Source organism: Chelmon rostratus, chromosome 5 (genome assembly GCF_017976325.1).
Source record: "Chelmon rostratus isolate fCheRos1 chromosome 5, fCheRos1.pri, whole genome shotgun sequence".
Classification (NCBI taxonomy): Eukaryota; Metazoa; Chordata; class Actinopteri; order Chaetodontiformes; family Chaetodontidae; genus Chelmon; species Chelmon rostratus.
In genome coordinates this window covers 19,883,765-20,172,122 of record NC_055662.1, presented here as the reverse complement: position 1 = coordinate 20,172,122, position 288,358 = coordinate 19,883,765, and the positions used below count along the sequence as shown (strand labels likewise).

Here is a 288,358-nt window from a genome sequence, read left to right as displayed (position 1 = left end):
ACAGTTAAAGCTAAGAGAATCAGACAGCATGTTTAATCAGCTGCATACTTTAAGTTTTGATTTATTTTCCATTTTCGCTCGTCACTCCTCATTCTTGTCCTGTTCCTTTGCTCTTCACCTCATTATTTGTTGTCCTCCCACTACCCTTTTGAATTCACTGTTCAGTTTTTTATAATCTTATCCCCTGAAGCCCTTGCCTTCTTGTTTCGTCTCCTTGCCTACAATAATCTGTCTTACAAGGAGCCTGCTTACATGGAATGATGTGGTCTCCCAAGAAAAAGTTGTCACAGCGAAGGCCTGTCCCAATTTAGGGGTTGTCTTGTTGGAATGTGACCGTTTTTGCCACAATTTAGAGGACATAACTAGTGTGGTAATGTCCCAAAATCCATGCACCAGTCGTTTGTTTAATTATTTAGTTGACTCTAATAAAGTTAGGAAACATAAAGAGGTCAAAACTCCGGCACTTACAGTAAAACTAATAACCTTCTTAAGCTCACAAGCCCAAATGCCTTGGTCTCTCAATAGAGTTTGTCTTTATATTACAAGTATTGCTGGAGTTTTGACACCTTTAGACTGTCTTCCTTCTCCAAGTTGTGCCAGGTTGATGCTGTTGAAACCACTGTTACCCCCCACCCCCAATTTGGTTTGTCTCTTATCTCTCTAATTGGAATTTCATTGTACACGTAGCAGCTATTCCTCACTGTCATCTGATGATATGTGATTTATGGAGTACCCCAAAGATCCATCCTAGGTCTCATGTTGTGTTGTCCATACTGCATATTTTTTAAAATCCCATAACATTCCGATGGCCCACAAAATGTATTATTCTTCCATTCTTTTGACACAAATGCTACGACCACATTTGTACTCATATTAAACACTGACAGAAAGCTCAGATTCCCATGAATCGATTGATGTAAACCATTTAAAGATACATTCACAACAGGAGGTGCAATAAACACCAACAGCAGACAAACAACTGTTTGATAGTAATCCACAGAAAGCTCTTTTCTGCCTTCAAATTAACAGATGAGTTGCTCGTCTTGTGATTGACTGGAGGTCCCGCTCTCCCACAACGTGTGAAGACTGAGCCAATCACAGCCGATTTTGAAGATGACTCTAAATAGACAAATTCTTAAATTATATATATATATACAGGCATGTGAGAAAATTAGGACACCCCATTAAATAATCAGCTCTTTATTTAGAAATGGTACACATACCAATATCCAGTCATGTTTTTATGTATTTTTCAAAAAGAAAGTGATTTGATTGCAATTTAACAACAAAAATGAACATTGTTTGACAAATCCAAAAAAAGAAAAAAAATAAAGTATGTATTTCAACGGAGGAAAAAGTTAGGACACCCTACCCCCTAGTAGCTAGTGTTGCCCCCTTTGGCTGATATGACTTCAACGAGACGCTTTTTGTAGCCTTTTACCAGTCTCTGACATCGATCAGGAGAAAGTTTGGCCCACTCCTCAATGCAGAATTCTTTCAGCTGTGAGATGTTTGAGGGGTGTCTTGCATGTACAGCCCGTTTCAAGTCACCCCACAGCATTTCGATGGGATTAAGATCAGGGCTTTGACTTGGCCATTCCAGGACTCTCCACTTCTTCCTTTTTAGCCAGTCCTTGGTGGATTTGCTGGTATGCTTTGGGTCATTGTCTTGTTGCAGTATCCAGTTACGCTTCAGCTTTAATTTTTTGACAGATGGTTTTACATTTTCTTCAAGCACCCTCTGATACACAGTAGAATTCATGGTGGATTCTATGATGGTGAGTTGGCCAGGTCCTGCTGCAGCAAAGCATCCCCAAACCATGACACTGCCCCCTCCATGCTTTACAGTTGGTATGAGGTTCTTTTCTTGGAAGGCTGTATTTGGTTACGCCAAACATGTCTTCTGTTCTGGTGTCCAAATAATTCAATTTTAGACTCATCTGTCCAAAGAACCTTATTCCAGAAGTCGTGGTCTTTGTCTATGTTCTCTCTGGCAAACTTCAGTCTGGCCTTGATGTTTTTTTTAGAGAGCAAAGGTTTCTTCCTTGCACACCTCCCATGCAAGTCACACTTGTGCAGTCTCTTTCTGATGGTAGAGTCGTGCACTTTCACATCGACAGTTGCCAGAACCTGCTGTAATTCCCTTGATGACACTTTAGGATTTTTCAGGACCTCTTTGAGCATCTTGCGTTCTGCTCTGGGGGTAAACTTGCTCGGACGGCCAGATCTTGGCATGGTGGCAGTTGTTTTCAATGTCCTCCACTTGTAAATAATTGTGCGAATGGTGGAATGGCTGATGTTAAATTCTTTTGAAATCTTTTTAAATCCTTTACCAGACTCGTAAGCGGCCACAATCTTCTTTCTGAGGGCATCAGGAAGCTCTTTAGACCTCACCATGGCGCTCACCTTAACATACCAACTGTCAGGGCCACACCAAACTAAATTTGAGGTTTAAATAGGGCAAGGCTCCATTCAAATGCTGGGTAACGATGTACTAATCATGTGCACCTGATGTGATGCACCTGTTTGGGATTTGCAACATTTTAAGAGGGATAATATAGGGGGGTGTCCTAATTTATTCCTCACCAGAAATTGCATTATTTTTTAATTAAATTTTACAGAAAGTTTTAAACAGGCTTTTCTTATTTTTTTATTGTTTAGTTATATTACTTGGATCCCTCAGTTTAATTAAAATTGACATTAAATACCCATATGTCCAAATATATTTTAAAATACACAGGATTTCATAAGGTGTCCTAATTTTTTCACATGCCTGTATATATATCTTCAGGAACATTCAAAGAGAGAATTAGAAAAGTAATTTTTAAAAAGTCAATGGAATACAATTAGGCCATCACTAATTCCATATCAATAAAAAAGAGATTGGTGTGTCAATGAACATAATAAATTGATCAGACGAAGTCAAAGTATTGTTGAAATAAATTATTTTCAGAAGAAAAGACTTATCGCTTAAGAATGATTGGTGTTTGGAGGTTATGAGAATAAGCAGAGGACTGAAAGTTAGCATTACGGAGCAGTGCAGATAATTCAACCTGTGCTCAATATACATCTAGGCCATTCACAGCAGCTCTTAGAACAGAAAAAAGATAACTAAGGATAAGGATAAGCAAACAGAAAGAAGCCTGTCCCAATTTGTACCAACAGCAGTACGATGGCGAGAGACAGCACTGGTGAAATGTGCATCTCTCTCAACAGATAAACAACCTTGAATCAAGAATTTAAGTCCTATTTTCCCATATTTATGTCTCCCAATTTCTGCTTTTTATCCATCATCCTTAATTTTACTTTTTACTGCACATGTGTACAAGAAGGCATTTTGGTTTAGATCAGCAGTTTCAGCATTGTCACTGTCACTCCACCCTGAGTGGCAGACCAACAACAGTCAGTATCTGCCATTATACATTCAAGGGAAAAAACAAACGAACAGAAGAAAAACACTTGAAAAGAGAGCTGTTGTGCCATTGACAAAGCAAATTAAGAAAGAATTCAGAGATATGTTTTTACAGTCTACTTAAGACTGAAAAAAAGAAACAACGTTTACCCATGTTCAAGAGATCTGAGTAATGTTAACTAGAACACACTTTTCTGAATGAAACATTCAATAAAATTGAAACCTCTCCCCAGACAAACCTGAATATATGCTTTGAAGTCATATTTGATTTTCATCAGGACGACAGATCCAGCATTAAAAAAGGCCCAGGCATCTATATGCCCTCTGGCTTTGTTCTGTTACTTTCTTTCTCAATGTTAAGCTGCATGTGTAACAACAACAGCACACACAGAAAAGTACCATGCATGCATGCTATTACATTTCTCAGTGAGTGAACATTTCTCAGATTAACTGAATACCAGTTGACTTGTTAGTATGTATGTATTCATGCATATGTAAAAACACATAAAAATGACCCTAAATATTTCTTTTCACTGTCGTTTTCTCCCTGTCTTCACCACTTCAGTGTGTCTTTGTGTCTTTCACTTTCGTCTTTTCTCTCCACTCTTGCTGTCAGCCTCTCTCTCTTTCACACACACATTGAGTTTGTGTGTCTCCAGGGTGGTCTCTAGCTTGGCATAGTGCTAAAGTATATTTGCATCTTCTGTCATTGAGTGAGGACAGAGTGCATAATCCCACTGAAGGCCAACGGCTGACAGGCAGTTTGGCATCCTCAGCTGAAATAAATGCCTTCTATTGATTTTTATTTGCTAGCAACAGTAGCCATACTGCAGGTATACCTTATCCTAGTTAATGGAATGGAAACTAGTAGCCTATAGTATTTTGGTATGGCTAGTAATAAAGTAAAGTAATAAAGACAGTAATAAAATAAAATACAGTTAAGTTATGGTTGGACAACTAGGAAACTTGATTAAGTTTAGGGAAAGGTTGTGGTTAATTATAATAAAAGGGGCATACTCTAGCAAGTCTGTGACATGGACTCTGGTCTCCTGCATGAAACCAGGACATGCTTCATGCCCATCCACCACCCCAAGCACCACATTTCCACCTACCAAAATAAAGGTCACACCATTTCCTGTGTTGGCACTGAAATGATTGGACAAGGTTTGGGAATAAAGAGCGGGACAGACGCAGCCTGATATCAGCAGTTTAAACTCATATTCTGTCAAACTCTAACTGCAGAGTTACAGTCTTTTGTAAGATATACATGCTACATCATTGTTGAATAGTTTTCATTAACTCTAATGGACGCTCTTATTAAAGAAAAAAGTGAATGGGTGTAATTTAACATGTCATTTCTCAAGAGCAGGAAAATAGCTCATCTCAGTATAAATTGGGAATAATAAAGCATGCAAGGTGTTAAAAAGGCTGTTTTCAGGGTAATTCACAGGGTAGAATTTGTACAGAGCAGATCAGAAAGATGCCAGGTTTATGCAGGAATAAGAACTCAGACAATGTATGTAGTTATTATAAAATCACAGGTTATAGCCTCATGTGAATAGAACTGCACATGAACATTGTACTTTCATTTTCAGGCAAGAAATATGCATTGCTTTGGCTCAATTGCTTCAACTCAATAAATTACTAAACATGAGGTCCTGGATTACTGACCGTTCTGAAAGAATAACGACTGCAGCCAGAATTCACTTCAGGAGTTCTCAGAGTTCAGGGCCATAGCTAACAAAGATTATTGGATTGGGCTGATTTCTACTTAACATCTTTGCTATACAGCCTATAGAGTGCTTTGTTATGCAAGTTTGGTATCGATGAATGAGTAAAAAAAATATGCTGGAAAAATAAGATGTGGCACAAACATTTACATTAAGTGCTATTGTTCAAAATTTCTGGTTATCAGTTTAATGGATAAAGCTGCTTTTTAATAACTATTTGTGGTTACTTGGTACAAATGCATGTTAAAAAATGAAAAAGCAACCCCCCACCTTGCGGGTTGAGTGATTAAGATTTTCAGATTAAGAGTGTGGGAAAAATGGAGCACGTTAAGTCTTTACTGTGTCAGTACAAAATAGCAAATAAGTTGTTAAAAAAAATAGTCAGGGTTTCTCCCCAGAGGCTTAAATATTAATGGAGGTCCAGTCGCAAAAGAACAGGGAGTCTGTGACGAGAAGAGGCCCATGGTATGCTAAGATTCCCTGGACGCTGAAATAGTGGACTTAAGCAAAATTGTGAAACAGGTGTTAGATTAGATCAGTCAGTTAGCCGGGGGCTTTTAAAAACAAATGTAGCCTGAAGAGTTCTTCCTGTTTCTCTCTTTACATTGATCTTTTTCATTACTCTGCCTTTGTGTTTTGTCTTCCTCCACGGCAGCTAATTTGTCATGCCTGGAAAAGCTATTTGCCACACACAAACATGAAAGAATGTTTTTCATATGTGACGCACTTCCCTGCATATGAATTAGAGGTTGAATGATTTCACAGTTAGGATGTTTAATTGGGCCCGTTTAGATTTTTTTCCGGTATGCACTCTTAGTAAGCATGGTTTTTGCCACTAGTTGCTTTAAATGCCATTAATTCTCTCAACTTGATGAATCAGTTGATCGAAGATGAACACTTATCATTTGGATACAAATGCCTTTATTTTGAGAAGATGACATTTCTTCTGATGCTCACTGGGCCTGGTTTCTAATTGGACAATTTAGCTTTTGTAAATATATCTGCTTTCATATGCAGATATCTGGTAATAGAGATTTACCAAAATACTGTCTAGAGCTGAAACGTGCTGATAAATAGACAGTAAACAATTAGGGCCACGCAGAGGAGGAGGTCATTCTTTGGATTTGGGCTGGCTACATTAGAAGCCATGAAACATTAAATTGCCACCAGACGATGGCCGATGGCTTCCAAGATTGAAGGGAGAGTAAAAGCAGCGCTACACTCAAAGCTCATAATCTTTTCAGTATCAAATCCTTCCCCTCTTCTGGCTTGAAACGTGCCTTTAAAATGTTTGTGTCTTGCTCCACCATGAAGAGTGGCTCCACTCGGCTTGGGTTCACTGATTTACAATAGGTTTCTAACTGACCCAGTTTCACAGAGAGGAAAAAAAAGATGTCTCAAACTAGTCCTGTGGCACAAACCACTTCTCTGCTGGCCTTCTGGATGCTAAAGATCATCCAAACATTCCTGTCTTCACCTGGACAAAGTTAACACAACTTTCTTTTCTGCTAAACCTCTTACATAAGTAACCTCTAATGTAAACGGAGCTAATGTCGCTCTAATATATAGAATCATTCAGTTTCATTACAGGAAACCACAAAGCACCTTTTTCAACATGAGCATGAGTGTGTCTTCCTGTGTGAATCTGTGAGTCTGTGTGCATCCGACGTAACAGTTAGGCCTTACTCATCGGCTAGGGCCTCATTTTTCCATCACCATGGTGATCCAGTTGATGGAGGAGGTATTTTTCTAATCTGAAGAGCACAGCCTGTGGTCGCCATGAGATCTGTTGTACTTCTCATTTTCCTTTCTCGCTGTTCATGTCTTTCTTCAAGTTCCCTCTCACTTTTACTTCATCCCCACCTCTGCTATTTAAGGGAGGTGAGAGGGACCAGAGATTAGTTTCTTGGAGCACGCTGCGATGAGTCTTGCAAGTTGATCACACTGCGAAAAGGTTCTGGTCTGCATGGTGGAGAGAATGTGGCACAGCAGACATGAAGCAGTAATGGTATTCCTTGATTCAGTTTGTTTGGGGTAAAGAAAAAGCCTATTGTGCTCACCAAGAATTGGTCATATGTTCAATTGCCAAAAATGACCCACATAGGAGTTGTTTGATCAGAAAACGCTCGTGACGAGTGACTTTTTAAGTTAATGGTAAACACTTTTATCACGCACTTTTAAGGAGGTGGTGAGATGTAGGAAAGGAATGCTCATTAAAGAAAAAAGTTAACACCTGCTAAAAATGTTGCATTTGCGTGGTCAGAGGTTCAGAGAGAGCACAGTGAAGCTTTTCTACCTGGCGCTAAATAAAACGTGCTAAATGTGCACATTGGAGTGTCTCTGCCATTCTGTTTGGTGTTTCTGTGATTCATGAGCAGCGATGAACGGCCATGCTCATCGTCAGCCAGCCAAGCAACACAGCGTCTATATGTCATATGACTCATTTCATGATTTAGTGTAAAGATTATGAGGGATCAGTGCCCCTCAGTGAAACAGGAAGGGGCTTCTTGCACTATAAGCAACTCATGCCACCCATCTTGTAGGATTAGCTCTCACCCTTCATTTGTTTCTTTTCATCTGTTGAAGTCAAGCAAAGGTTAGGCACTTACACATTCCATTTCCTGGCCATACACTGTGTGGGAAGTACCCGTCTGTCTGTTTTTCTGCTTTTTTTTCTCCTGCTTTTTATGTCTTTCACAGTTTCTGTTTCTCCATCTCTCTCTTCCTAACAGGCTTGTCAGTCACTTCCTTCTAGAGGAGCATGATGGACTTGGAGCTTGACTCATAATCCATAGTAGACAGCAGCTCGCACTGTACTACAAAAGAAACGTCAGTCCAAATAAGCAAATTATGATAAAATGAACAAGAAATAATTAAAAGCAAAAATAAACACAGCAGGAGCCTCACTGCTAAAAACCAAAACACAAAGTTGGAAGCTGCTATAGTCTCAAATTAGTCTCCAATTTATTAATGAGGGTCTATTAAACTGTTACACAGCTATATCCAAATGATAAGTGTTTGATAACTGTTGCGTTTGAGTGATTAGCAATGTTTCTGGACATTATTTAAGTGGAGACACTTGGCCTGTATTTTCAATGGCCGTAAACTGTGAAACAACAATTATGAAATTAAGAAATTATTAAATTTTAAGATTGTGGCTAAAAAGAAACAAAAGAAAATATTGAAAGTGCTGAAATGACAAAGCTATTGGGCAGTTAAGGCTGAAGAAAAGTGAGAAGAGTGAAATTACTGTAATACTGATGCCAAAATGTGCATATGTAGCTGTTATTTTGTATCAGGTAGACTGTGTTGTGAGTGAGTTTTGGTTTAGAAATAGAAAGTATGCAGTGAGGGGTGTCCAGGGGGCTGTTGTCCTGCAGAAAAGGCATCTAGTTTCATTCTTTGTCCCACAAATATGGTGGGCTGTGTGCTCACAGGTAGGAAAAATCAGAATATTTGAACATTTGCTTTACAAACAAGTCATACCAAGATTCCAGGAGCATTTTCCTTTGTTGTGAGTCGTCATTCTGCTGTTTGCTCATCTGCTGCTGATCATATATAGTGAGTGACACATGCCTGTCAAAAGTTAAAAGAGTCGTAAGTATGGCTGACTGTCAAAAATATTCATCTAATTATTGTAGTTAGACAACACAGGAATTTTTGCATTTGTCAAGTCAGTGAATATTAGGTAGAGCTGGTCTGTTCTTCTAATTGTAGTTTTAATATCATGCATTATAAATTCCTCACCTCTGGAATGTGTGTCAGCTGGCCTCTCTCTGTTTTTTGGGGGGACTTCCTGAAAAATTGCTGTCTGGTTTTGGGGATGATGATGATGACGAATACAACAGCAAATCAATTTGTGAACCTCGAAACTCTTTTTTAAAGCAAAAAATATAAGAGTGGGAGAAATAGAAATATTTCTCAGTTAGATGGTATGTGGAATGTCTGCTACTTAAGCCTTTGGCTAGACATATGTTGGAAATGGCAATTATATTCTTCCTCCACTTTAGATCGGTTAGTTAAGCATCTGGGGGCACCTTACGGAGCAGTTTGTGGGTGCGAAGGGAGGAAATTGCACTTCTAATTGGTAGTTAAAGGAAACAGGTCGCCTGGCTGTTTCAATGCAACCAGCATAGGATGCGTTTTATTTAACAACTGGATAGATAGCTCTCACACAGTGTAACTTTGATTTATCAATACCGGGGTATGCACACACACACGCTACACACACACAGGCAGACCTTCGTGCAGACAGAGCTGGTAATAGGCACTACAGTTGTGTGTTTTGTGGCAGGCAGCTTCTTCCTAAGTTAATCAACTCCTGAATGTAAATTCAGATGTATGTCTACATCCTATTTGTACAAAATCATATACTGCAATAAGAGAATGTGCATATATATGGTCATGTGTTCAATGTAAATGTTCATATCGTACTGACCATGTCCTTTTGACGTCCGCTGAAATATGGATTTCACTCACACACAGTGAAACAGTTGCAGTACATGCATCCATGTCATCAGATATCAGGCCAGACGTCCTCTTCCCAGCAACTTGCCCCTGTGAGACTGCCAGGTCTTCCAGTTGTGAGAGGTACTCACTCCAGCATGTCATCGGCCTGCCAGGGTCTCCTCCCAGCTGAATTTGTCCAGCACACCTACAAAAACAGTCCCAGTGGGCCTTGTCCTGCTCGTGTCTTACAACCGTGGCAGAGCTCTCTTCTTTCATCCAGAGTGATTATGCAGAGAAACGTAATCGCAGTATCGCCCGTAATCTCATTCTTTTGGTCTGTACCCAGTCTGCATCTTGCATGGCAATGCATGCAGTTGGAGTCAGGGTAAACTGAGAGCTTTCTCAGTCAGAAGGATAGCAAGTTCTGTGAATCAGGATCTGCTGGCCAGGGCCACACTCGGTCCAGGGCACAGTGAGGTGTCATTTAGTGTCTTTGATATTGTACAGGCTGTTTCTTAAGGCATGGGCCACCTGTTGGTGTTAAAGATGCGGTACAAATGTGACTGATGTGCTATTCAGCACATAATCAAACTCCTAAGTTGTTTTAGTGGTCTGTGGAGAGCAAGTGTTAAACTCCTCTTCAACGTCTGCCTCCTCTGGGGTGATGGTTAAGCAAAGATGCTCTATAAGAAAAGATGACGCATTACAAGCTGCGCCAGTGTATGAAATGGAATACACTTCCTATGTCAGTGGGTGCAGCCGCCTCTCCTCCCAGTCCCCACGGGGCCTTTTTAACACTAAGACATTACTAATGTATTATTGCTTGTCCATGTTAAAACAGTACAACACCTGACGCAGTCCAAATGTAATGTTTGCACCTTGTTTTGCTGCTTGTTCTTGTCTACTATTTCAATCTCTTCTCTCCAGATTTCCAGATCTCACAAGAGTGTGCTGCCGAGACAGAGACAGGTCTCTGAGTTAACTTTCTCCTGATCTGTTGGTCTGAAAATGGCGTTTAGTGTAAGAATATTTGTAAAGTGGGTTCAATATTTTACTTTTGAGACTATGAGGTAATCTGCGCTCACATTGACTTCTCCCATTGGAGTGAATAGACTCAGGACCTGCTGCTGGTCTGCTAAAGGGTTGGAGCCGTAGCAAACCCATGTGACACAGATACAGGAAACAACTCTTAGGTGCGCCGTCTCGTTTCTGAACCGTCTGTGGCGTGAGCTAACCATTATCTTCGGTGGCGTGCTATTGCTATCTCTTTGTTATGCTCGATGTTTTCTCTCTTTTTTCAGAATAACTGGTGAAAACAACTGCTGGAAAATGGAGAAAGAATCCTCTGAAGTTAACTTTTTGAGCCTGAAAATAATGAGCTCTCATGCTGGGGAGTTTCTGACAGCTCCTTTCTTCTCAGAAAGGTCCTGAGCCATATTTAAGATCATGATTCACAGTCACAGTTCAAGTCTCTGTCTTTCAAATGACATGACACAAGATGTCTTCTTACTTTGGATCCACCTTTTACATGTTTGTGTACAAACTCTTATTTTTGCTTATAGTCAATGTAAGTTTTTGTTCAGTCGTGGCTGTTTTTGTTTGTAAAATTCTTCATAAAAGTGTCAGTTTTTTATGTTTTAATCACAGCGGGATACAACTCAACTTTAACGATCTGTCCTACATTGTAACTTTTTTTTTTTTTTTTACATCTGTTGACCTGTTGCGGTGTCAATGTGGAATTAAAGCACATGGTTTTCATGGCAGTGCTTCATTGGTCCACTGGCCCTATTCGCTGTAGATCCCAATCCCAACTGTAAACCACAGTACTGTATATGTGTGGGGTTTTAATGTTATTTGATTATAAATCTTGTCTTACTCTACGGCAATGATCTATCCCATTAACCTCTACACACTGTAGTAATATCAAATATCCCATCGTGATCATTAAAGTTTCATAAGGCAGTTTGCTTGTAGAAATACCAGCACATCTTTTTTGCTAATCAATATCATTCTTTTATGAATAAAAGCATACAAATATATTAGAGCTGCCGTTTTAAAGGGGTTCATTTTCTGTGGAGTCATTTCCAGACGGTTTGCAACAACTTGTCGGCCTAATTGCCTGATTTTTCATTAACATGACTGAAGTCACAGCTCCGGATGCCATGGAAACAGCTTTTTATGAGCAGAACAACTGGGCATTGTGTGTGTGTGTGTGTGTGTGTGTGTGTGTGTGTGTGTGTGTGTGTGTGTGTGTGTGTGTGTGTGTGTGTGTGTGTGTGTGTGTGTGTGTGTGTGTGTGAATATTTATACATAGCTGTCCGTGTGTTCTTTGGTTTTTGGTTCATACTTTGACACCTGTGTGTATGCGTGTACATACACCAGCGTTTTTCTGCCAGTATAATTATTCTCTGAATGCCATTTTTGTGAATGCGCAGTGCAGGCCAGCCAGCAGTAACAACAGTGGCATTTTCAATCAGGTTAGTTCTTTTTCACTGCTGCTCTGTCCTCTGTTAAACACAGCAGTAAAGGAGGCTAAAGTGATATAAAGTGCCATGCTTAGCACCATGGAGTGAATCTCTGAGAAGAGCTTTTTAAAAAAAAGAGTGTTTGAGAAGATGTACAGCTCTAGTATATACGTATATAGACGCAAGGGCAGTAAGCATGAGCGGTCCCGTACTCTCACATCTCCCTCTCCGTTTCACTCACACACACAACTTATATGCATTTTACAGGGTGCTGTACATCCAGCAGCTTCCCCTTACAATAATAGACTCAAGCAATAACTGCAGGTGGTGTACATGGTTGTCACGGTGATGAATGATCTCCAGGGCAACACAGGAAGTCCATCTGGGAAGAAATCTGAAAGAGGAAGTAGATAACAGAGATGGAGGAGATGCAGTTGCTACCTGATTTATTCATCCTCATCCATCATTTAAAACTCACAACGATTGGTTTCCACAACGAGCAAATGGCCGGTAAACTATTTGGGGCTTTTATGGCCGCAGAAGTAACACAAAGTATAAGCTCATAGAACACGAAAATCAGCCAAACGTTCTGGATCTTGAAATGAGAAAACCAAAAATAGTAGTTCCAATTGGATCTGAGACCAGCAGCAGCAAATAAAACTGGTTAACCATAACTTTTTTGTCTCTTTCCCTCTTTTGCAATTGCTTTTTCTTCTTCTCCTTCTTTCTTGGGCCTGTATCTCCCTCCCTGCAATCTCCACCACACCCACAACACTTATTTTTCTCTCACTCTTTCAGAAACTGGGATCCAGCAGTTAAGCATTTAAGTCCTGTTAATGACTGCAGTCATTTGTCGTTGCATGGGTTATCAGAGCGGATTCAGCATGACAGTGAATAGTGTCAGGGTGATTTTCATGTAGCCTACTAACATTTATTTGTACCCACTCACTAATCTGTATGTGTGTAACTGAGACACTGCGCATGGGGCATGCATGGGTTTTTTTTTTTCCTCGTCTCACTCGCTGATTAGTAAACAGCTCAGACTTCTGCTAACATGAACATCAAAGGGAATTTTCAATGTCATGCTAAAAATCGCTCATGCTGTGTGTGTGTGTGTGTCTGTGGGTGAGGGTTTTTGTGTGCATGTCTGCACATGTAGAATATATTGTGTGACATATGAGGCAAATAAAATCACAGAAAATGGGGATCACGCAGTGCGGAATCTGCGACTTAAGCAGAATGCTTTTTTTTTTCTTTACAAAATACACGACAGCATTGGTTAGAAGGAACGTGTTTGCATAAAACAAGGCAAATTAGTTGTCAGTGATGTTTTGAAGACTGACAGCGAGAGCCAAAGGTTATATTTTAATATGTTTGGTCTTAATTCATGAGAAGTTCATGTGCATGGATTTGTCATCACTTGTGCTTATGTATAATTTACACGTTTTTGTAGGATTCAGCAAGGCTACTTGTTAATCAGTATTTGTTGGTTTAAGGTACATAACATGCGTAGCATTTTAATTATTGTTTTTCAAATTGCTTTGGTTTATAAAGGAAAACTTGCATAATAATACAAACTTGCATAAATCAGCAGAGAAATGTCACAAATGCAGATTCTTCCATTCCTTCAGGCTGCTCTGACTTCTCATGGTGGCCCGACATCTCACTTTTTGGGACTTTTCATGTTGGGTTTTCCTTTCATTTGTCACCAAACTGTACATAGACATACACGTTTCAGCATACGTAGCAAATTCAAAACCAGGCAGAATCCAAAACATGCCAGATGTTGGACAAAATGTTGGTTTCTGTCAAGTGTCCCTCCCCCCTCGTCTGACAGAGAACGCTGTACTTTTTGCTTTGCTGTTTTCATGAGGGCATTTTCTGTTTTTTTTTTCCCCTCCTTCTCAGTAGCACCTGCAAGACAGCACGTCTTGGCATTTTCAGCATGATGGCGATGGGGAAAAAGTTTGCCTACTTAATCATTTCCAAATTCATGAAAGCCTGCCAGCGAGGATTTACTACACCAGAAATCAGATGTCAGTACATCCCTGAGCTGCTGCAGAACAATATTTTCATTAAGCTGCAGTGTGAGGAAGTAATGGTTCTCGCTGCTGTGATATCTTTTATGTGTGGATTTTATTCATTTATAGATATCAAGGTCATCCAGTGCTGTACCTTTACCCAACCTTTTACATTGTTTACTCTAGTCAGGTATTTTGTACAATTTCAGTCTGTCAGCCTACTGTAGGTAATGCTCTTATTGGCCAAATTATCACTTATTTGCTAATTAACAACATTGGCATAATTTAACACTCTAAAATATGAATCAAGACTAATAGTATGGCTATCATACACCATATCTCCCACTAATTATGCTAATGCTGTGTATTTGTGATTCCCTTCAGGCAGAAATGTAATGCTGCCTGCATTCTGTGGGTATTTCTACTTAATCCACTTATGACAACATGGGTACAGTTAAAGTTTGGCAGTGATGAGAGAATAACACTCTCTCTTTATGTCCATCCATTATCCTGAACCTCTTCTAAGAGATCGAAGTAGCTTTTCCTCAAACATGTTTTTAGCACCACAGTTGCATGTGTACATAATTTACAGGAGACAGGCCGAGTTGAGAAATGACAAGCCTGCTCGTAAGGCCGAGTAAGACTTGCCTGTCCGACTGTCAGAAATCTGCCTCTGTATGTGTTCACCTGTCTAAATGCGTAGCTGTCTGTCTCTTAAACTGCACATGTATACCAACCTGCCCGTCTCCATTTGTGACCTTTCATCTATACAACCACGCTGCATTTTCATCTCTTCATCAGTCTGTCTGACCGTTTAACACCATCAGTCCATTTTCTTCCATCCATCCAACGCCACAAAGCTTGAACTTCCCTCTTCCTGACACAGATGATGCTTTTGACCCAGTTCTTTTCACCCATCTCCTTTTTTTCCTAATGCCAACAGCATCTTTTCCTTTAACATCTGATCTGATGCTAAGCTCCGACACAGGGCATTCAAGTCAAACCCTGATCTGAATGATGGGAGGGGAGGTTTCCAATCTGAAAATGTCTTTTCACATATGTGTGTGTGTGCACATATGAGGTAAAGACATGAAAAAGAAAACAGCAAAGTCAAGCAGCAAAGATAAAAAAAAGGCTACAAAGTGCTATAATGCAGTTTTGAACAAAGCCTGTTTGGTAAACTTGCAGTAAAATGAACTGTCAAGATTACATACTGAAAAGTGACAGTAGGTCATATTGAACTCCAGGAGTCCAGCAGAGAACACACAGCCTTCTATCACTGTTAGGCTGCAACCTGAGCTTATCTGGACATCTCCCTCCCTGTTGCGTGTACTGTAGCGGCTGCAGCAACATGCAGAGAGAGGTCTACTTCCCACAACGCCCGATGGACGCCCACACAGGTTCAAAACCAGAGAAAATAGTATTTTAAGACAGGATGATAGTCACATCAACTGTTGATTGAGTTGATTGATTTAGTGATGAGAATCATGACCCATCTCCGGGAAAAACACGTATACAAACTTACAAGCTGACGCTGTGACGATGGGTGAAGGCTTGCTGGAAAGGAAAGTGGGTCGTTTATGTCACTTTGTGATGACAGGCTGTGTGTCACCACTGGGCACTCCGCCTCATTCCTCTGGAGAGACTGACAGTGACACAGGGACAGGGACTGTCACCAGCCTTACTCCTCTTCTGGCCCTGTATGTGTGAGTGACTCTGTGTGTGTGTGTGTGTGTGTGTGTGAGTACACACTGCTGAACATGCTAGTGTTTCCATTCCTTCATTTATGTGTCATGCCTTGCTGGTCCTCCTGTTAGTTTGTGTGCAAGTGTGTGCTCATGTCTTTTAGCAGTGACACAGTGTAACAGCGCAGGGCTAAGCTGGTCACACACTGACAGCTGTGAACTCTCCCTGAGGACACACACAAACACGCACACACACACAGACACACACACACACACACACATTCCAGCTTTCGTTTACTCACAACCCACTTTCCCTCCATGTAGCTACGCATGTAGCCTGGAGACACCTTTCTTTTTGATGGCAATGATGCTGAAGTACATGCTTTTCAATGCATTTTGAATGTTTTACACAGTGCCAAAAAAAGAAGTATTCACCCCACTTGAACTTTAAATCGCTGAAATAATTAAGCTTTCGTGACACAGATCGTTGGAAAAAGAGGGAAAAAAAGAAACAAGCATTAACATGGGGTTAAGGTTGTTGCTTCACCTCGTTACTATGTTTTTGGAAAACAAGCAATAAGCAGCAGAGAGATCAGCTGTGTGTCAGGGTGAGATTTTAGTCTGAATGCATCTACCCGGAAGATCCCAAGGTTGTTTGCTCATAGTTGTTTCCTTTGAAAAGACAAGTTTACTGAGAAATACAGACCAGGCAGAAGAGTACAAGATAGGGAGACACCAAAATCCCAGTGGGAACATGCCTGATATGTTTAGAATTACACAACATGAAAGTATCAGCTGAATCAGTAAACATATTAAAACTAGATTTTGAGATGGGGCTCTTTACAGGATAGGGCCTCAACGTTTGGTAAAAATTCAGAAGCATCTTAAGATTCTTATCATTTCAGTTTATGTTATGCACAATTTTGCAATTAATGAACTGAACCCAAATGCAACACAGCAATGCTGGTGGCACAGGGGCCTCTGGGGTCCTGGGGCGGTCGCTCACTTTGCCTGATTGGTAGCACAGTGTAATGTAATCCAACAGCCTTGTGGTGAATCACATCTTTGTGAAACTCTGTTGATTTCTCTCTGTAGTTGCTGTTCAGGCCACATTTAGTAACTGAGATATATTGAATTACATTATATTGAATGTTTTCCTTTTATATGTTCTTTTATCCTCTGCACCTCTCCATGGAAAATGATTGGCCTTGTTATACAATGCAGAGTGCATGATATACAGGATAGGTTCCTCACCGTCTGCAGATGTAACAAAAAGGATGCACAGTAACAGCTATAGGATGATGACCAGAGTTTGTTCTGTTTGTTTCTCATCTAAGTTAAAATTTCATTGAGAGCATTTAACATTCCCTCTTCTGGTCTGATTCCTCTTTATAACTACTGCTTAAATGCTGAATATTCTGTTTCTTTGATCACATTAGCCGCATACAAAAGAGCTTATGACTTCAGAATGCTTGAGGAAAACAATAACAATAATTAGCTTTGCTGAATACTTAACTGTATAACAGCAGGGTGCTAAGCAATTTATTGATGGTAGATAGAGAGGAAATACAGATTGTTTTTACTGATCAAACATCATTTGAGGCGACAGTTTCTCAGTGTTTGCTCCTGAGCGCGACCAGCAGAAACAGGCCATTGGATTTCTGCCTAAATTGAACATGTCCCGTAAGAGGAAGGAGCTCTGATAATTATTGATGGGAGGAGCACCTGTTGCAGAAAATGTGTCGAGCCTAAGTGTGAATTTATGCACTTCTTCCCATCACGTATATTGTTGCCTTAGTGGATGTCTGTCTGCATCTTCAGAGGATTTTTTTTTTTCCTTTGGAAGCAGCAGCTGACTTTCAATTTAACATAGCCGTCATACAGCAATTTAATAATCAACATGTTAACTATGTTGATGCCTGATGAAATTGGGGGATTTTAACCTCCCTTGGCAACTGTTTACTGTCCACCCTTATGCTATTATGTTTTATTAGAAACTTCCCAGCGACCAAGGCACAAACAAGCACAAATTGCTCTGCTGTTTGTGGCAGTATGTGATCCCCTCATGATTGAAGATAGATATACTGCTAGAACAGATGGAATCAAATCCCTTTAAACCTGTTCTGTGTCACAAAGTATTAAAGTGAAGATTTTCTCCTATATGCAGCTCATGATGCTGTGCTGACTGCCGTAAAAAATCTGCCATAAGCTCATGAACCTAAATGGGAATTTAATAAAATAAAGCTCTCCGTTTATCTCTCTGCTTCAGCCTCTCTGAAGAGTGTGGCCTTTTCTGAAACGGCCACCTGTTGAGCTGTTTGTCCTTTTAAAGTTCGCTGTCTGATAACTGGATGCACTCTTCTCCTGAGACGAGGGTTGTGTGTGTGTGTGTGTGTGTGTGTGTGTGTGTGTGTGTGTGTGTGACAAGTAAAATATAAAGCGTGAATGTTTGCATTTTTTTGACTAACTTGTCCAACGCTGATGAATGAGCATGAGGTCTCATTCACTTCATTTCGTCACTATCATTGTCATCATCTGTCACACTGTGTCAGAAAAGCTGTTCTTCAAGACTAACAGAGACAATTCATTGTTCATCGCTGCTGTCATTCATCAACAGCGCAATGATTAATACACATGGCAGGTGTGACGTCCCTCCCTCTCTACCTGTATTCTGTATGGTTGGTCTGGCTTCCTGGTTCAGGAGCCAGTGGGCAGAGCTGGGAAACTGTCTACACCTGAGTAAATTGGGTCTGAGTTGTTTAAGTAAGTGGTTTCATCTCAAACTTATCTCTCCTCTTCCTCCAAGGCTTCAACCGGCCACCCATCACACACTGCACTCATCCATACTCATGCTTTTATTACTGGCATCCCTAATTAACATAAGTATTATTCTTTTTTTTTTTTTTTTTTTTAACATTTACTGACCTGAAGCTAGTGTCTGACACAAGTCATCTTTGACCCACGTAGCTCTGTATAGTTTTCACTTTACTTTATACTAAAGAATTCTCTTTTTATTTTCTTGAACACAAAAATGTTCACTTGTACCTAAGGATGAACTGATGAGAGTATGCTGGTCAAAGGTCAAAGGTCACTGTGACCTCACAAAACATCTGTTTGACCACAACTCAAGAGTTCACGCGCTAATTGTTACAAAATTTCACACAAATGTCTCACAGGACAAAATGATGAAGTGAAGACATTTTCTGTCCAAAAGGTCAAAGGTCAACTTCACTGTGACAGCATAATGCTCAGCAGAAACACTTTTCTGGCCGTTATTCAGCACCATAACTCAGGAACAGAAGGGCAGACTGTGAGCTAATCTTGGGCGTCCATTTAAAACTGTGCTGATTGTACAGATCTTCTGTGCTGCAGGGTTGAAGATGTGTGTGAACCATCCGCGTTTCACAGTTTGTAGCTTCTTTGCAGCAACATCCATATTTAAAGCGTTGTAGTCCAGCACAGGCTCATTGGTTTCGCTGATACTGAGCTTGTGGTTGCACCATGTGATGAAGCTCTCTGTTGGTCCTCTGTAAAAACGGTCTCTAAGTGAAGGCAGCATGTTTCTCACTGAAAATTATTCACTGGAATCATATGTGTTGATATAGTGATAGCTTCCATTTCATCAACAAAGACACTGTGTGTTGCAGTTTTCTTTTTCACATACGCTGTTGCACCTCATCTCAGCACCTCACCTTCTCTTCACCCCCTTGAGGTTTCTCTATCTGTCTGCCCCCCACTGTATGACACCCTCCCTGAACGAAGCCCCCTCGTTCGTCACCCTGAGGTGCCGAAATGCAGAGTAATGTCTTCTTATTTCCAGGCTCCTTACTTTCCTCAGAACACTGATGTGGCAGCAACACCTGCATGTGTGCGTCAGTCTTTGTCTCTGTTTATGTGTTCGCATCTGTGCGTGAAAGTGTGTGTGTGTGTGTGTTTGTGTGTGTGAAGAGCAAGCTTGCTTACGCTGTATAAATTTACTGAAGTGAACACTCTTGAGAATGAAACATAGAGTCCTTCTTCCCTCCTTCACAAAAACTTTCGGAACAAAGGTGGACACACAAACACACACACAACACACACAAACACACACTCACAAGCTCTTAACTGGTTGCTCTTTAAGAAGCGAGAAAAGAAACTTAAACCCCCTCTCTCATGCCATCTGTTAGTGTGCAGGCAAAACCCACTCTCCCCCACCCTCTGCAATCTGCTGCATCACACACACACACACAGGCGTGCGCACACACACACACTCTGACACACAAACTCACAACTGAGACACAATACATGCTCACCCATGCTCCCACTCTCATACACAAACACATTCAGATGCAATACCAAACGTTTTGTTAAGACTTGAGATACAATATCACCCCTCCTTCAGCAACACACACACACACACACACTTACAGACACACACTTACAGGCGCATACACACACTATCGTCCTACGCCTCCACAGGCCCACTCCTTGCATCTCCATGATGTAGCTCACTCTGTGTGTGCGTCTCTCTCCTTCCTGGAGCCTGAGGACAGATGGGAGAGAGAGGAGCATGATGGCGAAGCTTGTGATTGATCTTATTAATCCTAAAGAGCAGACATGTTGGCGTATGATGTTTATCAAATCTTCCTTCCAAACACAACAATCCTTAGAATAGCTCCGCAGGGAAGGAGGGTGAGCTGAAAGAATGAATGCTAAGTGATAGAGAAAGAGGAGCTGTTGGGAGATGGGGCTGAGAAAAGGGAAGAAAATGAGATCTTCTGTAGATCCACAGACCCGCCAACAGACAGATCAGAAAGACATAATCCATGGGAATCAGAACAGAAAGAAACTGCATTTTATTTTTCATCAGGCGTCCTTGTCAGAGTAAATTGTTTGACTTCCAACTTTATTCAGCTTTATGCTTTATACAAACAGTGTCAGCTCTGATTTGTGTGTGCGGTACACATTCCCCCACACCTCCGCCTGAGAGCTCATCTCAGAGGGTGCAGTAGCAGTCTAAATAGGTTTATTCTGATCTAGCAGAGGTGTGAATATAGTAACTGTCAGTAAATCTAAACATTGTTAATATCTTTGCACTACATAATAATACATAAACACGACCTGTCTTCAAAGTCCAATATAATCCCTGTAGCACAGACAGTTGAAACAATGATTCGTCAGCTATCCTTAAGCAGAGGGTTTTATTTGCCTAAACTTCACTGTACCACATTTATGATAAAAATACTTGCATGCAGGTCTTTTTAGAAGAGAATTAAACTTCTCGTATCCACATACAGTAGCATCAATTGCTCATGTCCACAGGAGAATGTGCACAGTCACAGACCAAATTGCCTCTGATCTACCAAGCACCAAGAAATACCTCGTCATTCAGTTCCAAATTCCCATTCCCAAACGATTAAATCTCATCAGCCAATGAGCATTTTTGACGGCACATGTGGTGTTTCTTACGGACCGGCAGGCAAAAGGAGAGAAACGTCCTGAAGTTGACGCGGTGGATCGTCATTAGACCTGGCCAGGCTGCTCTTTGCCACAGAGAAAGGAGGTCTCACTCTCCCACTATTTCCCAGTACCACAAACATCATGTTTGGATTAGGCAGGCTAGATGCTAATGTTTGCTATAATGATCCTTTTGACAGTTATTTTTATTTTTATATTGTCCAATACTATACAAATATTCCAACAGTTTCTTCATATGAATCCAGTTCTCCAGGTTGAGTAAAGTGCACAGAGAAAACAACTGTTTCTCCAGCTGCTCCCTGGTCTTTAAACAGCTTCCTGCTTTGATGTGAGTTATTGTACCGTAATGTGTCGTATATTTTTGTTTTTGTTCAACTGGATTTTATAAAATTGGTATCAATGAAAGGTATCCTTCGGGTATTGAGGTGAAGGCACCAGAACTGAATGATCGAGGCTTTCATTAAGGGTCCAAACGCAGAGGTAGAACTTGAACCACTTGAGATCCGTTACCAATACAGTGCTCACGCTGCCTTTAAGGGGTCGCACAATCAGTGGTCCAGGAGAACAAGAATTTAGGGATTCCCAGCCTCAATTTGGAAAAATGGGGGAACCATCGTTTCCAGTGTTCTTTGCTGAATAAACTGTATAACCTCACCTCTAAAAGTATTTCATTAGCACCAATTTACAGTTGATGGTATATGACATTTATTACCAATGAAGCTGTAAAATGCTTTTGAATCACCAATGAAGGAAAAGTGCTTTGCTCATTCTTCCACTTGCAGGAAATCTTTAAATAAGTACCACAGAGCTTGAAGTCGATCCAGGGCTGAGCTCTTCAGTGTGCTGCAACCCCTGTTTGGATTTTAGATTCTTTTGCATTCCTGTGTTTAGCCAGAACCTGACTGAAGTTTACTGTGGTGCAGAGGATGTCTGATTTTTCCATTGATAAAATGTTCCACATTAAAAAAAATGAAGAGAGAGAGAGAGAGAGAGACAATAAGTGAGTCTGTTTGTTCCTGTAAGCACTGTTATTTTTTCTTATCTCATCTTCATCACATAAAAGAGCACACTGAGGAAACAGTCATTAACTTCATCCTCGTAACAAAGTGAGTCTGCCTCAGTCCTCAGAGCCACACAGATGCTGTCTAAGCCTGCTGTCTGATTAAAACTAAGAATATTCTTTCCATATGGTTTTTAGCAGAGAGATTGACAGTGAAGGGAAGATGCTTGAAGGTCTTCCTCTGGGACCAGTTGACAGCTATATTCATTCTGGGTTATTCTCCACAGGCATTTTCATTGAGAGCTTTCTAGGGAGATACAGTGTTGACAGATATGCATCAGTGGCTTCAGTCATATGCAGATGACACATGCAAAGGGAGAGTGGCTGGCAAGGCCAGAGGGCATCAGCCGACCCTGCCAAAATAAATCTCACATTGAAATTTTAAAATTAAGCTCAAGACAATGAAATATAGGCTGTGCAGCACAAATCCATAAACAAATCACATGGCTGGAGAGCCTGCAAAGCAAAATAGTGATAAAATAGAGCAGCAACAGTACGCCTCAGCCCTCAGTGAACCGCAGTTCACAAATTTAGATTTCTCTTTACAGACTGTTGTTGCTGTTCTCCGTTTTTTATCATACCATAGATTAAAAACAAACAAAACAGCCTTGGTGACGCCTCTCTTCATCTCATGCAGGTGTATTCAGATTCTGGATTTGGGTTCGCTGCCGGCTGCCGTCTTGGTGTTTGCATGTGGAAAACAAAAAAGGACATATTTTCAGAGAGAAGTGGGGTGTTATTGCTCCCTGTTGTATTTGGTTACACATATTTATTCACACATCTTGAATCAGCACTGCACTTAGAGAAATTTGGATAGATAAATTGTCCTTTACGATTTGGCATTTTCCTTATCAACTTGCCATTTTTAGCTACTTTCAGTTAAACCGCTTGCTTGTGACAGTCGGTGCCAATGAGCTTGAATATGTGTAGGAGGTGGCGGAGGCATCTGCTTTGCATGCAGCGTGCGACAAATTGTCGCCAGTAATTCAGTGTTTGTGGCAAATGGGAATATGAATTTCTAACAATCGTAGTTACAACAACCAGAATTTCCAAACATGCGTCATCGGTGGTGGGCAGATCCAGGTCAGGATCCTCTCTCGCGCTTGTGGGAAGAATCAAATGAGCACCTTGTTGTCATGGTGGAGAAACAAAAGAATATTTGGTGTAGTTAAAAGTGATGCGACAGACTAGTTAGCTAGTGCTGAAATAGATAAATTAGTTATTATATAAGCCCTAATAAATAAAAATATCATACTAACATTGTGTCCTGTGCCTTTAGACAGAAATGTAGACAGATCGCAGGAAAAAAAAGAGACGGCCGGACAGACAGACATGAACAGATATGGGAAAGAGCAGACAGATAAAGGAGAAGCATGGAAAGACATTGACAGACAGGTGAAGAGACAGCTGATATACAGATATATAAGCAGGCAGGCAGGGAGACAGGCAGACAAATAAGTGAAGGGAAAGCAGTGCTGCAGCATAATAACCACACACAGACAGACACTGCAGAGCAGAAGGAGCATCCACAGAGCGTGGAGAAGAACACTTTCACAGCCAAAATCCCACATAGTTAACGTCTATCTCTAAAAATCATGGAGTCTCATCAACAAGCGCGATATGCAGCTCAGGAGATCCCATCAGGGATAAAAAGATCATGTTCCAAGTCTATTTTGCAACTTTCTCCTTATTTACCAACCTGAATTGTGTTTTGTTTGGGTCTGAGATACTGTATTATTTGTTCACTCTGCCTCCGTCTTTGTTTTCCCTTCCTTCTCTGTCTAACCTCTTACCTCTCTTTCCCCTCTCTGTCTCCCTCTCTTCGCTTTGATGTTGGAGCGCTCAGGGCCCTCACTGCCGAATTACTATTCCCTCCATGATTATTGTCTGATGGGGGTTCGAGGGGGTTGGTGTGCAATCGGTAAACTGTTTTAACTGGAAATGGAAAGTTGACGTTGGATGTCTCCGTGGCAGCGTTACCACTTCGGCTGAAAGTGGAATCTTTTAGCTCGAGCATGTAACGCAAATCAAGTGCATACTGTACGTACTGCATCAGCATAGGGTCATTTAAAAGAAGATGCCCTTGTGGGTATTGTCAAATAGAAAAGATATATATTCTGAGCTACATGTGGTTGTTTCTGTGATTTAATATGCTGCTTTGCAAGTTTGATTTAAGTAATAACAATAACACAAGCAAAGACAAACCAGTGGGCTTTACTTTCTAATAAGTAGGAACAGAGAGAATCTGCAGGGTGAACTATTTTTGTAAAAAAAATTCTTGATTCTGACAGTGATGAATATGCTTTCACTACTCTGTCCCTCAGAAGCCCTGAACCCACGGGCAGGTTTGATTGGCCAAGTTGTAGGATTCAAATTTCTGATGGTCCTTGAATGGATCATGTGCGACGAATGTTTCCATCAGGAAAAATAACCAAATCTAACCTAAAAAAAAGGGGATATTTCATCAAAATCACTTTATTCTACATGTCTCATTTGAAATTTCACCAAAAACAAACCGTTTGCACGAACTAGATCCTGTTTAAAACATTCAATTCTGTGTTGCTCAGCACAGCTGGAGGCCATGATTGACAAAGTGGAATGAACTGCGCACTCCACCACTAAACCTTTACAAGACAATTACCAGCGAGCGTATGTAGCATGCCGTACACGCTCAGGTTAACTGGGTGAATCGAGATGTGCATCAGCACGACCTGGTCCGAGGATCGTTTGATTAGCTGGGAACTTTGGAGGTCTGAGAGCAGCTGGACATCAGCTGGACATGAGTGCGCTGTCATGGACAACATGGCCTGTCAGAACATTGCTATTCATATTTGCATGTCTTCTTCAGGTCTGTCTCAATCCTTTATGTCTACTTTTTTTCCACTTTACAGTACGTCCAGTTCGTCCTTCTTCCTCTCTTCTTCATCTTATTTCTATAACACTCATTTATTTTCATGAAGAAAAGTTTTGAATTACAGAGTTGAAATGATTCTCCATCAGTATGTGAGCACTTCTATTGATTGGTGTGTCTTGCAGCCCTGGGGTGGCACGCGTCCTTGTACAGTCAATGATTAACACTTCAGTCAGTCAGGGCTGTCAATATATGATTGTGACTCAGTCTCAGTCTGTGACTTTTGACATTTGGTCTCGTTGTCAAAAATGTTATTTCTTCCTGCATAACTTCCCCACTCATCTTCTCTTACCTGTTTCTTCCCTCTGTCTTCCCACTCGTTAATCCATTACCAGCCACAGTCTCACAAAGCACAAAATATGTTCGCATTTTCTCGACCTAATTTGATTTGGAAATTTGAAGATGTATTTTTTGTGAATTGAGCATCACTGAATCATAAGAACTCATTCTGATTTGATGGAATCAGACAAACTCATCCCTGCTTCTCCTTTTTTTCACCCTTCTTACCTTTGCTCCCGCTGTATTCACATCCTCCTCCACCACTTCGTGCCTCTTTTGTCTAAATTTCCTCCTCTTCATCTTCATTTGTCTCCTCTTCCTCCGCCCCCTCTTGCTGATCTAAAAGCACAGATGGACGGCCGAACACAGCTGAACAGTGTGAGAGTCGGCCTGTCTCCGCCGTATCTGTGTCATGTCTCTCAGGCCTGGCTGACCTTCACACAGTTCAGAAGATGCCAGAAGGAAAGAGGACCTCACACTTCCACACACAAACACGAGCACCCTCACTTTCTATAATACACTAAATACTGTATGCATTCACAAATCATGCGTGGCCAGAGACTGCTCTTTCTCACACACACACACACACACACAGTGCCTGTAAATTATGACAAATGAGATGCTGACAGATTGAGCGGAAATCATAGTACGTGTCCCTGCTTATTAAACATGGGTGTGTGTGTGTGCGTGTGTGTGTGTGTGTAAACTGCACTTTTTAAACTCATCACTTCATTTTGAACACCGGGCGCATGGCAGACTTACCTCTGTCTGCAGGTGAACCTGGTACACAGTGCATGCAAATTTTACAGAAGCCGAGTATTTACAGAAGCCAAGCAAAGGCATTTGGCTTTTTTCTTTCCCACACTGCAAACTAAAAAGCTTTGATACTCTACTTAAATAATAAATGGAATGCTTACCCAACTAACTAGTCAAGCAAACAAACAAATAGCAGCCTGATACAAATTCAAGAGCATTAACTGCCATGACCAAGTTTCTCAGGAGCGCTCAACTTTAAGCTGCACTAATAATATAATATTTTATACTTATACTGAATCACATGACTGTGGATGGTGTGAAAGGTGTTACCTGTACCCACAGAGAATCATCTCCACTTCCCCTCAGCTCTACGGAGCATTTTAGCATCTGTCAGTTCTTTGTTTTCATTTTTAATGAGCTTCAGCTTCAGTGTTTTGGTGCGGTTTCACTGATCTCATCAGCCTTTGTTTCCAACCGTATCAGGCAGTTATTATGGCGAAAAAGCGCTTCGACCACCTCAGGACTGAAACAGGGCTGGAAGGAGAGTGAACATCGGACTGGACGTCCGCTAGGTGGCGAGGAACATGATTTCAAATGAATGCTAATGTGGCTGTTACATGTGTAAAGTTGTGTTGTCAGCTTGAAAAAAAGGACAGACATGAATGTAGCTTTAAAATCATCCTTCATCATTTTCACATGCATTGTCATGCGTGTCATACGGTGGTGCTGTTATGCACTGAACATTTCTTTTTTCCATTTATCCCGTGTATCTCCTCTCCATTGTTTTCCTTGCTTTGTGTTATTATTGTCTGTTGCACTCTGTGATGTGCTGTTTTAGAAGGTGCTGATAACTTGGAGTTGGCTTTGTTTTCTCTTGTGAAAGAGCCTGCAAAGCCTTCACCTCCTCACTAAGACTGTTTCTGACTGAATAGAGGGTTTTGTGATCGCGGAGCTTTTCAGAATTGTATCAACATCTGATTGCTACTTTAACAGCCTGGTTCACGCTGATTTTGTTGCAGCTTCATTTGCAGGGTAATACAAGTTTCATGAATCATTAATGATTGAACGAGAACACACAGCTTCCGATTTTGTGGCTCCTAATTAGGCTTATTTGTTGGCCTCAATGTGAAAGTATGTTAAAATATTGACAACAGTAACAAAAGACCTACTTTTGCATGTATAGCATACAGTATGTCCAAGATGAAGCAGCTCAGTTGCATGGAAATTACATTGTCACTGTTGCCTGGATACAGAGACTGTTGGATTCCTTTAAGATATTGAGATTCAAGGCTCTTTTAAGTCCTTCCTGTGAAATTCAGCTTGGGAAAACTTGCCAAGTGACTGCTATATTCTGTGTTGTACTTATAGCATGTGGAAATAGATCAACATACCCTCCCTGCAGCGACTGAAACAGCAAAATGCACAGCCCTTTTACATTAATCTCTTACAGTGCAGCAAAAAGTACAAAACAAGAAGAAATGCAGAGGTGTAAGAAAAGAAAACAGAAATGTTCAAGACTGAAAGACATTAAACAGAGACAAGTTGCAAACAGATCTTAGGTTGTGCTGTGGAAGCAGAGCCTGTGGTTCCACCCTGTGAGAATTTTCAGTCTGATAGTTCAGTTCTCATTTCATCCAGATCCCTTTGCAATGACGAAGCGTGCGCCAGGGCAGCGGGTTCGTCCGTATGTGACTGTGTGTGCTTGAATGTCATGTGATCTCGTCCCTTCTGCAGCCCGAAGGACGACAGTTAGGAACGCCCTGTTTGTCGCGCAGGAATCAGCTAACGGTTCCTCGAGGTTTGGAAGCGGTCGGGACAGTTATGACATTTGTAGAAGCAGCTTTACTGCTCACAGAAGATATACTAGGGCCACCGCTGACAGAGAATAACAATCAGGACAGAGGGTGAAGGTCTAAATCATACACAGAAACATGACCTTGGTACTGGATTATGTAAGTGTGTGTGTGTTTCTGTGTGCATGTTTGGGTCTGAAGATATTCTGTGTACACATAAGGTTGGAGCACTGCTTGCCTCTGGGAACTTTTATACTTTACACAAATGAACGCGTTTTGCCCTGTCTCTCAATTGTGAATCATGATTCGTAGGACCGGCCTTGACTTCTGCTGAAAATACTTGGCACACGCTTTCACACGCGTGAAGGCTAATGGATTGAGGGTGGTTTGGCTCAGCAGGTGCAGCTTTGTTTGTTCCGTTATTCACTTTTAAATTTGGTATTTACCTCTAAGGTAAAAGCAGGTAAAAGTGCTGATAATTGCTGTCAGCCTGTGGGATACTGGAGGAGGAACTAAGAGAGAGCTATTAATTATTCAGCTGTATAGTGAAAGAAAAGAACAGGCAGACTGGCTATTAAAATGTTCATGTTCAGAAACTGAACATGAAGGCAGGATTTATTGTGGAGCTGTTGGATGCAGACTGCATTAGTTTAAGTTTTAGTGTATATGAGTGTACTAGTAAAGACTGACTGTGAGGGGACTGCCAAACACAGATGCGCCCAAGGGCAGGCTAAGTTTACCCGAGCAACAGTTCACTTGCCTCTTTTTGTTGTCGTGTCTGCATTTGTACGAGTAGCCCCTGATTGCTGAAGTTACACCAACTTAAATCACCATGTCATCCAAACTTTGATTGGCACGCCTCAGCCGGACGCACTGTATGTGTTTGATGTGGGATGGTGACGTAACACTGAATCATTCACCGAACCCTTTAACAACAGCCCCATGCCGCTAGCCATAACCGTTTTGGCTGTGTCCTCAAGAATGTTTGTTTGCTATGATGAGAGGAACAACATGACTTTAACACTGCCATCCTAAAAAAAAAGTGATCCAGAGCCGTAAAACAAAGGAAAAAGAAGTGATGCAAAGCAGTGCCCTGTGCCCCCTGTCCTGTGACACTGTCGCACCCAAACATTGCCATTGTGTGTGGAGGGCTCCCAGCGAGTCTTTTGAAGTTGTGGAAATGATTAACGACGATGGGATGCCATAGCTGGCTGGCTCACATACAGGCAGCATTGTCTTCAGTGTAGAGCAACAGCCCCTCAATGTTTTTGCATGTCCCTGCTGCCAAATTTACAAAGTTCAAGTTTCTACTGTTGAAGCTTTAAGTAATTATTCACACTCTAATCACTGCACTGTGTGCTGGGGAATATAAATTGGAATCAATCCCAGAAACAACGACCACAAGTTTGAAAAAAAAAAAAAAAAAAACAATCATAGGACCTACTGTATATTAAAACATCCCTGACAGCAAGTTGATTCCCTGTGATCAAAGTAGCGACGTGTTTCGCTGGGTGCCGCCGTCCATCAGAGCGCTGACCTCAACATCCCCGTCTTCTTTTTCATTTCAGCTCGGAGAGAAAGTGGAGGTTGCAAATGTGAAAAGTGGTGTTTCGCTGAAAATTTAATAAGCAGCTCCAGACACCTTTGATTCACACACATGCAGGCGCTCCTGAACATGCGCACACGCATCAACTTTCTGTGTTTAAAAGAGAAAATCTGAAAGTCTCTTGTCTTGTTTTTCATCAAAAGTTTCTACATTCAAGTCTTTCTGAGGAGGTGATCCGCTTTTACCGAACAGCACGAAATGCCGAAACTCTAATCATCCACTGATCCCAGCTGGATGACACCGCGGCTTGATGCATCACTAACTTGCTACACTGGCTCCGAGGCTATCATCATGGGGCACTATCTTCAGGCTGGTGCCAGGATGACTGCTGTTATGGATCACGATTTTACTATCTTGCTACTGCGGCTCTGTGGTTACAGCCATGGATCAATATCTTGCTTCACTTCCAGCAGTGACTGTGCATCAAAGACGTTACAGATTAACTTTGGTCTTGGCTGAAATTATTGTTTGTGTGCCATATACTGAATTTCCATACAAATGTTCCACTGCTCCAGAGTCTTTTTGTTGTTGCAGTTTTGGCCTCTTTACAAAGTGCACATGCAACAGAAGACCTTTAACTGTCACCTTCGTCTCCATGTGAGTGTACTGTTGATGCAAAAACACATGATGTGATCTGATGCCATTAGATGATAATTAAACTGTTGTAATCCCAAGATGCATAAATGAAGATGCATTCAGTTTTTCTTGCATCATGATGGACACCATTACACTATATTTATGTTGGTAAAGGCATATTGATGAGTTCCAGGATATGCAAAACCCGTCAGTCGCTCCTGGGGAGTGCACTGAAATTTGCAGGTTGTGTGTAGGTCCGTCAAGACAGACCAAACTCCTCCCTCTACAGGCTTCATAAATACTGGAACTGTGTCCTACTTTGCTGTCTGCAGAGTGAGAAGTAAAGTGACAAGTTCTGTGACGAGTTCTTTGTTAACTTGTGCTAACACAGCTACAGTTGCAGTGTTGCAACAACTGCTGTACAGTTTGACAATGGCTCTATGATTTATGAGTTTTTTCTTTCATGCAGGTAAGGGAAAGCAGCTAAAATTGAGGCTTTTTAGGCCTTATTCTAATTTTTCTATCGAATAATCAGCATTTTCCCGACATATAAACGAACTCACTTGTGCAGGTGCCCATAAGGTCGCTGGTACATGTCCGTCTGAGAGAGACACATCCCAAAAAATGGCCAAGTCTAACATCATACTGACTACAAAGCGGGTGGAGACTCACCAATCATGCATGAAGTGTCAAGTGTTTGGCATGACTCAATGTGCTTTTCTGAACATCAAATCTAATCTGCACAATTTAACTATTAGATAGAAAAATGTTGCATTAAACCCATGTTAACCATTCTGAGTCACTCACAACAGACACATACAGCAGACTCGACTGTTACATTACAGAGAGCCGATAGGCATCGTTCAAAAAGAAAAGTGAAGAGGCTGCTTTCAGAAAGAGTCTGAATACATCGCAAATCCTACGGGAGGCATTGGATACTCCAGCAACAAGGCAGCATAAAAACTAAAGGCAGATTCACCAGACTTTGAATTCACCCGGGGGACAGCAAGAAGGCCAGTGCCAGATGACCTGAGAGATCTGTTTGACCGATAGCCTCCAAGCACTCCCAACATACATTATAGAGTGAATCAATTTCAGTGCTTTATACATAATCAAAATAATTACGTCAGTTCTGTTGTGTACTGACAGCCAATGAAACAATTTGAGGGCAGCAGTGAGAGGCTCATTTTTCTTCGTCCACGTTGAAACTTTGGCTGCATCACTGAGAACGAACTGTCACTGCCTAACTTTCCTCTGAGGAAGACTAAGAAGGTCATTACGGTGGTCTATTCTGAAAGTTACAGGAGAGCACACGCTCTGTAACTCACCACTCGAGGCCTCACTGTCCTGTGAAAGTGTAAAACAGGGACCTGCTGCCCACGCAAGAGTATAATTGGAGGAAGTGACAACCTGTAATATCCAACTTACTTTTCAGCAGCAGGGAGACTGTTATGGACTGCAACCCCTCTATCCAATGCTCTCAGTTATCAGTAGGAGGCTTGGAAGGTTGAAGGAGAACAAAGCTGCACGTGTACTTGTACTTGCACGTGTACTGCAGAACATGGTTCAGGAGAGACTGACTAAACAACACTAAAAACTGCAGGCTAATTTGATGGAACTGCTGGAGCTGATCTGTCACCACCTACTGTGTCAAGTAGCAGCTGACCACTTATCAGCAGTTGGAGGAAGGACCCAATACTGCGATAAGACCGTCTAAGAATAATACTGGGCCATTATAATTCATATGTAATGTGGTGTTTTTCTTATGCTGGATTCAGACCCCGTGATATCAGCCCACTAACACCCCGACTGAAGATGGTGAAGCAGAGAGGAATGGCGTTCCTGGTGCTGTGATGTCGGACTGTGAAACAGAGCTCTTTTTTTTGGCTTTTCTGAAGTCATGACACCCATTGTCATACACACCATTTCAGACGCCATTGCTTGTTCACAGTCTTGTTGCCAGATGTCTGTCTGTAGCACCTACTTCCCAATGACATCAAGCATGCAGACAGACAGCAAACTGTGATTGCTTTATAGAATTTCTGACTCTATAATCACCAAATCTGACACGCAATCTTAACAGACAAATATAGTGTAGTCTGAATCTGGAATTATAGTTTGTCAAAGACAGTGAGTGCTGAGATGGGGTAGGCCATTAATAGCCTGTATTTGGAGGTGTTGGTGAGTCCTGATTGGGTGAACAGTACCAGCAGGCAAATGTCAGGTTGTAAGAGGGCTACATCCGGTTTCCCAATATGGCCAAGAAATCGTTGTTCTCTGGTGGAAATTTAAGTGTGGAAATCAGATTAGTTCTTTACATAACGTTTAAGAAATCAACTTACTGGAGAAATTGTCGTTTAAAGTTTATTTCTCAGTGTACTTGCATCAGAATACCAGGCTAATAAAGCTACTTGGTTGAGGTCGGAGACAGATCATAGTCACGGTTCAACAAATCCTTGGACCTACATGGCTAAATTGTCGATTGCTAATGACTCCTAAATGAAACAGAGAGTACCAGCGACAGGCTGGTACAATTAAGGTGGACCTTGATATTCATCCCTCTGGACCTTTGTCCTCATGCCATTAATGTTAATGAAGGGTTGTAGGTTTAGGCAGCAACACTACTTCATTAGGTTGAGGAAAGGATCATGGGTTGAAAGAGGAATGTCACTGTTGTGTAACTTAAAATCAGTCAGCATTGGCTTTCGGTGTCGCGCAGAACACCAACATCAATCCACCCACATCACCTTCCTCCATATGCATGTTGTCACGTGGTTAACAAGAAATGGTCTCAGTTTCCTAAAGTGTAGGCAACAAAACGACTTGGTTGGGGTTCGGCATCAAAAGTTAGGTTCAGGAAAAGATGGTTTGGGTTAAAAATGTTACTGTTACGTACGTTACATAACAAAAGTATGTTACCTGAATTAGACTGAGTCAACACTGTCTCTTGGTTTCACATGGAACATGAACAGCCGACTCCAGGGTGAAAGTCCTGTGTTTGTTTGAGCCACATTTCTCCATGTATAGCCTTTTTTGCTCTTTATACCACATCACCTGACTTCCTTCTCTACTCCCGTCATTATTACTAAGACCACTAGAGGCTACAGCTTAACTATAAATGTAAGTATGGATCGCAACGACCTCCCTGCACAGTCAACGGGCACTGCCATTTTTCTGATGAGGATGGGTAATGTGATAAAAATGTTAATGTTGACTTCCAGTTTAATAGGGAACATGAACCTGGAATACTGGTGGTGAAGGCAAACTGTTATTTGTACATCCGCCTCTTGACCTCCACACCCCTGAAGGCATCTTATGAGCAATGGACTCCTACAACTCTCACTGTTTCCTGTCAAAGTTAGAGCAGTTTAGTATAATTCACCCAACAGATTTGTGTTTCTGTCCTTAAGTTTCTCACTTAAAGTGGGCGAATGTCAGTTTGGAAAAGGCGATGTCAGATATTTCCCTACATCTATGAGAGTTAAACAGCATTCGAATCACAATGTGATGATGGTTGTGAAGTTGTTTGGGTACTATATGTCACCAGGCTACTGTCAATCAACTCTGATCAAAGCACACTCACTCAGCTCTAATGAGAAAAGATTAGCTGAGATTTTGAGAGTTCAACTTTTAATAAATAACTTCGGATGTTTACTTCAAACTTAGGCTCTCATTGTTGCTTTTTTAATCAAACCCATTTAATAGATTTGAAACCAGGTTTTTAAGGGCTTAAAGGCTGCTAGATATTTTATCTCTTGTGCGGATTAGCAAGCAGAAGCATTAAATCATAAGCTGGTACAACCTTCCACTATTCATTTACAGTTCTCCATTTCCACAATTAGTATTTTTTTGTTGTTGGCATAGTTGAATAATAACCATTTTATTAATAACACAGTGTGGAGTAAAATTCACCAGGAACCAAAACCATTACTGCTCGGCACCATGCAAGGCTAATCCTTCTGCACAATGCACTACTTCACTTCACTCTTTTCTTATTGTGTGCGATGTTTAAGCCCAGAGTTTACCGTGAGGATTGAAAAGTGGAAGGACACAGAACCACCCACAGCAAATCGATAATAAACACACGCAAACAATCAACCTATGGATAATGGACCAATGTTGGCTACTTTACCCTTTTAATTATGTTTATGCCGTCACAACGATGTGTTGTCTGGAATCTGCCAAATCTACAACTATAAGAATCAGCTGTTCATGCTTAAAACAGGGGGCGTCTTCCATTAGTTTTCATTGTTTTTTGCAATGAACAAACATGAACACGTGCCCGACGTTTTCAGTATGTGTGTGTGGTTGTGTGTCCCATACATGCAGTTGTTGCTTATGTGTGGAGGTATAACATTGTGTTTGTATGCGTGCCCCTCTATCTGTGAGTAATGGGGTGGCACATTCGTGGCATCTGCAACAGAGCTGAAACAAAAACCTCAGCTGGCCTCTTTTGTTTCAGAGGCACATATGGTCATGTTTAATTCTTTTGCCTTGTAGCAGACAGTGAAAGAGCTCTTTATGTTGCGCGAAAGAGTTTGCACGACTATTCTATGTATGTGTGAATTAGCCTTGTTAAGCCAGTTTCATGGTCCTTCCATCAACACATTCCCCTTGGGGTGTCTCCAGTAGTGTGGGTGGGTTTGCTCGAGTGCGTGTTTGGCTTTTTCGAGTGTGTGTGGGTGTGTGTTTGGGGGCCCTCTGTGTATGTGCAAGATAGTGTAATCATTTGTGTGTAATTTGGGGCTTTTCTTGGGTCTGGTTAATATCCTCAGTGTTGATCAAAAGCAGATAAAAGTAGAGAGACAGACGTATGCTGAGACTTTAGCTGACTGAACACACACACACACACACACACACACTCATACGCAGTCATGCACGCACACACACATTGATTAGGGCAGTATAAACAGAAAAGTTATCAGTCTCAGGGGTGGTACTGGTTCCACAGGAAGGAGAGACTGATATAGGGAGTTATATGGTTTACACACACACACACACACACACACACACACACTGACTGCATTCCGCTAAAGAAATATTAGACTGTCTCACTGCATTTCATGTGGAATACAGCCTCCTAATTTCTTTTATAAAGGAATTCTTCTTCCAGACGTCATGGTGTGTGAACCGGAATATGAGGCAAAAATAAAATAATAAGAAGAAAGAACTGGTTCCTCAGATATGGAAAAAGGAAAACCGCAGCTTGTCAGAAGAGATGCTACACTACCTCATGTGGCTTCAGAGCAACGAAAAGAGCAAGAAATATCAAAGCCGAGACTAGGCTATAGCGCTATTTTTTAATCTTATGCCATGTAGAGAATTACTCAAAATAAAGGCATATGTAATGGGATCAGCGTTTTGAACAAAATACTTTAAAGCCACTAACCTTCGTCTCCTCTCCTCTCCTTTGCTTTTCCAGTCTTAGGGAAATGTGTTTCCTCCAGAGGAGGTCAACCGGGAAATTTTTTATTTTTCTGTTGTTTATTTTACCCTTCCTGGTTTGCATATCTTTAGCCTCCAGCCAAGTACTGTTAATTAGGTAAACAGGTAATTCCCAGCACGAGCCAGTCGCTCCGTGTGCCTGTATGCATCTGTGTGCGAGTATCGGGCACACGCGTGCGGGTGAATGCGAAGGCCAAACTCGGCACAGCGCGCCACAATAAACAATACTGTAAGCGCCCGTGGAGAGTAGAGTTGAGACGCACACAGTGACAGGGAAATCAAGGGGAAAGTTATGCATGAAGTCATGCATTATCGAACAGCAGCGTTTCAAAGAGGGAGAAACACTGTTCAGCAGGACCCAAAAAGACTTCTTTGAGCGTACTGTACTATGCTTTCAGCTGAAAAACAGAATGAAAAAGTCGAGGATGAGAGAAAAGGAGCAGTATATATTATGAAAAAAGGGAGAGGCAGGCAGAGAAAGTGAGAGAAATGTGATATTCCCTCCTGGTGTGTCGGGCTCGCTGGTGTGTGACATGTCCGTCTCAGTGGGGACTTCCTGCCTCTCCCTCCTATCTGCCTTTTTTTCTGCCCATCACACTATCCACTCCTTCTCTGTCCTCTGCTATTGCTCTGTCTCCTTCCTTACAGTTGTTCAACCTTGTCATATCTTTATCTTTTCTTTTGCCTCACACGCATAAATACTTCCCCCCACCTCCGTCCTATTCACACACACACACACACACTCGCAGACACTGTCCACTTATTCTGTGCATATTGTAAATCTGTTTTAATGTATTCGTCCGTTCCTGCTATTTTTCCGACACTGCGGTCCAGATTGGCTTCAAGGGGAGGTGTGTTTATCACAACAGGTGCTGGTCTGTCGCTAGTTATGGTGACACAGTTGCAATATTCGCCCCCACCTTTCAGGCAGAATTTAAGTGAAGCTTTCAGAAGTCGCAGCAGAGATGCATTTGTGTAAGCAGAATTTAACACGTGCTGCTGTAAAACTGTTATTATTATTTAGTTGAAAAATACATTAAATCTCAGTTTATGCAAACAGAGAGATTTATTTCAGTGGGAAGTCCTGAGTTCATCCTGCTTCTCAGATTTGATAGATCGAGAAACACTTGACTGCCTCTCTTTAAACTGCCATAATGAAGGCACTGCCACATTAGTTAGCTTGACAAACAGCGTTTTCAAAGAAACCTCAAGTGCCACCACATGCTGTCACTATTTAAAGGCTGCCATGATGAGCTCCCACCTCTTAAACTCACCTTACCCTTTAACCTTAATTTCACAGTGAGTTGTAGCCCTCTACAGGCTCGGCAGCAGTTCTAGACATTTCATAGGTTTCCTTAGATTTATAAAAAGGTGCCCATCACCTGTCTCGTAGTAAAGCGGATAAGCTCCAGGAAATATAGAATCTAACAGACTCAAACATGGCAGACAATTGTGGAAACACTAATCAGTTGCTGTAAAAAGTGTATATATGTCAAATAAAAAGGGAGAGAGAGATGTGGGAAAAAAACCCACTGAAAATTACAAGAGGCAACCCAGGTGAAGGATTATACCTAAATTATACTTTTTGATGACTGTACTCAGTATTTTTCGAGCTTCCTTCAAGCATCTTTAAGTGTACTCAAAGTAATCCTTGAGGACCCCTTGAGTAATACCTGAGTATACTTGAAGTTTAAATAGTATGCACAACTATCACAAATTTTTACAGCCTTTAAGTGTGCTGAAGTCCACCAGTGAAAATCACGAGTCATGAGCATTCAAAACACACTTGCAGTACAATTGTATTTCATCACCAATGTGTCGGAAACATGCTTAAATTTACTTAAAATGAAGTGCAATTAAAGCACACTTTAATTAAGAATGCTAATTGTGTATTACAAAGCACTTGAAAATAAGTCTACTTTTCATAAGTGCACTTTATTACTATTAAAAGTATTTTTAATTTAGTACACTTTTTAGAAATTCCACCTAAGGTATTGCAGGATTAGTATATTCATTTTTAATACATTTAAGTAGAACTTAATAGCATCTATTTAGAAGTACACTTTTTAAAAGAATATGTCAAATATACTTCAAAGTAAGCACAAAAAGTAAACTACAAAAAGTACTTCTAATGACTTTTCTGTACTGAAGTATACGACCGTTGACCATGGAGCTGAAGGCTTTATGCTGTTTTAGAGGCCTTTTAGTTCACATGTGACCACACCTAACAGACTGTTACACACCATCTCCAAACACCACCCTAATTTTGCCGTAGCAGAACATGATTGAAGGTTTATCTGTGACATTGTAAAGGTGTGCAGGAAGATGATGTAGCTTCAGAAGACAAATCATTGGAGGACAAACATGAAACAAACAAGACACACTGTGGCGATCACCAGAAAACAACCTGCCGCTTATTATCAGACACCGTTGACCCAAATGCTCGGTGTTGCAACACTATCATTGTGCGCCGTCAATCACCGCTAACTGGCTGGCCTGACAGTTTGATCATAAATCGGGGAGGCGAGCCTTCAGAAGAGTCACTCATTATCTGCCCATACAAACAGCTCCCCTCTCCGTGGTGAAGGGAGGCTGATTGAGGAAATGAGAAATGAGTCTCTCAAGGTTAAATACACATTGCGAGACGAGCCTTCATACTCCCATTAAAGAGTGGGAGGTAGAGAAGTTAGTGACCACAAAGTAGAGGATGAGAAAGAAGTGTTTGGCGCCCGTGTCATGTGTGTAGAGGTTTCGTGTGGTTGTCTTGGTGCATCATGCCCTGCGTTGCTAATTTCCTTCATGTGCGGGAGAAAAGCAGGTTCTCTCCTTGTGTTGTCTTGATTTTTCCAAACTGTCAGTTCATTGAAATTACAGATAAGCAGTATTCCTCCACTGAGTGCTTAATACAGCAGTGGACTTCCTGTGAGTTGAGTCTCTCAAGCAGCACCTTTGTTCAGGCTGTGAGCAAATCCTGCATCCTTCAGAGGGCTGATTGGTGAAAACTCAACCACAGCCTTCACCTTAGTGGATAAGGAGGGAAACATTTATCGTCAACACGTCTCACAGAAACTAAAACCAACCATGTGTTAGTCCCTCTCTCGATGCATTTCTTCCCACCCCTGTCCCTGTCTCACAGCTCCAAATCCATTTGTTCCAATAAAAACATGATTATTTTAAAACGGGACAACACATCCATGTTTTCATTTTTAAAGAGGGAAGTCGGAATAATTTGCTAAAACAGTTCGGTTCTGTAGTTTTTAGCAAACAGAAGTAAATATTGCTTTTGCTGGGGGCACTGTTGGGTTTTCAGCTGCATGTTTGCTGCTCTGGTGAATATTAACAGCAGCAGGGTGGTGTACTACACCCCCCATGTTGAAGGAACACACCCAGCGCAGCAGTGTGGCTCATTTATGGGTTTTCAACACTTTTTGGACAACAACGGAGATATAAGGAGGAAAACGGTTTACAGACGATACTTCTTCATGATCCGTTCATTGTTTGATTTGGACTTGATGAACTTATTTTGTTGTCTGTAGGAAAAGAAAAATAAGAAATGTTCTTTTAACTATATATACTGTAGTTTAAAGCGTGATTCATGAAACCTCTTAGCCTGAGAGGAAGCACTTAGAGGCTAAACTTAGGCAACACACGCTTTCCTGAGCTCATTTAGTGTGATATTCTGCTGCCGCTGCCTATTCCAGTCTGCCTCGCATGATCCTTTAATGTTCGGGAAATGTATTTCTCTCCCTGTTTGCGCTTGAAGCGATTATGTCAGATATTTAAGACAGAAACCATAGAAATAAGTGGATAGAATGGGCGTTACCTTTCATGGAAGCGCTCCTCTTGTCTACTAAAGGAAGTATTCAAACGTTGATTTCTGCAACACGTTTGTCAGATGCGTGATTGTTCAGGACGTCGTGCCCGTCCCTGCGTCTCCCTGCGTGCAGCGGAACATGCATGGTGTTACTGAACCAGCTAAGATTAGATAATGCTAGGTTACATGCACGCGGTATCAATATGGCTTCCTGTTCATCTTCACCCTATAGTGAGTGAAAGAAATGGCGTAGAGGCACCATCTGCATCAAGTGGAGGTAACTTGAATATGCTAATAACTGATATTATAGTGATTATAGCTTTGGATGGTAACCATAGCAACAGGCATGATTATGTCTTCCTGAAAAATAGGTGGCTGAGATGTGTTTTACTCCACAGTGTCTGTTGGAAAAGAAATAGCAGGCCTGTTTAAATGATTGAGGGACCTTTGCCTTTTAAACACACACTCCGTAACTCACTTTAACTGCATTCAGGAAATAACAAAGTCATATAGTCTGCTTCAAAAGAACAATATGCACATTCCCAAAATAATCAGATCCCGCCTTCTTAAACAACTGTTCCATCCTGCAGGACTCAAGAAAGTCACAAAATATTATTACCATCATACTGAATTGAGCCCAATCTTTGATATATCTATATTTACCCTCTGACAGCCTATAGGATGATAAAATAATGGAAAAAAAAAGCAATGAGAAGGAAGGGAGGGGAAGAAAGGAGACACGTTTGATAGTTTTTATGTATAATAGTAATCTAATTTGCCTGCCACTCTGACTGATTGCAATCAGCAAGGGTCCTTCGCCTCTGTATTGGGTCTGAGGCAAATGCTGCGGAAATCTAATTGAACAGCTTTGTGTTGTGTCTCCGTGAGGCGGTCCACTTTGCTGTTTATTGCCGAGCTGACTGACTGTGCGTGTGTCATCTCTCCCTTCCTCTGCGTCCTCCTCGTCCTTTATTCTGCGGATCTGTTTCGCCCTGCTGCCAGACAGGTTTCTTTGTAAAACTACAAAGTCCCCAGTAAACGCCGGCCAAACCTTTTTCAGACCACTCTAATCAACCAAAAAAGCCTGGCGGACATTTGTAAAATGGAAACAAAAAGTTAACTTGTTCGGGCGAGAGAAGTTCTGGGCTGCAATTATAAAGTGGAGTGAGTCGATAGTTGTTACTCAGGAAGATAAACAAAGACGAACATTTAAAAGATCACTTTGTTTTATCACTCTTTGAGCTCTCTTAGCCAGCTCGGTTAAAGAAAAGTAGTGGATTTTCAGTAGACGGCCAAACTCCTCGCTAACAAACACTGCATGCCCTGTTTTCCATAAATTGGCAACAGCCGCCTGTTCAGAAACACATAATTGGGATCCATGCACATTTCTATCAAAACATCATGTCTTTAAAGCGATGATTACATCAAGAGTTGTTTGGAATTTGTGATAAATGAATGGCATCTGTACTGCGGTGGCAAATAACTGTCACAGTTACAACAAAGTCATTCAATATACTCATCACAACTAAAATGTCAACGACATCCTGAGGGTTTTTTCTCTCTCGAGGGAAATTAACACGGACGCCTATAAATCCCGACATTGTAATTAGACAAAGATACTACTGACTCCCATAAATCCAGGGGTTATACGTCTATTTCCTGCCAGGAGAGGGGCACACTTCCTGTCAGAGTGACAGAGGAGGTCAGAAGTCATGGAGGAAGGTCAGCAGTCTGTTTCGCATCAACACCCATCAGCTTTGTCTGCGTCTCTGTGTTCACTCTGCACTCCGGTTCTGTTGCATTCTTTGCTTCTGTTTTACATCAGTTGCTCGAGTCGTCTGTGTGATTTTCGGCACCCCCCCCTCTCGTGCTGCTCACTCTTTCCCTTTTCGCTCTCCATCTCTTGTAGCTGCTCTCCCGCTGACATGCTCTCCCCTCAGTCCCCCTAGGCTAACACACACCAGAACAGACCTGACTATATCACCCATTCAGCCTCCCAAATCAAATTACCATGGACAAAACAGAGTAATAAAAAGTAATGGGTTGTTATACGAGGTACACACTCAAAAGCAGAACAAGTCCTTCAGCACTCTGATCCACAATATTCTCTTTGTTACTCACTTACTTCTTCCTATGATTAACTGACTTTACAGTTCTGGGCCACAGTATACAGATGTGGTTGGGGAAGTTAAAAAATATATGTACTGCAATTATTTTTTTATTCGTAGCAACAACTTTACTGTTACTGTACCACACTGAAGAAATATCCAGCCAATAATATCTAATATTATGTGTAATGGAGGTAAACATGGATACAGATGGATAGCACATACTAGAACGCAACAGTAAAATCCATACAGTTGTCTAGTGTTGTGATGGAAGTCCAGACATTGGGCTGCCAGGGGCATTACTTTTCTATGCAAATGATTGTAGGGTGGCCACATTACTTTACATGAATAATGCAAAACATCTCAAGATATAACACAAAAACAAATGCACATCAGGACTTGGACTGACCATCGACTTGTCAGTCTGGACTTGGGAGTTAAGACACAGAGTTGGAATTTCAGGCACAGCTTCACCCGTTCCGAGGTGCATGGAGAAGAGGTCGAACTCCAGCAGCACCTGTAGCATAAAGAGCAGTTTTATGCTACAATGAGGCTTATGAGGCTTGAGCCCTCATGGATTTTGTTCAACTTCTGGAAAGTAGCAGGACAAATATGTGCAAATTATGTTTGTTGTCGTCACCTACCGACTGTGAGAACACTTCTGTCATTCTCTTCAACTCTTCCTACAGCGTTTCTTTGTAAAACCGTGTACGAATGTGTGTGCGTGTGTGTGTCTACACATGCAAGTGTTTGTATGTAAGCAAGCATTGTTTGTTAGTTTAGCAACTGACATTTGATAACATTACACCAATAATTACAGATGGCATGGGAAATGTGAAAAAAGTTGGCATATTAATGTGTTTCTAGTTTTTTAAAATGGCTAACGTGTGTGTGTGTGTGTGTGTGTGTGTGTGTGTGTGTGTGTGTGTGTGTGTGTCAATGAGCAATGGGTTTTCTAAGCAGGAACAGACCTGCCATTGTTCTCAACTAACCTCTATCTGCTGTGTTCAGGTGTTTAGTCATCTTATCTGCAGGTGGTTCTTCGATCTCTGACCTTTAACATGGGCTTCATGCAAAACTTCATGGTTGTCAATCTCACACTGAGTCTTAATGTTAATGTTCTCTTTTTATTTAGACGGCAGCAGGGGGAACAAGTTGGGGCTGGGATGGATATTGTCTTTTAATATTTAAGTACTTCAATAATTCATGCAGTATCAATGTTTGATTTGTTTTTTTTTTTGAGTAATCAAATGATAGGACATGGAATATTTGTCATATTTCATTTTAGGGGCAGCAAAGTCAAACATTAATGACATGCACAACCCAAACAAATCCAAAAGCAAGACAAAGCCTTCCATTTTGTTATTGTTGAGTGACACCAGAAATTCAAATTAATACTCACTACTGACACTGACACATCTGAGCTCAGAATGCTTGTACAGTGTGAGATGGAAGATATATTTTTAATCAGAAGAAATACAGTAAATTATGCAAACCATGCTTTAATAAAAGTGTAATCTGACAGTGCTCTTCAGAGAACTGTTTTTTCTGAATGTTCTTAAATTGTTGATATTGCTCTTGTGTGTTTTTTTTTTATTATTATCCTCCCACTGTTGAGTCATCCTTGTTTTTGTTGTTTTTTGTTGTTTTTTTCATCTTGTTCTGGCAGCCCACGGTGTGCTGAGACATGCAACCATTCTGTTGTGCCACCCAAAAACATTACTTGGCACCGCAGGGTGATTATTATGCGGCCATCCTCACTTCAGTGGCAAGTTTGTTACAATATAAAAAACAGTAGGATGTGAATGACTAAGACATAAAAGTGCAGTTAATTTTTTCTTCTATACTTTACATGGTTTTTTAGAGGGGTTGGCTCCCTCGTTTAAACGCTATCTCTGTCCGTACGTTGTGACTGTGGGTACTAAAGGGTAGTCCTGCCCAGTTACACATTCAGTATGTGCAGGGACTTAAGACGTACTATCTGCAAAGTGGCTGTGCAGGGCATGAAAGCAGCACAGCTTTTACAGACATTTGCCAAGAAGACCGTGTGGTTTGTCATGATATACCTACAGAAAGGATGCCTCTTTCCAAATTGGGGAGAGCAAGTCCTTGTATATTTCTTCAAAAGACTTAGGACTTCCTTTGTCCGTCTTCCTGCACCTTGACAAGGTGTACAGATGGTCCTGCCCCTGGATGACTCTGGATGTACCCTCAGAAGAGCAGCACTCATCTCTGTTTCTCCTATATTTAGCTTTTAGGACTGTGCCTTAATTGGACCAAGAGGAGCCTGGAATTCTCCCAGAGTGCAGTTCCTGGGCGTAATGGCGAATTGCGGTGAGGAGGCAGCTGTCACGCTGAGAGTGGTTCTCACAGTTAAGGTACGAGAGCCTGGGAAGCTTCGTTCAACTGACTTTCCATACAAAGTCAGTGGTGCAACATGAGGTCGTGCAGGTTCACTGTAAATGGTGCTAACTCAGGCAATTATGTGATGGCGATAGCTGGAAATGTGTCCGTTTGAGTGAAATGTTTCTGCTTATCCTGAGCTGTTGGACTCTTCTTTATGAATGTACAGAGACAACAGGAAAAGGAAGGGGGTCTGGAGGACAATAGCAGAAACAACTGCAGTTCCTGGTCATTTTCTTGGCCTGAGTCAGAACAGCACACACATACAGAGGCACACACTCCACAAACACTGCACACGTTGTTTGTTTGGTGCATGAAACACAACCTCAAAAGCACTGCAGCGGTCCAATTTGTGTACATGTAGCACACATTGGCTTGCGTTCGGTCTGAATGCACCTCCAGGTGCACCAGAGATTTTTCAGATTCTTATCAAACAGCAACAAAGCAAAACTCCTAATTGTGGCAGATGTGTAATATCAGCACACCGTCAGAAAAGTGAGCCATAGCCCGCTGAGTGTAGACCAGGTGTGTGAGTGTGTCCTTCCAGCTCTGAAAGCTGGGAGAGCTGGGGACATCTGACTGAAACTGTGAGTCTTTAGGCTGTTGAGACGCTGTGCATGCACACACTCACACACACACACACACACACACACACACACAGTCAGACAGGCTGAGTCACTGGTCTGTTCCTGTGGAGTGCTGATAACAGCGTTTGCTCTGGGGCCTCTGGAGCAGGGAGCATGTGTGTGTGTGTGTGTATTTTTGTGTTGTCCTTCATGTGTGCAGAAGCAGTAGAGATTGAGCAAAGGATAGAGGGAAAGAGTCAAAACAAAAGACAAGAAATAGATATACTTTAAGAGGCTGTTTGTCTGCCTGTGTGGGGGAGAATTGTACACATTCATTAGTCTGGGTGTCTATATGTGTGTGTGTGTCTGTGCCTGTTTGTGTGTATGTGTCTGTGCTCTCCTACATAAAACAGAAGCAGCAAAAATCTTTAAAGTGGATCCTGTCATGCAGGATCAGATATTGTGTGGTGAGACGGAGACAGTGAAAGAGATGGAGGTAGAGACAGAGGTGGAACAAGAAGAAAGAACAGGGTGATGCAGTGAGATGGAGACGGATGGAGGGAGAAAGCTGGTGAGCTGAGGCTAAAGAAGAAATAATCAAGACGTAACAAATGACGAAGAGGGAGAAATGTGACACAGAGGCTGAAAAGGGATAAAAAGCGTCTTTAAAAAGTGTTTGTGTTACCCACCAGTCGACAGTCGCTCCCCAAATGAAGTCACTTTACTCACAAACTACCTAAGACTAAATAACAGCAAGAAACCCCGTAAGCCCTATAATATAGAACAGCAAGCCCCACAGGGCTCAAAAGCTTAGAAAGCTGTGACACTGACACTTCTTCTACCCCTCAATCCTCTACATACATATCTCTGTCCAAAATCTCTCCAACTTGCACCACATTATTTATCCATGCCCGCTCATGGTTGCAGCAGGCAGGAACCCATCCCAGCATGCACTGCATTAGCATCAGGGTACACTTATAGGCTGTCACTGACAATCATACCTTTGCTTATGTATTATATAGGGTGTGAACCTTGTACAGTGCTACTTATGACCCCAATTGGGACTGTTATAGTCCACCACCAGGTTCAACAAATGCAGCCCCTGGCCAGTGTATACTACATGAGCATACTACATCTCAGCCTGTCCTCACCAGAAAAAGGGCCATATAGGTCATCCGTGCGAGTAGGATATTACGATTCATATTTATGTTTATCTTTAGGCTGCGACCCCTACTGGCCAGAGTAATTATGACGGGAGCAAAGGAGGAAGTCATAGTATAAAGGGGAACCTATTTTGACTTATATAACGTACTTAAGTTATGTAATGTACGTGACAGCAACTTTTTTAATCCAAACCATGATGTTTTCCTAAATCTAGCCAAGCAGGTTTGGTGCCAAAATGTATGAAAACAGTGCTGAACAGAGCTTGCCCACGTTCTTGGTCAGCACAACATAATTGTGGTTCACATTAAACATCTGTTAAAGGGAGGAAGAGACGCCCTGATTATTCTGCGGGGTCTCGGCGGGTTGTAGCATGGCTCTAACCTGCCCTGCTCCCCACAAAGTCACAACGAGTTGATCTAATTAAGGCTTGATTCTGGACAATGGGTACGCAGCACCGGGGTTTCGATCAAGTCACGGTTTTATGATATCTGTGGAAAAGATAGCCTTGAACACTGGTTAAACGCCCGTGCTGTTGGAATGGTTACATTGATATGCAGTTTGTGTGCTCACAGAGGTGGTTAGAGGCAACAAAAAGTTGTCTTTTCAGCTTTACTGCTACACAGCCCCAGACTGTGTCTGAGCAGGTTTATGTCATCATTTTCCAAAAGATCAGTTTTTAGGTGTGGAAACTGCTGGCTTTGTACATCCAGACACCCACAACTAAGAAACAGATACCTACTTGTAACAAAACATTTGGGCCTATTCATTCAGGGCTTGAACCTCCACTAACTGAACAATGGTACAGCCGTCATGTGAGGACCCCCTGTATTATCTGACACATTGATGAGTAATCCAGCTCTGTTCATCTGGCTCTGCTCACTCCAGTTAATGTAAGTAAAAACCATTCACTCAAGGTGTTTACATGGTGTTATAGTTGTAATAATCATCATGTTGCCTAAAGTATGTGTAAATGGATTGTGTGTCCACATAACTGGACAGAGGAAAAAGAGACAAAGTGGTAAAAAGAAAGAAAAGCTGGAGCAACTGAGACACTGACAGACAGCTGAGAGGAGCACAGGAAAGGAGACGAGTGGAGTCCCTTGGGTAAAGTCTCATCTCCCTCTTCAGACAACTCCAAACTACCCAGGTACAAACCCACGGCCTCTCCTCTGTCGCTCCCTCTTCTCCAGTGGAGGTGAGCGCAACAAGAATTGTGGGAGAAGTACCTCTCATCGCACCAAGCACTCACCTCTATGGTTGCTACATGCTTCCTGCGTGGGCGCTGCTGACGTAGGTTGAGTTTCTCATGATGGCCATATTCCTGAAAACTACTTTGGAGCGTTGTATGAAAATAAAGTTTCCAAGTCCCTCCGAAAAACAAGGAGTAACCCCACAAGAACAGACCAGTAGTTCTAGTCTCTCTGCACTGTTATTGTATAACTTTGAGAGAAAGCCCAAGTGACTGAATGAACAACTTGTATTTCCAGTGTAGTGTATGGAATGTGGCAGTGCGTGTTAGAGTCAAACCAGATCAGAAGGCAGCGCAGGTGCAGTGAAAACATGTATTTACTCTGTCAAAAGGTTGGCTTGCAATCCGTGATGAAAAGGCAGTTTGACCAGGCAGAAACATCTGAAAAGCTCCTGCCACGTTCAGACCAACAATAGCACTGCATCCAAAAGCAACAGCTGGCTGGTCCAGCAAAAAAGCTGATCCTGGCTCAGTTTTTGCTGCAGTGCAGGTTAACATCAACCAGCCACCACCAATGCATTGTGTTCACCAATTATATATATGCAAGTCCCCTCAAAGAAAGACTACCATGCCGAGTGTAGACTACTGTGTTGTGCTAATGTACTGTTTTAGACAGAGGTGGAGCCAGAGATCGAATTATTGCTGAATAAATTCAGTGTCTTGGCACCTCGTGAGCCTTTAAGCTACACTTGGCAGTGTATATTTTGTCTGCTCGTCTGAACCTGTAGCAACACGGAAAGAATACGGTGCTTTTTAGTGGCATTTAAGCAGACAGTGATCAGAGCAGACCTGTCAACCCTCCCGTTTCTAAATATATTCCTGTAAAGCTCCCTGATTTTTAACTTTTCTAAAGGTTTTTTTTGTAATTGTTGGCTGTAATGTTGATAGGAGGCACAACCATCTCTTTGATGTGTTGCATTGCCCTCCAGTACAGCAGATGGCAGTATGAAGAACATTACCTGTAATATCTACTGATGAGGAGGCATTCACCAAAAACCACACCCACTAATAAAAGAAGAAGCAGAAGAAGAAGAAGAGGGATAAACATGAGAGGGAAGGAGGAAGGATTTTGTGTCGTCCTATTCTGTGCGAGATTCTTGTTTTTAAATGTCTATATATATATGTACAAATGTACAGTAAAATATGCAACCATAACAACTATTATCACCTTTGCCTTTACGGGATTTGTTTTTGTTTAGTTGAGCTTGAAGTGTGTGCATACACAGAGCGTCACCGTTCTATCACATTTACTCAAGGCAGTCGAGCCCACCTCTAGCCTCCAAAACAAAAAGTTGCTCCAAAATATCTTGGGTATTGTTGAGCACTGCTGCCTGAGGAGCAGTTGCATAGAATACAAAAAAACAAAACAACTTATTGTCCTGGAAACTTTTTGTGGTTCATTTCAATCTGTTCCCATTTCACTTCATTTTCCCAGGAAAGAGATGCCGTCACATTGCCCAAAAAACTTGTCAGTTGCATCACAGCTTTAGCGCTCCAAGGCAGCACAGCCCGAGGGGTTATTGCTAATGTGTCGCATTAATTACAAAGCAAGTTCTTGGTGTCCATGCAAATTCTGCTGTGTACTATGTGATGTTTCCCATTTGCAGCCTTTGTTAGTAAGTATGTCAACTTGTAGTGTTGCCCAAAAAGTTTTTATCGTATTTATGATGAAATATTTATCATATTTATGATGAAAACACACAGTTGTGTTAAGATGTAGTAGAAAACTGGTGTTGGTTTTCAGCAAGATGATTTATGGCCTGTGTTTTGTTGTTGGTTCTGCAGAATAATCTGCAAAAGTACCAAATCTTTATTTGAGTTCAGTTCTTGGTGCCGCAGTTGTGTGAATGGATGTGCGGGGAAGCAAGGGGTTGAGCCCAAATGCAGGACTCCAGACAGGCAGGCTGATGAAACAAAGCTGATGCAGTCCACAAAAACAGCCAGGCAACAAAAATGAGGAGGCAGGCGTGGATGGAGATCCAAGAAGTATGGTGAACTGCAAAAACTAAACTAAGAACAAACCAGAATAGCACACAGGCAGGAATAAAGCAGAACACCTGACAACTGAGAGAGGGAAAACACATGGACTAAATACACAAGAGGCTAATTAACTAATGAAACACAGCTGATACAGAAAACAGGTGGGAAACCATACAAAGACAGGAAGTTAACAAAACATGGCAAATAAGGAGAGTATCCTTCAAAATAAAAAAGGAAATAGAACGCAAAACTGCAGCACACTCTTTTCAGTCTCACTTTCACTGCTGTCTTTACACTGTTGAACACAGACTTAATCTACGTAAGCGTTATGTGACAAAAGTTTAAACATTTTCCAAAGTATATTGTAACAGACAGCATCTTATAAAGGTATGCTCCAGGGAGTTTAATACAATAAACCTTGATGACTTGTACTTGTGGTCCTTCGTTAGCTTGTTGTGTAAGTCATCTCAAAATAACAGCCATTACTGTTGACTTTGGCAGCGAGCCTTACTTCTCTACCACCTCACTGACATAAGACTTCATTAACTTCACCTTCATCAGTCTCCTTTTCAGGCTTTCCCTTTTCTCCAGTCCACTGGATTTCACCTTCCTCCACCTCACTTCTCCTTCACTTCTTTTTTTTTCCCTTTCTTTTTCCTCGTCTCACTCTGCAGACACATTTAAAAGGTATTTGGTTTATGATAAATATATTAATCAGAGTAGAATAGACGCTACAGCTGTGGCTTAAAGCACTGCATGATTTATGAACTGCTAACTTCACAGCCACCTTCATGGCTCAAGATCTCATTATGTGCTCTCTTTTCAGCCTTTTTCAACACTTTTTAACTGAAAGATTCTATAGAAAGTGTGCAGATGGCTAATTACCTTGATTTACTAGTTTTTGTAGGCAAAAGGTTGTTGCAGCACGTGCTAATTTATCAGATACTTTCATATCGTCAGAACACTACAAACACAAGGATAAAATAAGACACATTCAAGCCGGGACATGTGATAACAACGCTACAACGGATTTACTGTAGATTACACACATTAAAGCTGCATTTTGTACAAATTTGTTCATGCTTACTGGATAAGCAAGACCTGTTTTTCATATGGTTGTGAATAATGCATAACTAATGTATTCTTATTGTAAAATGATACATGGTAGACATCAAAGGATCAGAGTCTCCCAAAAGACAGTTTTTCACATGTAAAATGCAATTTTTCATGTACGATATAATGAATAGGCATAACAGATAGACCATGCTAATTTCTCTTTAGAGATAAGAGCCTCTATGTGATAGTGGAAATTAACAGTATAAAGCTCCTCCTCCACATGATACAGTGCAACAAGCTTACTGTATAAAAAGCTTGTGTCATAGATATTTCAGCATGGTTTCCATCCAGTGTTAATAAATGGGAATTAAATTATCCTTTTTCGTAAATACTTTAAATAATTTAGTGCTCTCGTGTTGGTTTCAGAGGGTGAGTCTGAGAGCAGCGTCCCTGAAGCTGGAAGAGATTCAGGGCACTTCAGCCCAGCGGATGCAAGTTCTCTGCATGACTGAAGGTCAGGCTCTCTACATTCACTGCGCAACACGGCTGTCCTGAAGATGCATCATGCAGCTCTGCTTCCATATACACATGTCAGTAAACATGTTATGCTTTTTAGTATGTGATTGATTTGTTTTGGTATACTCCAAGGGAAGTAACCTAGTTTCCTAAGAAACAACTTACAAGGTGAATTCACGCTCCTCCCTAATTTAGCGTGAATCAGCAGTGCAGCTACCAGCCTTCATGATTCCTGAATTCCAAAGCAGCCCTGCTTTTCCGCCTTGTTAAAAGGGTTCTCCGATGCGCAGCGTTTTCTCTGATAATCAACACTCTCCTCTACCTTCAGGCAGAGTGAGAGTGAGAGAGGGAGAAGCAGGCAAACATCCAAATGTGTTCCTCCGTCAAAGGTAATGAAAGAAGCCCCGTATTCTTTGATCACATGGCAAGGGCATCAAGCCTGTGTTAGGTTTCTGAAATATCTCAGATGCTCAAAGCCTTATCTGTTTGCACACACAGCAACTCACACACGCACACATTCTTTCGGGGATGTCATGGGCACGCAAATGCGCATGAAAATAAATCTAGCGCATAAACACACAGGCACTGAAAAGCAGAGACACTTTCAGTGCTGTCAAAAGTCGAAACAACATCTCCGACAGCAGAGATAAGTAGGCGAGGCAGGGCTGATTTCTATCACTTTTCCAAATGATGTTGACACCAATAAAAAGCTGCCTTTCTTGCCTTTTCCTTTTATCCCCGACACCACCTTCATCCTTTTCTCTCACTTATCTTTCAGGTGAAGAGTCTTCCGGTGGAATATTTCATCTTCCTATTTTGGCGCCCCATTTTCCTCTAATTTAGAAGCAGAAACTCTCCTGCGAAACTCTGACGCTCACAGACATTTTGTGCAAATAACAAAAACACATTTTGAGAGATAACGTATGTTTTTGTTTTCATTTTGAGTTGCCTTCTGTTTTTTTTCTGAGTGGTTGTAGTCAAAAGGCTGCATAAACTATCAGCAAGACTTGTCCTGTCTTCCTCTCAGTTGATTCTTTTTCAATCGATCTGTTTTCCTTTCTTTAAATCCCCTTTCTACTAGCGGGGTATCTTTCAAACACATTGAGCAGCAGCAGCATGTTTGGGGTTGGAGATGTGCGTGAGGTGGTGGATGGACCCAAGTATTGCACGCTGGAGAAAAAATGTGAGCCGAGAGGTGGAAGCCAGTGGAGACACGAGCCTGTTTTCAGGGTCACTTATAAGACAAGAATAAGCTGTTCCCTGAATGTTGAATCAAACATGATGCTTGGTTGGATGAGATCCACGGTGCTAAAGTGCAAGACAGCAACAGAGAGTTAAGTGTTCTCCAGCATGAAGTGTGCTGGTGGGCCTGAAAGCTGCAACGTGCACTTGTTGCGGGTATGATTTCACTTAATATTACAATATTACTGTGACCTTAAACAAATGTTTTTACATTCTGGCGTGTTTGCTTTTTTGAGCACAGTTATCGATCGATGTCTCTCTCGTGATCGGAGCTCAAGCAAGCAGCTGGTTAGCCTATCGTAACATAAAGACTGGAAACAGGGAAACAGCTGGCCTGGATGCATTGGATGGAACAAAATCCACCTCTAAAGCTCACTTATTAACATGTCTCATTTATTTAATCTGAACCGCAAAAGGAAGTATAAAAAAAATCCACATTTGTGGTTCTGTATGGGGTTGTGTGCCTGACCACTTGGATATGAATGCCTGGTATCGATCTTCTCATCTAACTCTTTCTCTACAATGTCAAACTGTTCCTTTGTGAATAAGCTCTAACTTGAGGAGAAGGTTGTGAAAGAACCTTCTACACCCCAAATTGACTTGTTGGAACAACATGCTTTGATTGAATTGATTTAAAAGGTGGGTTATTCACTTTGAGGTAACGTCTCAAATGTGTAAACCTCATCATCACGCTGAAGTCAAAGACTCCTGCTTTCGTCTCCTCTCAGACAGGACAAAAGCAGGACAAAGATGTTGAAAAATGAACCCATTAACTCAACAGCACATTATCCACAATAAAGCGTCTGGAAGAGGGGGAGAGAGAGTGAAGGTGGAGGGATAGTGGGAAGTGTTTACGGTGAAGAAGCCGAAAGGCAATACTGTAAATCCTGGAAAAAAAAAAAAAAAAACCTGTGTCGTGAAGGAGGGTGGTGGAGCTGGAGAGAGGGATGGATGAGAAGGGGCAGAGGAGAGAGAGAGAGATGGATGCAGGAGAGGTGGTGGAGTGGATAGAAGGAAGGGTCGATGTGGACGTGTAATGGCTGATGCTCAAATTTTAGTGGAAGGCTACAGATCAGTGGACGGGCTGTAAGAGGTTTGGGATTTGATCCCCTGTCGAGTCATTTCAGAGCCTTAAAAACTGGGACTCTCTGGTCGGCACACAGTGTTAAAGGAGGTGTTAAAGGAGAACTAAGCCTCTGTGAGACACTGGCGTCCTGTCCAGAGGGCTGCTTCACGCCACAGAAACGGGAAATCAGATTCCGGCTCGTGCCGCAACGTGACTTAAACGAAGCTTGCATATTTTAGAAAAACGTTGCGCAAAGGACTCATGATGAATGGGCTCCTTGAAATGGCCATGAAATCAGGATGACGGAGGAAGGAGGGAGTTGAGTAGGAGTCGGCGAGGGGAAAACAGGGATGGAGATGTGTGGGCGGAAGTGAGGACAGATAGGAGGAGAGCGGCGTGGTGAGGGAGCGAGGGAGGGAAGGCGTTGGGGGAGGGAAGATGGAGAAAAGACAGGAGAGAGAACAGCGTTTGGAGGGGGAGAGGAGGACAGAGAGACGACAGGGAGAGAGTGGAGGAGGTGGAGAGAGAAACTGTGTGCGTGAGAGAAAGAGAATGCAGAGCTGCAGCCTTGCTCCAGGCACCACATTTCTGTCAGCAATGGCATCTTTATCTGCTAAATGCACTTTTGATGCCTCGCCACGTATGTTGCTGTAAATTACTTTTAAGACCCATATTAGACGATGAGGAGAAACGGGCCGAGATGGGGGCCAGAGTGCCGTGGTTTCGCCCTGGGTCATTTTTAATGGGGAAGAGGAAGAGGGAGATTTCTGGCACCGGTTTGTCTCGGGTGTGTTCTGCCTCTTCCCCCCTCCCGCCCTCTTGTATTTGTTGTCTTCTTCAACATTATTTCACTCATGTTCCCACCCTTCATTTTGCCTTCCATCCATGCATTTTATGTATCCCTCCTCCCCTTGCCCTACATGCTTGTAGACACTCGGTTTATCTCAGTATTGGGTGTTGTGGCTGGTGAAAGGAGCTCTTAGCCATATTAGGAACAAGAGTGCAGATGATAGTCTTGTGTGGGTGGTTTGATTTTGACAGTATTTTCTTTGTTTTGAACAGAAACAGCTGCTTAGATTATCAAGCACACAGTGATTCACACGTGCCTGCACCCATGTGTTTCCTTCCTCATATACACCAACCACAGCCACATAATCCTGTCATGTCTAGTAAATTGTAGTTTAAAGTGAATTACAGGAAGTACATTGACGTTTTCATCCATGAAAAATGAAAGGAAAAAGCAACATAAAGCGTCTTAGTAAGGTGTTGGGCCACCGCATGCAGGCAGAACAGTTTCAGTGCACCTTGGCACTGATTCTACAAGTCTCTGGATCTCGACCGGAGGGATTAGCACCATTCCTTCAGAGGATAATCCCTCATTCAGTGTGCCGTCTCAAACATGGTCCAGAATCTCCCGTAGGTGTTCAGTCGGGTTTGGATCTGGTGACTGCGAAGGCAATAAAATGCAGCATTGTCATCCTGGAGGAGACCTGTCCCACCAGGACTGAAATGTTTCCTGATGGGATGGAGGTGATCGCTTTGGATGACTTGCACGCCCTTCCCACTAAGGGGTCAAGTGGGCCCAGACCATGCCAGCAGAATGCCCCCCACAGCATAACAGAGCCACGGGATCCCCTCTCTGTAAGGGTCAAGCATTCAGGCCTGTGCTGTTGGTGTACGCCACACATGCTCGCCCACTTGGAGAGAATATGGTGAAGGATGACTCATCTGACATATCACTTCTTTCCACATCCCTGTAGACCAGTGCTTGTGGTTTTTGCACCACTGAACTCTCAAATGTGCATTCGTCTTCGTAATGAGGCGTTTATGCACTGCGACCCTACTGTAATATCCCTCTCTGTGTCATTTGTCGACAGACTGTTCCTGCTGACGCAGCCTGATCATGTCCTGCATTGCCATCCTCAGCTGCCCTTCTACTTGTCCTTACATACGAAGCCAACGCACAAGCATCACGGTCATCGAATGTGAGTAAAATTTCCATCTGTGCCCCAACAATGAACCCTCTTTCAAAGTCAATTATATCTTTTCTTCCTGCCGTCTTGATACAGAATCAGAATCATCTGGGCCTGCTCTGCATTTTTCTACATGCCACAGAGCATGATTGGATGTTAATTGCTTAATTGTACCATTCAGTGCACCTGTGTGGAAGCATCTGCATTCATTATGTTTTTCCGCTCATTTATTCAAGTTTTTTCTTTAATTTGTCACCTGTCTGTCTCTCCCAGTATCATTTCTACTTCAGTTCCTCATTCAGGATGTACACCGCTGTTCTATCTCAGAACACAAGGCACCGCAGTAGCTTCAGACCGGTGTTTCCGTGCCTGAAAAGCATTTTTTCCCCACTTTCTTTTGTTTGGGTTTATAATCAATGCTATTTTAGTTGTGACTGGAATTGATTTTAAGCAGGTTTGATAGATTGTGTTGAACCAATTAATGTGACTCATTCACTCTACAATATTGTTTTTTTTTCCATTTCAATATTTCATCTCAGATTTAAAAAAACTAAATCAATTCTAAATCAAAACAAAAATGAGCAGCCGTGTAATCACTACAGAAACACCTGGCGCGCTGTGACAGCTCAGTCATCTGAATCGCATTTCCTTGATTGTGAGACAGAGAAAACATGTGTTTTAGAAGATGTGCGAGCGAACTATTGGAACATTTTTAGCCCCTCTAGCGAGCGCGGGGATGTTAGTATGGCAGTATTGGTGAGAACCATCGTAATTGCATCTAGCAGCTTGTCTCCTTCTGCAGACTTAACACTGCCATCTGCGGACACAGCAGCCACACCATGCTCCAGAGCTTCTTCAAAATGCAGCAGTAAAAGAAGGAATCAACACTAGAGATAAGTGGGACTGCATTTAATGCTCCACCGCTTTTTATTGTGGATGTTAGGCCAATCCGGAACATTTTCTGTATTTATAGAAGCAAAGTCATTATACTATTCTTGTGCTGTGGCAACACGATTTAACAGCAAGCCGAAGCTCATCTAACAAATGACGGGAAGTCACGACTCATTGTGGTGTTCACTTTAATAAGATTTCAAACAGTGCAATGTGAAACTGCAACGAGACATAATAATGATCCCAGTGTGCAAATGAGTGATACTGCACATAGATAGCTACAACATACCACTGTCAAGTAAATTATAGCAAGATTTCTTATTATTTCATATCTTTCAGTAGATCCTTTTTTTACAACACTGCAAAGCTCCATGCTAAAAAATGTCATAATGCAACTTCCACTTTATCTTTCTCAGTAGACAAGTAATGAAGACTGATATACAGATAAAACTTATTAGGTAATATATCAAAACTTCAAAATACCAGAATCACACATAGAAAAAGAAGATAGCAGCAGATGCAGCTGAGGAGCTGATGCAAATAAAAACTTAATGAGTGAGCAAAATACTTTCAACCTGAGATCAGTCATGTATCAGGGCTAAATTCAATCCCTAATCTTTTCTGCACAGGAGAGGAAGAACTCCTCTTATGCAACCGTTGCACAATCCTTTCATCACGTTGACTCGCATTTTGCAGACCTGCCCATCACAAGTATTGAATGCCTGTGCGATGAGTGCCATAGGCCACTCATTTTCCTGCTGCTCGTATGGCTCCGCACAGAACGAGATCTCCTTGGCTGTCACAATGAGTTTTCTTCCACTTCAGACTACTCAAGTGTCGCGAGTGTAGTCACATCTTCAGCAGCACGAGAGCTGGTCCGCGAGATTCTGCGACGCTTTTCCTCTCTGTTTCCCGTGAGAGGGACACACCGACAGCGATGGGGACAAGAGGGGTCACAGTGATTATAGCCAAGGTTCAGGCCAGTATGCAGAAAACGTTCATGAGAAACGCCTTGTGATGTGGCCTAGGTCTACGTGGAGTCCAGTGAGGAAAAGATCAATGCAGCTCAGCTCTTTATGAGAACCTTCGATCTTGTTGTGAGAGAGACAAACAGAAAGGTGGACGTTTGTAAGCCAATGGGATTTCACTCATCACTGTCTAGCTGTGCATCAGAAAACTGCCCACCCTGAGTCTCCTGTTTGCATCAGGAGTGACTGCCATCATGCTCGTTGCTTCCTGTGTCTGACTTGTGTTTCCTGCATGTAATCACCTATAATGGCTAAAATGAAGGGAGTAAGGAGCATGGCGGGAAAATAAAAATCATAGCTCTTGTCTCCAAGCACAGAAGCAGTCCACCTCTCCAAAGCACTTTATTTACATGAATCAAATTAAAATAGAAGGACGGTCTTCTTTGTTTGAAGATACACAGGCTGCTCTTCACAAGGGAATCCCCCACGCGGCGCATGGCTCCCTGCGCCTGGACTCCTCTTGCCGGTGGCATGTTTTAACACCGGTCAGGTCAGCGACGAAAAGGTCGCGCTGCAGACCACTCACTGTCAGGTGGGCCACCACAGGCAGGGCTCCCTCCCGTGCCGCCGCCAACTGAGGCTGCAGCTGGAGAGTGAGAGAGACAAACACAAGCATGGCACTTAATGTCAGTCACCGCAGTACAGCTTGATTTGCACTTGTCTTTTCGCCTCTCGGGCTTGTGCACGGCGGTGTCGGCCAGCCTGTTTCCCTCCTGCGTCAGCTCCTGTTTTCTGCTCCCTTTTCAAAGTAGCCTTCATCCTTTGAGTCTGGATGAAACAGACTAAAAGGGACATTCAGCTTTATATCCGTCAGTGAAAGGGTTTTGAGTGAGGGGCTATGCATGTGGAGGCACTGTAGGAAAAGAAACGACAAAGCACCCACCACAACCCAAGTGAGAGGAACAACACGGGTTGTTTGTTGGACTCCAAAGCGAGTGATCCCACCAGTGACAACTGATTTACAGACTATCTTTGAACCACAAATACAGCACCAAAGACTCATTATTCAGCTGTACAAGCTCCTTATGAAGAAGCGTGACTGCCATTCTGGAGTTAATTAAAAGCGAACATTCTTCAAGCTAATGACTGCAGAGAAAGATCTACACTGTCAATAGAAAAATATTCCATCAGAGTAATCCCTTTCATGAAATAGCTAAGTGCAGAACAGAACAGAGCAGAACTGCAGCCGGAAGGATTTAGACACTTGTTGAGAGAAACTTGTTGAGCAGTGACACTGAAAACAGTTTGCTGTTATTGTTCAGAGTAGATGTTGACTGTGGCTCCTGAAACCATTAACCCTGTTTGACCTGCTGTTCTTTTTGTTGTGCAGTAACTGTGAATAAGTTGAGAGTTCAGACTCCTTAGAGACTATCAGAAAGAATTCTTTATGGCAGTGCAGACAATTCAAAAGTATTCATTCCCATGGAGCTGAAGTGCATACAGGTATACTTTATAACATGGAGTTGTCCTGTACTGTATGTTAGCTTTCTACCTGCTTGTTTTATCATTTTTGAGCTGAAAATATGTGAGTATATTTCATGTTGAAAACTGTATTTTAGGCTGAAGAATGTGCTGTGATGTTGAATCGTTTTTGAAGAGAAGAAGAAACCACAAGTCATCCTTTTATTTGCACCTTTGTTTCTCTCCTCCAGTGACAGGAGAACAGAATTACTGGAGAGTGTGCAGACTGTATTGCACAGATTTGTGTAAATGAAATGTTTTGGTCAAATTCAAATTCTGTCTTTTCTATTGTCCTTTGTAAAGCACTGTGCCTGACATCGCGTGTGTGTTTTCATCCGGGATTTATAGCGCATGCCTCAACATCAGAAAAGTGGGATAATGAGTTCGGATTAACCATCAGGTCAGAATGAACTTTGCTGCGATTTCAGACGCGAAACCATTTGGGATTAGCACGCTTCCTCCTAAATGCTTCACACACTGCAGCCTGTGGGAGTTCTGAAAGCGATGTAAGAGATGAGAAACAACGGCAGTCCAGCCTTTCCCTTCCGTCAACTATTCCTGGGAGGCACCTTTGATTATGTTATAATTCTTTCTTTCTCTTTGTCACCCTCTGCCGCATCTTGAGTTCTAAATCCCACGGCTAATCTGTGAAACATGCTCAGCTGTCCAGGGGAAAAGAGCTCATATAGGCATCGAATACAGGAGCAGAATCTTGTCATTTATTCTTCTGTCTCTGAAAAAATATTCAGCAAATTTTATTGTCTTCTTTCTTTCTATGCAGAATATTAAAGTTTTCCTTCTACCTCTCTGGTAGGCTTCATCAAAACATCCACCTTTGCACTTCCACCAGTACAGCAGTACAGGGCGGCTCATTCCTCTGGTATTTTTCAGCTCCTTTGATTACATTTCTGTCTCTTTGCACCCAGCACAGCACAGCATAAACTGTTAAAATACCTTTTGAAATTGTGAGGTTAAACTCTCCTTCAGAAGGAACTTTCTTAATAAAGGTTTGAATGGCTCCTCCAAGGCTGAAGCTTTATCAACAGCCTTCTCTCTATCCAACAAAATGCCACGGCGTTGTTCTAAGTTGAACAAATAGATGGAAGCCATTTTTTCAGTTCTTAACACAGTAAACCTGCTGTGAATTCCAATAGTTTTAATGGAATTTGTAAAAAAAAAAATAATAAAAAAAAAAAAAGTTTGACACTGAAACGTTCTCTCTTAAAACACCATATATCCATTTAAGACATTTTAGATCTCGATATCTCAAACTAAAGAGGTGTCAGTCTGTACCTGTGTTATTACAGTCCTGTAGATTAGGTGAAAGTACCTGACTGTCCTTTAAAAGGTCACATTTTCGCTCGCTTTTCTGTTCACATGTGTCAAAATAGTTTTGGATGTGAATTTAAAGGCACAACATCACAAACAAAATAGTAAAATCTGGCACATTTGTCCATCCTCAAAAAAGTTTACAGTAAGATGCACATATTCACCATTAGCCAGTTGCTTACTGCACTGGCGTGAATATTAGTGTCAGACTGGCTCTTTATTAGTCATTATAAAGCAGTTATTAATGCTGTACTCTGGGAGTTAGGGTTAGGTTATTAAGATCATAATTCATGTGCAACAACCTCCTCACTTACTATCAGTAAGCAGTAATTAGAAGGTTATTGAAGGGAAACTCTTACTATAGTTAATGGCCTGGCCTGATGTTCATGCAGAATAAGGCATTTATAAATGCTTTATAATGACTAATAAAGAGCCAATATGCTGCTAATAAGCAACTAGTTAACAGTGAATATATTTATCTTAATATAAAGTGTTAACAGATGTTTTTTTCCTACATTATTGGTGGTTTTTGCATGAAGTGCTGGGCTGCTTCTTCACTTTTGTGTCAAACACTCATCTCAACACCAGCCCTGTCGACGAGGCGGCTTAAAAGACACAAAAAAGATGCTACTTGCTGTTCGTAGGTGGTATTCAGCTTGAATTCACAATGAAATCCAGTGCGTGTATATTTGTATATTGGAAAAAGCAGAGGAAGTTGTCAGTCGCTATAAGTCACTACTTCAGTCTAAATCCACCCCCCGCTCGCAAGCACGTTCGAGCGCTCACCTCCTGTTGTCGGAACAACTTCAGCCATCAAATCAGGACTCTGTAACAGTTTGCTAACATGACAACAGCAAATCTGCCACCATGCAACACATTTGCAGAGCTCAGTTGAATGTTGGCTGGACCGCGTTATTTGGATCCTGTTACTCTATTTGCCTTGAAATTTGTCAGACATGTTAAGTTTTTGACAAACATTTCCAAACGTTTAAGTCACAGATGAAAAGACTTTTTTTTTTTTTGGTCAAATGAATCCACAGCAGAGTGTCTGTGAAAGCCTCCACAGCCTTGAGGTTTACAGCCTCTGCCAGATTGATGATGTTCAAACAGCAGCTGAAAGAGCTGCGAGGGATTTTATAAAGAGCTCAGGGGGTGACAGCTGAGTCGAGCTGACATGAACCTTGACCTTACACCTCTTTAGAATGTCAGCAAGCACGCACACGTGCACACGCGAACACACGCAGGCAATCACACACAGTGACTCTTAAACACACACGTACGCATGTGCGCACACACACGAGTTGAAGCTCTCTGTCTCACTTTGTCTCTCTCTCTCTCACACACACACACACACACACAGACCTGCACTCTTTGAAGGCCGTGGCAGTAGCCACTAATGTGTTGCAGGGTCCCAGTAAGTAGCTGCAAACTGTTTTCTTTCATCTTCAGGGGAATAGATGAGGAGATAGGAGGACGTGGATGGAAATCATCCGGCAACCAGGCTGCCATCACATGAGCAACTCTTATCTCCAAAAAGCCAGGTTTTCAGGAACTCCCTTGTTTCCAGATGAACGGCAGCAGATTATTTCTGTCTCTATTTCTTGTTTGTGTGTATTTTTGCCTTGGTTTTAATGTGCTTTCATGAAGGTGAAGTGTTATTAAATACAGAATATTCAGGGCAGAATCTTACTTTGAAATCAACGGGAATAGTATTGGAAATGAGTCTTGAGGCAAGGAGACAGGATAAGTCTAACTTGCAGGATATTTCATTATTTCTCAGTTTATTAGAGTGCTGAATAAACAAGCGACCAGGCACAACAAGCCAAACATGCGTTGTGAAAATACTTCAATGGGCCTGCATGCAACAGTATGTAAATTCAAAGGAAAGCAAACTGAGGCAGTGGAAATGAGTGTTCAGCTCACTGACGAAGAGCAAACTCTCGCTGCTTTAGAGTTCGCCATAACTGGTCAGATGTCAGAAACCTGCAGATAAAATCCATGTTTGCCCAGTGAGGGAATTACTCAAATTACTCAAGCAAAAGTCATAACAGCCCATATGTAAATGCTTTTCACTAAGCTAAGTGGCACCTCTTATTAAAGTCATCGTATGTGGCAGCTTGCTTATCGCTACTTAGTCCAAACCAGGCGGCCCAGCAGACTGTCAGCATCTCTAATGCGTTCTGTGGAGACATCAGTAAGTGTTCTCAATCGATCCTAAAAGAACATTATCTGACGTTCTTCGTTCAGACTAATCTCTATTAAAATATTCTCCTCACACGTGGACGGACGAAGCATTCCTCCACATGCACAAACACCCTCGCTCACTTTTCCTCTCCCCGCCTCCTCCTCTCTGCCTCCTGCCCCTTATCTTCAGCTCAGTTTGCTTTTTTCATTTATATTCTAAAAGCAGAAATGTCTCTCTGTCCCTTGCAGTCACAAAGAGGATGCTGCAGCAGCAAGCTCCTAATTATTTAATTACATTAATATTGGTCACTGCTTGAATCACAGTTGTAATCAAGTGTGATTTGAGGTTCGGGGAGTGTGCTTGAATTAATAATGAGCTAATCAAAAAGCGCTTGGGTTGATTGCCTGGACATTAACACCTAGAACGAGGAAGGGAATTAACTGTTGTCTGTTTCTGGCCAGTGGAGCACATCTGCATCTGTCACAGCCTTCAGCAGTTTATTGTTTTCACTTGAAATCCTACAATTAACTCATATTTGAAAGCTGAAGTAGTAATGGCCCTGCAACACTCTTGAAGCCTGTTTGGAATCGACATGCGCGCGCACACATAAATTCAGAGTCATTTGTAAAGCTACAGGAGTATTTCTCTGGGGAAATATGGCAGAAGACATCTAACACAGGTGATGTGTGACAGCTTCAAAATGCCATTTTGTCTCCACAAGCCACCTGTCGAAGCACATGATCAGAAAACACACTTACGTCCTATTACAGGTAATGGTCAGGATACGACAACCCCTCCCAAACAGGCTAAGATCAATATGGGCTGAGTGTGCAGCAGTAACACAGGTAGAAATTACTTTGTAGCTCCCTGGTACTGCATCTGAACTACACACTAAGCCTGTTTTTAGTGTAGGGTACTTTAGACATCGCCCTTTTCGACAGAAACAAACAGTACATACAGTCACAACACGCTCGTTAAGAGGTGAAACACGCGGCCTCCATCTGGGAAAGAGGCCTCCAGTAAGAGTCCAGCCTCACAGTGAACAGTGAAACCACTTTTTAAGTCTGTGAGATGCAACGAGGCGTGCGTAAAATGTTCTGCGCTCACAGCAAAGCCAGCAAAGTTGTTTTGTTCCCTTTGATTAGTTCAAATTCTGCGTTTAAATGGCGACGCCTTTTAGAAAGCCATTTACTGTATGTGGACCGTTAACGCAGCCGTTAAAATTCACCTTTAATTGAACAAGCGGTGTTAAATTCTCAGGTTAGAGCGCTGCTACGCTGTCAACACTTTCAACACGAGAATTGTTTGCTGACAAAATGCTGTAAGGAAGAAAACACTGGATTTGGACGGAGCCTTTTAATGAACACTTTGCACAAAGAAGTGAAATAGAAAGCGTTTCCTTGAAAAACATTTTGGATGATAACATAAATGGTATTTGCTGAAACACTGTTTTGATGTTTGGGTTTTGAAACCCATGTGTGGTTTTTAATAAAAAATGACATCAGAGCAGCATAAGCAGGTTTTTATGTGCGCTTCTCGACCGACTGTGTCTGAGCTTTGTGGTTCGGTAATAAAACTCCTCATAGTGGAGATGCCGCAGTGAAGTGGGACCACCCACTGATCCATGCTACGGTGGCGTATTCTGGTAGGCAGCAGAAACAGATGGTGGGTATTCAGCCTCCTCTTGCATGACAGAGCTGGATCTGTCAAATGGCTGTGGTGGGACGGAGAATGTTGTTTGGCCATAGCTATGCACTGTCTTCTTATGAGGCTTCAAAGACTTCCACTACAAACAGGATGCTTCTTTTGGATGTGAGTTATTTTCTTTTTTTTTCTCTGGAGGCTTTTGGTTGAAATAAAAGTTAACAAGACTAACTTTTGGTGCTACAGGTCCAAGAACCGTTGAAATAAAACCCACCAGTGTCGCAGCACAGTGCAGGGCCTTCAGTGTTTCTGTGGGATGCCCTCAGTCCTCCTGAGTCTCCTCTTCTGAAGGTGGTTCGCTCCTGGTCTACACCATCTCAAACTGCTAATTGTGCTTGAAATTTTTAAACAGTAACATTTTTTTCCCAGCATTTTTGGAACCTGTATTGATGATAACAAAACACAGGCTGTAAATAATAGCTCTGAACAAGAACAACCTTCTGCTCAGCATGTGTGGCACCAGGCATGACATGAGGGAAGCATATTCACAGACATGCCAGCTTGCAGCCCCAGACCTGCTGGGAAATTGTTGCTTTCTGCTCCGCTTGTCTTTTGAGTCTCTCAGTGACTTTGTTGTTGACTTATTATCTGCCACTGTAAAGGGGTGAATTATTCAAAACATGTTCACGCATTTTTACACATATCTGCCTCTTTTTGAGAGCTAAATTAGCACGGAAAAATCAGTAGCCACACAAACTTTTAATTACTGTCTGGTAGAGAGCAGCCTCCAGTGTCGTTGAGACCTGGAGTACATTCAGAAGGACAGCTTCTGACAGAGGTGTGCGGAGGAACAAAACATTTGTCCTGATGGTGCTTGTGGACACCTTAAATTCAGCCTGTGTTTGAGGATACGGCAGATCAAGTGCTGGTGGGGTGTTTTCTGGGCTGAGGGAGATTTGTCTGTGCTTAAAGATTCCCTTGACGACAGCAAACACTTAGACACCATCTGATGAGGTGTATCCTGGACACAGCGTTTTCTGGCCGAGGCACACATTTACCAACATTCTCTTGCACTTAAAATGTGATGGAAAGCACCTTTTGGTGCAGTGGCTGGCAGATCGTCCGCAGAGGAAATCTGACGTGGTCTCGTCCCTGCTCATGTTTGCTTTCCCTCTCAAAGGAGGATGGCTGTTGCTGTGCCTATTTGTTATTAAAATAAAAGATCTTAACTGGCTGCCATGATGTTTACCTGCTTCTGCCTAATGTATGCTTCATTAGTGCATGGTTAGGTGCAGTTCCGCTTAACCATGACAGCCAATACAGCACGCTTTAAACATGCCCTGTAGGGTTTTCTTGTAAACCAGGTTGGTTTATATTCAGTGTTCTCAACAAAATGCATCCTTGGGGCCTGATGAATGTGTGCATTTTCTTCTCATAGAACATCTGCAAAGTGCATTGTTTACATCCATGTTTGCGAGCTTGCAGTCTTGTTCTTTCTACCTTTTAGTGGTGCATTGCTACATTTCCTTGCACATTAATCTACCGAATGTCAGTCAGCTGGTTACAGTGAAACCAGCGCCAGGAACGCGTATTGCCTTCCCCGTGTGATTGAATGCGTGCATGTGCATCCTAGGGTTCCTTGAAATGGAAATTTTCATGTATAAACTATTTTTACCTATCTGAATTTATACTGAGGCATCTTCATCAACACGTAGACATCGTACAAGAATCACAATGCACAAGGCCAAGTGTGCACATACACATCTGCAAGGACACCAACGTATGCATGTGCACACAAGTCAGCTATTGTATCTAAAGCCTGCCACACTGTCTCGAGTAGCCATTCAAAGAATGCCACTTACTTTTTGAGCATAAGTAAAGATACTTGACATTTCCACAGAGACTCTCTTGATCTGTTCAGTCGCAATTGTCCCCATCAGTCATGTGACGCTCTTTGACTGGCAAGAGTGGGATTCGTTTCAGCTGCTTTGCTGCTTGCCTGCTAGTGTCTGTCTGTCTTTTGTCTAGATGGCTTCTTGAGTTCTGTCCCTATGTCCTTGCTTTGTTCATTTCCTTTTTTAAGGATTGTTAATAAAACCATTTCCTATATAAAACTCCTTTACGCAAAGTCTGCCATCAGAGTGGTTTGACCCTCTGACCTCTTATTGAGCTGGAGGAGTTTTAATGGCCTTCATGTTTAATCATCGCTGAAGAACTAAGATGCATTGGACGGTGTCACGGCGTGATGAAGATGAAAAGAGTCCAACCTACAATCGACCAATGAACATTGCATTGATTTTCTTCATGCTTTGTCCCGTATTGCTCATATCTTTAGACCATTACACAGATTGTAGTTATGTAAACAAATTAAACTTCAAACATTTTTTTTATGATAAATGTGTAATACACTCTTTACAGCCTATGAGGTCACATGCTGGCTGGGCTTTTCAATTGCATTATTGTTGCTGCAGCATTTTGTGTTTCCTGCTAAATCCTCCCACGTGAGTCTGTGTGTGTGTGTGTGTGTGTGTGTGTCCCAGGAAAACAATTCAATTTGATGACTCTGATACATTCTCTCCTTGTCTGCCTGTCTGTCCGTCTGTCCATCTGTCTGTCTGGATACATTTCTTGATTCACTTTTGTTCCCACGGCGATGTTGCGCCCAGTGTACGGGACACGGCGCAGGTCGCGCAGAGCCATCTCGGGAATGAGATTGTCAGTGCTCATCACCAGACGAGCTGCCAAACGACTGAAATCAAAAGTGATCTGAGACGATTGATATTATGGACAGTGTGCCTGGCAACGGAGCGACAGGACATGCACGTACATATAGATGTGCGCACACGCGTCCAGACAGAAACACACGATTGCTACGTCTCAATTTCTCCATCTCAAAATAACACAGGAATAAATCCTCCGACAAACACTGGCTCACATGGAGGTGTACCACCTGTGCCCCTCCTCTCCCTCGCCGCTCCTCTCTAATCCACTTGAATGTAGCTGGATATTAGATTAGAAAGTTATAGATGTGATTATTCGTCCCTGGGTGCAGCCATCTATTCGCTGATTAAAACGTGAACTGGGGGCCATTATGTAACTGCTTAAAGAGATTAAACCTAGTCACCCCCGTGGGGGCCCGCTTTCTGTTGTAGCATACAATAGAGATAGCACAGGAAATGGCACACATGACACCATGTTGTACCTCTACAGGTAGCAAGATAAAAGAGACAAAACTCTAATGTAAAGAGACAGGAGGCTGGTAATGTGAGCTTGTCGCAAGTTTAACTTTCCGAGGAATGGAGTGTCTCTCTCAATATCTTCAATTAGCGAGTGGAAGACAGCAAGTGATTGGCTCCTCTTTCTCGTGGAAAGATTGTCACAAGCATCCCCTCACCACGCACATGGAAGTGCAATGCAACCTCTGCTTTGATTTTCTGGGCGTGTAGAACAGGAACAGGAACATTAGCAAACAAAAGCGGCTTGTTGGACAAAACGGATTAGCAATCTGAAGCAAGACTTGTGCTTGAACGCCAGAAAGTGTAACGATGATGATTGTGTTTTTAGTCTTTTGCTTGAGCCTGCAGCAACTTCTCTGTTGCTCTCATGGCAGAAGACACACTGTGCTCCAGCCATGCAAAATTTGACTCGTTGAACGATGAAAGTCAACAGTCTGTGTTTTCGCTGAAACTGAAGCATTCATGAGCAGCGTGCTGGTCGCCGGCTGCTCATTGTCAACCTGCCGCCAGTTGATGCTCGCAGCAGAGCATTGAACTTTTCAAAAAGCTTAATTAAATGAAAAAAAGATTAAAATGAGGCTCATTTATTTTTTTGTGTGAGCGTAAATTTCTGCACAGTAGACCACGATTTCATCTTTTAAACTAGCTTGTCATTGATACAGCCCACACTCACCCGAGTGTCAGATTTATAAAGTCCGGAAAGTTGTCAACTTCACTGTGAAGTTTCATTCCTGTGCTTCATGCACGAGACCAGCCAGGAAGCTAAACGCAGGCCAGACATACTGTACGTTTATGAAGCTGGAGTCAGTAATACAGCTCTGTGAGATTGGTGGCAAATATGCGTGTAGCTCCAGGCAGAAATTCCACTTTTACTGTATCGTGTGTTTCCCATTTTTATTAAATGATGCATTTCTTCTGATTACAAGGCAAGGAATAATGGAGTTAGCAAGTCATTCCTGCTGGGTTTAATTAGTTACTCCACACTGCACTTTCACATCCAGACTGTGGTGGTCTGACAGAAGAGGTGCATTAATGTAATCCCCCCCCCTCCCAAAGCCTGTGTCATAACCAGTTCCAGGCTGGTGTTTTAAAACGGAATAACTTCTACACTGACCCAGACAACTGCTTTCATTGGCAGACGGGGCGACTGCCGACCGTGATTAACCCGAACATCTCTGCTTCTATTGTCGTTGTGAATGTGTTCAGGTGAACTCTGCCACCGCAGCAATGGCGGCGGCGGTTCGGAGCGCAACACCTAAATCAACAGTCGGCTCTAATCTGTACCCATTCCGAACACTCCCCAGCCTGCCGACATGGACAGGGGCAACGGTCAGACGGGGGGAACGGCGCACACTTCAGTTTCTCGTTAAAGGCGTTCATCCAGTTGCGCACACGAAAAGGGAGAAGAAAAGTTCTAATCCTGCTCGGTCTCCCATATCTGTGCATCTGGCCAACCGCTGTGGGAAGTCAGCGTGCTTCTTGGATTGTCGGTACGAAATGCGTTGAGTGGAGCCCCCTCAATTCTGATGTCGGGAAGGCGCACTGTTCAACAACCCAACAAGCATGCTGACCCCTTAAACTGTTCCAGGCTTTGCCTTGACTTACTGTATACAGCCCCATCTAATACTTTTTATCATTCTGCAACCATTTTGAAGCAAATTTTTATGAGATGATCAATACCCTCTCATGTCTGTATGTAAATATGGAGCCACAGTCAGCAGATGGCTATCTTATCTCATAAAGACTGGAAACAGGGGAACAGCTGGCCTGGCTCTGTCCAAAGGTAATAAAGTCTGCTACCATCACCTCTTAAGTTCATTAAACATGTTGTACCTGTTGATTAATCTGTACAGGGATGTAAATATGACAAGTTGTGGTTTCTACAGGGCCTTCTTATGGTCTCCTCTGGTTGCTTGGCAACCTGACGGTGGTAAACAAGACTCCAGGAAGTCACTGTGCCCGGCCAGACATAAGAATGGTATCAATCGTATCTTCTAACTTGGAAGGAAAATGGTTTAGCATAGTTCCCAAACTATGGAACTATTCCTTTATTCTTTTTTATCAAAGCAAATTTCTATACTGAAAATAACTGTGTGGCATCAATGAAAAGGTTGCACACTGTTGTGCATAAACGTAATAAACTGCAAACGGTAGACCTTTGATATACCTTTTTTTCATATTATGGCTGCATACCATAAAATACCTGTGATATCCTTTAATGTCTTCTTCCCCACCTCTCATTATCGCTGTGTCTTTGATGCTGTGGGAGCAGGCTCGGGCAACCAATGGGAAGATATGTTCATACTTTCTCCATAGTTACTGTATATCTATCCCTGTAATGATGATAAACATGAATAAAGTGATATTGGATTGTCTTTGATGATTCTCACATTCAAAGAAAAAGTGAGACGAGAACTGCGTTACGCAGGGAGTTTAGTTAAAAGTAGCACTGGTGGGTACTGGAACAGGCAGGGTAATGTACACACACACACAAACATCCTGGAGACTTACCCTAACCACAACCACTATTTGCCTAACCCTACCCCTTACCCTTAAACTTAAACTAAGTCTTGACCCTAAAATTTAATGATTTATGTTATGAGGACTTGTGTTTTGTCCCCAAAAGGATGGTGAGTCTCCACAATGTGACTGTGTTAGCACATTGCAATCTTTATTCGTTCATCTTTAAGTGGAGGAGTTATTCAGCCTTCTCAGTGGTAGAAATAAGAATCCAAACTGTGAAAAGTGAGGAGGAGGAACCAGATTCACATTCAACATTTAAAATAACTGCTACAGTGGCCTGTCTGCTTTGTGTGAATGTGGGGTTGTCTGCAGAATGTGCACTGGGCCTGAGCTACAAAAAGCCTTGGCATGTTAAAATCACATTTGAACTGAGCACCAGGAAAAACAGACACATTTGTTCATTTTCTTTTACTTCCAGGTTGGTAAATCCACATTCTAAACTTAATCTAATTTGCATACCCATTGTTAAGTAACGAGCAGCCATGCTAGCAGCTCTGTGAGGCTGCACATAGGCACTGTCGTGCTTTGAGCTAGATGCTAATGTCACGATGCTAACACGCTTACAGTGTTAACATGCAGATGACAATTCATCCTGAGGAGGACATGAATGTCTGCACCAATATGGTAACAGTAAAAATAATATCTTACTTAAACAAAATTTTAAAATGATTTGCCTCATCTGTCACATAATGCACTACTTAAATATTACATTTAAGTCACTGGCAGTTTCTTTAAAGTATATATGTGTTATACCACCACATGCAACTGTGAAAATCCCATTGCCATTGACTGCTGCTAGTGTACGTGCTGATCCATATCCAAGTGTGCCATATGTTTCTTGTGTAACTTATTGCTTTCCCATTCCCAATAAAGTGGCAGAATAAAAAGGCTTTTACAGGTCCCTGCGGGTAGCAGCTACTTCCAGTGGTAGTCACTGAACTGTGGGGCTGCTGTGGTGACAAATGGCACCAAGCACATATTTTACTATTGCCATTTACAATGCATGATCCAGGCTGCGCTGCTCAAATGACTGCGCGGCAACACCGTCGAGAGTTATGTCGGCTGGAAGAGTGTGTGTGCCGCAAGCACACATACGAGTATGTGTCGGGCTAGTCTTGTGTTTATTCGTCAGCCACTTTCATGCTTTTCTTGAGTGGTCGGGTATTTCAAGGTGACACTGCGGTCATACGTGCAAAGTTTGACATCTGTACAAACAGAAATTCAGATCTATAGCCACGTGACTGTGCTGAGATAAATGTGGAAATGCAGGATTGTGGCTTTTAAGCAAAACCAGCGGACAGTGTGTGATCAAGAAGATTTTTGATTTTCCTAAAAACACTGTTTTGTAGCCACTGTTACTTAATTGTGGTGACAGTGAAGGATGTCTCTTTAGAAAATGAACTTTCATTTTCATTGTTCATTTGCTTTTGTCAGACATTCACTCTAGATCAATCTGAGCAACTGGCTGTGTTCATGTCTGTTATATTATTACCTTTTCCCCTGTAATCCAGTGAGGGTGAGTGACCTCCATGTGATTAACATTATATATAGGTCGCTGCATACAATCACCGAGATAAACTGAATCAATTAGAGTTAATCCTTCATAACCCACTTATGTAAGCTTACATCATTTCGGTTTGACAGAAGCGTAATTCGGCTGCAGCACAGTGGAGGAGCTCGTCCAGATTTACCTTCCACAGTACATCCAGCGGACGCGGCCGTCAGGGGGCAGGCATCAGTCGGTGTGCTCTCGGAGAAACGTGGCTGCCCGGTTTGTTCCGCACCGGCAGCAATTACAGGCGCGCGCACGGTCGCACGTGCGCGAACAATAGAGACATACGATGAATAAAAAAACAAACAAACAAACACATGGCAGATGTAGTCCAAGTCATAGAAATGCTCCAAAACTAACAAGAAAGTAGAAATAAAACATGTTTCTGGAGCTAAAAGTCAGTACAAGAAAATCTGATGAGGTTTTAAGCCTTTAATACAATATGAGGAATAATATACTTCATCCTTAATATGTTAAACAAATAAAAATATCCCTGTGGATACTGAAGATTTTTATTTTTATTCTGTTTTATTATGTGACTGAAGGAGGAAACATTGGGAAGAGGAAAGAGGGGAGAAACAGTGTAGTGTGGTAGCCAGAGGGCGGTGGCATCTCTCTCTCTCTGCGTAAACGGAGCGAGTGGAGCAGCAGAGAGCGCACGGAGAGAGGAGCGGAGCTCAGTGGCGAGGCAGCAGAGCCGCGGACACGAGTGAAGGGACCCCGTGGATATCTCCACCACCTCCGTCTTCTCACAGCCTAACCTGCGCCTTCTGACTCGGACTTAGACATCGGGAGCTAGAGGCGATACCCCACCTTTTGGTTTTTGAACTCCTGTTTGATTAATCAGCAGACCCTGTGGTGGGAGGGTGGGGGTTCTGGTTTCCCCCGCCGCGGACCGAGGAGTTGTGTGTGTTTATGCGTTTTACGCGTTGCTTGTAATGGGCAAAAGTGGACAGACAAGTGGAATAGGACGCGGGGTCGGCGGCTTGGCGAGGATGTGCGCCACGCCGGGGATCCTGGTCCTCCTGGTGCTCGTACACCGAGGAGTCGCTCAGGGTAAGTGTGGGGAGCGCGTCTTCTTCCACATCTTTTTAATGCACCTTAATTGTTTCAAAGCGGGATTCAGAGCCGGGATGCGGCGGCGTGTGTGTGAGCAGGCGGGGAGGCACAAGTAGCTCCTGCTTCACTTTTTATTTTTATTTTTGTTTGCCACATTTCCATTAAAATTTAGCTGCTGGTTTGCGGGCAGTGTGTTCAGGTGTAAACCACATTTATCTGCGCACCGCCTGCTCTGAGTGCGCTGCACAAACTGAGAGGCAAAAACTCGCAGCTCGCGTTGCTCTGCGAGAAACGACTAATAGGCTAATTAATTCAGGAAGAACGAAAAAAAATATAGGCTTAATTAAAATAAAAAACAGACTGATGTGAGAGAGAACGTGGTCTCGACCCGCATTTCAGAGCCAGATAAATACGACTTTGACTGCCAAACTCCCGAGGAACACACGGGGGGACTTCGGGTCCTTGTCGGAGCTGAATATTGCGGTGGGTTTTTGACCAGGACCATTTCAGTCCAAACTGCGCGAAACAAGTCTGAGGTTGCAGTTACAGGACTTGGGAGTCCACGATTAGGCGACTGATGCGTTATTGCGGAGCGCTTCGCAGTACAGAGGCGAAGCTTCATTGCTTCGATCGGAATATTGATCAGAAGTCACAAACATTCATAGCCTGCAGAGGCGTGAAGGCAATTATACAAATCCCACAGCAAAACGTGGAGAACGTGCTGCAAAGCTCCTGGTTACGCCTGAAGATGAAATGCCACAATATGACCAAGAGAGAGAGTCCAAAGAGAGCTCTCCATATATGACCACGCATGGATGCAGAAAATCCCAGGCTGTTAAGATGATAAGTGTTGTGTTGAGGAATATTAAAGTGATATTTCTGGACAGTGACATGCAGCCACACAGCAGCTGGCGTCTGTTGCAGGCCACCGGCTGAATGAGTAGCTCCACTTCTTGCATTTTCTCTTCATTCAGGAGCTCTGTGAGCTCGGCACTGTGATGCTGTGCTCCTCTGAGACGCTGAAGTGAAGGACGGGCAGCGTCTTCCTCTCTCTTTCGCACTCCGGCTGACCCTCTCGGGGAGAACTTGTGCCTCGTTCATGTTCTTCCAAAAGTGTCTAACCCCTCTGTTGTTTTACCAAGCTGCTTAATTCACCACATTTTTCCTGTGCGGCTTCAGGAACTTTGGAAAATTGACCTTATCGTGGGCACTTATGGTGGATTTAATCCCCTTTCATGGTCTATAAGTATGATATTCTAATATCCCATCAGGACGCAGTGTTTCTGTAATCTTCACCCTCCATTATACATCTTATATTCCACTTGAAAGCCTCTTAAAGGATACAGTAACTGGCCGAGTCCACGGCAGAATGTAGTGGGTAAATTGGTATTGACGTTGCTGATTGGCCTCGGGTTTTTGTGCTGAATTTGGGCAGTAATTGGACATGATGTTGCTGCCACCTTTCTCTCATTGCCCTGGGGAACGACATTTTAGCAACACCCACCGATATTCATCATGACCGCTCTCTATTGGTTTACTGTTAAATCAATACATTGCAATTTGGGGACACGATTTGAGTAGGCTTTCACCCACCTCTGATAAATTGCGCCTTGCCACCAACATGCAGCTCAATTTGACTTTGGTGGAGAAATCTGATAATTGGAAACTAAAACTGTTGGTGCTTTTCGGGCAGATAAAACTCCCCAATCTTTGCACTCTCCTGCGTTATATTTCTGATTCTCCTCTCCTCGTTTGGCCTTATCTGTTTGGTTCCTGTCTGTTATTTCTCTGCTCCAGACAACTTGACTCACGTCTCTGAAGTTGGTTCTTCGTGCGTGTGCGGCGTCATCCCATTAGTTGTCCTATCGAACGGGGCAGAACACACAAACACGCTGGCCTAGCTGTGTGTGCATAGCCGATCCTCTCTGTGCATCAGTGCTGGATTCAATTCCCAGTCCATTCAGGTCGAGATCTTCCTCCAAATGACAAACTCCGTGCTTTCCACATGCATTTTGTCTTTGAATGTGAAACACAAATAGTTTCTTTAACCAAATTATTCTGCTGTTTAGTTCTGCTCATGCATAATTGAGCATCAGTTGCCAGTGGTTGCCTGCAGTTTAACTCCACTGTGGAATATGTGGTTTGGTAAGTTTTAATAGCAGAGTTTGTTTTTGAGGTCATGACTAATGATGTTCAGGATGATGGTGTTTATGGAAATGATGCTGGCACTGCTGAGGATTCAAATCTAATAATGACGAATGATGAGAACCCTCAAATAGTCAGATTTTTTCAGATGTTTTTCATTTTTAAAAAAAAAATCCAATTTGAATACACTCATCCCACACAAAATGAATTCAATCCAAGTCGTTCTACTTTACATCCAGGTCTCTCCTAAGCTTTTAATTCTGAACCTTTTTCTTAGCACTTAGTCATTTAATCTGGCGTGTGGACATGTTTTCTCCGAGCTTTGCGGAGCTATAGAAACTGTGTTACGCTGAGGAAAGGTCTCCTGTGCGCAGACACACACTCGTGCACGCGCACACACATGTGCACACACAATGAGAGGAGAGTGTTAGTTGAGATCCTCTCATGCCAGTTTGAGTGCATGTGTCAGCCGTCCAGCTAAGCCCCACCCTCGAGCCTCTCGGCCTATTCAAAAGCCATTAGCCAAGCCTCCTTACATTTGATCTGGAATGAATGGGTGTCAAGATCACTCTACAAGGTCTGAAAAGTCCCCTTGTTTATTATGATGACTAAGCAGCAGTATGGCCAGGTTCTATAATTCAGCTGCTGTATGGTGTTAGTCTTAAACGTTTGGTGTGTGTCTGCTGTATTCGGCCTCTGCAGCCCCAGTTATTTTAGATTCCACAGCTCGGCTGCGGGGTTCTGGTTGCAGATGTTGATTTTTCTGTGGTATGTTGTGTTTCAGCTCTGAAACACTTTTTTTAATGGGCGCATTTATTCTAGGAGACTTCTCACTTTGTGTAAATATATATCCTTGAGCTGGGTAGTTGATTTTAAAGCAACACAGTTTGAAATGAATACGTGGCGGCTTGTCTTTGTTTTCAAGTTTGTGTGTCTGTGCAGGTGAGTGTAAAGATGCGTGTTTGTGCTGCAGAGGTGTAAAGATGTACTGGAAGTGCTCACATGAGGGTGTGTGTGTGTTTGTGTGTTCATGAACTTGGCAGCTTAGGGATGTTCTCAGAGAACTCCTGTGGTGTGTGTGTGTTTCTGTGCACACAAGTGTGTTTTTGCACCAGAATGTCTATATGTGGGAGATTGTGTGATTTTATACATGTGTGTGTCAGCTTGGCATCACACCGGTGCTCCAGCAGAGCTCACATGGTGTTCTGTTGCATGTGTGTGTATGCATGAGCGCGCTTGGCATTATGATATTGCCAGAGCTCCCATGCTGTCTCCCATTATGCTCTGATCCTGTCCCATGGTGCACTGCAGCCATCCAGGGTTCAGTGCTTGTAGGGGGACAGCTGGGAGTTATTGGAACTAAATAGGCCAATTTGATTGGCTGTGCTACTCCAGCCAGCTCAATGCGATTGGCTGAGCAGGTTTTATGTGGTAAATTTGATGCTTTTTCTGTATTAGAGCGAGAGAGGGGGAGAGTGAGAGAGGAAAAAAGGATGAATGGATGAGGAAGGGAGAGATCTCTCTGGGTGGTTTGTACCAGCTTTGATCACTCCACTAGGACTTGACAAGCTGACTGACTGCCACACACGCATGCACGCACACACACACACACACACACACACTCACACTCAGAACCCCCCCCCCCCCCCCCCCCCCCCCCCCCCCCCCCCCCACACACACACACACACACACACACACACAGCAAGATATTTCTGTGGTCAAACAATGCCGCATTCTGTCTGCATTCTCTGCATGTGTGTATGTGAGTGTACTAATGTGTGCGTGTGTGTGTGCGTGTGTGTGTGCTCGGAGAGGCGTTCACAGGAGTGTGTGAAAGGAAGTCTTTGACCGTGTCTGGGGTTGTTTTGTATAGAGGACCCTCCTGCTGCTAGCAGCAGCCTAGTGATGGCAGATTTCCCTCACCCTCTCTGCCTTCTTCGTCTTTTTTTTTAAATCCCTGCTTACTCATCCGTACATTTCATAGACTCTTACTTTAAGTGTTAGCAGTGATGAGACACTTTTCCACCCACCTTTTCTCCCTCTCTGTCCTTTCAGTCTGCATCCTCTGTTAGCTGCTGAATGGATTACTGACCTTTTTTTTTCCAGCTTGCCTGTGGCCTTACATGTTCATCCATTCACTCAGCAGACTTGATGTTGGACTGTGAACATGCTGAACCTTCTGTGTTTTATATATGGTTTACTGTTGCAGCTCGGCCCGTCTCAGGAGTCGGGAGCCTGAAGCTGGGTTGTTTGTGTGGCGACAGAACTTTGCAGACGTGTTTTTCTTTGTGGAAAGCAGAGATGAAACCCGGTTTTGAAGGCGCAAGTGTTTTTTTTCAAACAGCCGTGTCGACAAACTGCGTCACACCCTTTGCACCATTTACTATCTCTCACTCTCCGCGGGGAAAAACCCGGGATTGAACATAAGAATGCGTCCCTCGGTGGATGTGTGCATCTGGCTGTGTGTGTTTGTGTCTGTGGGCATGCGTGTTTGCTGGAGAGACTCGAGCTCGAGCTGGAGAGGAGAGGAAAAACGAGAGAGGAGAAGCTAAATGTTCTGAAACCGATTCCCAGCGTCTCCTGCTGTTGGGCCTAATTCCTTCTAGAGTTTCATGTAAAGATCTGGAATTATGAATTTTTCATGGCCTGCGAAACCTAAGGCCTCATTTGGGGCTCTCATTTCCAGGCTTTTTGTTTTAGTTAGCTGTGTGTGTGTGCCTGCATGTGTGTCTGTGTGTGGGGCAAGTGCTCTGAGACAACGCTGTTTGTTCCCAATCAATGGCCTACTATATAGTTCCCACTGGTCTCATGCAGTCCTCCGCTGCAAAAAGTGCTACGCCTATTTTACTGTTTTTAATCACAGATTAATCACAGCACTTGCTTCATTATCTTTAAAGTTATATTATTGTACTGCACTGCTGAAGATGAAGCACGCTCAGACACACAGTGCAATATTGTAGCAAACGGACTCATGGGATCATAATGGTGAAACAACACTCTATCGTGGAACAGCTAAAAGTTCTTTGCCGTTAGAGTTCACAGAAAAATGCCATAAAAAGCTAAAATCTAGCACGACTTCCCTTGTCATTTTTTGCAGCCTGCTGCAGAGAGAAACTGGGCGTCTTTGATTCCCATAATAAACAGTTGGGCTCAGTGAGTCGATGCCACCGAGTGCCAGGCCACAGATTTCTGTATCGTTGTCCATCGTCTCAATTCCTCTTTCCTGTCATTTGTCCCCATTTCTCACTGACTCCATCTCTCATTCTCTCTGTCCCGCTTTCTCTCATTCCCATCTGCTACCTCTGACATTCTGTTTGCCTCCCTCACTTTTAGCTCCCTTTTTATTATTCTCTTCCCCTGCTACTGTCTCTCACCGCTCTGTCCCATTCTCTAGTTAGATTTACACTGTTTAATTAGAGTGTGGCCCAAACAGTGGACATATTGTTGTGCTTCTGGACGGGGCCCGCAAGCAGCGGGGCATTATGTGTTTGTGTGTGTTTGGTCACAGAAACATGGTGGAAACTCATCAGTCAGCCGGAGGAAGGGAGGGAGGGAGGGAGGGAGGGAGGGAGTTTGTCTACAGATAGATGGAAGGAAAAAGGGAAGGAAAGAAGGAAGGAGACAGGTAGAGAAATGGAGCTCCACACCATGCCAGCTGCTCTCCATTGAAATCTCGCCCTGTATCTCTTTGTTTTAAGGTCTTGCCTCTATCCACAGCCGGCAGCTTAGGCTTTTCATGGTCTATATATTCTTTTTATTTGATACCATAAAACCTCCAGTAAATAGCCGGGGCTGGTTTACTTGCTTCAAGAACAATGTGCAGCACACTGCGCTTATTGGAGACAAGCGATTACCGGAGACACTTTTTCTGTGTGTGTGTGCAAAGAATCCAACTTCTGCCTCTTCGGCTTAACCCCCCTGTCCCTTCCCATGTTCGCCTCTGACACTTTGTTTGGATTCGTGCCAACGTACCAATCTGCTGCGTCTCCAGATTTTTTGCTCATGGCGCTTGTATTCAAGACAGGCTGCAGATTCTGGGCATATATGTACCTTTTTTTTTTTTTTTTTTTTTTTTTTTACAGTAATGTCGCAGATTTCTGCAGCCCCCCTCCCGCCCGTGTCACACACTTCAACACACACAAATGCCAAAGACAACACGTTTCTGCATACGTGTGCTCTGTTGGAGAGAACAATTCCTTGAGTGCAGACACACGACCGGCAGATGGGTGCTGGGTGCTTTGGCTGAGTGGTGTGTTTGTGTGTTGGAGCAATAGAGTCTTATTTGTGTCACCATGAATATGTAATTAAGCCGCCATTGAGAAAAGACGGCGTGCCACAACAGGGGGTCCATGAGGCTGGGACTCGGGTCCTTTTTTGTTTCCACTGAAAGCTTGTTGTGGGCATTGAAGGAGAATAAATAAGAGGGATAAGGTTAAGAGCAGAAACATAAGGGGAGCTGAGAAATGGAGACAGAGTGACAGAGAATGAAGTCAGAGAGAGAAGAAGAAAAAGGACAAAAGGGGAAGGTGTTTTTTTTCTTCCTTTTTTTTGCGCAGAGAATTTGACATTCACGCTCCTTTTTGATAGGAAACAAAGCTGCACTGTAAAAGCCCATTCAGCTCCTGGTTGAGTGTGGAGAGGGGATTGGGGAGAGGAGGAAGAGGAGGAAGAAGAGGACGGAGTGAGCAAGCAAGCAGACTGAGCGGCTGAAGGATTAGTCTTTCTCCTCGTATCTTTCGCCACTACATTCTCTATTCCTCTGTAACTCCTCTCCCTCTCTCCTTTCCACATCCTCCTCTTTTTAGCCATCCTCTCTCTCCCAACCCCTTTCCTCCCTCCCTCCGTCCCCCCTCTCTCACCCCCAACAGTAACTCTTTTCTTTCCCCTGCTCTCTTTCTCTCACTCTTTCTTGCTCCCTCACTCCAAACCCCTGTTTCCCTCCCTCTCTCACCCCCAACAGTAACTCTTTTCTTTCCCCTCTCTCTCTGTCTCTCTCTCTGCCAAAACTGTCTGGTAATCTAGTGGTCCATCTGAAGGAATATGCAAAAACCTGAAACCATAATTACTATAATCACCACTGTAACTTTTTACCTCCTAGGCTTACGTCTGCACTTTGCACATGTGTGCAGACACACACACACACACACACACACACACACACACACGAGTCATGCCTTTTTTGAAAGAGTACATTGTAATTCTGTAGGATGCCGTGAAAAATGGGATTTAGCATGTGTTGTTAAAAGGTTTCTAGTTGCCTGTTCTCCTGCTGTAGACATGATGTAATTTGCTGTACTGTGCCCCATGTTGGCTTCGGAAAAACAAGGAAGCAACACACACGCACACACACACAGGCATACAAGAATGCACAAAAATGACAGAAACGTGCAATTCAGTTAGTTATTGTCAGCTAAATTGTGTATGATTGGTACAAATGCGCGCTCACACACACACAAACACACTCTGTGTAGACACACATATGGTGCAGCTAGTCTGTCGACTTAGTTTGGCTTCACATCGGCTGTAATAAGGAACCTGGTATATTTTACTTTGCGGATGACAACATTACGTGTAAGCAGTTTGCCTTGATTCATTTGAACACAGCGCTCTAAGTGGCTAATGAATATGGGCACTACTTTGCTGAGAGGGCATGTTTGTGTGTCCATTGTGTGTGCGTGTGGATGAAATATCGCATTGTTATTTTCCAGAATTTTCCGTGCACACGCTGCTCTTTTTCTTTTTTTTTTTCCTCCCCCAGAGGAGCACAGGTAGGAAGGCGCTGTAGGTGGAGAGAGGAGAGAAAGGAGAGAGAATAATGACTCTCCGCTGTAAAAACCTTGCTTCCTGAAATCTTTTGTTCTCCGGGAAAAATGAAGGAAAGTGATCTTATAGGGGTGAAAGAGGCAGGGAATCAGAAGGAGGCAGGCAGAGCAACGTTGAGCGAGTGGGAGGGAGAAAGATATAGTCACTTGGATACAGGGATATCAAGCATGGGAGCGAGATAGGGGAAAAACTGCGGGGTTAGTCATTAATTAAACTTCTCACAGAGAAAGAGGAGATTTGATGAAACAACAGTGAAACTGGGATGACTGAATAATTTCAGTCTGCTTGAATTTACAGTCATACAGGGGCTTTTTTGGGTTATGATAGGAGTTGTGGTCAGGTTAAAGGTATCTGGAGGTCTGAGGCTACGGGATACAGACTTAATCTAAAATTGTAAATGACTATTGGTCAGGTTAATGAGGGCATATGATGATCATGTCAGCACTGAAAATCACAAGGGCTGTTTTTCAAATCCAAGAAAACACGCATGTGGCACACAACGCCGGTATTCATCCTGTGTGTCAGTAATTGAGAAAGACATACAGAAACCCCATTATTACACTCCTACACAAAAGGACAATCTAGCTGCCTCTCACACTGCCCAAGGCCAAGCGCTAGAACAGAACTGTTAACGCTGTAAAGTCTAGGTTTTCTGTGCTCCGCGAGTAGAGCCGCCCATGGACTGAACACACAGTTACGTGGCTTGACGTTAAAACAGAAAAGCTGGCTTGCCCTGGTCGAGGAGTCAGTCGGCGAAGTCTGAAGAAAGTTTTTTTCTCTGCTACACAGAGTGAAAGGTTTTTTTTTTTGTTTTTTTTTTTCTTGATGAAAAATGTATCAGCTTATTGTCTGTGGGTTTTGGTTTGAAAGTTTCTGTATTAAAAGATGAAGTGAAATTATTCATCACTTGTTGCCTGTGCTGGACACCGTTTTCCCGCAGGTTCTTCTTCAACGTATGATGGTCTGCATTTCAGTTTTATTGCAGATTCTTGAATGTCTTTGTTTGGTGTGCAGTGGTTGTTATGCATGTTTACCTATAGGGAAATCATCACTTTAATATTGAGTGAATTGAGGAAGGTGCAGTATGAATAAAAACATGACAAGTCACTCTGGTGTCGGTGTCATATTGAAAGGAAATGCACACAGACTTTGGCGCCTTCGCCTCTGAAACGAACTGCTTTATGTGCACAGCTGGTCATCTGGATCGGCAAATTATTGAAAACACACAATAGAACAAATACATTACAGATGCAAATGTTATTATCCATATTTATTTTCAGATTAGACAGTCTGATTTAAATCGGTTTGAATTAAGATCAGATCAAAATGAATATTTCATTTTTGTTTGTGGCAAAGTTTCATTTGTTGGTGTTAAGGCACTCGAAGCCTTTATCCAGTGGCTTCAAAAATCCAGAGGCTCCACTGTTTGCTACCAGCTTTAATAAGCCCTGAGTCAGCTGCTGGTGGAGATAATCAGATATTACTTTTTGAAAAAGACCGTTTCCAGAGAGGCTGAAATTAAATGGGGTGATGACGAGGTGAATGGATTAAGGCTTTAAAGTTGTTTAGGCTGATTGAAAGATTGAAGGTCTTCTCTCTGGCAGTGGCTCCGCAGCCTCAGAGAGAAAGTCACATTTTATTGCGGGTGCTCGACACTGTGACTCAGCAGCGCGGCTATAAAAGTACAGGCCCACCGCCTCGCTTTGTGCTGTTGTTTATAGCACGTTTCAGCTATGCTTTGTTTTCATTGATTCTCTCCCACGCGGACTTTGTGTGTGTTTCAGCACATGTGACTTGTGTGTGTGTGTGCGAACTTGTTAGCTGTGCTGCCTCCAGACCTCTGGCTCTCCCGGCTGTATTGTCTTACAACATTTTACTGATGTTTATTAAAAAAAAACAAAAAAACGTTGGATTGACCCCAACAACCTCTCTCTTTCACTCTCTTTCACTCTCTTTCTTACTCGCTCTGCTCGGGGTGTCTTGTATTTCCATCCCCGAGGAGTTCTGTCGGGCTTCAGATCACGTAGGTACGGTAGTGGTAGCAGTCATGAATTTCACTGTTGTTCTGCACTTAAAGCAAAGTTCATAGGTCGTTATGAGATTTATGCTGGAGGTCAGTTCAATTCAGTACAGCAGTCGTATTTTAATGGAATTCCCGCTCAAAGGACAGAACCGCTGTTGCGTTTATGTGAGATATGAAGTGAAATCCAATGTGCCGTCATGTGGAGGAAGGATCAGATACATGACAGGATGAAGGGATGACGTAACGACGCCAGCGTGCTCCTCGCTAATGAAACATATTCAGCTGTTTTCCTTTGACAGGCTTGTTTAAACTGCAATACTCCATTCAAAGTCCATCTAATAAAACGCAGCATTTAAAGCTCGTTTAATGTCTCATTGATTCAGTCAGGGATTTAAACTCCCCCACTCCAAGCTCATTTTGATCATTACAAAAAAAAGATCAACGCCAGTTTGAATGGAGCGCGTGTGACACGTTGTTCGTGAAATGTTGAGGTATCGCATCATTATCTGTGTTTTGGGAGGACGGGGATCGGCGCTCCCTGCTGCGGCCTGACAGCTGATGAAATCGAGATGCAATTTTACATGAAAGTCGCAGGCGCGCTCACACGCTTGATCTGAGAAAAGTTCTAATGGCGCAGCATTAAAAAAGTTCGTGAAACAAAGGAAGAGCTGGATCGTACTTCAAATATGTAAGAAACCAAGAATTTCCTCTTTCACACGATATTTGTATGTTTATGGCTCTTCATCCTTTCGTGGCGAACACAGGGGAAGTAACAAATATGAGAAAACACTGGGACTTTATCCAGATCGTAGCCAGACTATCCCAAATAACTTACAGTCTTACTTTGATGTTGTAAACAGGTAAGTCAGTAATGAGGAACATTATTTTATCATGTCAGGAGCAGCGCTGCATTTTCCCAGCATCGTCTGGCTCTGTTGAATGCATCTTCTTTTATTTTGTGCATCAGACAGGTGTTTATATCACTTCACTTTTTCTTACACGTGTTAAACTAAATTTGTAAATTGTACAAATAAGTTAGTCAGTTTTTCTTATTAGTTTTTAAGCACATAAGTGGTGGTTTTGGTGACGTAGACGCCGACTGCAGATCATTAACCTCCAATGAAAATACTCGATGCTGTATGCGAGCACCTTTTTACGTCGATGCAGAATTCACTTCATTTCAGTGCTTTGTTGATTTTAGAAAGAAAACCTTTTCTACTGCTGAAGCTCTTTCAGTGCTTTGCTTGTCAACCTGAAAAATGGGCTGTTTTGTATTTGGATGTTTTGGCTCGAGGAATTGTTTCTTGTTTACGGGTGCAACCACTTACCGTGGCTCTGGAGTCTTCGTGCAATTTCTGAGGCCCACACACACTCTGTTTCACTCTCGGCTCGCAACAAAGGCGCAGATTATCTGTCCTTTCACAAAGAAAGCGTCTCTTCCCGAGCGTCCCGGCGGTGAGAAAAGTTCATTTTTACGCGACCAGTACGTTGAGAGATCACGATGACGCACAGGTGTTTCACATCTGAGGTCGTAACCCGACACATTTCAGAGGGTTTGGGACTCAACCGTCCACCTCAGACTCATTCTCCTGTTTTTTTTTGTTGCTTTTCTTTTCTTTTTTTCTGTTGCCATCGTCGTCATCATCTCCCCGAGGCACAGCTGGCGTTGTGGTGCTGTAACGGTCTTCAGCACACAAACTGGCTCACTGTCCAATGACATGTGGCTCGATCGGCCCGCCAATATTGGAGAAAGCACACACGCACACACACACACACACACACACACACACACACACACACACTAAGGGACAAGTGTCTCTGCCCTGTTGAACACTTGCATGCAAGGGGGTTTCCAGACAGGGCGGCCAACACACACGCGCACACACACACACAGACACACACACAGCACTGGATAGTTAGTTTGGCAGTTAAAGTAGAAGTGCAGAAAGACTCTGGGCCTCCATATGCAGTAGCTGTTGCGTTCTTGGCGGGTTTGGTAGATCCTGTCACTCTCTTGGACCGTGTCTGATGTTTTGGCTGTTGGAGTTTCAGAAGGGCGGGAAAAGCCACCTGTACAGTTGTAGCGATTCATTATCCTCGAAGTTTGATGCACACCTCTCAGCCTAAATATATTTGTGCTAAATTCATACAAACTCATATACAGTATGTGTGTGTGTTTGTGTGTGTCTATATATATATATATATATATAATATATATAAATTTAATTCTGATATTGATCTAGACATTATTTGCATTTTGGTTGTCATAATATGGTGATATAGCTTAAATGCTATTGTTTCCTGGCCTTAAAGTAAGTTAAACTATCTGATCTCAAAGGTGAAATTTAGGAGCAGAATCGAAGCTACAGGCGTGCGGTGGAGGGGTGGGTGGACACAGAGGTGGGGACTGCTGACGTCTGCATGTGCTACACAATGGCAAAGATGTAGAGTTTGTTAACTAGTTTTTCTCATCAGAAATACTTGAAAAATCAGGAATTTTGATTAGCTTTTAGGGGTTTAATCAACGTCTTGAGCTAATGTTCTAATACATTTGATCGTAACTGGGATGCTAACATGCACCAGGTGAAGTATCTCCATCCTTGTGGTGTTTGGGAGCTACATCACACCTGGACATCCTCCTCAAATAAATGAGTTTCAACTGCACCAGCTACACACAATTGCCACATTTTTTTTTTAATACTCTAAGCTATACATTTTGCACTTGTGCCAGTGACACCATGTGTATGGGGTTACTTCTTCTGTGAGCAGATGAATGAGCGCGACACTTATGTCACAGTGTCACAGCAGGGTTACTTCACCACATCAAAAGAACATGAAATAAGCGTCTGTGAGCCCCCCGTCTGTTTTCTCCTCACTCTGCTCATATCTGTTTCTCTTTTACGCTGTCTTGGGTCCGTCTCTTCTTCGCTCCCTCTCATCTTTCTGCGCTTTGGTCCGAGCCTTCCCTCCTTTCTTCCTTCCTTCCCTCTTTCCTAGGGGAAGGGGGGATTTAAACTTTGAACAAAAGACACAAGGAGGAAAACTTTGCAGCAACATTTGAAGTGTTTTTCCCCCTCCTCTGTTCTGAGAAATGTCATCCACACCCAAGGAACGGTTTCAAAAGAAGCAGAAAGTAGCTGACTAAAGCCAGACAATGCCCACGGCTCCCTCCAGCTCCTCCAAATCCTTGTATTGTTGCTGTGGTTATTTGTGTTGCTTCTTCCTCTGGGCCCCTCCAGGGTTTTGGTTTATCTCCGCTCAGTGCTGAGGTCTTGTCAGAAAATGAGGGCAGGGCTGCCATTTTGGCCCTAGGTCAACATGCAATTCACAAAGTTTATTTTTAGTTTGAAAGTGAAGAAATGCACAGCTAATGACTAACTCGTCACTTAGTTCTGGGTTCAGATTTAGTTGATTTTGTCGGTGGCAGCATCCAGAAAAAGGTAGCTGCTCAACAGGCAGCAAGTCGCTCACCTTGATCCTCGTTGTGAAACTACATCTTTCCTAATTTCCTATTCTGAAGGCGATCATGAACAGAAATGTCATTATTGATCTTTTCTGTAAATGAGCAGCAGCAGCCTCTGATTGAGAGCACAGCGCTGTTGAGTTTAAGAGAGCAAATGTTGTGTCACTCTTCACTTAATCTCCGGCTGACAGGCGCCTGTATGTTGCAGGATTGAAGGGAAAATAGCCGTCCTCGCCTTCCCAGAATACTCTCCTCCACGCCGTGCTGTCGCAGAGTTCAGTTTAAGTCCTTTAAGCTTTTAGTTCCATCACTTCTGGTCTTCAGGGCTGAGGAGGGGAGGTGTGCCCGGTGAATTATTTACAGAGCGCAGAGTTAAGATAACAAAATGCTTCAGAGGTTCAGACAGACTGGTGCCATCAGGGTTACACAGACGTTGTAGTGACCTGTGTGTTAGTGATCTTAGGTGAGGAAAAAGTCAAATCCTGGTATTGTGAAATATATCTTAAAGAGTCTGTTCATTTAAATCACCAAAAGAGTATTTTCTCAAGTGGTGTAAGTAGCAGTGCTGATTGTCATAGTTTTATTCAGGGTTTTAAGATATGTGTCTGTAAGAGTCCTGCTTTCAATACAACACAGTCGAAGTGAGCAGAATTTTGACTGTGGCACTCCTGCCAAAGAAATAGTCCCTACAAAAACTGTTCACAATAGGGTCTGTGGATTATCCATCGCCTCAGAAAAGAGATGCGACTCTTGAATTTTTTCAGTGCTGTAAGCAACACAAATGGAATTCTGCTCACCTCTGTTGTATCGTTGAGCCTGCAGAGACTTCAGGGACGGATCCCAGAAAACAGGAGCACAAATAAAACTAACACTATATCTGCTACCTCTGCTTTCTCTAGAGGTGTGAGGAAAAATATGTTTTTTTTAATTTATTTCTGACTTTGGTTGAAGTGACCCTTTCATTGAACTGCCCTCCTTTAAGGAAACATTTAGTTTTATTTTTTTAACTTTTATTCAATAATATTATTTATGCTGTTTTTGATGGCGATCATATGCATTCAAAAGTTCTATACAAATTAGAGTAGGTTTGTCAGTTACTGTATTAGCCGTATTAGTATTAGTATCTCCTTTATACAGTCATGTGTTCACAAAGTGGTGAACCTCGCTCCATCCTGGCTTGTGAACAACTGAGCCTTTGCAGGCTGCTCCATTCATACCCAATCATGATACTATCACCTGTTACCAATCAACCTGTTTAACTGTGGAATGTTCCAAACAGGTGTTTTTGGAGCGTTCCACTACTTTCCCAGTCTTTAGCTGCTCCTGTCCCAGCTTGTTTGAGCATGTTGCTGCATCAAATTCAGAATAAGCAGATATTTACAAAAATCAATGCAGCTGATGAGGTCAAACATTAAATATACTGTCTTTCAATTGAGTATAACTCAAACAGGATTTGTGTTTAACACAGGATCCCAGTGTTTTTTTGAATCTGGGTTGTAAATGTAGTTGACGTTAATGGTTGCTCCTGCCTCAGGAAAAGTCAAAGATTTTCAATAGTTTCGGGTCAATGGGATAGGAGGTCTAATGAAAAGCAAGTAACCACTTAAAAAAAAGACTTTAAGTTCAAAAGGTGTCCCAACTTTAAAGTGCTATTTCAGGTTAGGCCTCCCCTACTTTGTCTCCAGTCAATACTTTGAACAGGCCCTTTAATCTGTGGAAACAAAACAGATTGTATTCTGGTTTTGTGGACCAAGAGTAGCAACCAATTTTCCTGTAGAAAATCAATCAAGGCAGATTTACTGTTTCCCTCATGCCAGATACATAGAATTGGTTAATGCACACACAGAGACACAAACACACACACAGACATCTCAGAGGTCTGCTTAAGTGGACATTTAATCATCAAGGACCTTTTCCTGCTGGCTGCTCCATTGAGTGGGCCAGATGCACACACACACACACTCACTATTCCTTGGTTCTTAAACACACACACACACACACTGTCGTGTGGCAGCGCATTGATTCTCCGTGTTGGTCCTGTGCTATTGGTTAAACAAGACAGTAATAATGGAGCAACATTGTTTAGTCTGCTTATTGAACTGTGACTGGCCAACATTGATTGTTGTCTTCTGCTGTGTGTGTGTGTGTGTGTGTGTGTGTGTGTGTGTGTGTGTGTGTGTGTGTGTGTGTGTGTGTGTGTGTGTGTGTGTGTGTGTGTGGAGCTAGCCTTGAGAAAGCATTGCGGGCAGGAAAGATTTCTTGCTTAGCTTCTAGCTTTTTTCACTAATTTTTCTGTCTTTTTTTTTTGTCTTTTCTCGGTAATTCAGAGGGTGAAGCTCCGTCAGTGCTGCAGAAAATATGAAGAGTGGAAAGTGTAGGAGATGTTGAGGGTGGAGGAAGGAATTGTTGAGGGGAAAGTAGTCACAGAGGTGTTTGACGACACTGACTAGAGGCAGAACTTGGCAAGAGAAAGAAAGGATGAGAGAGAGAACGAGGGTGAGAGGGTTGCTGATAGAAAAAGAGAGGAGCAGGTAAAAAGCAAGGCAAAGTCGGGAGAAAAGAGGAAGAGCTACATGTTCAACTTCAGGAGCACCATCAGTCATGTTTCATACCTGCACTACTTATATAGATCTAGAAGACGCTGCTGCATCACTCGTACGTCTGATTCTTAAAATAGAGCTGTTTTATATCCTGGAGCTCGCGTTGGAGTCAGAGGAACGCTCAACACATCAGGGTGAAATTTGTTCCTGATCTATGCGTTTCAGAACTAATTAGTCTGGAGCGATTTCTCGAAAATCAAACTCTGCATTTATTGAATAAATGTCTCTTTTTATTCTTTATTTCGCAGATCAAGCCAGAGGCAAATCTTTTAAAGTTAGAAGTGAAAGTTGCCATCAGAATTTTAGGTGTTCACGTGCAGATGATTTTGTTGTGAAGTGACACGGCCTGTTGCCGAGCAGCCGCGTCGATATGCAGTGAGGGTTGAATAAGTCTTCATAAACGTACCTGAAAGAACACTGAAGTCTTCTGATGTTATTAACTTTTGAAGTGCTATCCTGTAGGCTTCAAAAGAATTCATTGAGCTCTGAGCATTTCCATTCATCACAAGCTGTTTTGATATCACACAAGGTTATGCTGTCTAAAATTTCCATGCCTAAAGCCCTACAAGCAGCCATGAATAATTCATGAGAGTTTAATATTGAAATTGGTCATTTGTTTCCATGCCAAAGCACTGTGAAAGGAGAATTACAGAATGCTTTGGCACCCAATAATGAATCATCAAGATGTTTTGAAATGACACTGAGAGCATCTAGTATTAGTTTTATTCTAATGAACAGAGACTCAGAAGCAGCTCAGACGTTTCGGCGCTCCCCACATCTCCGGCTCGGCGGTTCAATTGGTCTCTCTGAGACCCGCAGAGGGAGATGCTTGGTCTGCATTTTCTGCTCTATCATTAAAGCTCTTCCCGGTTTTCTGGAAATGCACATGCATGGTTGTACGCGCACGTATGCACTCCGGACAGGCGTATGCTATAATGTGTGCTGCAAGCTCGCGCACACTTTGGTGCACAAGCAGACTTACACTTTCACAGCATAACAACTTAAAAAAAAAAAAAACTTTAAATGGAAAAAAAGTGTTTTGTTGCTTTTTCCAAACTATGAGCAAACAAATAGATCCGTCTGTTTGTATTCAATGTTTGCTTTTATTTGAAGCATTGAAAATGAATGTGATGCTCCTCTGAAAGAAAACATAATGTCATAATAGTGACATGCTTTGGTACGATTTCCGTTTTTAAATCATAAAATTGGCTCACAGTGAAAAATGTGCCGCTGATATAAATAACTAACAGCAGCCGAAGCCGACTTTTGTAGCGTTTTGTGGCTTGAAGCTGTGTTCCTCTTGCGCTGCTTGGGATGCTGCTCCAGTCTCTTTCTTTCTCACTTGTTCTTTCTCTGTCTTGTTCTCACTTTCTTTCTTTGGTTCCACCGTTTCAGCATTTTCTCTCCTCCAGCCACAAAGGCCAGAAGCGCTGTCCCAAGGGGGAGCTGGGTGTGTTTGTGTGTGTGTGTGTGTGTGTGTGTGTGTGTGTGTGTGTGTGCGTGTGTGTGTGTTTGTGTGTGTGAGAGAGAGAGAGTCCAAGAGATTGTGAATATGCAAAAGTGTCTGAGAGAGAAAGATAGTGAGACACAGAGATTGTATGAGAAAGGGATTGTGTGTGTGTGTGTGTGTGTGTGTGTGTGTGTGTGTGTGTGTGTGTGTGTGTGTGTGCGCGCGCGCGCGCGCGCACCGCCGTTCCTCAGGCTCTCTAATTGGGACATGGGTTCTGTCTGTGCTGTGCACCAACCATTTTGATGTAAGTCCCACATGAGCATCGCTGTAAATCTTGATAATGGTATTAAGCTTGTCGAGCCGGTCTGGGACTTTTGCCTGCAGTGCGTGCATGCATGCAGAGTCACATGCACACTCACACACACACACAAGCAGAGAGCGGTGTGGGCACTGCTTATTAATGTAGGAAAAACCCACATGCGCACACTGTAGTCCAAACTCTGCCCATTACCATAGCCCAAACAGACCTCTGTGGCGCTTAAGACGGCTTACTACCTGCTATAAATGCATTTCAGAGAGCTTTGGGAAGATGTGTGCGTGTGCACACTCAGACGCCGCACTTACAGAAATGCAAAATTGAGCTGAGTTCAAAGATAAGGGCTTTATGCAAAATCAAAGTGCTGAATTTGTAATACATCAGCACATTGCAGACATATTTGGGGTGGGAGAAGGTACTTCAGCAGCAGCTAATTAAAATGCACAGGGAAATGATGTGACGGTCAGATATAAAGTGACACAGCGCTCTATGCTATAGAGCTGGTTCGACACGTCCTTTTGTTAAAAGTGTCACAGCCGAACGTATCGTCCTGTCAGCATATGCAGTGGGCGGCGGAGGGGAATTACAGCACGTCTTGATTGGTTTGAGCGTCTGTATCTGTGCGGTGAGAGCCCTGAAATGGTTGCATTACCTCAGCAGGTTTCAGACATATTGAGGATAGTAGCAGACATAATTTTATTTGAAGCCTCTGCCTTCCAACTCGGCTTGGTGGTTTTATACTTTTTGGGAGACAGTTGGTCCATAATAACATAATAGTGGTAACTATTGTCGGTGCTCTGTGGCAAAAAAAAAAAGAAGAGAGAATTGTGTCCAGCGCTGTTTCACAAAGCCCCCGAGCAAGTGAAGTTGCCTTGAAATAAGGTGAAACGAGTTTATCTGCGCTGAAAAGGAGGGAAATTATACCATCCACCTGGCTGCTTCTGTCACTTGTTTTGTGGACAGGTTTTTGCCTTCCATGAATACACAAACAACTGGCTCGTCAAGTCGTTACCGCTTGTAGTCAAACTGTCTGAAATAAGCTCATTTCAAGACGATTTAAGTCAAATTGTGTTCAAGCACTCGGAGGCGGTTTGGCTGGTGCATCTCTTTGATGTTAATGCAAATGTTTTCATCAGGCTTACTTTAGGACAGTGAAATTACCTCACAGCGCGCTCCTTCATTTATTCATATGGTTTGTTTTGTGTTGCTGATTCGAAACATGCACATCATGACAGGTGATTTTTTTTTTTTTTTTCTGTCTCCAGGGAAATTATCGACCAACATGGCAACATAACTCGGTTTAATACTGCGAGACATGCATCATAAGTCTGTATAAACCATATAAACGAATAAACATTTTGCGGCGCATTTCAAATGGGATGTGGACCGTTTTGCTGAAACTATAGCAGCAGTCTGTCCTCTTGACTCCCCGCAAATGCAAATGTTGTACAAGCCAAGTGCTGTAAAAGCTAATGAGAGTAATGGGGTCTAGTGTACTCAGTGATGGGCTCCACATAAAGGGAATATGGGGGGGTTAGGCGTACTGTAATATATGGGAATAGATGCCTGCAGCTGTTCGCGCTGGCTCGGCCTCACTTTATGTCTCCATCTCTCAGAGCAGATGGAAAATATTATGATACTGATGATGAGGGAGAGGGAAAAGAGTGAAACACGCAGACTGCAAGAGAACGAATAGGAGAAATACTGACAACAGAGAAAGAATAACAGCGAGAAGGTTAAGCTGCCCTCTTGCTCAGTTAGATGTTTTCAAGAGACTTTTCAAGAAGTCAATATTTCTCATAACTGTCAAACAAATTCTCAGTCGAATGTTTTGCTTTCATCTAATTATTGACATTAACGCTGGGCTCAGCAAAGGGCTGCACTGCAGAGTTAAATATTAAGGACATCTCCCCCTGAGATGTTCGTTTCAACAGCTGTAAAGCATAGCAGTAATGATGCCTTATTAGTGCCAACAAAACTCGTAATAGAATATGCTCATTTTCACCGCACAGACGCACAATATATTTATGGAGTATCTTCAAATTGGAACTTGCGAGAGCAAGAAAAAAAAAAGGCGTTTTAGCAGACGTGCATTTACACATGCAGATAAATACACACAAGCACGCAGCCTTCTTGCAATTCTCTATAATCCCTCTCCTTAACAAATTGTCTGAGAGTTTAGAGTTTGTTAGGGGAAACAAGGGGGAATTTAAGCAGCGTGACACCAGCAGGGGAATCTAATAAGGGAGACACCAGTGGGGCTTGTTTAATGATTTTCTCCTTTCGCCTTTTTCAATTAGGGTACCTTGCTGTGATCTCTGCTGAGTCTGTCTCTTATTTTTTGCAGCCCTCTCCCCCTGCCTCACTCAGTTTCCCTGTCTGTCTACCTGTCTGCCTGCTGCTCTCTGACTCTCTCTGTTGGGCTGTTTGGCCTTCTGGTTGTTGAGGCTTCTCCCCCAAGCCCTGCAGCAAACGCACATTAACAAAATTGAATTTGAATGTTAGCATATAGTATGCAGGGGATATTAAATTACATTAGCACACTGTTTAGTTTGCACACTCCCTCAGCGAGGCTAGCGTGAAGTTTAGGGGCAGAGCGATGAACTGCAGGTTATGGAGAAGCAGCTTTGTGGGCATTCAGACTAAAAATAATGTGTTTAAAATGCGAAGAGGTGCACTGGTGTGGGCGTGTTGCTACAGGTATTGTGGATTAAATGCAACTCGAGAAGTCTGGTTTGGGTAATTACACCCCTGATTTTGAAGGATCATAACAGGACTTGTCAAAGTTCAGACCTTAGTCCAGATGCAGACAAGTCAATCTGGATCCAGCCCTGTCAGAGATCGTTATGTTCAGAAAATGCGCTGCGTCTAAGGCTGCTCGCCACTGGAATTAGTCCAGTCCAACCTGACAGTGATCCTGGATTATCCTGTCAACCTCTGGCAACGAACCAAAAAGGCTGTTATTCATTGTTCACCCTTTCTCCAGAAGCAGATTATTTTCCAACTCCATCCTCTCTACTCTGTGGATCCACAACCAAACTGCTCAGCTCCCAGGCCGGCCGTTCCCTGGAGCTGACAGCAGCACGCTGGCTGGACTACGGGAGGTAACTCCACAGTTGTCGGAGAATCACTGAGCTTATCTGATAGACGCAAGAGGGGTCACTTGGGTTTATTTTCATTGGCCAGCTGTTGAATTGAGCCTCAACCTGATTCTTTTTGTTTCTGTCCCAGGATGCTTAAGAGGAGTCTTTAGTTGAGATAAGGACTCATTCATTGGTAGTTCAGCTGTGGGGTTTGTATTGAGCTGACTGCCTCCTTGGTGGAGGTCTTAGAGCATTTTCTTATGCCTTATTTCTTATTTCTCATATATTGTTAGGGATTTTCGTTTTTTAGGAGTCTGTCAACACTGATATAGGCTCATAAAAATATCATTAATTTCGTAAGAACGTGAAAGTATTAAACAATATTTTTTTTAATGCCTGGCCCCTCAAAGTGTCTGCTCAGAAATATTTTGGCCCTTGGACGGATGCAGTTGATGACCCCTGCCATACCTCATGTTGTAAATAGACTATGATACACAATGAAGTGTAACGTTTTCTATGTTGAAATGCATTTTGAATATACAGTGTAGCCTGAGATCATCCACAGCAATCCTGTCCCCAGGTGAATGTGGTTTTATGACATTGTTGTCATGGCGACGTTAACTGCTGGAGAGAGTTTCTGCCGAGTTCACGCATAAATGTTACACCAGTGAATTTGCCGTCAGCTCGTAAATCACAGATACAGAAAGCGTCTCGTTTTCTCTTGTACACATTCTGTTCGGCTGCTTAAAATGTCGTAAGAATATGTCAGAAATAAATCTGGACTCACCGTCTGAGCCTCGTCCTGCTCGTCGTGTTACGTGCTGGCCCGATCACAAGAGATGTGATGTTAATTCAATTAATAAATGTTATTTGAGGTGATGATGAGGGTGAGATATCTAGCAGCCAACTAGACCACTCTTTTGAGACTGAAATGCATTCAGTTTAACTTCACAACAGCCACTTTAGTGAAGGATTTGACTGAGGATTAGAATATGTGATGTCTCAAGTCAGCCGGTAGCCAAGCAGCTGGTGACTGTGAAGCATGAGTATGCAGCTAATACCAACGCTGCATCCATGTTTTAGACTCTAAGAGGGGATGGAGGCTTGGATGGTAGATGCATTTTGCTTGTATGTGTGTGTTTTTTTTTATATTACATAGATTTGGGCTGAAAAAAATATTGTGATAATTTTGACAGATATTGTAATTATGATGATTAAAAAAAAAAATAAAAAGATGTAATTTTTGCTGAAGTTTGTACCAAACAAGCATGTTCTCTTACATTTGGAGATGATTTGTGGGCTTTGGCATCTCTGCAGCACCAAAATACCTAATTTCTAATGTTCTGATGTGATGCATTTATACTTGATCAATTGCAATCAGAGCTACAGATATTGATACCCAGCACTTACACAGTGCTCCAGAAAAAAAATCAGTAATTAAACCACTTAAAAGTAATTGACTAATTATGGTGATGACGTGAATGAAAGGAAAGGAGAGGATTTTTTGGTTGAGAGCTTATAAACTGAGCTTCCCTGACCTTCTGACAGTCAGTAGGTCACATTACTTCTGACCCATTAGCTAACTGGTACTCCTGCTCTGATCTATCCTAGCAACATCCCCCCCCCGCCCCCCCCCCCCCCCCCCCCCCCCCCCCCCCCCCCGCTCGCTCTCTCTCCCTCTCCATATGTACCTCATGTCCCGAAGATGTGTCATACCTCCATGTCTGCACTGTCTGAGACGTTTATGTCTTCATTCCTTTGCCACGGGTGACAGGGCATTCCCGTTTCCCCTGGTGACGGGACATTCCATTGCCCACAGTGACAGGGCCGGGAATCATCGGGCTTCAAGCAGTAGCGCGGAGCTGCTGTGGCATGTGCAGGGAAGAGACATGGGCACGCCACGGGTTACTCCCCGTGTATGTTTGTGTGCGATAACGCCTGCACAGTAGCGGGTGAGCGCGTGCGAATGTGTGTTTTTTTGACTGTGTTAATTTGCAACTGCCAGAGGTCCTTGCTGGTATGTAATTATTCCATATAGGAAAAAAAAAGCTAAGACGAAGTTTGGAAAGCATAAAGGTTGAAATCAGAAGGCAAGAAATGATTGCATGTCATCCAGAGTGTGTGTTTGTGGATGTGTGTGTTCCTGGACAAACGGGGATGGGGAAGGGTAGCTCTAGGAAACAAAGGGAGTAAAAGGGCAGCGAAGGGTGAAGGAGGATGCACTTCACAGAGGAGATGAGCGCTGCATGACTGTGTGCTGCCCTAAATCTCAAAACATTTCCCTAATTTATGCACCAGACCTGCTGTTTTTGTCTTAAGATGAAAAGTCAGTAACTGAACTGGATGGCAGCTGACTATTCCGTCTCTACCAAACTGTTATTAGCTTCCAGTGGACGGATGATGAGGAGAGGCAGGCAGAAACAGACACAGTGAATGAGCGTCAGCCACTGCTCAGCTCGTTCAGCGAGGTAACCCCAGTAGCACAAAGAGGCCAGAGCAGAGAGCGTTAACATAAAAAACAGTGTGTAGAGCCATATCTGCACATCCAGCTCTGGTATTAATGGTTTATTTCAACCAAACCAGAGCGGATGACTGCTGGGAGGAGTTGTTGGTGAGTTTTATTTCTGTCGAGTTTGAATTAAGTTTTACGATGAGTTGACAAGATTAGTTTGGTGAAAGGGAGAAACTGTATGGCTGCATTCTGTTTAATAAGGAAAGTACGTGTAAGAACATTTCCTTTCTTGACATTTAGTTTGTTTGTTTTGTGTATTTATAGGACTAATAAATAAGTCTAATCAGTCGCCATATTTAACCCCTTGTAGAGTGTGAGTGAGCTGCAGAGTTTGCAGACTGTTGTAGTGCCAGGGCGGCTATAAATCAGAAATGTAATCCTTGGACCCCTGCACACACACACACACACACACACACACACACACACACACACACACACACACACACACATCATTTCCATCTACCCTTAACTGAACCACTCCATCCTGAATGTCAACACACACAGAGGTCACTTCCTCTAACTGTCCTCCTTTGTTTTTCACAAGTTTTTCAAGTAATTTTTTCTTACACATCACGATCGCTTCCGAGCAGCCGAATGACGGAGCTTTATAAGTAAGAATTCCTTTCTATATTCTGCCAATATTTGATAAAGCGTACTCTACCTTGGTATCGCCGCTGTTACTGCCTACCTGTCTGCCTGAGGCTAGCACAGCCTGCTCCGCTGCTGTTCCCTTACCACATCCTCCGTTGCCTACATGAGACGTGGCCTCAGAATTTCTGCTACTCTCGGTCATTTTGAATGTGATATTTTAAAAATCTGATCTCCTAAATATAAAGTTATGAGACCGCAGTGCTCGACATTTGCCACAGGCCTATCGTGTGTCTTCTGTGGTTGTACGTATTTACATCTGTGTCCATATTTTTCAAAACCATCGGCCACATTTGGGTTTTTTTTTTTCCCTGCTGGTAACATGTCCAGTATGCATCATTATTCACAATACTGTGTGTGTGCAAAGTTTGCCTCGACTGAATCCAGGTCATGGAAAATTCACAGAGATGATTCTCAGGGATGGCAAAAATATTTTTCAGCCATTCTTTTTCATTTATTGGCAAGACACAAACTGTTTTTGCCTCGTTTAACTGTAAGCGGATCAAGATGACTGATTATTTAGCTGAATTCCTTGAAATTAGCATGAAGGTAGTCATTGTTTGGTTTCTAGAAGCGAAGGAAAGGAAATGGAAACGACAGGCAGACCAAGGCAGCCGGCGGGGCAGACAGGCAGAGCTCATCAGTGAGACAGAAAGTCTGATAGAAATCCATGCAAAGAGGAACTGCTCACTGCATTCTACATTTTCACTTGAAGAGGACGGCATCATAAAACTAGAAACCATTATCAGCCATTAGGCTGGTGTCAGTCAGCAGCAGAATAACAACCCAGCAGTTAGCAGGCAAATGGTCCACACAAGCCAGGCTGCATGATGGGAGAAATTCAACTTTCAGCCGGCTGGACTGTGATGCCCCGACATCGTCTGGTATCAGCTTTCCGCTGTCACGCACTGAAACACACACACATTCACACATTTTCCTGCCCCGGCCTCATTCCCAGGGCGTCAGATACCGAAGCACGAGGTACCCTGTATGAGACGCACCAGGCTTTCAAGTAACTCCACTGTAAACCCATCCACGGCCACATTCGAAGCTTGGAACAAGGTGACGTAGTATAAAGAGCAAGAAAGTCTGCAGATGTAGGAATGTGGGGTGGATGGATGAGTCCAACAGACACACAGCTTTCACCCAGAAGGCCGGGGTTTGTGTCCTGTGAAAAACCAACCAGGTTGTTTTGTTCTCGTTCTAACCAGGTGTTAGAACGGCGTTCTGGCAGGAAAGCGGAGCGCGTCATCGGGATGAGAGCGTGTTAAACGGCCGGAGCAGTTTCAGCTAAATCTTATCTTAATCTTTCTGTAATCAATATGTAATCTTAAACCAGTGTCCTGACCCATTCAGACATAAGGAGGGTTTCCCTCATCTTGCTGTCCTAGTAGAGGGACCCCTCTCGAAGTAAACACTAATGGGATGTTTCTGCCAGAAGACACACACATACGTACACGCAGAGGCTCAGTTTGAGATCCACGAAGGATTCCTTTCGTTTTGCGTTTCACCAAAAATGCCTAATTTGTTTCCTGGGCGTATGTCATATATTCAGCAGCAGGGAAAGAGGTATCGGCTTACAGGAGACACGGTCACAGATGCTTAAACATGCACACACACACACACACAGCCCTACTGTCAATCCCCTAACTGGTTAGAATTACTGGGTTTGGAAACAGATTGCCGATGTGTTCCTATGTTCCCAGTATTTAGTTTTAAGTATAGTCCCTGCTTGTAATTTATTTTCCACATAGAACAAAAGCTCCTATTCATTTGCGTGCCTGAAACGGATTCTTTGGGAAAATGACACCTCATCTGAGAGGGGAATAATTTTGGCAGTATTAATCAATCTGACGTCTCTCCCTCCAGCTTACTTTGTCCCGCTCTTGTACCTCGTCTGCTCCCCGAAAAATAAAACAGTCAATCTGCCGAGTCGGCCTTCCCTTCATCTTCTTCTCTCCTTTTTCACCGTCTCGCTCCGTTTCCGCCTTCCCCTCTCCGCTTCCCTCCTGGTAAAGGAAACGGTTTAGGGAACAGTTAGTCAATCGGACCACTCCGTCCCGCAGAGGGAGTGCAGAATAACGAGCACTACCGGTGGATAATGGCCATGATTTAGCTCACCAGTCAAAAGGTTACACTGCTCTTGCTCCAGAATGAATGGACGTAATAAGATACCCCTTGGATAAGTAAGTCTCACATGAACTGCAGTACTGTCGAACCCCAAACGCCTACTTCTAGCAGTTGTTTTCAGTTTTAACGGGAAAACGAAGTCCTTTCCTGCAAGGGATACGTTTTAGTGGAAGAAATACAGTTATTGAGAGATAGCAAAAAGAGAGGGTGATGGATGCAGAAATTAAAGGGGGATCACAAGTGCTATTCCCATTATCTTGACGCCCGTAGAAGGAGATATGGAACCATTGGCTTGATGTAATGTCTTCCCCGGGAAGCATAGAGGATGACGGGAAGAAAACGGGCTGATTTCTATCTCGCAGCTGCTGTTAAAAATTCTGCGCATGACGCCAGTTCTTAAGTCGGTCAGCTAGTCAGCGAGTGAGGCAGTCCGTAAATCTTAACAGTTGGATGTTGTGAGAAATGTCTGATACGAGACATCCCTCGTCCACGCACAGACACAAATATACACACGCCATGTGAATAAAGTAATAAGCAGCAGCAGTAATTAAGGATTTATTCCATATAACCCTCAAGCTTAGCTACATTTTACAAGTATTTGCAAGTGTTTGCTGACCATGTTGATTTGATTAGGTGTTTGTGTGTGTTCCTGCCTGTGCACTTTTTGGGTGGAAGTTAACATGGTGTGTGTGTGTGTGTGTGTGTTTGCTCAGCTGTTGACATGCGGTAGTGATTATATGTATATTTCCAGCGCTGCAGTGCCCGAGTAGGCTATTCGAAACACATGATTTCTTTGTTCCTCTGCTGGCTACTGTGGAAGCTGAGAGGGTGGTACAGTATACACCCACACACACAAACACTGAGGCAGGGTGGTAACTTGCTACTGAGTCAACACTAATTAATGCCATATTGTATGTTTTCAAGCCAACTTTTTCCATTCTGTTTTTTTCTTCTCTTCGTGCCGTGTAGAGGCTTCTCACCAGATTGGAATTTGTCATTGACTCTCAGATAAAATGACAGCAGGCAGAAAGGTCAGTCAACGGTTTGATCTAAAATAAACAGAATTTAGCAGAAAGCAGCAGACAAGAGATCGATAGGTTTAACTGATTGCTAGATTGTGATCTATAGTTGACTCTTTGTTCGGTTTCTTCTTCAAAAACACACACACAAAAAAACAGTTTGTGTAAGAATTGTGGAACAAAGCTGAAGCATTCAGCACTTTAAAGGCCTGGTTACTCCAGAAAGTGGCACAAACATCCGCATGTTTTTGCTTCTTGGTGACGTTGTTGCTACGCCAGTTGGAGAAATAGCTTGCAAGCTAATTGCGAACACGCTAGCCAGTTCTCCAGTATTTTCTTGATTTTCTCTGTATCTTTTCTAGATTTTACATAATTTAATTCAATCAAAACTTTCTTGAAGGGAGTGGGGGGAAAGCTAACAAGCTTTCTTAATGCATGCTAGTTGTCAGTTAGCTCAGTCGCTAACGAGGTTCGACAGAAGTTGCTGTCTCATGGCTGTCGGCAAAAGACCGTTGTGGAGCAGTTTCGGCTCGAGCAGCTAGCCTGATAGCTTCCGCCTTTTTTCCCATCCTGTATCTTCATTCGCTCAAAGGTCATCGCTGTCAAGACTTGCTATCCGTCAACGGCAGGGATTTCTGGGTCAACGTTCGCGGAAGTTTAACACATAAATCATTGTGATTCCACAGAAATCGATTGATTTTACCTCAGATTTTTTGCTGTTCTGGCAAATGCTGTTGTGCCCGGGCCTGAAAAGAGGAAGTTGACTGCCTGTCTCGCTCTCATACTCGCCCTCTTTAGCACTAATTGTTTCTTCGTTTCTTTTATCTCACATTTGATTATCCCTGTACCTTTTGTAAATCTGTCTTTCCTCCATCTTAATTAGTGTCTGTGTGTTTGAGTGTATAGGTAGATAACCATCTGCCCCGCTTGTCAGTCATTGTCAATACTATTACAGCTTGTCCTAGTTTGTCTGTTGTGGTTGTGTGTGTGCGTGTGTGTGCGTGTGTGTGTGATAGAGACAGACAGAGCGAGAGACAGAAGTAGGGAGTGTTTAGCATTCAAATGGGCAGACGGCACTGAACCAATTAGTCTGCCTCCCTGTCTTTCCTTCCTTCTCTCTTTGGCATTTCTCGTCGTCTCTTGGCCCTTCTCCCTTCACTGTCTCCCCCCGTCTCACCCTTTCTCTCGCCCCCACACCGTGACACAAAGGGACCTCCTTCTTCTACCTCCCTTCATTATTTTGACAAAAAAAGAGATATCCAAAAAAAGAAAGTTAAAAAACACCTACTCTCCTGAAATGATTCACAGCACAGGGGAGACGAAGGCTACTTCTGACGAACAGTAGCTCCTCGGTCCTTAGTTGACCAGATGATACGGTAGCACTTGTTGAAAGTAGTTCCTCTGTGTTTCATAGATCCTGAGTGATGAACTTCATGCATTGATTTTTTTTGGGTTGTGTTTTTTTTTTTTTCTTCCTGAGTGGATGTGGACGTGCTTGAAATGAACTCTTCACTTCAAGGCTCACCTTTACTTTCCGGCGATCTCTCTTAATTCTGTCGTTTCTTCCTCTATTCTCACACTCGGCCTCCAGCAGTAGCTCTTGAAATAATGGAGAAGAATATACCTTTCACTGCAGAGCTTCTTCTGCAGGGACAATGAGGCCTTGCGTGTAGGCGTTGGTGCGTGTGTGTGTGTGGACAGTTTAATGTTCTCTAGTGTGTGAGTGTTTATGCATCCACCTGTACAGTGTGTGACCTTATTGTGTTGTTTTCTACCAAACACAAGTTCTGACAAGCTCTCTAAATAATAGGTCTGCGTTCAAAGTCAGCAGCTCGAAATTTGGCTTGCAGAGTGAACATCACAAACACACACACACACACACACACACACACACACAGTATTTCCTGTGTACATCCACCTCATCGACTACTACTACATCTCTGACATCCAGCTGGCTCCAGTCGGATGATTGACACGCGAGACAGCCAATTATAAAAGGCAGAGAAATCAACTTAACATGTAGCAGCGGGATGCTCGTGTTGGTTTATGAATAAAACATTAGAAAACTGGCTTATGGTTTGATTTGGGTACTGTTTCACGTTTGTTTGTTGCTGCATGTTGTTGGCTGACTGACAATATTGTGAGAAAGTGTCAGGTAATGGTGTGTGTGTGCATGTGCGTGTGTGTGTGTTAACAGAAAATCCCAGACACTGACACATTGCAAAAATCAATGCCAAAATGTCACAATAAATCTACTTACAAAGTTCCTCTGAGGATTCCTCCCAGAGTTTTTCAGAAATTCATGACGGAACACGACTCTGTGGCTGCTTTTTTCTTTTAATTACCGAACTCTTGGCAGTTTAATTGCAGTCAAATGATTATTGTGAATTGCATACTGTGTGTCATTTGGGAAAATTGTGGCTTCTGTATGTTTTCATAAGGGAGATTTGTTCTAGTAAAGTGTATCGATTTGCCAAAATTTGATTCCCTGGAACACGTAATGTATTTACCCTCTTGCTTTAACATTGCTGGATTAGTTGCTACTTTGGCTTTTAATGGAGCTCTGAAGATAGGTCGTATCTGGGGAAGTCCAAGCCAGCTCACTGTTAGCTGAGAGCTGAAGCAAGGGAAAGAATGTGATGCAGGAATGTGAGGCGGCCTGGGAGCGCTGAGCCACAAACCACAGGGTGACCAAGGGGGTGGCAAACCTCCTCCTCCCCCTCCTCTTCCTCCTCCTCTCTCTCTCCGGTTCTCTATCTCTCTCTCCCACGACCCTCTCGACTTCACGGGCTACTGAAAGATGGAACCCAGGACGCACACCAGCGCTCAGATGGCAGCACTTAGTCGGGATGGTTGCCCGATGAAAGTGTAACTCCACCCTACAGGCAGATCCAGAGTGGACTACCCACACAGAATGGACTTTAAACAATTTTATGAAAAGGTTTCGCCCTGTGGGTGCTTTTAAAAAGGACAAACACTGCTGTCTGAGACCCACATAATCCATGGGCAACCTTTACAGGGGACAAAGCTTCGGACGGGCTGGCGGGAATGCACACTCTCACGTATGTGCGAGGGCACCAGCTTGCTTAATTTGGGGCACCAGAAGCTTAAGGCTGTGTTTTTTAAGTGGGAAATTCACCAACTTAACTGCATGAACCCTTAAAAAGAAATTTGAGGAAGTCAAAATTTTTCAATGGAACATTGCTAATACAACTTTTTCTCCATAGGTGCAATGAGAACCCTTCAGTCATTTAGCCCTGAAATGTACACGCGCCAGTGCAGCATTTGTGTGTGTGTGTCTGTGTGTGTGTGTGTGTGTCTGTGTGTGCAAAAATGTGTGTGTCTTCTTGCCACAGCACACCCCAGGCTGCGGCTGCAAAAGAAAAATCATTATATAAAACTTTTTTCCATTAATTTCACGTTCCCTTATCGCATGTAACAAGTTACCTGGAGGAATGTGGATGGATGGAGAGATGGAGGGAGGCCAACAGTGGTCATTTAAGCTCAGTAATACTTTCCTAAATGCAGTTGAGAGCAATAAAGCAAACAGTTTGGGGAAAAAAACTAAATACAACAAGAACCTTTAGAGACAGATGGAAAACAATAGTGTTTTGTTGATACCTTATATGCTAACACTGTACTACAAGCAGTCCTGGAAAAAATCCAACAAGTAATTGCTTAATGTCCTCGGTGGAGTTTCCTTTTTTGTGTGCATGTTTTGTTTTGATTGGTTTGAAGTTTTGCACTTTGTGACTCGGCTTTGCAGCATCATTTGTGTTTCAGAGTCTTGTCAATAAGGTGAAAGATGCACGGCAGAGCGACGCCGGCTTCCGTCTGCTGGCAGTAATGTGACGGATTGTCATTAGGCTCCTTATAATCCGATCATGCCACCACACTGAGGGAAAAACCACATCTCACGTCTCCCACCGTCTCCTTCCCTCTCCTGGTACCTCCTCCTTTATATTATTTATTATTTCCCACTCTGCCCGTCTCCCTGCCTGATCCCCATTCGCTCCCTCTCTCCTCTCGTTTCCCTGCCTGACTCTGCCTTTTAGCGTTGTTTCCAGGGGATTCTGTCTTTTTGACTTTGCTGTAGTCTAAACTGTGACTTTCTAATGCACCCAGAGAGATAAAGACAATGAGTGGGTGGCTTATCTGTATTTTATGAGTCTGTGTCATTGTCACTTCCCTCCTGAATTCTTGTGCATCACTTTTGACACAGGCAATGCGGCAAATATGATTGCCTTTCTTGACATTTCAGACTGCCTTACTTCTTACTGTCTGCGTCACACCCATGCATTTGTTCAATTTTATGTAACAGCCAGGTATTCAGCTTAAACTATGCTAAAAATTCTGCATATTTCCACACTATAGAAGCTGGAAAAAGGGAATATTTGGCATATATTAATGCCTTTCAAAACCTTTAATATTGTCGTAGACAAACTTTCACTTGATTGACTAAATGCTTAATCAATTCGTAATTTCAGCCCTCAGATCTGTTTAAAATCTCAGTATTTAGGTACGGAAGCCCTGCAAACATGCATGCAGACTTTGGGCTGTCATTTGTCATCACAGTGTATCTTCATAAGAAGTTGACAGCTGTATATTGTTCAGATAATATTCTCTGGAGCACTTTGTTTTCTGTCACTTTCAGTAAGTCAAATCAGAAAATCTACTGTGTGTTCGTGTGTATGTGCACATGTGCATGTATGGGTTCACACTTGTGTGCATACTGTACATATGCCTTCATAGGTGGGAGCTGATTGTGTGTGTGTTTGCTCTGGTAGCTGGTGGTTGGGGCGGGGGGGGCTTGACTGCAACACTACAAATGTCTGATTTTATTCATGCCGTAGTGTGTGAGCGCCCCGAGCACTCGTTTTATGCTCTGACCTCGTAAACGTCTCTCCAGTGGACACTTAAAAAGTGGAAAGAGAGAAGGGAGGGGGAAGAGGTCAAGAAAAAAAGGAGAGAGAGGAGGAAGAGGTTGAAAGAGAGAGAGAAAAGGAAGAAGAGTGCGGGGATGAGGGGAGAAGGTGAGATGGTTGGACCAGAATAAAAGAAAAGAATGATGGAACTTTAAAAGGAGCGACGCGTTTGAGAGAAGCAGCATCTTGATGAATGGTTGCTTTGGTTCCCGCTGCAGAATTTATTACCCAACACACAAACGCAGGCGCGCATACGTGTGTATTCACAAAATATAGAACATATCTACTCTACATGCTCCTGAAATGACTTTTCAGTCTGTGGGGTGCGTATATAGGGGTCTGCTGTAGCAGTGTGCTCCCTGGGCACTTCACAGCTGAGGTATGGAGCACACTCCACTTTTGTGTGTGCGTGTGTGTGTGTGTGTGTGTGTGTGTTTGTCTGGGGAAATTATACATTTTCTTCCACATAAATTAAACAAGGCGTCGACAGAAACGAATGGTTGCCTTCCCTTTTTGATTTCCCCTTTGGAGCTCACCTTTCAACACGTTCTCTCTCTTGCTATCACTAACAGACTCACTCCCTCTCTCTCACTCACACACACACACACACACCATAGACCTTGTGCATGGACACCACTTTTTTTGTGTGTCTTCTGATATGTGTGCCTCCTCCTGGTTCTCACAGTCCAGCCACTCAGGGGAGAGATAATAATCAGTCTACCAATCGGCACTAACAATTCCCAACCAATCAGGGTTTGTCAGGTTACTAAATATTGTTGATTTAATTTTTTTTTTCCCTCCCCTCTGGCTACAGGGTGTCGTATGGAACAACAGAGAATCGGAAAACCCTTGACATTTTCTCACATATATTGGTTACTGACGCTCTCTTCTTCACTTCCTCTCCTCCTCTCGTTTTCCTCTCTTAGTCACACACACACACACACACACACACACACACATACACACACACACACACACATATACATGCAAGCACTTAAAAATGGGGACAAGCGCGCACATGGGGATTTGGAAAGTGGTTTTGGACATTTGCTCTCCTTTTAAGCACTTAAAAGGGATTTCAACAGGAGAAAATAGAGGAGAAAAGAAACGGAGAGGGATGAAGGAAGGAGGGAGGCAGGAAGAGAAGGGAGGGAAGTGTATTCAAATAGGATAATAGAAGAGTTGTTCCTTCCTCAGAGCTGTTTTACTACCACCTTGCTGCTGTGTGCTCTCTATAGGATTTGTATGAATGCTATATACTGTATATAGCTTCCTCTTTGCTTCCTGTTCAGTAAAGCGTGCTCTTTCTTAAACTGCCTTAATTTAGATGATTTATTCAAATAAATGCTTCTGTGCTTCTCTTATACTTCCCAGTCTTTGAGTCTAGTTGGACTTAATGATATGCTTTTTTTTTTTTTTTAGCATTTGTGATAACATGCTTGCAGTGATGGACGCCGCTGGCTGAGCGTAGAGGCGTGTGCCAGTAAATGAGCTGGTCTTAAGGCTCTTTTCCCCTCGGTTTCCTCCTCTGCTTTCTTCACTGTGAGCCACTCCAAATATTATTGCTCTATGCTGAAAAGGAAATCAGGAAAAAAAAAGAATATTATGGAGTAAGTGAGTGGAGAGAAGAGTTGAGTGTGTGGGTCTGCATATTCTTAAACACACACACAGAATAGGCCTTTTCAAGACCTGCACACACTTTATCAGTTAAGCAGGAAAAAGAGACTTCTGCCTTCTGTTTGTTTTCTTTTGTTCATTAGAGAAGGAGACCGAGCAGGGGAAAAAATGCACGACAAAAATGGCTCTGTGGGCTTCTTTCCACATGTCCCCCTCCTTGACAATCAAATTCTGTCACGTCGATTTATTTCTGACTCAATCAGCGTCGGGTGAAAAGTCAACTTGTCATTTCCAGTAAGAGCGCCTGCACACATGCTCTCGCTCACACGTACGTACACAGACAATACAAGTCTCCTTTTGTAGCATCTCTCTTGAACACATCCAGCTCTACCACCCTTTGTGCCACCAGCGTTACAGTTTACAAGCAGAGACAGAGGCCGAGATGGAGGGAGATTGTGGGAATGATGCAGAGAGCCAGAGGGCTGCTGGTGTTCACCTCTGTACTGACTGATCCGAGCAGACTGACTCAGAGGAGAGTGACGCCGAAAGAATTCTGTTGTTTTCTTTAAAAGCATTATAGACACTTATCATATGTTTATGTTTTAGTGATGCTGGCATGCGTAACCGCATCCTGAACACAATATGGGAAAGCCTCCGAGTATCTGAGCAACAGATGTCTAAACGGATGGTGGACTGTATGGTGATGCTAAACAAAATGTGCTGCAGCAGACCGACTGTATTTTTCATTACTTATAGGAAAGTGAGGAAAGACAAAACAATGTCACTCTAATTGAATATGAAAAGTAATTATCCTCTCTCCTGTTTATGTGGTTTGGAGTGTGTTTCCATTGAGGACGCCAGTTTCACTCCTCTTGTTGTCGCATCTCATCACAGTTTTTGTAAGGACAAGTCATTTTTTCCGTGAGCTGTCCAGCGATGTCCAGCAGACTAACTCATGCTGATTTCCAGTTGTGTTTCTAACAGATCCCGGGGGGATTCTGGGTAGTTCTAGTATCTCAGATTCCATGTTTCTTTGCTTCGGCCATTAGTCTTGGAAGCAGAGCTGACAGGTCACAGCATAAAGGCTGCTGACAGCAGTAGCAGAGCTGAGAGGGAAAATCACTCCGGTGTGAATTTTACACAGATCAGATGCCTCTGCGTCGTATATTTTTACTCAACTTCATATTTATCGAAATTGATCACCATCATCATAAAGTCAATAATACTACAGCACAGAAACGTGACGAACGGCCTGATCAGAGGGTTATTAGACAGACACATGTAATAGATGTTAACACATGTAAACACAGCTTTGATTTAATGCAGAAGCTGTTGCATAGCGAATGTGTACTGCTAACTCAAACATCCCCTGTCATTCTGCTGCATATACGCTGAGTCGCATGGAAGCGAAACATTCCCAAGAACCTAAGCTGTCAGCATGTGAGCAAGAGCCGCACATTTTTATCTTTTCTGCTCGTGCATTTTTGACATTTTCTAAAGTACTTTCATTGGTACGGTCATGCAATATTTATCTGCTCGAGGGAGACATTTGTCGCTTACAATAAAGGAAAGAATGCAAGTTTAGAGCTATGTGATGTCTGCGGGACACAAAATGATATGTTGAGTGCAATGTGTGTGTATTTTTCCACAGCATTCCCATAAGTATCCAAATCGCTTCAGCGTAGACATAATTCATTGCTGGCCTATCTCCCACTCTATCACTTTTATTGACAATGACTGCATACCTTAAATATGACATGCATTTATCGCACAAATCCCATTGTGGGTTGAAATGATAACCAGTGCAATACACCAAACTATGGTGGGAATGCACCGAAAGCTATAAAAGTGGAGTGGGAATTTAATATGTATTGCACTGAAGAGGGAAGCACGCGTGCACACACAGACACTGACACACACACACACAAACAAAATCATTTCCATAGACACACATCAGAATTGACAGGGTAATGGTTTCTTGTATTTAGTGACCAAGAAATGCATTTTGCCTCAGTGAACCTTCTACTAGTGTCTACAAGTGATGCCAAAATATCACACACACACACACACACACACACAGACACAAACACACAAACATACATCCATGAAACCCTGTGGCATGGCAGCCCCCTGAGAGCACATTCATTCCTACTGTTACTGCCCTTCCATAAAATTTGCTTCATGTGAACTTGAGGGAGTGCCCTTAATACACACACACACACACACACAGACACACACACACGCAGAGCCAGATGTAAAATGTCGTCATAGTGGAGGACATACCAAATGAGTTTTGTTTTTCTAAAGCAAGAGAGGAAGTCATTTAGTCATGTTTGCAGCCCGTCTTCGGCATAAACAATAGATTGCAATTCAGAAAAAAAAAAAAAAACAGTCCAAATCTGGGGAGCAATTAACAAACTAACATTTTTATGGCCATTCCAAAGTTTTATAAGGTTGTTCAGCTTATTTCGAGATTTTTCCAGTGTTGAATTAAAACCTCACAGGGTGTGTTATTTTTATGCCTAAATTAAAAGTGTGTATGTCTCTTTATGACCTGAGCAATTTCAAGTTTTATACACCTACCTGGAATGCGGGGGGATAAAGGTGAATGTGCAGTTAAACAAGTGGGAAGAATGGGTTTATTGTCCCTTCATTTTCCAGCACATGATGATAGGCAGAATGCAGAAAAAGGAATTTCGGCCTGAGAGTCGCTCAGCTTTGTCTCAGTAGTTCATTAATGTCACCTCCAAACTCGCCCCAGCATAATCAATGAAACCTGTAATCACCGCCTTAAGATAAGAAGAGGAAAAGTAGGAACAGAGTGGCAGAAAGCAATTTCTTTCATTTGTAATGCAAAAATTAACTCCTGCATTGCTGTGCAGATCTGGGGGGGTGGGTGTGTTTGCTACATATGCGGTGGAGTGCAGAGCTTTAAGGTGAGGACGTGGTTCATGGTTCATACGCCAACATCACAATCGCAGTTCAGAGGCACTTTGCCAGTTGTTAGACAGACTCTCCACAATATGCACCTGCCAGAACAGGAAGAATGAAGTGTTCCTTCAGCATCCTGAAAGTAAAGGTTGAATATTGCTTTACTGAAGGCATAATACAGTAATTTGCAATATAATAAGTTGTGGGCTGTTGCCATGAGACACTGTTGGGCTTTGTGTGTGCGTTAGTGTGCAGCATGCTGGGTGAGGTGAAGGTTAGGATCAGTGAACATTACATGTCGGTGGTGAGGGATGATTTTTAGTCAGGAAAACTTGTGTAACCGCATAAATTGAACATGTCCCTGTGTCTGTGCATGCGTGTGTGTGTGTGTGTGTGTGTCTGTCTGTGCATGCGTGTGTCTGTGCCCACGCTCAAATGTTTCTCACAAAACTGCTGACCGTGTGCATGTGAAGACGGCCGACTCCACAGACTGCTGCAGAGAGCGGGAGCCTTTGATAACACACACACACACACGGCGAGAAGAAGACTCACTCAGCCTTGCACAGAAAAGCTGTGTGTGTGTGTGTGTGTGTGTGTGTGTGTGTGTGTGGAAATACAGTGAGCCATCAATCAAAAGGCCAACTATCTGCCTCATATATTGTGTTTATGATGCATAAGACTGTCTGACTATGTTGGAGCTGTATCCACGGTCATAAAAACACCAAATAAATAATACAGTTTGTTATTTTTTGCAGTGGAGCGTTGCATTGTCTATCTGCTTTCAGGAAAAAGGTCGTCTCTGTAGAAGTGTTAGAAACACACCCACGAATAGGACACTGATCAGAAGCGTTAATACTTCTGACTGCCGGTTGTAAAATGTGGCAGACAGTTTAGCGACTTCCTGAGTGGTCACGGCCGCCCGACCTCATCAGCACTGGCCTCTGAGGGAGTTTACTGTTCGGTCTGGCGCCGCGGACACTCAAGATGGTGTTGTTGAGTCAGCTCACTTGTTGCATCTCAAACACGGTCTGTTTTCTAAAACTCGATGAGACTCCTTGAGGCGAGAAGCGCTTGTATTACTCGTCTTCCAAAAGTATGTTTTTGTTTGGTTAAAAAAACCCAAAAACCCGCAACCTTTTCTCTTAGCTCGGAGATGTTCTCACACCACACCACCGCAGGCCTCCAGCTCTCTGCGGACGCTGGCAGACCAGCGATGCAGCCTGTCTAACAGTGGAGACGTGACTTGCAAATTCAATTCATGCACTTTGCTTTCTCTTGTGTGTATATGAGACTTCTAATGTCTATTTTTGTTCTTAATAACCTTTTTATGGTAAAACTGTGCAAGAATTCCATCGCACAAATTTAGCGTGGAGTGTTAGTTAAGAGACCCCCCCAAGACAGAAAAAACCCCAAAGATGATGAATGGGAGATTTTGTTATTGACTTTTACCTTGCTTCCAAACTCTTGTGCCTTTTCTCTCAAAACCTCTTGTCAAATTACAAATGTCATCTAGCTGTGTGCAATGATGCGTTCAACCATTTTGGTGCCGGACTTCAAAATCTTCCCGCTGTAATTGCCTAAAACTTTTCTTTCCCCCCCCCTCCTCCGTCTCTCTGGCATTCACTTGATGTATCTTGTATCTGATTGTGTCGCCACATTGTTTCTTTGCCTTGGCAGGGTGGGTGTTTGCTTTTCGTGGGTGTGAAGGGTCTTGACTTTAATTTAATTGGATTGTGCTGTTTTGTCGAGATCGTTCCAGGCTCTGGAAGAAAATTATCCGCCAATGAGCAGAAATGCAGATTGTCAACCTATGAACGTAACACACACACACACAGACACACACACACACCGCTGAAAGAGACATGCACACACAAACACATGGGAACTAAATAATCAGCTGTCATCCACGCCGCTTGTGCTGAGCTGCGTCTTCTCAGCAGCGCTCTGCTTCGCTGCTTTACTGACTCGACATCACTTTAAACAGTTTGGACGTTTCAATATTTTCACCCTCAGTAAGTGTTTGGTGATCTCTCTCCTTGTCTGAAGCTGTAGCTTTCAGTCACTTTCATGTCTCTCTTGCTCTTTTGTCTTCTTCCTAGTTCTGTCTGTCCAGCAAACCCACCTTCTCTCTGCCACATTCACCTTCCTGTGTTCATTTGCATTTGTGCCGAGAGTCCTTGACCAGAAGTCGTGCTGTATTCTCACCTTAAAGTTCCTGATTGATTAAACGGCTACAACCTCATCTCTGTTCTGCTCAAAATTATATGTTTCCAATACATTTTTTCCAATAAAAAAAGATCCCTTTTTGTCATAAAGTGGCTTAAATGTAACTCTACACCTTTCCCCTCCTTTATGCACCTATCTATAAATATGCAAAACGTCCCCGCCTCTATCTCCTCCCACCCATCCACCCTCTCGCCTGCAGCTCGAGCGTACCTTGGCACTTGTTTTACTGCTTTGCTAGCTACACTGCTTAACATAATGCCAAATAAAGGAGTAATTCAGCCACATGTTCGAACTTGAATCGATTCTGCGTTGTTAGAAGCTTTAGGGTGACTGATAACATGAGCCTTCAGCTCGGCTATGTTTTATAATGGTCGCCCTGCAAGTTGACGGGGTTGGTTCTTTAGGATGGGATGTATGAAACTCTGCCTGTCATTGATCTACTGCAGCTGCAAGTTGGAAATGCTCAGACATGGATTTGACTGCTTATTTTGCTCCTGATGTGTCTTTTAGCGCATAAATAACACCATATGGACGCGATGAATAGGTTAAAAAGTTGATTTTCAATGGGGCAGAGTCTTTTCCGTTTCTTTTGTGTCAAGTTTTGATTGATAAGTAGTTCAGGCGTTGGCATTCTTGGAATAACTCCAGTGGAAAAGATATTGATTTCATGTTGTTGTGCTTCCATACTGTGTCTCGCACACCCTCCGAAATATAAACCCTTGCTTGTTTCTTGCCCTTTGTATGCTTCCTCCTTCGGTGTCTTTTTATTTTTTCAGTTGTTTAGAAATACAATCTTAATTCGTGCCGTGATCGCAAAGCGAATGAGGTCTCAAGCTGATGCGTAAAAAGTTTGTTGTGTTACTTTGGCGAGTAGCCAGCGTGTGCGCAGCTAGTTTATTCTCTGCCTCATGTGCACTGCAGTCTATTAGTAGCATCAGCCATTTGGCCATGAATTTGGCTTGTATGCAGTATGCCAAAATTATAAATTACCATGTTGCTGTGTTTACAGTAGGCTTAAGCACACAGATGAGTTCACAGGGCTTCATATTTACTCTTTTTATACATCTCGACACACACACACGTACACACACTCGCCCCTGCAGACTGAAGACCGCCGAAGCAGCTGGCCAAAGTGATAGGGCAATTCATCAGGCAGACACTCGTACCCACAGAAACGCGCAGTTTGTAGACAAAGGGATTAAGACAGAAACAGGTCAACATTTCAGCACAGAGACAAATTACACTGGAACACCGTGGGATGAAATAAAAGTATTTTAAAAGTGAACAATGATGAGGCGGCACAGTGGAGCTCCCACCTCAACTTTCCCATCCAGCGCTTCTTTCTGCACCAAGATAAAAGTCGGACGCGCCCGGGCTTTGATGCTGTATCTTCATGTTTGTGTCTTCTGTTATTTCCTTGTGATTTTAATCTGCATTTGTAGCCCTTTCTTCTCCATTACACAGCTGATTGCAGATGTCTTTGTTAAAGGTGCTTATACTGTAACTACACTTGAGTCCCCTGACTGTGTAGCTGTGTGCAGATTCACTCCGGATACAAGACAGGAGGGCTAATTCTGGTCTAATGAGGATTTTGACCGGTCTTGACCCCAATTAAGGTGCCTTGTTCGATTTCTAGAAGACCCCAGTGAGGATGCTGCTGCTGAGTTTTTCTAGGTAGAATCCACTGATCTTGAACAGTTCTCTGACTCAAACTTTGATTGGATTAAATTTTAACAGACTCCTATCCTTGCAATGTGAATGCCCCTTAACTGGCTGGTTTGTATTCTGCAGAGCGTGCCGTGCGTCACGACTCGTCGGCTGCTGTGTCGTAAGCTGGGGGCCGTGCTGTGTTTGTGCCACTTCCCTTTTCTTTAAACAATTCACACTGGAAGCAGAGAGATAATTGTTCCTTCGTCATTTGGACACAACATCCATTTCAAACCATCCCAGAACTTTTTTTCTTTTCCCTGAGAACTCCGCAGAACTCGACCGCAGTCAGAAATGAGTTGAATTCAGCTGTGGCCTCTCAGATGAACTGAGTCTACCACACTGCTGAATCATTTGAAATGCTTGGAAACACTATGGAAATTCTCTTGTAGCTCAGAAATTAGGCTGTCCAGGCCCGGTTCAGCGGGGAATGAGTCGGGTCCTCGATGGAGCGCCGAGCAGACCTCCACATTGTGAAAAATCTGCACATCCTCCTCTCCCGGCCGTTCTAAATTAAATTTTTGTGTGGAATTTTCATTTTAATGCACACTCATCTCAATGTGACCGAATGTTCAGCTTCAGTTCTGACTGCATTCTCCACCTCTAAAGGATTGAACCTCAGCCTGACCGTATTTGGTAATCACTGTGAGTTCTTATATTCTTCTCTTTTCATGCGTTGGGTTGGTGTTGGCACAGATACAGAAAGCTTTATCAAACATTTGGATGGACGAGAGGCTTGTTGTGGAGGTTCTAATGTTTTCCGTTGCATGGTAGTTAATGGTGGTCCTACTAATGGTGGCTTCTAACAGACCTTTGATAGATGCTTGCTTAGGATGCTGAAACAATTAAATAACAAATAGACAGATTGGACCGATCAATGGACTGAAATTTTATCTGCAACTATTGATAATGGATTAATGGTTTTAGCCATTTTCAAGCAAGAAGTTCTCAAGTTACAGCTTGTCAGTTGTTTTATTTTGTCTTATATTGAAAATAATGTGAATTTCCTGAGTTTTAGACTGTTGGTTGAACAAAACAATTGGAAGATGTCACCTTAGACTTTAGGAAATGGTGATAGGCGTTTTTCTTTTATGGGTAAGTTTAAACTAATTTGAACTAATCGATAAATTGTTCGAATTAAATTGTCTGTGCAAAAACGCTGTGTGGTTTTATTTGACGCTCTTGTTAGCCTGCTCGCTACTCTAGCGCCTGCTTTCCAGTCTGTTTTTTGCCTCAGCACACGAGTAGATTTTGGAGGGCGAAATACAAATTGAAGAGCTGATCATAGATTGAATATTTATTGAATGATGGTGGTGGTTACTGATAAAATAGTTGTAAAAGTATGCAAAGTAATGCCTGGCCTGGCTGCCCACATTGATTGCTGTTCAAGAGTTTACCCAAGCATGCCAATAACTTGGCCTCTTCCTCCACTCCTCAGTTTATTCTCTAGTTCCGGTGTTTGGTGCTACACGACTGAGGCACTTGTGCAACAATAGGAGGGAAGGAGAAACAGAAACTAAATGAGACATACTGAATGTGAGCACACTCATGGGAATACAGATGCAGACCGAGCAATACAGGAGACAGTGTACAGCAGAACAAACGAACCAGGGAGTGAATAATAGAACAAGAGGACAAGCAAAGCCAAGAGAGGAGGGCTGTGTCGAGTTTGTTTAAAACAAAACAGAATCCTACCATGCCACCTGAAGATGCAACAGATCTGTTCTTATCCCAGTTTTACAGCAGATCAAATGCTCTTTTTTCGAGTTTGAAGCCAACAATAGAGTAATTCTCCCTTCATGTCTTACTGAGATTTACATCACCCGTAAGATCTTCACCAGCGCACGCTGTCTGCGCTTTCACTCACATTCATTTATTAGTGGTCGCTGCTATTTTATGTGCTGTTCCTGTTCTAGTTGTTTCAGGGTGGATATTTGCATTTGTTTCAAAGGTAGGTGATGGATTGCTCATTTTCTTCTGGAGTGAAAAACCTTTACGACATTATTATGAAATCATTTCCACACGTGATTCTCCTAAATTTTAGCTTCTTGAAAACATCATTTCTCATCACATCATCTTGATCAATGATGGTGATACTCACTGTTAAAATAAAACTTTATTAATCATTATTAATTGTTACAGACAGCAAAGAATAAAAGAGACAGATCAGAAAGACAATTTAAAAAAAGGATAAAGGTAGATATAGAAATAGATATAAAAATCAGCTATATATATGTGTGTATATGTGTGTATGTGTATATATATATATATAAACAAGAGTATAAGAAGACTTGTCTCAGCAGGATAAACTGGGAAATACAATTTGAAAGCTTTACTAAAAAATGTCTTAAATATTGACTTATAAATGAACCCCCTTAGTTTTATTAGGGTATTGATTGTTGATAAAAAATTGATTTATGGACTGCTGGATAATTGCTACATTACCCTCCAACTCAGTCTTTCACCCTTTTTTCTCCTCCTTTCCTCTCTTCCCCTCCTTCACATTCCCTCTCTCCTGACAGCGAAGGAGTAATTCCTAGTAAATTACTCTCTCTGTCTCTCCTTTTGTCTAGCGGTTTGAGGCTTCCACGAATTCTCCCAGAGACAAACATCAAAGATCTTCCAAACCACTTTACAATTAGACCAGAGAATAGAAGCTTAAAATGGAAGATCCATGATTGCACTTTGAAGACTGACGGCTCATTGGAAACTGTAGGCAGAGACGCTGTTGGGAGAGTCTGGTAGATGTGGCATTATATATATATATATATATATATATAGTATGCCTGATTACCTGAATATTTACTTGGTAACTGGGATGGCCTGACTGGTCTGTTGTTCACCCTCTGTGGAGGTACGAGCTTTATGTCTGGGTGTTCTAGTTTCAGGCTTTCACAAAGATTCGGGTATTTGAGGTTGTTGAAATTCCCTGCAGAGCGAAGGGTCAGCTGGCAGGAAAACAGGTCAGAGTCCGAAACAGACACAGAAGTTCAGTCGTACTAGAGGAAAAAGAGCAGAAGAGTCAGACAAGTGCAGTGAAGAAAGTTAGAATAATTGTAGAATGATGTATAAATCACCAAATACTTCAGAAACAGGCGTTAAATTTAAATGGGATCAATTGCTGAGATATTTCCATCCGGACTAACATTCCCATCTGTAAAGCCACGCTGCTAGCGCGGATAAAACTATATTTCTAGGTATATATAATATATATAATGTATCTACCTATGAGCATAAAAATAAAATACTTCATTGCACAGAGCGCACAGGTTTTGAAAGACAGCGGTGAGAGTCATTAGCAGAGGACAACGCTTGTTCTGTCCTCATGTCCTCACAGAGACAGGGAGACGGTTCCCTGGCAAACGCTAAAATATGAAAAGGACGTGAAGAAGAGAGATGGGTATGGCTTTGCAGCAAAACAAAACCTGCCAGATTGACAGGGAAAAAAGGCAGGCAGACAGATAATCACACTTAATCATACACTCAGACAAGAGTTTTGTACATTCTGGTGTGTCGTCCTTCCATCCACGCCTGTCTGCTGCAAATCAATACTTCACGGCAGATGGAAATGTTGGACATGTTGGTGCCAGCTATGAACTGTGAAATGAGGAGATGGCTGGAACAGAGGAAGATGAATTCACATGAAAAGAGGAATAGAAAGGGAGAAAGGGGACAGACAGACAGACAGAGCTGAAGGCGGGCAGATGCGATGCAGTGCAGCACCGCAGCCCCTCAAACGGGGGCCTCAGAAATGACTGAAGAACGGCACCAAGTCAACAAAAACAGGCCAGGAGAAGCCTCACAAAAAGTGCATTAGTCTGTAAACGGTGTTCATGAGGTTGTGTTTGACTTTTGTTGGTAGGAGACGGAGAGCAAGTGTGCTTTTCCTCCAGGGGAAGACGTTTCCCGCAGGACGTCCTCTGATTAGTTAGCAGGCAGTGGTGTCTGTGCGCGAGATACAAATAAAGCTCATTTGAACATGAGAGGCAGAGGGTGAGAGAGTTCGGTGTCCATTTACCTGCAGTTACCTTTTGTGCTGCGCTCCTCTTGTAGCTCCGCATCTGACGTCTTTCACACTTCTTTCCTCAGCGCTTAACAACATATTTACATATATGTGCTAACAAGCCAACAGCTTGACATTTCCTCTCCGGCTTCTTCACCTTCTGACAGCCGCGCAGCTGCTCGTCGAGCGTTTGTCTGGCGTGGACGTACCTGTGAGATGCGAAGCATTAGGTGTATTGCGGTATTAATTACAGCTGCTCTTATCCATTCATCACAGCCCGAGCTGTGGCTAACCCAGCGGATAAACTGCAGAGATAAGCAGTGCCGTGGACATGCTGGTGCCTGCTTAAACTTAATGATAGCTGCCTTGTTGATCGCTCTGAAGCCAATTACGATGCCGGGTAATTGGGGTTGATTGCTTTGAGGCCAATTATGTCTGCTTGCACACCCGGTGCCTTTATTTTTCTGTGGTGGCGCATGAGGTGCTATTATTTTGTGTGGTCAGATACAGTGTGGTCTTAAATGATAACATCAGGCCCCCTTTATATGGAGACATTTTACTCCCAATTTAGGTATTTTTTAACGTGACCTTTTTTTTTTTTCTTTTTTCTTTTTTTAACTTGAACTACTAGTTTTCTTGGGCTCTTAGTGTGCTTACTTGTGTTGCAGTAACCCGTTGAAAGCCCAATTACCGCACTGTGGTTTCAGCAATCGCAGCAGTCGTATGAATGTGCTCATTATCTTGTGTGGTCATACAGTAGGTGTCGTTACCATCCATTCTGGCTGAGCTGGAGGAAGGACAGCGGGTTGCAGACTTGGGACTGGGTGGCTGAACACAGTTGCTCTATTCACAGCTTGCATTAAAATGAGTTGTAGCTGAACAGAGTATTTTTGAACTTCAAACTGGCTGAGTCTCTCTTAGATTTGGGCCTACTGCCTTAGAAATGGGCCAGAACTAAGCTTGAAGTCAGTGTGTGTTTATTTTACAAAAACACCATTTTTTTTTAAATAAACAAACAATCTCTTTGCCAGAGCCCAAGCTCTTTTTTGAAAACCTGATGAAAGAACACACTTTTTCACTTCCCTTAATGCAGCCTTCACTATTTGCACTTTCATTGGTGCTATGTAGGGGTGAATGGTTGGTTGTGTGGCTGCACAACAGCTGCCGTTAGCTGGACTGAAGGACTTTGTCAATTTATTCTGGGGAATACAATGGAGCTTCTACAATTGCGAGGTTGAGTTAGTGTCATTTTAAAGTCCCAAGAATTCAGAATCAGTTATATTTCCCATCTTATCAGCCCTGTTGTGATCACAATGTGTGCACAAATCCACCTCGACATCTGTCTTACTCATTGCTGATTCCCACGCTCGGTTTGTTTGGCTCATTAGCAGTTTTCCTCATGCAACGACAAAAAAAAAAAAAAAATGCACTAACTGTTTTTAATTACTTTGCGATATAAAATGCCACATTTGATAATGAGACGTCTCCGAGTAACACCCACAACATTTTCTAAAACATTTTTAGCCCACGTGCTCACGCAGCCTGATAATGAAGCATGTGGTCTTACAGTAATTATAAGCAACTTATGTGGTCATACAGAAAGTGCTATAATTGCATGCGGTTGCCCTGGAAGGCCGTGCAAGGGCTTTATTTCAGGTGTCATTATCTTCAGTGGTCACACAATAAACCTCTATTCTGCCAAAGAAGCCTGTGGGCTCTTACTGTGTCAGTCGTTAAGGAAACTACCTCAGTTGGGGTTTGATCCAAGAAACAGTAAAGCGAAGACGGTAGACTTCTTGTTTATTTTGATGTATGAATGATTTAGTAGTTGACGTTAAAAATCCAGGAAGATTTGATGTTTCATCGGCCGAGAAAATGAAAGGCTCAGAGGAAGAGTTCAATGAATAGTTGGAGAAAAAAGCAACACCTGGTTAAGTTGGTTGTTCATGAGGAAAACGCTCTGAAGTGAGGCAACATTCCTGGAAGCACTTTGAGGCAGCTTGAAAGCCTTTTGAGCATAGTTTATGCCTTGATGTGCTCACAAAAACAAGATGATATATTGGCAACGCATGCAGTTAGCGAGTGTTGTCAGGCCACTCAGAGAGGAAGAAACCAAAACCGGTTTGATTTGCAGGAAGTTTGCATTCAGTCAGAAACTTTTCCACTTAGAGATTCTTCCTCTTTTTGTAGATGATATAGTGCTATAAACCTAAAAGCTTCCACTAAGTAAACACACGAGTTTATAGGTGCCTGTTCAGTGGTTGGAAAGAGAAGATGACTGAGATTGGCGGGGATGAAGCAAACATCAGAGCTAGAGATTTGTGCAGAGGTGGAAATGGAAAGATGCTGGAGGGAGTGAGGAGCAAGAGAGATGAGAAAGAAAGACACAAATAGCGCTGCTAAAGGACTCTTAAGGATGTTCCCCGCAGGATCAAGGCTGATGTAATATTTAGAGGTACAAGGGGCAGCGGTGTCACCTCCGCTGGCTTTTAGACCTCTTCGAATAGCAGTCAAACACTGCCAACCCCTCGTGGTGCAAAATGGCTGCACGCCAGCGAAGTGACGTCAAGCAAAAGCATAGGTTCTAGGCTGTTTATGCCAATATGTGGCCTCTTAGCCCCCCAGTAGCACCTCCACCTGTTCAGCCACTTCTGTCTGCATGGCTCACTCTACATCAATAGCCAGTTCAACACAACAAAAGCTGGTTTTGATTGAGTTCTGTATACCTCTCCGTAGTACTCATAGTTTCAATCAAAAGCTCCTCATGGCAGATTATGTAAATGCGTGCTAAGTTTAGTCCATTATGTGCATGTATGGACCTGTATCCATTTAGCACAGCTGTATATTTTTCCAGTCAGACGTGCTGATGCTCGGGCTTAGTGCCAGTGCCAGCAGCTCCGGCTGTTCATGACACAGAAAGCCCATTTGAAATATAGCACTCGTGACATTATGGATTAAACATTTTTCTTTATAGCCTTAGCTTTTTGCCATTTTTAACTTTGAGCGGCTGTGTCTGCAGAGGCGCTAACAGCATGCTCAGCTCAGAGTTGTGTCAGGTGTCAGGTCTGTTTCATTGTTAATGAGAGAAAGAAGCCGGCACTTCACCTCGTGTCTGATGAGAAAAACGTCTTTTTTCCGTTTCTGCCGTGAACGTTGCAGGATGAATCACGAACACGTCTTTATTTATCTTAGTGCCTATTCTGGATTTCATGTTTCAAACTCGTACATTTGCATCGGGCTAGCTCGACTAACGTCCTCTAAATTGCTTCGAACCACTAACGTTACTGCTGCTAAAAACTCGAGAATCCAGATGAAGCGGTGCTTACTGTGTGACTCCACTCGGGTGAAGTTCAGTTTGCGCTCCTGTGCAATGAGACTGTTTGAATTATTGATACGGCGGTTGAAATAGAGTAGGACAAATACTCGCACAAGCAGACACACACACACACACACACACACATATTCCAAGACAGATTACATGAACTTTCAAGCCCCTGGCCCGTGGGACCTTTCAGCGCCTTCCTCTAATGTCTAGAAAGTTCAGTGTGTGTGTGTGTGTGTGTGTGTGTGTCTGTCTGTCCTGAGCGTGACAACAGGCCCTTTCATAAAGGTCTTGGCCCTTCATCTACCTTGGAGCTTAGACTGCATGCTGGCTGCCCCTGCAAAGACCTACATCTCTGTGTCTCCTTCCCTTTTTCAGTTTTCTCTCCTGCTTCAGTCTCTCTTTTCTATTTCTCTCACCCAAACTCTGCTCCCTTTGCTGCCAGTGCAGTTCATTTCAAGGGACTTAATGGGCAGGGTCTGACTTAAATCTTTCTTTTCATGACCTCTTCCGTTGTTGTTTTTTGTCTTCTTACCTAGTTACTGTTCATCCTTATGTTTCACATATCCGACCCACACGCCTTACTTTTTTCCTCTTTTCTGCATCCTTTGCTCCGCTCTTGCGTTTCGTCACACTGTGATCTCCCTAACCTCCTCTCCCCTTCTGTCTTCTCCCTGCCTTCCTCTCAGTCATGCATACACACACTCAGAGCCGCGCACACACACACTCGCTCCTGTGAAATCTTCCGGTGATATTTATATCTCATGTTAAATGGATGATCTGAGAGAAGGCATCCTGTCTTGTCTCCAGTGTTGGCTGTAGGGAGGCAGGGAGATCACATCTCTGTCTGATTCGAGAACTTAGAATTCTGAATGCAGTTAGAAGTCGTCAGGAGGAACACTGTTGTTTCCAGCATAGAGAGGACTTTGTCCCTTGAGGCGCTCGAACAGTTAAGTCTCGCTGGCTGAGGTCCAGGACAAACTCCTATCTGTATTTTCTTCTTCTCAGGCGCACTGTTGTCTCTTTTCAACAAAGCAAGGGGTGAATGTGACGCTAACAACAACCTGCCCTTCCGTTGACATGGAAAATCGCACGAGATCTGTCAGCCCACACTGCAATTACCGACGTGATGTGCTGAAGTCGACAGCCATTTTTAGAATTTCCTTTTGACTTTTCCCACAAACAAGGTGAAAATCCGGAAAAGTAGGTTAGAGAAGGCAAAAGTGATGTGAAAGTGGTGCACAGACGTCGTTATTCAGAGTGACCCACATCACTGAGAAAAAAAAAACAAAAAAACAACTGCCAAGTTTTATATCATGTCATGGCAAAATAGATTTAGATGAAAAATAATTTCTGTTTGAGTCAAAACCTGACTCAGGTCACAGTTGCAGCTTTTCGAAAATGGGTCACAGAAATAAGTCACTTTGGACAATGACGGTCCAGTTGCAATATTAGCAGGGTGGAGTCCATGTAACCGACATACAGGGATTACATTCATATGGATAAGAGGAGGTAAGCATCATCACAGTAGAAGATGCTCTGCTGCTTGTCATTACTGCTGCTTAGCAAAGAAACAGCAATATTGATGGAACGGCCCTCTAAGATCTCAACACTGACGATACTGCAACTAGTGTGTGCATGTGGATGCAGCCACAGAGAGTTTCATGACCTGGTTGACTAATTCCACATAACACGGCATGAGTAGCCAACACCTGTGCCTGTATGGGCCATTATACAAATCTGCACATCTCAACAGAAGAGCACATGCAGAACAGCAGTTTAAAGCTTAGAAGGATCCCAATCATGATCCACTTTGAGTCTTATATAAGCTAACTTAATGAAGTGTTACTTAACTTAATATATTTAGTTTCCCCAGAACATGGCAGTAAAAACAAGGTTTGCCTGTTTTCCCAATCAGACAAAAATTAGGATATTAAAGACCAACAAGGTCTGATTGTGACTCCCAACCGCCTCCTATGCACCACACATGCGCCCAGCTGTGTGTTGCATACAGTGTCTGTGCTGTGCTCTGCTGGGAAAATACACAATATAAATGTAGCTTTAGAAAACCATGTAAGGTGAGTGCATTTCTGTTATTCCGACGCATGCAATGGACTTTGCAGAAAGTGTACTAACCTTGAATCATAAAGTCCCTCAAGTAGTCAAAGATGAGCACGGATCATGTAATTGATTGGATTAATGTCATCACTTTGACCTCTGATTGGCTCGTGGCGCACACAGTAATTCATGTTAGGACGCCTATAGATGCGGTGGAGTGGGTACGCCACGCCATAATGGCCCCACTTCATGCACTCCTGGAAAAGTTCAATAAACGTCACGGTGAGTCACCGCAACAACAAGACCAAGGGGTAAGCTGATGTGACAATTGGTGGATGGAAATGCACTTTGCCAGTTAGATGCTCGAGTCGTGTACGTGATTTAATGTCTCCTGTTAATCTCGCTCCCTCTCTCCATCACTCAACCTCCCTTCAAGCTGCCATCTCTCTCTCTCTCTCTCTCTGTCTGTCTCTCTCTCTCTGTCTCTCTCTCTCTGTCTCTCTCTCTCTCCATGTCTGTCTTGTTGTTAACTTCTCTCTCTTTATGCCATTTCGCTCTGCTGCTCTGTCTCCTTGTCTGTCTCTTAGTCACCTTGAGATTCTGAGTGTCCATTAAGGCTATAGAGATTTTTCCAAGCACGGTGCTTTCAGGGCTTTCCTGGGTTTACATTATTTTCACCCACGGTTGGCTGCTCGCATCCCAACATAAAAAAGAAAAAAACATCAGCAAACATGTGCACAAGGGTCATAACATTGAGTATTATTATTATAGAGTCATTTTAATGGTTTGTCTGCGTCCACTTCCTGTGACTGAATGTTCTTTTGGCCATTTTTTTTTTTTTTTAATTTGAAATGTTTTTTCCCCATCATCATCCATCTCCAGCTAATATTCTGGTCTACATATAGATCCTCCAGGAATGATTCTTGACCACTGACCCTTATGGGGCAGGTGTCATTATTCATCAGTAGCACCTGGAGTATGAACAAGGTTTTTCTTGCTAGGAAATCTCGTTTTTTGAGAGCCGTGCATTGTGCAGGACAGCGTGGATATGCCTACTCATCCACACAAAATAGCTCAGGAACAATAGCAAGTTTAAAATATAGAATCCTGCGTGCGTGCGTGCGTGCGTGCGTGCGTGCGTGCGTGCGTGCGTGCGTGCGTGCGTGCGTGCGTGTGTGTGTGTGTGTGTGTGTGCGTGTGTGTGTGTGTGGTCCCGTCAGCTTTTCAAAGCAGCGGCAGTAGATTGGTTTGTCACGTTGCTGACTGGGTGCTTCAGTTTTTATCCAGGGCAAAGCCTTTTTTCTCTGCCACACACACACAAACACACAGTGGGTTTGTCTGTCTGTGCTGGCTCAAACTGCTGTCCTGGTTTCAGAATAGCCATTTGTCAAAGTCACTCTCTTTATGTGTTGGAAAGTTATGTGGAGCTTTCTTCTTCTCTCTGTATGTCTTTCTTTTCATACCCTTGTGTTTCCCGCCTCCTTTGTGTAGTACATACAGTCTCTGAGTTTCTTGACTATAATATGTGTTGCTGAGCAGGAGCTCTGACATTGTTGGGGAGTTTTTATCTTTGTATTTAATAGAGGAAGATTATCAGCATACTGTGAAAAGGTTGGGCTTTTACTCATATTTTCACTTATTGATCAACATGATTAACATAAAAAGACGTTGTAATGAATATGCAATGCATCTGAAACATACCTACTTGAGGGTGGATTTGTTCCTGTTTAATGTGGTCGAACCTCCTTTGGTTGCCCAATTGACCTCATCATAAAATGCTGCTATGATACTCAACAAAGTTTGTTATTAACTGGCCATGCATCATTAAAGGTGCATAAGACCTGACTCATTTCCCCTTAATCAAGAACATTTAAATGTCACACAGTCAAGCCGAGCATGCGTGCGCGTAGACACACATTTTATTACTTTTTTTTTTTTTTTTTGGCACGTATGGAAATGTACTCACCTGCATGTGTGTGGGTTGGTATGTTTGTCTGCATATGTGCCATGCCTATATGAATTATAAATGTTTATCTGTCTGAGGGTGTAAGACCCATAGAAACAAGTATTTTATTAGTATAATCTTAATGTAAGTTAATGTGAATCCATTAAACTGTTAACTTTATGAACCATCTCCCAAGCGGCAAAGGATCTAGTGGGTCTGTGTGTGTGTGTGTGTTTGTGTGTGTGAGACTGATGCTCTTATTTAGACAAAAAGTCTAGACACAAGCAAAGAAAAAAAAAAAGGACATTGCAATACTTTTATAGCTAATCACGTTACTGTGTGGGACAATATTAATTCCGTTTTAATCATTGTTAGTGTTCCAACAGTAAGCACAGTGCAGAGCTTTTCATGACGACTCATCAGGCAAATGAGGTTTAAATGAATTGAATGAAGCGATATAGTGAATAAACCAAACGCAGACAGAGACACAGAGATTACCATACTGTTGCACTCACAGCTCTTCAGCTATTACTTTGGAGTCAGCAGTCAGCATTGGAGATGGTGTGTGCGCGTGGATGTGTATGTGTGCGTGTGTGTACAGTAGAGCTATCAGCCAGCTGCTCCCCAATTATACAAATGGAGCTCTGAACAGGTGGAGGATGGAGGAGGATTTTACTCCACCATCTATGTCTGTCACAAACATAAGGACAAACTGTATGTCCGGTTGATATACTGTTTGTACACAGATAAAAAAAAACAAAAACACCCCACCTGGTAAAAGCAGGATTATGTGCATATGTGTGCATTCACTTGTACTTTTAAAGGTGATATTTGCAGCCTAGATACATATCATTTGATAATATTTGCAGCCCATAAGCAGATGCCAGACAAACCTGCAGTGCTGGATGTAGGTTTATTTTTGCTTTTGGATTTGTTTTATTTTTCCTGGTTTTGGAGTACACCTTACTGTGCGTGCTCCCTTGTGTGCGTCTTCGTAAGGATGTGTGTATGTGTGTGTGTGTGCATTTTGGCAGAGCTCTATGGATGCGCACAAACAGCCCTCTGTGTAAATAGCTCATTAGCGGTGGGGGGGGCATACCCCTGTGTGTGTATGTGTGGGTGTGTGCGTTGATTGATGGGGTCGCAGCAGGGTGCCAGGCCTACTTACGACCCCTCCCCTCCCGCTCTTCCCTCCCATCGCTCTGTTCCATCCTCGTTTAATCTGGCAGCGGAGGCGAAGGAGAGCGGGAGCGAGAGTCACCAAGGGACACTGCTCATCTTCAAACATCACACTCATGCCTCTCTTTCCCCTCTCTCGTCACCTTGTCTCTTTACTTTGCCCTCACTTGTCTCTCCTCCCCGCTCGCTCCGTTCCTCCTCCCTGCAGTTTTGTCTCCGTTTCAACTTCTCCCGCCTCCCTCGTCTCCCTCACGCCGAGAGACCGAGCGTACAGCCTCAGTGATGCAAGACACCTTGTCATTTTTGTTTGGAACTCATCAGCCCTCGATTGTTTTTTTTTTGTCTGTTTTGTTTTTTTGTCTTCTGCATTTGAACTTATTTGAAATCTAATATCCTACTGGGAACGTCAATAAGACAGACCCAGCCTCATATATGGGTCTCTACTTGACACACTTACAATTTTTTTCCCCTTCTGTCTGCATATCCGCTCTGATGTGTGATACCCCCCAACCCCTTCCACTCCCTTATTCTCTTTCGGTTTGGGTTTCAGATCCTCTTTCACCTGAACTTGTCAACTCTCGCTTTCCTAAAGGCTACCAGGGAATATGTGTATTTGTGTATCTGAGCGTTGGGAGAATGAGTGTGTGTCGAGACAAAGAGGGAAAGACTGTGCAGCAACAGAAAGACAAACAGAGAAATGTTCCAATAACTGATAACTAAACATCGTTTGCATACCTTCCACGGTGACAGTGATTTTTAAAGGAAAGCAGAATTTGTAATGAAAAGGCAACATCTCCTGTTTTGTTTGACTGTTTCGATGGCGCTATTTCATACTCGTGTGCTGTAGCGTCTCTTTTTCCCCACTTTCCTCTGCCGCACGCAAGCGGCCAGCAGTTTTCACAGAGTGGCTATTCATACTTATCCATATCTATGCATGTTTTTGAATCAGCTGTGCGGAGGAGAAGTAATTTTACTCTTGAGCTGTTTTCTTTGCAGGGAAGATTGGAAAAATAATTTCTCACTTCATGTATAGGCTTGAATCCATGCCTACAACAAAGTAAAATCCATATTTATATGAGCATATAGAAGCAACGAAAATATATAAAGGAGTGTAGAGCGATGAAAGCTTTCGAGGTCTTAGTTATGTCACAGCAGAAGGCTTCAACATGTTTGCGTTTGTCTAAAGCAAATAAAAAAAACACACATTTAAAATTCAGTGTGTCTCAGTGCATCACTTTGCTGCTCCATTAACTAATTGAGAGTTCATGATCATTTCTGAAGGCTTAACAAAAGACAGTCAATCAGCAGATTAGTGTGTATGTTATTTAAGTGTGTGTGTGTGTGTGAGAGAGTTTGTGTGTGTGGTTGGAGGGGAGTTTCCTTGTATAAGTGTGTGTTTTTGGACTTTTTCATTGCATGTTTGTGTGCGTGTGTTTCAAATGAAAATGAATAGGGGGCGGTGGAGGCTATTGTGTGGAGTGAATGACTACTTCAAGACCACCACCAGAGCCGAGACACACACACACACACACACACAAACACTCACTCTCTGAAAAGCCACTAAAACACTTGACCTTTCACCTCACGTCCTCTGGAGCCAAGTCATTTTATTGGCTTTCCATCTTTTTGCCCCGACCAGTCCAAACAAACAGGCTCTTTGTTTATGAACCCTGGCTTTGTTACTGTGTCAATCTCGTACTGGCCGGCATGGCTGCAAGTGTGTGTGTGTGTGTCGCGCTGGCATGCATGTGACTTTGTGTGTGTTTACGTTGGTTTCCTGACAAAGAGAAAGTGGTTTTTGATTGTCCTCCTGCCCTAATGTTAAACAAAGGCTTAACTAAAGCCAGCAGTAGCGAGACAGAGCGGGGCTGACTTACAGAGAGACGCTATGACAGTCAGGAGGAAGACAGGTGGAGTGTCAAGCCAAGAGACAGGCAGACAGGCAGACAGACAGGCAGGCAACAGTCAAACATCCAGACAGTCAGGAAGGCAGGGAAGCAGAGGAGTAAACAGAGAAAGAATGTGTGTTTGGAGAGGAGATTTACAATCAGATAGCCTTAGTTAAACAAAACCAAAAAAGTAAAATAAGTAGACAGAAACATGTATCTGAGAGAGACAGAGAGAGGCACAAATGGGAGTCGTGGGAGGAATGGACAGGAACAATGATGACATATGGACTGGGGAAAATTGGCAATAATCAGACTTTATATTGTCGCTATGGGAACAGTGGCAAAGGATGGTAGAAAAAGTACAATAGACTTGAATAATTATGTTGTGTGTGTGTGTGCCTACCTACGTATATGTAAAAATAGATTTTATATGAACAAATTTCATTTAGACTATGGTGCATATATCTCCTCTATTGCCAGGTGTACCGGTGCTCATGTGAAGGCATTTATGTGTGTGTGGGGAAGGTATGCAATATAATGGTGAATGCATGATTTGGCGTGTTTGCGTGCGTGCGTGCGTGCGTGCGCGTGTGTGTGTGTGTGTGTGTGAAGGCGTATGTGAGTTTGCATGTGAGCCACAAAGAGGAGAACTCCCTCCCACCTCCGACTGGGCTAACTTCTCCTCAGGTGATTATCCTGTGAAACTAATAAAAGTGGAAAAGGTAATTTGACGAATGAGAGAAAATGAGAAAGAGGGTCTCTCTTATCTGGAGGATGAAAGGAAGAGGGGGAGCCGAAGTCTATATTTAGCGTATTATTGTTAAGAGAACAATATGCAGGCAGATTGTAGATCAAGGTTGCCTGTTCACACTGGGACTTCATTCTAAATCGGGGAGGAATTTTTAATTAAACAAGCGCGCGTGGAAAGACAGCATGTCAGGGAAATAATTTCATAGATATTTGCTGGAAAAAAATCAGCATCAAAACAACTGTTCAGATGCTGTGCCAGCTCAAACGTGCTTCATATGGTATTGTTTTTCATTAGGTAGAAGTATATATCGATGCCTTTCTGTGCTTTTTAATGCACAAAATCTGTGATATGTAATGTTAGTTAGGTCTCGCTACATCAAGGTTGGATCCTCATGCACTAAACTTATTGTATAAAAACAAGCAGTGCAATGATGAGTAAGCCTCAGCAGCTTATGTCTGCCTCTTTTCTCCAACAAAATGTGTCATTTCTTCACTGTAGAACAGCTCTGTTTTCCTTTTATTGGTCCCCTACACACTTCTTCTTTGTCTCTTTCTGTATCTCCTCTTCATTTCCTCTGTTCTTCCACTGTTTTTCTTTTCTTAACATTTGTTTTTCAGTGGAGGATTTATTATAGTTGTGACAGCCTTACAATTGTCTGGAATGGAAAGCAGCATTTGAAAGGCTTCGTGAAAGGAGAATGGGGCACGAGGACAAAAAAAATGGCGTGTTTTGTTTTTTCTTATTCAAAGGAAAGCAATCCTCTTGTCAGCCTTAACATGCGTGTGGGCGCGTGTTTGTGCTCGCGTGTCAGCGTCTGAAACATCTCCACGGCCGTTTCGTCGCGTTGGAGAGTGATGCGTCGGACACATCGTGAGAGTTAACGTCTGAAGATTTGCGGTTTAAGTGTCTGACACACTTGTTGCATCAACACAGCATCATTGCTGTATGTTGATCAAGAGAGGGAGAACAACAACTGTTAGGAAAGCTCGGCTATACTGTACAGACGGCTTTAAAATAACATAGTACTGACTAAAGAGATGGCACCTACAACATGTCGCTCATCTTATACTCTGCAGATATATTTTCCTGTTCTCTGTTGCCTGAGAAAATACTATTAAGGGTATTTGTTGAGGTTTGAGAGCAGTAATAATCTTATAAAACTGGTGCACAGCTCACCGAAACACAACAAATAGAACATATAAAATGGACAAGCAGTTCATAAACCAAACACATAGACCAGGTCATGTTACACATGGAAAACAGCTGATGTTCTGTGGCTTAAATCCCTGCACAGTTAAGAGTATTGAAAGCACTTGGGGTGAAGGACTTCTTTAGGGTTGCAACGGTGAGATGATTAATTGATTAGTCCATCGAAAGAAAATTAATCAGCGGCTATTTTGATAGTCGATTAGTTCAGTCATTTTTCAATTTCAATTGTCAAATATTTGCTGCTTTTCTTTGTCTTCGGGTTTTGGACTGTTGGTTGGACAAAAGAGCCAAGTTGAAGATGTCACTTTAGGGCTCAATTGTACTGACTAAACAATTAATTGATTAATTGTGAAATTAATAGATTAATCGATAATGAAGATAATTGGTAGCTGCAGGATCAGACCTTAGTTATAGATATTTAGTCTCCAGATGGACTCTTTGGCGCCCCCCTGAGCTCAAAGGCTCAAACTGGCGCTATCTGCCTGGACACTCCTCGCCTCCTTTCTCGTCCTTGTTCAGATCTTTTGGGGGGTTCGCCAGCTGTTTTGCCTGCGACTGACACAATCCCGCCGGTTTATTCTGTGATCGGCACAAGATAAAGTCACTGTGAGCGTCTTCTGAAACAGCAGCACAGTACTGTGCAGAGTTTGTTTGCTCTTGTGGCTCGTTTAAGAAAACTTTGGCACGTCTCTCCGCGCTCTAATTATAATTTGTGGTTCTTCTTCAGCTGCGGTTTGGTTAGTTGGTTAACAAAAAGCATGTTGGTTGTGAAATTGCGTGGAAACCTCCCTGTGTTCTGTGTCCAGTTGCTAATTGGTTCCTTCAACCATCGTTCCACCCAGCTGATCCATTCATTTATTCAGCCATCCCTCAGCGCGGTCAGTGAGTCAGCAAAGCGTGCTCCAGATTGTCTGCTGTGTAGTGAATACCTTACAGACAATCAATAAGTCTTTAATTCATCACTCAAAGATAATTTCATGCTCTCAGAAGCCCATTGGTTATATTAATACATCTATTAAGGCACTGGGCTATGAACTTAATATTACTCAGCCTCAGAGGGAGTGGAAGAGGTAGGGAGAGGGCAGAGTGAGGAGTGCCATGACCAGGGCTATCTCTGCGTGTTAAATGAGAGTTTAAACTGTTAATCATCTTGGTTAGCTTCCCTCTCAGACAAGGTCCAGCACTCTTAATGGCTAATAAGACTCCAAAGCGCTCTCCGCTCTGCCAGAGGAAACAGGCAGTTCAGCTGCAGACCTCGGCGCAGGCTGCTCTTCCTTTTGAACCTCCGCTGCACAGAAAAAACAGCAGCAACCTTGTTCACCTTCCACTCTCAGATGCGACTGAATACTTTACATTTTCTGTCAGAGTCCATTCAAAGCTGCCTGTTCAGCTGTGCGGAGGAAGGTATGCGATGCCACTTGCTCCAACGACTGGACGAACATGCTTTAAGAAAACACCCACTGTGTCGCGTCCACAAAAGAATACTTTAAAGAGTTAGCAGCGCCTCTCATCTGTCATGCGAGGACTCCGTGTCTGATCACGATTAAGTGGCACAGCTGAAAATGGTGATGTGGAGGCAAGCCGAAGGGAAAGAAAAAGAAAAGAAGAAATGACGCACAAAAGGAGGAAGCACAAAGCGCAATCGTAGCGACGGAAGGAACAGACGTGAACAACGACGATGATCGATGAGTCATCTTCCATCGTGGATAATGACAGCGATCACTTTTTTTTTTTTTTGCTTTTTGACTTGAACACTGGCAGACAGCTGTTTTGGTAATAACCTGTATGAGTGTGTGATTGATGAGTGATATGCGCGTGCTCCCACATTATCGCCGAGCTTCTGTAAGGCTTGTCTGGAAAATTGAGGCGATATTCACATTACTGTCGCCTCTGTCACTGTGTTTCTATAGTGGCCTATAGGAGCTGCGGCGTATGATTAAAGGTCACGATTAAAGAAAGAAGTCAGCAGTCCAGGCTGCTATTTGTGTCTGTGCTTTATTCAGAAAGGAGGGCTTTGTTAAGGAATGGAAGGAGAGAAAGGAGTGCATTTGTCTTGGTGGTGAAACGTAGGGCCAAGCTCACAATACTGTAGGGTTAGGCTGTGTGTGTGTGTCGAGAGGCTGTGTGGTCTCCTGACTGATGTAGTGTGAGGGTCAGCCGAGTAACAGCGATAATGTAAGAAACAGGCCGCCGCGCTCGGGTGTGTGCGTCCTGACCTGTGAGAGGCAGAACAGAGTTACAGTAGCGGGGGGTCTTCCTCGCTATTACAGCGCCACACACCTGGCTTCCATTACGCACGCGGTTGCACGCGATGACACAGTCACACTGTCTGTCTCCCCCTCAGCCCATCAGGCTGTGCAGTGTGCAGCTGGAGCCATCAGACTCCGTAATGGAAGCACTTTCCCGTCCGCTTTAAGGCATTGTTGACCACTAACAAATGCACACACACACGCACGCACGCAAACACACACACACACGGACAAATACTCTTAACAGAAGCAGCCAGACAAACAGCATACACACACACACACACACACGCCACTAGAGCCTCAAGTCCAGGCCTTTACTTACAAAATTATAGACCACTTTAACCCTTTATTGAGTGACAGTGGGCAATTTGGCTCTTCTAATGTCACTAAAGCACATCTCTCTCTCTCTATGTCTGTCTCTCTATATCTCTCTCTCTCACTCACACACACACACACACACCGCAGGAAGTGCTTTCAAACATCCAGGAAGCAAGCTACAGTGTTTTCTTTTTAGCTTTTTAGTTCAGGGTCAGAAGAAAGCTTCTAGAAGAAATGATTTGACAGCGTCATTGTATTCAGCCACAGGTGAATGCTACAATATGTGTCCTATATTTTTTGCAATTTTTGCAATTCATCACCATCAAAAGGCTGTTTTTATTAAAGCTCAGGGCTGATATGTCTGCAGTAATCAGCTCACTGCAGATTTGTATATCTTTATTGGTGTATATATCAGCAACGAGACATCCTAGAACACACAGATACATATACAATACATTATATATATGTATAATTTAATGTGATAACAACAACAACAACAACAATTATAATTATAATATTTTGTGTATTCATTAATTTATAAATAAATACATGAATAAATAAAATATATAAGGTCTTTCAAGAGGCATGGTCTAAAGAAAGATCATGTGGCCGTGTTGCATTATGGGAAGTGTAGGATCCAGCTTTTCTGAAGCTTGACCGATTGCTTCAGTCCAGACTGTTCTTTGCTTTACTTGTCACTCCCAAGTCCCCTGGCTTTATAGGTCTAAATTGTCTGAGAAATGCTTAGTTAGCATGCGTCAGAGTTTGATGAGAGAGAGATGAGAGATTCACGGACATGTAGTTAGTTCTGTAAGTGTAGGTGTACATTAGCCGGCCATTACCAACAGCAGCTGTTGACACAGGCCTCTGACCTACTGCCTGCTACACAGAAAACACATGCTTTCACACAGTGGCAGCAACACCCGAGATTCCTCACAGATCAGTTACCTCTATATGTGTGTGTGTGTGTCTACAGTGTGTGTGTGCTTGTCTTGCATGAAAAACAAAGGCAAGTGTGTGCCTGTGTGTGTGCCTGTGTTACAGGAATGCATTCATTTTGACTTCGCAGAGCAGAGCCTGCAGGTTGCTCTCAAAGAATATATAACATGGTATTTCTCTCTCTCTCGCCCTCTCTCTCTCTCTCTCTCTCTCTCTCTGACACACACACACACACACACACACTGTTGCTCATACACATAGAGGAACACACATGGGGCATGCCAGGGCACTTTGTGATTGGGCTTAATGATCTTAGGAACAACAAAAAGCCTTTCAGCTTTCTTGTTTGGCTGCGTTCTCTGAATCGCTCATTAACTCCCACAGGAAGTCGTTAAAGGCAAAAAATCCACCCTGATAGGTCAACAGCAGCTGAAAAGGTTCCCAAAACCAGGAAGTAATCAGGTGCTGATTATCAACGTGATGCCAAGTGTAATTAGGCCTTTTTTTGTTGCTGTGTCTGTGATTGTACCTTTTATGTGCCTTACTTTTTGTGAACGCTCCACATGATTAAGAATAGCTTTTTTTTTCTTTCCTTACTGATGCGAAACTTAAAAAGTGTTTTGAACTTTTCATGTCGGGCTTTTGAAACTGGAGCTTTGAACAATGAAAACCAAAACAGTATTGCACTGAAGGATGAGATGCTTGCTGGGAGTTCTTTTCAGTGCTTTGCATCACAGTTGCAAAGACCTCCTTTGGAAGTTAGAAAATGCTCTGGATTTAGGTGTTTACTGCGGCACACACACACACACACACACACACACACACACACTGAGAGAGAGAGCCTCTGAATGAGTGAATGGACTTCTGACGCAGTGCGTGTGGGTGAAAAGTCAAGGTGTGTTTTGATGAGCAGAGGTTTTAAAGCTTTTTTGATTTTCTTTTCTTACCCACTGATTGTCCTTCTGACAAAGGAGAAAGTGACCTTTCTTCCCTCCTTTTTTTCTGCTGGTTGACAGACTTCCTTATAGAGGCTGTACTTTTTAAACTTTAAATGTTTTTACACTTTTTAGGGATGAGTCCGAAGAATTAGTCATTTAAAAAGAAAAAGGAGAACAAATGAATACCGCATTGAACTCTCCATCCACCTTACTCAGCAAAATAGTTAAATATATACATATACAAGTACTTCCATTGTTCTTGCTTTCGTCTCCTCTCCACCCTCTTCTCTCTTGTTGCGTTCAAAACCAGCCACCTATGAAGAACAGGAGAGATCTGAGTGTGAGATGTGTTCAGACAGACTGACAGCAGTTGTTTTTGGGACATCAGACATGTTGGTAGCTGTCTGTGAATGCAGCGCCATCCAGTTGCAATCAGTTCCTCCGCTAAGCTGGGAGTTGATCAAGCGTTTACGCCGCTGTGTCACACCTAGACGTGGACACTTATGCACGCATGCAGATGCAAAAGCAGTTGCCGGCTGAACACACAGTTTTGCGCAGATCTGCTCGCGCGGTACTCAGAGTGCATTAAATGCGTTACTTTTCACTGCCTTGATCAGCTCAAACAAGCACGGGGTTGTTAAAGGTTCTGGACTGCAGAGGCCCCTGAGAGATGGTAATGATAAGGCATTCACAAAACACACACACACTTCTTGGAGTAATGATAAGGCATCTCATGTACACACACACACACACACACACACACACAAACAGGGTAGTGATAAGGTGTCACTTGCGAAAGAGATGCGAGCAGGGCCAGAATCATTACGCACTGGTATCCTGGGGGAAATGTAAATAACGCTATGCTACACACACACCACCACAGTTTTAGAAGTGTAGATTACGATTTGAATGACTACCAGAGAGACACAGAGAGTGACGCACAGTGAGGAAGAGAGTGTGAGAAAGTGGGGAAATAAGCCTAAGCAAAAGAGCGACTGAAAGGGAGCGCGAAGAGAGGCATGCAGAGGGAGAGAGGGCGCAATGACATTAAGTGTGAAATATTTTGAGGAGATGAAAAAGCAAGTAAATATTCTGGAGAGGGACGAGACGCAGCAAGTGAATTTCTCAGTCCACTGTGAATGTCTGGTTTGGATATACGACCCATTTGTCTCACTCCAGACACTGAAAAATTCTCCTCGTGTACGTCTCCCTCCTCTCTCCTCATTTCTCCCGCTGTCGCTCTGCATTGTAACGGTGGAAATAATTTCTCAGCATTTATTTTGCGCTTTTGCTCTGTCCTTCAACACAGGGCTGCACCCCCGTCTCACAAGCAGACACGAATCGTGCGCACACACACACGCACACGCACACACGTCTCAGTTTTGACACAAGCCAGACAGAGCAATTATGGTCAATGTATTCTAGTGCCCCTGTGTCTCATCACCCCTGATTGGTTCAAACATGACATTGCCTCATTGGGTCTGTCCCCATCACGCTGAACATAAAGCAGTGAGCACATTTAGCCCTTTCTCTCCCAGCTGATGCCTTTGAATGTAGCCATGATAGATTTCCATTTTTTACCCATTTATTGGCAAGCTTTATACTGCAGTGTTTGGTAAATGCTGCCGAAGACATAGTGGTATAAAATATACCTGCATTGAATTAGCTTGTCGTTGTTGAATCTAGGCTCCACGTTGAATTATTTAAGTCATATGGTAATGGGAAATGTCCTGAAAATAGAAGTGGAGTCTGGTATAACAGCTGTAATTGTTTTGAGAGCTTGGAGTGCAGTATTTAATCTAACAAAATGCTGTCTTGTCTCTCTCTCTTTTTCCTCTTCCCCTCACTGGTTCCTGTTTTCCTCCGTGGCTGCCCCTCTCCTGCTGAAATCCTCCTCAGGTAAGAACATTTCCTATAATAACAGCTGATGTGTCAGGTCTGATTCCGAAAAAAGCAATATAGAAATCTCACTTTGCACTGTCCCACTTTGAGCCCCATGCTGCACAGGTGCAGCTTTGCAAATCCACAGCCAAGATGAATTTGATTTGGAAATCTAGCAGTGCTTTTGCAGCACGGACCCAGGCTGAGAAACCTCTGTAGTATTTTGGGATGGAGGGATTTCTAAGCTGCAAATGTTTACAGTAGAACTGTAGGTTGCTTATGCACTGTATGCATGAGCAACTGCATAAAAATGTGCTTAGAGTCTACTCATTTGCATAACTAAATACATTTGGGAAAAAGCTTTACTTGCATTTTTTTCTAGTTCTAGAATATAACACCTTTATACTGCACAGAAGTCACAGGGAGGAGATTGGGGTTGTTGGTTGGGCATCCAAAGCACACGTTTGTAATTTTTAGGCTTTTGAGCTTCTAAAGGTCTGAAGTCTGACTTCATAAAGACCATAAAGTAACAAAATATGGTGGCAGTGAATGTTATGTGACATAACACAAGATAATGCGAATTATGTGTCTGAAAACAAATTTAGGTGACAGGGCTGGCAGCTGGGAATTCTTATTGTTTCGCTGGTAGGATCTAACATTAATTCACACATATATGTAGAGAATCAATCAGATGCACCTAAATCAAACTTTGAAAAACAAATGGCCGTATGCATGTTTGCTTTACGTTATCTCCATCTTATTGTTACCCCATAGTGTTCCTGTTGAAGCAGAACATGTAGTGCATGCCATGTATCCCACTATGTTATATAACCGGACTTTATGTCCCTCATATCTTAAGCCTCGCCAAAGCCAAATTCCCATTATCTTTGGGCTTTATGGTGGCACAGTATTGAATCGTGTTAGATGTCAGCGACTGAGAGATACAGTTTTCTGATTCTCAGAGAAATGGCTTTGGACAGGAACAGTGGTTCTCGATCTCCAATTCCCCTCGGGGTGCGTTAAGTTTTTGTTCCAGCTTATCCCTCCATCTAGTCGACTCAATTGTGCTGTTCAGTGAACAGTGAAATGGACTTAGCAGCTCCTCAGCACTGTCAGGTGTGTTTGTTCTCTGAAATAAATGAACAGATGGCTCACAAACCAAAAACGGGTCATGAAGGCTAGAGGTGTGTGTCTCTGTGAGCGTTTGCTCGCACGCATGAAAATCTGCGAACTGTGTGTGTGTGTGTGTGTGTGTGTGTGTGTGTGTGTGTGGCCGGCCGCTTCTTTGCAATGCTGTTGTTTATGTGTGCCCACGCATGTTGCATTTGTGTGTGTGTGTTTGCACTCAGGTGAGTCCAGTAGGTATTTTGGCATTCTGGTACTTGGCTAAGCTTCTGTGAGGTTTGGCAGAGGAAGCAAATATGATGATATAAAAAAAAGGAGGGGGGGAGAAAAAAAAGCTCTGGGAATATAGTTGTAGCTGAAAAAGAAGACATATTGTGAGATAGTCGAAAGAAAAAGCAGAGGAGAGAAATGAAATGACATGAAAGGTCTCCAGGTGTGTTAAGGTAGGAGGATAGGAAATATGCTGGGAGAGAAATAAGAAGAAAATGGAGTGAGGGGAGATGAGGATAGAGAAAACAGAGGGTGTTGATATGATTTTAGAAAACAACAGGAACAGGTGGATCCATAAGAAAGACAGAAAGGAGCGAGGTTTAGTATGACGAAGCTGTGCACTCTGAAAGAAAGAAAAAAACGTAGGTGGACGTAAGGATAAGGTGAAGGTTGATGGAGTAGATTTGACATCATTACAGAAAGAGCTAAAGACGTATAGGGATAAAAGACAAAAGAAGAGGGAGAGAAATAAAAGGAACAAAAGGGCAACTGGGGATAAAACCGAAAATTGAGGGGGAGATGAAGAAGTTGCAGACAGATCATAAGGAAGGGCAGCATTAGGATGAGGTGCACAGTGGGGGCGAGGCATGATTATAGGAAAAGAAAGAGATGAGGAGGAAGGTGAGGGTTGCAGGAGGAGAATCCAGTATTTTTTTTCTGCAGAATCAAAGAGACGAACTCCCACTCTGACGGGAAAATGGGGAGTAAGAGGAAGGAGGCAGAACCACAGAGAAGACAGACAAAGAAAATGTGAGTGAGGACAGACAGACGGTGGAGGGAGCCCTGACATGAAGAGCGAGTGACCCAAACAGAAGTTTAATTAGCATATGTAAATTACAGCTGCCTCGTCCGTGCCAGCTCTCCGGCTTTTCCGTCCTCCCTTTCTCTTCTCTGTCTCTCACCTTTTTTCTTTCATTACTCCAACCCGTCACCCACTCATCCTCTTCTCCCTGGCCTCCTAATCTCTGCTTGTCTCCCCTCCATCCTATTCGCTCTGTCACCTTTTTCTCCCACACCTCCCTTTATTTACCTTCTCTTTTCTGCCTGTCACCTTTTGATTTAGTCCCTGAAACTTCCTTTTTTTTTTTTTTTGCCTCGTCTCACCTCCCTCCCGGCCTCCCCATCTCTTCCTTTAGACTTCTCCCTCCACTCTCGCTCTCCTTTTGCAGTTGCCTGGCAGATATTGTTGGCAGTCCGCTAAGCAATTGTTGACGGTATTATGCGACACTTCACTGGGATATTTATGTGGCCTGTAATCTAAGCCTCTGAATGAACCAGCCAAACTGCGAGCTAGCCAGCCTAACAGCAAGATAGCGGTCCAAACGGGCCAGTCAGCTTCTCACCTCTGCGGCCTTTCGTCTGAACTGCAGGGAACGTCTGGCCTGAGCTTTTCAAATGCAACAAACACATCTGCACTCAAGTACACACACGCAACACATGTGACCCTGTGTGGATACCATGACCCCTTCCATTAACACTGAACCATCCCTCTTTCATTCACCTTTTTTTTCTCCTGTCTTTCCAGTGTTGACACCTTGTGCCACACACACAGGTATAAATATACACAGAGTATATATACACGCACATGTGCAGTCCTCACATCCTGTTTCCTCTCTTCCTAACTACTTGGCTCACTGCCTGGACACACCTCTCATCTCCAATTTGAATTGTTTTTCTTCAGAGCAACCTTTCGGTCAAAGCCCTGCTTTTTAATGTGTCAGTTATAACCGAGGCTGTATTCTTTCACACACACTGTGTGCAGACACTGGAGGTGTTGATATGCGTCAACTATTTGGTCAATAAAACGAGCGCATATTTTAAAATTCTTTTGTCATTCGTGCAATAACGCTTTGTTTCTAAAGCTAAATGTCTGTATTTATATCGTGCTTTTATTCAGTTTTTGCCACTCATTCACACACACACTCGCACTACCTGAGCCACAGCCGCCGCCACGCACTTATGATCAGGGATGGGCACAGACAGACCGTTTCCATTCCCAGGTCGTCAAATACCGCCGTTTTCTCATGCCCCGTCACCTCCCGCGGCATCCCAGACAGACGATGAAGCTACTCATCAGCTAGCTGAAGCAAAGCAAAGGAAAAGAGTGCTAAAGCTACGCGTAAGCAGTGATAGAGAATGCAGGTAACTCTGGCAACGTAAAGGACATTTAACTGTTTTTTTTACTCTATGTGTGACCTGAAATGGCTGTTGAACCCTGTGTGCTATCTAATGTGCAAACCAAGTGTTTCATATCAGAGGAGGCAACCACCTTCTGCCTCAGATCATTCAACCTTGGGTGAAGTTTCCTCCCCACCACTTGGTGTTGTGACATGCTGAAAGTAGCATTCATACCAGGCAGGATAGAATAACAGTCTTGAGCCCTGTCAGACCTCTAATATCAATTTCAATATATTATGATGCGATCGACCAAAGCACCTCCGGAGGTGGTCAGGAAGGCGTTGTGATCAACAACTTTGTGGGAAAAAAAACATGGAGAACTAGATAACATTGGCTGCAGTCTGCTGCAAATAAAATCAAAAGTCTGACGGCATGTACGTAGATTTGAAGAAGAAGCTGGACGGTGTGATCAGGTCCCAGTCGGATCACAGTGAGGACACTGGAGACACACGATCTGGATTTGAGACTCATCTTATGTGAAGGAAGGTGCAAAGGCAGTGGAACATGGTTTCGCAACAGCTATTTGATGTTTTTTTCCTGCTGTGACTGCGGCCTCGTCATTTGTGTGCGGATCGAGGCTCCGGCAGCTCCCCCGAGGAGCCATTAATAAGGACAAGCTTCTAGGCTGCAAACAGTGGCCAAGTCACTGTTACACTGCCATGATCATTTCTCAAGAATGACAGTTGGAATATTGCAAAGACAAGAAAAACTCTAACCGCATCTCTAAGAGTTACAGCTAAATGTGTGTATAGATACTGTATAATTTAGCCTGAGTTAAGATTATTTTCATCTTTCTAAGGATCCTGAATTCGTGCGTGTTGGCTTTGGGCATGTAGCCCGCATCCCTGCACTGTCTCCTGCAACTGTATCTCGCCTAATGTTTGTCCTTTTTTGTTCAGTAAACACTTGCTCATTGCCGGCTGTTTGCTAAACAGCATCTCATTTTCCATCTCATCCCAGACATCAAACGTCTGTGGAAACCCTTGGGGTCTTAGCATACTAAAAACCTTAACAAGGTGTACAGGCGAGGGAGGGGTCTCAATAAACACTCCCTTTGATGTCTGTGTGCTTAAGTTCACTAAGGCAACATCATAATATCCCGCATTTCTACAAGGTTTGCTGTGTTAAAATGATTACAGATTACTATTTTAAATGGAGTCATGTATTTGTCCTCTTTCCGCAACCTCATGTCAGAGCTTTGCTTTTGATTCTCTCTCCTGCTTTGTTCTCTGAACGTCTCATTACTGTCTACATTCAAAGACGAACGACGGATATGAGAACTCTTTGAATTACAGTAAACAGTATATTTCTTTACTGAACTGAGCAGACTGCTGATCTGTGATCTGGTTTCACATCATCTTGTGGTTTTTGCTCTTGTAGACTGAAGTCACATTTTTTGTGGTACAAAGTTGCTTTAATGCAACTCTGATACCCCCCCAAAAAGGCTCTTTTTGACATATACTCAATTAAAAACAGCACAAAGACAATATATTTAATGTTTGGCCTAATCAACTCCATTGATTTTTATAAATAGCTGCTTATTCTGAATTTGATGCGGCAACAAGTTGGGACAGGAGGAATTAAAGACTGGGAAATTTGTGGAACGCTCCAAAAACACCTGTTTGGAACATTCCACAGGTAAACAGGCTCATGGGTAACAGGTGATAGTATATATTTATTTACGTCTTTCACAGCATCCCAACCTCTTTGCAATCCCAATCCCCTTTGTATAATATGATAACACTAATAATAAAAGCTCATAACATTTCAACACATAGGATGTTGGGTTGTAAGAAAGACAGCCAGTTTAATAGAATATAACTGATGAAGTGCAAAGATAATTTAATTAAATAAGTAGCGGGGTTAGTGCTCACTTTAACGCACTCGTCTTCTGATTCTTGGTTAAATGTTCACTTTTCAACTTTTCATATTTTTTTTCTCCGTATCCTTGGCAATATGTTTTATTCAGATTGTGTCTCCGCCGCAATTTAGTTCCTCTTTTTTTCTCTATCGCTATTCAGCTCGTCTGCTTTATCAGTTCAATAGACTTCAGCTCAAATTGATGGCTGCTTTATTGGCACGACACGAGTACAGCACACTTTGCCAAGGCAGAAGCTGACAACTGACTTGTGTTGATTACAAAACAATAATCACCCAAACAAAACCATTTGGGGTATTTACGTTGCTCTTTTTTTTTCCTTAATGTGTCGAGCATTTTTGCAGCCTGAATTCTGAATATTCACTTGACGTGGATAGACTTTTCTTTCCTGCAGGACTGATTTGACTTTTAAACTGTGGGAATGCTTTTTTCTCTGAGTCGCTCAGTGCTGTGCTGAAGCATTCGGGCTGATGCACTGGCTTTGTCACAACTGATTTCTCTTTGGTACAGTCGATGCCTCAGAATTTGTCCTCTGGATGCCTTTTATTCGCGGCCGTGCTCGCGTATAAACACGTCCACTGTAAAACTGTACATCTGTAGGCAAAGCTTGTCCTTAACGTGGCTGACGGAAAACAAAAAGTGATATGTTTCATTGTTTAAGTTGCATAAACACATTACATTTATAATAAACTTAAAATGAGCAGGGGTGTTTTCCCATGAGGCATTTTTCTCATCTCTTCCACATTCGCCCTGCTTTCCGCTTTTGTCTCATCCTCTTCCTTTACCTCTTTTGTCATTTTGCCTCCAATAATTTCATACTCCCAGCCTGTCCAGTTCTCTCCTCCTCACTCAGCGCCCTTTCCCTCCGTTGCTCTGTGATCGGCCTCGCTGTCCATTTCTCCCTCATCTGCGCCTCCCTCTCTCCTCCCCTCTGTTCTGCTCTGGTGTCCAGGGACCGGAGGGCGGATTTAGTTAGAGAAACGGTGTGAGGATGACAGAGAGCGCGAAAGGGAAGATGGCGAGAGGAAGAGAGGAGCAGACAGCCATAACCCAGTGTCTTGTGGAGCTCCTGACGATGATCCAGTACAGTATCTGATCCAGTGTCATGCGTTACCCTGCACCATGAGGGACCAGAATAAAAAGCTGACTTGAAATCGGTCCCAAATTGGAAATGTCCTCTGCCTCCCGCAGGACACTGGCTGCGGGACTTTCTGTGCCATTATTCAGGATTTTACAATAAGCGCGGAGCCCGAATATCAAAATATCTGGTGTCATCTTTTTCAAGATAATCATTTTTCACATTCCAGGATATGAATATAACATGAACAGAGCAGCCACAGACCCAGCATTTTTCTGCCATTTGTTAGAAAATTATTCCCAATGAATAGAAATTTTGATGCTCTGATTACCACAAATGAAATGGCTTTCACTCCCAATGTGTTGGTGTGGTGTTAGAGGCGGATATCTCAAATCCTTTGCAAATAAAAGCAGAACTATGTGTGCCGGAGGCCAACCAGTGCCGGACTTTAATACCTGTAACAATACTGATATACGAGAGTTTTCAAATTTTGATCAAAACATATTGGCCAATGTTTGTTTTTAGCGTGAACATTTTTAATAAGGGTCCCTTAAATTTGCTTTTTGAATTACTGTGACCAAGATATGTAGTGCAAGGGAGGTGTTACAGTCGAAACATAAACTTGTCAGTGCTCTCTGGTGGAAATGGAAACTGTACTGTCCTAGTTTAGGTGTTGCAACATCAAATAGACAGCAAGCCAAACTTCTCTCACAACCACACGAGTCAGGATGTTGCTTTTTTTGCTCTGAATCTTTAATTAAGACCCAATGTGCATGAAGTCATAAAGCATATGACCAAGCAGGCCTTGTGCCCATGACATGTTGTGTTTTATTTCCATATATTGGGATTATCTCCAAAAGAAATTTAGCAATACTGAAGGAAAACTAAAACAGTTAATTTAAACACAAGATACTTGTGCTCAAAAAGAGGATTCATTCTCAGTGAAGAACCTTGGAGCTCTAATCTGCCTCTATACACGCCAAAGGGCAGTGATTCCTAACACTGGGAGTCATCAGGTGGAAACCTCCCTTCAACGGTGTTTTGCCTACTTAGTCCCACGACACCTCCAGGAGGCTAGGCGGTGAACTCTGGCGTCCCTGGGTCATCCCCCCCTAGTGCCAGTTCGCACTGCTCCTACACAATCCAAACAGCACTGCCACGTTCAACTGACCCAGGCCTGTTTAGGAGATGCTCCAGGTAGTGGCCAGATTTTAAGTGAATTGAGATTTTAAACTTGATTAAATAAATTAGTGCAATCACAGAGCGGACGTCATTGGAATAAGATACATGAGTGAATATCCGTAAATCAGCCCAGATTAATTCATTATTACATAAGGTGTACCACCACCAGTGAACAGGATGCTGGATGAGAATCATGTGTGTGTGTGTTTGCATTTTGCTGTCAGGTGTGTGGTTTTGCTGGGATGTGACAGTGTATTACGGTACAGGAGGTTGAGGCACAGCTGTTGACTTCATGCTCGGAACCGTGTTTTGAAAGACCTCCTTCGTCAGCTGGTCAGGGAAGCGCTGATACACACGATGTATACACACATACTCATGCATGCACACACACTCATTGTAATACATAATATGGCCATTATCATATTTCTAATTTGCACCCGAATGGTGAAAGACACAAAAGGGATGGAGGGGCACAGCATTCCACAGCAGGGTCATAAATCATGTATCCTCAGTGGCCCCAACACACACACACACACACACACACCTCTGTCAGATGCGCGCTGCAATAATTAGGTCTTTCAGGTTATGATAATGTTTGTGCTGTTTTCTGGTTCATCTGCTCACTGGAGCACAGAATGCCATTAATCACACCAGTCTAAATCACATGCTGATTCAGCCACAGTCTCTCACTGTGTGTGTTTCTGTGTGTGAGTTTGCATGTAAGTGTGCACGCCTCATTTGATGTTGTGTGTTTTTGTCTTTGGTCTGGCATAGGCGAGAAATGGGGGAGAGAGCGAGGGGGAACGATGGAGTGGGAGAGGCCAGAAACCACATGGGGTCAAGAAAACGACAGATGTAATGAAGGTGTTTTCCCAGATAATGTACATTACGTGTTCATACAGAGCAGGTTTTTGTTGTTTTTTGTTTTTTTAACCAGGAAAATGTAGAAGTCCGACATGTTTTAATCTCTCCAGTCATAATGTCCATCAAAATTCCAACTCTTCTTTGGAAAAGGACATGTTTCTGTTTTAACAGTGCTTTTTATAGCAGGGTGTAGCAGGGGTGGCATAGGCTTCCACTCAACTCGACGACATTCTGTCAAGTCCCATGTACCGTCCCCCGTTGTAGTGTCCTTGAGCAAGACGCTCTCCCTAACAGGCGCCCCAGGAGTACTGAGATGCTGCTGGTCTTGGACTCCGACCTCCCTGCGCAGGCAGGTGAAAAGAGCACTTCCCCTCGAGTATCAAAGTGAAATGCAGCTGACCAGCTCTGCTTAACCACAAACCCACGCGCACATACACTTAAAATTTCAGTCGGTAGTCCAGTCAGTGTGGAGTTTTAGTATCACATTATCGAACCCGTTGGTCACACCAAGCATGCGAACGTACATGGTTGGAGTGTAGGATGAAGAGCGCTGTATAAAGCATAATCCATTCTGCAAAGCTCCGGGGATCCAGAGACACACAGAATGAAATCCCCTCTATTGTTCCTGTGCTATAATTCTTACCGCCGTAACTCCCATGTCCTGTCTGTGCTGGAATGCCATTGGACATGCCCCGTGGAGGTCATCAGCTATGGTAAACCTATTAGATAATCCTGCTGCTCAGGAGTGTGCAGACACACTCTGCATAGAAAACGTCCATCCTCTTTGCGATGAATGTTAGTGTTTTTGATTGTTGTTGTTTTTTCCCCTCACAGTTTCACACATCTCCTCGCACATCATCTTCCTCTCCAGGAAATATTCATACCTCTGATAACGGGAGCATTTTTTCATAGGGGAGTTTAGGCATTTACTTTGGAGCCTCCAGTGTGAACTCATTCAGCACCTTTTGTCACTCTTAATTTGTTGTTAGCTTGTTTCTACATGGATATTTTGTTCCAGTAAATGCATTTGATTGAAAATATGTTGTGTTTTCCAGCCCATCAGGCTCATTTCCAGTAGCCAAGGACACGGTGTTATAATTAATCCGACATCATGCCATTGCTCTCTTAGGTTTCAGTGTCTTTAGTGTAGCCGTTTGTATAGAGGGTGTCGAGAGAAATGCGGTTGTACAGCATACCCGCATGTCCGAGCGAGCGCAGAGATCAATGGCTGCAGAAAAAAGCGCCATGGCGAAAAGGGAAAAGAGCATCTCCGAGGACTCGAGATCACATACTGTCTCACACCTTTTTCCTGACCCACATTTTCTTTTGTTCGCTTTCATTTTCGTTTCACCCTCCTTCTCTTTCTTCTATTCAAGCTTGTTTTGCTCTAAGACACATGCAACATAGACTGTATGTGCACAGTAGATACCGATGTATGATGTTGCTTCCGAAATATGCTGGATCTTTTGATTTCCTCTGTATCCATGTTGGGTGTGTGAGAGAGAACAAGGCAGGGGAGGGCGGGGATTGAAATACCTTCTTGTTAAAATGACCCCAGACTGTGGCTGAGAAAATACGTCAACACGTCTCTGCACTCTGACAGGCACACTGTGGCCTTGTGAGACACCTGATATAACAAGAATGAGTCTTTGTTCTCTCACTGGAAAAGTAATCTAACTCCAAGTACGGCACTGATGTGGTGATACAGTTTGTAGAATCTTTCTGAGTGGATCTATTTTGCTTTGCGTTTCAATTACACAGAAAGGTGTGTGTGTGTATACACAATAGATCATATTGTTTATGATGACTTTAATGGCTTGTAGCTTTGTCAAATACTCTAGATGATCGGTTTTATGAGACTGTTACAGGTGGTCAGTCATTTTTACTCACAGTCTCAGGGACGTAGATCAGGGTGAACCCACATTTCTATTTACTTTGTACAGTTTGAAGTCACTATCGCATGTTGCTGAGCCGAATTCATGTCCACATTCATGTACTCCCCGTTTTCTGCCTTCCCTCTTGCATCAGTTTTTTGTGCCGCATGTTAAATGTTCACCTCATTTACTCTATATTTTTGTAAATATCTGCTCATTCTGAATTTGATGCAGCAACACGTTTCAAGCAAGTTGGGACAGGAGCAACTAAAGACTGGGAAAGTTGTGGAACGCTCCAAAAACACCTGTTTGGATCATTCCACAGGTAAACAGGTTGATTGGTAACAGGTGATAGTATCATGATTGGGTATGAAAGGAGCGTCCTGGAAAGGCTCAGTGGCTCACAAGCGAGGATGGAGGGAGTTCACCACTTTGTGAACACATGACTGTATAGAGGATGTTACTACGTGAGCTCAGGAACACTTTGTAAAACTGAATCAGTTTTGTGTAACACAATAAGACCAATGGTAAAAGTTCATTGCATTTCAAAACATAGGATGTTTGATTGATTTAGCATTGGTCAGGACTTGCACCATCTACAAGCATATAATTTCCACATGCCAGCCCTCTGAAAACAATGGTATTGGCTCACTCAGCTGTAGTCCATTACCTTTGAGCTCACAGGCCTGAACCACTTAAAACCCATTCATCAGCTCTGTGACAGGGCAACCCGCTGCAAACAGATTCAGTCATGCAGTGAATTTTCTCTGTTAGCCCCCCACAACATTTCAACTTCTGACCTCGGCGTCCACCTGCACAGAGGCTCTTTCATCATACAGCACATCTTCTTTATGGCTCACTCACACACACGCACACACACGAGCAGACTTAACATAACTCACGCACACACACACACAAGTGCACGCAAACATACGCCGAAACACACACACTCTTAAAAGCCTCATCACCTTTGCCCTTGTGACCCCAGTTAACTAACTAACCTCTTGTTATTTCCCCTGTTCACTGCACCTCTTTGTGTGGGGCCCTCGCTGAAAAGAGCCAGTCATGCAGCACTGGTAGCCCCGGGGCAACGTCAACTTCCAGCCTATCAACATGTCCATACATCTTTCTCCTACGCTGGGTCACATATAAACAGAGTGACTCAGTCACTTGTTCACTTGAGGATTTGAACTTCTAACCTCGCTCGCTCTGCCGTGGTCGTTTCCTGGCATCTCCATGCTTTCCAGTGGCCTTCATGTGTATGCTGTTAATGTTAATGGGACGCCCTACAGGATGCACAGGAGCAACAAGCAGTGCACTTAGCATTTCTATATCTGAAGCTGATCCTGTTGTTACCATGCGGTTGTATAATGTATAATGAAAGCAGCTTATTACGAGGTTGTAAAGGTAGTGGCACAACAACTCAACTCCTATTCTTGGTTTACTGACAGATCATCATGTATAAAATACTACAGCCGCTGTTTCCACGTTTGAACTCTTAACCTTCTTGTTTATGTATGACCATGTGCTACTAATGCAGAGCGTCCCTCAGCGCTATGACCGGGCTGTTAAGAATCTGGTCCCCAAACTAGTCAAGTAAAAGTTAATGATGCGTTCAGTTAACTCCTTTCCATATGAACTGAATCTGAACTTTGCTGCATAATGCTGTGATCTATTTTCTGACCAGCTAATATGAGGTTTGTAAATGCATAATTAACCGCATGGTGACTCTGCGTTAGATGGAATTAAATTGTGTTTCAGAATAGCCTGTAATGGAAATGAATCTTAAAATTGAATCACCTAAGATTGAACTCACAACCTCTAGCCATGTTTCCACCACAGTGGTTTTCCTAATGTTCAGTGATGCACTAATATTCTTACCGTAGCCCTTTCAGCACCTGAAGTCATGGCCGTTTTGATTTAACTGCAGTTACTTCCGCGCTGTCTCGTATGATAAAAACCTTTTGTTTTGAGGTGGGATGCTTTGTAGCGTATCGCTGTTTATTACAGATGTCAAATCGAATGGGGAGCAGCATTGCAGAGAGATAAATTAGGCCTCATATAACTGCTTCCTAACTATCTTAACGTTGAAAAGAACTTCTCCTGAACGACCTCAATGTTCCCCCCTTTATCGCTTTAATAGCACTTTGACATTCTTTTTATTAATATTTCAGTCTCACAGCTAGATTTTTTGGTTCCTCCATAATAATTGAGTTAAACCTTTTGCCACAGAAATATTATCTTTTGATCTGTCCAGAAATCACATGAAAGCGCGGGCCTCGGAACAGCCCTGCTTGAGTGGAATTCGCTGTCTTATTGAGGAGCGTGAAAACCGGGAGCCACAGGGCTTCAACTCCTCCTTTTTAAGGATGGTCCCCCCGCTCATGGCACCACTTTGACGCTCCAAGTGCTCCGGCAAGGAAAAAAAAGGGAGGCGCTTCAGAATAAAGTTGAGATATCACTTCAAGGTGGAAAGACTTTACTGGCAGAAGTTACTCATTATTCTCTTTGCCCCTTTAACAACATTTTGCAGGCTTGCTGCCTGTTGCCATTTGAGCTTGTGAAGTCTCTCCCAGCTTTGAACCGTGTACCCATGCCTTCAAGCGCCACCATTGTCTGCGCACTCACCAGCATCAGTGGGTTGCATCTGGGCCACATGTCAAAATGGTTAGCGATCAACCGCCAGTCAACAAGCAAGTGTCACAACAGAGCAACTTCGGCGCTCCGTTAGCCTGCGTGTTTACCCGCACCCGCAGGAGTCCGTGCTTTTCTCTTAGGGAGCCTATGAACGTGTTTGATTTAAGTGTGTGCGAACAACTAGGACACTTCCACCTACTGTACACATTCCCCGCTGCTGAGCGAGGAGCTGCATGTTTATGGCTACGGGTGCTGTTTATAGCACCGACAACACGAAGAGAGGCATGTCGAGGTTAACGCTGAACCGAGCTTAAATGCATCTGTATTATGTTATCGATGAATCTTTAATGTCCATGCAAAAGTGTTCGAATAGCAAACACACAGTCAACACAGCCGATGTGTTGAATCATGTATGACGTTTCCGTGTATGCAGCGCCAGTAGAATGCTGTATACAATATTGATTATCGCACTCATGTAGTTTCTAATGTAAAAGGTTAAAAAAAACACATGTTAAACTGCGCTTGGTGACATGCAATACTGCACAGGCTTGATCGGGTGTATTCAGGCCAAAGCCAGGACTGTGCACAGACTGGCTAACAGCTTTAAACTAATATATTCAACCTCACAACTCTCCCAAAACTCTCCCTCTCTTGCTGTGAGTGGGTTAGTGCTTTTCACTCTCCAAGTCTTCATCACCTGGCTAAATCCTAAAATGAGGGTTTCCCGAGAAGACGTTCAGAGTTAACTAACTGGCATGTCCTGACCTGTTGACTTCTTCTACAGTATTTGTGTGAGATGAAGTGGGACATGTATCATTGTAATTTAATTACTGTAAATTACATTGAATGGTGACATTTAATGCGTCAGAGTAATGTCTATGTTTAATTGTGAACCTGGCCTGAATATGTCAATACCCTCAGGTCCCGTTGAGTTCGGGCTGAGAGATGAAGTGTGGAACCCCTGTGACAGGTTTCATTTAGGCCCGGTTTGATTTTTTTGTCACTTGAATTTATCAGTGATTCAGTCTCTTATGGGCTGGCAGTGTTTTTCTCCCCAGAGGCAGATGAAACCCATTCAAAGCTCATTGTGTAATTTTCAAAAAGCTTCAGGATTGTACCAAAATAAGGCTGTTTCTCTCCTGCTGTCCCCCTCTCGCCCTCTCTCTCATTCTCTCACACACTCTTGAGATTGTTGCGCTCCTGCTCAGTAACCGCTGCTCCAGTTCCCACAAGCTCAAGCACAGCTCATTTCGGAGCGTAGTACTTGTGAGGGTAGCAGACCCAAGATAAAAGTTAATTAGGACTCTGGCAGCAGAGGATCAGACAGAAAGAGAGACAAATCAACGGAGCTGGTGTCAAAGGAATAACTTGACATTCTGGACTCCAGTCTTTTCTTCCTCATGTGGCTCACACCATGGCAGACCAAAATTCCCCGTGTTGGCAGTCGAGATTCCAAAATGGCACGCTAGCAGTGCTAGCATTTATCATTAAAACCAATAGGTAAAACTAGCTTTGAGCTAGCTCATTAATTTGCAACCAAAGCCACTGGTTTCAAGGAAGAATGGAACACTAATGATGTGTTTTTATGTTAGCTCAACAGCAAATTAAGATTCTTCTTCTTTCCATGATGAAGAAAATTCCCCAGAGATGACAAATAACACACCAACGAATCCCAAGTGTTGCTGAATCTTGTTAAGATTAGGAGGAAATTGATTATGACAAAATATGGGACCCACAGGACAACAAAGTGGTGAAAAGAGATTGCAAACAGAGAAGCTGTGGTGAAGAGTGGGGGAACAAATAGGAAAAGATGAAATGGGAGCATTATAGAGAGATGTAAGCTGTAGTTTTGAGTAGAGGGAGCATTATTGAGATAAAGGAGAGATGGGAGAAACAATTGTGTTCAGTGTGTAAGTATGCATGAGAGAGAGAGCAAGAAGAAAGCAGGAGAGAGAGAAGTATGGTCAGTAATGTATCTGTAATAAGGTCAGAGGCAGAAGTCCATTATGAAACCCCCTGGAGGCTCTATTTATAGTGACCTAAGGAGGAAGGGATGGAGTGAGGGAAGGATACAGAGAGCAAGTAAGATGGTTGAAAAAGAGAGGAGCTTGAGATAAAGAGGTAAAGGAGGGAGGAGAAGGATGAGAGAAGGAGGCTGGAGGGAGGCAGTGAGTGAAAGGATGCCAGAGAGCAAAGCGAAGTGTTGGGAAAGAGCGAAGATGGCAAGGCGAGAAATGGGGATAGAGGATGAGAGACGTGTGGAAAGATGCCAGAGAGAGACGGGGGGGCAAAGGATGGAGGGAGGACTGAGAAAGAGGAGAGGAAGACAGCAGGGGAGAAGGAAGAGTTTGGCGAAGGAGAGAAACAGAGTCGTGCGGTCGGAAGGAATGAGGGTGTTGGGGAGGGACGGCGGAGAGGAGGGATAAGAAGGCGAGACAGTGAGCCTCCAGATGGAGACAGGCATGAGCAGTGAAATGTCTGATCCAATTTTATCTTCAGCTCTGAATAAAATAGCCAAAATATGGGTAAATCTTCAAATGAAATAAGCCTGTAAGCTGTTCTTTATCATTAGAGTCGAGGCCATCTTTATTATTTTATTGTGTGTGTGTGTGTGTGTGTGTGTGTTTTCGTGCATGCGTGTGTGTGTTGTGCCAGTTTCTCCTCACCAAATAGATAATCTACAAAACTGGGCTCAGCGTGTTGTTTTAATTCCTTTCTGACGGAAACAGGAGGAGCAACGGGAGGCAGTGGGGATGAGGAGATAGGTGACGGGGGAAAGGAAGGACACGGAAACACAGATGTATTACTGGAACAGAAGAAGAAAAAATTGATGAAAAAGGCCATCAGGAAGAGGAGACCTAGTCTCGCACAATGCGGTTGGGTGGTTTGGGTTTCCATGTGAAATGTGCCCCTGGGGAAGTGACCGAAGAGCGAAGGATGGCTAAATCTATGTCATTCCACCAAAGCGAAGGAAGGCTGCGAGGAACGGGGGGAAAAAAGAAGAGAAAGGTGCACGGAAAACATGAATATAAACAGGTTTTCTAAAAGAATCAGGAAAGACATCACAGGCCAAGATGAAAAGCTGTGGAGAGCCATTTTGGGTGGATAGAAAAGAAGTAATCATAAAGACAGACCTGCACAGAGAGATACTGACAGGTGGAAAATATGCAGACACACAGGCTGAACACAGAGAGAGCCAGGTGGATAGTGAGATGCGGATCACAGAGCACAGACGTACACACCAGCCAGCCAGCCATACTATCAGTTGTCAGCCACCCAGTAAAACATCATCCTATCTCCCTGAAAATAGAAGTCCTTCCCCGGCCAGTGTTTTGATATTCTAATGCACTGCCCTGCGCTGGCTGCTTGTATTAATAGTGATCCTGAGCTGTGATAGTAGAACATGAATGAAAGCAAAGCCTTGCTTCTCCCTCAGGCCTGGGATAAGGGAGGCAGAATCCATCTGGAAGATAACATTACACAGCAACTCGCACAAAATTTGTACCCCCACAAGCTTACATAAGACTATGCATATGAATGAGATATTCCATCTGCATGTGGATATGTGTGCTGTGCATGCATTTGTGTGTGTAATACAAAGGGGGACTTGTGCATTACAGATCTGATAACTGTGCTTCATGATTGTTGCAACGAAAGTCATTATTTTCCTCTGACTCTCCACAGGGTTGCCTGTTCTCTCCTTATTTTCACTTATGGCGTTCATTACTGCGATTAAGCAGCTTCACGTTTGCTAAAAGAAACGCACGCTCACTATGTTGTGAATTTGCTTGTGGAAAATTCTAGCATGGCAAATTTCTTGCCTCCTTCAGTTGGGTGTAGTCTGGTTTATACCTAGCGTGACTGAAGAGAGGAAGAGGAGAGGATTTGAGAAATGGGAGCGAGGAGACTTGCCCTAAATGGCCTGCCATTACTGGTTCTCACACCACTGACCTAGTTCAGAGGAGGTGGAATTAAAACCCACAGCAGAGCCCAGGCCTGAAACAGATTGGTTCTCATCTGGCCTCACCATGATCGCAGTGGCTGATAGTGTGACATTTAGAGTTCCACCCATGTACCAGCTTCTATAAAAGACCCACGAAAAACTGTAACCAAAGCCTCATTGCTTGGTGCTCAACCTCAAAAGAGAGGAATCAGATATTAACCCCCCCGTGGACCATCCTACGCCGTCCACTGAGGTGCATCAGTACACAGAAGCTGATTCGCACCACAGAAACTGGAGATGAGCGTTGGCTTAAGAGCCATTTCAGGGCAAACGAGGCGTTCTTGTTCCCCAGTTCTTCACACGGAGCAGTGTGCTGTGTACCTTCCCCCCACTCGTTGCCTTCCCCTTCCTTTGAGCATAGGAAGCTGCTTTCCAAAAATCCTGCAGAGTGAAGGAGAAATAGCTGGAAAAATCGCACGCAGAAAGATGCTTGAAGCAGGAAACACGCTTAAGGGGAGAGAGCAGGACAAAGAAAAAATGGGAGAGCGACAGAGGAGAGACAATGATAGAGGAAGAGAGCGAAGCTGTACAGTAAGGCAGCAGTTGTCAGTCAGGACGACCGTAGCCACACATACAGTCCTGTGAAGTAGCTGTGCATGTTCGTGTGTGCATGTGACGTTTGGCAGAGGCAGCCATGAAAAATAGCAACCGAGTGATCTCACACTGCCTACCTGCAAACACCCACTCATCAGCTGCTCCTGTGCCGTGTCTGTCCTTGCTTAAAATGTGACCGTGCCCAATTGTATATAGTACGTGTGATGTATGTCCGACTGTGTGTGTCTCACTCTGACTCAGCCAAGCAGCGTATGAGATGGTGTTTACGCCTCAAGTCACGTGCGGTAAAGAAATGTTTCCTTTGTGATAAATCTTTTTATTCTTTACTCGTTTTATCCGCTGATAACTCTCGTTTCTTCTGGAGCTTTGTGACCTCATAATGCGAAACTTACCAGGGAGATTCAGATCCTTCTGATAAGCCAAAATCGGCTTTTAAGCAAAATCTTTTTTTTTCAGTTTATTGGAGCGTTGCGGAAACTGTTGCCCTTACTGATGTTCTGCCTGTTGTCTGCATTTTCTGGCGAGTGATTAGTGCGCTTATTTGGAGTTTGTAGCAAAGAGGGCACACACAAGTTGTTTAGGAGAAGTCAGTGGATCATGAAAGTCAGTAGGCTTCATCCCCTGGGGACCCTGAATGTCTGTAAAAAATCCAGTGTGATCCAGCCAGTAGTTGTTGAGATATTTAAGTCTGGACGAAAATAGTGACTTTTTCACCTTTTATTTGATGGCACAGCTGGAGAGAGACAGGAAAGGGGGAAGAGAGTGAGGATGACATGCAGCAAAGGGCTCCGGGTTGGAATGGAGCCTGGGCTGCTGTGGTAAGGACACAACCTTGGTGCATGAGGCGCACACTCTACCGGGTGAGCCATCAGGGAGCCCCAAAGTGGTGGGCTGATCGGCTGACCAAAAACCCTAGAGACACGCTGCAAGCACAGCTAAAACAAAATAAATCTCACAAAAGAAGTAATTTTAAAAGAAATAAGATAGGAATTTCAACTTTCAAACTGAAGTGTGCTGTTAGACGTATCAGCCATGACATGGACTTTCTGACCAAATAAGAGGTCATTAGAACTGGACCTACTCGTGCATACATGCATGCAGGCACGTCTGCAAACACACACAAGCACGTGCACAAAGTGGCAACTGATCAGAGCCTGAAGCTATTATAGACTGATACTCACCTCTGTATAGCCTCCAGAATGCTGCTATAGAATATCAAATTCTCACCTACTGTATATTCAGACATATTCACATGTACAAGATGCACTAATATGCATCTAGGGCAATAAGATGCACAACACATATCTACATGCACATACAAATACATAAACATATACCATTGCGTAGGCTTACACCACGCCTGTTTAAAAATGCATGCCCATCTACAGTGCACACAACACACACACACACACACACACACACACTAATATGCACTTTGGCTGTGCTCTGACCTGATAACTGGAGGCAATGCCGCTTTCAGAATTATAATTTGGGAATAAATAAAATATGCATGTCACAGACACTAGTGTGTGTGTGTGTCTTTTATATTCTTATACCGTAAGTGGTTGAAGCTGAACGTGTGTGTGGCTCTAATGTAATTAACTGGGCTTTACCCCACAATGTCAATACATTTTAACAAACGGTGATGCCACTCTAACACATACGGAATATGGAAAAGTTTCATTTGAACATTGCTAGATACAATAATAACATAAATCAGGCATGATTTCTCCATAAAAAACATTTGCTATGTCCCTTTTTCTTGAGCTTTCTGTTTCTTCAGATTTGTTTTTTCTCTATTTGTAACATTCAAACCTGGCTCCCACTAAGGAGCCTATGTAGTATGAGGAATTCTTCTTCTCAATTACAGTATATGGTATCTTTCTTAACCACTAGACCACCAGGATACCCGAGATTTATTCCTCTTTTCTTTCTGCAAATAGTGCCCCTCTTTGCTGCTGCTTCTTAACTGAGGCCAGCTGCGTCCTGACAGAGCCGCCCCTCTGCAGGCAGGCTCGTAAATCTACTTCCAGGCTTAAGTTGGGGCCTTATATGTCAGACTCAATGAAAGTCCGAGGACGCCAACCAGCTGTCACTGTCTGCTCCCATATTGAGATACTCTAGCTTTCAAGTACTTTCCGCTATTATGAATTGCCTTGTACTGTACAGCCCTGAAAGCCTGGTGGATATATAATTGGCTATGACAAGCAGTGTGCTCTGCATGCTATATTATATCTTCGCAGGGTTATTTCTGTTATGTTTTGTCTTTGTGGAACTCCTATCTCATGTAAAAAACTGCAGACTTTCTTATGGTTTGGATTCAGTCCTAAAACCCAACACATCAACAGCCATATATTAGAAACAAGTTTGAGAAACAGTGCAAAATAATGCCGTTCAATACAGTATCACCACAAACGAGTCGAATCAATACCCGGGAAGTGATCATGATGATGTTCATAAAGGTATGATTTACTATAGCGCTGTTAGACCTCGATTCCAGAAAAGCTGGGACACAAATAAAACAGAATGTGATAACTGTCTAATCCTTTTTGACATGTACTCAACTGAAAGCAGTGCAAAGCCAACATATGTAATATTTCACCTCATCAACGTCATTGATTTTTGTAAATATATGCTTATTGCGAATTTGTTGCCAGTGAGACGTTTCAAGCAGGGATGGACCGAGGTTCACCGCTTTGTGAAGCACATGGACTCAGGAACACTGTCTGTAAATACAGTTCATCTGCAAATGATTGCATTCTGTTTGTTTGGTGTTTTACTCAGCGTCTGACCTCTTTAGGATCAGGGTTTTAGTCTATGCTGTACTGTCTTTGCCTATTTTAGTTTGTCTGGAGTTTGTACTCAAATATATGTAAATTCAATCATCCCATTGGACAAAGGTAATGGACTGATTAAGTTCTCTCACTTTGCATGTCTCTTCGTGTCTTGAATAATGTGGCTTTTATCAAAGTGCCGATTGCGAATAAGACCCTGATTAAGTTTCGAATAGATGCAGATGATGTGCGGTCGCCTGGTGTCTCATTTCAAAAGGGACACTCCAGGACGCGGTGAATAATTCCCCGACATGCCATGTCAAGTAGTTCAACTTACTTAACCCGTCCTTGATCTCCTCTCTATAAACAGATTTGACTCTGAGAAATGCACACACCCCCACACACCTGCATACTGGCAGCGTGCATTTTAGCATGTCTTTTGTGAACCAGCATGACTTTTGCTTCATCGCCCTCATCTGAACTACTTATCGTTTGAAAACAACTCTGGATAAAGAAGAGAGAAAAAACACAAGCTGAAATGCATGAAAGAAAGAGAAAAAGGAAGATGGGAAAATTGAAAGTGCGATTTGTGATTACTGATTAACTATTTTTTTCCGAAATTGGTGTCTATTGGTAAACACACACACGCGGCGAAACTCGTTCATATTTCAATATTTTGTTATGACATGCTGGTGCTAATCCCCTCTGAGCCGGCGGTCGGCCAGTTTAGCTGTAGTTTGGCACAGCTATGGTTCGTTATTGCATATTCGTAGCCGATCGCCGCAGAGTCAGCCGTGTTGTGGCTGGCTGCTAGCAGCACCTGGCGTTTGGTAATGACATCATCCACGTCAGAGTTAGTTGTCTAGAGACGCCGGATGTTGATAACATGCCACCTCCAAATGCCACCAAAGTTGTCTGGGTGAGTAAATGGGCATATTTAATGCTACAAATAAGGTCCAGGTTGTAAAAAACGAAAGTTATCCTTTAACTTCCTCCTCAGTGACCATGGACTACAGGTATATTTTCAGGCGTCCCAACGGAGTGTTGGAAAAATGTTTCAAAAGAGAGAATCACACACTATATTTGTTATCTTCTTTAAAGGACCAGTGTGCAGGATTTAGTTGCATCTAGTGGTGAGGTTTCAGATTGCAGCCAGCTGAACACCCCTTATACTTCCCTCCCCTATGGTGGCTGCGAAAAACACAAAAGGCGCCCTGTCGAGCCAGTGTTTGTCCATTCAGGGCTACTGTAGAAACATGGCGATACAATATGGCAGCAGGTAACACTGATGAAAACATATCCGCGAATATTATGTTATATTTCTGCCAATACACCCCCTAAATCCTACTCACTGGACCTTTAAGTTAGAATAATGGCAGCAAATTATGACAGAGATGGAGAAGAAGTGAGAGGGACAACGCAGAACGCAGGCAGGTCATAGTAATGATGGAGGGAGAGAAACACTGCAGTGCTGCTGTAGGTGAACAGCTGATAAGATTATTCCATCTTCTGTCACTGTGTGTTATATGTGCCATGCGTGCTTGTCTCTCTACTTCTGTGTGTGTGTGTGTGTGTGTGTGTGTGTGTGTGTGTGTGTGTGTGTGCGTGTGTGTGTGTGTGTGTGTGTGTGTGAAAGGATGAAGAGCTACTCTTGTGGGTTTGCCTGCATGCTTGTGTGCCTTTTACTTGCATGTTTTTCTGTGCCTGCACATTTGTGTGTGTGTGTGCGTGTGTGTGTGGGAAATGGGCGGCTTCATATATCTAATTCCAGCGCAATGATACACTAACTCCCTGCTGTCCCATCATGCCTTTCTCACTCTTTTCTTTTTCCAACTCTCCCTCAATGGCCCTAAACTCCCTAAACGTTTTCAAGATTCAAATACGTCTGTTGAATGTGTTCATAAAGAGTAACAGGGTTTGTATGTGTGTGTGCATGTGTATGTGTGTGTTTGGGGATGATTGTGGGTAGGAGCTCTGGGTAATATGAGCGCCACGAATGGGTATTTGTATTTTCCCGTGTTTGTGAAACAGTGAGGTTGAGAAATATGTGAGCCCGTGTGTTTTTCTTTTTGTTTTCGTGTACACAAATGTTTTTGCACCTTTGTGTTTGTGTGGGTGTGTGCGTTATTTTTATGGGTCTATATGTGTGACTTGTGTGATTTGGCAGCACAAGTGTCTGAGATAGATAGGGATCGCTCCAGCTTTGTTTTCTTAGGTTTGTGTGTGTGTGTGTGTGTGTGTGTGTGTGTGTGTGTGTGTCTGTTTGCATATATGTTTTTGCAGCTGCTGTTGATTCTAACTAGCTGATAAGATGTTAAATAGCATGATCTCATGATTTCCACGGCTGCTGCACTGATACACATCATAGACCACTTAGCGTGAACACAAGACCCTAACACACATGCACACACACTCACACACACACACACACACAAACCACATTCTCACTCATGAGGCATTTTGACCCTATATGGCTGCGTTTGGCTTGCCTTTGACATGGCCGCATATCTCTGAATTCCTCAGACTCTTGCAAACACTGTATCAAAAGACGTTGGGTCAAAAGATAATAGAGTGTAAGGTCTCAGCATTGCTGTTAAGTGGCTTTTATTTTTTTCTTTAAAGTTTGTTAAGAACAATGTTTGTCACAGTTTAAAGTATCTCAGTCTTTCACGCTCAGTCAGGGTGCAGGAAACACAAACCTGGCAAGTCTGCATCGACCTTACTGGTAACACTATTAGGAGCCAGAATAGAAAATACTGCAACACCGACACTGTAGGAACATGTTTCAACCGTCCATAACCAAATCCATGCCTCTGCGTGGCCTCTTCTTCTTTTTTTTTCATATAGTATGTGTTGCTTAAAACCATGTCCACTGTTTTTAATTTCCAGTGTTGTGCTCGTTTTTGAAAAATTGTTATTTACAGTTACTAGTTACCTCATTTAAAAGTAACTGATTACTTTCACCAAACATGTTTTTGTAACTTGTTGTCTACATCTTCTGGTCTATGTTGAATTGTTGCCATTGGTAATAGTGCTGTGTGATAACATCTCATATCCTGATCATTTTCTTACTAGTTTCCATAAAATGACCACATGGAAAGGCCTATTTGAATTATATACTCAACAAATAATTGTTTCTTAGTCATATTTCATTATTTTTAAGATTTTTTGTTAAGACTTTTCCACTGCAATTGCAAACAAAATGACCCAGCGACTGAGTCGGGGGTTTGTTTTGAACACTCGGCTGAAACCTTGACAATCTGATCGGAGTTCTCCTCCTGCTCAGAATGACCCCGTTCCGTGTCATGTTCACTCCCCTCCATGTCATTATATTTCATTATAATAGACTGCGTTTGTCTGCTATCAAGATGAAAGTTAGCGAGGAGTCTATTGAAATTGCAGTAATTGTAATTGTGTTATTTCATTTGATAAAGTAATTAGCTACCTTTCTATTTACAGCCTGATGTAGTGGATTTACAGTCACGTGTTACTGTACATTTATTGGTTGGACGCTGTTATTAATAGAATCCCATTTCATTATATTTTTCCTCCCTCTATCTACCTCTCTCCTCTCTTTCCCTCTACCGTGTATCCATCAATCTCTCTATCCATATGATATATCAGTTCACATTGTCTATGACACTTGAACATGATTGGCCACTTCTGATGACATCATTCTTAGCAGATTTACGGACATTTATTGGTCGGGTTTGTAGGTTTTCTGAAGTGGGGCAGGCCTACGGGAGCGAGCGAGGGGAATAAATGTGTTTTTTTGCCCCCGGTACGTATTTACTGCATACCGTAAATCGAACCTGGACATTGTTCTGCTACAGCCATCCATTATTGATGACAGCATTCAGGCAAGACGTTTATGAGCTGGGCTGTTAGGCTCAGTAATTCACTCTGTCAGGAGATCAGAAGAGAGCAGTGGGGGCAGAGAGGAGGAGAAGGAAGGGACAAGGTTTAGAAAGAAGGAGGAAGAGGAAAACAGATGGGAAGGAAAAAGTGTGAAGCGGGGAGAGGAGAGAACCAGAGAAGCGGGGATGGAGCAGAAAAGAGAAAATAGTCGCCATTTCTCAGACAAAGCTTTTATTCATGAGAAATTTTCTCTCCGGCCCTCCCCTTTTCTCCATTCCTCCCACCCTTTTCTCTGGCTATCATGTTTCTTGTGCCAATCAATATTTTATAGCTGTCACTCCAGAGCAATGAACCCCCCCCCCCCCCCCGCCGCCATCTACCGCACCCAGTCCCCAGCCCTGTGAATGACACATGACAGATGAGGGTGAGAATGGGTGTTGGGGCAAAGTGAAGAGCGGGAGGGGCGTGAAGCAGAGCGGCGGAGAAACATGAAGTCGCAAGAAACGGCAAAGAGCGAGAGAGAGGAGGCGGTGCAGCGAGCGAGAGAGAGGCTGACAGTGGATAAACAACCGAGAGTGGGAGAAAATTTCCCACAGATAATGAAATTATGCAGTGAAAATGTCTACCAATTTTCATACTCTCAGAGAACTAATTACAGAACTAAGAGAGAAAATGTCAGCTTCATGACATCAAAGTGGCGACGCTGCCTACTCATTTTCCCCCTATTTGTGTCTTGTTGTTTTACCTAAGCTGCTTTTAGTTTCTAGCCCACAGCACACTGCTATGCTCCGAGATAAGGACCACAACCACACACTCACACACACACACACACACACACACACAGAGTTAGGGTAGAGGAATGTAATATTGTGTGTATGTGCGTGCACAAGCGTAGAAATGCACAGTTACGTGTTGCCTTTTTTTTTGTATATTGTGTGGTTGCTTTTGTAGGAGGGTTTGTAGCCATGACACGTTAGGGATGGGGAAAAAAAGAGTTTGAACCTTGAAGCTGTGGCAAGCATGTCCTGTGCGTTACAATTTTCCCATGAGTCACAGCTCTCCAGGTGAGGCAATCACACACAGGAGCGCGCGCACGCACACACACACACACACACACACACACACACACACAGATAAGGTCTAGACAGCCTTAATGAAACTGGATGATGATGGAGTGGAGGGAAATTACAAGTTAGAGGAAAATGCGTCTGTGTGTGTGTGTTTGTGCGTGCACTTTTAATATATGTGCTTTGTATTTGTGTGTGTGTGTGTGTCTATCGAAGGGAAAGAAAGAAAGGCCTCTTCCTCTCCCTCCCACCTGCTCTTGTAATCCTCTGTGTTTTGGTGACCTTGGCAACCTGGTGACAAAACATTCTTGGGGTCCCTTTGATTGAGGCCACGGGCGGGCGTGAAGTTTGGTTGTACTGAAAAGGCAGCGGAGGAGAGAGAGCAGGATGGAGGAGGAGGAGGAGGGTTGGCCGAATGAGCGCTCTGTTCAGTTCTTTCCTTTTATCTGTCTGTGCGTCCCTACTTTTGGTACTCTGTTCATCCTCTATCGTCCGCTGTATCATTATTTGCAGAAAATGTTGTTTAAAACAAAGTTCTCAGTTTGGATGTGAGTAAAGTGAAGGAAGGAGTTTTAGTTACATATCTTTGAGCATAATTTCAAGCAAAACTTATTCCAATGGAATCAAATGATTACATTTTGTTTACATGGCATCCCAACTACTTGGGAATGGGGCTTGTAGTTCATTAGATGTGTTGCACCATCTTATTTAACCCTCCTCTACTGACATATGAATTGCTCCACAAAAGAGGAATTTAATGCTACAAATACTTTACAAAAACATGCTATACATGAATAAGAGCCACAAGTGCTATTGTGGCTGACCAGCGCCAGCTCAGCCTGTTAGCCCGTTAGCCCTGCAAGTCGTCCTTAAGTCACCAAGCTTCTGCGACCGAATATTACCACAGACATGCAGCTGAATTTCACTCTGCCACTTCCTAGTTGTGACCAGGTCTTCATATTTATTCTTGTCATATGTGTGAGCGTATAGACTTACAATATGCTCAGTGGGATAATCTTGTGCATACATTATGTAGTATTATGTTGTATTTGTTTACTTGCATGTTTCTGTCTGTATTTAAACCTTGTTTTCTCAGTAAGTGGTCTGTGATGTGTATCTTTGGGGATTTTATGCATGCAGACTCAAACTCACACATGAGACAAATGTGTGTTTTTCAAAGTAGCTGTGCAGTAAAGTGTTCGTGGGTATGTACATGAGATTTTCCGTTTGTTGGTGCCTTTTTGAGCTTAGGGAAGTGTGCCTCCTCCCTGAGCGTCTGCGACTGTCTAAGCTGTCTATGTGTAGGTTTGCAGAGACACAAAAATCTGATTATTATTAATAAATGACTCTGATAGCTGGAAGGTTTCTACAAATGGACACGACAATCAGGTGCTGATTAAAGGTGCGTTTTATGGCTCAATGGAACAAAATTGTACTCTGCCCAGGTCAGCGGCTTGAGACGTGGCAATTATTAGTGATCAAATGAGAAGGACATTGTCTCGTTCACAGTCAGTTCAGGGGACAATAATGCTCACTGATGTGAATCACAGAGCGGTAATGAACGATTGAAAGAGTGCAGCATTTCCTCCCTTAACTAACTTCTGTTCCTGTTAGGCCTCGAAGTGAATCAATGATAATTTTAACCTTTCTCTTCCTCTCCTCCCGCAGTGAGAGATGACGATGATTTCCTGAGTCTGAGCGAACTCCCGGAAACCTTCCCGTCCGACCCTCCGGAGCCCTTACCTCACTTCCTGTTTGAACCTGAGGAAGGCTACATTGTCAAGAACAAACCCGTCAATCTGTACTGCAAAGCGACGCCTGCCACGCAGATTTACTTCAAGTGCAACAGCGAGTGGGTGCATCAGAAGGACCACACTGTGGAAGAGAGGGTGGACGAAAACTCAGGTGAGTGAAGTCTAGCAGACGTGCAGTCACAGACACACAATCCAACCAGAGATTTACTTGAAGTGCAGGAGAAAGTTGAGGGATCAGATCGCACAGGGAAAAACTGGTTGGAAAAAGACATTAAAGGAAACCTGCCATGCAGCGAGGATGTTCAGTACAGGGACTGTCAAACTTTTTCAGTTTATAGGACAATTTTGACAGAAAACACTGGTAGTAACAGAAGCCTGTGACGTGTTAAGTGCTGTTGCATGTCACTTCAGACACAGGAGGACTTTTTTTTTTTAAGAAACACTTCAACTTTAAGTAAAAGAACTGTTTTGTGGGTGAGGGTGTTTGTTCCCTGTTTCTTTGTTAACATCCTGCACTGATGCATGCAGCAAAAATGTATGCAAACACTAACAATCAAATAGATAAAGTGGGAAAAAATCGATGGGCAACAATGATGGCTAGCAGCTGCATATTAAAAAATGTTGGAGGAAAGTTAGTTGCTTATCTTTTCCAGTACTATCAGGATTATCTGGCACCTAGTATGTTTTAAAAGAGATACATACTACTACTTCTTTACATAAAAACTGTCTGTATATAAAGCCAAAGCATCTTGATCGCCCTCTGGTGGCTGGCTGCAGTATGGTTCATAAATCCCGCCCCCTCCTTGTTAGCGGATAGGACATGGGCCAAGCTAAAAAAATCAAATACAGGCCAAATCAATTTTTCCCAAAAATGGTTTCTGTCATTTTAGGTAGTCACAGTGATGAATGTTTAAGTGTTAATTTTTCTCATATGTTTGGTTTTAATTAGTTATTTGATGCTAAAAAAAAGAGGGTGTAACATCGTGATTGATGTATGGGCTGGACAATACCACACAGTCCCCTGATCACTACTGTGCAGACTGTGGCTCCAATGATGTCACCAGTGCAAGGTGGCAGCAGGTATTTGGGCTTCTGTAGCACAGTGGGAGGAAGTGAGGACTCATCGTCCATCATCATTTACAGTCATTGGTTAAAACGGATCACTACATACATACAATTAATATACATTTTATTTCAGATGTTACTTCCAAATACTGTATGACAATTTAAAAAGTGTTTTAACATATCTAAGGTGCACAACTGTAAATTACAATTAAGTCTGTATACTTCCCCTCTTTGCTTGTATATTTCCTACGTTCCTGACGCTGATGAGATTTCTTTCTGCACAACATAAAATTGTCACAATCCAGGAAACGTGGCCGGCGTTCTTCCCAGGTTGTCTCAACGGGGCACTGTGAGCAGACAGGTTAAACCTATTATTCAGATGTTTGGTTATTTGTGCAGAAGGCTGGGTCACATGTCAGGTGTGTGCGCACAGCTGTCCCGCCACCAGTGCTCTACTGCGCTGTTCACAGGACGGTTTAATAGGATCCACAGCGATGCACTGGACTGCAGCCAAGCTTCCACACTTGTCACTTGACGGCAAATACTCCGCTGGTAATGACGAATCATGCTGTCGTGCTTTGGCAGGAGGACAAAGACGTAGACAACCTGTTTTTTTAGGCTTGAGGTTGACATGAGCTGCGCTTATGAGTCTCCACCTGCTTGTTAATGAGCCCGAGTCCCCAGAGCGAGTGATTAAACACAGGCTGAAAACAGTTTGAAAAGTCCTGATATACAGCGCCTGCTGAATGAAATGCACAGAGGGGTCAGCAGTAGCACAAATCAACATGTTGGTGTTTGAATCGCGATATTATTTTTCTGGAGGCAGGTGAGCAAAGTACACAGCACATATTTGGCGTGCTCGCTCCCTCGCTTTGATATTTCGCAGTGTGCGCATTGGATCGCAGCTGCGAGGAAGCACAACTCTTGAGTCTGTCTCAGCTCAAGTTGACACATCGTCTTGCCCACCAAAGATTTCCCCTCGTAACACAAAGCAGACCCCCGAGCCAAACATTGTGCGTATACGTTCGTGCGTGCGCGTTTCTTTGGCGTCCTGGTTCCTGAGTGGGTCTCCAAACCCGAGACGGAGACAGAAGCAACTGAGCAGTGCAGTTTGATGTTTCCCCCGATTCAGCTGTCACACATGAATAGTCAAGGAAGGGGAGAATAAATACAACAAAACCTGCGAGAAGTAAACATGAGAGCAGCGAAACAGCAGGTACAAATATAGAAATACACACAGATGCACACAGTGGCAGCGAGTAGTAGAAGAGAGAGAAAAAATAATGTTATAATCTCTGTTGGAGGTGGTTTCTATCAGACTACAATAGACTCCACTTCTAACCCTTCTTCATTTCCTTCAGCTCTGTATAAGTTGTTTTGATTTTTTAAAGCGTGTTTCTTTTGAACAGTTTTATCCTCTTTTCATCTCTCTCCCTGGTTTCTCCCAGCCCTACATCTTTCTGAATATTTAATCATTGCTCTTTCTTGTTTTTTCTTTTTTTACTTTGGCATTTTCTCTCTTTTCCTCTGTGTTTGTTTTTATTTATCTTCCTCTGCCTCTCTCTCTCACCCGCGACATCAAACTTGCTTCTTTTTTTTTTCCCCCTATGAGACATCTCCTTTCCTCGTCCTTTATGTCTTAAAAACTTTCGGTGCCCCGAGGAGGTTTGCACCTTTCATCTGGTAGGGCGGGAAGGTGACATCATCTCTTTTGTTCTCTCTACCATAATTTGCGCACGTCTTTATTTTATAGCTTTTACGGGTTTTGCAGTGAAGTGAAGTGTTTCTGTGTCATGGTAGACTGTTTAATGTTGTTGAACAGAACTCGTTTTACCAGGCCATGATCTGAGGTTACCCAGGCCGAGGTCACAGACACATGTGTATCTAAAATAAGCATCCGTTGTCTTCTCTCAGTTCCCTCTTTTCACTTTTTTCCTCCCGTCTCTCGCTGTTTGTTACTGACATCATGCACAGCTGCTAGTCATTTATTAGTCTCCCATCAGCCGTTCATTTGCTGGCTGCTGGACTCCACACAGCGCGTTATTGAGAGGAAATTCTGTTCAATTAACGACCCATGGATTTATTCTCTCATGCTGTTTGTGATGACCACCATGAGGTCTCTCAAGGACCAGGATCAACCAGTCAGCCACATAACTGACGAGAAAATCTGTGTGTAACAACATCGGGTCCGGTTTGTTGTTGCCATTTGTTTCGATGGAATGTCTCATTTTGTACAAAACTTTTTAATTTTAATTAGATTTTCGAGTTATCTTTTTGAGTTAAAATAACCCCCAGGCCTGGTTAAAACCATAGATTTGGTTTTAAATGTTTGGACTGCTTAAGATATGCTGTAATTTAATGCTTAATTTATATTGTACAAAGCCATCATAATGTCACTTTAGTAAAAAATTGATTGGCTGCTTGCTACTTTGTACTGCTCCAGGACACTTAATCTCTTAAGAACACCATAATCCATACAGATACACACATGGAAATATAATGAATAAATAAACGGCAGGCATTATGCAATATGAAGAGCAGTTGAGGTTTGGAGATGCCTGGAACTGGAGCATTTTCGAACCAGAATGGCTCTTCTCTCTCTCTCTCTCTCTGTCTTTTTTCTCTCTTTCTTGTGTCCTGTCTCCTGTAGCTGTTTTGATACATTTCATTTTTCTCTGAGCTAAACCGATCACGTCACACGGTGCAAAGAAACAACAGTAAACGTGATCTCCTCATATAACAAGGCTTCCATCGATGCACTGAGGTCACTACGAACAATAGACAGTAAGAGTATAAAGAGACTGTGAATACTTTATGTACATTATGCAGCATAGTTCTCATGAATCACGCAGAAAGCGACTGCAGGACTGTGCCTGGTGAATGCACAGTGTGTGTGCACTGTTTATCTGTTTATCTGTATGAAAACCTAAACTCCACAAGCTGTTTTCTCCCCTTTGTTTCCCACTGTTTCACAGACACAGCTAGAAGCTATGGCCCCCATACTGCTTTTATTATCTCTGTGTTCTCATTCGCACTCTACCCCTTTGTCCCATCCTCTCCCTCTCTTTTTTCCTTCCTCTCCCTCTCCCTTCCCCTCTGCTCCACGCTGGTTTTTTGCTCTACTCTAATTTCCACTGTCTGAAATTGGAGAGAGCCGAGGCAGATAAAACCTGAGCTTGAGAAAGAAGAAGTAGGGGATGATGGAGGGATGCTGATGGAGGGTGCCTTGGAGAGGGCTGGAAAGGCCAACAGATATCAGGGAGTCACACTGAGGAGAAAGATGATATGAATCCTGCTGTGCTGTTTTCTTTCTCTTTCTCTCACACTCTCTCTCTTCCGCCTCTGTTTCTCATCCGTTTTCGCAGGAACAGGAAAGTCAGCTTAAGCTGAAACATGTCGTTCGTTTGATCTCGGGGATCGAGATAAAAGCAAACAAAAGTAAAGAATGTACATACAAAAAGTTAGAACATAACAAAAAAGCTTGGAAGTTGCACCAGAACACATTTGTATGGTTTTTCATACAGGGTTAGGGTTAGCTAACCTGTGCTTATCCTGCCATGACAACTCTGTATGATGCACAGCTGTCACTTTAAAATAAAATCCGGTCGTCAGACGCCAAATCTCTGCCTCGTCCAATCAGATTCTGACGCATGCATGATTGCGACCTTTTTTTTTCCAATCTTTCAAATGTTTTTTTGAATTTTTAATAAAAAGTGACACCCCTGACAAGGTATTTAGAATGCCTTGTTTTCTGTTTAACACATGGAAATTGTAGCTCCCTGTGAACTTCACGACGGCTCGATAAATTACTTGGAATGTAGCCACATGGAGCCTCATCAGGAGCGTGGGTAAGCCAGGTGAAGGTCACAGGCGAGGATGGGGGCTGAGGGAGTCGGGTGGGGGCAGCAGGATGGCCTAGAGGTCACTGAGGTCAGCCTCCAACTGGAGGGAAGAGGCTCGATTCCCTAAGAAGCTCCACCGCCTGTCATGGTATCCTTGACAAACACAGTTAACACGACCTGCCCCTGGTTTTCCAGGCCAGGCAGCCCCTCCCTGCCCCTCAGCCAAAGCAGGAAAGGAAGGTTTTAATAAGTACTTCAGACCAAAAAAAAGGAAAAAAGCTTGCCTTCCTCCAGACATACAGTAGCACTATGAGCAGTTGCATTCAGTAAAACAGGCTTGCCATACCTCCATCTGAATTAATGTTACTTAAGGTGAGAAGCAGTATAATTTGTGTGGATTGCGTTCCTTATTGTGAAGGGCATTTCCAGTGTTTGCTTAAGCAACGTGCGTACGACCTCAGTATATCTCCATTAGCCTTGAAGTGTGCTAATGACATACTGTGTACTAGGTTACTTACTTTGTCTCCATTAGCCAAAGTGTGAATTGTTATTAGTCTGCTTGCACTGACCTGTGACTTCACATCTACACGTGCACACACACACACACACACACACATTATTGGCACACTCAGTATTGGCTTGGGTGATTTGTGACCTCTTTCCCTCCTTTGCTGCCATCTCGCTCGTATTGATTTCTTCTCGTCTTTTCCTTCGTCTCTCCTCCTCTCTCTTCCTCCTAATGTTTCTCTTCTCCTCTGTATGGCATCACTCCCGTTCTCCTCTACCATCTTTCCCTCAGCCCTCTCACCTTTTTCCTCCTTCTGTGTCTGTCTCCCTCTTTCTGTCTCTCTCTCCCTCTCTTTTATACTCAGATTCTTGGATTTCAATTATTAACAACCATCAAGATTTATGAAGGAGGTCACTTAGCTTCTGTGCCAGTGACTACTGGTGTTTGAATTGATTTTGTATGTATATACGACTGTGTTTATTGGCTGATGGTGTGTGTTTGTGCTTCATCTGTGCGTTTGTATCTGAAAATACTGTGTGCTTTTTTTTCATGTTTGTGTGTGGGTGTCTTTGTTTGAAGTGGACTTTCTCTTGTGTCCTGAAGCGTCCTGGTTCACTGCCTCTGCAGAGCGATGGAGGACACGAGGGTGCATGCTCAATGTCGTTCACATTTATACGTGCGCACGCACACACACACACACACACACACACAGGAGAGGTATTCAAACATGGACCAGCAGGGAATGCGATGATCAATCAGTGTCAGAGTGGGAGCCATTAAGAGAGTGGACAACGTTCACACATGCATGCATGTGTGCACACGCAGTCTACTGTATGGTATCAGGTGGTCACAGGCCGGTGACTCTGTTCCGTTGATGTCCTGGATGAGTTCCCTCCATGGTCCACGATCCACCCCTGCTCTCTCCCTTTCTCTCACTGCCTCTCACCCTGTTGTCATTTCACTTTTCCCAATTCCATTCCCCCCCTTCTATCTCCATCTGTACTTTCTCTTCTTCTAATATTAATGTAATTATTCATAGAGGGCTTTCAGGTCATGCAACATGCCACGTCTTCAGATCTGCAGTACTGGCTGCAGAATGCATTTCTATGTATGACTGACTGAGCTGTGAACTGAATCAGTTTGGTTTTGCATATTTATGACCTCCGTTACTATTAACATTGATCAAAGTTATGCTTGCATACTGTAATATGATTTACATAATGGCTTACACACTGTGTATCTTGTCTTAATAGTAGATTGTAGCTACAGGTATTCCCTCGTTTGGTGTTTTGATGATGATGGTTGTGGAGAATAATTTAAATCGTCAGTCCGAAATCTCCCATAGGTGTTTGACTGTGATTAGATCAGGGTCTGGTTTCATGAAGATAGACTAAAACGGTAGCGCATATCTACTTCAGGTGAGTGATTAAATTCATTGCACAAAGCTGTCTAGCTCTTAAGGACTGATTTGCCGTGAATTCTGGGTAAATAAGACTTTTTTTTTTTTAACATGGTTGAACAACTGCGCCAAACTGCTCCAGCAGAAAATATTTGACAGCTGTTACAAGTACATTTTACTGTGAATGTTCAACGGTAAAAATCCATGAGCTTGAAGTGTTAGCACACTTCAGACCTGTAGCAGAGCTGAGATGCGGTAGCAGCGCTCACTTCTTCTTCTCGCTCATCAGCCTGATTCTTCTTTGGGCAAACAAAAATGACGATGTCCTCACTGCTGTTTAAAAACTCCCTACTCATTACTTACGATATTATCAGCCAATCAGGAGCCATATTTTCCTCTTCTGTTGTTGTGTGGTGCCACTGGTCAGCAATGTCACTAATTGTTGCCATGGACAACATGGCTCTTTGTTCTGAGTTAGCCTGTTACTGTTAATCTAGCAAGTTATTCAGGCTAACTGAGCTTTATCATACTTTAAAATTTTACACAAATTAAAAAAGAGGGATCACCATCAGTAATCTCTACTTCTGATCACTGTCTCTAGCTAAAATATATTTGGCCATTAGCTTGATTTTAGCCATCGGCATTGGCATCAAATGTTTTTGGGCACTCATCAGAATTGCTGGTTTTAAAAGAATTGACTGGTAAGGTAGCAGCAGTCCCCGAAGAAGGTTTGCAGTGAAGCTTCAAAGCCTGAACTACTTCCCGTAGGGAAATTGTGTTTTCACTTGCAACTCCCCACACAGGGAGGTCACCCCGTCGGGTCGCTCACTGAACTACACCCCTGGAGCTGGTCAGCATTCAGCAAGCTGCTCGCAAACACTTCAGCGGGCCAGATGTTTGCGAAAACGGAGACTCAAGCTCGTGTCTCCTGATGTATCTTTCTCATTTACATTTACAGGAGAGAAGACGATATTGTGACGTTAATCCACTGGCTCTGAAACAGCCTGAATCAAATGGAACATAGTGCACTTCACAGGCGTAGAATGTGTTGCAGAGCTGGTGGTGTTATTGTGTCGGCCCCCTGGATGTATCTATTCTGACCTCGTCTTTGTCTTTTGTCAGACTTTCCCTCTGTGGCGCTGATGAAATAACAGCCAGTGTTGACTTTTTCTGTATCCCTGTTTCTTTTCCCTAAAGGCCTGTCTGGTTGACCTGTCACTGATCACATTTGAACACCACAAAGCTTTTGAGAGCTTTTGCCAATGCCCTCTTATCTTTTTTGTATTCTAAACCATTTAGCATCAGAACCCCCCTCTCTGGTTTCATGTCTGTCCCTGACTCGCTGGCTCCCTTCTGTATATATTTTTCTCTCTATCTCTGGTTACATCTTATTTAAAGAAATCAAGACATTAAACTTTTGTAGCACTCTGTTTTCTTCATCTGTGTGTTTCTGTCAAAAGACGAGTGGAAATGGCAAAAATATATGAAAAAGAGCCAGAAAATGGACCTAAAGACAAGTGTGTTTAACAGCTAGGGAAATGGGGAAATGGGGAAATGGCAGGAAACGCATCCTTTGGCTTCTGACTGATGACATGGTCACCAGAGTATTTCGCTCCCTATGCAGTGTCTGAGTCTGTCAGTCTAAGTTGAACAATGACGTGTTGCACATGTTAATTCTTAAAACCTCAAATTGTGAAACTTTGAATCAGATGGTTGAGATTTAAATTAATTGCCGCAATGTCCTAAAACACATCAGAACGATGTGTTTGGAAATGTTTCTAATTAAGAACAAATCCAGTTAATTATAACAAACCCATTAATTTTGTTGACATTGCGTAGATTAAGAAACTGACTCAGCATTTGTCTGCGTTTTTGTTTTACTGGTGTAGATCCAGTTTTTAGAAAACATGCTTTTCCGCTTTCCTTATCGCCTCTGTGAAAAAGCTGCTTATCACCATCTGGTTCTCCTCCAAGATTTCTCCAGACTTGATAACATGAAAAACGTATGTCTCTAAGCCACTGATGACACATCACTTTAATTAGAGCTCACAGTTATAGCCTTTTGTAAACAAAGTCATCCAAACTTCTTCTGGGTGGTGCGCGCTGCATTTACATGAAAATTCAGTGTTTTCTTTTATAAACTGGGTCTTATTTATGCAGTTTTATCCATAAATTCCTATTCGCTATGATTGCAATTTACCAGGTACGTTAATTGGGTGGTGGATGTGGCAACTCTGCTGACACTGGAGTTATGACGAGCAACATGGGGCGTTTCCAGGTTTTACCTGAGTAATGAAGTATTTTATTTTACAGTAGTTAGTTATTATCAGGACCTTTCTGTCATAAATGCAAATTTTCAGATCTGTCCTCTGGTTTAAAGGACCAGACCTAACCCTAACCCTAACCCTAACCCAAGTCCAACCAATTTAATACCCCTTGCCCCACCCCTCCCGTACAGTGGCCGCTAAAAATGGGAAACAAGCGGAAGGTGTTCTCTTAAGCCAGTGTTTGGTTTGTCCATTCTGGGCTACTGTAGAAACATGGTAGAGCAACATGGCAGACTCCTTGGACCCACTCCCTGTCTAGATATAAAGAGCTCATTCTAAGGTAACAAAAACGCAGTGATTATTATTTTCAGGTGATTATACACTATTAAAACTACAAAAAATACTTTATTACATCGATCCCTCTAAATCCTGTACACTGGACCTTTAATTTTTCTGCATAAAGGAAACTTTCAAGTTACCTGACTCACACGCATTGTTCCATTTAGTAAGATGTCCAGTATTTGTGGGCAAGTATTACACACTGCTATACCCACATGGATAGCAAATTACTCAAAAAAATCCAAATCTTTATTTTTGGTGCATATTTCCACCCGGTTCCCATTTGTCAAATAAAAAAGTGACAAACACTCCTGTGATTTTACTTCCAAGCTGACAAGTAAACTTTGCTATAAGAATTGACAGTTTAGGACTCAGAGGAATATTTTGGGCCTGTGCTCAGTTTTGTGATTGATAGAAATGTTTGTGACAGTATCCACTTGTCTTGATACTTGTCTTCCATTTTTCATCTACTTCTTTCCCCTCACCTCCCCCAGCTGACAGCGGTGGTTTTGTTGATGTGAAGTACTGTCATGCAACAGAGACCCAGAATTCCATGCTTGTCTTCTCATAACAGAATGACGTGAATGCTCTAAGCTCTGTAGCTGAACAAAATAAGACGCCGAGTGATCGGGGACTTTTTAAGCCTTAGGTAATTCAGTGGCTTTCTGCCCGGCAACACTAGCTTTGTGAGCTTTGCATTAGCAAACAATGGAAGCGACGGGGGGTTTACCGCTTTCAACAGCACTACTCCAGATACAGTGACATCTATCTTTATCTTCTTTGTCTATTCCCTATTTCATTCTTGATGAAGTGAATCTGTTTTCACGGAGGATGTCGATGGGTTTAGATTTCTGATCTGTTGCAGGTTTGTTGTGTCAACAGTTTGGCATAATTATTTCTGCATTTATGATTTTCTTACACTTACTTTTAGTCCCCAGGTGACATAAAAACACACGTGTGACACTGCAGGATGAAACATAACCGAATGTGTGACATCCCTTCTAGCATCAAATTACAGTCGGTTTCATGTAAACGCAGTGGAACTAGTGAACACAACACAATCAACAGCAATCTCCACAAAGGCAGATAAGACTATCCTCGATCAATAACCTGCATTGGTTTCAGTTTTCTTTGTTTTCGTTTGGAGGAATGTTGCGCTCCCGATGAGCAAAACATGATGTCGCGTTTAGACATTGTTAAAGAGAATTAGGTTACTGATTGCTAATCAGGTTTCTCAAGCTGACAGATAAGGGCTCACTTAAGTGCACTGACTCATTTGAAAACTCCTCTTTTCCTTGCCATTGGCCTTCCGTCCACACTAAGCCTGCAGTGTCAGATTGGTGTATGTTTTTAGTTTCAGCCCTCAGCTTCACTGAGAAATTGAACACATTTCATCATTACAACCATTGATTTCCCCTGCTGTGAAACCAACTCGGCTCTCCCTGATGCGCTCTGTTCCACTCCCTATATGTCCTGTTCTTGTTTTGTTTTCCTGCTTTCTGTCTGTTTTCTCATATCTCAACCCTCCCTGCTCCATGTTGTCCTCCATCTAATATCTCCCTGTTTCATTACATGCAATACCTTGCAACAAGCATCCTGGGTTATACCTCATTCAACTGCTGACATCCCTAACTCTTGTATGTCAGCGATCCTGCAGCATTCACTTTAAAGGATAAAGCTACGCTGGCTTCATTCACCCGGGCAAAAAGTCAATCAACTCACCAAGTTTGGGAGCATCTAAATTTATGGTCAACTAAGTTAGACTGATGATCAATCTCTGTAAACATAAAGATGCCCTTTGCTTTGGAACCTCCTCCAAACAAGCTAGAAGATTAGATAAATTGAATCTTGAGTGGAGGGGCGAGATGGAAAACTTGAGCAAGCTCAGAAAATATTTACCAAGACGTGCAACACAAAGCTACTAAAACTTATGTGGCACAGCTTTCTTCAAGCCTCTGCTGGGAGAAAGCATCCTCTTATGCAATGCATGCAGTATTTCTGTCAGAGTACCTGAGGTAGAGCGGCTGTCCCACATGCTGCCCCGTTATTCTCTCAGCAATAAACAGTGCAAAGCAGGTGGGCGCTCACACTGATGGCTGTAGTTTTGAGTGGTTTCTGGAATTAACTGGAATATCCTGTGTTTTTTTTCCTTCTTATGTTCTGGTTTTTTATTTTTGTATTCCTCATAATTTATTTATGATAAATAAAAAGTGTGCGTTTGATTCAGAGTGTTAATTCTATATTGTGAGCAAACTCTTAAAAAACTCGTAAAAACGTCCAAACTCTTGGCGTTGCTGCATGCATGTCTCTGTTTACTCCAGTGCAAAGGGTACAATGTCGGTATCGGCTCAGCTGCAAATCCAGGAACTGATCCAGTGATTTAAAAATAACGTCTTGAGCTTGATAAACCACATACAAAGTGATGCTAAAGCTTAAAATTTCTGCTTTCTTTGCATTTGCCATAACTAGCTGTCTGGCTCATTTGAACCGTTCACTTTTAATTGGCTTACCTTCCTCATTACTTGGGCAGCAGCACGCTCACTGGTTTCCGCCTGCTCTCTTTCCCTTTTGTCCTTTTTGTCTTCACACTGTGTTTTTGTTCAGTGCAACTGCCTGCCTACTAGTTGTTCGGCCTAGTCCTGGGATGCTTGCTGGTTATAATTGCCTCTTTAGCTGCCATTTTCTGAGCCTCTACCTCTCTTGCTGTTTCACTTGCTCTTTCATTCTAAGCTGTGAAGCCATAACAATCTCCCTTGTTTGCTTGTTTGCTCAAGCGCTGGTATTCACACTAGTTTTTAGACAGTCTTTGCTCTTTGGCCTCATAGCTTTCTCCCCCCTCACTGGCTGTTATCCCTCGTTGTGCCAGCAGTGCCTTCCACCAACTTTTTGCTTTCGGCCTCACTTTCCTCTCTGCCCTGTGTCCCATCAGTGCTCTTTAAATTGCCATGTCTTCTAAGTTCCTTCCTTTCTTTCCATCTCTTCCATCTTCGTGCCCCTGCTTATTAATCTTGATTTTTTTTTTCCTTACTAAAAAGCCATGCCTCCCCACCTCCCAGCTTGCTTCCACCAAAGCTTTTGTTACCTTTCTTGCTCTTTGCCCACATGGGTTTTTCTTAAGTTCTGTTGTCAGCCATTAATGGCCTTTGGTCCGCCACAATCCTGCTCACTCGATTTCCCTTTTTGCCTTCCTCCTGGCCGCCTTTGCCTCTATGCCAGTAGGCTTACTGTAACTGTCTCTCCGTTTCTCTCGTGGCAAGAACTTACTGCAAGTCTTCATAAGTAATAGGCCCAAGTCAGATTTGTGGCACCCCATAGAGATTGTTGCTTGGGTCTTTGTAACGCTACTGAACCTGAAATAAACTGCCAAGATCTTTTCCCAGAGTATTTTGCCCGTCTACTCCCCAATCCCCACAGCCTTTTACCTAAAACCCATTTTTATCTCCTTTCCGTTTCACATTTCATTGCCCTCTCCCACCTCTTATTCTGTCATCCCCTCTCTTCCTCTCACTGTGCCTCTGTCGTGTTGCTCTCAATTACTCCTTCCAGTCTACTGTTTCTCTCATTCTCCTTATTCTTCTTCTACCTTCATTATTCCTTTCCTTCGCCATACATTTCCACAGGTTTCTCAGGGTCCCTTTTTTCCCCTGCTTGTGCACCTGTGCTCTGCCTGTCCCTCTCCTACGTCTCCTATATTTTCATCCTGAGTTTATCCCCTCGCTTCCCTCTGCAGACCTCCTCTATCTCTGCTCCTTTGCAGTCCTATCAGTGGGGTGCAGCTATTTAAACCTCACACTTATTCTTCGCATGGAGCTGCTTTCAAAACACCAGAGAAAAGAGGGAATCTGAGAGCAGAGTGAGATAAGTGGTGGAAGTGCGAAGGCACAATCTCACAAAGTTTACATTTAATCCACAGTGAATCTACTCAGTAGTGACCTGGGTTTGTAAACAGCAGCACATATTATATGATTATCCCCCCTGCTTCTATTTACTTGCTAAGCACTGCTTCTTAAGCTAACATAAAAGCCGTATCACCAGAGTAGAAGCATGAATAGACCTTAGCTTTTACTTTTCCTTTTGGCTCACTGACAAACTGGAGCTTGTGAGTCATTTGCCGTTTGCGGGAGTCTTCTTCAGCTTGAATCTAAATCAGTGCTTTTCCTTTCTCCTGCAGGTCTGGTGGTGAGAGAAGCCAGTATAGAAATAACCCGGCAGCAGGTGGAGGAGCTGTTCGGGCCTGAAGATTACTGGTGCCAGTGCGTGGCCTGGAGCTCTGCTGGAACCACCAAAAGCCGCAAGGCACACGTCCGCATCGCCTGTGAGTACACGACGGGGTGTAAAGATTAGTAGATCCCTTTCACACATGAGTAAACATACTGTGTAAGAGTATGGGTGAGGTCACTGATTCTATGCTGACAATATGCAATCACTCCTGCAAGTGTTAAGCATTACAGTACACATACAGTATATACAATCCTTTCTCCTTAAATATAATTTTGCATATCCACTGTTACCAATGAACCTGTTTACCTGTGGAATGTTCCAAATGGGGGGTTTTTGGAGCATTCGACGACTTTCCCAATCTTTTGTCGCTTGTGTCCCAGTTAGTTTGAAACATTCAGAATAAGCATATTTATACAAAAATCAATCAAGCTGATGAGGTCAAACATTAAATCTATTGTCTTTGTACTGTTTTGAATTGAATATGCATCAAACTGGATTAGCAAATTATCACATTTTACAAATTATGATAATCACGAACTATCACATTATCGCATCTTGCCAGTCAAATGCTGTTAATGTGAACCAGCAGTGTTGGGTTTGCATTAGCGGTAATTTGATACATCTTTAAAATGGCATTAGGAGAGTGAAAAATGAGGCTGATAGAAATGAGACAACATTAGGCAACTTGATTTCTGTGCGGGAATGGCGGACCCCGCCACTAACAATGAAAACAACTACATGGACCAGACTGTAGATGCCATCAAAAATGAGTCTTAACTTCATGAAAGTAAAGAAGTATAACTTTGTCTATTTTGCCATGCAGTCATGAGGTATACGTTTTACACTCAAAACTCAGGAAAAAACTTTATAGTTGGCTATAACCTTGAAAATTGTTTTTACACTGAATGATACATGATGGGGAACTTTTCAGAGCAGAGACGTAGCTCAATAATTTCAGTCTACATCAGCAGCTTCCTGTTATGGTCTGGTGAAGAATTTAATATGACAACTGGGAGTCTAACTATAAGGTCACCAAAAGAACACAAGCCTGCTCAAACCCAGCCCAGACTCAATATCACTCCAGCAGACAGTGTTACAACGTAACACTGCATGCACAGTGATCACATGGGGAAATCATTTCAGGACTGTTAGACCCTCAACAACAGTCCAGGGAAGAGAAAAGGTTGAATCCTGTGGTGAGTGATGGCCACTTGACGACTCTGCAGCAACTGTGCAGCGAGGCAGCCGAGAAGTTTGATAGAAATCACCTGGAAAGTCTTGTTTGTTCTAACAACGTAAGCCTCATATAACAGAATGGATTGTTCCTTCAAAGCTGCTTTCGCTGGCCTGAGAATTGAACCCACAACAGTAGTTTTCCAAGCGTCATTGCTCTGGTCAATTCAGCCATATAAGACAACTGGGACTTGTCTGAGTGCTTAGGTTGTGGAAAGGTCAAACAGAAAAGAAATACCAATACCAAAATCGACCCCACCTCCCCGGTTTACCTGGCTCACACTGACAGTGCGGCTATGCTTGAGTGAACTCTCTAAAGGACAACTGGGGGCTTTGTTAGAGTCCATTCAGCAGACACTCGGAACAAACTGCACACACATCCACATATGTAGTGCTTTAACAGACAGTATCACTCTAACAGACACGAACCCTGGAAATCTTGTTCTCCCAGGTTGGTCTTATTCGTGCCGCAGAAGGAAATCCATCACGCTGACCCTTGCTTTTCATTCAGGCTATTTTATTTGGTTGTAAATATGTCTCTGGTTTTCACTTTCGCAGGGCTTGGTCGTTTCATTTGTTCACAAACACACGAATTCATTTATTAATTTCATTTGTGTGTATTTTAAAGGAAGCAGACAAAGATGTGTGTTTAATTTTAACAAAACACAGAACAAATTATAAAAACACATTTCATCAAGTGCATTGCATTTAGTGATCACACTTTGCATAGTGCATAGGCAGCATACTGCTGTGGGCTTATACACTAGTTCAGAGAGTAATAAAAGCTGTAGAATACTACATCATATGTAAATTGACCCTGCAGCAGATTATTTATAGTAAACATACATTCATATAAAAATGAGCTGAGTCAAGCTTACACAATATACAATACAGTGCGTGCTTACAGTTGTGCGTTGGTGCGACAGTGACATATTTCTCAATTAACTTGGCTTGTTCGCTTTAAAGACTATTTGAGTTTAGAACAGAGCGCCACTAACTCTGCGTCGCTTCAGTATTTTAGGATGTTTTTCTGTCTGTCAGCAGAGAGTTAGTGACACAGTCAGAAATATCCTCCTAAGCTCCGCTAATAACATTCTCTAACGGAACGGGCCCTCCTCGGGGTGCAATGAAAGCCGGGTAATGTGCTGTTTTTGGCTTACGTCCGGGCCGATGCTGAGAGACAGATGCAGGCAGGCGTACGTACACAGGCTTCTGAGATTCTCCGAGGTAAACACGTGAAGGCAGACACGAGCGGCGGGGAAGTGCACACGTAGCACTGAAAGGCCTCATTGTTCAGTGGCTCGCAGCTTCCACGAGGACGCTGACGCGTGGACATACGCTGTGCCTGAGTGTGCACATGCATACGTGGGCGAGGAAGATAGCGTCTGCATAACTCACTGGCTTAGAGTATCATCAGCTGCAGCGGGTCCAAGCTTCAACACCTGTTTTATCTACTTTCTCTGTTCTGTTTTTTTTTTCTTTTTTTAATTTTCACCTGCCTCAATCTGATTCCTGAATGCATTAACTAACAGCATGAAGAGTTGTACAAGGAACCAAAAGCCTCTTCTTTCCTCTAAAGTGTCGCTGAAATTGCTTTGCATCACCGAGGAGCTATAAAATAATTCTGTATCTTCTGTTATTCACAAGGGCTCACGCTCATGTTCAAAGGCTGCCCAGTTTTTACTTTACAATGGTTTTACTTCTTCTTCTTCTTTTTTCAGTCCTACACTGTATCAAAACACCTGCATCCTGTATCATTTTCCCTTCTTTTTTCATTCAACACATCATATTTCACACACGTAAGACCTCTGCTGGAGGTTAGGTGGAGGGAGGGTGATGGAGGGTGCCTCTAAGAAGGCTCGAAGGGCCTGCAGATATCAGGGAGGATGAAGATGATAGAAATCCTTGACTCTCTCACTCTTTGTCTTCAGGTAGCTCTACTTTTCTTTGTCCTGTATATTATGTATTTTCCTTCTGACTTTGTCTGCCCCTCCGTCCTTCACTTCCTCTCTCTCCGTTATAACAGTGATTTTTCCCTTAACCAGATCTGATTACACTCAGCCCCCTCTTGCGATAACCTTTTACTTCAAATCGACCCAACCTCCTGACCTACCCCGCTTTCAGCTCCTATTTGGATCTGCCGTTGTGATTAAAATGCTTCCTGGCAGCTAGAGCTTGCTGAGCAAAGTGTCTTTTCTACCACACCGTGCCATGGCAATTCAGCATTTCTCTCCTGCATTCCCATCTCCTCTTCCCACTCATTTCCTTCTTTCCTATTGTCTCCTCTGCTTTCAGATTTCCCCACTTTGCTCATCATGTGTTTATTGTTTCGTTCTCTCACTTGTTTCTTTTTGCCTCTCGTTCTCCAGCATCTTCAGGCTGTTTTAATAACTGTAGAATTAACACTTCAAGGCATTAGCTAAATACACCGTTTGTAGCAGGATGATGGCAATCAGTGTCGAGGCTGTAAAAGTGTCAAACACGCAATGAGAGATATTAAATCTCTGAGAGATTTGTTGGTCTTTTGGAGCAGGGCACTTTAACTGAGTTATGGGTGGTGCAGGCAGCTTAATTCAAGTTTATAAAGCAGGTGAGATGAACAAACACACACAAATTGTCACACCCAGTCACGCACAGCATCGCAGGCGCATACACCGGGGTGAGCGAAACACGAGCGATTACATACACACAAATGTGCATGCAGTGTCAGTCATGCTCTTTGGCCCTGCAGCTATCAGGTCAAGTCTTTCTCCTTCAGCGGATTAGCAATATGTCAAGGTCACACACAGGCACACACTCACACAAACGCCCAGGCACACGCAATTTTCAGATGATGGCAATTTGTTCTGCCACCTTCCACCGAGACATGTGTGTGCATAGCAATCAGGAGTCCAGACACTCGGGGACACGGAAACCCAGGCAGCCCCTCGTGTCGACTGGAAAATGTGTGTTAGTGAATTTCTTCTGTTTTGTTTATGATGCAAATGTATCAGATGTTTAGGTTTTCCCTCAATCGGGGGTGAATTAGACCGAGGAAAATGAGGCTCAACAGGGACTTCTTGTGTCAGATTTTAGGCATTGATTAGACCCAAACTCTTCTACACTCCTTCTGGCTTAAACCTGCATGTAGCTTCCAACAATAAAGGCAGTCATTTGTAACCCAGCAACTGGAAACAACAGCAGCGTGTTAGCCAACCTTTCTGGTATGAAAGTTGCTCAGCAGCGAACAAACCAAATTGCCCCAACAGCCAACCACAGTCTCAGTGACAGATGACCTTTTTTGCATGAAATGGCAGCCTTAGCTGTTTCATTAATGCGTATACAAATCAAGGCTGGTGTGAAGCAAAAGACGCATGCTGTTTATCCCTCCACACTCAGCGTCAGCGGAAAACATTCAGTGTTTTTCCCGGGATGACATCATCAGCAGAGTGTTGGTTTCTGGCTTTGAGAGAGGCTTCATGACGGTCACAAACACTGAATAAACATTTTTCTAGTGAGAACCCGCAGTGTGTGTGTGTGTGTGTCTGTGTCTGTGTGTGTGTGTGTGTGTGTGTGGTTACGATGTCTCACATTGCTGTAAGCCACTGAGCTTTTTCCCAGATGTCAGGGAGCGCTTCAGCGTACTCTTAAGTGTGAAAGTGGTGCGCCACAGTGTTGATTTGTCACACAAAGTCATTTTCTAAAGTCCAAGTGCAAGAAGAATACGTTTATTTTACAAAGCGACTATTTATTGACCAGCGTAAAAAGTGAGACTATCATTATTATCACTATTGCATTTTTTCTCATGGTAGATTTGTACTTTATGCTTTGAAACCATAGTTTGTTTTCACTGAGGATCTGAAGTGAACAGTTGCATTCAGAAGCATGCCTCTTCCTGTCATTGGCACAGCCTAGGTAGTTGTCAGGCCCTTGAGCTGCTTTTCATCCTAATGAGTCATTTTACAAACCGGCATCCAGAGGAAGCGTTGTGCCTCAGAGTGCCGCTGCTATGTCAGCGAGTGGAGATGTTTACTTCTTCAAAACTTGACTGTGGATGGAAAGACCTTGTCTGATGTCTCGGGGCTGATCACAGGTTGTGAAGTGTCGAAATGACAGGGTGGAGGGTTCGGTGAAAGAACTGGTCTGAGTGGAAAGAGACTCTCTAAAGTCACTTAGAGAAAATGACTTCCTATGTTACCACAGTGAAAATGAGAATGACACTCAAGGTCACCGTCTACTTTCACTTCCACAGTTCTTGATATTTTGGAGCTTTATCGGCAATTTAAAGACACGTGTGTGTGAGTGCTCAAGGACTGAGGTGTTACTCAGCCTAACCTTACCTAACCTGACATATTCAAGATGTCATGAGGAAAATCTCCAATTGTCAAAATTTACAGGATTTTGCACATGCGAGCTGTTCCACAAAAGCCATTTCGAAACCTGTTTGATGAACACAAAATTGAAGGTTATCAAGCTAGCTATTATATGCAGCGCATAATAAAGTCATTCAGCAACTTCTTACAAAACCACCATTTAATGAGTTTCCTATCAAGACATGCAAGCATAAAGAAATACAAATTCAATAAATCACAACTCTTTCATTGCTCGGTTTTTATCATTTAACACAATTGTGTTTTAATTACAAATCCATCTACATTTCCTCTTTCCCCCTGAATGTTTATTAAATATTATCTTACCCTCTTGTGTGCTTTATCACTTAAATCATTTAGTTTTTCTCTAAGCCAGAGGTCTGATTAGTTTCCACTACATGCCACAGTGTAGGAAATTGGATGTCCAAATTATCCTCTCTGAGACTAAAGGAGAACACTTTGCTTGCTATTTTCTTCCCAAGCATCTTACATTGCTCTTTATTGCTTGAGCAGCTCCACCAGGGGAAACCGTTATGATTTGGCATGGGTAGCATGCAGGCGGAGACACCCATTTGGGATAATTGCTCTGAAATGTGCTTATGTAGAGGTGCCTGAGGCAACAAACTAACCACAAACATAATAACAGTTTTGAGCAGTGGAAGAAGTTTTAGGCGGAGAGGGAAGGAGGTGGAGAGAGACGAGAGGGAGGGAGATGAGGAGGCCGAGGGGGAAGGAGGAGATTATGCAAGAAAAGGTCATTTTCGAATAGATGCTTGCACTGCTTTATTGTATATTTTTAGGGGAGTTCACACTGACGAACACTTTACAAGGTTGCCCTCTGCACTTTTCAACTCAGTTGTAGTTCCGAGCTGTTTAGTGAATTTATCTCCTCTTTATTTATGGAGCTGGATAGCGTTATCTGCAGTTTGGGGGTGAAGTGGGGTCAGTGAATTGAGAGGGCACAGCTGTCCCTCCCCTCCTGTGCACATATTTCCCTCGGGCACATATTTGCACACACACACGAAAACATACACCTTCCACTGACGTGAATTCACGGTCCCCCGGTGTCGCCGAACACAATGTCACGTTCCCCCCTTTCTCTGAAACGCACGTGCGCTCGTGCTAACAAACTGCAGCGATCTTGTCCGCCATAGCTCGCCGGCTTGTGGCGCTAAGCGTGAATATGTTTGTGTGTGTGTGTGTCGTGTTGACGCCGTTCATTCCCAGAGCAGTTTGCTTTAATCTCCTCTAATTTCATTCTCAATCTTTATGGAAATCAACTCTCACAACCAACTCCTCATTTCACCATCTCCCTTACTAATTAAGACCAGGAAATTGGTCTTGGAATTGGCTGGCATGAGAGAAGTGTGTCTCATCCCTCAATCACCTCCTCATTCTCTCTTTGTATTTGCATTTTTTTTTGTTTTTGTTTGCACATTTGCAGTCACATGTCTGTTTTTCTGTCCCGCTGTGAGTTCCTCACCATTTGCGGCTGCTCTGTCTCCGTGTGTGTGTCTTGCCTGCTCGTTTGCCTGCATCTCCTGTGTGTATTTCCCTCACTGTGACAGTATCTCGTTCTCTCTTTGTCTTTCGGTGTCTGTCCGTGTTCGTGTGTATCTGTGCGCTGTGTGGGTAGCCATGTGGTGGATTTAGGGCTAAAGCTTTGGGTGATTACTCCCATAATGAACCATCATGCTCTGTTCAGGCTGTCATCCCCCACAGGGATTGACTGTATTATGAAGTTATCATTCAGCCTCAGCGATACTCTGTCCTCACATAACTCTCTTAACCAGTATAGCTCCACACACAGAATCTGATAATGACTAGATTTGTATCGCATGAAATTAAACCCCATCATAGGTGGGAAGATGTTTTGGAGAATTCTGGAAATCTTAAAAGCTTTGTCAGACAGCGTGATCACATCTAACGCCTTCTACACGCATACAGATTCAAAGGTGGCAGGCTGTCTCTCACCTCTCAGAAGTCTGGAGCTCATCTCCTGCTGGTTTTTGCTGACAGAGTAACTCCTGACTTTACAATATTTACCTTGTAATGTAAGTTATTTAAACTTTCCAGTGCAGCAATCACAAAAAGTGACTGAAAACTCCCATATCTGCCCTCAAGTCAGCCCTGGTGCTAATGAATTTGGACTCGGTGAACAAGCTCTACTGGTTGTCGTTTACACTTCAGAGGACGTTTGCATGAAGTAGAAACTTCCTTAACTCTCCTCTGTGTGCAACTGGGTGACATTTGACTCTTGGGGTCTCGGTTTGTGGCACTAGCATATGCATTGCTGCTCAATAGACAGTTTTCCCTTTCCCAATCTACAATACATGCACAGCATGAGAGTAGAAAGAGCATTGCCAATATTCCACGGACGTGTGGATATTTGCAGTATTTAAAAATTGATTACTTTTTAGAGGTGAGTTTGTAAATCACTCGCCCTTGTATTTCCAAAACTATTTTTACTGCATGCTTTGCATCGATAGACACTGTGGGAATGTATATTCTGCTGTTTGGCTGCAAAGTTAGAAATACAGAAGCACCTTTATTCTGGGTGTTAGTAAAGATAGCATGCACAAACTTTCTAGTGCTTACCATCAAACTGCACGAGAGACCTAATATGTTAATTTGTTGATGTTGGAGTAATAATCTGGATTGCTTGTATTTACTGTCTGGACCAGTTCATGCACAGAGGACACTGCCAAGTGTTTTCCTGCTTGCTTTAAGAGCATCGATTCTCTCACAGTGGAGTCTGTCAAGTTGCATGGCGGCCTCATATTTCGGTGGAATGGAGCACGTCGCTATGTTGCCAAAATGGTGGAGCTCTTGTGTTTCCTGAGGCCAAGTTGAAAAATCAAAAACTAAAAAATGATCACGTGACTTGTGGGAGTCATATCTGATTTCAAGCTCTTCAATCAAACCCCAGATTAAATTTGTCACATCCCTGTCAGCGTCAGAATTAGAAACAGTGTGTCCTGTGGCGATCGCCATCAAGCATTGGTGTGAACTGTCCGATGGCCTCCGTGATGTTCATCTTGACATTCTCCAGTGATCAGCTTTCCCTCCTGAAACATACTGGATGTGGTATCTCAAAATATTTCCAATGTTACTGTTACTGATATTCCTCAGTTTCAAAAGGAGATTTCATTCTCTCCACACAACTTCTTATAGCCATAGTTTTGATGAGATGCTGATGTATATATTAACGTTGACAGCAGCCCTGCCTGCGCGCACAGTGAGCGACTTTTTCATCCCATCATCCAAACCTGTGTCTTGGAAGAGCTTTGCAATTCCATCTTTCGTGGCCTGATTGAGGTAAACTCCCCATTGTTGGACACAGGCAGTAAACAATCTCATGCATGGTACGCAAAGCCGCCTTTTTAAACAACTGACATTTTGCATTATGCTTTTTGTCGCCCATGTGTAGCTGCGCTCCAGTTATGTACATTCCTGGATACATGCCAGATGTCCTGTGTTGTCTGGTGAAACTCTCAGACGCCTGCAGTGCATCCAGACTCTCATAATAAACTGTGTCTATAGTGCTATTATTTATCAGTTGCAGGACATTAGAAAAACAGATGCTGCACACTTGTTTGTGATTTTTTTTAAATATGAAATATTACAAGCATAACTGATGCATCTTCCATACAAAGCCATCAGTGCGCCGCATTGTCAAGTGTCACCGGGTCACACACTGAAATGCACTTCAGATGTCTTCCCTCTTCCTTTAACAGCCACACAATAACAGTGTGAGCTGTTGTACCTTAAAGCAGACATTTCTTCCTCAGTAGTTTCTCTGAAAAAATGTCCACCATTTTCTGAAAATCCAAGTCTGTGACCAGATCACTACATGCTTATAGCCATTTCTGCAGTTTAAGGCCCAAAAACGACCTTCCCATTTCACAATAACACCCCTCAGAAACTCATCTACTCACAATGGTTTCCCTTTCGCCTCTGCAGTATTTTAGCCTGTCAATGGGGGAGAGAGTGACTCATGATCGCAAATTCAAAATTCTAAAACCAGCGTGCGTGAATATCAAAGTTCTCCTTCTTTTGGAAGCCAGACACACATTATCTCTCCCCTTGTCCGTGCGGGTAAGATTGGGCTCCTGATAAAGGAGGTGTAATCAAAGTCAGATTGATGGCTGGGATGTTTGATGGATTGCGGGTTGGTTTTGAGAGAGATAAGGCCGATAAATACGGATGATACGAGGCCGACTCGCTGGCATGAGCTGCTGTTGAATGGTGTGATATATAGAGAGTGTTGTGGACATGAAGAAAGACTTTGATAGGTAAAGACCAGGCAGGTGGTTTTGGTATTAAGAAGGTGTAAGGTGGTCTTACTGTGTGCTGCCAACTTCTCCCTCCCTCCCTCCTTCCTCCTCTCTTTTTCTGCCTCTCATCTTTCAACCCTCCACCTGCTGTCCCGACTTCTACCTTCCATAACCTCCCCCTCCCTCCCATTTTACCTCTCCTCCTCTTTCACTCCGCCGTCTTCTGTGTCTGTTGGCCACTGTACGCTGGCTGTCCTGATGAAACACCCAGAGTCGACTTTTCAGCATTAAAAAAATGTTCTACCTAGACTGTCGGTGCGCGTGTCCACAAATGGTGCACCACAGCTGACGGATAAGGTGATTAAGAGTACACCTGGGAAGTAGGAGAGTAAAAGGACGTGAGGATAACACACACACACACACACACACACACACACACTGTGCCCTCCAATGAAACTTTTCAGTATGGTTTTAAAAACTAAAGGACAGAGGAGAGAGGATTTGTCTCCCATAGATGCAGCTATCCTTCACAAACTAACAAAGTGACTCTCAAACTCCTCAAAGTGAAAAAGTTTCTAGTGTTACTACCTCAAAGATGGTATCGGTTGAATACCGCTGTTAATGCTGCCATGTCAACAAACCTCTGGATATCACTTCGAAACGCGCACCTCACGTATCTTCGGACATGTGGCCAATGTAATTAATCATCCTCGCTCGCTGGCATTTGTTAAATTAGTGACATGTGACACTTAATCGTCCAGTTACAAGTCTTGCTCTCCCACACGCTCCTGCATGGCCAACACACAACATTCATGCACATGCGCACACAAACAAATATTTGTACTAATATAAACAGGTGCAGCCATAAGTATGTACACAGAATTTAACACCTCAAGCAAGTTTTTCGCTATGTAACACATGCATGTGTTTGTGTAGTCGTTGAATGTGTTCGTGCGGACCGTTGTTTAGTCGTCTCCCAGCACTCTGGGAATTAGCATGGATGAAAAGGGCAGTTTGGCTCTCCTGATTCAAGGAAAAACCCGATCATAAACCTTTGAGTTGCACCCGGGAGCTCGGATGAAAACACATCTTCATCCCCTGCATATGTTCTTATTTAGAAATCCATCAGCACCATAAATAAAGTCACCTGCTAAGTCCCGCAACGCTGCCACTCGTCTCAGGTTACAGTTTGTTTTATGGCCTTTTTCTGTGGCAGGCTAATCATTTTAACATGTGTTAAGCTCAGCTGCCAATATAGGGATACATGCGCGCAGCAGAGTGTATGGCAGCGGACGAAGGGAGGTGAACAGAAAAGCAGTGAATTATGTTTTTAACTCTGCCCAATAGGTAGAATCAATCAAACCGGAGAAGGACAAGGTTGAGGAACGAGTGAAAGACTGAATGATGTAGAGCATTGCAGTGTCAGGGTAGCCCTGGTGGGAGGAAGACTGGCGCAAAGTTTATGAAATAATGTAGTGAAAGAGCTGCGGAGTCAAGCCAAGAAGCAGTTGAAGGCTGCTTGCCCCTTTTCAACTGTCTCTATTCACAAAATGATGTCTTTTGTGCGGAGAAGTGTGGCGGCGAGAGGAAACGGCAGAGAAAAATATATTCAGCATAAAGATCAGTTAAACAAACCGTCCTCACGTCCACCCATTCGTCCGTCCGACCATGAGGGTTCTTGTGTTTTCATTACGATGTTTCGGCGCCTCGTCTCTTCCATCCATCTCTTTTGTCTTTGTGTCATCTGTTGTTCTTATTTAAACGTCTGGCTAATTGTCTTTAAGTCTGCCACTGTGAGCGTCCCCCCCTCCCCTCAAAATGAAAAAGCCTGCTCTGAAGCGTTCTGCGAAAGAAACGGCAGTGCATTCCATGCTGCTTTGTAATGCTGTCATTTATCACAGCATGTGGACCATTAGTGTGAATCATTTATTGTCTTTGGCGTTGCTTGAGATCCCTGAACTCTGGCAAGTCTATATGGAATGAAAGCAAGTTAAATACTGTGCATAGTGATTGAGGGGCAGGCCTGCAATAAAGCAGCCTGTGTTCGGCGCGTGAAGCAGCTAAAGCACATAAAAGTATGATCAGCTCTCTCTCTGTGTGTGTGTGTGTGTGTGTGTGTGTGTGTGTGTGTGTGTGTGTGTGTTTAAAACTGCTTCAGCTACATTAAAATGCAAACAACGTGTGTCTCTGTGTGTGTGTGTGTTAGCATGTGCTTCAGTTGGCGCTAAGAATACACGGCTAAGTGTTTTTCCTTGTTGTGTACGTTTGTGAAGTGACAGGAGAGCGGGAGAAGTCAACATATGCGTGGCTGGCTTTCAACCACCAGCTCCATAATTACTGCGCCATTGTTGCGGTGGAAATGAGGTAATGAGCCTGGTTTACAATGGCATGGCACCGTCTCTCGAATGGCCTCCCCGACTGTTGAATCACAGCATACTTTTGCAAAATGGCCTCCCACACACCTCCGCTTTCCATTGAGACTTTTTGTCCTTTGATGTGATCGCCGGTGTTTGCCGTCGTGCGTCATGTTTCCGAGGGCGTCCTAGTCAAGATTAAATTCATACTGGTATGAACTCAAGTAGTTTCCACATTTAAATTCAAGGGCTTGCCCTCAGTTAACACATTGTGTCAGCGGATCAGTGCTCGCCGCTCTCACCCCAGTGTGCAACATGAGCTTTTTCACCTACCTAAGCAAAGTCTTTGCTACCACATCAAAACAGTCAAATCTCTGTTTTCCAGTATCAGTGACAGTTTTATCACACGTTCTGTGGCTCACCTAACGCCCTGTCTCTCTCTCCTCAGACCTGAAGAAGTCATTCGAACAGGAGCCCCTGGGAAAGGAAGTATCTCTGGAGCAGGAAGTGCTGTTACAGTGTCGTCCTCCGGAGGGCATACCAGCTGCTGAGGTGCGTGCATTTTGTTAACCTCCGCCTGACGCGCGCATAAAGAAAGATGTGGGGTTAAGAGAGAGGACTTGCAGAACAGAACGGGGGGAGTCGACTGAAGAGACGGGATGACAGAATGAAGGCAGCGGGAGGATGTAGAAAGATGTAAAAATAGAAATCATCATGTGGAAATAACTTGAAAGCGCCACAGAGGAGTCAGTTATTACAGATGTGACACTGCCTGTGAGTGACAGACAGCAGAACAGAGTGGCTGGATGGGTGCGTGCACTCTTTCATGGTCTGCAGTCAGTGTGGGGTGAAGGGTGCACGATATGAAAAGGTACCCTGACCCTTTTGACAAATTTTGTTAGTTTCTTTTACTAGTGTTATGCCTCAAGCAACAACTGATGACTTAATATTACCTAAACAGCTGTGATCATCCTAAATTGTCAAAAGATGTAATCGAGACCTGGATCTAATCACAGAATGAAATGATGTAACCTTAATGCAAGCAAGGACAAATGAATAAATTAAAGGTTACACGCTTTCAGAAATTTCAGCATCATTTCCCATCAACAGCGTTCGCGCTGAATCGTCACAGGGGGGGACATCAGGAGAGCAGCCTGGATCCTGTTTTGAGTGACAGTTGCTTGAAAGCTCTGCTGCACACTGATCCAAAGATCCAGAGTTTAAACTTAGACTTAACTGTCCCCAGAGAGCCAATTTGAGTTGCGGCACAAGTCGACGTGAACATCGAGTGCAGGGGCTCAGCCCGTTACTACTGCGTTATTTTACATTTTCACCGCTCGCTCTCACACGTACGTGAGCCTTGCAGGAAATAACGAGGATAATAAGTGAAAGCGGATCGTCTGCTTTCCTTCAAAAGGGCTGAAAAACGCTGACGTTCCTTTTCATCAGATGTACAGTGCGCAGTGCTGAAAACAGAACTGAAGTGCGAATGCTTTCAATACGGGGGGAACAAAAAAGGTGAACGAGCACAATTGGCTTAACTTCGCTGAGGTGGGATTCACATTAGCTCATAACGTCTGAGCCGTCGAGTTAAATCCCTCCGTCATTCTTTTGGCTGTACTTTACTGCCTTGCCCAAAGACACTTTGATAAGCAAGGGCGGCTTTACGAGGTCAGAGGTTCCCAGCCGTGCCTGTCATCTGAACAGGTGTGGATTTCAGGTATAAACGCCTGAATACAAGTAACACTACCCTCATCAGTGTAAGATAATATTGAATCTCTCAAGTGCATTGTCAGCACGGTGACATTTTATTCACTCATCAAACATGCCGCGCAGTAAACATCCACTTTGGAAGAGCCACAAATGTCACTTCCACTCCCTCGACGGCAGAGAAGAATGTCATTCACAATTCAGATTGTTCTTTGCTTTCCTGTTTCATCTGGCTGCGCTCCCACCTGAATGGATAAAAAGACGTAATTTCATTTAGCCGGTCGCAGGGGAAGAGCAGCGCAGCGCTCGGAGAGGGCTGCGCCACCGGATAAGAAGTCTCTGAATCAGGTTTCGCTCCTCAGGATTTGATAGTCGTTTTCAATTGCACCTAAGTACACAGCTCCCCCGAGAGAGAGGGGGGGCTGAAAGAGAGGGAGGCGCTCAGACAGACAAAGTGAGGGAGAGTGTGTGTGTGGGTGGGGGCAGAGACGGAGATGAAGGCGGGGCAGAAAAAGAGTGGTGGGGAATAAGAGAGTGACCCTTTCCTGTCCTTTCACTGCCAGAACTCTGTAGTTCTTCTGGGGGAAATCAAGCAAATGTATTGGTCCACACCGGTTTAACAGCAGGAGCAAATGACTTTGTACACACACACACACACACACACACACACACACACACACACACACACACACACACACACACACACACACACACACAAACAGAGGCTAGCTTTCTCTCTGCGTCTCTGTTTCTGTCACACACTCACGCTCCTTCATCTCTGAGACAAATCTCCACTCTAATGACTCATTACTACTTCTGCCTCATCTGCTTTATTTATTTTTTCACACCTGTTCGAACACAACACAGCCACAAAGACGCACTTATAACCACACACACGCACGCACACACACACCGACACTCAGAGCTATTTTTTCAGTGTGTTCAATTTGCCACCTTCCCCAGTCCTTTCTACTGTCATAATGGGATCTCGGGGCAAATGGATTGGTCTGTCTCCCCCGTCTGCTGAAGCTGATTAAGGGGATTTAGGTTTAAAACCTGCTGATGACCTCAGGTTGTTGCCCTGACTTTTCTTTTTTCTATCCCTTCTGACTTTTCTATTTGTCTTTGTTCTTATCCTGCCCGTTCTCGTTGCCGTTCACGTTCTCTGTTTACGCTGTCTCTCGCTCGGTCCTCCACGCACGCTTTTTTTTGACGGACAGCTATCGTTGTTGGTGTCCAGTGACCTCTCGCAAGACATTCTAATATTAGTGGTTGTGGTTGCCGTGTCGACCAGTTGACGACTGTTGTAAAGTTGTCAATTTGATAGGGTTGGTGCCCTGACATGTGATACCAACCTCGTAATGCCCCGCTGGCATCACGTGGCCGTCAACATGCCGCACCAAACCTTGACTCCTTTAAAACACACACACATGCGCACACACACACAGTGAAGCATGATGAGAGGTGCAGATTAGCCAGGGATCATTTTACCTGCTGCACAACTGTTAGCCTTGAGAAGACAGGGTCATACCAAACCGAGATTGCAAAGAAAATGTCTCCCCACCGACCAATGCACCATTATTTCCTTTTCACTTTCCTCTGACAGCATTGCTCTTGTCATCAGTCAGTCTTGTCTGCGTGTTTTTTTTCCCCCTCTCTTTCAATCTAAAGCTCCCGAGAGACACAATTTGAGGCATTGTGAAATCCTCGAGAAACATCTAAATCTCTTTAGACTGTGATCGAAAGCCTTTAAAAGCTGATGGAAAGCTATTGGATTCAGCAGGGAGGGTTCAGCAGTTCAACAGGAAAAGGCTTTAAGGACACAGATGGTGAATTCAGAGAACTTGCAACAAGTGCAGCACAATATTCACTTTCGATGAAAAATGCCCCCGGTTTGATCTGATTTAATGCTGGTTTGTTTAGGGGTTTTCCTTTTTTTTTTTGTAAGCTTTTTATGTTTATGAATTACTTTTCTGCCCCGAGGTCATCCAAACTAGTCGACATAATGGAATCGCCCATCAAAGTTTCCACTGACTGCGATGTGAAATTTACATCTGAGCCGCAGTCACCTTGTGTGTTTTTCCCTCCAATGTCGTGAGGGTCATTAGGACATAGAGGCCACGGAGTGAGGCGGCAGTCTGACAGCAAGAATTTTATCGTGAAAGGCAAAGAGTAGGAGTGACCCCACAGGCCAGGCAAGGCCAGTAGACTGCACATAGCAGGTGGGGCTATGGATGGATGTGTGTGTGTGTGTGTGTGTGTGAATATTTGTGTATGTGTCTGTCTGCGTCCGTCTCTGTGTGTGAGTGATTACCCCAGCTGCAGTGAAATAAACACATCAGTGTGTGGTGACAGGCCCTCCACGTGTCTATCCCTAACACACACACACACTCACTCACACACACACACACACACACAGAGTCAGACGGTAACTGGATATGTGTCTGGAGCCTGGTCAAGCTCCTGTCACATTCTTAACCACTCAATCCACACCCGAAATTAGTTCGAGTTATTCACATGGATAATGGCCTATGATCAACCTGGACGTTATCTGAGCGCGATCTTCCAAATCAGAAGATAGATTTAATAGACCACTTCGTCACATCTATGTCACGATAAATTTAAAGTAACGTTTCATTACGTGCGCCAAGGTGGCGGAGGGAGATTGTCCTTCAAAGATGGGATTTAGATTATCATATCAGCAAGACACACACCCAGCCACCGGCTCCGAAGTTGCTGTTTTGTCGCTGATCGCAGCCAAAAGTTTTACCTACAGGCTGAACACACACACACACACCATCCTAACCAAGACGTAGCTGCCGTTTGTGGTGTACAAATGTGTGTTTGTGTGACTCCAGGAGGCGGGGCCACACCTCTCTCTCACACACACACACGCATTCGGCCTCAAACCTGCCTCGCAGTGACCACCGATGTCATTTTTTGTGAATGACTTTCTGTGTGTGTAATAAGTCCGGACACATGCATTTGCGTAATTATCCGTGTTTGTGCGCGTTTGTGTATAAATGTGTGTCCGCGTGCATGAGCGACTCTTTGTGATGCAAATCACAGCAGACTTTTCTGTCAGAAGGAATCAGCGGGGCGGCGTGGCCAAAACGCTGGCGGCGACCTCACTCTCGCACTCTTACAGTATACTGTACACAAAGACACACACACACACGCACACACAGTACATTTCAGTCCCTGAAGTCACCATTGTTAATGTGTCATATGATGACATTTACTAGCAGGATCTATCTGGAGGTTATAACATCTGTGCCGGTGCAGTGCTTTAAATGGACAGTGAAGGTGACAGTGTGAATTAAACTGTCTAACGAATAAGACATGTTCTCTTCCTGTGTCCAGAGATAGAAGCAGATCTATTGAATTCCTTTGGCTGTAAACCTCGTTCAGATCTCACTGGAGCCCAGTGTTCCTGCAGGGCTCAGATAGAAATGCATTAAATGCTGCAAAATAAGCTATATGCAAGTTCTGAATACATCCGAACTGTGTATGCAGCCAGGACGCATTGCCAATTCTTGCATCAAAAGCTCCGTCAATTGATTTAAAGATGAAATGAATCGTGCACGGCATTTCTTTGGACTTGTGTATTCCTGAATTGAATAAATCTGAAGGGATAGAAACTGTCTATAGACAGACTTAGTAATATTAAATAAAGCGACAGATCTTTCCTAGCTTTAGAAAATGTTGTGACCACCGCACCAGGAGTATTAAAGTCATTTTCATCCTGGCCCTTCTCTGGAGAAACACACGTGTGTTTGTGTACCTGTGTGTGTGTGTGTCTGTTCCTGTGCACAAAAACAATTTATGTAATGCTGCTTCCCCAATAGATCCTTACCTTAATCCTCTTTGAGCTAGCATAGTAAGCCCCACGGCTCATCTCCTATCATATTTTACCTTGATCTTCAACCTCTGTCAGAAATCATCACCGTAATCCACAGATTAGTCAGCAATCTTTTTCATTCCGACTGCCGAGGTGAATTATTGAAATGGTGTTAAGATTATTAAAATGCTGTTGTGATGGTCTATCGCTGCAGAGTAATTTACAAATGGGGCAGATGAGGAGGAGAAGCTCTTGCGTTGTTTTGGTAATAAATGTCTCGTGGTCGGCTGTTGGTGACGCGCAGAGAGGGATTGCGATCGTTATCTAATGATGTGTGTACACCGACACATGAATTAACACACACGTGAGCACACGCGCCGTATGCTTTATCTCTTTGACTCCTTGTACTGTATAGCGGCGCAGTCTTTTATAACCACTTTATATTTTAGGAGCCTTGAGAGGTTTTTCATCCAGTGATAAGCCATGTCAGTAAATTCAGGCATTAGTCAGATCCCGCTGTAAAGCCGGTAGACTGTGCAGAACTGCATTGGAAATGTGCATTTTCCTTTGCAGAGTCTCAGCATCAGTTATCAGACCTCCTCACTGTTTTCTTCTGTTGACCTCTCTCTCTCTCTCTCTCTTTATGCAGTCATAAAACATGTATCTGATGCTTGTTTTCTCAGTTCAGTTCCATTCGGTTCCAATCACTGGTTCTGTCTAGACGGAGAGACTCAAATATATAATGTTTTTTTTTCTTCCTTTCTGCCTTTTCTTCCTTTTCTTCCTTTTCTCTTGTAATGCAGATTTCAGAGCTCATGCATTATTTGCAGATTATATCTGGACCTTTCTGTAAAAACACTAAACCCAGATGTTTATCTTGGCCTTCTCATAAGTGGAAGAGTTCTGCTATTTCAGCCCTCACAGTGACTGTAACTGCGAGCACTTACAGTCCATTCGCCCGGCGTCTAGGCCATTAAAGGAAACTATCAATCAAAACTCAAAGAGGGAAGCTTCTCATTACATACAGTCACCCTGTGTTTTGTTTCTTAGCTGACGACTCTGGATTATTTTCTTCCCAGGAAGTATGCAGGCCAGTGATCGTATGTAGTTTTAGTTCTCTGTGGTCTGGGGTTCTTTTTGAAACCAGGACTTTGTTCTGTGTGTGTGCGGTATGCAGAGAGCTGAGTGGGTGCTTGACTCAGAAGTATGAGGGTTGGAGATAATGAACGTTTGTGTGGATCCCCCACACCCCCCAAATTAGGAGAACCTTCTCTCTCTCCCTTTCATTATCTGTTCAAAGGCTTTGGCAAACACTATAGGATAGTCCGCCTTTGCAATTAACCCTTTTTTCCTGGCAGTGACGTGGAGAGAGTGTTAAATGTGCTGCTTTTTTGTTTCCCGTTTTCACTGATTTTCTGTGTTTTCTGCAGTTTCTCAGCATTTTCTCTTTCCGTCTGTCCCTTTTAGTCTTCTGTCGCCATTTCTGTGTCTGTCTTTTCAATATTTCCCCCCCTTTTCTGTGAACTCTTGTCTCTCTCCTGGTCTTTTTTTTTTCCACTGTGTCTCTCTCTGTCACTGTTGCTGTCTCTCAGTCTTCCTCACGCCCCCTGTCTTCCTTGACATAGTTCTGAGATAAAGCCGTGGATTGATGGTGACATGACTGTGTAGAGTGCACTGCGTTGTCAGGCAGCTACCCGTGCTGCCCTCGGCAGTCCTGACAGTGTTGTCATGGATGAATGAGCACTCTGTTTTGACACGGGGTGCGACAGTGTCAAATAACAAATCTCTGTTCTGTTCTGTCAAGTTTTATTAGTTGTTAGACCTTGTAAGTTTTTTAGGACTTTAAAAGTTGTGCACACAAAAGGTTTCTGTGTATTTCCATATATATTATTAAAATACAATGAACATATTAGAAACTTATTTATGAAATAATTTGGCACCTAAAAATAGTTCTCAGTCCTACTGCTGGCGGGAGTTGTGATATAATTATATACGCTTAACTACTAAAGCAATTGGGACAGTAAATTTCTCATTGGGACCAAGACTGAAAACGTTTAATGAGCAGGGGCTTTGAATAATTGCTACCAATTAATTGCTTTTCACTTACATCACTATTCAGTTAAGTAGTCTTCAGTGAGTTGCTAAAGGAGGTCATTGTCAGTGCAATTAGTGTTTTTTTTCTAAATTTGAGTGTTGACAACAGAACATTATCAGATGATGGCCGTGTCGTCTTTGTGGAGCAGAGAATATGTTTGCTATGATACGTCATCTTCTCACGCCTGGTTGGAAAATCCATTATTGCCGAGATGGCGTCCATTTAGCACTATGTAAAATGTGTTTGGTGGTGTGAAATCAAAAAAAAAAAAAAAAAGACTGCGTTTGTGCTGAGCTGTATTAACCACAGTACTGCTTACACCCTGGAATTGTATTGAATCATCAGCTTATCGAACCCTCTGCCAAGAAACCCTTGGCACTACTGATGCTTTTCTGATTTCAGAAGCATCATTCTTTCAAAGGTAGATGGCTGCAGGCTACTTAAGTGTGACCTTGCAGAGGCCAATGTTCAGCACTTAGAGAGAGGATGCTCCTCTAGTTCTTAAAGGAACCATAAAGAGAGAATATGCTGATCAAGATGGTATCTGTTGTCTCTATGTCAATAAAAATGATAAAATCAGTGCTGCAGTTTGCAAAACTGTGTTTTCAAAGATGTGGAATTCACCAGTGCAGGTTCATTATTCTGCTGAAAAAGGTGAGTTTTGATGGTTTACCTGATTTATTTGCCACAAAATTACAAGTATGATAACAGTTTTAGTTAAGGTTTGGGAAGGATCATTGTCATTGTTGCATGTTTTAAAAAGTCAAGAGTAACAGTTGAACTGAGAGGAATAGCTACCTCTGGTCTCTGGTTTCAAAGTCAAATATGTTGCACAGCCATTCATCAGCTCAACCTCTGCACCATTACAACATAATAGCCACTAAACCTCCTGCATTTGCACTGGAATTTGACCTTGTACGTAAATCGTGCGCTTCAGAATTTCCCAGTTTGAATGTAATTGGACAGAGCTGTTACTTTCCAGCAGAGGCACTACCTGTTTGTGTTTTGTGTGTGCCCATTTTGTTCTTTGTTTACCATGCTCATACTTCATTCTGTACATCCTTGAACAAAATGCAACACCAACAAACAGGGAGGTCTCCAATAGTTCAGCTGACCCGGCTAATAAAGCAAAGCTGATTTTGTTATTGGGCGGTTTTAATAACACTGGAGAGCTGGAGAGTCAATTAAAAAGGATTAGCATGGCCCCAATCAGCTCAGAGCCTCTTCATGCTTTAATGATTATGGAGTGTCATCAGCACTCCTACACTGTACAGTGAATCAGCTTTGACATGCACACACTCACGCACACACACACACACAAAACATGCGCATAAATGCCTGCACACATACACAACTGTGCGAAAAGTTAAGGAAAGGGTTAGCATCCAACACATAACACATGCATGCACATACACATTTAATTTTATTGGTTTAATGTTCACAAAAAGCTAAGACAGGCTTTATTATATGCATTTTGAACTAAAAACTAGAGGAAAAAAGTAAGAGTAATGAAGCCTAAATACATTATTTTAATCTAATAATATTTAAGTAATTATGTATTCTCTTTGTTTTCATTCATTCCTGATTAAAATATTGTGATTTTATCATGAACCCTGTTTGCGATGACTGACGCCATTGGTGGGTGAGTGAGTTTGAAGAGGATAACACGGGTTTTAATTTGCATCTCCTCAATGCTACTTTGAACATGTATTCATTTTAAATTACATTCCTAAAATAACCGAACAAGGCCAAGGCTGAACTTGATGGAGAGAGGGATACAGTACATCTTTGCTGATTACCCAGAGTGTGTGAGAGGACTTTTGAGGACATGCCTCGGGGAACGGAGAGTGAGAAATGGAAAAAGAGGAGCTGAAATATAAATTATCCTGACCATGAAAAAAACAGGCGCTCCTCGTTAGAAACCCCTAACATCCACCTCCGATTGAATTAATGTAATTGCTTTAGACACAATTTCCTGTTTCTTGAGTTCATGTGCATAACCCCAAGAAATCAGAAGAGTACATTAAAAATAAATGCCTGCATGTAAAGTCTAGAAATGAAGTGGAATTAGCTCAGGTTGCTAAGGTAGATGGCGCTACTTGCCAGAAAAGTATTCTATCAAAGATGACTCAGACATTGCAGGTGTTTTCACGTCATAATGGGGAAACACTTACGGGCTCTTTAGCAGCCTTGCGTCCTGTGGTTTCTTTTGCACACTCTCCCATTGCTCTCATTTTATCCCCACTGTTACTTTCTTCTTCATTTCCGTCTCTTGTCTCTGTCTCTTTGCGTCTCTCTCTTTCACCGTCTCTCTCTTTCACCTTTCTCTCCCTCCCCCCGTCTCCGTCTTCTGCTGTTGCCATTAGTAATGTTAAAGTACTTACTGAACTGGCGGGTTCAGCAGGAAATGCAAAATACATCGCTGTCCAGAGAAATAAAGAAAGCAACAGAGACACACACACTCACAGAGGGCTTCGACGCTTTTACCGCATTGACCCGTAACCATGCACAGGGCTTTTCTATAATTTACCAAGCTGTCAATCATTTCTACACTGCCTCACAGCAACCCGGAAAGTCAGTTAGGAGAAACACTGCCTGCAAAGACTTAAGGAAACTCCACAAAATCCCCCCAAGAGCACTTGCTGTGTCTGCTTAAAGCGACAGTCTCAAAGAATTTAGTCCTGGTTGATTTGGTGACACCCGTAGTAGTAACAGCATATGTAGTTTGATACGACATATCACACAATCGTGAGGTAACAAAACAAGTTATTGTGGTATTAATCAAGAAGTCGAGCAGTAATTGACCTTTTTTCCATCATTCTATGAGCAACTGTGGTCTTATGCTGCACAAAGCATGAGTCTATGAACAGCAGCACACAGTGAAGCTAAAAGTAGTGTGTTGGCTCGCTGAGAAGTTGGAGGTGTGCAGCCTGCAGTTCTACATCTAACAGCTCAATGTTGCTGCTCCTTCTTGTTCCATTACTCTCTGCAATATGTCAAACTGACCTACAGACAAAAAATGCTGAAACGTCTCTTCTGTAGATGCATTCTTGTTGAGCGATAGCGGCGACATGCGAAGCTCACCGACAAACACAGTGCATTTCCTGTGAATTCTTCAGAATAAAAGTCAAGTCATGTTTTGCCAGTGAAATGCTTTTAAAGTGAAGCTGCTGCAGTAGGAAGTGTTCAGTTTGCATTAGCAGGAATATCAAGATCGGCACCCAAGTTAGTAATACAGCAAATATATAAATATTGCAATACTTTCATCAGTGGGCCCTTAATTCAGTCACCATTGTGTTAACTCATTCAGCGACGATGACTTAACAGACATTTATTATAAAGCAAATCTTTGACATTACGACTTTAAATTTAGGCTTTAAAGTCATTATTTTCAGTTGTTAAAGTAACAGAGTTAACTCGATATTTTGTGTCAGATAATTGCTGGGAATATGAATTTAGTCTCCATGAATCCTTACCAGTATACCACCTTTATGTTTGAATGGATAAAGGAATAACTCAAACCTGTTTTCAGGGTCATTGACAGTTCTCTGCTTACCGTTCAGCCTCCATCGATCTCATGAAATATTTTTGCTGCAAAATCCAGAACAAATACTACCTTGTGACATTGAGATCTTGAAGATTAGACGAGAACACAAAGTACAGCATGCTATATTAAAACAGAGGAAAGAACAGCTTAATCTTTTTAATTTCCTAACTTTCAGTTCCTCGGTAGCAAATGTCTCACTTTTGAACTTTTCCCCGGTGATGTTTGAGGTGTTGATTCTGATTCTAGCTTCTTAGTAGGTCAGCGCCTGTTAGGGGAAGCGTTCCCCCAACGTGTCTGAGCTGTTGAGTGGATTTGGATGTTTTTCGTCTTCCCTCTTCCTCTAATGATTTGAGCCCAGAGTCTCATTTCAGCGTCTCGTCCCCTAACACTCTCACCCAAAACTGTCATCTCTCTATTTTTATTTTTTTTTGCTCCTTCCTTCAGCTACCACTGTTGCAATCACAGTCCCCATGCATTTTCACCCTCAGAGCTCCAAGTCTGAGTGGTTTTCTATTTACCCAGGTTCTTTGTTCATTTATTTATATATTTATTTTCTGTCCACTCCAATTTCCTGCTTTCCTTTTTCCTTGTCATCAGTTCATGGTTCTCAAAAATTGGTGAGCGATACCTCATATTTTTAATTTAGACTATGAGGAAAAACATGACTTTCTAATACTAGTGGGGGCCCATTCAAAACGTGCCTGTTCACAGCGATTGCTTGACATCTGGTGGTGCTGCTTGCAGCTTTCTCTAGAACCAGGTGTGATGCTCAGGTTAGGGATGGGCCTTTCAAGCTAAAATTTCTTTAAACTCAATCGCGAATGCGAGCAGCCGGCCATTTGAGACCGAAGCAAAAGTTGCATCGCTGACGCTTTAAATGTTTGAGTTTAGTGAATTAAAATGGGATATATATACACGAATTTGTTATAATGCAACTGCAGTGCATCTGTCTTTCTTCACCTGTTCTTGAATGTACTGTAGTGAGCGAGGGCGAACGAGCTGTACCCAGCATGCCGCTCGGTGGTGTAACAGTTAACGGACGCCCCCCTTCGATACACTACGCGGTGTGCACTTCTGGCGGTAGTAACACACTTCTAATAAATATGTCCTGTAGAGCTCAAGAGCTTGCACTTGACACTGCACTTCCTCAGGTCCTCGGCAATACACCCGCCAAGTGTGAAGTCGATCGGATGAGCAGCTGTTGAGAAAATCGAAGGACATAAAAACAGACAGAGACTCCATCCATTTTAGCTAGATTTCATTTTGCAAATGTATGAATCATTTGCTGACACCCTCCGCTTGTCATTCACTGAAAATGTTATTGATAAACCACTGCAGCTTTTAAATGCTCATAAAAACGCCCAAATACAAGCACAACCAGCTTGAACACGCCGGTGAAACGGCCTGTGCCGGCGGAAAAGTAAAATTGTACGTCACCCCTCCACAAATAATGAACAGTCCTCCATCTGAAGTGTCTCATATCTCAGTGGGACTGGTTTTGCTCCCTGACCCTCAGGTCCTGACTGGTCTGCATCGTGGTTTCCCCTACACCTGCCTGCTCGCTCATCCCAAACCTCCCCACCTACCTGCTTGCCTTTTTCCAGAGCTCTTTGCCATGACATGCACTTCAGGCATCTTAGTAGATATACGTTCAGTGATCTGTAATGGGATGTGTTTGAAAACCCAGAACATTCCCAGCTCCTTCTTATCTCTTTGGCTGGACGTTTTAAGAGTAAATATTAGAGATATTATTTAATATATCTATAAAAACAATGCTCATTTGTCATAAAAATGCCAACTCTAGTTTTTACAGTTTCTGGATTTACAATAACTATTGATTATTGATATTGAGTATGTTTTAGAATCAAAGTGGTCGAAAAGTTACTAGACTAAGATAGATCAATACATTTGGCTCCGTCTGTCCTACTTGGTTAACTTTATCTCCCTCTTAACCACGTTTTCTGCATTAATTTTCACCCAGCTGTCAATTTTTATATCCTGGAATTAAATGTATTGCTAAGCAGATTTAATCAAAAACGGCATTGCTGGCTGAATTGTATTCTTCACCTTGCAATGTTATTTTATTGAGATGTCTGTCGGAGTTGGAGGCTTCAGGGTTTTGGTAAGTTCAGTATCATAATTCCTCGTTGATAAATGCCTCTGCCCGTTGCTTCCTCGTATGAATTGCCGAGCCTCGAGCCTTCCTGATTTGCTGTCTGTTTCATGTGCGCTCTTCCACTTCCAAGGCGCTGGCCTTCTTCTCTGCCCTCTTCAGTTTTTGCACATCTCTTTTTGCCATTTACTCACCAACCACCTGCACCACGTCTCAAAAGTGCAGCCCATCTATCAGTCCTCCACAGCCCGTCTCTTTAATGCCTGGTTCTTTGATGCTAGATAGATGGGTTTGGAAAGCAAGCTGGGGTTACTGTTGGATTTCTCTTTTTTTCTCTCTCTCACACACACACACACACACACACTCACACATCTGTCTTGACACGAGGACTCCCAGGAAAAATAATACCCTCACCAACTTCCTTCTGTCTTAATTTCTTATTCCTTCCCGCTCTCCCTTGCATTCCTCACATGACTTTTCCTTTCCGCCTCTTGTTTTCCCAAGTGTTCGGCCTAATGGATTACCCCAGCATATCTTCCCCATCTTCTCTGCACTCCCTCTTCTCTCCATTCAGCACCTCATCCTCGTCCATCCTTCTTTCCCTAATTGTTGACATAGCATGGAAATTCCAAATCGCTCCCTCAGTCCCCCGTACCTCCTCATTACCTTTTCATTTGTCCTTTTCTTCCATGCCATTGCGCTCTCTCTCTCTCTTTCTCTCTCTCCCTCCACGTTTTCCCTCTCTCCCTTCCTCTCACGCTTCCTCTCCCCATTTGTTGACATTGTCGGGTTAGCTTTAATGGATCACCCACAGCTATCTGCTTCTAGCTTGCACTCCCTGTTTCCTCATCCTCCTCCACCATAATCACTGCCTCCCCAACTCTCCATCTCTCTCTCTCGCTCCCTCACCATTGCCGTGGAAATGCCTTTTCTCTAGCCGACCCTCTCTCGAGATTGTTCCCCATCCATCTTTCCCTCTCTCTGTCTCTCTCCACTCTTGAATGTTGACATGAGAGGGTGAGTCTAATAGATCACTGTGAAGCATCTGCACCTGTGTTAAATCTCAGAGGTAACACCGTTTGTGTGTGTGTGTGTGTGTGCACGTGTGCACCCTAGAGAAGCCAATGCAGGCTTTCTGTTCAGCACATCTGTGACCTCCTTTAGTGCTGAGCAACTTCCTTGTTTTGCCTCTCCTCTCCTCTCCTCTCCTCTCCCTCCCCTCCTCTCCTCTCCTCCATTTCACCTGCTTCTACTTGTTCGGCCCTTTCTTCTTTCATCCTCTCCTTTCTATCATTTATTAGCTTACATTGCAGAAAGGGTACCGCTAACTTCAGGGACATGCTGTAGTAACAAAGTGTTTCACTTCTTAAAAGGCATGTGCTGAATCTTGCAAAACAAACACTGCGTTGTGATACAATGCAAAGACGTGATATTTAGAGTCACGTTCACAAGTCACTGCTGAGTAAAATAATACTTGTGTATCATATGTGCATGCCATGCATCATTTAGTGGGAGCGTACCAAGGTGCAGTGGAGTAGTGGGTTATAAATAAACCTCTGAGGGCCTGTCCCAGTCCAACTGGGTGTCCTCCGGTGTCCCAGTTCTGTCTGCGTGGGACACCTTGGAGAGCGTTCTGCTGTTGCTCACACTCTGCTGCACGTTTGGGATTCTTTCTTTTATGTACATGCTTCTTCCTCGATGCCCAGCTAATTCCTCGTGGTATACAACACTTTTAAGAACATAAACTAAGTCCTAGTTCCTCTTATGTACAAGACCTCTGAGAATTCTCTGCTGTCGCCCACACGTTCAATTAATTTTTTTTTTTGGTTTCACTAGATTACACTGGGTAGTATATCCATATTTTTTCACGTTTTTAATTGTACCATGTGAGAGTACACTCTAGAAAGTCCCCTTTTTACTTATTTCTCCTCTGCAGTGTTGAGGAAAAGTAATATGGAAGTATGTTAAGGTATAATCTGTAGGGTGGGCTTTAGTGCAAGCCTGTATGTCTTTTTTTAAACGTATAGGAGGAAAATTATTCAGATAAGATGTGTTCTTAATTGATTTATGGAAAGATGAATGCAATAAAAACGAAACAAAAAAAAGCTGAAACAGACAACTTCTAAGTCTTCTAGAACATCAGTGAGGGATGATTGTCGATGGCGACCCAGTTATGTCAGTGTGGTTAATTGGGTCTTTATGTCACTCGCCTGGATCTAGTTAATTAAGCTGTCAGAGCCTTTGAAATCCCATGTTGGTATGCACACACAAAGGCACAGACACGCTGACATCCACACACACTCTTCACCCACGTACATGCTGTATATACGCGTGCACACACAGTGACCTTATGTTAACCTGCACAATCTGCCCAGTTTGCCCAGTCCTGGCATGTATTGTATTGTCCTGGAGTTGGTGGCTGTAGTAAATTCCCCACAGTGGCAGCGGGCAGCAGGATTGTCCTAATCACCTCCCAAGTGTCGTGAGGATGCAGACAGAAACACCAGGACATATGGCCAATTAAGACAGGGTTGTGAAATGGCACAGATATACTGTAGGTGACTGAAAATCACACTTCACACAATCAATGCAGTCAGTGGCAAGGTTATTATTGCCAACTGTTCCTGACTACTGCATGGACATTGATGCCGTTCTTAAATATAGCCCTGAAACTAATCAATTTCCTGCTGCTGCATTTGTTATCTTTTTCTGTCTCTTCTGTCCGTCTAGACAGTTTGTTCTATTTTCTTTTGTCCATCTGTCTCTTTGAATAATGTCTCCCTGTTTGTCTGCTTATCTGCTTGTGTCCTGCTCTCATCAGTAGTGTTTGATCCCTTATTTTATTCCTAAATCATGTTTTTAAGCTTGTCACAACCCAGCTGGAGACTGTTTGTTCCTGCCTCTTCATGTTAGATGTTCCCACTCAGTCCTTAAACATCTGAGGTGAACTCACTTCAGAGTGGAAGTCTTGGAAAAGCGTTGCTTGCATATCACTTATTTTGGAGTTAGTATCCGATAGATGTGGAATTGCAAGGGACTAAAACTAGATAATTATTAGCTAGAATAAAAAAGGAGGATAGATTTAGTTTGTTTCAAAGTGAGGGATGAATAGCAGGAAAGTGCAGGTAGAGGAAGAGCGTGTCACTGTACTCGAGGTGGGAGTGAGGTGTAGCCCTTGAGGCTGAGAGGACAATTATTCCAGATGTTTTGTTTGCAAAACGTATTTCGTTAAAATGCTCCAAATTGTAAGGTATGGAGAATTGAAGTGAGCACAGCCGTGAGAAGAGCGGAGAAAGCACACAAAAACACGCACTGCATCTGCCCTCTGCAAATTGCATGCGCATCGTCTTGTTTTTCCAAATGAATGCTTGCTACTTTTGCGCTTGGAAATGACAGTTTTTCCGCCGCGATGTTAGAAAACACGGATTGCAGCAAGAATAGATCTATGTGTGGTGCGAAAGCTGTCAAAGTGAGAACTTAAAGTGAAAGTTGTAGGAGTGCATTCTGTAGTCTGAGTAGGATCGGTTTGAAAAGTTCCCATTACTGTATATTCAGATGGAAATGCATCTTAATGGTATTGAACAAATTCAGTGTGACCAGCTGCCGTGTTCTCTCATTGTGGTCGTGTGAGTGGCGTCGTGATGAATTCTCAATGAGGCAGCCATGAATAAGAAATCACGTTCTCTGCTGCTAACTTGGGAAGCAAAGCAAAAACAGTTCCAGGTGTCTTTATGGACCAACTGTAAATTATGCATCACTCTCCATAGGGACTGAATGCATGTTGGATAGTTGATAGTTGCTACTGAACCTATAGGCTCTACAGTACTGGTCCAATATGGGGAAACCCTGTTTACAAAAGTACCATATTCGTGAATTACTATACTAAATAACTTAACAGAAGCAGTCATTTTTCCTACAGATCTGCGGAAGCTTGAGAGCTGTTGATGAGTGTTTAAATCCCTTATACTAATGGCTGGATTAGAAATCAAAATGCTCCTGAATCACAGTGATCTCTCATTTGATTTGATTTTAGGCGTTCAGATAAAAATGTTTTCGGAGCGGCTGAATGGTGTGAAGGCAGGGGCTCAGCAGTCAGGTCCTGCCCATCACCTCCATGAATGAGGAATAAAAGGACACTTCCTTGTGCATTATGGTGGTTTCATTTGATGCATTTAGGCTCTGATTTCAGTTTAAGTGCTACGTTCATTTGATGCAGAGGGAAGCAATTTAAGACGAATTGCATTGTTTTTTTTTCTCCCACCATGATGGTTACTCTCCTGTAATTGTTTGAAACAACAAAGTCCTTTTGTTCATCTTATCACAATGAGCTAATTGTTTTGTCTAATATCAGCACGCACACACTCACACACATGGTCTTCACCATATTCATGTGCGCTGTTGGATTAAATTTCTATTAGCTTTCCTCGATTGAGTTTGAAGATTGTTGATTAGCCAGTAATGGCCTTTGTTACTGCGCTAATGAATAGCTTGATTACTATTCTACTTAGCTACACATCAGGAGGCGGGTGATGTGTGTGTGTGTGTGTGTGTGTGTGTGTGTGTGTGTAGGTGTGTGTGCCATTTGTTGGTATTATCCTCTTACAAACACACGCAGACAGCTATAGCCAATTGTCTGGGTTTGTGTCAAGAAAGCTGATGGCAGCAGAAGAGAAAGATAGATGGTCTGCTCTGCCAACACTCATCTCTCATTCTCTCTCTCGTCGCTCCCTCACTCTGTCTGTGTCTGTCTCTCAATATGTTCTCCCCCACCTGCTCTCTGTTTCGTCAGCATATCACTCACTCAGCTAATGTCTTTTTTTCTTAATTCCTCCATCCCCTCCACCTCTTTGTCTTCCTCTGACCCGCTCTCATCTGTGCTCCTTCGTTTTTTGGTTCTCGCCCTTCTGCTTTAATGTCCCCCTCCTCTCCTGTCTTGTTTATCTCTCTCCTGGTTTATTTTCTGCTGACTGGACTGACCTGGCTCTTGAGAACTAGGTTGGCATGTTACACTTCGTGTGTGTATGTGTGTGTGTGTATGTATGCATGTGTGTGTGTGAGTGTGTGGCTTTGTTAATGTGTCTGTGCGAGCATGCATGCACATGTGAGTGTTTGATAATGGGAACAAGCATGCCAATTATGATGATGGCTCTCTAGATGCCAGTCAGAGCCAATAGTAATGAGTGTGGCACATCTGGCAGTAATGTGTGCATGTGTGTGTGCGCGCTGGATGGGGGTGCAGGAGGTGTTTTTAGGTTGGTGTGGGACAGTTGGACAGCGTTTAAGATCAAGGAATTATGCTTCTTCAAACATGCACATAAACATCTCCGTGGACCTTCGTATGGACAGGAGTTATGCTTAGCCCTCTGAGGAACTTGATTGGTTGATTCAGCTCGGGTCAGGAGGCATGTTCGAACGGGAGATAAGAAAAAAAAAAGTTGTAGAGTCGAACACGTATAAAAATCATGTAAGTGTCTTTGAGTGACTCCTGTGAGCGTTTGCCTAAAGCAGCCCGGAGGAGCATGAGTCCAGCTTTACCGCGCTGAATTTATGTGAATGCAATTAGCACAAACAGTGCTGCACTCATGCCAGTGATGTAAAGCCCAGCATAGTGTCTACAAAGTTCTGCTTCAGTGATCATCAGCACAGGAATTCAAGGTTGCTGATCAACAGCACAACATCTTAACAGCACTTTTTTGAGGGCCCTGTCTCCTAGAAATTCTGTTCATATAGAACTAATAGGCAAGAGCAAATAGTTTGAGGGAAAGCGTTATTATGTTTCGTATTAAATAACTGAGAAAATGCTGTTAAGCAACGTACCTGTGAAGCCAACCTTTGCAATGCACCATCCGCTTATAGTGAATACAGCATTATTCAGCTTTTTCATGGTTATGTTTGGGCGCCGACAGCACCTTGTTTATGTTAGGGAAAGATCATTGTCCACGGTGGAAGCTAAAACCGCCAAACGCCGTTTCTAGAGCCAGTGATTGGTTTGTCCTCTGGGGGCTACTGTAGAAACATGGCGGTGCAGCAATGGACCTGCTCCCTCCCTCAGTTGATCACACACTAATGAAACCATAATTTTGAATACTGGATTCCACTTCTGCCAATAGATCCTCCCTGAATCCTCCACACTGGACCTTTAATGCAGTCAAATTTTACCTGAAGCTCAAGTCACATGTTTCCCTCATTAACATTTCAAACCAAAATCACCATCTTTTGTTGTGATTTTGTTGCCTCAACCCTCTTGTATCCACACATGGGACTCAAATCCCGGCCTCCTGTGTCAAAGTCCTGCACTTTGTACTCACAGTACAAAGACATTAAACTTCCTTCACTCTAAAAAAAAAAAAAATGTTGCCACTGGCAAAACATATTTGGCAAAACAGATTAGTAGCATATCAAGGTAATTTCTAGCAGACAGATATTAAATTAGAAGGTAGACATCAAATGAGGGAGGAGAAAGCTTCACACGTATCTCAGATGCAGTCTTTGTATTTTTAGTTTTATGAATCAGCGTTTCGGCACATCTTGCCCTCTTCAGGCTAATTCCTCAGGATGATTCAGACGAAGATGTGCCAGATAGATTCATAAAACTAAAAATAAAGGAGCTTTGCGTGTGCAGCTTTCCCTTCTTTACTCAAAAATAACTAAAGATTACACGGGCACAGCCTCGTGGTCCGTTCATACAAAGGAGCTTTACTCTCTGTCCCTGTTCGTCTCCATTGTCCCGTCCCTGTCTCTCTCCTCTAATGACCAACATCTCAGTTAGCCACGAAATGAAGTGACAAAGCTCGATGGAGCGGGTGGTGTTGGAGGGCTGGGGGTGGGATTATTAAAACATGGAACAGACAGGCAGCGCACACTCAGTCCCCGCCCACACATAGGTAATCACTACAGGAGCTCTTTAACCCACTCATCTGTGGTCTTGTACGGATCCAGATAATATACCTAATGAAGGGGATAATCCTCAGTGACGAACATCAGTGATTCACGCACACACACACACACACACACACACATTACAGCTTGATTTCCCTGCCTGTCTTTGATTGCAGAATCAGATTTTATTGTGGCTGATCTATTTTGCGTTTCGTCATGCTCTTATTGTGTATCTGTGCGTTTGCGCCTGCTGCTACTTTGAAAAATTAATGTTGTGATTCAGTGGCAGATTCTATCCGTAGACCCTCTATCTTCTCCGCGCCGTTATCAACTCCCATATGAGACTCTTTGTAGTGGCTCTACAAAGCATGTCATATTTCAGCATTTGTCATAGATATTCTTTGCTTTGTTATCTCACTTCTTGCTCTGTGGTCTGCCATTTGTTTTGCTTTTGCAAGATTTGCACTGCGCTTCTCTTTGTGGCACAGCGTGCGACTATGATATGGCGGCGATGTGATACGCGGAGAAGCTTTGCGTCGCGAAACATTTTGTGCTGCTCTCCAGTGCAACAAAAGGGAGCATATACTGTATCTCTATATCTTGGCCTACTTTTAACTTGCAAAGCATGCGACCCAGCCTTTGTTCCACTGCCAAAGAAAGATGCGTATCTCAATAGATACATTAACTTTTCTGCTGCCTCGGTGCTGCACACCATAAGATAGGACATTTATCCTTAAGCTGCGAGTAAGAAAGCATATGGAAGTATTTACATATTTAAAGTCATCACTCCTCGCTACACATAGTGTATATAGCAATATCCAAACACTACAAATCTGCTTTGATCTAGCATTCAGGGGCACAAAATTCGAAATGTACCGTAGCCAAATTATTGTCTCAGGGTCAAGCAGGAAGGAAACATGAACAAAGCAAGTGTGTAATTGATCAGACAAAGCTTTCCTCCCTTTGAAAAGAAAACCATTTGATTTCTTTGTCTGAAGAAGAAAAAGGATGGACTCTTCTTGAACCTGCTTTTAAATCCTGTTACAGTTGAAACAGAGGCTGAGAGTTTTGCTTATTTTTGTGCATGTGCAAGTGTGCCAAAGGTGCCTTGTGTGTGTATGTGTGATCACACGCCTGCAAGCATTTGAAGTGTCTCCACACAGGCATGTATAATGCCGTTATTTCATACCAGCACCATGGCAATAAACCAATGGTTTATGGGTGTTGTGTGTGTGTGTGTGTGTGTGTGTGTGTGTGTGTGTGTGTGTGTGTGTGTGTGTGTGTGTGTGTGTGTGTCAAGTGGTGTGTGGATAAAGCGAGAGAGACAGGTGATGTGGGGGCGAGAGTTAAAATAACAAATACACATTCTCCCCTGGGGTTGGCTTGATCCAATCAGCCACCCTCTGCCATTTACACACACACACACACAAACTCTCTCTTACACCAGCTGTGGCTAATGATGCGGTGGCGGTGGCAGTATAGCCACCACATGTGGTCTCTTTGTTTGAGCCCAGCAGAGCACACATCAGTCTTGCATGCTTCAACCTTCAGGCATCATCAAAGACTGCGGCTATTTTCAGTGCATCATCATACAAGAGCTCACGGCTAAAATGAAAAAGCTGCCAGTAAAGAGCTGTATGTATTCATGTGTTTGGCTGTGGAATTATCTGATCATACATATTGAAACTAATGGTTGAAGATCCTTTATTTAAGTAAAAGTGTCAATACCAATACTTAACTACAAGTAAGACTTTATTTTCTATTGGGTAGTTTAATCTACGGCATCATTTGCTATCAATCTTCATATATTTTTACATTTTAAAGTAAGTTTTCAGCTCTGTGACAGTGCATTTTCCACATAATCTGCTACCACTAAACAACAATTTGGAGGTTATTGAGGGCAAACTCTCATAGAATATAATCATGCAGAATAAGGCATCACTAAGATCTTTGTAAAGACTAATAAATAGCTAGTATGCTACTAATATCCATGCTCATAAGCAGCTAGTTAATGGTGAATATCTGTACCAAGTTGATTATTAAGCTTAAGAAGTAAAAGATGGCTTGAAAAGCTGCTTTCATAAATGTGAGAATGAAAGTCACGCTTGATCTCACGCTGTATCTGTGCCTCGTTTTTGTGAGTGAGTGCTTTCAATTTACGGTTTGAATGTTGGTGACAAAGTTGACTCCACTGATCGTTTGTGTCATCACAAAAAAGGACCATTGGTTCGATTCAAGTGGGAATGGCAAGTATTTGCTTTTTAAGTACTTTGTGCCACTTTTTAACACACGCACGCACGCACGCACGCACGCACACATACACACACACACACGCACACACTTGTTTTAGCACTGCAGTATAAATTGCTGCAGTAAGCAAGTTATAGAGCTGAAGGTTCCTCAGGTTAATTGGAAGTGGACTTCAAATTACTTTTAGAAGAAAGCAGACATGTTTGTCCTCATTGCTTTTGTTGACTGACAGTAATTTATTATCTCTGTTTGGAGGAAAGAAGGAACCGAGGATCAAGCGAGTGGTTGAATACATGAGACGTTTTAGCTCATAGAAAGGATTAGAATAGAAAGAGGGATAAGACAAATGATGACTGGATGAATGAATGAATAAATGAATTGACAGAAGTGTGGACACAACACAAGTTTACAGAAAAATGAAACTAAAATAAGCTTTTTCCTGATCTCTGTTCTTTGATCTTTCATTAATGAAACACTAGCATTGAGACTCTCTCTCTCCCTCCCTCTCTCTCTCTCTCTCTCTCTCTCTCTCTCTCTCTCCAGTCGTTCAAACTTTCATGCGTGCACTTGCAGAGTCAATTATGAGTCCTGGTTCCCACATCTGAAAAGTTGTGATGAAGCGATAAATTATGAGCGTCGTTATGAGTTTTTGAAGATGTTTGAGAGGTGTTGCTTAGTATCGGAATGAACAAGACCCTTGAGTTAATCCAAACCACTTCAGATATGCTTTGTTTGCAGGCAGCGGTGCACCTTTTCACAGAGTTAAGTGTCCGTGCTGTTATGGTGGAATTTTTTTTTGCCCGTCTTTCAAATGAATGTTTTCAGCAGCATAATGTGGAATCAAGGAGATGTGAGATGTGGCTATTCCCAACTGGTGCCAGCCAGGGGAAGCTGATAAAGAGGAGGATACGATCTGGTCCATTCACACTAACTGACTCGACCAGCCCGCATTAGAATAATTGAATACAGTCCGGACACGCTCGCAGTCCCTCAGGGCTCATAAGGTAGCTTCAGGTGACATTTCACTTGGGGCCATTTTAATTTTTCTTATCCACTTGAACTTGTTTTATCTTTCACCCTCCAACAGTCCATGTCCCCTGGGTTGTTGGTTCACCGCCAGCGTACGGGTATTTTATCATGGTGCTTTGATCATCGCGAGGCAAATTCAGGTCGGGGGTGAGACGCTTCCTGATGACTGTACACTTTGAAAATTCAGTTGAGTTCGATAGGAAAACCTTTTTTTTCTGCCAGTCATAGTTGTTTCTGTTTTATTTTTCTTCTGAGTCCTGATGAGGGAAATATAGACGCTCCATGTGTCTGCAGGACAACACGCTCAGTGTCGTGCTGAACTGGGAAGGAGCTCGCTGTCATTTTATTTTATGTAAGTGAGAAGCCAAGCTCAACTTATTTATTACACCTAAAACCAGTAAAATACCAGTAAAAGTCTATTTTTTTTCAGGCAAGTTATTGTCACCACTTCTAATAACTGTTGCAGCCGCAGTACGTGCTGTTGGTTTAAGATGTTTTACGACTGAACTTGCCTGCACGTGTGTCTTTATGAGGGCGATTTTAAATTGAGTGTTTTGCTGAAGAGAAATATTACTTGAGCAGTGGTTTAGTAGTTATGTGGTCATGCAGTCTGACCTTAAATCCCTGAGAAGAGAGTGCAACAAGTATCTGGTATTACGATGAGTTTGAAGTTTAGCACAGGCCTGTTTCTCTGAACATGCCCGCTTGTAATTTTTCAGCTTATTTAACTATGCAGGGCGTGAATATATACAAAATCCATGTCACACATATTGCATTTGCTTTTGTTTGTGAGAGAACATCTATTTTCTGCTTTTACCGTACAAGGATAAACTCCTTGCACAACCATTTGTGGTGTGTGTGTGTGTGTGTGTATATATGTTTTTGTTTGTCATTGCTTTTTTTTTTTCTCTAGCATAACCTTTGCTTTGTAATGGAAACCGAAAGGTCACACAGCATCTCACTTAAGATTGAGAATTCAGAGCTACAGTGAGCCCCATGGCCAAAGAGCACCGCCGAATCTCTAAAGATCAGAGAGAGAGAAGCAGGTAGAATAACTGAGAGAGAAGAAGAACGACAGCCGAGCCTGAGCGGGCGGTAAACTGAAGAATAACACTGGATTTCCCCTTTTCTGCATCTGAGATTTCCATTTCCTAATGCGACGGGAGGAGGAAATTAAACAACGTGAATTAAACAACGCGGCTCGGACATTTATGTGCCGGCCATAAAGCTCGGACAGGCTGAATTTATGAGGGTTTGGACCAGTAAATACAGCACTCAGGAAATGTGATTAGGCTCATAAATAGGATAGTTTCCCGCTGTTCCACCCTTCACCCAAAGTACCTTGTGAAAGCATATGTTCGGGACATTTTCCTCCCTTTCTTCACTGCCACCCCGGGGTCCCAAGTTGGGAGGGGTCACTGAAGATGAAGGTCTTTACTCGTCCAAATTATTTTGACATCCTACCTCACACAGTGCACTCATTCACTTGTCAGTTTTGATTTGTAAAACATTATGTATGAGAATCATTTAGATTTTTGTGTCCTCTCTCTGACTTAAAGGATGATTCTGACAGAACACAAGAACAAGTCACTCCAGAGCTTCACATATTTTTTCTGTTGTTTACTTTGGTTTTCAATTGTGACATTTCCTCAAAGCTTTTCTCTGTGGGATAACAGCATCATCCTGTTAGAAGTCCCTCCATCCTTTCCTTCTTTATTTGTCATCTCCAAAGGTTAAAAAACAGACATCTTAACTTGATTCTGTTAGTTTTGTTCTCTTCCTCTCACAGATTGACCATTTTAGATGAGCGTTGCTTCAAAAAAAAACCTTGGAAATGTCTTCCCTTCGCTCACCTAACTTTCCCCCCTCTCTTTCTGTCTCTCCCAGGTGGAGTGGTTGAAGAACGAAGAGATAATTGACCCAGCGGAGGACAGAAACTTCTACATCACCATCGATCACAACCTGATCATCAAACAGGCGCGTCTGTCTGACACGGCCAACTACACGTGCGTGGCCAAGAACATAGTGGCCAAAAGACGAAGCACGACGGCGACCGTTATTGTTTATGGTGAGCCTGTCCTGACTGTAATTACTCTGATTCAGGTTTTCTGTTTTCGTTAGTTTTTTGGCTTTTTTTTTTTGTGTCCAGTGTGGTGATTTTTTACTGATATTGACTCCTTTTTAAATGCTAGCTGCAGCCACCCAACAACGCCTCTGATCAGCCGTGCCAGCCCCCATCTGCCACTTGAAATTAGCTCTACAGCCATGCCAGCACTCTCCCTTTGTGATTGGCCTGATATTCCCTCATCACCCTTGACCTCTCCCAATTAAAATCCGCCAATCGCGCCGTCAGGTTTAAATTAGAACACGTGGGCTTTCCACATGTCTGCGTTTTCAGCCAAGAGTCCCACCACTAAATGAATTGTGCAGCATATGGCGTGATGGCGGCTGTGAAGAAGTTTGTTGAGCAGCTCAGTTCTGAGCGGTGTTACTTCGTTTTCAGGCACTTCTCTTGCTGTTTTCGCCAAAGATGGAGAAGGAAAAGCTTGTTAAGAGGAGGAAAATGCCTTGCGTGCCTCATCTCGCACTTTACCAAATGCCAGCCTGACATGAGAGGACAGGAAACACTTTGAGGAGAAACAATGTTTAGCAGAACACTCACACTTATACCACATACACACACACACCCACACACACACTCACACAGTCAGTCCTAATCCTTACCCTAACCCTAATCTTAACCCTAAACCAAGCCTCTTCGTCTTTGTCCCCATAAGGAAGGCGAGTCCCCACAATGTGACTGTAAACAGATTTATGTCCCAACAACATGAGTAATACTCGTGCACACACACACACACGCACACACACACAGTGTTTCCCTCAAATATAACACTGAGTCTATTCACTAGGAGGAGTGTTTCAATCAAAAATAACTGTGCGTGTGTGCGTGTTCGATACAGACGGCGAGAGATGGAGTGGTTTGACACTGATGTATCCTTACAGAAATAGATTGTTCAATCTGTGGTTCAATCTTCTCGGCTGCACAAGGGCCCGGCTGACACTGTTGACAAGGTGAAATAGTAGCGGAAAAAACAGAGGAAACATACGGGGGGAAAAAAATTGGAGCAGCTATAGATGGAGGGGAGACAGGTGAGGAGGAAAGAGAGGCAGAGGAGAACAGAGTTGGAGCGAGCAGGTGAGCGAAGAGGGAGGAAAGAGTAGAAAGAAGCAGAGAAAGCAGACGACCAAAGTGACTGCGCCTGGTTTTGCTGCTTTTCTCTGATGATTCATTTTTAATTGGGCGTCGGGAGTGGGCACCGTCTGCTGGGCTGAGGCCGAGCTGTTGAAAACGGAGCACACGAATTTCAACCCACAGCACCTCTCTGGATGTCAGCTGTCTCTCTGGGCGCCCCTGTGACTCATTTCTAACTTCATACCTGATTTTTCCCTTTCTGTCTGTGTCGCGTCTTCGTCTGCACTGCGCCGCCACATTTTTCTCATGAACAGCAACAATAATAGGACATAATGAGGCAACAGTCGCGTCTAGATGTGACAGGATGCAGGGAAATGTTGTAGATGTTCAAAAAATAAATGAGGGAGAAAGTGGTAAAAGATGCAGAGAGAGACAAAGGTGCAGACAGACTATGAAAACACATGCAGCTGTTTTGGCTAGAGAGGATTCAGAAAGCTCAGAGCTATGATTCCTCTTTTGTCCCTGTGCTCGCTCCAACTCATGTTCAGGGTTAAGTCATTTGCAAGCAGCATGGCAGCATGTGAAAACGCTGTGAAAAAATTTGTGCCACAGTATCAGCAGGGTAATCGAAAAGTTGCACAAAGTTGCACAAGACTGTGTGTGTGTGTGTGTGTGTGTGTGTGTGCGTGTGTGTGTGTGTGTGTGTGTGTGTGTGTGTGTGTGTTTTTGCTGAGCAGGGAAATCCAGCTGTTCTCACCCAGCCTCCTGGCATCTGTAAGACACACACCGACTCCATCAAGACGAATGGTTCAATTAAATCAAACAACGCATTGAAATCGCAGATTTCTCCATCGAGGATGAAAGAACAGGATTTCAGTGTACTCTGCGGTGTTTCATTTCTTCATCACAGGCCTGTTTGGTATAGAAATAGTCTACTATAGAATGTTGTTCAGCTCGATTCAAAATGCTTTATTCATCCCTCAAGGGACAGTTTGAGGCAAGCGAGTGTGCAAGCACGAATACACGGTAAATTAAAAACATAAACTCTGTTCAGCCAATCATTTTTGAGCTGAACTTCGCCTTGCAATCACTTCTTTTAACCAGCAAATAAAAATAAAAGTTGAAATACTTTCAATGAAAGAGGACTAAAATGTTTTTTTGGTTGGAATGGCTGACTAATGATTGATGATCTATCTATCCTAATGATGAAGTCACTGGTCCGATCTGTTGCCACAGTGAACGGTGGTTGGTCCACGTGGACGGAGTGGTCGGTGTGTAACAGCCGTTGCGGACGGGGCTTCCAGAAACGAACCCGCAGCTGCACCAACCCCGCCCCTCTCAATGGAGGGCTGCCCTGTGACGGACAGGCCATACAGAAACTGCCCTGTACCACTCTGTGCACAGGTAAGTCCTGTTTTGGTGCACTGTATCCACCTCATTTTATCCATACTCTGCACTGGACTAAATCTCTTTCTTCTTTGTGCTATTTTCGTTTTAGCCCCATGTTTCAACCCGTTCTGTCCTGTTCATTTCACTTGCGTTCTTTTTTTCACTCTGTATATGCTATATATGTCCCCATATATGGGGCATAATTGAGGACGTTGGACTTGGTTTCATTTCTCTTCGTTCTCACCAGTATTCTCTCGGCCTCTTTCCCTCTAGTGGACGGTGTGTGGACAGACTGGAGCAAGTGGTCGGCCTGTGGGACGGAGTGTACCCAGTGGAGGAGGAGGGAGTGCAACAACCCAGCACCTAAAAATGGAGGAAAGGACTGCGAGGGGCTGGTTCTCCAGTCTCAGAACTGCACCGACGGACTCTGTATGCAAAGTGAGTTGACGATAATGAATCTTCCAGAGCGAAAGCATTGACACATCTCCTCTAAATGTGTTGAAGTTCCGTCATTTATCATACCTAACCGTGAAAAATGAGTATGCCAATTCGAACAAATGCCTCGTGGTGTCTGCATCAGATGTCAATTGACTTGAAAGTGAATTGACCCCAGATTAGACAGGCCATTGCAGTGGTGATGCATGGTCACATTGTTAGCCAAAGGGCAAGAGCCGTAGTGACTGATGTGTAACATGACGATTGAATTGCTTCACTTAACATAACACCGTAAGTAAATATAGACTCAATAAGCCTTTAAGGACATATGTGAGCAGTAACTAAAAAACTCTTAAAAATATCTGTAATGTCCTCACAGATAGTGTTCCTGAAGATGTTCGAAAATCAGGCTTAAATTTAAAAACTTTGCCTCTTTGTCTCAACATCGATCCAAATATTGACAACTTGTTAGACAAAGCAAGTGTCAGTGGTGCCCAGCAGTAGACTCTGGCAGGCTTTCCAACACGGCTGTGCTGAGATGCTAAAGCTCATTCTCACTGCCGGACACACGTGAAATCATCGCTCAGTGTTCGTTCTCATCTCTCATCTCACTCGTTTATGTGTTTACTCGTCGTTTGGCAGTTTTCTTCTTCTTGCCTTTCTTTATGTTCACTGCTCTTCATCAGTCCTCTCATCTGACTCTGCTCCTGCTGCTCTTTGCATTCAGTCTCTAATTCTGGCTGCCGTCTTTTTTTCCAGCCTCTCAGTCCCTCTGATGTTCTGCCCGTCTCTACCTGCTCCTCTTCCTCTTCCTCTTTTTTTTTGGTGATTTGCTCTTGCTCTGCCTTACACGTGTACATAATTCTTCTGATTTATGGGTGGGTTTCTGAATGTCATCATGACTAACTGTACTTTTCCTACTTTCACTGTCCATTACTCAAGTCAAAAACACCTGTTTTATGAGGAAAGTAATGATACATAATTTATGTGGAATAACCATCCAAAATCCCCCAACAATTTAGTGATTTCTGACACCAGTAAAAAAAAAGGGTGGTCAATTACAAAACCGCATGGAAAATGTGGGTCATAACGAGTCATAGCAGCACAAATATAGCAGCAGCAGTTTTTCCAATGTGGAGGCAATTATATTTGTTGACTTGTAGGAATGGTGCTTGTTACTCCCTGTGCTCAGAGTAATTGGCAGACAAGCATCTGATGTGAAGAGAGAGAGGGAGAAAGGCCTGTTCAGAGTGACGAGAGAGAAGGTGAAGAAAACATAGAACAGTAGTCCATAAGTGCACACACACACACACCCGGACTTGTAACTATGCCATCAATTCTCATTAGTCTTTGTCTTTGCGTAACATGGCATCAAATCTAGAGATTTTTCCTCAATGGCAAGAATGTTTTGTGGGACTTGTCTGCTTCGACTTCGTCTAAGACAGGGGTCTCCAACCTTTACCAGTCAAAGAGCCATTTGGACCAGTTTCCCACAGTAAAGAAAGCACTGGGAGCCGCAAACCTTTTTGACGTTTAAAATAAAATAACGCTGCATATAACGTTTTTTTCCCCTTTATGCAAACAAACTCTAATGTGCTGCATTTCTGAAATCAATGAACGACTGCAGAGAAAACGAAATGACATTTCTGCGTGCAATAAAACATTTTGAACTCGTTGGGTTGAAGTTTACTTTAAAGTAAAATACTCAGTGTCTATTTGAGTCCTTCTTGTATTTATGAAAAAAGTTCGCCACCAAAAATACATCCACCCTCAGCGTGCCATCAGTCTTTTACTGTCGCGTGCAGTCAGCTGTCAACCTGAATAATAAAAGGACTATTTCACTGAACAATGAAAACATATGAATATGTGCTAAATAATAGGCAATTAAAATATTAATCAAACATGGTTAATGTGATTTCTGCTCCTGAACCTCAGCGCTGTGCGCCGTCACCTGCATCTTTACGCAGGATCGTAAGCTGTCATCTGTGAGCGTGCGCGTTGTTTGGTTCAAAACGAACAAACTAAATAAAATTCATTTTAATTAAATGCCCATTAATTATTTTCCGGAGCCGCATCAGAGGGATGAAAGAGCCGCATGTGGCTCCGGAGCCGCGGGTTGCCGACCCCTGGTCTAAGACAACAGCTGAAGTCAATGCAAACACTGCTCATAGACAGGGACATGAAAACAAACCCCCAGTCTTACTACCACCTAAAGGTTAGTAAAAGTTTGGCTGTCTATAACCTCCAGTTTGAGGCTCTCTCATAGTCTTATTCATAAAGACGTTCTGCCATATTTATGTAAATTTTATTCAGACTTATCTCGATGGCGTCTCTCTTGAGATCGAAAGCTGTTTCTCAACAGACTCCTGACAAAAATTGCAAATACATTCAACCAGCGTGAACAGTTATGCCCCTTCAATACAACAAAATTACTTAAAATGACACACGTTGGTCTCTTTTAAGAGAATAAAATAGAATTGTTGCGTGAATCTGCGTAGTCTCATCATATAGAGTGTGAGCTTGTACGTAGTTACTGGTGATTTGACATCTTTCTCATCACGTCATATGTAGTTTGTGTTGTCTGTCTTCACCTCAGTTTTATCTCCGCCTATCGTGGCTTAAAAATACTAGATTTTGAATCTCGGTGAGGCGTTTCTGGTCACGTAAAGGTCAGATAAATTAAATGTTAACAAGCTCGCAGTCAAGACTTCTGTTCAGGAGTATTGTATTTTATCAGCGAGCACAAAGCCTTCAGCCAAGCGACTGTGAGAGGGACTCCTTCGTGCAGCCGGGGGGGGAGTGGATGCTGGCGATGATTTAATAGATGGTCTGTGTCATGAGCAATAGAATAATATTATATAATCCTTCAAAAAGCTTCGCCCGTTGGCCCATTATTGACAGAACTTACTGTATATCCTTACGCAGTGTATTATATTCTGTGTCTGGGGTCTGTCAGGGGGATTCCCTGAGGCCCGTGAGATATGGCCACAGAATCTGGGATAAAACCTAGAGAGGTATAGATTTAGGCTCATTTCCCCTGATTGATTTTCTGTCTTTAAAATAACTCAACAGACATGGTTTCATGTCAGCACTAATGTTTCAGCTGTTTCCTGTAGCATTTACTGGAATCCATGAGCTGTGTGTGTGTGTGTGTGTGTGTGTGTGTGTGTGTGTGCGTGTGCGTGTGCGTGTGCGTGTGTGTGTGCATGCCACGCAGCGTTTTATAGTGTATTTGTGTCCTTCTTCTGTTCGGTTTATGAATGATGGATCTTTTTTGGGGGCTAACATAGTGAAGTTGTTACACATCAGTAAGGCACAAAATGCTTCCTCATTAGGTGCAGAAAACAGTTTTTTTTTCCAATGAAAGCGAACCACATTTCATATTTTTTGCATTGTTTGTGTTTGATGCGTCCCATTTTAAACCTCGTTTAATGAAAAAAGTGGAGCAGCGGTTAGCTGCTGGTGTAAAGGGTTGTGAATGAACAGATAATGTTCTGTCAGCGTGCAGAGGGGGAGTTAATGTTTTAGATAGTGTTCTGTAATTGACTTTGTGCTCAGAAAGCTCTCCACTCTACTATCCCTCTTTCTCTCTCTCTCTCTCTCCACCAACACCTCCCGCCTCTCTATTCATCTCCTCCACCATCTCTCGCTGCCCTTTTTCTAAAGTTGTCCTGTTAAATCCTGAGAGGTAGAAATCCATTCGACCTCATCTCTGCCCTGCGCGGAGTGCCGCTTCTCTTCTTGTGTTTACGTGTTTATCTGGGAGTTACATCTGTGTGTGTGTGTGTGTCTGTGTGTGTTTGTGAGTGTGTGTCTTCCTGTCACAGAAGTTGTAGCTCTTTCAGTTTTTTTTTTTTTCGTTTTCTTTTTTTTTCTTTTTTAAGAGTTGTTTGTGTTGTTTTATATCTTTTGGCCTGTTGACACTTTGCTGACACATTGATCAGGATTCTTGGAGCCGACTCACTCGGCGCTCCACTGTGTCGTCCTTGAGAGCGCGACCTCTCACTCACTACCTACTCTGTGTGTGCATCTGCACTTTTGTGTGAATGTGTGTGTGCGCTACACACGGTAACTGTACCTCCACAGCAAATCAGATCTTCCGTGTGGTCTCTAAAGCCACGGTAATCACTAGATGCAGGCTGTTACGTAACTTAAGCATTGGGGTAGAACACTGAATGGTGTTTGTGTCGTATTATACACAGCGATCAGCAGTGTGAGCAGGTGTTGCAGAGCATCAAGCGAGCCATCTCTCCATTTGAAGCTCCATCCTTCCTGCTTTTCTCTCTTCTCATTGTTGCGTCTAATCACATCACTTTGTCCTGTCGTTTCCTGCTGCTCGTTACCTCTTTCCCGCTCTTTTCTTTTAAATGTCTCGTCCTCATCTTTGCTATCTTTTCTTTGCATAATGCTTGCATTGCCTCTTACCACATAATTTACACCTCATTTTCCTGCCATCGTTGTTTCCGTATTTGTTTGAACAACTGCGTTATAATTGGAACATGGTAAATCTCTGTCATGGCATGTTGCTCCTACTATCATCGCTGACTCACACGTTAATCAGCATGACATTTGCTGGATGCAGTCGTGTAAATGCAGGCGTTCACTGGGTCCATCAGTGCAAGAATAAGAAATCAGATAAAACACTGCTGAAGCATGCTAATTCATGCTAATAACCTCCTTGAATTATATGGTTAAATTACACTAAACTGGACATCCCTGAGCGAGGCATCCCAGCTCACCCGCAGAAACGCCGCGTCATGCTTGCGCAAGAGTGCTACTATATGTTTATATTTGCACATCACCCCATTTAACCTTGTCAGTTTTACTTGCCCTTTGGTGCAGAATCAGTGTGCCTTGTACATCCAGATGGTCTGGCAAGAAGCTTTTAAGCGCACCATGTTGCTCTGTTGCCTTTATCAATTATACACCAGCACTTCAATTATACATCAGTACATCAGCAGTTCATCTATGTCATGGACCTTCTGTCTGCCACGACTAAGTGGATCACTCAGCATGACACAGCAGTAACTGCCTGGCAGACACAGACTTTTTCCTTATTTTTCCTTTAAAGGGGATGGAAAAAGATGTTTGTTTTTTTTTGTTTTCTTTCAGACCTTCTGATATTGATTTGTTGACTAAGACAACAACAGTTAATGTAGGATAGCAGGAAAGAACCAGACTTTGGCATTTTCTGTCGGTGTCCTGTCATGTTTGTTCCATTTTATTTGACTTGTTTGTTTGATTTTGATTGTTGTGTTCCTCTCCCTTCCTCCATCCATTCCACCATCCCCCTTCTATTCCTGTCCCAAGGTTCATTTTTTCAGAAGTCCACTGAGCCCAAAGAAAAGAGTGATTTGGGAATCCCATGTAAGTTGATGTTTTATGTTTTATCATCATCCATTCTCCTTTTGTCTTACCCATCGTAGCATTTTCTCTCTTTGACTGAGCGTTGACATTTGGCTCGCACTTTGTGTTTTATTGTTCCGTGTCGTTTTGAGTTACTTGATGAGAGTTTTGCTCTCTTCTTATGATCTGCTCCCCTGATGGTGCAATCTTTTTGCTGTGCTGATCAAACACAAGTCTTCAAACAAGAGCTTCACCAGTTCTGAAGCTTAATTCTGCTCTCAGACAAAAGAAGTCATGGTAGATTAATCATTTACACCTTCGCTTGTGTGTGTGAAGTAGTGCTTTCAAGGCCTACAGTAAATACTCTTACTAAATTATTCAAAGTGAATGTTTTTATAAATCTACATACATATATATATACAGCTGTAGTTGCAGAATTCCTTCACCATCCTCTTGCTATTAAACAGTAACAGCAGAAACCATAATTTTGGTTTTCCCTCCTTCAAATTACAAGTGAATGCTGCACAAAGCAAAAAAAGAATGCCAGTTACAATACGTAAGACATGAGATCATACAAAAAGAACAGAAACATCATAAACTTAACTTTATGCCTGCAAGTATAATTAACCATCTGTAATACATTTAGTTCATTTCATGTTTTAATACATTGTTTCCACGCATCTTTATATCCTACTTGTCTTGCATAGGAGGTCATCATTTACTATGTAGTGCAGGATCCCAGACCCGGTGTCTTGAATGCACCATAGTGGCGACAGATTCCTTTAATCAACTTGATTCCCTCTTTCTTCCTGTCTGATAGCAGCGAATCGATTCAGCACCAGTTCAATGGATTCGCAATTTGTGAGTTTGTTGCAGCTGTGGTCATTTTGGAGAGTAGCCAGCCAGCTTTGGATCATTGCCAAAATAGGCAATTTGCCTCAGTTCTGAACACTTGCTTTGTGTTTACAAGCATATTGGCTCACTTAGAACTCGATGGGGCACGGTCCAACTGTGGAAACTGAACTGAGTGGAATCTTTGGTTCTACTGACTTGAACCCGTTCTCTTTTGAAGTGTCATCCAAGTGAATGGCTGATGCCGATTCAGATCAGCTTATTGCTAATGCATCATTTGTTGGAGAGAGAAAATCTGAACAAAGCTGCACAGGACCACCTGGCAAGGGCAAGACTTTCTTTGGGAGGAAAGAATGCGACTTAATGAGTAATAAAAGGGTGAGAGAAAAAAACATATTCAGCTGTACCTGCTGTCTTCCGCCATCTCTCTTTCCTTCCAGCTCTTTCACTGCTGCTGGTGGTTCCTCCAAGTGACATAATGAGAGAGATTTACCACAGACTGTTAGAAATACAGAAATTGAGAGGTGCAAGAGGGGAAGGACCTCTGCCATTTATTGTTACCGTGCCTTTTACTTCTCATTGCAGGAGCTCTCGTTTTATCTTCAAAGCAATCTATGAAGCGTTGTAATGACTCTTCATCATCCTGGTGTGTTTGTCCCCGGCCAGATACAGATGTAGAGAGAACTGTGGATGAGATAGAGGCAGCCATTGCTCATTTAACAGATTGTCACTCCGGTTTTAATATTCCAAAATACAGTCAGCACATGAGAACCGGGAGGGTGCATGAGTGGCTTTGAGGCTCACTAATCACCAAGCTGGTCCTGTTTTCGCAGAGTATGACTACATATACAGGCAGGGTATGCCGTGTCATGCTTATATTTATGTCGCCACTCTGCCTGATTCTTCATGTGTATTTCTACGTCAGCTGAGCGCTTAATGCGGCTGAATTAAATGCAGGCTTCAAATCAGATTATACTTCCCGCATAGCTGCGAGTGTGACATAAATTGCATCATCAGGGAACGTCAACACACAGCCCAAACATGTGTGAACATGTGCATGGAGTACATCAGGGCCTTAAGGCACATTACATGCATGCAATATTGACCACCTCCATATCTGGTTGAACATCCAGTAGCTGTGTTAGCAAAATCAGTTATTCTGCATCCACAGCTGTCACTTAAAGGGGCATTATGGAAGATCTGTATGCTCCACTGCAGAACCATGACCGTGGTATATCTGCAGGGAGGTGATATGATATGGTCAATACCGGGCGAGACAGTAGATGTCACATTAGAGTCAGCCATCGTGGTCACACTGCAGTCACAGCGGACTGCTTCCTAAGTCATGACGGTGCTGTGTTTCTTACCGTGCGTGAAGGCTCAAAAGTTTTACCCTCGGGCCAAAAAGCAGCAAATCACAGAACCGCATTTTGTCATTTGCATTTGTACCCCAATTTGTTGACGCGTCTCTTTTCTGAGAATGTGACACAGCTGTTTGTGTCAGTTACACACCAGCTTAGCTCGAGGCGATGAGAAGGGTGGGAGGTGGCTGAGCTGTAGATTTGTGCGCAGGGAGACAGCTTCTGGCAGTATTCTGTGATTCATATGTGTGGCCTGCAGACACTGAAAGAGGTCATAACGTTCCTTTCAGTTGGAAAAAAACAATTTGCATTGAAAGGTTGGTATTCGGTCCATTCATTAAATTGCACTGTATTACAGGGTTGCTGCAGAATGCATGAGATCTAATGACTTTATTTACAGAGCTGTTTGTAGTCATGGAAATACACCTTCTGGCTTTAGTGACTCCAGAATGGTTCCGTATTTTATTCCCTGGCACCAACAATCGTCAAGTTTTTTTTCCATCCCTACTGTAGAAGATAAGGCACATTTGCAAATGACTGCTCGCTTCCTCTCCCCGGCTGTCTCTCTTCCGCTCATCCCTGCCAGTTACTTAGAGCGGATGTGCCTGCCAGGAGTGCAGTATGGGTGCTGTTTGCATGTTTGTGCCAAGCGAGATCAAAAAGGCTGTTGAATGAGTTTCAAGTAGTGATTGTCCACAGCTCCGCTTTGGATGCAGATCACAGAGAAGATAGAGACGAGCTAAGCTGAGTTATCCTTGTTTCTCCCTTCTTTAAATCCTCTCCGCGGCAGATTGGACAGACTTTGAGAATGACAAAAAGCTCAGCCAATCAATAGACAGCGATCCATGCTGACTGAGGGTGAGCCGGGCCTTCTGTTCCGCTAGCCTGTGTGTGTAATCAACTCTGTGTGTGTGTGTGTGTGTGTGTGTGTGTGTGTGTGTGTGTGTGTGTGTGTGTGTGTCATGTCTGAAATTTCCTGAGCCCACAAATGTTTATTAGTCACACACACACGGCACACACATACGGTTACCAACTGTATGTGACCAAACTCACAGATTTTTTTAGATAAAGTTTTGCCAGCTACAATGCCCACTATTTTTGGACACAGTGAGGCACAGCATCAGTCAGTCCACACACACACACACACACTAGCTCAGACTGTACGCTCCAAAACAAACTGAATTTGGCATGTGCACGGTAAACACTGGCAAAATAATGTCGGTTTCACCACCGAAAACCATTTGGCTTTGATCACACACACACACTCAGACACAACACAAACACACTATTCAATCTTGCTCAAGTGAGGTAGAACTCTTGTGCAAAACTGTGACAAATTGCGGTGAATTCTTGCCACGAGAAGACGGAAAGATGGTACGTTGTCAAAAATATAACACGTTTTCTAGCCGCCCTGAGCACACTTCACCATCACATTCCCCAATGGCGAACACCAAGACCTCTTCCTGAGCCAAGAATCTATTTACATTTTAATTTCAAATTTCCAGTCAGTAAAAGACTGATGTTGATACTCAAGAGTGCCTTGGCCAGTGGTACATGCACACACAGGCGTTCAAACGCACACACATGCATGTATGTGATTGGGAATGCACAAACATTTTTGCCTAAAGATGCTGGCATACCAGTATCAAGTGAAAAAAGGAGCCTGTCAGCGCTGTATCGCACCTGAGCTGTTGTTGAAACTGTGATCGACAGTTGCCTATGGGAGTAAAGATGTTCTTCAAAGGGCAGTCTCTCATATGCGCACACACACACACACACACACACACACACACACACACCACAGCCTTCTTGTCAGCTGTCTGCAAATAGTCTGAATTGAACTCTGATAGATCAATAAGATCATTCTGAGGCTCTTTCATGATGCATGTGTGTGTGTCTTTGTCTTTCCTGCATTTTTTCAGAAGTGTGTATGTATGATGTGTGCGTGTGTGTGTGTGTGTGTGTGTCCTGACCTTTTCAGCAGAACATTCTCCTATAGAGAGCTGTCAGGTAGGTCGTTTATTCAATTCCGGTGTGTCCACTGAAAAGCACATATTTTTAATCTAAATCCAATTTAGCCCGGCTTGCAGGTGAACGCTTCAAACATGAAACTGTGTGTGAGGTGCAAAGGAGGAAAAGCACAGGAGACAGTTGACTTGCGGATAAAAGTTGACATGGACGCGTGTACGTATGTGTGCATGTCTGCCCACGCGTTCATCGTGAGTGTCAGCTCCTGAGAATGAACATAGGTGTGTGCACCTATCAGTTCTTAGTCAGGCCGTGCTCCTTCCTCATTCTATCACTGCCGATTTTGTCATCCTGGCTTCACGGAGCACAGCCTCGGGCCTCGCTTACGTACGCACGGAGGTCCAAACGCATTATTCATTCATCTGGCTTTGGTCAAAAGTGCACACCCATGTTCAGTCCCTTTTTCAGCCCCCATCTTGTCAGAAAAAGATCCTTGCCTTTTATGCAAGGCTGTCCAACAACAAGAGAACATCAGATTTCAAGAATAGGCAGTTTTCAAAGCAGCAGCTCTGCAGAAGCTGAATGAAATGAAAGATGCAAGGCGCAGACGCGTGCACAGAGAGGGCTTCAGTGTTCTAGAGGACCTGCTGGAAATTGGTGCCATTTTCTTACTTTTTTTCAATTCAAAAAATGTCATCGAGAGCAAAGAGGAAGGATGAAGGCATTTTCAAGATGAAGCTCAAATGAGAGGTCAATCCATCGAGGAAAATTTACAGTTCTTTCAGATGAGTGATCAGTTTTAAAGAATAATGATATTTGAGCTGAATTTTTCATGGTTTGTAATGGATTCTGGGAATTCAGTGACCCAGAACATCCCTCAAGTCTCTCTTACAATTATTTTTTGTTTCTAATTGCGATTTCAGTCTATTTCCTTGACACCAGTAATTTTAGAATGACTCAGAAGCACCGTTTGTAAATTATTTTGCTCAGTTTAGTCTAGATTGTGATGCTAACTTGTCAGCTCCAAGCAACAATGGAAATTTAGGATAGAAGAGGAAACAGATAATGGGCAAATAGTGAAAATTTAAAGGGAAGAAGAAAATATTTGGTATCCTGCGGTTTATATGTAGGTTAGTCAGGCAGGTAGAAGCTCTGATGGGACATGTTGCTTCATTCATCTACAAATCAAACGCGTGGAGGCAGAGAGACAGCGGGAGTCGGAGAGAGAGGTGAGAGTTGTTGAGGGAGAGAAAGATCTGAGAGAGATGGGATATAAACTGATAGACAGTCAAGAAAGGATGTTTAAGCCCACTGGTATAAGACACGTTACGTTCTGCAAACACACACACACACACACATCGAGAACACAGCACGCCATAGCCTAGTTAACTTATCCCAAAGTGTCCCTGAACCCTTTATAGGAAAACAGAATTGGAAAAAAAAGCAAGTTTAGAAGTCATATTTTTTTATGGCTGCCTGGCATCCCACTTTTCTGAAGTTATAGACCTTCAAGTTAAAGTAGAAACAAGATAAAGATTCCCTAAATAGATGAGGATGATGATGATCATAATTAAGATCAGGGAGTTGGTACTTAAGAGGATTATCCAATTCTATTCCCCCTTGGCAAGGACCTTGATAACAGGGCAACTTTGTGCAGCAGTGTAGTTGGGCATTAGGGATTTTACGGCAATCTTTTTAACATTATCAAAAGGAAATTGGTAACTGCATTTGACAGAACCCGTAGGGGTTAAACTGTGGAGGTTTAAAGGCGCTCTCTAAGTCTGAGTTAAATGCGATGAACAGATATTTGGCAGCGATTTGAGCTTCTTTAACAAACCCCCACAGTGTCATAAAGTTTTGAGGAAGGAGTGCAAACTCTTAAACACGGATCAGGGTTTGTAAATATGAATGATATGAATGTTTCATATCCTCTTCTTTATGTGACACACTGGGCATTTTCATGTGTTTGAAGTTAAACCAGAGATCAATGTAAGGCAGCTGTGGTGAAGTTTAGGATATTACTGCAGTTTAGTTTAGGAGTTTAAGGCTCATCATTATTATTATTATTGATTTACCTGCCAGATATGCTCTCTATTTATCAATTAGATGTGCAGAAAAGAATAGTTTGGAAAAAAGAATAAAAGATTGGGGGAAAATAGTTGATTCTTATATAAGTACTACTATGATGAACAATCTTTGTGTTTATTGTGCAACCATCAGCCGTGTCACAATGGCTTGACAATAAGCATCATTTTTCTGCTTCTTGGACAAGGTGTCCACAGATATTTGGCTTATCGCAGTCTGAGACTTAATTATCAGGGACATGCTTCACCCTCATGTGCTCGGCTCCCCAGAGACCCGAGAAAGTGGCTCATGGCTCCCTCAAGTGGTGAACGAGTAACTAACACCATCAGGACTGACCTCTCCTCTGTGATTGTGCGCTCTGTGTGTGTGAATCATGCTCTGGCGTATGTCGGCGTGAATGTTTGCGAGTCCCATCAATGACTTCTTTCGTGAATAATCGAGTTCGTGCTTTCTGAACTTGTTCTGTTTGCGACAACAGCAAATCCTTTAGCGAGTGACTTGGGCTGTTTGCAGCTAAAAGCCTGTTATCTGCCTCTCAACTTTAAGGGCGGATTAAAAGGAGCATTCCTATACTTTTCTGTCTTCTTCCTAATAGCTGCAGACAAATCCCCTCCCACTAGCTACAGAGGACATGATTATACAAGGAGTGCTTTAAGTGTGAGGCTGCTCCAAAAACTTTTGCAGGCACTTTCATGTTAAGTATGTAGAGTTGTTTGTTTGGCTGCTTTGAAGTTCAAGTGCATTTCTGCTCTCGTCTGCCCTGTTTTCCTCCTCTTTGCCGTTATCACCTCTTTCCTCTGTCTCCTCTCCTCTCCTTGCTCATTGTGCCCTTCCTCTCATCTTTCCCACTTCCTACTTCTCTCTTTTTTTCTTCTATTCTCTCCATTTCACTTCCCCCTCTCCCCTCCTCTCAGCTTATTCGCAGATCTGTCTCCTCTTTTCCTCTCTTTTCTCTCTCCGCTGATTGGCTTTCCCCCCTATCACTTCCTCAGCATCCCTCCCCCTGCACTCCTCCTGTCCTCACTTCTTCATTGTGGCTCATGCCTTTAACCATCCCCATCACCCCTCTGTTAAAATGTTCCTAGTCCCTTCCTCTGCTTTAAAATGTGGATCATGACTGACAGTTCCACCGTTGTTCCCACTGCAGCACCGTTAACGCCTCAGCCAGATTGGAAAAAGCATGTTAGGACCCTTGTAAAATAATTAACAGCCTTATTAAGTTTTAAGAGTTGGTGCCGTTCTTTTATTTTTTTATGAAAGGTGTCTCTCTCTACCTGTCTAGGCAAATTGTCATATTGCACAAGCTGGAGGGCTATTTGAAAGTTTCATTTGAAATGGAACCTATAGAGATTGTCCTTTGAGTCTGATCGCCGCTCTGAGGTAAAAGTGAAATTGTCCAACACAAATTAAGAATGACAGAGAGCCATGTTCATTTCATTTGAAGCCTGCTGCACAGTTCTTCTCCTACCTAAAAAAACTGCTTTATTATCTGCCACTGCCCTGATGTTCCTTAGGAATTATCATTGTTGTAGCTGTTTATTGCTGCTCGTTGTCTCTGACACACATTTCCTCTTAAGCAGATCTTTTGGACGGCCTCGCTTCATGCCTAATAATATCTATGATCGTGTCTTTCTTTTTCTCTGTGTCCCCTCCAGCTGCTCCGAGTACAGATGATGTGGCGCTGTACGTGGGCATCGTCATCGCAGTCATTATGTGCCTGGTCATCTCCGTCATCGTGGCGCTCTTTGTGTACCGCAAGACGCACCGTGACTTTGACTCGGACATCATCGACACCTCGGCGCTAAATGGGGGCTTCCAGTCTGTTAACATCAAAACTGCCAGATCAGGTAAGGAACGTTACAGGAAAACAGACGAGAACTGTATAATCGTCCTCAAGGAGAAGCACTGACACTTGATTTAAAGGGCTGAATTTCAGGGGGTGTTGGGGAGGAAATGCAAGATTACTTCTGCTGAAAACAGGTGAATACAAAATAAAGGTGAAAGCAGTTTGCATAGAATGCACAAAATCAAGTAAAAGGCAGCATTTTAAGTTCTTAACTTTTAAAAATATTTAGGTGCAGTGATCTTTGTAAACATAATTGAACACAATACTTTTTTTCAGAATGAGCTCAGGATCAAATAAAATATAAAAAAAGTGTAAAAAAAACAACTCAGTTACAGTTTTCACTCCTCCTGCGCTGTTTTATCATGGACTATGGCATTGAGATACAGGGATTGTCATTCAGGAGTTCATGTGCTTCAGGTCCTGAATGGCCTTCTAGACGCTTCATGGAGGACCTGCAGGAAGGTCAGAGTACAGTCTGCCACAAAACAGCAACCCCAGGACTCACAGAACACTCAGGCTGCTGGAATAGTGGCTGTTGAGGGGGACTTTTTTTCCACTCTACAAATTTAATGTTCCTCTTGCTTATTGAGCAGAATGATAGACACACAGGTAGCTGGATAGATGGATAGATACAGGATGCAGAATAACAAATGTGACCGTGGCTCTTTGGAGTGATGGTACCTGGTCTGTCTGCTTTGAGGCTTTGATGCTACCATTTAGTTCCTCTCTCCCGGCCAGTAAATCTCTGCTGGTCCGAATTCGTCTCTGTCTCCACCGGCGACCACTCTCCTCCATCAAGGAGTCTCTCTCTGTCATTCTCCTCCTCCGTCTCACTCTTTCTTTCTCTCCCTTCTCCATCAGCACATTCAGGTCAATCACATTCCTGTTTATCTGCATCCTCCTCTCCTCATCTCCGTCTCCTCCATCCTGTCTCTGTCTGTCCCGTCGCGGTGACTCCTACCACAACGGACGCTCCCTCCCTGTTTGTCTTCCTGTTAAAGTGGAGCCATCTTCAACTCTCCTCTGTCTGCATGTCTGTTGTTTCTTCCTCTCTCGCCATCTTCGGGAAACAACCACACGCTTGCACACCAGCGTGCGTGCATTTGATCCAGCTTGCTGGAAATGTCAGGATTGGACAGAGAATGTGGATGAATCAGGTATCAGTCACTGGGTGCCATGAACTTCCTATAAGAGTGGTGGTAGGTGGTAAAAAACAGTCACCTTGAAATCTCAGAAATGCATCCACGTAGGCACATATGCGAGCAGCCGTGCACTCCCACAGATTTAGATTGGGTGCTACTGAATTAAAATAGTTGATGACAAAAGCATTGCTCATGCTGGTACTCGTCATGCTTGATAAATAGCACCTGATAGTCTCCATTTGGCCAGCATGGAATTGCACATTAGCAAGGGGGGGTTACACCTTGACACACCTTTAGCAGGATGCTAGCTTGCTGTATGTGATCTGTGGTCAGCAGTGGGTGGACGATTGATATTCACATCATGGTTTACAGTAAAAACAGGAAAGTGAGGTCAGAAAGGATGCAAATGGGTAAGCAGCAAACTAAAATAATTGTGTGTGTGTGTGTGTGTGTGTGTGTGTGTGTGTGTGTGTGTGTGTGTGTGTGTGTGTGTGTGTGTGTGTGTGTGTGTGTGTGTGTGTGTGTGTGTGTGTGTGTGTGTGTGTGTGCGCAGGGTGAATGCCTTTGCATGAGTGTAGATTGGGTGACATTTTATCAGGAAAGCATTAGGATGCTTGTCACTCTGTGCTGAGGGACCATCTCCGATTACTATTAATGAAGAATTATGTCCCTCTCTCTCTGACTTTCTCTCTCCCCCACACCCCCTGCCCTCTCTCTCTCTCTCTCTCTCTCTCTCTCTCTCTCTCTCTCTCTCTCTCCATCTCTCTCTCTCTGTCGCTCTGTGGCTTTCCGTTCGTTGTTAATTAAATTTCAGCAGGGATGATTTGGCAGGAATACCCGCTGGCTTTAAGGGTAAACAGCCTGGTGATAGAGAGGGGAAGAGAGTGATAGGTGACAGATGTGTGTGTGTCTCTGTGTGTGTGTGGTTGGTGGTCGGGGGGGGGTGATAATGAGGGATTTTAAAATTAAAATGGATGGGCTTGTGAAGGGAATGACAGGATTTCAGGCTCTGCGCCCCCAAAAATAGAGCCTGGTGCGAACAAATGTGGAATTTGTTCTTAGGAGGTAACTGACCTTCCTGTGATCCTAATCCCAATTCAAAATCTTGGATATTTGTTGGATTTTCTGATGTGAAGGAGTTGTTTATGTAAGTGTACAGTACACGTTGGTGTTTTTCTGCTATTTGACTAAATTGCGTAAACCTGAAAAGCTGCAAAGCGAGCTACACGAGTGACTGAGCTTGTTGCATTACAGGGTTCGGCTGGAGCACATTCGCTTGATTCGCTTGGGTAAAGTAAATCCTATGCAGGAGTTAATGTTTGTTGATATTGCCAAATGCATTATTGTTTTTGCAATCAGTAGCACTTGGCTGCAGCATCTTTCCAATTACCGAGAAGGAAGTGAGGCTACCATTCTGGCCGATAGAACGAACTGAAGTCAATTCATTGTTGTTAGAACATTGCTAATAATTTCACTGCAGAAGGTTTTTAGCGGCTGCAGTGTGTGTAGGAAGTATCTCATCACACCCACCGCATTGTTTGCTTCAGGAAGGTTGTTCGTGTGTCAAAAAAATGGAGGTAGAAGGTTGCAGTTGAATCTTCAAATGAAAATCAACACACTGTAAACAGCGCTTGAATATTAAATGCACATGCATTAGCATACTGTACTTATTAGCAATCATCATGTTCCTGCAGTTGCCCCTGGCTTGCACCTACCCCCCATGATGAGCGCAGAAGGTAATCTCAGAGAGATTTACCTGTCCGGCCCCACTGACATCATGTAATCCCCACATGCTGTTTGTGGAGTGTCTGTTTTGTGTGTGTTATTGGTATGCGAGAAACCATGTGTGGGTGCTTTTGTGTTTTGCTTTGCAGATGTGTTTTTATTTACGTCAGCGCTGGTATTTGTGTGTGTGTGTGTGTGTGTGTGTGTGTGTGTGTGTGTGTGTGTGTGTGTGTGCGTGTGTGTTTTAAGTGGGGCACTTGAGTGTTTACTTGCAGTACATGAAAGGTGTCAAGATTCCAGCATTAGCATCAGCTGTGACGAGTGGAGAAAGCACAGCGTAAAACATCTGCTGCACACACACAGTAACTGGTAGAATCAATCAAATCACATCCAGCCCAGCGCTGGGGAGAGTTTTGTTTTCTTTCAATTAGCGATCCCATTCAGAGCTTCGAAATTATTTATTAGATAACTTGGTTTTGTTTAAAGCAAGGCTGTAAATTGAGTCAGAAGAAATAACACATTTGTAAATGGGGTTTCGCTGCCACAGGCTCACTTGATGTGGTGTGAGCAGCCGCTTACTGTGGCAAACTTTAAACAGCTGCTGACTTTATGGCTTTGAATTCTGTTACACTACATTTCAGCATGCCACGGATAAACATGATGTCTTTCAGCGTGTGACTCAAGAGAATCTCAGCATCATTGTCCTGTAATTACCACTTGTGGCCACAGTGGCCGCTGTTTAGCAACAGTCTTGCTTTAAGCTTGCTTGAAAAATGTGGATTGACGAGGCTGACATTGGGTTGCCAACTGGCTTTAAGGTTTGCTTCAGTGTTGCACATTGCATATTATCTCGCCTATTCTATTCTAAATAAACTGCTATATTTCTGTGCATTTTAGAACAGCGTACATACAATATAACAGGATGAGTTCCAAGTGACTGAGCCCCAAGAGATCAGTCTTAACAATTGTCAGTGTCAATTAACATCATTATATTTAGTGGTAAATGTGCGCAGCAGGTTTTGTCAGTCAGATTTGAAGCGGGACACAGTGAGCATTTTAAAAATAGACAGTGATGTGTTTAAAGTGTGACAGCTTCTTTGATTGTGTGGGTGAAGCCAGAGTCGCTGACAACGTTTTGAAGAGCTTAAAGGATGGCATGGAGCTCTGCTGTTCTGTTATTATACACTATAAAGTGAGGTCAGCTTTGAAACCACTGAGTTTGTGTGTGTGTGTGTGTGTGTGTGTGTGTGTGTGTGTGTGTGTGTGTGTGTGTGTGTGTGTGTGTGTGTGGGTGGGTGGGTGGGTGGGTGCAGCAGTCATGACTAGCCCTTGATCCAGGTCATGCCCCTGTGCACTGCAATGTATCATAGAGACACTGATACCTTATCAGCAGCCTTGCCTGCTCTCGTCTTACTCCCCTTATTCCTGCTCGCTGATCTCCAGGTTCCCAGCATTTGTCCCACATTACAGCCCACATGTTCTGCAGTGTATACTGTTAAGGATGCATTTTTTCTCTCTGTGTCAGACATCATTTTCTCTGACCTCCCTCTGCTGTAAAAATCCTGGAAACTTGACTGGAGCTATTCATGTTGTATTTTCTCACATTAATTTTCCTCCTCTCTCTCTCTCTCTCTCTCGCTTTCACATCCTCCCTCTAGCTGATCTACTGACAGCTCCTCCTGACTTGACAAATGCAGCTGCCATGTATCGTGGACCGGTGTATGCCCTCCACGATGTTTCAGATAAAATCCCAATGACCAACTCTCCTCTCCTGGATCCTCTCCCCAACCTGAAGATCAAAGTCTACAACTCATCTGGTCTGGTAACACCGCAGGATGACCTCGGAGGAGACTTCACATCCAAGCTGTCTCCTAAGGTAATATAATGAACGCATCATTCGCTCTAATGTCGGTGTCTTTCATTCTCTTTAACGATTTCGCTTGTGCTGTATAATATTCCGCATGAGCACAGTCGGATTTTGCAATATTTTCTCCTGAAGGGAGGTCACGCTGCAGAAACTCACAGCAGCTACTGTATTCCCAGTCACATAAATACAAAACCAAACACCATTAGTATACATGCGGCTTCAGTGCCCCAGTTTCCTCCCTCTGCTCTGTCAAATACATGGCATGCATGCCAGAGTCAGTTGTCACAAACACAGATGAAACCACTTGGTTTCATCGCGGCACCTGTCCTGAGGCAGTACGAGAGCTTAACTCCCTGTCGCTGAGCTCTACAGATCAACTTCTGATGATTTGTTCTGTTATAACGGGCATTTTTTAACGGTGACCTTCTGAACCTTCGCCATGTCTAATGACTGACCTCTCCTCGCTAATTTGAGCATCTTTTTTTGTTTGTGTTTCTCGTCGGATGTCTGTTTTTGAGACGCATTGAAGCTAGGTCTTGTCAGCTTTGTGTGATGTAGGAGCAAACTGATGAATGTTAAGTCCCTATTTTGCATCTCACAGTGGACATTTCGACAAGGAAATGCAAAGCAGGTCATATTTTACTACTTACCCTAAGGTGGTTTCATAGGTCTACAGTAAAACCGCCCTCCTCTCACAGACCGCCAGCTCAGCCCTATGGCAGCGCTTCCAGGCAGATGCGGACCTTCCCTGCATTTTAGTTAATGCTTACCATGAAATCATAAGGATAAAAATTAAGCCATCTTGTTCCAGTGGAAAAGGGAATCAGCCATCAGTCAAAACTAAAAGTACAATGACCCATAAAACCAGAGATTGGCCTTGCACAGTGAAACTTCTCTGGACCTCCGTGAACTTTTGGTTTCATTAGAAGAAATTGTTATGGTACTTGACATCAGCTCTTTTTGAGGAAGTTTGTCCTTCAAACCATTTTCCACATATACATACATTCACTGCTTTCAGAATGGGTGCAGCACGCTTGTGTGCAAAAGGGAACAGGTACACAATGGGTCAGAAGGAACTCAGCACACTAACATGACAGCGAAAACCCTCGAGACCAGTGCTGCAGAAACTTCAGGGCTCGCTCTAAGTAACTTCTTAAAAGAAAACTTATAGAAGAGTTTTTAATCCTCCATATTGTACCGTTACTATACATTTATATTATATTCCCAAGGATTTTTCACATTGTTTGCCATGAACGTTATACATCAATTCATATCCTTGTTATGTTATGGAGGAGCAGTAGCTTTAATGTAAAAGTGTGATTTCTAAGGTGAATGCATCAATAGCTGCCTTGCTCAGCCAAACGAGGCATTCAGTCGTCCATTCAGTCAGTGTGTTTTATTTTCCATTGATTACCTTCAGCCGTCCAGTCCATGCTGAACAGCCCTGGTAATTCTAACTTTCCTATTATTATTATCCCTTTTGCTTGCTAGGTAACTCAGTCTCTGCTGGATAACAGCGACACCATGAACCTTCGCAACCAGAGCTTGGCTCGAACACGGGACCCTTCCTGTACCGCTCACGGATCCTTCAACAACCAGGGGGGACACCTCATTGTGCCCAACTCTGGTAAACTTTCTTACATATGCTTAACAGCTAATCGTTAGATGATGACGACGATGATGATGATGATGATGATGATGATGATTAATGATGATGGCTAGCTGTGATTTCTAGGATACTTTCTGTCTGAACACACATATACTGCATAGCTTCCTCCATATTGGGTTGATCACACAGGCTTTTCGTGTAATTTAAAAAAAAAAGATTGAATAACTTTATTTTTTAAATTAGAACATTACCTTAAATGCTATAAACTACAAGAATGTCATCAGAGTTAACACTGATTAAACAGTATCATAGATTTGAACAATGTTAAGTATTAACATGCCATTATATTGCATTAAAAACCACATAAAGTATGTGTATCTTGCCACTGCTGCACAGTCAAAATACCACAAAAAACAGCCTTGGGATGGTCTCCAGCTGCCTAGTTTTAAAAGAAAAAAAAACTTTCAGCAGACTTGTGTTTGGATTTAAAAGCAGTGGGCAGGCAAAAACAATGAATAATGCAACCTGCTGATAGGAAGCAGCTCTCAGAAGCTATAAAACATTGCAGCACAATTCGCTTGATGATATATTTAAGATAATTTTTGAACATGGGCTGCCTTAAAAAAGTGATTATTCAATTATTAATCATAATGACAAACTGATAATGGGTTGCACATTCAATAATTCAGCTGTGCATGGTGAAATTAATAAATCCAGCGACGAAACTCCTCATTTCTGCCTCCATCCATCCTGCCTCCCCTGTCCTCCCTCCTGCAGGCGTGAGCTTGTTGGTTCCGGCGGGTGCTGTTCCTCAGGGTAGGGTGTATGAGATGTATGTGACGGTGCACAGGAAGGACAGCTTGAGGTAAGTTTTGTCTCTCTTTACTCTGTTTTTTCTCTCTCTGTGTGTTGTTCCCTGTTGTCCCCGTTTCTCTCTTCACCTCTGCTTCTCCCTCTCTGTTCTTTTTGTCTCTTTGTTTTTCTTTGTCTGCACTTCTCCGTCTTTCTCCTGGGCAGCTGCTTCTCAGACCTGTTTGTATGGTTGCGTGGGGAGACTTTGATAGTGAGACATGAGTTTAGGATGCACAGCAATGGATGAGTCATTTTTATTTATAGTGTATCTATGCACACCTTCTTTTGGTGATTCATTCAGCAGAGGTCAGTTAATACTACAGATTTCCTATATTAGTGCCAGAATTAAAATTCCCAAGTAGCAGAGTTGAGGAGATTATAACAGAATATTTTACACATTAATTATTATCTACTTAACATTATAATCTGCACAGTAATCCACATAATTTGCAAAGTTAACCAGTGTTCCAAATTGTGGAATCCGTGCTATTACCCAAATCTAGAGCTCGTAACACCCATTATTCTAAGATGTGTGAAACTAATGTTTGCAGCCAGCACATTTTATTTCCGCTCATGCCACGTTATAGATCCAGAAAGCAAACACTGAGCTTTTGACAGCATATGCAAAGAGATCACTGTTTCCACAGTAACTAACAGATTAGTGGTTATTTCTGGGATTATTGTAATCCTGTTACATGTGCTATAATCTTTTACTCCCAAACGCTGTGCATGCGTGAGGTAAAGCTCTCTGTGGCACATGAGAGACAAGGGAGGAAATTTCTATATCACAGCTGTTTTGTGAAGAACTTCCTTGATGCAAATGTGGGACATTGGCGGCACTCTTTTGAAGAGAGATTTGAAAGCGATCTGTGCCACAGTGTACATACAGTATGGCAAAACTCAAAAACCTGCACTCACACGTTTCTACATGTGCGTGCTAATCGCATTGGATATAAATTTGTTTGCCGTGCTGTTAATATTTAAGAGATAAAGATATGATTTCATTGGGCAGAGTCAGTATGTATCCTGATGATGCTCTGCCTTCCAATCATCTTTAAAGTACCTTAAAGTTGTTGTTTCTCTGTGTGTCCGTCGTTCCTGTTTTTCCCCCATAATCAACTGTTCATAGCGACAGGTGGATATGAGATTCATACTTAGAGCCAAACACTTTCTCGCCTAACTGTAGTGGTGTTAAGCAATGCACATAGCTTTGTTTTTTTGGGGTTTTCAGATATATGTATCAGACATTTCTGGGCTATTTCTTTGGAAGAAAGTGGGTCCAGTAAAACAGCTTGTGCACTATCCACCTTATCAAGGACACTGTTTCTGGAAGGACACACTTTGTATTGTAAATGTAACTCTTCAATGCTGTGAGCACTACAAACTAAATTTGGAATACACTTTGGGTTGAGTGACGGCAAGCAAATCAAAAATGTGGCAGATAAAAGCGAAAATAGTGAGGAAATATGTTCTTTAATAATTTGGGTGAACAAGCTCTTCAAAGCCGCTACGAGACCCAAGCTTTAGGACGCTTGTTACAGTTCGGTTCAATGCGTTCTCTCCTTCTCTTCCCCCCGATCGATAGCAGTCGATAAGAATTAAACCTCCTGCAGAGTGCTACTGTATTTCCAAGAGTCCAACCTCTTCTCTGTCCTCTGTCTACGTCTCAGTCAATAGCTTGCAAGCAAAAATCACATGGCTACATTGACTTCCCTCAGTAACACTTGGCAAGCCAGAATCATTTGGTGTAACTCATTAAGATCTAACTCTCACGTGTCTGTTTTTCAACATATCCAACTTTTTGCTGTGTTTCTGTGATAAAAGATAAATAACATTCAGTCAACAGTCAGTCAAAGGGTGCTATTAACAGTTTGAATCTCATATTGTTTTTTTCTTTTAGCTTCTCCTACTCATGTGAACCCTTCATGAGTCAATAATGAGCTGCAGCAGCTGAATCGATAACACTGCTAAGGATTAGTGCCCCCCCTGACACAACGTGGGCCGGGAATAAAAAAAACACTTTAAAATTTTTGACCCCTCTCCTCTGTCCATATGGACTCTTCCCAAGCCGATAAATATCTTCGGCCACAGGAGGGAAGGAAATGACTGGGTAATGGATTACACAGGAGAACACAGAACACATTTCCATGTGTGTTTTCATATTTAATTGCTGTTTCAGAATGCAGTTTTACCTCTCAATTGAATAATGAAAGAAGACTCATAAATAATCAATACTGATGGAGTTCAATATGTATAATATCACATTTATTCACAGTACATGTGCCTTTAGCGTATTATGCAGCTGCACTGTAACACACATTAGTTAGCAAGTGCTCGAGGTTCCGGTGCTTACATTTATGGTAAAAGGCAGGAGAGCCTTGTGACCAGCAGCCATTTATTTTCCGCCCATGAGCTGTGAGCTACTGACTCCGGCTGAGGCCCAGCTGAAGCCCTGCTGACTCCACTAATCATCCTCTGATTGAATCTGCGCTGCTCTGCTCTGATCTCTTTTGTTCTCTGATTTTCTCATCTACTCTGAGCTGGTCTGTCTTACTCCAACCTGACTGTCCAGCTGTCTCCTCCATCATGCAGGCCGAGTGTTTCCAAATGTGAACATTATGAAAAAGTTGCACAGACCAGAAGTGAAATCGATACGGCCTCCTGCTGTTGATGCTCACACTAACTGGTAGCCAGCGATGCAGCCCTCCTGTCGTCCTTTTCTAAAGAATCACTTCACCTCTGTGTTATCTGTCTTTTCCAGACCCCCGGTAGAGGACATCCAGACAGTGCTGAGCCCGGTGGTGAGTTGTGGACCTCCAGGAGCCCTGCTGACCAGACCAGTGATCCTCACCATCCACCACTGTGCTGACAACGTCCAGGAAGACTGGCTCATCCAGCTGAAGAACCAACTGGCCATGGGAGAGTGGGAGGTGAGTGTGTGACACCGTGCCTTGTGTGCACCGCTTTCACAGAGCTATAATGTGCAACTTTTGACATTTTTTTGTTTTATCCTCCAGAGAAAATAACTGCCAGTTTGTCGCCGACAAATAGCGCTAAACATAAATATAGGGATGCATCCGGATGGAACATGTGCACATGCGGCCGCAAAATAATCCGAACATGTAGAAGTCATGCGCCTTCCCACAGCCACCGCCCAATTATCAATACACAGTCATGACACCCTATGACTCACACAGCATATATACACATGTTCACACATCCATCTTCGTGTGCGCCAAGAAGAAAAGCCTGCAACACACACACACACACGCAGTGAGGAAGGTAAAGAAAGAGAAGGAGAGAAAATTCGGTAAACATAAAGTGCCTACAGGCAAGTAGACAAGCAGGGGGTTGAAGACTCCTATCAGAAGCAATTTGTTATGCTCCTGCCGTCCTCCTCTCCTCTCATCTTTCTTCTTATGTTTCTATCCCTCCGTTTTTTTCCACCCTTCTCTCCCTCCTCCCATGTCTCTCAGCGTGAAGTCTCTACCTCAGCAATCTGCTTTTGTGTGTGTGTGACTGCGTATGTATGCGTGTGCTTCTGTTTCTGCGTGTGTGTGTGCGTGTGCGTATCCTTGTGTGTGGGTGTGGGTGATAAGGCTGTCTCGCAGCATCACTGTGTCTACAAGGCCCCCGTATGCTGTCTTCGGCTGCTTATCACAGCTCAACACAATGTCTCTGCACAATTAGCCATGCATAAGATTGTGTGTGTGCGCGTGCGTGTGTGTGTTTGTGTGAGTGTGAGTGTGCGTGTAGCAGAGAGAGAGTGAGACAGAAGGGGTTGGGTGCAGAGTGGGTAAAGATGAGAAAAATGAAAAGTGGAATTTCATCAGGAAGTCGATTTGTTTTTCTCTTATTGCAGTAGAACATCCATTTCCCATCAGAAAGTTTTCCCCAAAACAGGGAGAGGAAGGTAATTGAATTCCCCTCACATCAGGGGGGAGCAGCCACGGTTGTGATTACCAGTAATAACAGATTCATACCATATTGCTTTCCTACCTCTTTGTATTGATTTGGCTCGCTCATGTGCAGGAACACAGCTCCACATGAACCCCGATTCGAAACTCAATATTTACATCAAGCATGTGCGCGCTTGCGTCGACAGACGCGCACACGCAATTACTCCCAGTGGGCACGCACGCGACTAATTGAAGATTCGACTCTGACAAGAGAAGAGCACAGTGAGAATGCGCAATCCGCCCTCAACCCAAAGAGCCGTATGAATTTACCGTAACTCAGGCGGGCGACAGAGAGCTGTGGAAATGATATGAGCAGCAGCCAGCGCATAATCACAGCAGGGCTGGACGCACGTCACAGACGACAGCTCTGAACAAGCGCTATCATTCTCCTAATGGACACCTTGATTTACTTTCAGAAGTCCGGCGTTTAACAAGACGTGCTTTTACATTTCAATTCGGTGCTTCAACGCGAACAAAAGAATCCACAATGTGGTGAATCAAAAATCCAGTAACTGGTTTTTCTAAGATGAATCACCAGACTAACAAAGAGGAGTCACAGGCTGCTTATTGACTTTTTTAAAGAAGATCCACAAGCCAAAATGATTCAAACTTCACATTTACAGCTGGGCTTTCTGTTGCTTAGGAGGGATTTCTATACGGTCAGCTCTGCAGGCATCAGTACCGGCATCGCATTGAAAAAGACCTGTTTATAGCGACAGAGGAATGCATCAACCTGCTTTTTCAGGGGTTGTTTGCATTAGTGGAAATGGCTCCAAATGCAGGTCCGGTTGTGTTATGTTAACAGAATGCGGCTTAATGCCCGTAAATAAAGCCAGTATTCAAATAATGCCTGGGTCTCACTAAAAGCAGTCTGTTCGAACAAATAAAAGCTGTTCCCAAATAAAGGGGGGGAAAAAAAAGAACAGAATTACTGTGGACTGTGGCTCACTTTGTAAATTCAGAATAATCTCTATTTCCACTGTTTCTCCAAGAGCACAAGAACATAGTTCTACTCAGAGTGTGTTGTTTGAACAGAAATACTGCCTTCACACACGGTTTCTTTCTTTCTATACTGACATTGTTTCATGTAGGTGTTCCACAATAAAAGCCTTCCAGGATAGGGAGAGAGTTATGCCCCTGAACCCCTGGTTGGGCTTTTAATGTGAAATACACGAAGGAAATGTTGAGTTTTCTTTGCCAACTGCCTACTAAATCAAAAGACAAGCAGGTTGCTTCCTAATATGTGCTGATATATACTTAGAGACCAGCTGTAATTGAAAATAAAGAGCTGTTTTTGAAGTTAGTCTGTCTTGAATAAAGCCCTGGATCTCCCTTCAGTTGGGATGAGTAACGGCTCACAAGCTAAACTCAGCGACAGTATTTGAGAACTTCCAAAATGCCCGTCGCAGCCAGCCGTCATAGATCCAGCATGACGCCCTAAAAGCCTCAATGTGTGTGACTTTGTGTGTGTGTGTTTCCTGCAGGATGTGGTTATAGTAGGGGAGGAAAACTTCACCACCCCCTGCTATGTGCAGATGGACTCGGAGGCATGTCACATCTTAACAGAGACACTGGGGACTTACTGCCTGGTGGGCCAGTCAATCTGCAAGGCAGCCGCCAAGAGGCTCAAACTGGCTGTTTTTGGACCCGTCTCCTGCACAACTTTGGATTATCACATCAGGGTCTATTGTCTGGACGACACACAGGATGCACTTAAGGTAAAGTTCTGAAACTTTGCACAGCTGCTTTCACTGAGCTAACCTATATGTGCACACAAGTACGCATGCAATTGACATGTAATGCACAGGATGCGTCTCCCTAATGGGCAAACTTGTATAACAGCGAAGGTAAAGAAGAGGTGTGTGATATTTTAGGCTGAGTGCTTTGTTGTGCTCTTTAGTCCTGTGAGGGATATTTTTTCTCTCTTGGACCGCCCATGCTTAAAGTGCTCCCTGGTAATTTGCATTTGAAATAAACTATATTATAGCCTGAACAGAAGTGATTGTCTAGAGTCATAAATAGAAGTTTTTTCACCTCTAGTCTTTTGGAAATGAGCTGAGGAGCGGTAAACAAAACAGGGTCAAGCAATGTCAGAGTAACGACGCTTTAGAATTTAAACAAATTCAGAGCACTGGGGGGACCATCTGATACGGAGGATTAACATTGGTAATTTATGCATGCGATGATAAGTCAAGTGTCAGTGTGGCACACGCTCACACAAACAGTGCGCACACTCATTTTTAGCATTTCAAACAAGCAATTGTAGCTTGAAAACACAGTTCAGAGGTGGACTTTTTAATGATGGAGACGTTGTGTAGTGTAATTGATCGGTTGGCGTTTCAAAAGGAAGTCTCTGCTGTTTATCTACAGTCGAGCTGCCGCGTAGGAAGATGATGGGAGGGAGGAATTGATTATTTTGAGAAGGTTGTAGGAGGCATTAAAAGTCATATTCTTAACTTATTCCTCTATCAGAAAATAACTGTGTTTGTGTGTGTTTGTGTTAATTTCTTCTTTCAAGTGCATGTGTACAGTTCAAGAGCCTGCAAATACGTTGATGCTATCGATATGTGCGTTTTCCGTTAAGCATGCCGGAGAGTGTCTGTAGGGCACAGATACTTTCTCAGCGCTCTCTCAGTGTGGGCTTGGTTGGTATACAGAAGTCGATTCGAAAGGGATGAGCGAAAATCCCCACTGGACCGTGTGTGCGATGTATTATTATTAACTGCAGCACAGCAAAGTAAAATGTGCTGCTTCCTTTGGTTCACAAAATGGACAAAGACATCAAATGGACAGTTTCAGTTCTACCTTAGCTGATTTTTTTTGTTGCACGTTAAGCGCAGCGCATCAGCTTTTCACTCCTGCTTGAGTGAGGTTGTAGTTGCAGAAGCCTTTGAACTATAAAGACACAAGAAAAAGTGGTGACTGCAAAATCTGAAATAATCAGAATTCTCTGTATTATTTTGCTCAAGTAATAGTGATGCATTGAGGTCATCTGCTAGAGTCAATAGAAGTAATTTAATTTTACTGTCTTACATTAAAGATATGCTTCATTTCCCACATCTCACAACAGCAGTACTTTGACTGGTGGTGCATTATTAATCAAGGGGTTTATTGAGCGTCTTAATGTCTCTCTTCAGTGCAGCCGAGTTAGCAGAGCCAAGCTTTGCTCAAATCCAGGGAATACAGCCACTGAGATTTGTGATGATATCTCAATGAAAACGTCTGTGTGTTTCAAGTGTTTCATGGTGCTGCGTACTTCAAGGCATTGTCTCCAGTAATAATGCAAGATAAATTAAAGGCTTACTACAGTCTCTGATGCTGTATGAAAAATAAATGAGCCAGATTAAGAAAACGCAAACATGAGCAGGAAGTTTGAAGCAGTTGTTTCTTGTTTTTTTTTGTGGGGCGGGGGCTTTGTGTAGGAGGTTCTTCAGATGGAGACCCAGATGGGAGGGAAGCTTCTGGATGAGCCAAAGACTCTGAACTTTAAAGACAGCACACACAACCTGAGACTGTCAATCCACGACGTGCCACACACACACTGGAAGAGCAAACTCATCGCCAAGTATCAGGTGAGAGGGATATACGCATGCACGTGCACTGAAAGCCATTTTCACAAGGTACCAGTACAATGTACTACATATACAATATATAAAGTATATGTACTGATGTAGCTCTGCTTATATTTGGCTGAAATAAAGGGATAAATTATGGCAAGACTTTGTGTGAATGTACATTTTTGCCAGAGTAGCAGCATGGCTCAGTGTTGGTCGTCGTTTTGTGCGTAAAGCTAAAATTACTTAAAAAAAGTGCACAACTCCTTATGTACCTCAAGTGTTTGCAAGAGTTGAATATTAACAACAAACTCCTTGTTTTAAAGGGTGCAGCCATTCATAATTTTGCAGAATCAGAGCAGCACAGTTGGGAGACTCTTTGACCCGTCAGGTTACCTGCCTGAAAACATGCTTGTTATTCGTGCTTTTTCCAGGAGATCCCATTCTACCAGGTGTGGAGTGGCAGTCAGAGAACTCTTCACTGCACCTTCACCCTGGAGAGGCTGAGCTCGGCCACCACGGACATCAGCTGCAAACTGTGTGTGCGGCAGGTGGAGGGCGAGGGACAGATCTTCCAGCTCAGCAACACGCTGGAAGAGGCGAGTTTGCACGAGTGTACATGCAAAGCTGACACACCGTTTGTTTGTTATTGGCTGAGAAAACCGCGGACGGCAACTTTAACTGGCGCTGACCTCAACAGGTTGCCGAGGGACAAAACAATACATATGAAACAGAGACGAACCTACACAGGGAGGGGTTTCTCCTGCTAGCGTCTCCATCCCCACACTAAAGGTCCTAAAGTCACCAAGTTTTTATCTACCTGTCAGACAGCCAGGGTTCCTGCTATGGTTCTGTGGCTCTGTTCAATCATTCATGCTGGGGCTAGAGGTCACATAACACGAGAGGAATAACTTGTCTTTGATTTTTCTAGGCCATGTAACCACAAAGTCACTGAATGTGAGTGTGGGTGGGTGAACAGTTTTGGTTGGAGGTCAGGCGGTTCTTTTGGAACGTCGCTGCTTTGAATTCTCTCGCGGTGTTCACGGATGGGAGCGTTGAAATTTTTTTTAACCCTTGTTTAACCAGATAGGTTGACAAAGATGGATGGATGTTTTCTCGGGACACACAGAGGAACAGTTGCAGCGGCCGGGACGGTTACACATACATCTCTTACGTGGCAGCTATGATTATGTAACACAGCGTCTAAACTTTCTCAAACATACTTTCCAGCATTTCTGTTCTGCTGATTAATCAGCTGACATGTACACAGATACTGATATGTGCTTGATATATCTGTGATAACTTGATATTGGCAAATAGTAGGACACAAGGGTGCACATTGTCCTCCAACCCAAAGCTGACGTTTCTGTTTACAAATGCAGACGAGTAGCCTTTTAGACTTTTGACCTGAGAAGCAGCCGGTACTGATTTCAAATATATCCACAATTGTGACTCATAGGTACATTTTCGCTCATGTTTTCTAACTAATGGGGTCAGAAAAGTTACGCGTCTTATGTCCTGTAAAGCGTAGATCCAGTTAAGGAAGTTGTGATCATTTGCATTTGTGTCTTTTCTCATGCAGCTATTAAACTGTCAGCGATGCAAAATCACACACTGAAGAAAAAAAAGAAAAAAAAGAACAGTAGAAATGTCCCATGCCGCATTTCTCCTTAACTAAACTCCTAATACTTACTCATTATGCCCTCTGCCAATTAAAAACAAAACAAACAGCCTTTAAGAGGAGGCAGAGCCGCGGCTGTGCAACAAGTACAAAGTAAAAATTAGCACTTGTGTTTGGGCAATGACAGTTTTGTCACAACATTAGATATTTTGTTAAGTGATCAGTTGCGATCCATTTCAAATAGACCATACCTACTCTTCTAAACAATAATTACTGTGATCACATGTGATGTTTGGTAAGTGCGGTAATTAGAGCCGAGTAGCTACAGCGATATTCAGCGAGTCTCTTTGCGTATGTGTTAAATAAAAAGCTGCAGAGCCTCGACCAGCCCGCAGTGTCCTGAACAATGCAAAGTAAAGCAGGTTCAAAGCATTTATTATTTCAACAGAGAAACTGAGACGTCCCTTTGCATCAATCATTCAATCTCCAGCAGCAGAGAGCTTTCTGCTGTAAATTGGGGCTAAGTAGACACAGTAAATAGTAATCGCTCACATCAACAGTGGCAGTTGTTGTTTCCCTCTGCCATGCCACATTCATTAGAGCGCTGCCTCCTTTCAGCCCAGGAGTGGCAGATTAATGGGATGAAGGTTTAGAAGGAGACAGAGATCGACAGCGAGAGGAGAGAGAGAGAGACTGCCGGGGAGCAGATCTTTGCGTTAGGTTCACCCTCGTATTAATTAGGAGACGCGACGGTAACCTGGTCGCAACGAAGGCGAGCAGCAGAGAGACGAGCAGGGTCTTTGCCAGAGGGGCCGAGATGGTGACGTGTTTGGGATGGAAATATGGTGGATTTAGCTTTGCCACATGGATGCACATTATGATCCACATTTTACTTTTAAGGCTTTCTACTATATTTTCCTTCAGTCCCTCCCTGTTCTCCCATGTCTCTGCTGCAGAAGTTATACTGTGCCTAAACCTAAGTTCTCAATGAATTAAACAACTGACCAGTTTCTTTCCGTCTCTCTAGGAGGTCCAGTGCATAGACACGTCCCTGATGGACCCTGCCAGTAATATCACAACCTTAGTGGGGCCTAATGCCTTCCGCATTCCTTTATCCATCAGACAGAAGCTGTGTGGCAGTCTAGATGCACCACAGACCAGAGGCAATGACTGGAGGATGCTGGCCCACAAACTCAACCTTGACAGGTGACACACACACACACACACACACACAGTTTTTATCATTTATTCCCTGTATGCATCCCTTAGGCGTTTTTCTTGTTTTGGAACATCATTTAGTTAGAAAAACAACTCTTCCCAGAGAGGATGGCAGCTCATCAAGGTGGCCTGTCTCACCACTTCAACAACAGAAGACAAACTTCGGTGAATTCAAATGCGGCTTGAAATCAGCTTGTTCTTACTCTTAGTCTATTACTTGTTTTGTCTCCTTTGGACTAAAATCCTGTTAACACCTGGCGTGAACATGTGTCACGATCACAAGTGGACAGCTGAGACACGACGCCGTTCCCGCCTGTGTCTATCACGCGTGTGTTCAGATATCGTTACCGCCTACGTCGCAGTCACTACGTGTTGCTGGGTTTGTTTCACGCAGGCTAACAGCTAGCCAAGAAAACAAAAATGTGTCAAGAACTGACATGAATGCACGGGCTATGCTAACAGGACGAGATGAAAAAGGAGCTTGCTCTCCAATCACGCACGCAGTTCTCCTCTTCACTCTTTTCGAGCAACCACCACATCCATTGATGAGCTGTGTTCGTGTTACGTCCTTGTCTGGGACGCATCAGGACGCATTAGCAGTTGCTCTACAAAAGATATGTGGTCACATGCATCCCAGACCACCTGTAAGTGGTTTAACTGATCGTCTTGGTGGCTGTACAGACTTGTATTTAGCTCTGCCTTTCTTAGAACACCCATCAGGTATGTGATTGCTGGTCTTCTCCTATAGAAAGTCCATCAGCTAACAGGTCTCGTCGCTCAGTTTCGACACATGCCATTATTATGAACATGCATCCCTGCAGAGTTTGAGTATAACGCACTACTGCTGGACTCCCGTGCACCTGAATAGTAAAGATGCGACTGCCTATTTGCATCTGACTCACAGGTAGCAGCAGCCTTAGTATCTCTATCCCCAGATGTGTGACTCGATGAATCAGCCCGCGGTTCATTTACCAGCAGCTACTGGAGCAAAAGCAGATATTGAGAGGATAATTGGGCACAAGTGTACCTCGTTGTCCCAGCAGGCAGCCAGCTCATGATGCAGTCTGTTAATGTGGGCACCAAATATTCCCGATCTGTGGGTGAAAAATGGACAGCTTGCCAAATTGTTGTTTGCTTCCACATTTCCACTAAAAGCCACTCTTCAAAGGGAGCATGATAAAATGGCCCAACATGGAAACGCCACCCTCCGCCCTCTCTGCTCCTGTAACTGCAGCGTCACATCTGTTTGACTTCAAAGTGTGACTCATGCGTTGCCGTCACAGCCGCCTCTCCTCATTTAACTTCCACACTCGCGGATGTATAAAGAGTGAAACCTGAGCCGTGCGCACTGTACACATTCAAACAGTTAAATGTGAACATTTTGATCTGTTGTCCTGAGAAAAGAACATCAGCTATTGAGTTCAGGTAACAGCAGGACACCCCTTATCACACACTGCAGACAGATGGAGGCTCAGCCTGAAAGTGACAAAGAAAGTAATGAAAATAGCTTATTAGATGTTTTGAGTGAGGAGGAAAAAAGACGAGGAAAGAGGAGAAAGTGCAGGTGTAGAGACAGCCAGAGAGGAGCGGCGGAGTGATGCACACGTCTCTGCTTGTATTTAAACAGTAACACAGTCTGCCAACAGTACAATCACAGGATTTACAGAGGAACAGAAAGTCTCATTTTTATCCCCATGGGACTCAAATCTGATGGCTTTTCCACTAAAGCAGCACTGGGATCTTTGTCACAGATGGCTCAGCGTCAGACTTCTCCACTGCAACCATTGTGCTCTTGACTCTCGGCAGCTTTAGTACTATCAAAACCAAAACTCTCCCTGAGGACTCTTCGGCACATTTTCGTGCCCTGACGCAATTTCTAAAAGCATTTATTTTCCTTATTTGTGTGAAACAGTTTGAATTGAACATACATGCTGGCAGATATCCTAAAACGGATTCGCCCGATTCGTTTCACTTGTCCTTCGCTCATTACATTTTATATAACGTGCTATTCAGGACTTAATGGAGGATGTTTCTTTATAGGTCGTCCTTATTCCGTGTGTTCCTGTGTGTAGTTTAATCAAGATTTTAGGCAGAGATCATTCACGCCAGGTAAAAATTCATCTCATTTAACTTGTAAAGATTTAATAAGCGATAAAAAGGGATCATTTGTCACCGTTGCTCTGCAGTGTGGGAAGGTAGAAATGGTTCCTGTTTCATTCTTTCCAGACTAATTTTCGGATGCATTAGGATGTGCACACTCTGGTCTTTTCTTTCCTTCCAATTTGACTTTCCAAAAGTACTTCAGAATTAAAACTTTTCTGTTGCAAAATATTTACCAAACACTTTGTCCCTCGCCATTTTTCCAGGTACCTGAACTACTTCGCCACCAAGTCCAGTCCGACAGGTGTGATCCTGGATCTCTGGGAGGCCCAGCACTTCCCTGATGGAGACCTAAATGAACTGGCGGCCGTGCTGGAAGAGATGGGTCGCCACGACAGCAACTTCGCCTCCATGTCAGCAGAACACTGACCGAGCGGCACGGTCGTCGTGACAATGGCAGAACTCTGGAGACGATTACACGCGAATTCTCTACGGTTGACGCTGCAGCGAGGGCAATGAGCAAATCAGATGCGAGCAAAAGGAAAACTTGTGGCCATGGTGATAGGGCACCGGTTAAAAACCAGGGTAATCATGCCAACGTGCAAACAGACAGAACGGGAGGCGCTCGAGCCGGCGCTGGAACTATGTGTGTATCTTTGTGTGTTTATTTGAGCAACGTTGCAGTGTCGTTCGTGACCGGCGGAGAGATAACCCGACCTAAAACACAAACAGAGTCTATCAGGAGCAAAGAAAACATACACATGCCTAAAAAAAAAAAAAAAAAGACCTTGTCTAGTGTAACACTAGTTGTTCTCTTGCTGTTAGTTTATACAGAACAAAGAGAAGCAGACAGAGAAAAGCAAAGCAACAGAGGTAGCGACCTTGAAAACCTCTATAGGAATGGAACAGAATCATAAAGTTAAACTGATTAAGAGGGGGAGGGGTGAGGAAAAAGTGAGAGAGCGAGTCGGAGACAAGACCCTTCGCTAAGACAAGAGTAAACACAGAGAAGCTAAACTGATTACGAAAGGGAGGGAGGACGTCAATATGAAATGATGGGAGAAGCGGCAGGTGATCATCTGTAAGAACAGGATGGAGAACAGATAATGATGGGGTGGGGGGAGGGGGTGAGGATGTGATCCCGCTCTTCTCCCGCGAGCCTTGGCTGTACGTGTTTGCCAGTACAGTTTGTTGTCTTTATATCGTTTCCTAGGGAACGCTCTATGTATCCTGCTGTCCATATGTGTGGATCATTTCCTGCTAACAGAGTTTGCTACGCAGTGACCGTCAATCAAGGACCCCGACCAGAAACAAGCCCGAGACAACAGGTTCGGCTCACGTCACGAGCGGTGTTTGAATTTGCGCTAGGCGTCGAGCTTGTGGCTTTCCTCCAAAACGCGCGACGGCGTTAAATCACCCAGATCGCAGGAAGTCAAAGGCAGCTTCCACTTGCCTTTAACTTGTGTTACTTTTCTTAGAGAAGCCGATCCAAAGATGATTGATGGATTTAAGGAAAGACTTGTTTTTTGTTTGCCATTTTTAGTAGCGTATTGTTGTGACAGACTTGTGAAATTGTCTGTTTTGAGGTATATTTAAGATTGCACTTATGATAAACAGATAAACAAGGCAGCGATGCAGACCGTCAGCTCTTCATTCTCATGCACAGTATCGCCTCAGCAGTACAGTATACTAATATGTTTGTTTTAAAGGCGTCGGCACTTGTTCAGGAAAACAACTTTTGCAAACAGCAGAAACAAACCTGCTTTTATCGGAGTTTCACAACACGCTCAAAGCATCGAGACGTTGATCTCCGAGCTACTAAAATCACATGTTCACAATGCTATCTGCAGCAATGCTTTGCTCCTCCCCGGAGAGGAGCTGTTTGGAGACGTGGCCACGACGTTCGGTTAACCACAACCTCAGAGCCGAGAGCCTCTCTGATTGGCTGAGGGGGCTTGTTTCTGGACAGGGTCCAACGCCCGAGAAAGGAGAGAGGGAGCAAAAAAAGGGATGAACTAGAAGTGACAAGTGTTTTTAAATACAGTAATATACAGAGTACTATAGTATTATGTGATAGTGAATTAAATACAGCTGATATCATTCATTACTGCTAAATGTACCCAGTATACAGATTTTATCAATCATATTTTTATTTACTAAAATATATATATAGCCTACATATATATATATATACACACACACACACACACACACACACACACACACACACACACACATATATATATATATATGTGTGTGTGTATATGTATGTCTTTCATATTTTCGGTGTCCCATCATCATCAAAGGATGTCAGTTGTGTTATCTGCCATCTGGCCACATGTGATTTCATTTGTGATCATGACTTTGCTGGTCACTAGCACCATCCAGCGGCTGCTGAAGAATAACAGCATTTACATTTTTCTTTTTCTTTTTTCATTGTCTGAGACGTGTAAATACATGATTATCATGTTCCTTCTAATGACCTTATATTAGCATAATATTTTCGTTCGGTGGTCATTCTTGTGTTTTTTGCATTAACATTTTTTTTTTTTCCATTTTAATGTTTTTAGGGGGTGGGATAAAATCTGTAACATATCAGTTAGTTGCCCTTTATCGAAAACAATCCTCTATCTGCAACTAACATTCCAACTCATGGTGTACTTGTTGAAGCGGTTGCGATTTAGAGCTAAGAATCAAGACGCCACCTGAAGGGGGTTATGTAAAATGAAGTGTAATATATTTGTGTTTTGCAGAACAACAGCGTGAACCAAGGCAGGCTTTCAAATGTATGCACTGACTCAGGTCAACAGCGTCTGATGAAAGAGGTTTGAGGAAAGACAAACAGCCTTATTTTTAGTGGCTTTTGAGAAGTTTATAGACGCCCCTGGGGACAAGAACTCTGTTCACCATTTAAGGGACAACATGAACATTCAGTTCACAGGAAATACATGTAAAATACCTGGAGATATTTCTGCTCTGAACTATGGAGAGACGCCATATGAAACTGAACATCAGATATGTAGAGGAGATACTGAGGAGGATGTTGTAGAGAAAACCAAGCGGGCTGACAAACAAAGGCTGAGTTAACACAAAAGGTCAGATTTTTGCCTCTTCATGACAGATTTCATCTTGTGGTCGTCCACATAGGAGGAAACCTTGAGACATTGATTTTTCACATCGATTTTTCTTTCTTTGTTCAGTCGGTCAGAAACACGCCACTTAGAAATCCGACCTCTTGTATCGACGCGAGGCCAGGCGAGTTGGACGTAGAGGCCTCAGAAAGATGTGCGTTTTAATTTTGGACAGCCTTATTAAACAAATGAGGAGAGGTGTGCGGCTAAATGACGGAGTGGATGTTTCGTGTGTGTTTCAAATGTGACTGCTGATGTCAGACGTGAGGAAGTCCAAGCGGAGCGTTTGAATTTTGAGGATAAAAGCCTAAAACATCAAGTCATGAATTCAGTTTGTTTCAGAACAAAATATGAACCCAAAGGTCATGGCGACGTCTCTTTCATACAACGTGATCATCCACATCTCTTATTAACTCGAGTGCAGAATACATGATCAAACGTTGACCGCTGGAAGGCGTGCAAGGAAACAATCGGCCGCCCGACGTTTGATCCGTGGCCGCGTTCTAAGTCTACGGTTTGCCAGCAGGACAGAGCGTTTGTTCGTGGAGTAGACCGAAAAGGGCCGTTTTCATACGAGGAGAGCAAATGCAGGCCTCCGGAAGGTGAACCTTAGTGATGTGAAAATAGAGAAAGTAGTGTTAAGATATCAAAGTATGTACAAATATTTTCTACCCACAGTATGTACAGTTGTGTACTGTCAGCTATATTTGGCAAATTTGAGAATATAAAAAGAGCAGTACAGTTAGATACTAGTTTGTATGTTTCAAGTTTTTTTTTATTTAAGTTTCTTTCCTTTTTTGTAAAAGCGGTGTCTACTATGCAAACTTGGCATTGGTTATCATGATAGAAGTCTATAACTAGAGCTGTGCTTGTAAGTGCATTTTTATTTTACTATCAGGGGTGATTTGATTTTGATTAGTGTGGGGTAGTGTTGGTCCATTTTAGCTAATTCTGGCACGCTTCATGAATCTTGCTCAATCTTGCTGAATGCTCGCCTCTCTATCTCCTCTAATTGTTTTCTGTACAAAGTGTAAGAAAGAATTTTTAAGACAATTAATAAATTATATTTATAAGCAACGCTGAAAATGTGTGATGCACTTGGTTGCTTGTTCTTACAGGAAAAGGTTTTACACTTAAATGACGCACATGTTGCACTGTAACAGCTTGTACTGTCATGGGTAAGAAAGGCAATCTGTGGACAATGCATATATACACACATTTGGTTTGCAATACTTTGATTTTCCACCTTTTTTTCATGTGAAATTCCTATTTACAGGATTCAGACTCAATAAGTGTTTGGATAAAGTACCTTGAAGGGGATGAAATTGAATCAGTATATCCTTGTGGTGTCACTGTTTAACATGCTGTGTGCAAAGCAGCACAGGTGGGTTGTAATGAGGCATGCCGCGTTTTTTTTTTTAACAAAGAAAATATGAAGAGCATGCCTTAACAGTAAGAGGCATTGCCAAGTGACTTGTTAGTATGCACCTCATTCAGCCACCACAAACTGTGCGTCAGCCATGTGGATGAGTGAAACACTTTATTGGGGGAATGTTCAACCTTTTTTACTGAATAAAAACACCACTTCCTCTCACATACAACTACAGTAGGTACAGATTAAATAAGGCACAACACCCAAGAGGAAAGAAAGGGCATTTAAAACACAACAGATCTGCCACACCTTCAACAGAGCATCCTGTTATTCTGTTGGCAGAAAAATAAAAACCTCATTGACCTGAAGGAAAGTTTATCAAGGACTTTACACATAGACAAAAAATAATAAGATAAAATTGACTGGATTTGTGCCATTGGAGGGAAATCTCACCTGCCGCCGCTGTGATGGCAGACCGCTGAGACAGCCTGCTCACGGTTATGATGAAAGGTGTCCAGATTTACCTTGAGAAGCATTTCACACTGAGGCCGTTTAAGCTTCCTAATGCTCGATTGCTACCGTGTTAGAATTTGAATTAAAGGAGGAAGTCTTCAAAAAGCTCTGTTTAATTTCAGGGTGACAACTCAACGTGATCTTGACTTCAGATGTACGAGGCAGCCCGGTGGTCAGGGAAACGCGACCTTGTGGTGTCCACAGGGTAATCCGGGTGGTGTTTTCTAGGTGAAGGCCTCTGGTCCAGCAGCCTAAAACACCCATAGTAACTGAACAATAGCAGTCCATGACATGTGGTAGCCCTAAACTAACACAGGCACAATTCCACACATTTATAACAGTCACCACTACAGTTAGTGTACAACGGTTTCTGATTGCCTCGGCAGACTTCCCTTCCTGCAGTGGCTGTGGAGCACCTTCGGATGGCACCGTTCAATCCCAGTGCCCCCATCTCCTCAGGCAGGCTTTGTTTACTGGAGGGCACGTCGAACCTCGATCCAGAGTTTATTTAGACATATAAACTTTATTTTTTCACATAGAGTCTTATAGAGTTCGAGTTTTACATGGAAAATACGCTTTTGCATCTTTCACATCCCATCATCAAAAATACAGGTATACCTTTTCTTCAGTGTCTACAAACGTTACCAGCGTGAGCAAAAACCTTTAAAGCCTCAAAACACACTTTCTGTTCTGTCACATAGTGGCAGTCATTGCAACCAAAAGCAGTCAATTTAAAATGTGTTCAATCTAATTGCAACATAAAGGCAGTAGTGGGGGGAGGGGGGGTGACAGTGTTTGAAAGGAGGTGTCATGCTGCAATAACAGATTGCCTTAAAGCACCGTTCTATCAGTCGGACCTTCATCTACAGGTAGGGTAGCTTTCACAGAAAGCAGTGATATAGTATTCCACTCACTGGTCAGTAGCTTGTTTGTGTATCTCTGCAGCTACGGTGCCAAGTCAAACTCTCTGAACAGGAACGGGAACATGGTTTTAGAGTCCTCGCACTAGTCTGAAGTGAAAATGTCTCGTCCTCTCCGACTGACGCAACAGGGCCGCGCAGGGCCTCACTGTTTATGATTCATTAAAGTTTTCGTGTAGTCCTGTAATACATTTTTCAAGGGGGACTTGAATTGCAGAGTTCTGGGCGTCTGGACTCAACGTTTGTCGATCTCCGAGTGATGATCGTGCTTCCTGTCCCGTCTCCTTCTCCCAGGAAAAAAAGGACTGTGCGGCCTGGACCGGAGCCGGCGTGCTCGTTAATGCCCTCTCTGTGTGTGTGTGTGTGTGTGTGTGTGAACACACACCTGGCAGCGCTCGCTCACAGCTTGATATCCTGTGATTCTGACATCTTGGCAAGTGTCTTTTTGACCCGTAGGGCTGTGAGGCGGGAGGCCGGGTTTTGGGCCCAGCATTCTGTCATCAGCTTCCCCATCTGTCTCAAACACTGAGGAGATACAGATTGATGTTAGGTAGGTCATTCATATGTGTGTGTGTGTTTGCGCATGCACGTACGTTAGATCACTGAGGGGGCACTGCCCCCTGGTGCCCCCTCATGGAGCAGATGCCACATGCATATGTAGCATACTTTGACATACGTTACCTCGTCACTGGTCCATCGATTAGGAAAAGATGGTCGTAGTCTCTTGATGCAGACCACCTCTCTCATGTCTTCATATGAGGGGTCTGTAGGAACTAAATCATGGTACGGCAACTGGTACTCCTCAAGGATCCCTAACAACACACACGTCACAGAAGGAACATTTTGTTTGTGTGCTGTTTGATAGAGTCTGATGAGTTCAAACTAGAGCCCAAAAGTTAAAATGAAAGTACAGGTTTAACGTTTCCTTGTAGTCTGGCTTTTAGTTTAGAGTTTATTTACCTCCTGAGACGCAGCGCCGAGCGATCTCCCAGAGAATGAGCCCAAAGCTGTACATGTCGGCCATGATGTACGACTGAAAGTGACTTCTGTTCAGAGTCTCGTCCAGAACCTCCGGAGGCATGTAGCGCTTTGTGCCGACTCTAGTGTTGGGAGGGATGTCTACCTCGTTGGTGTCGCTGCAGAGTCAAGAGATCAAAGCAACAATTTTAAATTAAAGATGAATTAGCCATGCACATAGCTGAATCCTTTGAAATGACAGACGTGCAAATGACTGATAATTTATGAACATTTCCTCTGCCAGGGCTTAAATTCAGCAAAACGTGGATTTAAATCGAGACTGAAAGAGGAATATTTTAACACGCTCACCTGATAAACTTGACTGCCAGTCCTAGGTCAGCTATACAGCAGGTCCCGTTCCTTTTCACCAGGATGTTCTTACTCTTCAGATCCCTGTGGGCAATGGCAGGTTTGCCCTGGGTGCCAAAGATCTCGGTGTGGAGGTGACAGAGGCCCGACACAGACGAGTAGGCCAGTCGCAGCATGGCTTTGTTGTCGAGAGTGGTTGATTTGAGGTAGTCGTACAAAGAGCCATTTTCATGGTAGTCGGTGATTAGGTAGAGCTGCGTCCAGGAGCCAGTTCCTTTAATATCTGCAGCTATAAAGCCTGTGAACGGAGAGTCGAGTCAAAGAACCAGTTTATTCTCTTAGCTCTGATAATGAAGGCAGACATTATAGACACATAAGTCTGTCCAACTTTTGTTTGTCGTGAGCAAAAGTTTAACTTTTTTTTTTTTCTTTTTCAGGCTGTACTGTACCATTGATTTAGCCTCATTTAACATGTTAATCTTGTTGGCAGTTGCCTGATTTGGTGGATTTGATGACCTCGAGAGTAAAGCAGGCATTTAAAAGCAGGCGCAGCACCGACTGTGGAAGGCAGCATTATGCATCGCAGCATCTAGCCTGTCTTCTAGTTTACTGGCAAGTGATCTTTTGCCCCACTACTTAATTACAATGCATCTTGTGGTGTTTAATTATGCAAGCTTTGGTTTGCAGTCTGTTGTTGTCTACTTTATAATTTGCTGTGGTGTACGCTCTCTTGGCTATAATTGATCTGTTTTGGCACTCACTGCAGTGTGGTGCAGAATAGTTACAACTGGACAAACAAAAACTAACTCCTAAACTCGTCCTAAAAACAAACGATTGCATATTTTAATTGTCTTTTTTTTTTTTTTGTACTTTTTGCTACGAAACTCAGACATGAAATTAATTATTTAAAGAAGTCATCTATGAACATACCAATTCATATGTACATCCAATAAAGCCCAAGTAGACCATCATTTAGGATTGATTTTAAGCACTTAATTGAAGCACATGCAATTAAAGACAATTAAAGAGACAGACATATAGACTGATGCAGAGGTGCACACACACAAAAAATAAGACTAGAAATCAGTAAAGCAAGGGCAAAATATTGGAAGAAGTAACACATGAGAGACAAGCAGGGACACCGAACACCAAAGACAGAAACAAGTCTTACCCAGTATGTTCTCATGTCTCATTAAGACGGTCTGGTAAATCTCAGTCTCTCTGAACCAACTGGCCTCCTCAGTGGTGAAGAAAACTTTAACAGCCACCTTTTCTCCCCTCCATCTGCCCATCAGCACCTCTCCATACCGCCCCTTGCCTATCTGCTTCACCATCTGGATCTGCTTGGCTATCGTTCTCTGGACCTGAGGAGCAGAAGATGGAAAAGGGTTAGGTTTAATGTAAGATTATCCCTGAGACTACCGTTGGTGTGTGTTTTGCATGTTTCAGCACATTAAGATCCTTATATTTTAGGATAGAAACCCCATATTAAGGTTTAGTGGGCCTCAGATTGATATAGAAGCCCTCCAGCAAAATCAGGAATAGTGTTTTCACAGTTTGGAAAGTCACCCGCTTAAAAATAAACACTCATATCTTATTGCATGTATCGAATCAACCATCACACTCTTCCTATATGGAAAAACATGAGACAAAATCTAATCAAGTAGGATCTCATGGGCCTTAATGTGTCCATATAAGAGATCTGTGGAGCACCTCTCTAATGTAACAGGTGTTTGGCTGCAATGTGCATGTCTCACCAATAGAGGGAGCCCTGAGCCAGAGCCAGAGCTTTGTGACTGCTCTATCAGGTCCTTCAGAGACTCTCCGGGGGGAATGTAGGTCTCATCCTGTTCCAGACCAATACTGTACCGGGGACGAGACTCCTGACGCTTATACCTGTAAAAACACAGAGCTGTTCAGCGCACCCTCTTAAAAAAGAAAAGGCCGAAAAAATAAGTGCTGTAATTTACGCTGTGTATTATCATCTTTGGGTCTTTGTAGAGCGGTGCAGTAAATTCTAGCAAGGATGTGTTTGATGGTCACATGAAGTTTACCTGAAGTAGCAGAAGACAATAATGGCAGCCAGTATAATGCTGCACACAGTGACTGAGATCAGCAAGGCCATGTGGTGGATCTTTCCATCAACGTAGACTAGAGAGGGGACGATGAAGAGGTGAGAAAAGGTGGGCGGGGTGGTGAGAGAACAAAAGAGACGGATAAATGAAACAACGTCAAAACAAATGAAATAAAATCAATAACATCTGTCCTGTTCCACGCCTCCGCTCTTTTTGTCATTGATGCACGATAACGTAAAGAATGTATGAAAAGTTTTCTGCTCAGGAGACTTAAAGGACCAGTGTGTAACATTTTAAGTGGCATCTAGTGGTGAGGTTGCAGATTGCAAATGGCAGGAAAAGAGGGCCGTGGTAGCGCCAGGACAGATGAGGGACAGCGTCTCCTCTGGCAGTGGTCTCTCCCTCTCCTCTGCACCGTCTAGGCAGGCAGGCAGGAGAGAGACTGAGCTGCTTTTCAATTTAGCTTGGAGAGTCAATTCTGTGACACTACTCACCATGGACTTGTCATAATAATCATGTCAAGCCAGTTATCGTGGTCAGTGATGAATATGTATGGTCAATGAGAAAGTTTCAGAGCCTCAGAGAGCGTCCCTGTCCTGTAACCATAGTGACTGACTCTCACTCCTGCCTGCCTGCACAGAGCGGAGATGGTGACGTTTGTCTGTCCATGCGGTGTCAGTGTCCTCTTGTGTGCCTTTATTGGTTAGAAATTTGTTTTTCACTGCAAGAAAAGTTGCAGTTGCATGAGCCTCACGGTCAACACGTAAGTGCTGGCAGACATCTTTTTTCTCCTCAAATCTTAATGAATTAGAACGTCAAAAATAAGAAAGACGCTTGATACAGTATTTGGTTTGTCTGCCCCGGGCTACTGTAGAAACATGGCGGTGCAACATGGTGGACATGGTGGAAGAGGACCTGCTCCCTCTGTAAATATACAGAGCTCATTCTAAGGTAACGAAAACATGATTCTTATTTTCAGGTGATTATAAACTAATGAAAACATACTTATTTGCGTTTCTGCCAATAGATCCCCCTGAATCCTACACACTGGACCTTTAAGCTGAATAAAAAAAATCTAATAAAACATCTGATATCTCTAATAGAAGGGAAAAAAACACGGAAGGAAATGGAGAAAACAGTCATCCTTACGAGTCACATGGAAGAACGGGTGTACAGTAAATCAAGTACAAATCATATTTCAGTCATCAATTTTTCATTTTGTTCTGGCACACACTCTTTTCCCACAGGGCCCCCAGTCAACAGCGAGAGGAAGCCCTCAGCCTAGTCGATGAATTCTCCTCATGATCCCCTATGATAGGGTTTCAGATTGATGACTCTGCCCTCGGCGTCTGCTGTGGCTTGTGATTTCCCTGGGAATCTAGGCTTACTGTCTCTCAAATACACAAAAAGACTCTCACGCTCGCACATGGAGTATAGTGTTGTGCACAGTGGAGACCTCTGTGTTCTCCTGACACCCAGCAGCTTTGGCAAGCTCCAGGACAGTTTGACAGTAACTCCCACTGTCTCCCCCACTTCAGCCGACTTGGACTCCCTGACAATGTCGTGATGTCTCTATCTCTGAATCCTTTGTGCTGCAACACCATCAGTCACAGTTCTTGGCCCTGTCTCTATCATTGTCTCTGTCACCTGCCAGCCGGAGAACAAGCGGCTCTTCAAAATCTGTCTTGTGTTTCATGGGGAAGAGAGAGTCGTGGAGGGATGAGATGCGACGGATAAACTTACGAGGCGGTTTGAGCGGTGGCAGTGTGGGATGCAGGTTTTTGTTACAGTAATCTTCGTCCATGCAGCACTCTAGCGACCTCCTCAGACGCGAGTTCCCGGTGTCCTGAAACACAGAAAACACAGTGATTTTAGTTAGTTTCAAAGCAATTAACTGATTGGTTGATCGGCAGAGATATTCAGTATCATTAAATCGGCATTTAGATGATAAAATATGGAGGACATGCTTTTTTTCCTCTGTTTTATGTCACAGTATATTGAAAATCTTTGGATTTTAGAGGGTTGGTTGGACAAAACAAGGATTTGAAGATGTTACTTTGGTCTCTGGGAAATAGTGATGTTCCTTTTTTTATTATTGACATAATATTTTATAAGCTGTAAATGTAAACTATTTATCAGTTAATCAGCAATTAAAATAATCGTTAATCAAATAGTCCAATAAAGGGGCTCACAAATAGTTTATACTGAATATAATCATCAATCATAATCTGTTCACTAACCTTTTTGTGGTCTTTTTCCATTTGAATTAAGTTTTAAAATGAAAGTTTTGTACAGATCTGAGACAGAGGATGCCAAAGGGAGACATCATGTGGATTGCAATGTCACAGTCATCTACTCACCCGACACTGAAACTCTGATCCGACCAGGCCCAGGCAACCTGCAGTCTGGACCCGTACCCCTCCCTCCTCCTCCACCATGGTAAAACAGTAGCCATCCGTCCTGGAAAACAGCGTTTAGCCACAGTGAGCAAAGCAGCCGCTAACATATCGTTAGGAAAAACGTATCAGCGTCAACACTGTGAATGCATATTTGCAGGTGCACATACTGGTCAAATCACAAACAAACCCATGCAGCCATTATAAGTTCAAACTTCAGGACAGTTCTGAGCGTTTCTCCACTCTGCACTGTACCTGCACGTGTTATTGGTTGAATCTTCAGGGCAGTGGTTATAACAGTGACACGACCGCAGTCTTTGGGGGGACGCCACAGGAGCCGTGCTGCCACTGGTCTCCCTCCCACTCTCCGCTGCCTCCTTATTGGACGCTCTCAGCAGCATGCTGTCCAATATATTGCCTGGCAAAAAAAAAAAAAAAGAGAAAGCGGGAGAAATTTAGTTTGGTAGAGAGACAGGAAAAATATCACATTCATGAATAATAGAGAACACATTTTCACAGAGGAAAGAGCTCCAGCGCTGCTAAGGTCAGGGACTGCTGACAAATGTGTGGACTCCTGCTGCAAGAGGGTGTTTATAATAGAGAATATCTGCAGGTATTTGCAGCCACACGCTCCAACATATGAGGAAAAGCCTGTGATCTCAGCAGACATTTCAAGACGCTCTGCCTCGATATACTCGTATAGTTAGATATGAAAGACCAATGCATAACCAATGGATAAAACACAAGGTGAAACCTCTTTACTGCTCGTGTACATCCCAGTCAAAAAAAGAGATGAAATGAGTTTAAATTTTTTAATGATGCTAACACTTGCTGCTTATGCTGCTCCTGTAGCATTTCATTAGCAAGCTTGTACTACTTCAACGTTTATTGTGAGCCGGTGTTTAGGCTTCACTCTGTCCGTGTTTGTGAGGCTTGCAGGTTTACTGCTGCAGTTTGTGGGATTTCACTCCTGTGACTCTGCCTCTGCTGTTCATCGTGTGCATTTCATCCAGTCCAGCATCCACCTGCAGGCTCCCCTGGGTTGGAAGTTTAATATCTTCACTCCCCAGTCTCTGCTGTGCTGGTGTCTGCTTTCGGAGCCAAGACGGCAAATATCAACTCTGTGCATGCTCTATGTTCGCATGATAAATCCATTCCACATGAGCTGGCTGACTCAGCTGAAACAGAATCGAACTTCAGTGGTACGGACATCAATCTACTAAAAAATAAAATCAAAGAAAGACAGAAAATCTGAGAAATGTGCAAAAAAAAAAATAAAATAAAACTCCCAAAAAAAAAACCTTCGAGCTCGACCATCCTGTGAAATGTGTTTTTTGTACTCTTACGACGATACGGCTCCTGAGAACTAGAACGAAGCTGTTGTGCTCCCTACTTATCCTATTTCAAAAGAGCACCTGTTTGTCACTTGAGGGAAAAAACGATCACGGAAGTGTCTTTCCTTCACGGCTTTTAAGATTTTCATTCATTCCAGCATGATCATTGAGACCAGATGTTTAACAGCTGCACGCAGAGATAGTTCTTCCTCTCTGAAATAAACTACTAGCAGATACAGAATCTGCTCTCCTTCTCCTTTTTCAACCTTTCGTTCTCCAGTTTTGTTTTTAAAGCGGACGCTTCTCACCAAGAATGAGAACCAAAAGCACGCAGTCAGAATGTATGAACCAATTATGTACTTTTTTTTTTAAACTGTCCTCACAGTGAAAGTGATGAAAACCTTCATAGAAATTTAAAGAAACACAACAAAAACTGAAGCTGCTTCTGGTTTCCTGTCGGGGAAAAAAGTCTTTTAATCTCTTTCTCTCTTGCACAAATGGAGGTGTGACGCCTGGTCAAACTGCTGGGCACTTCTCATGGGTTTTACTTTTTCTTGTCGGGGGAAGAAAAGCTGGATTATTGTCAAGTGCGACAAAAGAACAGAAGTTTTTCAGCACGTAGTCCTCATGAAAAAGCGTGAGGCGTAAAGGCCGATGATTACAACCCTGATTCCCCAAAAGTTTGGATGTTGCGTGGAGCATAAATAAAACAGAACGTGATGACTTGCTAATTCTTTTTTTGACATATACTCAATTGAAAAACAATATACAGACAATTAATTTAATGTTTGACCTCATCAGCTTCATTGATTTTTGTAAATATCTGCTTATTCTGAATTTGATGCCGCAACACGTTTCAAACAAGTTGGGACAGCAGCAACAAAAGACTGGGAAAGTTGTGGAACGCTCTAAAAACACCTGTTTGGAACATTCCACAGGTAAACAGGTTGATTGGTAACAGGTGATAGTATCATGATTGGGTATGAAAGGAGCATCCTGGAAAGGCTCAGTCGTTCACAAGCGAGGATGGAGCGAGGTTCACCACTTTGTGAACACATGATCGTAAGTTACTACATGGACTCTTTGCGAAACTGTTGTCTGTAAACACAGTTCGATCGCAAATGATTGCAAATGCCCAACCTCGATTTTTGGAATCGAGGTTGCGCATTAAAAGGCTGATCCAAACCTCACCTCTGAAAAACTAATTGGAGTAGATGGAAACTTGAGCGTGTGCAGCATACTGTATTTTCAGGGTGGTTGTGTGCTGTCAGTCAAACGTCAGATAATGGTGGTATCTTCTCTTTCATCTGAGCCCAGCTGTCTTTCACAAAACATCAAAGAACTTCCTCTAGGGATCGACACTTAAAGCTCCCTAATGTACTGAAACACACACACAGACGTATGCACATGTGCTTCAAAAATGTCTCTTTCTCCCTTGATTTATTTCACTGTCTCTGGCGTTTCATGCGCTCAGCTGTCAACGTGCTGCACTTGCACTGTTTGAAGTTCATTAATGCAGTTCCACAAAAGTGACAAAGATCTAGTGACACAACTAATGTTATTAGAGAGATTAACTGCTGTAGCTTGTCAGTTCGGATCTAAAGCTTTGATTTTTCTCCTTTGTGTTACAATCAAGGAGCAAATGCTGCTCAACGCACGAGGCGGTTGTGCTCGTTCATCTTATTCGTGTTGACTGTGATAAATGTGGCCGCGCACGCACAATTAAGAAGCCCTCTGATGTGAGCCGGCGTTGGTTTTCTAACCCGTGGCTGTCGTACAAAGTCCCGTTTTGTCTGCCTTTCTTTCAATAATAAGGAAAGTGTGTGCAGTATTAAAAGGATGCAGCGTTGCTTCATAATGTGCTATAAAGATTTTTTTAATTACACGAGTGAAAATATGAATAAAAAAGTAACTTTTAAAAAAGCACAATCATTTGTCATCGAGCAGTTCCCCTCTAAATGTCTCTCTTGTACACACTGATAATGTGTTGACAATGCTGCAAGAGAGGGACGGAGGGGTTTAAAGGGGTCACATTAACAATTGACCGATTTGAGAGAAAGGGAGCGAGGAAGAGTAGGAGGGGGAGAAGAAAGGGGGATTAACAAACGAGAAGTGACAGAGCTGCGGGGAACTGGTGGGCAGTTTAGCAGCACACAGAGGGGACAGAGCAGAGGCCAGTGGCCTTTTCCACCCTTTCTCTCACTCTGCCCCCCTCCCGCCCATCGCTTACTCCATCCGTCTCCTTACTGCTCACTCGCTCGGTGTCACGCTCCACGCCAACCTCCCTCTGCCCCTTTCTTCTTCGTCCCATATCTCTCTCCTCGGGCCGTCTCTCCTGCTTCTCTCTTCTCAGCCTTCTTCTCATGCCCCACCCTCTTCCTCTTCTTATCTTGCACTTTCTTTGCCCTGTCCTCACTCTGCGAGTCCACTGAATAGTCATGTGAGGTGCTGCTGTGCTGTTGACAAAACACAAAGCCTTTCACATCCATCCTGCACCTGGGATCCCTGGCTACTGCTCTGCGTGTGTGTGCGTGTGTGCGTGTGTGTGTGTGTGTGCATGTGAGAAAGACAGTGGGGGAGAGATAAAAGGAAAAGCCACAACCGAGCAGAATGTTGCTTAATTCATTGATGCTTCTTGCACAAATCCTAATTGGAGTCTGAGGTGTCCGACCCAGAGCTGACTGGATTATCTGCTTTGAAACCAGCAAACACTGCAGGATATCTACGTAACAAAAAGTATTTTACAGAAGTTTCCTTTGCTGTCAGCTAGTGCAACATACAGTCTTTCTGTGCATCTGTGATTTTTTGAATCACATTATTAACTCGAAGGGCCTCAGCCAAGGCCAGCAGTCCACTCTTCTATGATGCAAATGCAGATAATTCACGTTTGGATGTAAGCAAGAGTTGCGTGACATGTGTGTATTAATGTTTCCATGGCAATGCCTCAGCTTGAGATAAAAGCGCCGTTACAGGTGTGGCGATGCTGCGGTCGTCCCAGAGTGCTCCACAAGTGCAGTTTTCTGGAGAGCAACCATCTACTGGATTGCAACATCTATGTCATTTTGCAATGTTAACGAAAGCGAAAAATAATTTGTGTGTCTGGCCCTTGATTCAGAGTCTCCCATGGCCCATGCTATACCCTGAAGTTTCATGAAAGTCATTGCAGTTGTTTCTCCATTATCCTGCTGACAAACACACAAACGGAACAGAAAACACAACGTCCTTGGTGGAGGTAAAGGAGGTAGCAGTGGCTCTACAGTTCCATCTTTTCTCTTCTCACATAATATTATTATCATCAGTGGAGTCACATTATCCTAAAACAGTGGCTGCCTTACGGCTCTCTGCAGCCTCCTGACTCTGTGGAAATGTCAGGCATGTGAGCGAGTCATCTGAGGTAATCTCTATCTACACCTCATCTGCTATTGCACTGCTTCATCTTAATGAGTTTTGTTCTTGTGTTGTCTTTGTCTCCTTCCTCCGTCTACTAAACCCTTTGGACACAGAGACTGCTGAGTCTTTCATTGGTCCTGAGGTAATGGGCAGTTTTTCTATGAGCCTGTCCCATCTGCCTGTGGGAGGGAGAGTGACCAAGGCCAAACACTCTGCAGTTTGAGAGAAGACTCTGACCCTGTATGTTACTCCAATCTTATCCCTTAGAAAGAAATATTCTCATCGCAGAGAAGAAAATGTATTTAGTCTGTAAAATAGCACAAATAGATTCAGGCTGTGGAGAAAAGTGGAGAAATGGTCATAAAGTGCTTCATAGAGAGATGTGGCAGCTTTTCATAATATCTTCTTAGTTTCGGGGGGTCTGGTAACACAGGTGAAGGAATATGAGAGCAAATGAAGAATAGGAAAATATTGCTCCTGGCTGTGAGGTGCAATCCCTGTAAAAACCTGCACTGACCAATGGGATCTCCAGTCCGAACCTTGCTAAGTACCACCAATGTCACAACACGCTGCAAGTCAAACGATTTGTGCTCAGAAACTGGCCAAATTTCCGAGCACTTCACCGACACCATAATTGTTTCAAGCTCTTTCACCAAAAAGGCCTTTCAGATAGCAGTATGAGCTCTCAGGTCTCCCCTATAGCCATTTTTCCAGGCTTGATGGCAGGATATAGGGGCCACTGTAAACACACAATTAACAACCGTGGCCCCACAAAGCCCCAAAAGCGAAAAAGGCCTCTTTTCAACAGATGCCGCTTTGTACGGACTGAAACACAAAAAGAAAGAAGAAGAAAGATATTCAGAGAGACGGAGGGGACGGCAGTGAGCGAGAGGGATATGGTGCATGAGACGGGAAGACGAAGACAGGAGATTTAGAGGAGGACAGACAGACAAACGGACAGGGAGGAACAGAAAGAGAGGGAAAACATATTCATTAGTTATCCCGGCCATGTCAAACAAGGCCTACCAGAAAAGCCCTTTCACAGAGCCCGTGTAAACACTACCCGCCTCCCCCTTCCACTTAAGACACACTCATTTGACAACACTGCTCCCTTCCTGCCCCCTTCTTCCCTCTAAGTAGTAGTTCATCTTGCTGGTGTTTGACAGTGCCGTCGGTACAGCAAAAGAAACATGGAAGGTGAAAGGTTTTTTTTCTCTTCTCTCTTCTCTCTCTCCCTCCCGACCTCCATGTGCTTTCAGTGCCCGGTCTTATCTCCACGTTCTTCTTCCTGTCAGTGTTATGATGAGCCGAGCCATCCCACATGTGCAGGAATGTCTTAATGAACCCCACTTTGTCATCTGGATGCTGGGAAGCTGAGGTCGCCTTCTCGTTGTTTTGGCTAAACTTACTCTGAGTCATGTGGCGAGGCTCCCTCTTCCCCTCTCGCCGTTTTCTCGTTTAATTGCTTATATGACCTTGATAGCTTTACACCACGACCAATAATTCATGAAACGTACTGATGCAGATAAAAAAAGAACTGCTTTATACCTTATTACACTTCTAATTTCTCACCGAAGTCGGATCAAAAGGCTGTGCTGGACACTGGTATGAAAGCTGGCTCACAGTCACACAATATTATAGCTTCTGTTGTAGGTATTGTTGCCTCGAGTGCAAGAAGCAGTCATGCATCATTACTCCTCCACCTCAACTAGTCCCTCTCCTACAGATTTCTTACACCACCTTGTGTCTTTCTTCTCCCACATCTCAACACCTCTTTATTCATGCACTCTCCTAAAACTCACATTTAAATTCTGAAAAAAGGTATTTCAAGCACAAGTAGACATATAAAAGCTCTAAAAACTACCTTTAATGTAGGAAGCAATATGGCAACTGCCGCTTAAATTTAATTAAATGATTACATCAATGGATCAATCAGCCCTGTCAGAACACCTGTTCAACAACCAGGACTGAGACAACCACCAAGTAGCCAATCATAAAAGATGGATGCAACGTCAGGTGGCTTAGACTGAAAACAGCTTTTAAGAAGCTTAATTTAGCAACACCAGCAGAATAAAGCTAGTGAGAGTTGGGATAAGTGAAGCTGCGGGAGCTGCTTTGAGTCCTTCTGTCCTCCAACACAACAACATCATCAACAGCCCTTCAAACATTCCTTCGTTTCACCCTGATGAATGACGCAGTAATGAGCCGGTGCCAGTCTCTGGTTTTACAGCTGTCATCTGCCAGCTTTGTGCTGCGACCAGTGGGGTGTGTGTGCGTGCGTGTGTCCCCTTTTGTGGGGATGAGTGACAGGTACACAAGGATTCCGGAACTCCGCGCTCATTCCAGAAGGCCCTCAGCGTTCCCTTTGGAATACAAGGAAATGATGAAACGGTCCTGTAAGGAGGTGTGAGAGAGCAAAGCAAAGAAAAGAGGGGAAGGATACCAGCTGGCCTCTTCATCAAAAGCTCCTTTGCTCCTTCTCATGGCCATCTGTGGGCTCCTACTTATAACAAAACATCAGCTCACAGACCCTGCGCATGCGGACAGATCATGGGGCTGCAATTCTGATGCTGCTGCTTCAAATCTAGCTCTTAAACTCTGATTGACCACATGCTGCCACCTAAAATTGATTCGTCAAGACCAAAACTAAAGGGCTGGGCAAAGTATTTTTCTGTTGTTTCCTGTCTGTTTTTCTGCTGTATTGTTGCAGGTAATGTTGAAATCTAAGGAGCGGAACATCGCTATGGCAACAATGGATTCATAGAATCCAGAAACTCCCATTTGTTTCCCATTTATAGACAGTGCTGTTGAATTTCCTGCAGATGTAATCTACCACTTACTCTGATTTCCACAAATATAAAATGACATATGTTGTGAGCCATACATATCACCCACCCTCGAAAAACATGAAAAAATGAAATCAGTTCATTGAGGCATTTTGCTCAAATGTAACCATGAGAATTGCTCGCTGATAAAAAAAAAACAAAGTTTATGCATTTCATCATATGCGCAACGTAGGTGGAAAATGTACTCCATGTCTTTGCAAACAATTCCTGTGGAAGAGAAATGAAGCTGCAAGACGCATTGGTGATCTCCTGCAGATCCCTTCAAGCAGCTGCTCTTCTCTGCCACCAGACAGATGTGTATGTCACAGAGGAATGCTTTACCACATGCAACGGCGTACAGAGCAACGCAGCACGTACAGTGCCTGTCACAACATCTATTTAGTAGTGTAGGCCATAGAAATACATTCTATTGCAACACAAAATGCTCAATTTACAGCCAACACATTGTGAAAAGACGAAGAAAAGTGCCCCTCAGAAACAGCTCGATTTGATCGGAAGCAGATATCAAACAGGTTTTAATAACTAGATGTTTTTCTCATCTGGGTTCATTACATTTGCTGTTACAGCAGAAAAATAACCAGAACCGGTGTCATGAAGCTCTCCAATTTCCACACGCAAACACACTCAACCTGTCAAACTCAATCTGCACAAACCAGCAGTGCCAGTGGTGGTTTCTTGCCCCTACTGTCCGAAAAGCCTATTTCCTCTCCCTGCCGGTGTGCACAAGTTCTACAACAACTTCCAAACAATTTGATCCTAACCACAAATCAGACATGAGATCCACAGCCTTCAACATGTGGTTTCTAATGCAAACTCATATTCACCCAAAAACACTTGAAACCGAACATTCGAGATCCAGTGACTGAATCCAGCATACTCGGACCATGATGCACACCCATCACGTAGAGTAATAAGTAGCATTAGGTTACAACACGCACACACACCCTCACGGTCCATTCAAACTTGGCAGCTATTTTTACCATATTGGATCTGCTATTCCTGTGATATCATCATGTGACTCATTGTTCCATCATGGTGGTATGCAAAAATCATGCCTATAAACTGATAAACAATAGCCACACACTCGCCAAGTCGATCGTTGGCCGCGGCAAATATAACAGCCCGAGTTTAGAATTCCACACAGACACCCACAGTGGGCGCATACACGAGCAATTAAACACACACACACACACACACACACACACACACACACTCACAAGTGGTTTTGAGAAATGGGTAATGATCGGATAGCAGAGATACGCTGCATTTTTGGGAGATGCGATCCTTCGCTGCTAGAAACAGGGGGGTGGAAGTCTAAGCATATGATGTCACCTTTTTTGTGTGTGCGTACAGTATGTGTCTGTGAGTCACAAAAAAAAAGAGACAAGAGAAAGAAGAGAGAGAAACTATTGAGTACAAGCATGCTTTTCAGGTTTTCAGTTTGCAAAAGTTAGAAAGGTTTACGAGACACAGTTCAAAAGCATCTTTAAAAACTGCAGGTTTAACTGTTCCATTAGTGTGCACACAAAGAGCTGGACTACAGCGAATGCTCAGATTAAGATAAGACTTTGATTAAGGTGTTTTCATGGTTCGCAGTAACACAACACACACAGTAACCCAGGTCAAGCTGTTTCGGTACAGGATTTTGACGTTTTTGACCCTGGTAAACGCAGATATAAAGAGCACCTTGACACGAGCAGTTGCTAAAGATTCTAGTTGTAACATTTGAGCTGTTTCTCTGTTGGCCCCAACCATCACTTCACACTATCTGAAAGACATGAAGCCTCCTGATAAGTGGAGAAAAATCTCTAAGACCAAATCACAAGTTCAGTTGCCCTTGACTTTGAACTTTTAGAAACCCTCTGACTTTGATGAGAATTTTCAAAGGCATATTACCATTTTCCTTTTACCACTACAAACACTTTCCCAAACCATTTCACACTCTGTTCTCTCCTGGACTGTGGTGGCAAATAATCAATTAAAACACTGAAATGCATAAAGTTGTTTTCTGACTTTTGGCTTGAGGTGCTTAGATTAACTCATTCTCAGGTGTTTTCTTTACAAAAAACTGTACAGCAGAGTTTTTTTAGTCATTTTGATGCCACTTGTTGCTCCAGCCTGGAGTTACATCCATCCACAATCTCATTATAACAAAACAAGAGTTTTGGTCATTCGTTCTGCATTCACTTCTGTTCCAAACTGCATCACCACCGCTTACTTCCCAATGATTTCAACTCCCTCCGGCCACAGCCTCATCCAGTGCCGCCGTTTAAAGTTACTTAAATTTAGAATATGTGTTAAATGTTGTGGATCCCAGGATCTGTCGAGGGTTTCACGAGTATCACGCCAAGTCTGAGTGTCACACCGGCAAACACAAATGTGCGTTACTGCTGCTATAAATGGTTTAAGCCTTGACAAGATCATCCTGGCTGGATTTGTATCATGTAAAATGCTGCTCTGCGGTTCTGACACACAGCATGCATATTAAAGTAAAAGCTCCACTGAACACACACACACACACACACAAATGAACACACACAGGCAAGATGTGTGTAATAAGATACCAGAAACTATAATTTCTCTTTCAGGACACATCTCGCCTCGGTTACAGCAATCAAAACACTCTTTGTCAGTTAGCGAAACACACACACACACACACACACACACACACACACACACACACACACACACACACACACACACACACACACACACACACACACACCACCGTCATGCAGAACTAACAGCCACTGACAATGATTGCTTGGGCTGAATGATAAATGAATACAATCTGAATTTGAGACGTCCGGCACTGAGAATGGGAACAAATCTGTGTGTAGGTGAGTGCCTTGCTGTGTGCCTGTGGGAGTGGAGAGAGTGTTAGTGTGTGCGTAGGTTTGTGTGTGTGTGTGTTTGTGAGTGGAGGGACGGCTGATGGTGTTAACATTACAGCTGCCATGTGTTTATTTCCCAGAAATCTGGTCTGTGGCGTCTCAGTCATCTCCACAGGCTTAAACAGTCACTTTCCATCCATCTACAGCCTGTGTGTGTGTGTGTGTGCTGTATGTGCGTATATGTGCACACACGCGCTGTATGTGTGGGAGTGTATTAAAGCATTTCGCTTTAATGTGGGTATAATGTGTGCAATGTGTGTATTTGTGTTAAATTCATGACAAGAACACTTCTCTACATGTATCACTGTGTGAGTTCTTGCTTTGTGTGTGTGTGTGTGCGCGTGTGTGTTTACAGTCGTATGCGTCCCACTGTCTCCTCCGTATGATTAGCTTCCCATTAACTAAGTCACATATCACCCATCAGTGGCTCCAGGCCTCCTCTGTACTATCTCACTGGACAAACATGCTGTCAGCTAGGCCCGTTCACACGCGCACACACACACACTTGCACATGCACGCACACACACTACATCCACTCCCATCTGGCCAGCCATTAGGTACCTATCATAGCGTATGATGATTGTCTGTATTGCAAAGCCATTTGGTTAAAAGTGGGCACACTGACATCCACAAATGACCCTAAATTACAGCCTGTGAATGTATTCATTTTTCACTGCCACATTTAAAGCAGCCGATCCACTCACCTCCCTTCCCTCACTTTCCTTTCCGTGATTAACTAATGCACAAAATGATAGCACCTTTGGTCAGGTCATGAGTTCATGAGGTAATTTATTTTAGGTTCGCACAACACATGACAGCATCATTTAATAAGCCGGTAAGAGCAATCTTGGCCTGAAAACAGTTAAGATCTTGGTCTTAAAGTGCTATATCTGAACGTTAAAGAGGCCCAGATTCCACATGAGGACGCAGAAGGATTCAGTATGTGGTTAATTTAGTCAGAGTGGAACTGTTTGGCTGAAACTTTATTTCCTAAAGAAAAAGGATTTGCACATTTATTGGAAAAATTCTTGTAAAAAAAAAAAAAAAAAAATTGAAATATAATCTCCTTTTCTTCAGCAGCTCCACCTCTTCCATCTATATTGAATATCTCTGCCTGTCTTGACTCTTAACACCAAGTCACACGCCAAAACCAGGGCGCAGTAACTCTCTCCCAGCCCCAGTCACCCTTCCCCATCCAAAGACATTGTTCCAGGGGCTGAGAGCGGGCGGAGGGGCGGATATTATGGGGAGGGGGGATGCGAGTGCATGGAAAACCCTAAGCCCTTCTAGTCCCCGCGCACTGTGGCTGTGACAGCCAGCTTTGCTCTGCTCTGCTTCACCTGTTATCTGTCCATCACTGTATTGTGTTGCACTGTACTGTGCCGAGAGCTCTCAGCTCACACAATCGGAGTATTAGGGCTGCACTTACAACAACTACAACAACTTCACTTTTTAAGATCAAATTTTAAGTACGACTGCTGCTCTTAAACCATCTCAATGCCAAGTTCCCCGACAGCCACTGTACAACAGTTAAAAGCTTGCACACAAAAAAAAAAAACTGCTGTAAATTCTAGTGCAACAGTGACAGCAGGTCTTCAGGCAATTAATGTGACTAAACTTCTGTTGCAATTTATCAAGTAAAAGTTTGCAATTATTTTCAGAAACTTATTTTTCCTATGCAGTATACTGACTGAGGGTTCAGATGCTGGCTTCTGTGCCCAAGGACACAAAACAAAAAGACATAAACCATCTTTTCTGGTCTTTTTTTCGGATAAAATGGTCCCAAAAATTCATAGTTGCTTCTTGTACATGCTTACTTTACACATTAAATCAATTCCCCTTGTCTTTAAAATGGCTAAATGTACACAGTCACAAATACAGACTCTTAAAAATACAGCCTCTTCTTTGTATTACAAAAATACTCAAAGTTCTTCCACACACACACACAAACACACACAAAGACACACACGTATAACTTCCCCTGCTCCAGCTGTGTCTTAAGAAGTCAGGGCCAAACCGGTAATCTGACTGGGATAGAAGTTACTGGATCTGTATCCATTACAGGATGTAATACCCCTCAGTCCCAAACTCTCCTCACTTCCCCTTACCTTCCACCTTTTAGAGGTCATCTCAAGATCATTTTTTTTCCCCTCGAACACACAACACAAGAGCTGCGCATATCAGGGATTCTTCTATATGTCATTGCTTTGTCACCACTTTATCCTCAGCTCCTGCCACTGCATTGGCCTTTCTGCCTTGTTAACCCTCAACCTGCTCAGACACTGCCAGGGGCAGACCACAGTTTGTGGCCCCCGGCCGTGTCGAAGAAAAGGTTTCAGACATCAGGCGTGAGTTTACTTTAGGACACCAACGATTTGTCTTTAACAACCTGCAGCAACACCTTACCTCTGTGTTTCAGCTTTACAGCTGGCGGATCAGCGCCTCTAATGAGGTATCTGTTTCCAGCGAGGGAACTGAACACATCCTGACAGGAAGCTTCGAGACAGAGGAGTAGAAAGTGCTACCAGCAGTTCGGTGCAGTGAGTCAGCTCTCACGCCTTCAGCTTCTCTTTTCTCAAAACCGCTTTTCAATTTAGAAATGTCTCAGTCAGCTTATCGCAAGAGGGGTAGTTTCGTCAATGACTTCCTGCGAGATGAGCAGCTCTGAATGGACTGAGCCGAATGCTTGTGAGGTGACGAGATGCAGCACTTGCGGGTGACAATGAATGCAAATTATAGAGCGTGTTTCTGTATGTGTGGTACCTGCACGGGCTGATTTTCTCAAAAACTGACATCAGACACCACAATCATCAACATCTGGTCTCATTCACACCACGAGAACAGAGTTTTGAATAAATCTGTCCATGTGTGAAGAAAGCATCCACCCAGTGAAGCCTGAAATTATCAAGTAGGTGTTCAGTGACACACACACACACACACACACACATGCAGAGGAAAGGATACAGCACACATATTTTGCCAACAACTTTATGAAAACTGAAAACAGATCACTGTAAAATGCGAGTTCGAGAGTGGTGCGACACATTCTCAGTCGTCAGAGAACACGGTGTCAAACGCGTGAGGCGATTATTCTGGCTTGAAATCGGGTAGGTGTTTTAGTCTGCTAAAACAAAAACCTGACAATCTGCAGAGAGCGACAGAGTCTCGTTAGCCGGCAGTGACAAAAGCAAAGCAACTGGCAGCGCTTTGACTGTGACAACTGATACAGCGGTGCTTATTTCCACCAAGGACAATGAAATGTAAGCTATCACGCTCACTGCTCACTTCCCAGAACTCACATTGAAGGCTGCAGCCTGGCGTAGGTGGAAGGTCACAGAAGATCTGTGCGTGTGTGTGTGTGTGTGATTTATAAAGTGTGCATGAGTGTGCACATTCCCTATGCTCTCATTTCTCCATGAGGAATAATGAACACATCGTCCTGTGTATGTTTGCTGCAGAAACAAAGGCCTAGAGGTGCTGCAGGGCAATCTGTGACCTTCATGAAGACACAACACTGAAACTGTCTACTGCCTGTCTAAAACCTGTAATGACTCCAGTTCACCTGTGGCTATAGGACCAGGAAACACTAGATGATCAAGTCTAGACTTCCATTCACTCCACCAAACATCCGTGTGCTGCTTTAGAGAGGGAAGAAACAGGGAGAATACAGCCAGGAAAGAGCAAACAGAGGTACGGATCTGTCTCATAAATAAAATCCTCTCTGTCTACCTGCTCCATCTTTTTTCCTTTTTCACAAAACAAATATTTGCCTGTTGAGTCACAGCTGAACCTATTGCCAGGACAATCAATCATCTGTGTGTCAACCAATGAATGAGCCTGTTGCTGGTCCAATCAATCATCTACGTGTCAACCAATGAATGAGGCTGTTACTAACAGGCCTCGGGCGAAATGCTACTTGAATACAGTTTGAAGTGCTTGAGCACATCTGATTCGACTTTAAAGCTGTTTGTGTTTCAAATTGGCTTTGAATTGCTGGGGCCAAGTGTGGTCTGTTAAAATGGAAACATCCAAGCCGAAAAAATTAAACCGTGCACTATTTGTTCATCTTTTCAGTTTACAGTCAGGAAACTGTGGATATGCTCTTATCTAGGGAAGCATAGCGATATTGCTGTAGCATAAAAATAATATCTAATTGATAGATATGGAGCAAAGAGAGTTCAGCTCAAGCATTCATTTGGGAAAATAGGGTTAAGGCCTGACGAAATCCGTCCCCAGAATAATAAATGAATATTTTTGATGAGTATTCTTCTCAGATCTGGCGGATCTCAGGAGGGAGAATTTGTTTCACTAGCCTACAGGTGGCGCTCCAATGCTACATTGGCATTTAGATGGACTGAAATCCAAGAAATCTGCACTAATTGGAGATTTGATCTGTGCACCAAAACAAAGTGTACGAGAAAGCTGAAGCTTAAAGATAAATGGAGGGAAAGAAATGTAACACGAACTCGATATTAAACGAAAGACAGAGTGTGAATGACTTTCTGGAGTGGGACACAAACAAGAAAGAAAAAATCTTGGTAGACGTCCAACTTTATGTCACGTTTCACATATGTCTTCTTCTTTGGCAGCTGTTCTGCAGCTTCTTAGACAGGGCAGTCAGTGTTACCGTGCGTCTGAAACACTCCGGCAATTTTTATGTTTGTGTCCACGCGTACTCGTGTGCGCAGTTGCTTAAATGTTCACGGCATTCGGAAAGACTGTTATTCCTCCTGAGGCTGCGCTTCAGACGATAACAGCATCTGTGAGCGCAGAGAGTAAATCAAAAGATAAAGTAACACAGCATGGACTCCGTAGGAAAGCCGACTCAACTGGTGACAATGACAGGAAAGATGGACGAGAGAGGGAGAGGGGATGACATGCGGCCAGAGGTCGCGGGGCGACCTCGGTGCGAGGTATGAGCCTCTGCTGGCTTAGCTTCAGGGGTCCCAGCTGAAACAATCTGCGACGCTTTAAATAGACCAACAATAAAGAGAGAAAAGAAAAATAATGCACAGGCACTATCGCTCATCAGAAATGCTGTCTGAGCCTGCGTTCTGTGTTCGACTTTACAGCGCACACATTGAAATTCCTCCTCCGACGAAGCGAAGATGATCTACAGAGCTGCAAGGTTAGATCTATATGTGCGAGGAAAAGAGCGCGTCAAACCTTAATGACACACATCACAGCACTGAACATAACAGACTATTAAATCTGACACGTTCTCTCTCCAACACCTCGCCAATCACACTCCAGATACCAAACATGGTCACAGACAAAGCGGCTGATGCGGCTAACGGTAACAATGTGGGACCATGACAGTATATCTCTCCGTGTGTTTGAAGACAAACACGCCGCCACTGGAGGCGTGCAACTGAACGTCAGAGCGGCTACAGAAGCGCTCAGTCGGTGTGAAATTGACAAAGTGATCAGAAAATCAGTAACTTATTGCACTCTTCAACTTGCAATAACTTAAAACAGCTTGAACATTATCTTCAAGAGGTTGCAGATTATTTATGATTTGAAAATCTGAAAGCAATCATGCTCTATAATAATGTTTTGTCTCAGATTCACTTTTATCAGTCTAACAAGACAAAACACAGAGCTGCACAATCCAAATATTATGGTTTGGCGACAGGAAAATAGAATGAAAAACCATCTTTTTTTTAAGGTGCTGGCCTTGATAAAACCTACACATCCAGCTGGGGTTAACATTAAACATCACATTTAACATTAAACATGAATGATTCCCTGATGTAAAACAATGTTTAAGATCGTGTGTACATCAGAGCTGATCTCTAAAACCGACTGTCATCACGAGAGAGACACGGCATGGCAGAGCACAGATTTAAGATGCAACTTTTAAAAGCAACACTCATCCAAAAAGCGTACGAGCAAGACTCAAGATGGGAAACACAGAGTAGAGAAACAAAAACACTGACAGAAAGGAGAAAAGAACTGAACAGCTGAAGTTCAGAAAGAAAGTCTAGCAGCTGCATCGGAGCAACTTCAGAGCAAAGTTTAGTAAAAACAGCAGCAGTGCGGAGGGCAGCTGGAGGAGCTCACCGTTGGCTTGAGCGTGGAGAGAGAGCAGTCCGAGCAACAGCAGAGGACTCCGGCTCCAGAGGCACAGGCAGCGCTTCAGCCTTCCTCCCTGCACTGGCATGGTGGAGTCTGCCGCTCCGCTATTCTCTGCTCCCCTCTTCAGTACACTCCACACGACAGGATCCGCCACTCACACACTGCCTCTCCCTGCGAGAGTGTGTCTGTATGTGCGGGAGGGGGGAGACAGAGAGAGAGAGAGGCAGAGATACAGAGAGAGAGAGAGAGGTGGGGAGGGGGGATACCGGCATGCAAGCTCCTGTATGTGTGTGTGTCCACCGCAACGTGAGAAAGTCCACACCACACAAAACACACCAGCGGCGGCGGCAGCAGTTGCAGTTGATTGTCCTCCGACCCGGTCTGACAGTAGCAGCCCAGCTGAGAGAGAGAGGGAGAGGGAGAGAGAGAGAGAGGGAGGCAAAAATGGGGAGTTTACTTCACTTGCCTAGTAGGGAGGGCTGACCCGCTCCCACACACACACACACACACAGGGAGGGAGGCCACGGGTGGAAAGAAAACGGGGGCAGGGAGCAGACGGGAGCGAGATGGGGTTTAGCAAAAAAAAGTAGGAGGAGGGTGAGGAGGATATTGAAAACAAGCAGCAGGATCTGAGGGATTCAGCGCCTTTAACAGCTTACAGCGAACGCTTTCCACTTCTCATTTTCTGCAGGAATTCTTTGAACGAGGTGAAGGTGGAACGAACAGTTGATTAAGGCGACACAGACTCTAAATATAGTGTTTCTGAGCAGTGGACAGTTGAGCAACTGCTACACTGTAGATAAATTGAGCAGCACTCTGGAAAAAACACTCCAGAAAACATAAAGAAAGAAAACAAGCTGTTTGTGTGTGAATATCCTAACTGTCGATATTTGATAAGGTCAAATCCACCAGCAGACTGCTTAATCAGGCTGATATCTGGCATTCTGAGCTCACAAAAGAAGCAAAAATGCACGTTTTTTTTAGTACAAATGATTTTCTGTGATCAAGTGAGTAATACATTATTATTCAATAAATGCTCACTGGGACCAAAATTTCAGTAAGTTTATAAAGTTTCGTTCTCTCTCAGAAACAAGGAGACGCTGCTGTCTGCTGACAGACGTTGGTGTGAAGTGCACTCAAAGTTTTTTTTTTTCACTAAGTTTAGTTTGATTTCCTGTGGACATTCAAGTTGATGTGCACTGCAGAGTATAGACATACTCTAGCAAACATAAGTGTCAAATAAATGTTATTTCAGTTCAGCAATTGTGTCTCATTGTTATTAAATTCCTGTATTTCATCAGGTGCAAAAAAAACTGCCTGGTTGACCATTTAAGTGGACAACTAATGCTGTAAAAAAAAAACAAAAAAAACACCTAGTGCATTCCCTCACCAGCAGCAAAACTAGTTACGAGCCAGGGCCCACTTCAACTGTGCTAAAACTACAGTGGATTTCAATTAAGATAATAAGATATATGATATATTCAAATCGTAGTGCACTCATGTCCTTATGTCTGCAGACTGGAGCAGACGTATGCAAAACAACGCTTTAAGCCAAAGGACAACCAGTCAAAAGCATATTTAGTACCCTGTTATTAGTCGCACCAAAGACATGAGATAATGGTATTTTTTCTTACAAAACTACAACTAATTAATTTGGAAATAAGACACCTGGACTTCAGAAAACCTGCAACAAAACGTCTCATCTCACAGCGGTGTGCTATTAACAAATCAGGTAGCAGGCAAAGACACTTTAAAGGAGCTGTTAGAGATTACATCACCCTTGCCTGGAGCTGTTATACTAATAAATAAATGGAAAGAGACACTGTAATAGACCATTTCCTTTTCAGCTATCCTGTTGCCTGTGAGGCCTTTACTGTAGACAATACCGCGCGTCTATATGTGTGCTGAGAACACTTTGCTTTAAGCAAAAAGCATGATAGGCCTGAAACAGCACGCACGCACACCCCCCACACACAAAATGCTGATTTCTAAGCTTGGAGGTTAAATAGACTGGGGGCAAACAGTTTTTGTTTTCGCGTTAATCCGTCTCGTTTGTAGCCGCCGCTGTTCTTTGCACTTCCTTTCTTTCTCACACTCGTTCATGTTGTTCATTAGCGACAAAACAATAGGCGGCCTGGCTCGCTCGCTCCGCGATGAGAGGAGAAATCACTTCATAAATAAACAGTCCTGCCCTGGTCCTGCCCTGTTCTTCTCCTGTCTGCCCTCGTCCCCTCCTCTCCGAAGCCCCTTTCCCACACGAGCCTCAACATCCAGCAACTGACGGTCCTGTCAAATCGAAGTGAGACAACCTGGGAGTCTTTCAGCTAACAAGCCAGCGATATTCAGCACGTAAGAGGATTTGAAATGATTAGTTATGACGGTTTTAAGTAGCCGCCACGGCAACTTGATAGGCAATGAAACCAAATTTGTAAATTTTAAGCACTGCATGTTCTTTAAGGGGTATTTCAGTGATGCTTAACATGTTCACAGTTACGTCAAATTAGTCATAATCTATAATCTATACGCTCTCTCCCAACTTCACAACTCTTTGATTGTGCGGTCGCGTTTTTCAAACGTGCTCGTTCAGCTGTGCTGCCGCCTGTGGAGAGAAGGTGTCGTCAAAATGCTTTATGAGAACAGACTTTTCAGTAAAATCCTCTGTTCAGCAGACCAACTGCACTGCACGTCCCCGTGAACGATGAAAGGCGGCGATGACGGACGGTTGTGAAGTTGGAGGTTTCTATTTCATTTCTTTACCCCTCTCCCTCCCGGATCACGCGCAGCCATCTCCCTCATCTTTCCTGCGTCTGTTAAAGGTTCTTGTACCTCACAAACTCAGCCCCCCCACCCCACCCCCTCGCTCTCCTCCTCCAGTGAACCAGAATGTCATTTCAAGCATGTCTAACCACGGGAAGCCTTTTAAAATCTGTGACAGCATTTGCTCCCAATCCCCACTGGGCAGGTGTGTGTGTGTGTGTGTGTGTGTGTGTGTGTGTGTGTGTGTGTGTGTGTGTGTGTGTGTGTGTGTGTGTGTGTGTGAGAAAGACAGAGAGTAATGAATGTCTGTAATGATTTGCTGGAAGACAGGATATCACATGCAGATTGAAACAGTTACTTTAAGGTATTGTAGGCTGGTGCAACACACACACGCACGCACGCACGCACGCACACACGCACACACGCACACACGCACGCACGCACACACGCACACACGCACACTATTCTTCCATAGTGTCACCCTCATGCTGGGCCTATGATAAATGGCTGAGACTGCCACAAGCGAAGGATGAGCAGCGAAACTGAAAGAGAAAGAAGAGTAAAGAAAAGGCTGCCGACAAGAAAAAACAAAAGGAGAGATCAGAGAAGAATGATGGTTGTCTGAGGCGGTTCGAAGAAACCATTTCTGTAGAGCTGAGATAATAAATGGAGGCTGCTGACCTTTTTGGGGAGAAGTGAAGGAGTTCAGAGTCGGGAGGGAAAAGGTGTGTGGGAAGAAGAGGACAGAGTGATGGACAGCAGGGATCAGGAGGCCAGGGACATGAAAATGCTACAAATTTCTGGCTCCGGTCAAAAAATAAAGTTGCTCAGACATTTGAATCTGAAGCCCCGTGTTTTTCATATGCTAATGGTTTTCCAAGCTGCCTTTACAAATTCAGATGATGCGTCTGAAGCAGCGCTGGGGGTCAATACGGCGTCTTCTCAGCATTCACTCCCTCATCACTCCTGACAGGCTGTCATAACACAACAACTTCACATGTCAGCGGCTTTCAGCGTCGACGCCTTTAAAAAAGACGAGTTTGCTTTCAGAATGCTGCGCGTCGCCAAGGGCGCAGAAATGTGAAAACACATTTGCTTTCTGATCTCTGAGATTGGGATACAAATGATACATCTGTAACATTTCCGAGGATCGGGATTCCTCTGCTGTAAAATCATGTATCTGCGAACGTGGACCTTTGCATTTTTCATGTAAACTGAAGGACCGAGCATTCATTTGTTGGTTGAGAAAATGTTTGAGTATCTTAAGTGAAATAAACCCACTGGATCATCTGAAAATGTACTGTTATTAAAGTGAAAAGAGGACAGTTTTTAAAGGGGATTTTGCACAACTGTTTACAGGTGTTGAGGAGCGCTACCGCGTATGTAAAATAAAGCTGCACAAAGCCTTTTGTGGCTCCACAAGAAGCTATGCAAGATCTGATTCGTTTAAAATAACTACAATCATCATTGGTTTCACACAAGAATCGAACATCTCCTGTGGAAAGTCACGTGTGGTGCTTCACTCCACCCTGCTCCCTGCTCCCTCCTTCATACATGCACACGCTTTTTACATGTAGGAAGACGCGCTATCCTCCAGTGGATCATCATGTGTGTTACCTGCTTTGGGGTGAACTAAGCTACTGAGGACTATATCAAATGAAAGCGCTGTTCCTCCGAGAGTCAACTATTCAAGATGTACAAAACACACCTTCATACCATCGTGCAGCTATTTGAGGCTACATGGACTCCGCATTCTGAAAAACATATACTTGGCATGCTTGTGGCTTAACATGGAGACATATTTGTTATTAAAATACATCGTCTCCGCTTCGGGATTTCCATCTGCGCCAGAGGACTTAAAGACCACCTTACCTTTTCCTGGTTCACTTTTAGAAGCATTCATGCCTTTATTTGATGTGCGAACTGACTAACAGACAGGGGATTAAGTACATTTGAGAGAAACACCTCTGTGGCACAGCAGCCCATCTGCTAATCCCCATCCATTCACTTCAGCATGTCTTTAAACTAACAAGCAGTTTAACATAATCTGCTTTAAGCCTGTCCATTCACTCCTATTCACTGGTGCATTTACATAGCAATCCTCTCTGCCTGAATGGTCTGTGGAGAGAGCGACACAAAGGAAGAAGGAGAGAGCATATGCATGGCGGTGTGGGGCTGTAGATGCGGGAGAATTGTGTGTGAGAGCTCCTCGTCCTGTTACAGTCCATTTGGAGTCTCGACTTTTCTGCCTCAGGGAGATAGATGGTGGAGAAGTGAGGAAGCAGTGTTGTGTTTTGGTCCAAAAGCAGCAACAAACTTTACCACACAGACTACAAATATCAGTTTTGTCCTGCAAAAAAACAAAAAAAAGCACATGGTGGAAAGTTGTTTCCAGGGAGTTTGAAGGAGTTGGTGTAAAAGATTTAATGGAGGCAAGTAGGGAGTGCATGAGGAACTGGTGGAATGTGTAAAAAGACCCAGAGTGGAGGAGAAAAAGCATGACCATGAAGGATGGAGCGAAAGGGATGCGTATGAACGGTGTTAAACATTTTCACCCTGAGCTGCAAACAGCAACAGATTCCCGCGAGCGAGGCCCGCTGACGCTTTCAGCCGCTCCCGTCACAAACACGCCCGCCGCGACTCGTCCAACAGCCCACAGGATCGATGAGAGAAATGAGGAAAACAGGGGATGACACACCGAGTGAGGAGAGGCGCGATGACGGAGCGGCGACAGAGAAGAAGTCTTTCAGATCCACCCCTGACCTCAACACTGATTTGTTCTTGATTGACCTTTCACCTTCGGAGAAAATCCCTCCGAGAGAATCCTTTCTCACAGACGAGTCAGAATGAAAGTCAACGGCGAAAGAAGGAGTCAAACGCTGAATCTTAAAACATGCGAAGGAAGGAAGGAAGGAAGACTCGAGCAGCTACAAGAAGGAAACAGACACAACACTCGGTATCTGTTAAATCTCTTTCTCCCGTGTTCCTGATGTTTAAACTGCCTCATTCTTGCCTAGTTTGAACATTTACTGGCTCTGGCGTGGCATGCTGCACGCCATCTGCATCAAGTCAGGAGTACTTAGTCATTTTCATTGGAAGATAAATGCTGAGTCATTTTTTAAGTACAATAAGTTTGCACACATTTTTTGCATTAGAAAATTACCCCACAAACAGCTCTACACTTCTTCACTTCTAACCATAAATACAACATATAGACACACATCATCTCCTTAAAGACGAGGTACAAACGTGTCTCTTTGGGATGCATTTCAGAGAAAACGTCCAATGAAACACAAGCTGTCATTTGAAGCTATACCGACTAGTATCACACACACCCACACACACACAGAGGTAGGTGTCAAGCCATTTAAAGTTAATGAAGGCCTAATGATAGACTGGGAATGGCTTTTACAGCTTGTTATTGTCATTGTGAAACCACTCGCTGTATCACTTTACAGCCATCATAAAATCACTGACAGGGATAGGTGTGGTTTGGGCGAGGTACAACAAAACTGAGAATGACATATATCCACCTCTGTAATCATGATATCATAAATATTTCAGTTATTCTTAATTGCTTTATTGTACATCCAAAAATGAATGATGAGTTTCCCCTCAAGCCATCTGGCAAATACAACGTTTTCTAGAGGATTTCAGTGGGATTGGTATCCTGTTACTCTGCTCGGAGGCACACAGAGGGGGAAATAAAACCACAAATTAAAGGCTCAAATTAACTTGAGTATTTGTAGTGTCATAAATAAATTATGAGGGGGTGCATATCACATCAAACGCAGTCAGTTTGAGAGATTTGTGGCTGAATCATGGGAAATACTCACAAACACATACACCGGGCCTTCAAGTGTTTTTGAGTCTGGAAGAAGCCAAATCAATTTGCCCCCCTGTGAAGGCCTGTGGTTAGGGTCGTTAAAGGAGGAAGTGACTGGCCAAAAGGGTGGAATGCTAAAAATGTCCCGTTCAGGTAGCAGAGCAGCGAGCAGCAGACAGAAGAGTCGTGCGGCAGCTACTTCCTGAGTGGGAGCTGACAGAGAGAGCAGAGATGTCCCACCTGCTCCGTGGGATCGCTGCCTGCCTACTTTTCTGATTCATAAATCTGCAACAGCTCACCAAATAACGGAGGATCACGATCTGCAGCCACCCACCTTTTTTTTTTTTGTCTCCCCACAATGATTGGCCCCCGCCTGTGTCTCCATCTGTCAGGCAAAATATTTAATGCAGCTCTGACTGGAGTTTGCTGTAACTTTTGGGAACGGTGTTTATCTGGTTCATACAAAATATCTTGAATGCTGCTGATTGGATGCTTAAATCTACATGAAGAGTGCATTTCAATGGAAAGCCCTACACTATATGTTGCTCTTAACTGCTTTCTTTGCATGTTTTTCTCCTTTTTTTACCTTTAATACATTTTTAACAATGTTTGATCAAATAAAACCTGCCCAGGAAATGGAGACCAACATTAAATTAAAGCTTCAGAACAGCATCAAAAAGTTCAACAGGAGTTCAGTCACCTGCGGAGGAGGCACATGCCTGTCATGAGGCGAAATAATTGCAAGAGTCCAGTGTTGTTTTTGTTGAGCTGTCGCAGGGACAGTTCGGGGCAACGGCCTTTCAAAGTCGGCCAACTAGCAGCTACACGCTAGCCGTCAAATGGAGGAATAAACTGCACGTTAAGATGCGTACCACATAACCTAAATCACTTGAGGTGTCACGTCTTTTGCGGCGCTTCCCGTGATGCGTAGGAAGCTGATTTACAAGCACGTGGTTCTGGTGAGTCCAATTAACTCTAACTCTGATTTGCCCTGAATAAGTGGGGAGGACCACCTAAAGCGAGAGCTTACGCTAATAAAAGAGCTACACATGTTCCCATGGCCAATGACAACTGTTCCTACAGCCAAGAATAGCTGAGCCCAGTAAACCCTTTCTGTGTCTACTGCTGCTTTCTCCCACTCTCCCTCTCTTTCTCTGTCTCTCACACAAACTCACACACCTGCCAAACACAATGCCTCTTTCACTTGATTTATAGTTCCTACGTATGCCTGCTGAGATTTAGTCATATCATCACTGGAGGTTTTTTTTATGGCTCCTGAGATCTGAATAGTTTTTTTAAAGGTTGCGTGATTAACACACTGACTGAGTTTGACGGATCTGAAGCTTCAGCAAACTGTCTGAAAACACAATCATTAAATTATCTGTGGACAGATAGAAGAGGACAGGGGATTAGAGAGGAAAGAGAAGAGAAGAGAAGAGAAGAGAAGAGAAGAGAAGAGAAGAGAAGAGAAGAGAAGAGAAGAGAAGAGAAGAGAAGAGAAGAGAAGAGGCACTGTTACGGTGGGTGTTTAGGGCCAAACAGAGCAAGGTGACACCAGGGGCAGGAGGCTGACCTACAAACCGCCGGTAACCCCCACACCTGCATGAACACACGGACACAAAGACACGTACACCGACCCAGACACACAAACGCGCATGCACACACTAACTTATTCACACACCACTGCCCACGACACCAGCTCCTCTAAACCTGCCAAAAGGCCACCATTTGACCAAGCGATAATACCATCTGTTAGGCAAAACACTGGTGCTTTGTAATTGTTCTTTCTCATAGACTTTACCAAACAATCAGATACTTACTGCCAGGGACTGAAAGCAGTGTTTTACCGAAGACTTCAAAGGAGGGCTATGTGAGAGAGGTTAGGGGTGAGGGCCGGAATGGAGGGAGAGAAGAAGTATGTGATTTGATTAAAACGGGCACTGCGGAGCAAATAAGGGAAGGAAAGAAAAAAAGCAAGAGAGAGAAAAAGACAATGAGAGCAATGTGCTTAAAGTAGCTGCAGATGCTGGAATAATGAAGCTAAATACAGGATATGCGTTATAAAATCAGTTAAAAAACGGCAATTTCCAAACAGCTTTCAGTTGTCTTTTGTGGGTTTTCCTATTAAGTGTGATTCATTCAGCAGATTTTAAAATGAGCGTGACTGATTCAAATTCATTACATTTACACATCGTTTCTGCTGATCTGCAAGCATAAATCAGGCCTGTGGCCACTTCCAAATGGCAACCGGTGTTGGGCATCTTACAGCAATCTGATGTTTGTGTCAGCTAGCTGCTCCAAATTGCTGGGCTGACTGCTTTTGAAGGCATCTCTGAAGGCGGTGATCTGAGTAACGACAGTAAAGCAGCACAACGCTTTTACTGTTGAGTACTTAGTTAAGTAATGCAATTACATGTCAGAGAGTAACGTGTAATTGATTACGGTTTTCTAGTAAGTAGCCCATCGCTGTTGGTAGCACGGGAACATGGCGTCCTACAGTTAGGTGCATCTTTGCTGACCTCTTGCAGAATGTACAGCTTAAGTTTCTGATGCTAACAAAGCAGGACAGGAAGGAGGGACGACGGGACACAGGGAGGGGGGACAGAGCTGGGCAGGAGTTGAGTCGCATGGGGGAGGTGATGGGAGGAAAGCGGGGTGTCGGAAGGGTGGCGGGGGGGCATGAGGGTCTACTAGGGGTGAGTGGCGCAGTGGGATAAGAGCGTGGGGAGTTCATGCCCCCGCCAGGCCCTTTTCGCACTGCATAAACAAAGAGATTACAGTGAGAAGGGGCTCCGAGCCGCTAACAAGCGGGGGCACCACACACACATTCAAACACGGACACACACGCACACACAGTCACATGCATATAGCAACCGCACACACACATGTAGGCAAAGACATAAACGCACACACAAACAGGGACAAACTCATGCAAACAAACGTGCACACGCAAACACAACATGAACACAATAAACTGACACAACTAACAAGAAGCATCACAACATAGTGGCGCCACCTGTCTCCTCTTCAGCAATTAATGAGCTCCCGGCTCCCGGGATGCTACAACGAGGTGGCAATTAGCAGGGAAAAGAAAGGGGGAGTGATGAAATGAGGGGGAAAAAACAGATGACGGGAGGGGGGGTGAGGGGTTAGGAGAAGAGAGAGATGAATAATGGCGTGGAGGGAGAAAACAGACAGAAGGGATAAAGGAAGAGAATTAAAGGAAGGAAAGGAAATGAAGACTGAATGCTTTAAATTTCAAAAAAGTTGAGCAGGAATTAGAAATAAATAGCATGACAGATCCCCACTTAGCCAAAAGAAGTTCGCAAATCTGCACAACTTTAGTCCCACCATTTCAAAGAACATGTAGATATCAAATAAAAAGGAAAGGAGTGCAAAAAACCCAACATTTCTCAACTCAAAATCGTTTTTGCTCATTCACTGTCGGGTTGTGAGTCATACACTGACAGGAGTGCAACAGTAGCACAAGAGTTGATTAAAGGTAGAGCCGAAGTTCGGGTTAGGTTTGGGAAGCTGTGCATCTTTTTAAGGCTTCTCAAGTGAAACTATTTCATTAAGGATTTAGAAAGGCTTTAGTAAATATGAGAAAGGGATCTGGGTTATTTAGAGTACCCATCCACGTGCACATCCTTTCTACTACTAACAGCTCTGCAGTAACTTCTATGTATGGGCCAAACCTTGTGCTAATTTCTTAAAATTGTGAGAAAGATTTGAAAGCTGTTGTCTGTGTGTATGTGTGCGTCGGTGTACGTGTGTGCTCTTTAGAGCTTTATCAGTCAGCAAAGAAGATTAAACCAATCAGAGTGAGGAGGAAATATGAAATGTGCCAGGATGATGAGGATCACAGCAGAAAAACGTTTGAGAATAATGGAAAAAAAGACAGCAGCTGCATAGTAAAATAAGTTTGAGGATAAGACATGATCAGCATGTCATCACATTATAGCGCAGGACA

General features: G+C 43.1%; 2 protein-coding genes across 4 annotated transcripts; one reads left to right on the top strand and one right to left on the bottom strand.

The window, feature by feature from the left end:
- The first annotated feature begins 71,337 nt into the window (after positions 1-71,337).
- LOC121607285 (netrin receptor UNC5C-like) lies at positions 71,338-253,730 on the top strand. 2 transcript variants are annotated; one of them, XM_041938017.1, is made up of 18 exons: positions 71,338-71,687; positions 162,002-162,238; positions 175,679-175,822; positions 188,390-188,493; positions 213,293-213,473; positions 215,835-216,002; positions 216,261-216,425; positions 221,733-221,789; positions 229,690-229,881; positions 234,406-234,623; positions 236,106-236,241; positions 237,001-237,088; positions 239,837-240,005; positions 242,519-242,752; positions 244,457-244,606; positions 245,023-245,187; positions 247,237-247,415; positions 249,794-253,730. In XM_041938017.1, the coding sequence occupies exons 1-18, from the start codon at positions 71,570-71,572 to the stop codon at positions 249,954-249,956; spliced, it is 2,868 nt and encodes a 955-aa protein (XP_041793951.1). In that variant the 5' UTR covers positions 71,338-71,569; the 3' UTR covers positions 249,957-253,730. The 2 variants fall into 2 exon arrangements, with proteins under 2 accessions (XP_041793951.1, XP_041793952.1); XM_041938018.1 differs by lacking the exon at positions 221,733-221,789.
- Positions 253,731-254,210: 480 nt separating this feature from the next.
- On the bottom strand, positions 254,211-277,932 carry bmpr1ba (bone morphogenetic protein receptor, type IBa). Of its 2 annotated transcripts, none has more exons than XM_041938019.1 (11): positions 277,788-277,932; positions 261,516-261,678; positions 261,225-261,324; positions 260,608-260,710; positions 258,844-258,940; positions 258,547-258,685; positions 257,961-258,153; positions 256,790-257,087; positions 256,424-256,599; positions 256,145-256,275; positions 254,211-255,988 (listed from the first exon to the last, which is right to left on the bottom strand). In XM_041938019.1, the coding sequence occupies exons 1-11, from the start codon at positions 277,885-277,887 to the stop codon at positions 255,863-255,865; spliced, it is 1,626 nt and encodes a 541-aa protein (XP_041793953.1). In that variant the 5' UTR covers positions 277,888-277,932; the 3' UTR covers positions 254,211-255,862. The 2 variants fall into 2 exon arrangements, with proteins under 2 accessions (XP_041793953.1, XP_041793954.1); XM_041938020.1 differs by lacking the exon at positions 277,788-277,932 and adding an exon at positions 274,131-274,219.
- Between the last annotated feature and the right edge of the window lie 10,426 nt (positions 277,933-288,358).

Coding starts and splice junctions, on each gene's coding strand:
- LOC121607285 (XM_041938017.1), top strand. CDS start 71,570: ATGGGCAAAAGTGGACAGACAAGTGGAATAGGACGCGGGGTCGGCGGC. Junction 221,790..229,689: donor GAGTGATTTGGGAATCCCAT/GTAAGTTGATGT, acceptor TGTCCCCTCCAG/CTGCTCCGAGTACAGATGAT. Junction 240,006..242,518: donor TGGCCATGGGAGAGTGGGAG/GTGAGTGTGTGA, acceptor TGTTTCCTGCAG/GATGTGGTTATAGTAGGGGA.
- bmpr1ba (XM_041938019.1), bottom strand. CDS start 277,887: ATGCCAGTGCAGGGAGGAAGGCTGAAGCGCTGCCTGTGCCTCTGGAGC. Junction 261,679..277,787: donor TCTCCACGCTCAAGCCAACG/GTGAGCTCCTCC, acceptor TTTTTTTGCCAG/GCAATATATTGGACAGCATG. Junction 256,600..256,789: donor CTGGCAGTCAAGTTTATCAG/GTGAGCGTGTTA, acceptor TTGACTCTGCAG/CGACACCAACGAGGTAGACA.